General features: G+C 39.7%; 2 protein-coding genes and 1 long non-coding RNA gene across 4 annotated transcripts; 2 read left to right on the plus strand and 1 right to left on the minus strand.

Moving 5' to 3' along the window:
• Positions 1-23,724: 23,724 nt before the first annotated feature.
• Positions 23,725-24,372, minus strand: LOC307056693 (ras-related protein Rab-5A-like; the record flags this gene model as incomplete). Its single annotated transcript, XM_079709539.1, has 1 exon — positions 23,725-24,372. One exon carries the CDS (start codon positions 24,370-24,372, stop codon positions 23,725-23,727), a length of 648 nt encoding a protein of 215 aa, XP_079565665.1.
• Positions 24,373-57,752: 33,380 nt separating this feature from the next.
• On the plus strand, positions 57,753-229,899 carry STIM2 (stromal interaction molecule 2; the record flags this gene model as incomplete). Of its 2 annotated transcripts, XM_079704871.1 has the most annotated exons (13): positions 57,753-58,158; positions 123,767-123,897; positions 167,161-167,275; positions 196,755-196,866; positions 200,795-200,910; positions 203,798-203,975; positions 204,736-204,913; positions 210,000-210,167; positions 210,422-210,445; positions 210,852-210,952; positions 211,197-211,435; positions 224,508-224,781; positions 229,422-229,899. In XM_079704871.1, the coding sequence occupies 13 exons, from the start codon at positions 57,753-57,755 to the stop codon at positions 229,897-229,899; spliced, it is 2,520 nt and encodes an 839-aa protein (XP_079560997.1). The 2 variants fall into 2 exon arrangements, with proteins under 2 accessions (XP_079560997.1, XP_079560996.1); XM_079704870.1 differs by lacking the exon at positions 210,422-210,445.
• LOC307053473 lies at positions 179,866-183,175 on the plus strand. The gene is made up of 3 exons (XR_013810908.1): positions 179,866-180,759; positions 182,735-182,833; positions 182,931-183,175. It is a non-coding gene; the product is annotated as an uncharacterized lncRNA (long non-coding RNA).
• Positions 229,900-288,358: the final 58,459 nt, after the last annotated feature.

The raw sequence follows: 288,358 nt of genomic DNA on the forward strand, positions 1-288,358 counted from the left end.
CTCATCTGTAAAATGGGGATAATATTAGCACCTGCCCCTTAGGGTCGCTATGAAGATTCTATGAGTTTAAATGTAAAATTAATTAATTTTTTTTCCTGTTTTATTAAGATACAGTTGACATATAACATGGTATTAGTTTAAGGTGTACAACATAATGATTTGATACATGTATATATTGCAAAATGTTTACCACAGTAAGTTTAGTTCACATCCATCACCTCACATTGTTACAATTTTTTTCTTGTGATAAGAACTTCTACAGTGTACTCTCTCAGCAACTTTCAAATGTACAGTACAGTGTTGTTAACTATAGTCACCGTGCTGTATATTCCCTCCCCAGAACTTATTTATCTTATAACTGTAATTTTATACCTTTTGACCACCTTTACCCATTTCCTCCACTCCCGTACACCACACTGCTGGCAACCACCAATCTGTTCTCTGTAGTTATTTATTTATTTATTTATATTGATGTATAGTTGATTTACAATATTGTGTTAGTTTCAGGTGTACAGCGGAATGATCCAGTTATACATATACATGTACATGTCTATACTGTACATATCTATATTCTTTTTAAAAATTCTTTTCCATTATACTTTATTACAAGATATTGAATACAGTTCCCTGTGCTATACATAATAGATAAATCCTTGTTTATTTTATATTTATTTTATATATAGTAGTGTGCATCTGTCAATCCCATACTCCCAATTTATCCCTTCCCCTGCTTCGCCTTTGGTAACCATAATTATTTTCTATGTCTGTGAACCTCTTTCTGTCTTGTAAATAAGTTCATTTGTACTATTTTTTAGATTCCACATATAAGTGAGATCATACAGTATCTGTCTGTCTCTGTCTGACTTATTTCATTTAGCATAATGCCTTCAAGTTCCATCCATGTTGTCACAAATGACAGGATTCTCCTCTTTTTTATGGCTCAATAATATTATATATAATAATATAATATTTTATATAAATAAAATAATATATAATAATATTTTATAGAAATATGTTATATAAATAAATAAATATTATATATCTTACATTTTCTTTACCTATTCATCCATCTATGGAAAATGTACCTTGTTTAAAACAGTGCCAGGCACTTAGTGCTCAAGGTGTTAGATCATATTTGTCTCATTGAATTATAATAATTTACTTATGTGCCTACTTCATCTGCAGATTGTGAGAATATGGGGGATCTTACTCATCTTAATATTCAGGCCAACTGGCAGGGTGTCTGGCATAAAGAAGACATCTCTACTGGGTTGAATAATAGACCCCAAAATTCATGTCCACACAGAACCTCAGAACGTGACCTTATTTGGAAACAGTCTTTGCAGGTGCAATTAGGTGAGGTCATACTGGATTAGGGCAGGCCCTAAAGCCAATGACTTATAAGTTCACATGGTCCTTATAAGAGGCCATGTGAAGATACATACAGGCACAGACACAGACACAGAAGGAAGAAAGCCACGTGATGACAGAGGCAGAGGTTGTACTGATGCAACTTGAAGCCAAGGATCATCAGAGATTGCCAGCAAGTTCCAGAAACCAGGAGGAGGCAAGGAAGGATCGTCCCCCAGAGCCGTTGGAGAGAGCGTGGCCCTGCTGACAACTGGATTTCAGACTTCTATCTTCCAGAATTGTGAGAGAAATTTCTGTTGTTTTAAGCCACCCAATTTGTACTTTGTTATGGCAAAGTACAAATGAATACAACAGCCAGTACCTGCTGTCAGAGAGAGAGAATAATTCAAAGAGCACACTGTTCAGATTCTCCCAGCACGCTGACTTCCAAGAGAAGGCAAACGCCACTCTTCTCCTTTTCCCTCTAACATTACCAGGGAGCTCTTCGGGGTGCTGGCAGACAGGGTCCCCTCGGGATATACAGTTGGGGACCCAGAGTCCTTCCCACCTTCGATTTGGAGGTGGGGAGACCAGTAACGGGCTTGCATCAGCCAAGGTCAGCCCAACATAAACCAAGCCGCCATCTGTCATCAAGACAATGGCCTCTGTTAAAGGTGGGAGGAAGGTTTTCCACAGCAAAAGCAGCTAAAACCCATCCATTGGTTTGGTGACACCTAGTGAGTACCCACCCACCGACGCGTGCCAGGTACTGAGCCTGACTCTGGGCTCCCACAATCACTGCTCTGCCCTCTCTTGGGAAACCTCTCACTTCCTCTCTGAATCTTGGCTATTTACATACACTGAGCTGCCTCATTTTTCCCAAGGGAGTCATTTGGCAAAGATAAAAATGGCTCGGCAAAACCACAGACCAAAATACGTTTCTGATGAGAACCGCCCACCCATCGATGTGCCACTTGCGGGTTGAGTTCATTCTCTCCCATCCACGGGGAGCATTATCAGTTCGCCCAGGACACAAGAGAACGTAGCCCCGGTCAGTTTCTCTCTCTCTGGATCTTTGGCCTTTTAAGGTCAATCCCTATATTCTCTAGGCCAGGTCATAGGTTGAGACATAATTACAGACTATATCAGGCTGATAGGACAATGGAGACTAATTAAAATAATGACAACTGGTCCTACTGAGGGCTTACTCTGTACCAGGCACCGTGAACTCTATGTAATGTTTATCACACCCCACAGGGGTAAGGGACTACTATTAACCCTGCTTTGGTGATGGGGAAATTGAGGCATGAGGAGGCTGAATAACTTATCCAGAGTTACACAGTGAATAAGGGACAAGTGACAAGCCAGAGTGTGATGATGGTGGTCTGGCCCCAGAGCCCAGGCTCCCAGCCACTGCTGATAGCAGAGCTGAAGGACCCATTTTTGCAAGAAGCATATTATGCTATCATTGAGGACCCAAAAATGATTTCTCTGAGGACTTACCTTGTTTGTGTTTCTAAACATAACCAGTATCGACTTTCTTAGCAATAATCCACTAGAAACCTTTATTGAAGCATAGAAGAATGTCGAATTTGGAGTCAGTGAGACATAGACTTCATTCCTGGCTCTGGCTTCACTAGATATGTAACCTTGAGCAAGTCACTCAGTCTCTCTGGATCCTGGTTTCTCCACCTGTAAAGTGGTGGCATTTACAGGTTGCCTGGCACATGGTAGGTATTCAGCATTTTAGGTCTGCCAGCTCCCTCTGCCTAAGTAGATTTTACATGAAATTCCACAGTTAAGGAGGTACGATATACCCACTGTCTTAGTCCTTTCCAGCCTCTATAACAGAATACCATAGACTGAGTGGCTTAATAACAGCAGAAATTTATTTCTCACAGGAGGCTGGGAAGTTCATGATCAAGGTGCTGGCAGATTGGGTGTCTAGTGTGAGGCTGCTTCCTGGCCCTGTATGCTCACACGGCAGAAAGGAGAACGCCAGTCTCTTCAGACCCTTATAAGGGCACTATTCCCATTCTTGAGGGCTCTGCCCTCATGACCTCATCACCTCCCAGAAGCCCCACCTCCTAACACCACCTCCTTAAGGGTTAGAATTTCAGCACATGAATTTGGTGGAGGGAGGCAAACATCCCATCTATAGAACTACCTTAGGTCACATCTAATCTAAGCGAGATCATTATTAAACTAAGATATTTGAAGCTAAAAGGGACCTCCAGGAATCAAGAAGTTTGGTTACTGATTCTAAGCACCAACCAAACAATTATAGAAGTGTTTAGTAAACACTCAGAATATGGTCATTGCAGAGCAACAATAACCTTGTTTTCTGGGAGGACATAGTGTACTGGGGTGAATGCTGGACTCTGAAGCAAAAGAGAAGATTTAGATTCCTGGCTCAATAGGGAATGAGTGTTGATACCTGCTCTGCCTAGCTGACCCAGTTATTTTGAGGCAAAAGGAATCTGGGTGGGGTCAGTGTAAAGTAACTGTAACCATAAAGAGCTCACAAATATAAGGCATTGTTGGGTAAAGCTGTGTTTGTCATGAAATGGTGAGTTTTCCAGCAGCATGGACGCTATTCTGAACAGTGCAGGTTACATGCTACATCCTGGTGGGATACAGGTGTGCTGGATGTTCTCTATTTGCCCCGCACCCAGACTGTGCCCTCCACTCTTCTCCTTGCTCTGTGCCTCTGGAGACCCTTCCTCTGGGACCTACCACATCACTGGGGCTTCCTTGTCCTCTGGCTGGAGGACTGGGCAAGAGAGGGGCCACGGAGCTTCGGCCTTCAGCTCCCTGCCTAGCAAGCAGGGCAGGGCTGCAATTCTCTACGGAAGACCACACTCCCCTTGGACAACCACTTTTCCCTGGGCTCTAGCTCTCCATGTCTCCCACCAAGAAGATTCTTGGGTTAAGAAGGACTGTTTAGGGGAGTAGGGAGATGCGCCAGGAAAGGGAAGGCGGCGATACAGGGAGCACTGCTGAACTGCTCGGCTCAGACCTCGGCGAAACAGTGTCTACGCACTCCGCGTTGTCCGCCTGAAGGGTGGGGAGGCCAGGGTCCCCCTTCCGGTCCCGGAGCGCTAACTGGCTGCCCACGGACGCCGGCCTCGCCCGCCCACACCTCCGCCCCCATCGTCCCTCCATGCAGTTCTCTTCGCTCACCCCGTGGGCGTGCCTTCTCTTCCCTGCCTGACTCCAAAACTCACCGTGTTTTTCCAAATCGTTCTATCTGAATAACCAGAGGGCGCGGATGCTCGGGTCCCGCCCCCAACCTATCCCTCAGGTTCCGAGGACAGCTTCTTCGCACGCCTGCGGCTCTGCCTGCGGGCTTCTCAGGCTGCAGGCTCCGCTGGCGCTCGTGCCGGGAGCCACAGTGTCGCGAGCCAAAGCCCCTGGGAGCTGCCCTCCAGCAATGACGCGGGAGCCCATGGACAGTCCCCACCCCCCCCGCCCCGGCGTCCTCGCCCCTGCAGTGGAATAACTCCGAAGCACGCTCCGCAGTTTTCCAGGGGTCTGAGTCGGGCTGATCAGGGCAGTAACTGCTCATCAGGGCCGCCTTCCCTTTCCCGACCCACTTTCCCAACCTTTAACAGTCTTTCTTGGGATCGTCGCCCAGCGAAGCCGCTGGCACTTGAACCTTTGCCTCAGAGTCTGCTTCTGTGAGAACTCAACCTAGGACCCCAGGTAATCAGGCGTCCTGATTAATCCTGACCTCTGGCATCATCGAGAGCCTTCTCTATCCAGGTCACTTACCAGTCACTTATGGACCGAACTGTCTAAATTCCATAGCGAGGTTGATAAGATCCTCTACGATCAGGCCCCTGCTGGCTGTCCAGCTTCACCTTTCCCCAATCCCTTCTCCACCCCACCCTCCTCCCACATACCAGCTACCGTCAGTTATGTGTGGCTCTTGGAATATATTCCAATCCTCAAGCCTCTGGCCCCGTGCCATGCTGGTCTCTCTGCCAGGGATGTCCTTCGCTACCGTTCATTTGTCTCCCTCCCACTTGGCTGCGAGGTTGCCGGCTTCCTTGGCCACCCCGACAAGCAAGCACCCAAGCTGGGTGACCTGTCCCTCTTCTGTGCTCCCAGACCACTCCGTCCTCATACTGCCTGTTTTTTTTCACTAGACTGTAAGCTCCAGCACGCAGGAACTCTATCTTATGTATCTCCAAATTCTCAAGCCTAGCACCATACCTAGGCAGAATAGGTTTTGAAAAAATGCTTGATGACTTAATGGGGGAAAAAAAGTACTAAATGAACAAAGCTTTTAATTTTGAAAAGGGAATAAGACAATTCTTCCAATACAAGGTGGGAAAGTCTAAACCACTTTGTGGGCAGCCAGTGTAGAGGCAAGGCAGCCATGACTTCCTTGTAAAAGAGATGCACTTTGGCTTTGAAAGTCATCAAGGATGGTGATAGTCGGGCAGTGGAATTGAAGAGGAGGTGTTCTAGAGAGAGAGAGAACCGTGAGCACAAATGTCCTGAGGAATGATCCAGGCCAGCAGAGTGCAGAGCATCCAGGAGGGCTTTTGGGGGGAGGCAGTGAGGAAGGGGCCGATGGGGGTGCTTCCTCTGACCATGTAGACACCGTCGCAAAACGTGTGACTTTACTTATTGTTTCATATGCGGACCCTCCCCCAGCACTGCCATCTTTCCTTCCTTCCTTAGCTTCCTCTGTTAGTGGGTGAGGCTTCCTGTTAAGTTGTTCTGAGAACTGTGGTTTTCAGAGCTTCAGAGACCAGGAATGCCTGCCAGCAAAATTACCACTAAAGATCCCCACTGAATTCCAAGAAATGATTCCTCACCCTGCTAACCTGGGCACTTCAGGGTGTGCCAGCCATCCAGGGGGATAAGCTGTTCTCCTCACTGTGGGGTCCCATCCTTGACAGAGGATTCAAGGCCACTCAGGAAGAGTCCTGCACCACCCCACTTCTTGCCACAAAGCCAATTTGTAATGACCAGGATTCTTGCTATTTAAAGGAATCCTGCTGTGAATCATTTCCAGGACAGAGACTCTCTTGTGAAGTGGATCAACATTCTCTTCTATTTTTTAATTAATAATTTGAAAAACCTATATAAGGTAAATTTCCATTTTTCTAGAGTCCAGACAATATATGTATATATAAATAGCTACACAGTAAAAGAAAGACTATAAAGGACAACCGATCAGCATTCATAATAATGACAAGAAAATGCTACCAACTCCTAGGATGACTTCTGAAAATTTAACTACTGGTTAATAATTTCTTACCGACAGTTCCAAAAATCATTTGATAGCAAAAATGGACCTGAACTAATGAGAAGTTATTTATATTCATTTATCTCACTTAAAGTAAATATTCATGCCTTTTGCTTCAGACACACGAATATATTTTATTACAGGTTGCTGCCCTAGACCCTGCTGGGGGCTTTATATAATATATAGTTCATGAGAGTAAAAATATTCTCAATTCCGGAACACCTCTGGCCCAAAGGGTTTCAGATAAGGGATTATGAGCCTGAGCTCATGTAAATTGTATTCATCTTTATTTTAGTGTTAGTGAGAAATGGAATATTTCCTGCCATATCAGTAAACAAAGGATGTAACAGTCATCAGCAATTGCAGCCAGTGGTGAGCTGGTGAGCCCTGAGGGAACTCAGGAAGGAAAGAATACCTGCCATCTAGCAGCCATCAGACTGCAGCCACTCCCTACAGTGAGGCCTAAGGAAACTCAGGATATGAAAACACAGGATACTGGCCCCAGATAGGTGAGATGCATATCAAAGGAATGATTTCAGTGAGCCCAGACTCTTTCATCTTCCCATACATAGAAAAGCACTAAATTCCTTAACTTGGGATATCTGGTTTTCTTTAATTAACAATACTCCTTTGACATTCAGAATACCTGCCCTTTGTTGCAAAACTTCTATATAACCTGGCTTCCTCCCTCACCTCCTCTGAGCAGATGTCCTAGGGTTACTTGAGATGCTGCCTCCCGGGCTTGAAGTCCTAAAAACTCCTGCCAAATAAAACACAATTCTCAACTGTTAGATTGTGAAAATGTTTTTATTTGACATTAGACACTTTTTAGGGTATTTCAACTTTGTGACATTGAAGTGCTGGCTATTCCCTTTTCATTATCTGCCGCCCTCCTGTCGCCTCCTGGATCCATACTTCACGCCTGGCTCTCTGTCCCAGGTGGCCACCCACATGGACGGCCTCATTCTGGCTGACCCTCTGGGTGGCCAGTGTCAGGGGCTGGCTGGAGAACCAGATGAGAGGGAAGTTGGGGTGTCTCCTCCCTACTGCACCCCGCTTCAGTGCCTGTTGCTGGCACTACCTGCCTCCTTCCCCATGTCAGCTCCTGCCAGGCAGCCCAATTCACATTCACAGCTCCAACCACTAAATCCCTCCCTCCTTCAACTCTTAAGGGTAGTATCTGCTCCCCAATCTTGCAGGAGGCGGATGTACCCACCTCCATGTTTGTTCTCTGTATCCTGCCCACACCTCGTAAGTGGCTCGTTTGTTAGAGTCTCTCCATTTGAACCATCTGGAGTGAACGCTGTTTCCTGCTGTACCCCAACCAATACGCTGACAAATCAGAGTCCCTGTAATGCCCTGTAAAATGCACTGAGCTTGAATCAAGAGGCTTGAGTTTCAGGATTAGCTGATTTTGGGCAAGTCACTTCACTCTTCTCCTCCTTAGTTTTCCTACCTTAAAAGGGGACTGATATGCCTATTTCAGAGTGTGCCTTGATAATAAAACAAATCAATGTGTGTAGAAATATCCAGGAAACTACAGAAATACTAAGAATTCGAGAACACTTAGAAAACTAGAATATTCAATTATTCCGAATAGCCTATTCTCCCAAATCTTCCGGAGAAGAATATTTGCTTTGTGTCTTAGTCAGTTCAGGCTGCTATAACAAAAACAACATGGGTGTCTTAACCAGCAAACATCTTGGGACGTCCAAGATCAAGTCTCAGGCAGACTTAGTGTCTGGTGAGGAGGCCCTTCCTGGTTTGCAGATGGAGATGGCCGTCTTCTCCTTGTATCCCCACCTGGTGGAAGAGAGATCCCGTATCTCCTCCTCTTTCCATAAAGGCACTAATCCCATCATGAGGGCCCCTCCCTCATGATCTCATCTTACTCCAAGTATCCTCCAAGGCCCCACCACCTACCACCATCCCATTGGGGTTAGGGTTTCAAAATATAAATTCTGGGGGGACTCAAACATTTAATTCATGACACTTTGTTAAAGCAAAGTATACCTATGCTGAGACCAGAGGTGACTAGAAAAAGGAAAGTCCCCAGCCTTCCCTCTCTCTTTCCTAGGTGTCCACATTCTTTGCTGCCTGAACTTAATTTCTGTCATCCAACTTCAGTGAGTGTCTTAGCCAGAAGCTTGTGTGTTTTAACCTGACAGGGCTCAATCTATGTTTTCTTTTCCATCTTCTGCCATTTTGTAATTGTTTGGGCTCCATTTTTATGATCTTCAATATTCTGTCCTGTTTTGAGGGCTTCTCTATCTGCTTTAAAGTCACATATTTCCGTAGAGTGTAAAGTAATAATTGTTAGTAAGGACTCTATCATTCACTGAAATTCTCTTCACCGCCTCAAGCTAACACTATCTCAGAAAAGAATCTCCTGTGGATGGTTTTTATCAATAAGAAATTGTTGCTTTGGCTTTAGAAAAATCTAGATCAGTTTTCTTGTGTGGCCAAAATTCAACAGAAAGTTATTCTACTCTCTATTTTACTTTAATCATATAGACGTGGCCTAAAAATTTGATCTTTTCCAGTAGCTGGTCATTCCAACACTACATGGGTGTTCCCCATAAAAGGGAACAATCAACAAGATTAAGTTACTTTGAGTTCTTAATTGGTTTGCCAGAGCTTCCTCTTCCTATCACAGAACGCAGCCTGAGCAGCACATTAAATTTTGCCTAATTCTGCCTGGAGCTTTAGCAAACAAGATGCATTCTGGAAATAAAAGAAACTTCACATGTAAATGACCAGTTGATACTTTTAACCTCCCAATAACCCTTATTATTTATCTTTACCAAATCTACTGCCAAAACAGCTTTGAGAATTGTTCAAATTCGTTTGATCCCTGGAGTTTTGTTGTACCAAATATTTGCTAGAAATAAAGAGGACATTCTTACAGGGCTTGGCAATACTTTGAGATGCAAAGATTTTGATCATGCTAATTATGATAATCGTATTTAATTGCTGTGACTTGGTATAATTTTCCTTCTTGATAATTTATAGTTATACTCAAAAAACAAACAAATGAAAAACCAGAATTACTCTCTTTTAGGTAAGACATTGCATGACACCTCTGTAGTGTGTGTTGTAGCCCAAATGGGGAAGCCCTACACATTCCTAGGTTCTGGGTAGGAATGCATGTGACTTGCTGTACCCTGATCCCCCCACACCTGCTGTACCCATCAGGGCCTACAGAGTAGATGAATGTTGCCTATGTATGACTTAAACAGAAGTCCAGTTCAGCAGAGCTCTCCCCACGGGCCTTTTTATCAAGGGTCAGCAAACTTTTTCTATAAGGGCCAGGTAGTAAATATGGTAGGCTTTGAGGGCTATGCGGTCTCTGCTGCATCTTCTCAATTCTGCCATTATAGTGTGCAAATAGTCAGAAATAATAGACAAGCAAATAGGTATAGCTGTTTTATTTACAAAAATAGGTGTTCAGCTAGATTTGACCCAGGGGCTTGTAGCTTGCCATCCCCTGCTTTACTTTACCTCAGAGCATTTGCTATATTATACTGTAATTTCCTGAAACTTGTCTGTCTCCTCCATAAACCCATGCACTTCTAATGCAGATCCTCCCCTGTTAAACATTTTCAAAAATAAAGACTAATTATTGGGCAACCCATCATAAAAATAATTGATTCAGGCAAGAGTCATCAGTGGATACTAAAATGAGTGAGAAAGTTTAATGAGAAACAAGATATTTACATAGTCTCTAAGTATCTCTCCACAACATACGTATTAATTACAAAGGAGAAAATAATAATTTTACAGTGGAGAAACTGGGCAAAAACCCCCTCAATCAAGTGATCAAAGTTAAGATACCTTGTCATGGGGTAAATCAACACCATACATCTCAGTTCTGTGGGATTCCTGCCAAAAATAAATAATCCAAGTCCAGTTGTGTGAAAACATCAAAGAAACCCATACTGAGGGACATTCTGCACAATATTTGGACTATACTCTTCTAAATATCAGTGCCACGAAAGACAAAGACTGAAGAACTTGTCCAGATTGAAGAATCGAAAAGAAACATGACAAGTGAAGGCACCATATGATCCAGGATTTTCTTTTTATAAAGAAAAATTGGGCATTATTGGGAAGATTGACAAAATCTGAAAAAGGTATGCAGATTGAATAGTATTTTGCATCAAAATTGATTTCCAGATTTTGATAATTGTACAGTGGTTATGTCTTTGATTTTCATAAATACACACTGAAGTATTTACAGGTAAAAGGGCATCACAGCTGTAACTAGAATGACCAGTTGTCCCAGTTTGCCTGGTACTGAAGGAGCTCTCAGATGTAGGACTTTTAATATTAAAATCAGCAAAGGCCCAGGCAAGCTGGGAGGATTTGGTCACCCCAGCTGCGATTGACTCTCAAAAGGTTCAGAACAAAAATGTGTATGTGTGTGTGTCTTGGTGTCTGGTTGTGTCTATGTGTATGTACATATGTAAGACAAATGTGGTAAATGTTAACATTTGGGGGATGTGAGTGAAGAATCTTTGTACTATTCTTGCCACTTTTCTATGTCTGAAATTATAGCAAAATAAAAAAGTTGAAAGGAAATAAAGTCCAACTCAGTTTGAAGAAATGTCCTCCTAGGAAGATTCAAATGTGTCTTTGGTGTCATAGTAATAAGTACAGTGGCCCAACGTAGGAACCACAGTGATCTGAGTCTCTGGGTTGTAGGGTGTTACTCAAAGAGCGGCCCCCTTGACTTCAGGGGAGGGGAAGCCCTGCAGCACCCCAGCTGGATCACTGGAAGCCCGTGTTAGATACCATGCTTTTAGACCCAAGAGTTAGAGGCGAGTCGGAAAATAACTGAAAGTCAGTTATTGTTTCATCATCGATTCTATGCTGAGCACGACGTTACGGACTTTCTTTCAGGTACACTCTCTCAGTCCTCAGAACAATCTTGGGGGAGACTGTTAGAAACCTCATTCTACAGACGAAGGGAACTTGATTAATGGAACACAGTTACAAGTGGCCAAGGAGGGATCCAAAATCAGGTCCAAATAATGGAAGACAACACAAATGCCTAACAGTGGGGGTGGGAGAATGGGGGTGGCAGTTAAACACTGTATGCTGATCCCTACTGGGGAATAGGAGGTGACTGTTTAAAAATATGGGTTATTGCTGCATATACTGATACATGTGTTATTGAGTCAGATTAGCCCAGCCACATTCAGTTTGTGTTCTATGAATCCCTTTGTGCAGGCAGGTATGTGTTTAATCTGCATGTGTGTGTGTGTGTTTATGTGCTTGTGTAAAACTATATGTACACATGCACATTTTGTGTTAATAGAAAGGTCAAGGACAATCGACTTCTCAAATTTTAGAGCCGGTAAGAACCGCCTGATGAACTTGTTAAAATGTATGTAGCAGCACGTTCTGCTTCTACTAAAGAGGTGGGGACCCACGAATCTGCATTTCCAACAAGCTTCTAGAATCTGGAAGGCCTCCAATCTAGCTGTTTCCAATGGTTTCACCTAGAGAGTAAGAATTTTTATTTTTTACTTTTAAAAATATTGTATTGTGTGAATATCTTTAAACAGGCATATACCACTTTTATAATTTTAAAATTTATTTTTCACCCCTGCCTGGATCCCAGTCCACTTATCAAACCCCACAGCCACCTGACAGCTACTGGACTCAAGACCAGCCCGTTACTGGCAGCTGAGACCCAGGCCCCAGGGGAAGCAGAGAGCTGTGAGGCCATCCTGTAAAAGTGAGTCTGTCCAGATGCCAGGCTTAAGGTAAGCCCAGAGGCTAGCTCATATGTAGAAAACTCATCTGAGCTTCTGCAAACAGCAGCTGTGCATCTCCAAAGAAATGGATGCCAGGGAGGCCAACGCCCAACAAAGGCAGGCTGTGACCTCCCAGGGCAGCTGCTGGGAACAAGGATAAAAGAAATTCCCAGCGACTAACTGGTTCCTAGAAGAAAAGAGTAACTAGATTTTTTTTCTTTAGTGTTTGTGAGCAACTTGTTCTATACTTGGGCATCTGTTTTCTCTCCCAGTGTAGCCGCCCGCAGAGGTTCTAGGAACCAGAGATGGTGCATGGAGATCGAGGTGCCTGGGATGGAATCTCTGTCACTGAGAATGACTGGGATGGAAGGGGTGTTGGGTCTTCTGGGTCACCTATTCCTGCTCTGTTTTGCTTCTGCTTCCCCTGAACAGAGTGGGGAATGCTGGAGAGAGGAGGGAAGCACCCACACAGAGAAAAAGGAAAAATATAAAGTCTAAATGGATCCAGCGTCTTATCATTTCTCATAATTTCCATCACACACACACTGGTCCAAGCCGCCCACGTCTCTCATCTAGATGACTGTGAGAACCATAGACTTGGCCATAGCAACAGCAAAACTCATGATCGCCCTGCTTCTGCTTTAGTCACTTTCAGTCTGTGCTCAACGGTGCAGCCATGGTCATCTTGTCAATACTATGTAAATCAGATTGTGGCACACTGTTTCCTCCAGTGGCTTCCCATCTCACTCAGAATAAAGTCTAAACTCCTTAGGATGACTCATGAGGCCCTTCCCAGTCTGGTACTCAGATGCCTCTCTGACCTTATCAACTACTAGTCCCTGCCTTGATTACTTCTCTGTAACTGTGCTGACCGCCCGCTCTTCCTCAAGCTACCCAAACGTTTCATGCCTCTGGGCATCTGTGCTTGCCCCTCCCTCAGCCTGGAATGCTTTTCCTTCAGATATCTGCCTGACTTTCTTCTTCACCAATTTCAGCTCTTTGCTCAGATAACCCCTTCTCAATGAGGCCTTCTCTTGCCACTATGTCTATCTAGAACTGCAACCTTCAGTGCACTTCCTCTGCTTTACTTTCTCCTTAGCACTTACTGCCACTTAACATATTATACCTTTAACTTATGTGGTGATAGTCTTTGGCCCCATTAGACTGAAAGTTCCATCAGTACAGGGACTTGTTTTCATGGCTGTATTCTGAGAGCCCAGAACATCTCCTGGAATATAGTAGAATATAGCACATAAACGTCTGTTGACTGGTTACTAAACGGACAGGAATCACTCTACTCAGGTTTTCATATGCCCTGATCCTCGTGCTGAATTTGGTGTAGGGATGCATGGGTCCTAATGTGATGCATGGAAGAGAGGACCTTTGGACTTAAGCATGCATGTGACTAAATACTCAGTAGCTTCAGACTGTTCGAAAGGTCTTCAAGTCCTAGCCTCCCTTTCTCTTGAAGATCCCACATCTTGGAAAATCCTTACATCTTAGAAAATCTATTTAAACGCACCTACCTTTCACATTAAACATAATTTTAGCTTAAATTTTTTTAAAGGACTGTTATGATTTTGCTTTTGAAATCATTTGGCAATGAGTGACAAAGTTAATTTACAACTGGCTCTGACTTTCAGCAGTCATGCTCTTGGGATTTCTTTTGAAGTGAAATCAAATCTAACTTTCAAATGGTCTCCAAATGTAATGAAATTTTTCTGAATAATCAATTCAACAGTTAATGAAATGGGGATAATGCTGTGCTTTGTGAGCACTTATGTAAGCCCCTGTGAATTCGGGTTTTGCAATGCTCCTTGTGTCTATGAGAACCGATCATTGTTTTCTTACTCAGGGACTCAGCCATGTTCATGGGCCCCTGGAATCTCATTGCACCAGGTCTGGGACCTAGAAAATCCAATGGATAAAATAGTCATGGCAGAAGTCAGAGATTAGTAAATGGAAGTATCCCTTTACTGCCTGATAATGTAGGTCCTTGGCAATGAGAGATGTTCCATGGGTGTGGTGGGGAGGCCGGAACTGTGGCGGGGCTCGCTGTGGTTGGGCTATGACTCTCTGTCCTAGGCTGCCGGCATGTATGAGCCGGGTACCCATTCTTGATGTGTGGTAGACCTCTGGTGGTCAGGCAGACCACTTCCCTTCGTGACCTTCATCATCTCGTAGACCCTAGTGAAAGAAATGTTTTCACGGACATTTTATGACACTTTTGCAGAATTCCGTTGACTCATGCGAGACAAGATGGGGGATTTTTCTGCAGCAGTTGCCACCTGGGAAAACAGATCCGTTAGTCACATCATACGCCAAGCCCGGCTGCTGTCTATGCAGAGCATTTTTAATCACGTAACTTTCAAAGCTGTCCCTCAGCTACAATGACATTAGCCTGGGTGAATTTCTTCCCCAACTTAAGCTGTCAGTGGCTGAGCTTTTCTTGCTGCTCTCTCTGGCAGAGGCACATTTATTTATCACAGAAGAGCCTCGCTCTGAAAGGACCCATGCAAGCTTCCTTCTGGAGCTGAAAAGAAAACCTCTCATCCCTAGCCTGTGCCATCCACTGAAAACCTTCCCAAACCAAAAGCTAGTGATTGTCCTAGGGGACAGATGTCATCCAAAGCAGGCATGGATCATTTTGCTTGTTTTTCTTGCTAACCCTGCACGACTTTGAACCCACTCTGTAAATAAAAGAGACAGGAGCACAAAACTCCTTACACTTCCTGCTTTCCTCCCAGTGTGCTGACATTTCAAAGCCCCATATGTTTCCCTAAACAAAGTTTCATGAAAATATGTATTCGATAATAATACAATGGTTTTTAGGTTATTACAACCCAAGAGGAGTGATGCTGCCTGCCTGTGGCTGTGTAGGGCAGTTTACAGGGTGCTCTGATCGCTTCTACCTCTCTTGTTAAACAGGAGGCATGTTGGAAAGGCTTAAAATGGAGATATGGTTGAAGACCTGTGATATGTGTATGCTTCTTCATTTAGCCATGTAAGTTAGCAATATTCTGCAACGAAGCCGCAGGCAAGATATAGTCTTAATAAATATTTCCTGTTTAGAAATGGACATCTAGACAGTGTTTAAACACATCAGACTCCTAAAGAGTTGTTATAGACATTTGCTAGTCACCCCTCCAGCATGAACTCTTCCCTTTCCCGTGTTGACATTCCTTGGGAATACACACCTCTTCCACCTTCACTGGTGGTCCAGATGGGATTGACCTTGGCCCCAGCTTCAGGAATGAACTATAATTGGCTCAATCATTGTATCCCATTCCTCAGGCCATATGACTTGGTCGGGGATGAGTTCATGATTCAATTTAGGCCAATGATTCATAGCAATAAACACCTACATTAAGAAAAAAGAAAGAGCGCAAATAAACAATCAAACTTTACAACTCAAGGTACTAGAGAAAGGAGAACAAACTAAGCTCAACTTAGTAGGAAAAGGGAAATAACAAAGATCAGAGCAGAAATTTTCAATGAAATAGAGACTATAAAGGCAACAGAAAAAAAAGACACTGAAAACATCAATGAAACTAAGAGCTGTTTTTTGGAAAAGATAAACAAAATAGACAAACCTTTAACTAGATTACCAAGAAAAAAAGAGGGAGGACTCAAATAAATAAAAATAGACATGAAAGAGGATTCCAATAAAAATTTAAAATTTTTAAATTTAAAAAAATGTGAAAGAGGAAACATTACAAGTAATACCACAGAAATACAAAGGATTATAACAGACTACTATGAATAAACATATGCCAACAAATTGGACAACCTAGAAGAAATGGATAAATTCCTTAAGCATAAAATCCACCAAAGGTGAATCATGAAGTAATAGAAAATCTGAACAGACTGATTACTACTAAGGAGCTTGAATCAGTAATCAAAAACTCCACAACAAAAAAAGTCCAGGACCAAATGACTTCATTGGTGAATTCTACCAAACATTTAAAGAAGAATGAATACTAATCCTTCTCAAACTCTTTCCATTTGGGCCAGTGAGAGAGGTGACAATCACAGGCCTTGCTTGAAAAATACTAAAAGAGATTCTCTGTCCCTAGGTCACACCTGGGGGGCGGTGAGGATGAGCAATTCGCTACCCTGGAGAGAGAGCCCAGAGTTGCCAGGAGCCTTTGTATAGAGTCTGGAGCTGAAACTGTCACCACTGGAGAGACTGAAAGAGCCAGATCCTTGGGTAGCTTAGCCTTACTGAAGCCAGCCCAGATTTTTCAGTTATGTAAACCAATAAATTCTCTTTGTTGTTTAATCCAAATCTAAGTGAATTCTCTGTCACTTGCAACCACAAGAAATCTAAATGATTCAAGGCTGCTAATGCTACTCCTAGCCATGCCTAACCAGCCTCTAAAGAAACTGCAATCTTGTAGTGAATGTGTCTTTGTTTTTGTGGCTTTTACCTCACCACGTATTCCACTCTTCTTTTTTCACATGGAACCAACCCCACTGTCTCTTAGGGAAAACACCTTCCCCATCTCTCACTCCAGCCATCCTAGCTAACCACACCTCCTGGCTCCAGCACTGGGCATGTGACCCAGGCATAACCAATCACGGCATTCCATTCACAGAACTGATAGGATCACAGATGGGTACACTATCCTCAGATGGCCAATGAAAATAAGATTCAGGACTTTTAAGTCTTATTGAAAAGGCAATTGGTAGATTTGCTGAGAGAGGAGGATATAAATAGATTTGTGAACACGTGTACCACCACATGGAGAGAACATTCCTAAAAACAAAGCAATAGAAAGAAAAGAAAGACAAGAGATAAAGAGATGGTGAGAGGTCTGAGACCTGGTCCAACCATGCCTGACGCATGTTCAGGAATAACTTCCTTCTTGTTAAGACAGTTTGAACTGGGTTTTCTGTCACTCAAAGTTTAGCATATTGATTAATATAGACCTGAAATTTTTTCCACATTAAAATAAATATTTTTATTTATTATAATATGCTTATTTTCCCCTAGTACAAAAGTAATACGTGATTAATGAAGAAAATCTGGAAAACACAAAGAAAATATAGCAAAATTTACTTTTAGTACTACAACTCTGCTGTTATGACTGCTAACCTCTTAGTGTATGTTCTCTGAGTCTTTTTCATACACATATTTATGGACTTCTACAACATAATTTCCAAATTATGCAGGTGCATTGTAATTTCTTTAATTTCTCCTATTTAACAAATGAAGTCATTTTCTTTCCTTCTTTCTTTTCTTTTTCTTTCTTTTTCCTATTATTTACTATTTACTATCATGAACATCTGTTTTGGTAAATCTTTGCTCACATCCATGTCCATTTCCTTAGAAAAAAATTGAATTGCCATATGCATAATAAATTTCTCATGAGGTTGCTCCCAAGTTTTTATTATAAATAATGTTTAAATAAACATTATGCATTCTTTTGTATAGAATTAATTCCTAAAAGTGGAATGGCCAGGTAGGGGGCATGCTTGTTGAAGGTTTTTTAAATTTTTTTTTAATTTATTTAATTTATTTCTTTTGGCTATGTTGGGTGTTCGTTACTGCTCAGGCTTTCTCTAGTTGTGGAGAGCAGGGGCTAATCTTCATTGCAGTGTGTGTGCTTCTCATTGCAGTGGCTTCTCTTTCTGCAGAGCATGGGCTATAGGAGCACGGGCTTCAGTAGTTGTGGCATGCGGGCTCAGTAGTTGTGGCGCATGGGCTTAGTTGCTCCAGAGCATGTGGGATCTTCCTGGACCAGGGATCGAACCCGTGTTCCCTGCATTGGCAGGCAGATTCTTAACCACTGCGCCACCAGAGAAGTCCCCTTGTTGAAGGTTTTTGATACTCTGTCAAGCTACCCTGTGAAAGGTTATTTGACGCTGAACCTCTGCTGCTCCTCCCCATGACCACACACACTGCGTGTTACTATTACCACATTACTATCAAGATGAACATTTTCTTCATACGTCATTTGGCTGTTTGTATTGATTTTTTAAAAAAATTTTTATTTTATATTGGAGTATAGTTGATTAACAATGTTGTGTTAGTTTTGGATGTACAGCAAAGTGATTCATGTATAACTGAGCAGAGTTTCCTGTGCTATACAGTAGGTCCTTGTTGGTTATCCATTTTAAATATAACAGTGTGTACATGTCAATCCCAAACTCCCAATCTATTCCTCCCCCCGACCCTTCCCACCCTGGTAATTATAAGTTCGCTCTCTAAGTCTGTGAGTCTATTTGTTTTGTAAATAAGTTCATGTATTGATGTTCATGTATTGACCTGCCTCTTCAAAACCAAAAATTTGGAATTCTTTTACTTTTCTTTCAGGAGTGATGGGTAGATAAGGCAACACCTCATTTTCAGTTATTTTAGCTATTTTTCCAATGACATTTTCTGTAGGTGAGAGAAACAAAAACAAAAAAACAAAAAACAAAAAACCCTCTAGGCTCTAATGGATGTATTTTGGTTAGAAACACCCATTGCCCATGGCTTCAAATTTTTGCTGACAATTTTCTGTATCATTGACCTGCCATGAGTTAAGTACAATGACTTGAGAATTACTTTTTTTTTTTTTTTTTTTGTGGTACGTGGGCCTCTCACTGTTGTGGCCTCTCCCGTTGCGGAGCACAGGCTCTGGATGCGCAGGCTCAGCAACCATGGCTCACGGGCCCAGCCGCTCCATGGCATATGGGATCTTCCCGGACCAGGGCACGAACCCATGTCCCCTGCATTGGCAGGCGGACTCTCAACCACTGCGCCACCAGGGAAGCCCGAGAGTTACTAATGTCTAGTCACACTACTTACGTAAAAGAGATTTGGATCCAGACTTTCTGGGTTCAAATCCTAGCCCTCTCACTTAGTGATTTTGTGACATTGGAAACATTGCTCAAAATCTTTGTGCCACATTTTCCTTATCTATAAAACCAGGATAAAACTACCTACTTCATAAGATTGTTATATCATTAAGGTAAGATGAGTAAAATACTTGTAACAAAGCTTCCTGGTACAAGTTCAGCTGTCAATAAGCATTAACTATTAGTAATGGAATATAAAATAGCTAAACCATATTGAATGTTCACTGAGATACAAAAGACAAAAACATCTCACTTGATCTTCATCAACTCTCTGAATCAGCTTCTTTTGTTACATTCATTTTATAAATGAACTAAGATACAGAGGGGTTAACTAACTTAGCCAAAATCTCCTTGTTAATATGTGGGACTGGGACTAAAGTCCAACTATATTGCCTCTGGAAGAATATAGAGGACAGATTGTTCACATTTAAAAATTGTTTTGGTTGTTTTTTTAACATCTTTTTTGGAGTATAACTGCTTTACAATGTTGTATTAGTTTCTGCTGTATAACAAAGTGAATCAGCTATATGTATACATATATCCCCATATCCTCTCCCTCTTGCATCTCCCTCCCACCCTCCCTATCCCACCCCTCTGGGTGGTCACAAAGCACCTAGTTGATCTCCCTGTCCTATGCAGCTGCTTCTCACCAGCTATCTATTTTACATTTGTTAGTGTATATATGTCAATGCTACTCTCTCACTTCGTCCCAGCTTACCCTTCCCCCTCCCCGTGTCCTCAAGTCCATTCTCTACGTCTGTGTCTTTATTCCTGTCCTGCCCCTAGGTTCATGAGAACTATTTTTGTTTTAGATTCCATATATATGTGCTAGCATACGGTATTTGTTTTTCTCTTTCTGACTTACTTTACTCTGCATGACAGACTCTAGGTCCATCCACCTCACTACAAATAACTCAGTTTCATTTCTTTTTATGGCTGAGTAATATTCCATTGTACATATGTGCCACGTCTTCTTTATCCATTCATCTGTCAATGGACACCTAGGTTGCTTCCATGTCCTGGCTATTGTAAATAGTGCTGTAATGAACATTGTGGTACATGACTCTTTTTGAATTATGGTTTTCTCTGGGTATATGCCCAGTAGTGGGATTGCTGGGTCATATGGTAGTTCTATTTTTAGTTTTTTAAGGAACCTCCATACTGTTCTCCATTGTGGCTGTATTAATTTATATTCCCACCAACAGTGCAAGAGGGTTCCCTTTTCTCCACACCCTCTCCAGCATTTACTGTTTGTAGATCTTTTGATGATGGCCATTCTGACCAGCGTGTGGTGATACCTCATTGTGGTTTTGATTTTCATTTCTCTAATGATTAGTGATGTTGAGCATCTTTTCATGTATTTGAAGGCCATAATTTTGTTTAAAAAGTTTAATTGAATTCCCACTGTAGGTAGAACTTCACATTCTGTCTCCTACCACAAATCTAGCACTAGAGCATTTTTACCCAGCAACCTAATACATATTTAATGATGACAAGTATCACAAAATGCAGAACATTTTAAAACAATTTAAAGTTGATATATATATCAGTTCCCTTACTGTCTGGTTATAGTAGATGAACATTTTTCAGAAAAAAAATATATGAATGACATTACTATTAACCATGTATAAATGCTTAACAGACTCTCCTTATTAAGGTAGCAGGGCTGTTACAATCCTAAACACTTCTCGTGGCTCTTCAATATACCTTTGGGTGTCATTGTTTTAATTGATGTCCACATGTATTTTGTTAGTTTGGGTTTAAATAGATATTCAAGCACCCTAACCACAAGTCCAATAAAGCTTGGCCCAATGACAGTTCAAGGATTATAACCCTGTTGGTAGGCAGAAAAGACGGTGCTGCTTTTACTTAATAAAGATTAGTACTCCGATGTTGGGTAGATGTTTATATTGGTTCAGGGTGTGGGTGGTGACGTAGATTGAGAGGACAGAGCAGAGAAAGTGGAGAGTAAAGTGTTATTAGCAATAAAAGATAAACACTTCCGGAGAAATAATAATAGTTTTGAAATAGGAATGAACCTCCCAGTCAGGCAGTTCAACCTCCTACTGTGAGGTGGAGTCAGGCAAGTCTCTCCCCTAAACTGGTTACATAATATTTTTTTTCCCCTTAGGAGGTTTCACAACCTCTTTTATAAACTGTTAATGTGCTTATTCAATCGTGTCATGGGGAAAGGTAACTAATTTTTAACTTTAACCAGGATGGCTTGACCTTCCCATGCTAAGTCTGGTGAACAAATGCAGGCTGCTGTTCCATAACCTTTCTTTGACTCCTCATCACAAATTCCTCACAATAAATGATAAATACAAAGATTGAAAACGCTTTGTTTTCTCTTTCACTTGATTGAAATACTCAGCTTTAAATGTATTGCTGTTTAAATGATCTCTCATCTTGGTCACCAAATCCATCATTTGGATCAAAAACATTAGGCTGGCACCCACTTACCGAGCCCTAAATCCAAGCAAATGTTTTCGAGGAAGGGACCATTTCACTGGGCTTTGAGATGGATAGAGGCCATCCAACAAATCCATATCGAAGGTTCTTAAAACAAAGAACTTTGAAATGGTTCCTCCAAGAACGAGTTTGGCAGATGTTTTTTTCTTTTTTTTTTTTTTTCGGTACGCGGGCCTCTCACTGTTGTGGCCTCTCCCGTTGCGGAGCACAGGCTCCGGATGCGCAGGCTCAGTGGCCATGGCTCACGGGCCCAGCCGCTCCGCGGCATGTGGGATCTTCCCAGACCGGGGCACGAACCCGCAACCAGGCATCGGCAGGCAGACTCCCAACCACTGTGCCACCAGGGAAGTCCTGGCAGATGTTTTGGTGCCTATATGTTTAAAGGGTGGGATGGAAATTGCCCAGCGCTGCAAGTCCGAATACCTCAGCTCTGGCTCTCATTGTGTGCTGTCCCAGGAGAAATGTCAAGTACTCTGAGCCTCAGTCTCCTCTTCTCTAGAATAAGTTTGTCAGAGGATCCATGGGCTACATGTGTGAACACAAGGGATGCCCGTTATGATTATTACTTCCGGGTAGACCTAACATACGTCACCTGGGGAAATTAACTTCAGCCTCCAAGACTGTAGCTTCAACTGCCTTAAATGGAAGGACCTGACCTGTGAACCCTAACTTCGTTTATTTTTTCTAATTAAAAAAAATTTTTTTTTTGCTTTTTATACCACTGTATTCCAACCTGAGCACCTCAATATAAAACTAAACCCTGGTGAAATGTTTTCCTTACTAATTTTGAATTACTGTGAATGTACAAGTTCTGCTAGCAGTTCAACACTTAAATAGATTAAATCATCTCTGACACATGGTAGATTTCATATAATGAAAATACCTAAAACAATTAGTGCAATATACTGACCTGATCAAAATAAAATGAACTTTGGAAAACAAGGCTTCAAGATTGTTACTAACATATCCAATACTTACGTTACAAATTACTGGTACATTATTATGGTTCTAGCCAGGTAGGAACAATTGAAGTCCCTTCCTTTCAAAGGGGGAGAGATGGAAAAAAGTAGCTGTTTTAGTAACTGTACATTTGGTATACTTTTAAGCAACTCTTAAATATTATAGAAAAGTAATAAACATATATGGAGACTGCAATGCAGTACCCTATTTACAGTACAGCTGAAGATCAAATTTAAAATAATCAAGTTCGAAAGTACACAACTGTTAGTGCGTTGACTACGTTTATGTCCAAAGGGCACAAAAGCCCCCTCCCTACTCCCAAACAACAAAAGCTATGTAATGGCCAGCAGTGATTAAACAGAAATCACAGACACCTGGTTTGTTTCATTTTTGTTGAAGAACTTACATGTTTGAAGGGAACACTATCCTTTAAGGTGCATTTTATTAGTTTTCATACTCCTAAAATAAGACGGGGTTACATTTGATTTTTTTTTTACCCCATTTAAAAAATAACAGGACTAGCTATAATCTAGATGCCAGTAATGTTCATTTTCTTCCCCCTGAAGATATGGGACTGTTTCCTTGTGGCTAATTTGTTAAAATGTGGAATGTATACTTTAAATAAGGATACTAAGAGAAATTACAGGTTGCCTGAATATGGTAGCTAAGCATAAATATCTTTAGAACCTCCTTCCAAAGAAAGAATTTTTTTGGAAGAGTCCAAATGAGTAAGTTCCAAGTCTTTTTCACAGAACTGGCTGGTTAACTGTGGGTTCAGAGTCATTTGTTTATATCACTGGTGAAGAGAAATGAGTCCCGCTAACCTTCCAAGGAAACAAGTGTACACACAGCTCTCATTTCCCCCTTCCACTGCTAAAACATTAGTCAGAGGGTGACATGCATGTTATTAAAAATTAAGTTCAAAACACTTAAAATAATTCTGTATTAGAAACTTGGCTATTATAAGTCTCTTCTTTTTGGAAGTCATACTGGGCTGGTTAAATGCTCCAATTCCACTGTTATTAACAATTAGAAAGCAGAAGAACATTTCAGTTAGTTTAAACTGGAGGTTTAGTTACTACAGCACTGACTCCTGGTTGGCTGCGTGGGTTCAGTAAGGTCTACTCCTCTTCCTCTGGCAGAATGTGCTCCTGGATTCTGCGGTTCATTCTTTGGCAACTTCTGAGCTATTGCCATGAATATTTCATTTACATTCATTGATGTTTTAGCTGATGTCTCCATAAATAATAAACTGTTGTCATCTGCATAGGACTGTGCTTCCTGGAAATTGACAGCTGTTTTATTTGCGAGGTCAGCCTTGTTTCCTGATAAAGCTATTACAATGCTAGGATTGGCTTGCCTCCGAAGTTCTGTAACCCAGTTTTTGGCTCTGACAAAGGACTCCTCGTTTGTGACATCATATACAACTATGGCTGCTTGCGCTCCTCTGTAGTACATTGGTGCTGGGCTATGGTATTGTTCTTCACCAGCTGTCTCCCATATTTCAAACTTTACTGTTGTGTCATCCAGACACACAGTTTGGGCTAGAAAAGCAGCCCCCATGGTACTCTCTTGAAATTCATGAAAGTGGCCCTTCACAAGACGAAGCACTAGGCTCGATTTGCCAAAAGCAGACTCTCCCAGAAGTACTAGTTTGAACTGGCATATTTTATTTCCAGTATTTGGCCTGTTGGGTCTTGTTGCTCCTCGATTAGCCATGTCCAAATTTGAAAGAAGTCTCTAATTTCAGTCTCTTAAATGAACTTCCAGGATGCAAGGTGTCATTTGTTTTCTTTCTGGAGGTAAAGAAACCTGAGACCGCAGCGCCTGGGGCCGCGGCTCTGAAGCTTCCGGCTGCAGGTCCTGGATGGAGCCTGAGAGGCTAAGGCTGAGGCTCCCTAACTTGGTTTAAGATAGACTCCTTCTGGCAGTTTTTTCAGAAATTCACTATGGGAGCAGAGATAAAAAGAAAGTACTGAAACATCTTTGGCTGTTCCATAAAATCTTGGAGCTGTTGCTTTTATGCTGATTATTATCAGCATAAAAGATTACTCAATGGAAAGATTATTAGATGGAAATCATTTTGTCATTCCAAATCATCTCTAGATTAGCCTTTGCTTGGATAATAAAATACTAGATGAAATGACATTTTAAAAACTTCTGTTATAAAACATTGCTTTCTGAATTCATGCATGCCTGAGTATAATGCACTATGGTAAAGTAGTTGAGAGTCTGGAGCCCTACCACCTTCAAATTTTGCTTTTGCCACTTATTAGCTGTGTGATCTTGGACAAGTTACTTAAGCTGTCTGTGCTTTAGTTTCCTCATTGTTAAATAGAGATAATAAAAGTACCTACCTTATAGGACTACAGGGAGAACTTGCTAAATTAACAAATGTAAGACGTGGAATATTGTGAGTGCTATGCTTAGTGTTAGCCCTTAGAACAGTGTTTGGCAATTAGGCACTGGGTAAATGTTACCTTTTACATTACTGTTTTAAATGATAGAGGCTGTGATGCAGGAGAGTGGGAAGAACTCAGGAAGGGAGATTAGGACAAAATCCATTTAGTTTATATGCTTTAGTCATTGTATCTACAGTGTTTATCAAACCAATTATCTTTCTTTCTTTCAGCTACAATTTCCTGGGCATCTGCAGATGCCCAGAACTCAAGATTGGAAGGAAAGATGAAGCTCTAATAGCGGGTAATTAGAAGGAGTTCACTCTAAAAAGAATGTTTGTTTTTTATTTATTTTATTTATTTAATTAATTTATTTATTTGTTTATTTATTTATTTATTTAATTTTTTTTTTTTGCGGTATGTGGGCCTCTCACTGTTGTGGCCTCTCCCGTTGTGGAGCACAGGCTCCGGACGCTCATGCTCAGCGGCCATGGCACACGGGCCTAGCCGCTCCGCGGCATGTGGGATCTTCCCGGACTGGGGCACGAACCCGTGTCCCCTGCATCCGCAGGCGGACTCTCAACCACTGTGCCACCAGGGAAGCCCCTGTTTTTTATTTTTTAAATAAATTTATTTATGTATTTATTTATTTTTGTATTTATGTATTTATTTATGGCTATGTTGGGTCTTCCTTGCTGCGTGTGAGCTTTCTCTAGTTGCAGTGAGTGGAGGGCTACCCTTCCTTGCAGTGCATGGGTTTCTCATTGCGGTGGCCTCTTGCGGAGCACGGGCTCTAGGCGCACAAGCTTCAGTAGTTGTGGCACGCAGGCTCAGTAGTTGTGGCACGCAAGCTCAGTAGTTGTGGCTCGCAGGCTTCAGTAGTTATGGCACGCAGGCTCAGTAGTTGTGACTCGTGGACTCTAGAATACAGGCTCAGTAGTTGTGGCGCACGGGCTTAGTTGTTCCGTGGCACGTGGGATCTTCCTGGACCAGGGCTCGAACCCACGTCCCCTGCATTGACAGGTGGATTCTCAACCACTGCACTACCAGGGAAGTCCAAAAATATGTTTGTTTTTTAATGGCGCTTTAAATGAGCTCCTGGGAAGTTTATTATAAAATGCTTGCCTGCACCAAATGCCTTAATGGGAGAAGCCTTATTGAAATTCCTTTGTTTAAATAATATACAGGCCATGTCCCTCCTGGAACTCTGTTCCCTCTGTGGGATTCAAAGATTCTTTGAATGTCCCAAGGTATTCCAAAGCAATCACAAAATCATATTTCAGAGCTAGAAGGGGATTTAGAAACAATCTCCTCCTAAGCTCTCTTTTTACAGCTGAAGAAACAAACCCAATAGGGTTAAAGGATTTGCCTGAGGCAACTCAGCAACCTTGAAGCTAAAGTCGACCCCCAGTTTCTTTAACTCTTAGTCCAGCCCCTTGCTACTAACCTGTCCCCAATTTTAGAGAGAGAGGGTGAGGGAGGGCCAGAGGGGAAAGGACCCTGCTACGTGCAGACTTGCAGATGGGGAGTGCCCCAGTTTTTTCCCTTTCTCACTGAAAAAAGAATAAACTGATCACATACTTGTAGAAACAGTTATAATTTAGCAGAGAAAATATCAAGGCTAAGCAATGAATCACCAAGCATTCAAGGCGAAAGTTTATTACCTTTCTTGTTTATTTTTACTTCATCAGGACTAAAACCTATTGCTATGTTGGGTCTGGGCAGCATTTTGTGATGCCTGCAGACAAACAGCGTGGCTAACTATCCAGGTGGTGAGGCTTTGCTCTCCCGGAATATTCTAACAAACAATGTAACCTGACACGGGTGTGACAGGGCTCTCCGGGTGGTTATAGTTTATCTTTGGCAATTCCTTCTGCACCCCTTCCACACCCATAAAACCATACAGGAACCATCCAGGACCTGGGCTCGGGGAACAGGTACTCTGTGATGTGGGCCATTCCATCCCAAGGAAGTTATGGCTCCCCAGTCTAGGGTGCCCACTGTCCACAAAATAGATTTCTGTAAGAAGTGGACCCTACCAGAGGAGCACCCAATCGCACATATTGAATTTGGAGGGAAGAACACATAACTGTTTACTCAACTTAGCAGGTACTTGCAAATCACCAGCTCTCTTCCGTTGGTGAATAAACAAAGCTTATATGCAAATGATGAACACCAGTTTTGGCGAGAACTCCTGAGCAGTGTGGGTTGGCATGCCAGTGGAGACTTCACCGGAGGCTTCCTGTCTCCCATCTTTAACTTGGTGGGTTATCATTTAGTTATCCAGTTACTTTTTTAAAATTTTTATTTATTTTTTATTTTTTTAATTTTTGGCCATGGTGGATCTCCGTTGCTGCGCGCAGGCTTTCTCTAGTTGCGGCGAGTGGGGGCTACTCTTGGTTGCGGTGCACGAGCTTCTCATCGTGGTGGCTTCTCTCGTTGTGGAGCATGGGCTCTAGGCGCGTGGGCTTCAATAGTTGTGGCACGAGGGCTCAGTAGTCGTAGCTCATGGGCTCTAGAGCACAGGCTCAGTAGTTGTGGCACACAGGCTTAGTTGCTCCGTGGCATGTGGGATCTTCCTGGACTAGGGCTCGAACCCATGTCCCCTGAATTGGCAGGCGGATTCTTAACCACTGAGCCACCAGGGAAGCCCCTATTCCAGTTGCTTTAAATGTATGTGACATCCTACCTCTGCAGAGATATTTCTGCAAACCTGACTTGCACTGTATACTAATGGGTAGAAAAAACTGAAAGAGGTAAGAGGTAAGTCCTTGCAATTAAGTGTGGGGCCCATACGGAACTCTCAGAGCTGTGCAGTGTTTGCATATTTCTGGGACATTTATCACCTGACCTCTGCAGTTGCCTTCTATTACCGGAGATTCCCTAACCACCAGATTGCAGCTTCTGCAATTCAGAGGCTCACAAAGGTTTTTGTTTGTACCTCAGATCATGTAGAGCCAGCATCCAAACACTAGTGTCTGCAGCCTAAATACCCTTTAAGGCTTTACTTTTATAAAACAAAGAGGCTGCCTCTGAGGTGTGATTTTCCATGGATGCTGGGACTGCCCAGCATCCGTGGATGCTGGGACCCTCCGCATCCCCCTCCTCGGACCAGCTCGTGCCTGGAGTCCTGCCTGTAGAGACTCATCGGTCAGTAAAAGAGTAATTTACCTGGACTGTACAGGTAGGCTTCAGACCTCTGTGAATGCTTGAGATTATGCATAGAGTTTGAGTGCATTTGCCCATTTTTAGCCCTAAGGGAGGCTCTTTAGGCCTTTGCTGGTAACCAAAAGAGTCGGTAACCACCAAAAGTTTAAGAATGATTGCTTTTTCTCATAAGATGTTTTAAGTTATTTACTATTGAATGTGCCTGAAAACACATAAACACATGACCATAAATTTTATGTCACAAAGAGGACCAGATAGAAACTTTGCCTAAGATATTTTCTAGGAAAACAAACAATTTTATTAGCTTTCTTCCTATTCTTTATTCAAAACAAAATATCTGTACTCTTGAGAGAGATGTTCACAACACAGATGCTACCTTTTCATTCTTCACTTCAAAAGTAAGGCACGAGTGCAGGACTAATGGGGATTCTGAAACTGACTATGGAAGATGTTACCTCTTAGAGGAGAGATGGTCAAACTTCTGTAAACAGTCAGTAGTAAATATTTTCAGTTTTTTGGACCATGTGGTCTCTGCTGCAACTTCACAGTTCTGCTGTTGTGTGGAAAGCAGCCATAGACAATATGTAAACAAATGGAAGTGGTGATGTTTCAATAAAACTTTATTTACAAAAACAAGTGGCAGGCCAGATTGTCCCATAACAGCAGTTTTGCACCCCTGTCTTAAAGGTTTAAAGATGCTATTGAATGAAAATAACAAGGCTCACATATTTGCCAGGTTTATGATGTATACCAAATTCAATCTACTTTGCAAAATACGAAATGCCAGATTATATTATTCTATTGATTGTTGTGTTGGAATGAAAACATTGAATAATTTCAGCAAGTTATTCTACAGGCTGGGCAAGCTATGGGTGACATTAAACACCTGACAATTAAAATCAATAACTCCACATGCCACCATCAACAAAACAAAAAGAAAACCTACTGAATGGGAGAAAATATTTGCAAATGATATGACCAATAATGGGTTAATATCCAAAATATATAAACAATTCATACAGCTCAATATAAAAGAAAACGATTAAAAAATTGGCAAAATGGGCTTCTCTGGTAGCACAGTGGTTAAGAATCCACTTGCCAGTGCAGGGGACACGGGTTCAAGCCCTGGTCCAGGAAGATCCCACATGCCATAGAGCAACTAAGCCTGTGTGCCACAGCTACCGAGCCTGTGAGCCACAACTTCCGAGCCCACATGCCACAACTACTGAAGCCCATGTGCCTAAAGCCCATGCTCCGCAACAAGAGAAGCCACTGCATCACAACCAAGAGTAGCCCCTGCTTGCCGCAACTAGAGAAAGCCTGCATGCAGCAACGAAGACCCAATACAGCCAAAAATTTAAATTAAAAAATTAATAAATTTTTTTAAAAAGATCAAAAGACCTGAATAGACATTTTTCCAAAGAAAAATGCAGATGGCACAGGCACATGAAAAGATGCTCAACATCATTAATCATCAGAGAAATGCAAATCAAAACCACAATGAGATATCACCTCACACCTGCCAGAATGGCTATCATCAAAAAGAACACGAATAACAAGTGTTGGTGAGGATGTAGAGAAAAGGGAACCCTCATACACTGTTGGTGGGAATGTAAACTGGTGCAGCCACTGTGGAAAACAGTATGGAAGTTCCTCAAAAAACTAAAAATAAAACTACAATATGACCCAACAATCTCACTCCTGGGTATATATCCAAAGAAAACAAAAACACTAATTCAAAAAGATACTTGCACCCCAGTGTTCATAGCATTATTTACAATTGCTAAGATATGGAAGCAACCTAAGTGTCCATCAACAGATGAAGGGATAAAGAGGATATACATACATACACACACAATGGAATATTACTCAGAAAGAAAAAAGAATGAAATTTTGCCATTTGCAACAACGCAGATGGACCTGGAGGGTACTATGCTAAGTGAAATATGTCAGACAGAGAAAGACAAATACTGTATGATATCACCTATGTGTGGAGTCTAACAAATAAAAGAAATGAATGAATATAACAAAAGAGAAACAGACTTCCAGGTATAGAAAACAAACTAATGGTTACCAGTGAGTGGGCAGTGGGAAGGAGGAAGGGGCAAGATAGCAGCAGGGGATTAAAAGGTACAAACTACTGTGTATAAAATAAATAAGCTACAAGGATATATGTGTGGTACAGGGAATAGAGCCAATATTTTATTAAAACTTTAAATGGGACTTCCCTGGTGGAGCAGTGGTTAAGAATCTGCCTGCCAGCGCAGGGGACACGAGTTCAAGCCCTGCTCTGGGAAGATCCCACATGCCGGGGAGCAACTAAGCCCGTGTGCCACAACTACTGAGCCTGTGCTCTAGAGCCCACGTGCCACAACTACTGAGCCCACGTGCCTAGAGCCCGTGCTCCACAACAAAGACAAGGCACCAAAATGAGAAGCCTGCACACCTCAACGAAGACCAAAAGCAGCCAAAAATAAATAAATAAATTTATATTAAAAAAAACTTTAAATGGAGTAGAATCTATAAAACTATTGAATCACCATGTTGGACACCTGAAACTAATATAATATTGTACCTCAACTATACTTCAGTAAAAAAATTAAATAAGTAAAAGACATAGCTTTAAAAAAGAACTCCACATGTCAGATTTTTCCAGGGCATAAGACAAAAATAAAACCAGATTCTTTAAACTGATTTGTGTCCATGCAACTCAAGGAAATCATATTTTTGGCAAATGACAATGGTAAAATAATCCTTTTACCCTCAGGCCTCACTCCGGGTGGGAAATCCCTCCCCGATCCTCCACAGGTAGACTTCTGTTTTTTCTAGAAACCTGATATGCTTTAGAATCACAGGCTTTTGGCAGCGCAAACACAAGCAGGCAGCACCTGCCAGGCTTCAGGCTGCTGCTTGTCCAACTGGGGAGAAAAAGTCATCTTTGTGATGCTCCCAAAGTCTGCAGTTTCCTTCATTTACAAGGAAGAATAGAGAAACTCTGGTCTTCTTTTTACTTTCCGCTTTCAAAATAAGAGTCATTTTATCTTCCTGTTTAATATTTAGTTTTGCATGCTGTCTGGTTAGAACCTTCATATCCGCACAGTATCAGATAGCGAGGTTTGAACAAATGAACTAAGAGGAAAAGGGAAAGGGCTGGAATCGGCACCCTATGAACCAGAGGCAAGTCAATCAAAAGATGATCAAAGAGCCCATCAAAATTGAAATCACTCCTCTGGAAAATAGACACCCTCAGAATGAGTGAGTGCTGAGTGCCGACTTGCCGACAGGAAAAACAATCAAAATGTATGTAAGCTCTGCCCACTGTCCACAGGAGCAAACAGCAGTTGCAAAAACACAGAGAGACAAACCAGGAAAGATTTTACACTGCCGGTAACAGATTTAAGTCGACACAAGTAGCCAGACTTCATACATGCCAAGGTAGGAGGTGGTACAAGAGAGAAATCAGGGGTGCAATGCAGGTGCAAGAGTCAGTAGGATGGAAAGATTTTTTTTTTTAAGTTAAGCTTACTGAAGCATAATTTACAAGCAGTTAAATCACCCTCTTGAGTGTATAGTTCTATGAGTTTTGACAAACACATACAATCATGAAAAAATATTTCCATCACCACAAAAAATTCCCTTGTCCCCCTTTGTAGTCAACCCCTTTGGCAAATCCCAGCCCCTCCCAACCACCGATTTGATTTGTGTCCCCACATATATATTTCTGTCTTTGCCTTTTCCAGAATATCAGATAAATGAAATTATACAGTGGGTAGCAGAAAAAGTGGGATTTTAATCTCAAGCAAAGAGGAGTGTTTTAGAGATCAAATGTCTCTAAAGCATCTTAAGACAGATGAGGCAGTTGGTAAAGGTGGCCTGTGCTATAAAAACTGCCATGGATAGTGGAACTTCTGCAGGTATGTTATTTCCACACAAACTTCCTAAAATGAATACCTGATCGTGCCACCTCCCTACTGGAAACCTTCAATGGGTTCCCATTGTCTTTAGGATAAAATCCAAACTGTTTCATATTGGCTCGCCAGGCCTTTCTTTTTTGTTTTTAAAGAAGATGTTAGGGGTCGGAGTTTATTAATTAATTTATTTATTTTTGCTGTGTTGGGTCTTCATTTCTGTGCGAGGGCTTTCTCTAGTTGCGACAAGCGGGGGCCACTCTTCATCGCGGTGTGCGGGCCTCTCCTTACCGCGGCCTCTCTTGTTGCGGAGCACAGGCTCCAGACACGCAGGCTCAGTAGTTGTGGCTCACGGGCCCAGCTGCTCCGCGGCATGTGGGATCCTCCCAGACCAGGGCTCGAACCCACGTCCCCTGCATTAGCTGGCAGATTCTCAACCACTGCACCAGGGGAGCCCAGGCCTTTCTTGATATGATGTCTTTTGCCTCCTCCAGCCCCATCTCTCCTCATTCTCCCCTTTTCCATTCTCCACTTCAGAATTTCTGTGCCTGCCACTCCGCCCACACCTGGTTTTTCCTCCTGAAGTGCATTCTCTTTCACCTCTGGGCCTTTGTATGTGGGTTTCTCTCTATCAAGTGCATTTTCCCATGACCCCTACCTCTTTGACTTCAGACTTTAGCTTCCTCTAGAAGCACTTCCTGACCCTCCCAGTTTGCTTTAAACACCATTCTTGTGTGGGCTCCCACACATGTACTTCCCCTATCTTAGTGCTCATCAAGCTACATTGTAATTGCAGGTTTAACAGTGTGTTTCCCCAACGAGACTTTAAATTCCATGAAGCTCCAAGGGAACAGAAGCCTAGCCTGTCCTACTCATAGTTGTATTTTCAGCACCTAGCATGGTGCCTGGCACCAAGTGGATTCTCAATAAATATACTTTAAATTGAGTCAAACAGACAAACAAAATTTAGACAAAATTCAGAAGAGGGAGCATTTCTTTTAGCTAGGGGTGGTGGAGGGGCCGGGAGGTAAGGAATCAAGAACTCCTTTAGGAAGTGCATGCTGTTTGAATGGGGCTCTTGTCGAGTTAATGCCTGTTGTCTCACAGCCCCACCTGCCATTCTATGCTATGCCTCGAAGAGGTAAGGCTGAGTGTCTGAAAACTACATTTCCTAGACTCTCTTATGTGCTGGGCCCAGAAGGGAATCCAAAGGCAGCAGAGAGAGGAGTCCTGCTCTGGCTCTGAGAGTTAGGTGGCTGCTGGAGCTGCAGCAGGGGTGGGGATCCAGACTGTAGCAGCCCAGGCCGTGGCAGCATCATTTCAGAAGTTCCAGCCTGGTCCAGGCAGCACCCCTTTGGCACTTCCAGAACTGACAAGCAGTACAGTAGCAGGCGTGGACCGAGAGGCTTTAGACCAAGGGTGCTTGGCTGTGCCTTCTCTTTTACTCCTTCAGCTCCCCCCGCCTCACCTTTTGCTATTCCAACACTTCCAGCATCTTTACAACCAATTCCCTGTATTAAATTCCCTGTGTTTGAAACGCCTAGAGTGGTTTCCATTCTCCTGCCTGGACCCAGACCAATACTGCCTTGAAATCAGGATGGGGGTAAAGACAGGAAGGGAGAGACCGCCATGAGCAAAAGTCCAGAGTTGGAAGAGTTTGGAGGGACTTTTGGAGAGCAGAAAATAGTCCAGTTTGGCTGGGGTGTAGTGATTGAATAGGGGAGTGGCAGAAAGAAAAGCCACAGAGGCATAATAGGTTAGCTTTCCCACTATACTGCTTGTTGACCTTGGTCTACAACTTGACAAAGATGTTGGGTTTATGTGACATGATTTGGTAGTCATCGGCACAGAAGTGAGAATCAAAAACATAATGCTGGATGACATCACTAAGGGTGAGAGTAGAGAAGCCAGTCCCACAAGGATGCACGTGGGAGGTGGGTGGGAGGATGAAGTGTTGGAGGTGAGAGAAAGGATATGGAGAAGTAGTGGGAACGTAGGTAACAGGAGGACCAAGGCTGTTCTGCACCACAGAAGTCAAGGAAGAAGAAGACTTGATAAAAGATGGGACTTGCCAAGATTGTCACTTCCTGCAAAGCGTTAAAAAGAATAAAAGTTGAAGAAAAATCCATGGGGTTTGCACATGTCAGTCTTAGTGATGTAGCAGGCACAGAATTGAGATTTCTAATGGCTAGAGTGGTTGGATAATGAGGAAGTAAGACAGTGTGAATGGCCTCTTGGCCCCTTCTGCACCCATTTTCTCTGCCTACCACAAAGCCCTTCCCTCCCCACACCCTCAGCCCCTTACCCACAGCTCCCCACACCGCCTTCATCCAAGTCTAGGATGGGTCAACTGTTGGGATTATGTATACAAAGCCAGCTTGCTGACTTGCAACTTTGGACTTCAGGTAGAGAGTATCAGCTTATTGTGGAGGCCAAAGCTATTCAATAGCATCAAAGAATGGTGCTCAAAGTTGCAGACTAAATGCCCTTAACATTATGCTTTCAGTTTTCCTTAAAGATGTCTAGCAATTTATTAAATAAAGGCTGGTTGCTATCTACAACTTCATTAAAAACAAACATATAAGAATTATACAGTTCTCCCCTCCCCTCCTTTTTTTAAATAAAGTGTAGCTTGTCTCATGTACTTGACATCCACTCAAAGTCACAAAATCTCATCGACACACATCATTGTGTTGAAAGCTGCATATCTTACAAGACCCTGGTGAACTCTGCAGACCACACTCTAAACAGTTGGTGAGGGGAGGCCACAGAGGGAGCGAGCAGGCTTCCTGTATTTTGATAGACTAGCGGAAGCCAAGGTTAAAATCTGATTACTTTGCAAGGATTCCAAAACTTGACCTAAATGACCTCGCAGAAGTCCATTAACAAATCAGAGCATCTCCAGTAGCACCGAGCAAGAGGCATTCAATCCTCACAATTCTGGTAAGTTCCACTTTGGGGGTAAGGTATACTTGCCCAAGTCAGACCTTTCATAAAATGTAGAACCTACTAAATCCAGAGCTAACTAGTTCATGATCAAATATCAGCCTCTAAATCACATTCTGTATGGAAAAACAAGCCTGTAAAACATCCAAACAATGGTGCAGTAGGTGGAAACAGATGTCACCATTTATTTTAAGATTAGTTTATTCAACAATTGAAAGGGAGAATGTTGCTTATTCTACACAACAGCTTAGGATTTGAGTCGTTTACCTGTTATTTTTTTAAAATACAGGGCTATCAGATAGTTTTCTAGATGTTTTAAGCAGAGCCAAAATGTTTAACTCTGTGTTGTGCTGCTATATTAAAAGAAAAAAAAAAAAAAAAAAAAAACAGGTTAAATATTTTAAAGTAACCTTAAAAAAAAAAACTCTGAATTAGTCTCAAATGGCCTAATTTTATTTTTTCTAACTGCCAATAAGAAGCAATAAATACTCATGATTGGTATCTCTAAGGATGACACTTTGACAGGGAGCAGTAAAATCTCAGTTAATTTCCACTTCTGGTCTTGAACTAATTTTTTTTTTCCCAAAGTGTAAAATTTCGAGCAGAGATGTTGCTTTATGTCATCTTGCTTGCTTTCTTTCTTTAGTTATAGAGAGTGTGTGGGAAGGAGAAAGAGGGAGGAATAGGGATAGCTGGGTGGGTTCAAACTACTTTTCCATCACCCTCCTTTATGACAAAAAAAAGAAAAATGCATGAAAAATGAGTCTTTACCTTTGCTGCCTCAACTTCATCACCTCCCATTCACTGCACAGCCCACTGCCATCTGGCTCCCATCCCATTTGCTCCATTCAGACTGTTCTAACGAAGATGTCAACAGTGTTTTCCTACTTGCCGAATCCAATGACCTATTTTTAGGCCCTCTTCTACTTGACCTTCCTGCAGCATTGGACAGGCTGTGGGACCCAAGTTTCTGATCTCGGCACCCACGGTAATCGGCCTGGGGGAAGCGGGGCCCGGGTGGCTGCACAGGCAGAGCCCAGTGAGTCCTGGGAGGCTAGTCCAGCAGCAGTGATGCGGCCCTTGCAGGGGTTGATTTTTGCCATCGCAGAGTGTAGACACGGTGTTGTTAAATCTCTTAATTTTTTAAAGAAAAGCTTGTTTTATGAGAATGCTTCTCATTTCTAAATATTGGCTCAAAGTTTTAAAATGCTTGTGGAACAAGTAACCATATCTGTAGAGCTCCCAGGAGAAGCCTCGGCTGGAGGTGGTCCCCCCCTTCTCTTGGCTTCTGCACTTACCTCTCTCTCCCTGTTCATCTCTGCCTTATTTTTTTTTAAACATCTTTATTGGAGTATAATTGCTTTACAGTGGTGTGTTAGTTTCTGCTGTATAACAAAGTGAATCAGCTATACGTATACATATGTCCCCATATCCCCTCCCTCTTGCCTCTCCCTCCCACCCTCCCTATCCCACCCCTCTAGGTGGTCACAAAGCACTGAGCTGATCTCCCTGTGCTATGCGGCTGCTTCCCACTAGCTATCTATTTTATATTTGGTAGTGTATATAAGTCCATGCCACTCTCTGACGTCATCCCACCTTATGCTTCCCCCTCCCTGTGTCCTCAAATCTGCCTTATTATTTTTTTTTAATTTATTAATTTATTATATTTATTTTTGGCTTCATTTGGTCTGTTGCTGCACGCGGGCTTTCTCTAGTTGCAGTGAGCGCGGGGCTACTCTTTGTTGCGGAACACAGGCTCTAGGCGCACGGGCTTCAGTAGTTGCGGCACGTGGGCTCAGTAGTTGTGGCTTGCGGGCTCTGGAGCACAGGCTCAGTAGTTGTGGCGCACAGGCTTAGTTGCTCCGTGGCATGTGGGGTCTTCCTGGACCAGGGCTTGAACCCGTGTCCCCTGCATTGGCAGGCAGATTCTTAACCACTGCGCCACCAGGGAAGTCCCAAGTCTGCCTTATTTTTGTTCTTGCTTTTTTTTTTTTCTTCCATCTACCTCTCTCATGTTGGAGCTCCCCAGTCTTCCTTCTTGGCCCTCATCTATTTTCTTATCCTCTTGGGCAATTTCACAGGCCTAGGGCTGGTTGCATGTGTTTGCGATTAGTACAGTCGCAAAGAGTCCCACGCTTGGGGTTTCATGCTGCTGTCCTGAGATTCTTATGCTGTCCTTGAATTTGTGTTTGGGAGTGAAGGCTGATGGTCAGTGGGAGCATGTGCTGAGGGCTCGGCATCTCAGTGTACGTGCTATCTTTCCTCCTGTGCCTCCCTGGGAAGTGTTCTTGGCCACCAGCTCTCTGACCCTTGACCCCTGGGTCCTACCTGCTCTCCCTTACTCCCCCTCTTCCCAAACTGCTGCCGCCCTCTGCCCTGGCAGGGATCTGAGTGCAGGTGTGGGGAGGTTTGGGGTCACAACAAGTGGTATCTCAAGGGCAAGGCCCGGCAGTGGTGGCTGTCCCCACCCTAGGCTGGCAACACTGCAGCTCCTTCAGTGGGCGATTGGCTGGGACCAGCCACTCCTTGATCCAAATACCCGGCACATCCTGGCACAGAGGTTGTGGTACCCTTGGGGTCGTCTATCTGCTGTGGATTGGGACAGATGGAAATGGGAGATGCCTGACTTGACTTCCCAACTCCCTCTTGAGGCATGGCACATTGGTCTGGGGGCTGGTGGAAGGGGAACACAGCATCTATCAGTTCCAAGTGCATTCAGATCTTGCCAGTCCCAAGGCGGAATCCCCAGCACCTTCAAGGCTCTGAACTTACCCTGCAAGTATCCCCAGATCCTTTGGGCCCACACCGTGCCTGGGGAAACCTTTTCTTCCTCCTAACTTCTCTGAATCTGGCTAGTATTCTTTTCGTCGGAGCAGCTTTGAGGCACCTTCCAGAGTCCAGCTGGAAATACGAATTGCATAATTTGAGTGATTCCATCTACACAGAACAGTTGAGCGTTCTGATATCTACATTTAGAACTGGCATTGCACAATATAAAGATGAATGGTAAAATTCATGCCAATAATTTAAAATTTTTATTCACTTAGAAGAACATTAAACAGCAAATAAAAACCACCATGACATGCTGAGAGACTGTGGAAGAAAGGAAAATGCTTTGTATTTTAGTACAAGTTTATTTAATAGCTTTAATGGCACCCTATTCCTGCTTTGTGAACAAGGGGGACCACATTTTCTTTTTCGCCAGGCCCCACAAATTGTGTGTCTGGTCCTGTCCAGGCCATCATTTGCTGATGGCTCTCACCCTTCTTCTTCAGTTGGGACCTCCCTCCTCCTCTCAGACCCACATTTCTGAGGGCACACTGGGCCAATGTACCTGGCGACTTTGCAGGCAACTCAAATTCAACATATTCTCATCTGATCTCACCCTGCTAAACTGCTTCTCCCCTTATATTTCCTTTTTCTGTCATTGGAATGTCATCCACTCAGTCTCTTGTAGCAGAGTAGGTAATAAAATTGTTAAATGAATGAATAAAATCTTAGAAACGTTTTCAATTCTCTCCTTTCTCTCAATTTCCAACATCCAATTGGTCATCAGGTTCTGTCAGTTCTACCAAATATTCCATGCCCTCTCCTATCTCTATGCCTATATATGATACATGCTGCCTGCAATACCCCTTTAATGCCCACTCAAAACCCAGATCACATACTACCTTGTCTAAGAAGCCTTTTCATAATTGCCCAGGAAGAATTAGTCATCCCTTTTTCTGTGATCCTATAGCCTGCTTTTACATTTATTATGCTGTATTGTGATTATTCATTTATATGTCTGTCTCCCTTACTAGGCTGGGAGCAAATCAAAGGCAGGGTATATTTATTTATCTCTATATTTTTTATGTCTGGCATAGTATACTGGAGACTCTCAGTAAATGATTAGATGGTGCAGGGAAAATAAGACAGAATTTACGGGCACCAGAAAAAGCAGACTCTTATACAGAATAAACCTATTTTCTAGGAATACCTGGGCCCAGGGGGACCGAAAATGGAGGCAGACCCCACATCTGTGTAGCTAAAGGTTCATTTCAAGCACAGACATATCATGAAGAAGAAACACAGAAAGAGAAGAAGCAGGAAAAAAAATTTTTTTGCCACTTGCAAAAACATTATATAATGGAAATTAATGAGTAATGAAATAATTCCTCTATTATTTTTTTGGAAAGCATTAACATGACATTTTTTATTTTAAAAAACGTTTTGACATGGGCTTCTCGGGATGCGCAGTGGTTGAGAGTCCGCCTGCCGATGCAGGGGACACGGTTTCGTGCCCCGGTCTGGGAAGATCCCACATGCCGCGGAGCGGCTGGGCCCGTGAGCCATGGCTGCTGAGCCTGCGCGTCCGGAGCCTGTGCTCCGCAACGGGAGAGGCCACAACAGTGAGAGGCTCGCGTACCACAAAAAAAAAAAAAAAAAAAAGTTTTGATATACAAAAAGCTATACATAATTAATGTATACAACTTGATGGGTTTGTAGATAAGTATATATCTGTGAAACCATCACTGTGACCTGTGCCATAAACTTGTCCATTACCTCCGAAAGTTTTCTCCCAACCTCATATTTATTATTATTGTTGTTGTTATTATTGCTATTATTATGTGATAAGAACACTTCACATAAGATCTATCTTCTCAGCAAAATTTTAAGTATTCAATATAGTACTGTCAACCACAGGTACTGTGCTGTACAGCAGATCTCTAGGACTTATTCATCTTGTATAACTAAACTTTATACCCTTTGGCTAATACCTCCCTGTTTCTCTGGCAACCTTCATTCTACTCTTTATTTCCAAGAGTCTGACTATTTTATAATCATCTTGTAACTGGTATCATGACACTTAAAGCTTCATGCTTATTTGAAGTCCACCCAAGGAAAAACTATCAAGGCCGTGTCCAAGTAAATTCATGTCTCCCCAAACGTTTTAGTCATAGCGTACATTTGATCAAGAATTCTCTATGTTCATTACATGTTTTTCCCCAGTGTCTTACAAATCCAGATACCAGATGTTAGGATTAAACATCTTAAGGAATCAGAGAAAGTCGATATGGTGCCAAAGCACTCTGGTGAAAGCACTATGATAAAATGTTCTACTGATCCCAAAGACCATTAATAACATATATTACATTTTTATCAACACTAACTAAGAACTTCAGGACAAGGTCTATTGTAACCCAAAGTTTAAACTTTATTAATAGCAGAGAGAGAGTTTTCTTTAAAGTTAAAAAGAGGGCTTCCCTCATGGCGCAGTGGTTAAGAATTGCCTGCCAATGCAGGGGACACGGGTTCGAGCCCTGGTCCGGGAAGATCCCACATGCCGCAGAGCAACTAAGCCCGTGCGCCACAACTGCTGAGCCTGCACTCTAGAGCCCGTGAGCCACAACTACTGAAGCCTGCACACCTATAGCCCGTGCTCCACAAGAGAAGCCACTGCAATGAGAAGCCTGCACACTGCAACGAAGAGTAGCCCCTGCTCGCCGCAACTAGAGAAAACCCGCGCATGGCAACGAAGACCCAATGATGCCAAAAATAAATAAATAAAACAAATAAATTTATTTTAAAAATAAATAAATAAATAAAGTTAAAAAGAAAATCATATGCTCAACATCCCTAATCATCAGGGTAATGCAAATCAAAACCACAATGAGGGGCTTCCCTGGTGGCGCAGTGGTTGGGAGTCTGCCTGCCGATGCAGAGGACATGGGTTCGTGCCCCGGTCCGGGAGGACCCCACATGCCGCGGAGCGGCTGGGCCCGCGAGCCATGGCCGCTGAGCCTGCGCGTCCAGAGCCTGTGCTCCACAACGGGAGAGGCCACAACAGTGAGAGGCCCGCGTACCACCAAAAAAAAAAAAACAAAACAAAAAAACACAATGAGATATTACCTCACACCTGTCAGAATGGCTATCACCAAAAAGAACACAAATAACAAATTTTGGCGAGGGTGTGGAGAAAAGGGAACCCTCTCACACTGTTCATGGGAATGTAAATTGGTGCAGCCACTGTGGAAAGTAGTATGGAGGTTTCTCAAAAAAACAAAAATAGAACTACCGTTTGACCCAGCAATTCCACTCCTGGGTATATATTTGAAAAAAACCAAAAACATTAATTCAAAAAGATACATGTACATTAATGTTCACAGCAGCATTATTTATAATGGTCAAGATAGGAAGCAACCTTAGTGTCCATCAATTGATGAATGGCTAAAGAAGATGTGGTATATATATATATATATATATATATATATATATATATATATATATATATATAATGGAATACTACTTAGCCATAAAAAAGAAGGAAATTTTGCCATTTGCAGCAACATGCATGAACTTGGAAGGTGTTATCCTAAGCGAAATAAGTCAGAGAAAGACAAATACTGTGTGACATCACATATGTAGAATCTAAAAAATACAACAAACTAGAGAATAAAACAAAAAAGAAGCAGACTCACAGATATAGAGAACAAATTAGTAGTTACCAGTGGGGAGAGGAGAGGGGGGAAGGGCAATATAGGGGTAGGGGATTAAGAAGTACAAACTATCATGTATAAAATAAGCTACAAGAATATTTTGTACAACACAGGGAATATAGCTAATATTTTACAAATGGAGTATAACCTTTAAAAATTATGAATCACCATATGGTACATTTGTAACTTATATAATATTGTACATCAACTACATCAACTATACTTCAATTAAAAAAAAAAACCAGAATTGGGATTTCCCTGGCAGTCCAGTCATTAAGACTTCGCCTTCCAATGCAGGGGGTGCAGGTTTGATCCCTGGTTGGGGAGCTAAGATTACACATGCCTCACAGCCAAAAAACCAAAACATAGAACAGGAGCAATGTTGTAACAAATTCAGTAAAGACTTTAAAAATGTTCCACATCAAAAGAACCCAAAAAACAAAAAAACAGAATCATAAAACCTTAACTAAAGTCAGTACAGGTGTGATCCTCAACTGCCTTAAAAATGCAGCAGGTTATTTTGGGTAGGTTAGTATTGATACTTTCCTTTAATCTAACAAGTGAGGCTATCTACCTCTTCTTGTGCAGAGTAGCAAGCATTAATATGTTCTGAGTTGGAGACCTGATAAAGCAGAGAACTCACTAGTAATTCCTAAATTATGTCTCCATAGCTTGCTCCCACTGTTTCAGAATATCCAGAACACATCATCTGGGGTGTCTGTTAAAAATGCCAGTACTTAAGCGCCATCCCAGACCCACTAAATTAGGATCTTTTGAGGAAGGACTGAGGACACTGCATTTTTAATAAGCCCTCCACCCTATCCCAAGTGATCATTAGGCACTCCAGATTTTAGGAAAACCCGATTTCCAACATAAACACAAGAATTTTAGATTGTCAAATAAAATAACTTTTAATTTCTCTTTAACAATATTGGGAAAATGAGGAGTTCTAGCTAAGTGAGTTTCCCAGAAGAATTTAATTTCAGTTTACCCCTGGAAGTCCTGGAACTTCTCAGTGTTTTAAACATTTTAATGAAAATCCTTCTAAACTGTGTTATATAATGCACCACCTTCTCAAATAGAATATATTACACACATTGGGCATCGTTATAGGTGACTCAGGCTCATTATTACAAATATCCATTATTATAAGAAGAGCTTAAAAAGTTATGAAGTCTATAAAACTGTCTGATCCTACCCTAAATTCTACAGCCAGCTGTGTTTTTATGGTACTACAGCTGCTTTTTTGTGTTTTGTTTAGATTATTTTCCTGTTTTCTCCCTTGCTGGTAGGTAACTTTTATTAATGGAACCATTACTTTTTCTACTTTCCACATTTCTCTTTAATAAGCTCTGGGAAAGCATGAGGAATGCTAGATGAGAAAGTTCTTGTGTGGGTGTAAGGATCTGTTGGAATGCTTTCAGGTGTCATAAAGAGCCCCAAGTCAGACTGGCTTAAATAATAAAGGATTTCATAATCTCACATAACAAGAATCCTTGTTTTTGCATAGTAGTCGAAATCAAATTGTATATACAAGTTTTATTCTGCTTTTTTCACTTATTATATCAAACTATTTCTTATTTCATTAAAATCCTTAATAAATATTCTTATACGTAACATTTCATCATACTAATTAATTCAGTGGAGCTGTGTTGGGTAGCTTCTAGGTGCCAAGCACAGGAAGGGGGGTGGAGATGAAGAGCAGTAACAGACATGGTTCCCACTGTTCTGCACTTCCACTTTGCTAGGAATGTGCCATTATTTACTTTACCATTATTTTGTTTCCAAAGAATTGTTTTACAATTATAAATAACATTCTGATAAACGTTTTGCTTAAATTTGAGTTTATTTCTGCATGAGTAATTTCTAAAAGTGAAATCACTGGGTCATTTTAAGGCTCAATATATATACACACATGTATATATATATATATATATAAATGTATATATATATGTTTTAAGTTTGTTTGTGGTAAAATACATATAAGTAAAACTTACAATTTTAACTATTTTTAAAAATTAATTAATTAATTTATTTATTTTTGCCTGAGTTGGGTCTTCATTGCTGTGCACGGCTTTCTCAAGTTGTGGCGAGCGGGGACTACTCTTTGCTGCGGTGCGCAGGCTTCTCATTGTGGTGGATTCTCTCGTTGCGGAGCCCAGGCCCTAGGCATGCAGGCTTCAGTAGTTGTGGCTCACGGGCTCTAGAGCTCAGGCTCAGTAGTTGTGGCACACGGGCTCAGCTGCTCCGTGGCATGTGGCATCTTCCCAGACCAGGGCTCGAACCCATGTCCCCTTCATTGGCAGGCGGATTCTTAACCACTGCGCCACCAGGGAAGCCCCCATTTTAACTATTTTTAAATGTGCAATTCAGTGGCATTAGATATACTCACAATGTTGTACAATCATCATCAATAACCATCTCCAGATCTTTTCAACATCCCAAATTGAAACTCCACCCATGAAACGACAACCTTCCACTCCTCCCTCCCCAGACCCTGGTAACCTCCATTCTGCTTTCTTCCTCTATGGATGTGATTATTCTAGGTACCTCATACAAGTGGAATCACACAATATTTACCCTTTCGTGTCTAGCTTATTTCACTTCACATAATGTTTTCAAAGTTCATTCACAATGCAGCATGTATCAAATTTCATTCCTTTTTAAGGCTAAATAATATTTTATTGTGTGTATATACCATATTTTGTTTATTCCTTCATCTGTTGATGGACATTTGGATTGTTTCCACCTTTTGGCTATTGTGCATATCTCATTCTATTTTTAAATTTCTTTCTGAAATAAATTGTACCCGCTTAGGTCTCCTGACAGTATATAAGTATTTTTTTTCATAGTTTATTTCCCATAAAATTTTTAAACTTTGTTAATTAATAGAAGAAAAATATCTTAGCATTGTTTTAATTGATATTTCTCCACATGTTAGTCAAGTAGATCATTTTCAACTGTTTATATTTCCACTTTTGTGAAATGTCTATTCATGTTTCTCATCCCTATATATATTAGAGTCTTAAGATTTTTCTTATTGTAAGAGTTTTTTCAATTTAAAAATATTTCCCCATTGTCAAATTTACTGCACATGTTTTCCCAGTTTATCTTAGCCTTTAGTTTTGATTAGGCTTCTTCTCGATGCAGAGAATATTTTTCATTTTAATGGAGTCAAATTTATCATTTAGTGCATTTGTAAATTATATAATTTATTTTAAGCTTAGAAAAGTCTTTCCCATCAAGAGCATATTTCTTCACTGATTCTTTTCACTCAACACTTTATCCATCTGGAATTGGATATATTGGTGTAAGATGATCTAAGCAATTTTTATGGACACTTTTTATTGCCAGTCTTAATCTTTCTGCTGCATTGGCTCCTAACCACTCTTTCTGGAAGTATGTCTACAATTTTGCTGCTCACTCTTCCCTGGTTCTTCCATATTCTTGCTATTGGTTTTCAGGCTCTTTTCTTGCACCTATTTTTCTACTTGTTCCTAAAATTGATCTCAATCATTTATTCTTCTCATGTTGTACATACTCTCTGACTAATCAGCCCCTTGGACCCATATGTGACTGACACCCTCCCCCCTTCTTTTAATCTTTGGCAGAAAATCCTACCTGGATCTATATATTCAGTCATTAATTCATTTAATATTCACCAAATATTACTTGAACATTTACTCTACCAGGCACTTTTTTAGGCTCAGGAGATAAAATGCCTACTCTCATGGAACTTACATGGGGGAGACTGACAATATTCTAAGTACATACAATATTTAGTATTTAAGGGTTATAGAGAAGTAATGCAGGCAAGGAAGTTAAAAAGTATCTATGGGTGGAAATGAGGGTGCGATTTTAAATTGAGTGGTCCAGGAAGGACTGCTGAGAAGGGGACATTTATGCAAAGAGCTGAAGGAGATAGATGAGGGAACAACCATTGTGGACATCTGTTAGAACATTCCAGGCAGAAGGAAAACCAAAAGCAAAAGCCTGAGGCAATGTTGTACCTGGTTTCTTTCAGAAGGAGTAAGGGAACTGAAAGGCTTATGCAGATTGAATCAGGAGGAGAGCAATAGGAAATGTGGTCAGAGGTGCAACTGCGGCCAGATCAGCCATTTATTGCTTTTACCCCAAGCAAAATGGGCTGTTCGAGAGTTTTAAGGAGGGAAATAAAATGATCTCTGGCAGATGTGCCAAGAATAGCCTTTGGGAGAGCATGGGCAAAACAGGGAAACCAGTTAAGAGGTGCTTGCAATAATCCAGGCAAGAGGTGATGGTTGCTTGGACCAAAGTGCTAGCTGTAGAGGCGATGAGAAATAGGTAGAGTCAACAGGATTTGCTGAGTGATTACATGTGGGAGCGTGAGGAAGGATCTCAGTCACTGACTGAGTTCACTGAGAGAGAAGCAGGTTTGGGGAGAATATCAGGAATATGGGTTTTGAACATGTGAACTGGAGATGCTAATTAGATATCCAAGTGGAGATGTCAGTGTGAGTCTGGAGTCCACAAGACAGCTCTGAGCTGGAGAAATTAATTTGGGAGTCATTAAACTATGATGGCATTTAAAGCTATGAGATTGGCTGAAATTATCAAAGAATGAGTGTAGCCAGAGAAGAGTTCTACACACTGAGCTCTGGGCACTCTGTATATGTATAAAACCACCATTTTGATAGAACAGAGGAATAAAAACTGAGAGGAAAGAGTAAGTTCTTATATAGGTTTAAGCTCTTATATGATTATTAAAATCTCAGAGCAAATTTAGCTTTGAGCTTCCTGGAAGCCAAAGAACAACTACTGCTCATCAAATTCTCAGAAGCCTTATTACCATTATTACTTCTTTCTTTTACTTTGCAATGATAAGCCACTAGCTTTTCTAAAGATCTTCTCCCACCCATTTCTGCTCCAGTGGGTGTACACGACTGTGGTTTTCTTCCATCTGTCCCACCATATTGTTTATTAGGTAGAAATAAGCTTTTAGGTTTAGATCTTTCAACTCATAATGTAGTATTCTAAGAACTTCCCAAAAGGTTCAATGTTGAAATGTGCACACACACCCACACACCCACACACAAACACACACACCCCATCATGAATTTGAGGCCTCATGATGTCAAGATCTATTATTCAATTATTTACATGCTAATGTTGAGTGAAATATGGTTCTCCAAAGAGTGCATATTTACTTTTTTATAAGAAAGTTGGTTTTTTTTAAAAAAATTATTTATTTATTTACTTTTGGCTGCTTTGGTTCTTCGTTGGTGTGCGCAGGCTTTCTCTAGTTACGGTAAGAGGGGGCTACTTTTGTTGTGGTGTGCGGGCTTCTCATTGCAGTGGCTTCTCTTGTTATGGAGCACGGGCTCTAGGCGCATGGGCTTCAGTAGTTGTGGCATGCGGGCTCTAGAGCACAGGCTCAGCAGTTGTGGCGCACGGGCTTAGTTGCTCCGCAACATGTGGGATCTTCCCAGACCAGGGCTTGAATCCGTGTCCCCTGCATTGGCAGGCGGATTCTTAACCACTGTGCCACCAGAGAAGCCCTATAAGACAGTTTTTACTTTCTTTTTTCAGCTGCTAGTACTTCCAACTAGACTATCTTCCTCTTTCTCTTTGTCTTGTTACCCTTTAACTGGTAACAGCTTCTTAACCTTCAAAGCCATCTTAATTATTGTCTTCTCTAAGACAATGGTCTCCTCTATTGTCTTCCCCAGCGCCCAAGTAGGACTGTGATTACACAGCATTCTCTTTTTACCCTTACTACTATATTTTTACCCCATTATGACATTTTTACTGTAAATCCTTATTCATATGTCTCCATCACTAGGTAGAGTTTCTTGGGAGCAGGCAATCTGTCTTTTTAACTTCTGATGCTCAGCAAGTAGCACAGTGACTGGCATTAGTAATCAATTGATACATATATGGTGAAAAAAATTAATGCCCTTTGCAAATGAAAGAGCTTTAATGAACACAGAAAATTAAGGTTCTCTTGTTGTTGGGTGGGCTTCTAATCCACATCACATTAACTTTAATTTCTAAATTATTTTCCAAGTTTTAGAATAACCCAATACACTATTATATGCAACTTTTGGTTGGCTCTGAGGGAGAGTGTAATTTTCATTATTTTTACAGCCAGCTCACGTCTGGTACCATGTTAATAGAAGGTTTTTTTAAGGGATTATACTTAGATCACTATTGTTTGCCAAACCGTATTTTCTGTTACCCTACAAAATCTGATTGCCTACTATATGCCAGGTACTGTATTAGATACTGGACTTATTTAAGCTTCAGGATAGTCTTGAAACCTAGGTTTATTATTTTCATAGGCACTGCATTGGGTTGAATTGTGTCCTCTTCCTAATTCATATGTTGAAGCCCTAACCCTTAGTACCTGAGAATGTGACCCAATTTGGAGATAAAGTCTTTGCAGAGGTCATCAAGTTAAAGTGAGGTCATTAGGGTGGGCTCTAATCCAATATGATTAGTCCTCATAAAATGAGAAATTTTGGAGACAGACGTGCATAGACAGATGGGAATATGAAGAAACACAGGGAGAAGATGTCCATCTACAAGCCAAGGAGAGAAGCCTAGGCAGATCTTTCTCTCACAGCCCTCAGAATGAACCAGCCCTGCTGACACCTTGGTTTTGGACTTCTAGCATCCAGAACTGTGAGAAAATATGTTTCTGTTGTTTAAGCCGGTTTGTGGTACTTTGTCATGGTAGCCCAAGCAAATGAATACGGACATGTATTAATTTTCTCAATGACAAACAGAGTAGGCTGATCCCAGGGTTGATTGGTGTCAAAGACTTTTTGTTGTATTGTGAAATACACTCCTTGACATTTCAAACTTTGGGTGAGGGGTACAAGAATATAAACCTAAGCTACCGAATTTACTTTAATAAACTCACTTTGGATCATTTGGCCATTAATTTAACAAAGACTTTGCAGTTATTTAAATACTTATTTTATTCTACTTCTAAGGTAAGTACAGTCTATAAATGAGTTCCTTGCTGTAATAACTACTTTTTCTTTTTTTGCACCTGTTTAGCGCACAAAGGACAAGATAGGATGGGTACATTTTGGTAAAGTGTAGATAATCTCATGGTTTTATAGTCAATCTATCTGCTGATGACTTCTACATGTATACCTCCAGCCTGGGCTTTTCCTCTGAACTCTAGACCTGTATATCCAACTGCTCATTGATGTTTCCACTGAGATGGCTAATAGCATCTCAGATTGAAGCTATCCAAAACAGCCTTTTAATCTTCTCCACCATCCACCCCTACCCCTGCCCTGCTCTTCTCATAGTCTTTGCCGTCTCAGTTGCTGACAACTTCACTCTTACAGTCGCTTAAGGCAAAAATGTCAGTGCTATCCTTGACTTTGTTCTCACACATTGTTTTCAGTTGGCTCAATAAAGCCAGTTGGTTCTACTTTCAAAATTCACCAAGAATTTTACTATTTTTACCATCACTTCTGCCTCTATTCTGGTCCAAACTGCCATCACCTCTTGTCTTGGTTGTTACAGGAGACTCCAAACTATTGTCCCTGCTCCTGCCCTGAAGCAACTGGAGTGATCCTATAAAAACTTACATCAGATCTCATCGTGCTATTCAAAACCTTCCACTGCTTTTTTTTTTCTTTTTTTTAAGATTTTTTTTATGTGGCCCATTTTTAAAGTCTTTATTGAATTTGTTACAACACTGATCTTGTTCTATGTTTTGGTTTTCTGGCCACGAGGCATGTGGGATCTTAGCTCCCTGACCAGGAATCGAACCTGCACCTGCTGCATCGGAAGGCAAAGTCATAACCACTGGACTTCCAGGGAAGTCCTCTTCCACTAGTTTCTGACCTCATTCAGAAGAAAAAGCTAAAATTCTTACTATGACCTGGGAGACCCTGCACTTTCTGGCTCCTATTTCTAGACTCCTATTACATCTACTATTCTCTCCCTATGTCGACTCTAGCCATACTTACCCCCTTGTCATTCCTGGAACAGGCCATACTTATTGATTCACCCAAATCTTCCTGCTTCTGGGATCCTCTCTCCCCAGATATCTGCGTGATCATCTCACCCTGTTCAAGTCTTTACTCAAAAATCACCTTCCTTCACCTTGCTTTTTTTCCTTTTTATTACTTATCAGCATCTGACACTTGACACATATTTATCTTACATATTGTCAGCTTCCCCAGCTAGAACGTAATTCCCATGAGGTGTGTTTTTCTTTTCTTTTTATATTTCCCCATAGTCAAGGGCCCAATAAATTTTGGACAAATAGCACTAATTTGTTGTGCTTAGAGAGAGAACACTGAACTGTCATCTTCTTCCTTCTGGATTTGCAGTAATGCTACAAGAATGTGCTCCTCCATAATCTGAACCTCCACGTCTCCAGGCTGTTTTCCTTCTTTTCCATGTCAGAAGTCTTGTTCCCAAACAAGCCTTTAATCATTCCACTCCTCCAAACACATTCTGGAACACCTTTGTGTAAATATTAAAACATTCAGACAAATGCCTAATTTTCCAGTTCCTGGCAGCTGCATTATGTGAAGTAGGAGATCATTCATAAACTCACTTGATATTAATTTTTTGAGGGATGAACTTGAAAAATGAACTGTTTTCTTGGAAGTTTTAACCACACCAGAGATTGTAGAACCATCATTTAATGATGGCAGATATTATTAAACAAAGCACAAATAAATGAATGAAATATCTATTTTTTTTATTGCTGTTATGTGACTGTGAGCTCCTTAAGTCCTGAACGTAAGGATTGTTTTTTTTCATCTTTGATCCTAGCACCTAATATATTACCTGACACTTAAATTCAATGTTTGATGCATGAATCATGAAGGGCTTCTCTTAGTTCATAATGCCTTTTATGCCTTGGTCCTCCTATATCTCTGCCATTACTGTTAGGTCGAACCCAAGTTATGTGTCTCCCTGAGTTTGCTTGGTCATAGTCTTCTGTTTGATGCTACATTTGCCATCCAGGAACGTTACTGCACTGCAACAGCACCCTTCTAGGTTGCAAAAAGGATGCTTCAATCTTCCTTGGAAGGAGGCTTGTTGAAATCTGTGGCTGCCTTGGTGATAGTGGCCAAGACATTGTGATGCTCTGCTTGCTCAGGTCCCTCATGCTGCTTTGGGGACTGACTCAGTAATGTTTTGCTTAATACCTTGAACCCCCAGCCTTTTTTTCCTGGAGCCTCTCTGTTGCTACAGAGGTGGTAGGCACTGCTGGAAGCTGCAGGCTGCGGGTGGACAGTTGGGGAGTGCTGTTGGCTCCCATTCACTTGCCGGCTCAGCTCATGCATGGATAATGCCACTGCTGCTGAGAGTGTGGCTTCCCTGGCAGCTGCCTGAGGAGGCAGGAGCCATGATTCAGAAGTATAGCGGGCTCACAGCTGCTGCAGGAACCTTTGCCTGAAGGGAGCCCGGAGCTCCATTGTTCTACCTTCCTCTGTTCCAAAACACTGTGGTCTCCCAAGCCTGCTACGGAGAAATCACACGAGACCCAGCAGCCAGTTCAGGAGTTCATCCCCTTGATTTTTTTCTACTTCCTTCCTTGCCTCATTTCCCCTTTCCCCTGACTCTTGGCATTGCACTCCCCAAAGAATTGTTGTTATATAAGCCTTTACCTCAGATTCTGTTTTCTAGAGAACTGGGATTCAAATACTATCATTGATCATCCCCTCAGGCATAGGCCCTGTAAAGATTTTTATGTGCTTACTTTTGTGGTATGTGCTCTTATGTTTTTCTTGTGTTCTTTCTTTCCATGTTCCTCTTTTGCACAACTTAAGTGAAAACAAGCTCTTGTCCTTAACACCCTTATGAGCTTAGATACTAATAGCTATTTATGCACCAGGTACCTTTACAACCATTTTTACCTCACAACAACCCTGTCTATGTACTATTATTATGAACTTTTTACAGAAGAAACTGAAGTTAAAATGTTTAGTGACTTGGCCAAAGTTACACAGTTAGTAAATGGCTATGTGAACTCCAGAATCCATATTCTTTTTTTTTAAATTTATTTTATTTTTATTTATTTTTGGTTGCATTGGGTCTTCGTTGCTGTGCGCGGGCTTTCTCTAGTTGCGGTGAGCGGGGGCTACTCTTCGTTGTGGTGCGCGGGCTTCTCACTGCGGTGGCTTCTCTTGTTGCGGAGCACGGGCTCTAGGTGCGCCGCCTTCAGTAGTTGTGGCACACGGGCTAAGTAGTTGTGGCTCGCGGGCTCTAGAGCGCAGGCTCAGTAGTTGTGGTGCACGGGATTAGTTGCTCCGTGGCATGTGGGATTTTCCTGGACCAGGGCTTGAACCCGTGTCCCCTGCGCTGGCAGGCGGATTCTTAACAACTGTACTACCAGTGAAGCCCCCCCCCTTTTAAAATAAATTTACTTATTTATTTATTTTTGGCGGCGTTGGGTCTTCGTTGCTGTGTGTGGGCTTTCCTAGTTGCGGCGAGCGTGGGCTACTCTTTATTGCAGTGCACAGGCTCCTCATTGCAGTGGCTTCTCTTGTTGCGGAGCACGGGCTCTAGACGGGTGGGTTTCAGTAGTTGTGGCAGGCAGGCTCAGTAATTTTGGCTCGTGGGCTCTAGAGCGCAGGCTCAGTAGTGTGGCGCACGTGCTTAGTTGCTCTGCATCATGTGGGATCTTCCCAGACCAGGGCGCAAACCCGTGTCCCCTGCACTGGCAGGCAGATTCTCAACCACTGCGCCACCAGGGAAGCCCCAGAATCCATATTCTTAAAGACATCATTGCTCAAATAAGCCTCCAGCAAGGACCTGGCTTTCCTGGAACCAAGATACAGGAGCGTCTCTCCTTACAAAGCGTTTAGATTCCAAATGGCTGTACTCATGGCCATGTTTTTATTCATTCAAACTTAATGAGAAGGCGTTTATATTTGCAGTCTCCAGATGAATTTTCCACAAAAGGAAAGGGAGATGGGTAACCCTTTGAAACTTTAAAACTTCAAAACCCTTTGAAACTTTGAAATGTCCTTGCTCACATATGTTGTATGGCATCTTTTCCTAAAATAGACATGTTTTGTATATAGTAAGTCCCCTTCATATGAGCGAGTTCCATTTTGAGAGCGCGTTCATAAGCCCAATTTGTAAGTCCAACAAAATTAGCCTAGGTACCCAATTAACACAATCAACTATATAGTACTGTACTGTAATAGGTTTATAATACTTTTCACACAAATAATACATAAAAAACAAACACAAAAAATAAAGAAAACATTTAAAATCCTACAGTACCTTGAATAGTACGGTAGTACAGTACAACTGATGGCATACAGGGGCTGGCATCGAGTGAACAGGAAAGAAGAGTTACTGACTGGTGGAAGGAGAGGAGGTGGGAGATGGTAGAGCTGAAGGATCATCAGCAATAGGAGACGGAGGGCAAGATGCAATTTCACTCACGCCTGACGTTGATGGAACGTGAGTTCGCATCATCGAAAGTTCGCAACTTGAAGGCTCGTATGTAGGGGACTTACTGTACTTTGAAATTGAGGGTAGATAATTTCCTCCTAGATAATCTCTTCAAGTATTGAAAGGAACACTTTAGCATATTTGTGCCCTGTAACTCACAGGTGTTATGAACATTTGATTAGTGCTTTGAGCCCATGGAACCCCACTTTGCTGGAAAACAAAAAATTTACCATCCTAAGCTTTAGTTCTAGAACAAATACTTGGTCTTAACTGACTTCAGATTAGGGTAGTAGCCATCTGACTTAGAAGCTTATCTCTTGCATCAAATTCCAAGGTTTTTCCATTCCATCAATCACTTTTCCAGTCTCTTGCTGTCAAGAGCATAGGTGTATCATGTTTTACCTGTTGCATAATTTGCCTTTTTATCTTCAGAATTGTCAGTACTATCCAAGGAAGTCATCTGTGTGCAAATGAAGCAATTCTCATTCTCTCATCATTTTCAGTTATGAATATCTCTTCTTTTATCTCCAACAAAATTCCACTCCTTTTTTTTTTTTTTACAGGAACTGTCAACTCCTACTGCTTTTGCACTTAGCAGATACTACATGATCATTATTACTCATGTAACACCTCAGATTAAGCAGTACCAGAGCCAACATGTTTAATAATAGAAATGACCCCAGAGTCTGCTGACTCCCATAGCTTTGGTGGGCAAAGTTGACTTGCTTTTGCTCTGATGGGTGGCTTTTTAAAAAAGTTATGTTAATACATTAAAAATTCTTAGTTTTTTATTTCCTACTCTGGATGCACGACACCTTTTAGGATACTTCCTTTCTCCACTCAAGCAGAAAGATGGTATGAGGTTTACCACCTTCCCTGGATTAGGTGAGTAATATTCCATGCCTTATTGGCTTTAGGAAGAAGGAATCTTGCTAATGAGTTACTCCCAATGTGTCACTTTTTTTTTAGTGCTTTAATTTATTCAACAATTTGAGGGCCATATTTATACGCGGAGGCTTCACTGATCAGATACTGGAACCATCGTATAAGCAGTATCACTTTGGACGTGTTTCCAAAGTTCTCGGGGCCTCGATTCCCTTGCAAGCTAGTGTGGGGAGTCAGTGGGAAAACATAGAAGGGCTGGTACGCAACGGTGCTTCCACCAAAGGGAGCTCTTTGCATTTCTCCAAGGGGCTTAACCAGGATGAGCAAATGAAGCGGGCTCTCGGATGGATGATGTTCAGTCAGCCCCCGATATTCCAGGAATACGAAGTCTAAGGTGAGAAATCCTACTCGCAACCGCCCTCCAGGTCACAAGCGGACCGGAGAAATTCCGTGGGCGGTGCGAGTCGCAAGACAAAGCCTCTCTCGGTTAACCACAGGCTGGAGCTCCCCACTTCTCCACCCCCACCCCTGCTCTCGCTCCACGCCCACCCACGGCCCTCCCGCATCACAACGTCATCGCCTGGCTGCCGGGTGCAAGGACGCGCCGCCCACGGAGGGGGAGCCGGAAGCCGGGAGGGCAACCGCGCGAGGCGTCCCGGAACCGCGGGAGTCTGAGAGCTCGCGCACCTGGGGAAAGCGGCAGGAGACAGCGGGCATGCGCGAGGCTGCCGGGCGGCGCAGGCGCGCTGCTGGCCTCACTCGAGGGACCAGATCCGGTTCTCCGGGTTGGGGCGGGTGGGGTGTTGCGGGTTGTGCTTGCTGCCGGGGAGAAGGGGGGGAAAAAGGTGATGCGGAAGGAGGCAGACTCTTCAGAAGGGCGGATTTGCCTCTGGGATGGAGAGGGCCCGGGTGGACGGATCCTAGTGTGCGTCTGTGCTGGGCGCCCCACAGAATTAGGGATTTCTCGGAAGATGAAATCAATCCACCGCGCAAAGTGCGATGCAATTTTCCTAAGCCAGGAACACGCTTAGAATACACGCCCAGAGCCTGGGGCCAGTTCTCCCTTGGGATGACTACGTATCTGTGTGCCGGGCATCGCTCAATGGCTGACCTGTTATTTCAGTCTCCCGCCGCCACCAACAACCCTGTGAGGCGGGTTTATTACGTGGTCCCCAGTTTCTCCTTTGGAAACCTAGGACAGATTAGCTTGTCTACAGGTCGCGCAGCTGAAATATCGTGGAGTTGCTCTTGCCACCAGGTTTGTCTGATTCCAAAACTCACTGCTGCCTATCAGACGCTTGAAGTCATGAATGGGTGAAAATTAGACAAAGACATTCTGTAAATAAATGGTAAATCGTGAGGTTTAGACGTTAAAAGGTATAAATCAGGCTATAGGAGTAGATAGGTGTCAGGGAAAAGGGGTCAAAGTGGATTTTGAATAGGATTTGGTTGGAGGTAAGAAAAGGGAAAGCAAAGGCTTGGAGGTGGAACAGGAAACCTGAGAAGAAAAGGAAGCGATTGCTTCAACTGGAACCTTGTCTTTACGTTTGGCTTGCAAATTGTAGCATCTGTAATTCTAGAGATAGGCTTGTATTCCAAAGCAAGGGACTTTCTCTTTTCTGCACCTAGATTTCTGCTCGATGCACAGTGATAACTATTCCTCTGTTCAGCAAGAAGATGCATTCTGGCCACCCATTTAACAGCCGGAAACTTTGGTACCCGTGACAAAGATGATAGGAGATGGAGGATGTCTTGCTGAACCCTGGCCTGCCTGAGAGAGGTCTCTTTAGTGCTTGCAGGTTCTTCTACCTCTGTAACTCCTTTGTGGCTCCAGTAGTGAGAAGAATAAACAATCATAAGCCCCAATCCAGTACCATCTCAGTGCCAACATCTATCTTTAAAAGAAAGAAAGAAAAAAAGCCCATATCATCTTTGTTTAAAGAAGCTTGGACCCAGTGATTTGTTAATTTGTTCCTGGTTTCATACTGCTATTGAAACAGCAGTAACAGCTTGCTCTGCCCAATTTAACAACTGATTAACTACTACCTTGTATTAGCCTCTAATTGTTTAATGGGTGTAAATTTTATCTGCTAAGCAAGATTGTAAGATTCCCCAGGCAGGGACGGTGTTCTCTGTCTTATATCTCTGCACTGACTTGACTTTTGCAAGTGTCTCTCTTATACACCCTTGAATCCCCACTGCTAAGTACTCTTCCTGGCACATGCTAGGCACTCAGTTAATGTTGAATGAAATGTTGCCTTCTGGAGAGCAGAAAACAAGCCTGCTATTTCTTTATATTTTTCTGGCCCTCTAGCACAATTATCTCCTTTTGGAGGACATTCAGCAAATATATGACTTGATTGCTGTGCCTTTCAGCAGGGGAAATATAATCTCCCTGATGCCTTATAAAGAATTGCCACCTAAACACCGTGTCCCCAAGAAGTCTGTCAAGAAATCATTGTTGATAGATTGATTAGCCTCAAAGAAATTCTTAGTTCTTTTCTGAAGTGTGCATCTGTCCTTCCACAGTCAGTGACATTCATGGTTATGTTGGTCAGACTGCCTAAGAACTTATTTGGGAGATTGTGTAATTTGAGTATCTTCTTGACTTGAGAAAACAAACCAATAAAAAACCAAATCAAAACCCTAACCCAACAACAGAAACCCAATAACAAACAGGACCTTTGTGCTTAACCCTATCTGCAAAACAACTTTGTGCCTCTGGAGAGTGTGTGTGTGTGTGTGTGTATGTGTGTGTGTGTGTGTGTGTGTGGAGTGCTTCTTCTGAGGTACGTGAAGCCAAATGAAATCTGAAACACCGTTTTTCTGTCAACCTATTCAGCTGACAGCAAAGACTCCTTGGGGTGGGGTGTGGTTAGGGAGGTGATGAGTTCAGGTAATGTTTGAACATAGGAGAGTAGAGGCTAGACCAAATCCTTTTCAATATTTACGTTTAGTGGCGCTAAATCTGGCACCGTCTCCCATTTTTTAGCTGTGGAAACTGGGGGCAAATAACAACGTTTCTCAGCCTTAGTTTCCTCTTTTGTAAAATGGGGATGAAAACGATATCACCACCTAACTTTTAGAGTTACAATATGTAAATCTGTAAAGCGCTTAGGACATTGCCTGGCACACTGGCACTTAGCAAGAGCTTTAAGTCTTTGGTAAGTAAGTAAAACGCTATGACCTCCACTTCCAAACTGCTAGCCTCTTGTAAGCCCCACCTATACCGAAATTCTGGAGACGCCGCTGTTTCCGATTACAAGGTTTGACCCATGCAATTATTTTTGCTGCCATCTGCACGGTTAAAAGTCGCCCAAACGATTTCGGATGTCCGTACTCTTCTCCCCGTCCCCTTGGTTCCGGTTCCCGCTCCCCCTCCCCCACCGCCTCAATCGCGGTGGGGGCGTGAATGGGGGAGGGGGATGTGAATGGGGGAAGGGGGCACGTCCGCCTTCCTCCCCACCCCCTATCTTCGCCGCTCAGCGAAAGCCTTGGAAACCACCCCACGGCTCTCGTCCTACCCGGAACGCCCCCGGGGGCGGGGCTCGGGTGCCGCGCAGGCCCAATGCAGCCCCGTCGCGCCTGCGCAGTGGAGGGGCTGAAGGAGGCGGGGGACTGGTATGCGAGCGAATGTGTGAGGGGAGGAGGCGTCCGGGCCGAGCGTGGTACTACGACGGGCGCGGGCCGGAGGGGGCGGGGGGATGCGCCGCGGCGGCGGCGGCGGCGGCGGCGGCGCGGGCGCTGGGACTGGTGTTTGGAGGCGCCAGAGCAGCGGATCCCAGTCTTGTTGCCGCAGCAGCGCGAGTGTCGCGCGCGGCCTGAAGACGACGTACCTTTTGCTCCTCACCTTTTTTTTTTTTTTTTTTAAATAACCGAAACCAATGAACGCAGCCGGGACCCGAGCTCCAGAGGCCGCCGGTGCCGACGGGACCAGGCTGGAGCCCGACAGGAGCTCGCGTCTGAGGCGGCGGGGGCGGCCCGAGGAGTCGCAGGAGGCGGCGGCGCCTCGCGAAGCGGGCGAGTGGCTGGCGGCCGGGGCGCCGCCGCGCTTTCCCCCCGCTCCTCCTCCGCGTCCTCATCCCGCCACGACGCCCGGCCCGGCCTCGGGCTGGCTGCGGCGGCGGCGCTGGGCTGCGCTGCTGGTCCTCGGGCTGCTGGTGGCAGGCGCGGCGGACGGATGCGAGCTGGTGCCCAGGCACCTCCGCGGACGGCGGGCGGCGGGCTCTGCCGCGGCGGCCGCCTCCTCTCCCGCCGCGGCGGGGGGCGACAGCCCGGCGCTCATGACAGGTGAGGGCCGGGAGGGCGGCGGGCGGGGCTCGGCCGGGCGCTGCGGGACCCCCATCCCCGGGAGGGGCCCGCGCCCCCTGCCCGGCGCCTGCTATTCGACGGCCCTCGTCAGTGCGCGATGCCCAGCCGGGTGCCCAGACGCCAGCGCCCTGGCAGCTGCTTGGGCGCTGCACTCCGGACGCCTTCCCTCTCCCCCTTGATACCCCGCCCTCGTCAAAGCCTCTCGACGGCAGTCGCTTCCCCGCCCTTAAATCTGCTCTCCGGTGTTCCACGCTTAGCAATGCGGTGGTTTCTCTTCCGTGCTGCAGAAGAGCCAGCAGGGTCTGCAGGGTACTGGACTGATTTTTTTTTTTTTTTTTTTTTTTTGAAGCTGCTAGAAGAAGTCAGCAGCAGCAATGCGGTATTGAGTCCGCCTTTGGTGCTGCTGTTGCAAAGGCAGCTGGCAGCGAGTCTCACAGGTTGAGACCCGGTGAGCACAGTGTCCCAGGGGAGGCTGCTGGAGAGGATTCTTTGAGAGTCATACCTAGTGGTATTTAGTGGTTCCTTATTAGTATGCGGAAACCTCTAAGTCTAATGTGGACTTTTTGAGGAGTGGGGAGAAGACCGTTTTAAAGGATGGATAGATAGTATTTGCTGGTGGGAGCATCACTGGGTGCAAAGGGTGCAGAAAGCTGAGCAGGTTACCAGGAATATACCGAAAATTTACCAAGTGCAGGATATTCGGTGCTCGTATTTGAGCAGCACAGTTCTGATAGACTGCAACAGCACTTTTAAAAAATATGGAACGTTCTTGAAATTATTGAAAACTGGCGAACATATGTGGTAAGGTGAGGTAGAAAATTGAATCCTTTTAAAGCTTTCCATTGTCATGTACTACTGATAGGTTTTGGTTTAAGTAATGATGTAAGGATCTTGAAATGATTTCTTTTGGAAAAGTAGTGGAGTTTAAACTAAGCTTTTTTTTTGTACTTTATTTTTAAAAGTACTTTGTAGATTTTCTGCATAATTGCAAGACTAAAAAGGGAAGAGTAAAGTGGAACAAGATGACCCATCATTAATTTAACCAAAGTGATAGTCCAACAGGCGTTTCAAAGTTGCTAACAGCTGCTGTGAGTGGAGCTCAGGAGGTCTGTTCTTTAGAGCAAAGCAACTATTCACTGGGTTCTATGACAGGATGTTTACTATTGTAGAGAGGAGGGTGTTGGTAAACTTTCCAAGTTCTTTGAAAGTTGTAGTGTATGGAATATAATGATAGGAATATTTAACTTGCTTTACCCTGAAGTATATTAAGCCCTTTAAGTGGAAATTGAAACATCAGACTTAGCACTGGGTAATTTTGATAAAACGATTACAGAATGATCAGTATTAGGAGTGTAATAGAGTTTGAGTGAGAGGATAGATTGGATAGCTTTATGCTTGAATAGTCTTACAGTGATTATTGGGAAAGTAGCAAGATAAAACTGTAATGTGAAGGTTTAATGCCTCATGCACGAAGGGAAGGAGCAGAATTACTTGGGTTTCTAGAAGCTATAGGAGTGTGGCTCTTGGTTTCTTGAGCAGAAAAGTTTGGTTAATAAATAATTGGCTAGTGTTTTATCAATATGTAGTTGCTAAAAGGGCACATGATTCGAGAAATGTAGTATTCACCACTAACAGTATGTTGTATATCATGTAGATTAGGTCAAGAAAATTACTTAAGATCGAATTTTATTTTAATAAACTGTTTATAATCCTTCCTTTTGAAGATTTAAATTCCTCTGAGTTATTTATGGTATTGTGAAAAAGGAAAGGTGATTCTTATTGGATGAAAAGTCTGATATATCACACAAAATTAGTTTGTGCTGTAGTGCTTTAAAATAAGTTTACTAAAATAATATTGACCCTGGAATTTATTTTTAATATTCTTAATATTCTTTCCCTTTGTTAGAATCTTGATTTTTAAAAATAAATAAATTTATTTTTATTTTTGGCTGCGTTGGGTCTTCTTTGTGCTCACGGGCTTTTCTTTAGTTGCGGTGAGTTGCGGTGCGCGGGCTTCTCATTGTGGTGGCTTCTCTTGTTGTGTAGCACGGGCTCTAGGTGCATGGGCTTCAGTAGTTGTGGCTTGCGGGCTCTAGAGCACAGGCTCAGTAGTTGTGGTGCACGGGCTTAGTTGCTCCGTGGCATGTGGAATCTTCCCGGACCAGGGCTCGCACCCATGTCCCTTGCATTGGCAGGCGGATTCTTAACCACTGTGCCACCAGGGAAGCCTGAATATTGATTTTTTGAATTATGTAAATCACTTGAAATTTAAGATAATCAAATTACACAGTATACAAGTTAAATTGTGTCATTTTAATAAGTTTATGTAAATACAGTCAACAGAGCATACTGAAAATTTCTTTGAATTATATGGTCAGTATGGGGCTCCTTCCTATTCTGATTGTATGAATAGTGCTTTCTTTTGTGGTTTCCATTTGTAAATGTTGTGCTAAACCCAGAACGTAATTAGTTATTGCTGTTGTACACTTCAGGAAGTAGAACCATAGACTGAACTTAAAAAATACTGTGTTATCATAATCTAGGCAGTGTTAATGGATAGAAATGGAATAGAGAGTTTCAGTAATGAAACTGAGCTTCATGTGAATGTTGAAAATGGAAAATTCTTGTAAGAATTTTGAGAGAATTGTTCTCTCTGGCTCTGTATTAAAGATGTCATTTAACTGTGAATTCTTAATAGCTCTGAAAATGACAACCAAAGTCATTTTATCTTCTCTTTTTCTCTTCAGATTAGTATTTTAAATACTTACCTTTAGGAACTTCATAAGAGTTTCCCTCTTACTAGTAAAATCTAGAAAACAGTCTTTTCCACTGAAGTTTGCCTCTCAAGAGTTTTACTTTAGAGGTTTAGTGTATTTTAAGAATAAATTGCCTTTAAATCATCTATTACATGCTTAGTTTTGAGCAAGCAGGTGTTGTTTTAAAGAGAGAGACTATGTCACATCAAAATAAACAGGCCCATTGTCATCAGAATATTGGTTTATATTTCCTTTTCTTTTTTTATATTACCTTTTCAGGATTCAGTGTGTGCAAATGTTTTGATAAGGTGAAACCATTAACTATTTACAATGCTGTGTAGTAAGGGCTTAAGTTATATATATATATGTGTGTGTATATATTGATATATAAAACTTTAATAATAATTTAATAATTTAATTTAATAATAACAACACATTTATATTTAGGGTTCTTACTTTCAAAGTGATTGAAATTTAAAGCAAGTTAGGGATTGGTGATTGAGTGCTTGTTGATTATAATCTAAAGCAGTGTTTGAATAATTCAAAACATCACTTTTTTTTTCTTTTTTGCCTAACAGATTCAGAGTCAATGAATTGATCCCAGTAGGCAGTGATTGATCTCATCCAGATATGGTCCCTGAGAAATATCTTATGAAAGGGCACACATATATGCAATAGACATACACATATACATAAATATATCGCATGTTTGTAGAACACAATTATTTATTCTGACAAAATACGTATATTTTGTCATATATATGTTACTTTGAGTAATATTTTGTGAATTTGCACGTGTTAATGTTTTCATTGTGACAATAGTTAAATTCGTAGTGTACTTCACATAGTGTTAGAAAATGTTTTTCCACCTTTTGTGAAGTTACTCTTTTGAATTTAGCTTAGGATTTCCTGAAGCTGCCTTTTGATGGCTAGGTCTTCTGCTGTATTCCTTTTTTTTCCTTTCCCATAGTTATCATTTACCAGTCCCTTTCTTTTTAAAAAAAAAAAATTTTTTTTTTTTTGATGTGGACCATTTTGAAAGTCTTTATTGAATTTGTTACAACATTGCTTCTGTTTTAGTTTTTTGGCCGTGAGGCATGTGGGATTTTAGCTCCCTGACCAGGGATCGAACCTGCACCCCCTGTATTGGAAAGCAAAGTCTTAACCACTAGACTGACAGGGAAGTCCCATACCAGTCCCTTTCTTTACTAGTCTTTGGTCATTGCTCTAGGTTGTTTTTTCTTTTTCCTGTTGCTGACTACAGAATTAAAGAATATACTCGTATCCCTTTTGATCTAGTCTATTCTGACCATTTAAGAATTGGTAGTAATCTTATTGGTCTGGAAACATTGCATCCCTTGGTCCTCTTTTTGAGAATGCTATGGCAGAACTGAGTGGTCTCTGTTGGGAATCCCCTGACACAGGAAAAACTCAGAGGGCCAACTGGAAAACTGGGTTCAGGATTTAGATTAATTTTAACAATAGGATCCACACAGGAATTCTTTAATTTGCTAAAGGCTTGCTTTGTGATTGGATACATGCTAATGTTTTTAGATTAATTTAGACTTTTGAGTAACTGTATCAAGTATTTTGGATATTGCCCTACTCATTGATAATAATGCAGTGTGGAACATTTTCGGAATGATGCATGGAGATCTATGTTTGTGTATAAGGTAGCTAAAGTTTGAACTCATTAAGCTAATGTTAAAATTAACAGCTAATAATATGATTAGCAAGCCATTTTTTGATATTCGCCAGAATTTGGACCTTACCTTATTAAGACCTACCTAGGAGATTACTTCTGAATTGATCAGATTTCATCAACCAAGCAATTATTAAGCATATGCCGAATACCATGTAGTACAAATGGGAAAAAATACAAAAGAGACTAAGACATGGGTCTGCCTATTGGGAATAATAGGTATATTTATTAAACTATTACTGGCAGTCAGTATTGTGCTAAGTGCTTTATATACATCACTGTTTTTGATTGTGAGATTAATTCTGTTAGATAGTTGCTTTTTTCATGTAAGAGATGAGGAAACTGATGCAGGATGATCTTAAGTAACTTGTCCAAGGTTACATTTAGTAAATAGCAGAGTCGGATATTGACCTGTGTTTCTCTGATTCCAAAGCTTTGATTCTTAGCTGGTATGTTGTATGCTTCCTTATACACACAACTAGACATAATAATGAGATAGACTGTGATTAACAATAACAGACCTAAAAATGTTGGAGAAAGAAAGACTACTAGAGACTATTACTTGGAGGAGGGTTGGGTTTGAGCTGGACCTTGATGTATAGATAGGACTTGTTGTGGAGATGAGTGAAAAGGCTTTCAAGGAGGAAGCGTATGCAAGAATAAGGAATAAGTTAATAGTTTTCTTTAGAGTTAAGCATAGGTTGTATGTAGAGTGGCAGAAATGCAAGGAGAAAGAAGGTTTGGCCAAATTATCAAAAGCTTTAATATTCCCTAGTTTATTCCCTGTGTATCAAAATGTCAGCACATCTAAAACTGGGGTACTCGGCCATGTGCTGGGGAGTATGGAAAGCCACAGGAAAGTTGTGATACATTTTCTTGGCATATTCATTTTACTAGATTATTTTGAAAGCAAACATTAAATATTTAATAGTAATTTAAAACATTTAACAATATTAAACATGCACAAGTTATGGAAAATGTAAGTTTACTTTAAATTTTAAGGTCAAATGAAAGGCTTAAAAAGGTATTTTGACCTTTCAGAATGTTTTGTTCATGAACTTAGAGTTCTAAATCTATTATCCTGTCAGGGGTTGAGAAGCCCTGTGGTTTTTAAACATGGGAGTGACATGACCTCAGTGTTTGAAAAGCTAAGTCTAGATGGATGGAAGTGAGGAGATAAGAGAGATAAATAAAGAGGCCAATTAGTAAGCTGTATAGAAGTGGAGGTCTTGAAAGTTTAAAAGATACAGTGGCTATGAAAATGTTTAGAGGAAATTTTATAAAATTTCCTTTATGGTTAGATTAGAAAGGAATCTCTTTATATAAAGTCTAAGAAATAAAAATTGCCTTTAAACCTTTAAACTCCTAGAGTTTGTAAAATGACTTAAATTGGTACAAGTCCTTGAAAATAGGCAAGAAGGAATACTTTGTTGTAGAGCGTCTTTATTTCAAATGTGCCTATTTAATTAAAAAATTACTATTTTTTATATGATTGGACTTATGTGATGATTTACAAACTGTTTATATGAAACTTTTTAGTATTCCATATTTAAAAATGCATGTTTATTCCTTAACAAAGGATAACTGTTTCCAGATTGAACTAACATTACAATGTCTCAGGGTTGAACTCCCCGCCAGCCGCCATTTGAATAACGGTGTCTCAGAGTACTGATATATTATTTGTTTCAAAATTAACTTTTGAATTTCATTGTGTGAATTTCACACTTGATCTGTAGATGATTTCAAATGCCAAATCTAAATGATTTGTTCCTTTCCTTATCCTTCTAGATCTTTATATTAGTAGATATTAGATATTCAGTCCATCTTGACACTTTCTAATCCTACCATCAGTAACTATTCTCCTTGACTGGTTTCATTGTTGCAGATTTAAGGTTGATTCTCCCCTAAGCCTGTGTCCTCAGTCTGTGTTCCTCTAGTCTACCTGAACATTTCCTCCTCAGAGAACTTCATTACTAGGAAAGTTCTGAATTGGGGGTGGGGAACCCCAAGCCAAAGATTGATTTGACTTTTGGCTTTATTTCATTTGGCCCTTGAGGTGATACTGCACAACCATCATGGCTGCAGTCCTGAGAGTAATTTCCTTTCTGTTAGGCTTTATCAGCCATCTCGTCTAAAGTGAAACAACTTTAGGATTAAGGCTAAGATTAGCTTTAGAATGTTTAATAGTGACTTTTCAGTGTTTTCTTAAGATAGTGCTAACCACCCCCACCCCCCACCCCAGGACCAGGGAACCAGAGTATGACGAACACAGTTTACTTGGACTAGTTCATTTCAGAACTCAAGTGCCTGTATCTGTCCCAGTGTTCTTGCAAATGAATTTATCTTTTTGTGTGCCTGGATCTTGGCCTCTGTAACTTACTATTTTTCCTCTAGTCATTTGCACTTTCTCTACCTCTCTTTGATTTTCCTAAACTTGACATTATATGGAACTGAAAATGTCAAAGAAGATTTTACTGAATTAAGTAAAAACTGGTTTTTAAATTTTGAAAATATTTGAAGTGAGTATCTTATTTAGGTAATTAAAAAATAGTAAGAAACCTCATCACAAACCCCCAGAGTAATGAAAGTGATTCATAATTGTTTAAGTGATTCTCAATAAGTGAAAAAGGTTTTAAAATCCTTACTTGAAATTTTTTCCTGCTATTCAGCACAGTGTACGGGTCCATGTTATTGCACTCATGTTTTCTTTGCACTATTGTTTTTCTTTCCTTTCAAAAATATATGATGTTGAGTAATAGATAATCTTAGTTCCCCTTCTTCTTTATTCCTAGTCTCCAGCAATAAAACTTTTAATTTTTCCATTAATGACAAGTATGTAATTTTTCCTCTTTTCCTGCTCTGTCATCTTCATCTGTTCTTTCTACTTTGTCACAAACATTCAGACTGTGTTAATCCTTGATATCCTTCTTCTGTATTTCTGTGTACCAAATTAAAAAAAAAGCTACTCCAGATCTTTGTCCAGCTGTGGTACAGGTATCCTTTGCTGTTTCTTGAATTTGCTTTTTAAAGTATACCTTGCAGTGTGCATCCAGTATTTGGTTCTAGGTCGGTCGAAATGGATCCTAAAAACCCCAGAGGCTAAAAGTGAGAAAGTCAGACTTCAGTGAATGTGTGTGTATGCATATAGTTTTGAACATTTTTTAATGACTGTTTTGTGTCAGAATGATGCAAAGAACTGGGAATATAAAAATTGACCATTTTTATTGTAGCAAGAACAATATAAACTTGAAAATTGCTAGAGAGTGGATTACATAATTTTAAAAATGTATAAATATCATTGAAAAAAATTGAGGTTATAGATGATATACAATATTATATATGTTTCAGGTGTACAACAGTGATTCACAATTTTCAAAGGTTATACTCCATTTATAGTTATTATAAAATAGTGGCTGTATTCCCTGTGTATCCTTGTAGCTTATTTTATACATAATAGTTTGTACCTCTTAATTCCCCACCCCTATCTTGCCCCTTCCCCCTTCCATCTCCCCACTGGTAACCACTAGTTCTCTATATCTGTGAGTCTTTCTTGTTTTGTTATATTCACTAATTTTGTTTTTTAAAATTCCACATATAAGTGATATCATACAGTATTTGTCCTTCTCTGACTTATTTCACTTAGCATAATACCCTCCAAGACCATTCATGTTGTTACAAATGGCAAAATTTCATTCTTTTTTTATGGCTGAGTGGTATTCCATTGCATGTGTGTTTGTGTGTGTGTGTGTGTGTACACACGCATACATACACACCACATCTTCTTTATCCATTCATCTGTTGATGGACACTTAGATTCCTTCCATATCTTTCTTGGCAATTGTAAATAATGCTGCTGTGAACATTGGGGCACATGTACCTTTTCAAATTAGTGTTCTCCTTTTTTGGGGATATATACCCAGGAGTGGAATTTCTGGGTCATACGGTAGTTCTGTTTTTAGTTTTTTTGAGAAATCTCCATACTGTTTTCCACAGTGGCTGCATCAGTTTGCATTCCTACCAACAGTGTGCGAGGGTTCCCTTTTCTCTATGTCCTCACCAACATTTGTTATTTGTGTTCTTCTTGATGATAGCCTTTTTTTTTAACATCTTTATTGAAATATAATTGCTTTACAATGCTGTGTTAGTTTCTGCTTTATAACAAAGTGAATCAGTTATACATATACATATGTTGCTGTATCTCTTACCTCTTGCATCTCCCTCCCTCCCACCCTCCGTATCCCACCCGTCTAGGTGGTCACAAAGCACCGAGCTGATCTCCCTGTGCTATGTGGCTGCTTCCCACTAGCTATCTATGTTACGTTTGGTAGTGTATATATGTCCATGCCACTCTCTCACTTTGTCACAGCTTACCCTTCCCCCTCCCCATATCCTCAAGTCCATTCTCTAGTAGGTCTGTGTCTTTATTCCTGTCTTACCACTAGGTTCTTCATGACATTTTTTTCCCCTAGATTCCATATATATGTGTTAGCATACAGTATTTGTCTTTCTCTTTCTGACTTACTTCACTCTGTATGACAGACTCTAGGTCCATCCACCTCACTACAAATAACTCAATTTTGTTTCTTTTTATGGCTGAGTAATATTCCATTGTATATATGTGCCACATCTTCTTTATCCATTCATCCGATGATGGCCACTTAGGTTGTTTCCATCTCCTGGCTATTGTAAATAGAGCTGCAATGAACATTTTGGTACATGACTCTTTTTTTTTTTTTTTTTTTTTTTTTTTGGTACGCGGGCCTCTCACCGTTGTGGTCTCTCCCGTTGTGGAACATAGGCTCCGGACGCGCAGGCTCAGCAGCCATGGCTCACGGGCCCAGCCGCTCCACGGCATGTGGGATCTTCCCGGACTGGGGCACGAACCCGTGTCCCCTGCATCGGCAGGCGGACTCTCAATCACTGCACCACCAGAGAAGCCCCATGACTCTTTTTGAATTATGGTTTTCTCAGGGCATATGCCCAGTAGTGGGATTGCTGGGTCATATGGTAGTTCTATTTGTAGTTTTTTAAGGAACCTCCATACTCTTCTCCATAGTGGCTGTACCAATTCACATTCCCACTAGCAGTGCAAGAGTGTTCCCTTTTCTTCGCACCCTCTCCAGCATTTATTGTTTCTAGATTTTTTGATGATGGCCATTCTGACCAGTGTGAGATGATATCTCATTGTAGCTTTGATTTGCATTTCTCTAATGATTAATGATGTTGAGCATTCTTTCATGTGTTTGTTGGCAGTCTGTCCATCTTCTTTGGATAAATGTCTATTTAGGTCTCCTGCCCATTTTTGGATTGGGTTGTTTGATTTTTTGTTATTGAGCAGCTACATGAGCTGCTTGTAAATTTTGGAGATTAATCCTTTGTCAGTTGCTTCATTTGCAAATATTTTCTCCCATTCTGAGGGTTGTCTTTTGGTCTTGTTTATGGTTTCCTTTGCTGTGAAAAAGCTTTGAAGTTTCATTAGGTCCCATTTGTTTATCTTTGTTTTTATTTCCATTTCTCTAGGAGGTGGGTCCAAAAGGATCTTGCTGTGATTTATGTCATAGAGTGTTCTGCCTATGTTTTCCTCTAAGAGTTTGATAGTTTCTGGCCTTACATTTAGGTCTTTAATCCATTTTGAGCTTATTTTTGTGTATGGTGTTAGGGAATGATCTAATCTCATACTTTTACATGTCCCTGTCCAGTTTTCCCAGCACCACTTATTGAAGAGGCTGTCCTTTCTCCACTGTACATTCCTGCCTCCTTTATCAAAGATAAGTTGACCATATGTGCGTGGGTTTATCTCTGGGCTTTCTATCCTGTTCCATTGATCTATCTTTCTGTTTTTATACCAGTACCACACTGTCTTGATTACTGTAGCTTTGTAGTATAGTCTGAAGTCAGGGAGCCTGATTCCTCCAGCTCTGTTTTTCGTTCTCAAGATTGCTTTGTCTATTCAGGGTCTTTTGTGTTTCCATGCAAATTGTGAAATTTTTTGTTCTAGTTCTGTGAAAAATGCCAGTGGTAGTTTGATAGGGATTGCATTGTATCTGTAGATTGCTTTGGGTAGTATATTCATTTTTTTTTTAAAAATTAATTAATTTATTTTTTATTAGTTTCTGCTTTATAACAAAGTGAATCAGTCATACATACACATCTGTTCCCACATCCCTTCCCTATTGCGTCTCCCTCCCTCCCACCCTCCCTATCCCACCCCTCCAGGCGGTCACAAAGCACCGAGCTGATCTCCCTGTGCTCTGCGGCTGCTTCCCACTATCTATCCACCTTACGTTTGGTAGTGTATATATGTCCATGCCTCTCTCTCACTTTGTCATAGCTTACCCTTCACCCTCCCCATATCCTCAAGTCCGTTCTCAAGTAGGTCTGTGTCTTTATTCCCGTTTTACCCCTAGGTTCTTTATGACATTTTTTTTTTTTTAATTCCATATATATGTGTTAGCATACGGTATTTGTCTTTCTCTTTCTGACTTACTTCACTCTGTATGACAGACTCTAGGTCTATCCACCTCATTACAAATAGCTCAGTTTCGTTCCTTTTTATGGCTGAGTAATATTCCATTGTATATATGTGCCACATCTTCTTTATCCATTCATCCGATGATGGACACTTAGGTTGTTTCCAGCTCCGGGCTATTGTGCATAGAGCTGCAATGAACATTTTGGTACATGTCTCTTTTTGAATTATGGTCTTCTCAGGGTATATGCCTAGTAGTGGGATTGCTGGGTCATATGGTAGTTCTATTTTTAGTTTTTTAAGGAACCTCCATACTGTTCTCCATAGTGGCTGTACCAATTCACATTCCCACCAGCAGTGCAAGAGTGTTCCCTTTTCTCCACACCCTCTCCAGCATTTATTGTTTGTAGATTTCTTGATGATGGCCATTCTGACTGGTGTGAGGTGATATCTCATTGTAGTTTTGATTTGCATTTCTCTAATGATTAATGATGTTGAGCATTCTTTCATGTGTTTGTTGGCAGTCTGTATATCTTCTTTGGAGAAATGCCTATTTAAGTCTTCTGCCCATTTTTGGATTGGGTTGTTTGTTTTTTTGCTATTGAGCTGCATGAGCTGTTTATAAATTTTGGAGATTAATCCTTTGTCAGTTGCTTCATTTGCAAATATTTTCTCCCATTCTGAGGGTTGTCTTTTGGTCTTGTTTATGGTTTCCTTTGCTGTGCAAAAGCTTTGAAGTTTCATTAGGTCCCATTTGTTTATCTTTGTTTTTAGTTCCATTTCTCTAGGAGGTGGGTCCAAAAGGATCTTGCTGTGATTTATGTCATAGAGTGTTCTACCTATGTTTTCCTCTAAGAGTTTGATAGTTTCTGGCCTTACATTTAGGTCTTTAATCCATTTTGAGCTTATTTTTGTGTATGGTGTTAGGGAATGATCTAATCTCATACTTTTACATGTCCCTGTCCAGTTTTCCCAGCACCACTTATTGAAGAGGCTGTCCTTTCTCCACTGTACATTCCTGCCTCCTTTATCAAAGATAAGTTGGCCATATGTGCGTGGGTTTATCTCTGGGCTTTCTATCCTGATCCACTGATCTATCTTTCTGTTTTTATGCCAGTACCACACTGTCTTAATTACTGTAGCTTTGTAGTATAGTCTGAAGTCAGGGAGCCTGATTCCTCCAGCTCCGTTTTTCGTTCTCAAGATTGCTTTGTCTATTCAGGGTCTTTTGTGTTTCCATGCAAATTGTGAAATTTTTTGTTCTAGTTCTGTGAAAAATGCCAGTGGTAGTTTGATAGGGATTGCATTGTATCTGTAGATTGCTTTGGGTCGTATATTCATTTTCACAATGTTGATTCTTCCTATCCAAGAACATGGTATACCTCTCCATCTATTTGTATCATCTTTAATTTCTTTCATCAGTGTCTTACAATTTTCTGCATACAGGTCTTTTGTCTCCTTAGGTAGGTTTATTCCTAGATATTTTATTCTTTTTGTTGCAATGGAAATGGGAGTGCTTTCTTGATTTCACTTTCAGATTTTTCATCATTAGTGTATAGGAATGCTAGAGATTTTTGTTCATTAATTTTGTATCCTGGTACTTTACCAAATTCATTGATTAGCTCTATTAGTTTTCTGGTAGCATCTTTAGGATTCTCTATGTAGAGTATCATGTCATCTGCAAACAGTGGCAGCTTTACTTCTTCTTTCCTGATTTGGATTCCTTTTATTTCCTTTTCTTCTCTGATTGCTGTGGCTAAATCTTCCAAAACTATGTTGAGTAAGAGTGGTGAGAGTGGGCAACCTTGTCTTGTTCCTGATCTTAGTGGAAATGCTTTCAGTTTTTCACCATTGAGGACGATATTGGCTGTGGGTTTGACATATATGGCCTTTATTATGTTGAGGAAATTTCCCTCTATGCCTACTTTCTGGAGGGTTTTTATCATAAATGGGTGTTGAATTTTGTCAAAAGCTTTCTATACATCTATTGAGATGACCATATGGTTTTTCTCCTTCAATTTGTTAATATGGTGTATCACATTGATTGATTTGCGTATATTGAGGAATCCTTGCATTCCTGGAATAAACCCCCCTTGATCATGGTGTATGATCCTTTTAATATGCTGTTGGATTCTGTTTGCTAGTATTTTATTGAGGATTTTTGCATCTATGTTCATCAGTGATATTGGCCTGTAGTTTTCTTTCTTTGTGACATCCTTGTCTGGTTTTGGTATCAGTGTGATGGTGGCCTCGTAGAATGAGTTTGGGAGTGTTCCTCCCTCTGCTCTATTTTGGAAGAGTTTGAGAAGGATAGGTGTTAGCACTTCTCTAAATGTTTGATAGAATTCACCTGTGAAGCCATCTGGTCCTAGGCTTTTGTTTGTTGGAAGATTTTTAATCACAGTTTCAATTTCAGTGCTTGTGATTGGTCTGTTCATATTTTCTATTTCTTCCTGATTCAGTCTTGGCAGGTTGTGCATTTCTAAGAATTTGTCCATTTCTTCCAGGTTGTCCATTTTCTTGGCATAGAGTTGCTTGTAGTAATCTCTCATGATCTTTTGTATTTCTGCAGTGTCAGTTGTTACTTATCCTTTTTCATTTCTAATTCTGCTGATTTGAGTCTTCTCCCTTTTTTTCTTGAGGAATCTGGCTAATGGTTTATCAATTTTGTTTATCTTCTTAAAGAACCAGCTTTTAGTTTTATTGAACTTTGCTATCGTTTCCTTCATTTCTTTTTCATTTATTTCTGATCTGATCTTTATGATTTCTTTCCTTCTGCTAACTTTGGGTTTTTTTTGTTTTTCTTTCTCTAATTGCTTTAGGTGCAGAGTTAGGTTGTTTATTCGAGATGTTTCCTGTTTCTTAAGGTAGGATTGTATTGCTATAAATTTCCCTCTTAGAACTGCTTTTGTTGCATCCCACAGGTTTTGGGTCGTCGTGTCTCCATTGTCATTTGTTTCTAGGTATTTTTTGATTTCCTCTTTGATTTCTTCAGTGATCACTTAGTTTTTAGGTCGTGTATTGTTTAGCCTCCATGTGTTTGTATTTTTTACAGATCTTTTCCTGTAATTTATATCTAGTCTCATAGCGTTGTGGTCGGAAAAGATACTTGATACAACTTCAATTTTCTTAAATTTACCAAGGCTTGATTTGTGACCCAAGATAGTATCTATCCTGGAGAATGTTCCATGAGCACTTGAGAAAAATGTGTATTCTGTTGTTTTTGGATGGAATGTCCTATAAATATCCATTAAGTCCATCTTGTTTAATGTATCATTTAAAGCTTGTGTTTCCTTATTTATTTTCATTTTGGATGATCTGTCCATTGGTGAAAGTGAGGTGTTAAAGTCCCCTACTATGAATGTGTTACTGTCGATTTCCCCTTTTATGGCTGTTAGTATTTGCCTTATGTATTGAGGTGCTCCTTTGTTGGGTGCATAAATATTTACAATATTTACAATTGTTATATCTTCTTCTTGGATGGATCCCTTCATCATTATGTAGTGTCCTCCTTTGTCTCTTCTAATAGTCTTTATTTTAAAGTCTATTTTGTCTGATATGAGAATTGCTACTCCAGCTTTCTTTTGGTTTCCATTTGCATGGAATATCTTTTTCCATCCCCTCACTTTCAGTGTGTATGTTTCTCTGGGTCTGAAGTGGGTCTCTTGTAGACAGCATATCTATGCATCTTGTTTTTGTATCCATTCAGCCAGTCTGTGTCTTTTGGTGGGAGCATTCAGTCCATTTACATTTAAGGTAATTATCGATATGTATGTTCCTATTCCCATTTTCTTAATTGTTTTGGGCTTGTTATTGTATGTCTTTTCCTTCTCTCGTGTTTCTTGCCTAGAGAAGATCCTTTAGCATTTGTTGTAAAGCTGGTTTGGTGGTGCTGAACTCTCTCAGCTTTTGCTTGTCTGTAAATGTTTTAATTTCTCCATCAAATCTGAATGAGATCCTTGCTGGGTAGAGTAATCTTGGTTGTAGGTTTTTCTCCTTCATCTCTTTAAATATGTTCTGACACTCCCTTCTGGCTTTCAGAGTTTCTCCTGAAAGATCAGGTGTTAACCTTATGGGGATTCCCTTGTGTGTTATTTGTTGTTTTTCCCTTGCTGCTTTTAACATGTTTTCTTTGTATTTAATTTTTGACAGTTTGATTAATATGTGTCTTGGTGTGTTTCTCCTTGGATTTATCCTGTATGGGAGTCTCTGTGCTTCCTGGACTTGATTAACTATTTCCTTTCCCATATTAGGGAAGTTTTCAACTATAATCTCTTCAAATATTTTCTCAGTCCCTTTCTTTTTCTCTTCTTCTTCTGGAACCCCTATAATTCGAGTGTTGGTGTATTTCATGTTGTCCCAGAGGTCTCTGAGACTGTCCTCAGTTCTTTTCATTCTTTCTTCTTTATTCTGCTCTGCAGTAGTTATTTCCACTATTTTATCTTCCAGGTCACTTATGCGTTCTTCTGCCTTAGTTATTCTGCTATTGATCCCTTCTAGAGTATTTTTAATTTCATTTATTGTGTTGTTCATTGTTGCTTGTTTCATCTTTAGTTCTTCTAGGTCCTTGTTAACTGTTTCTTGCATTTTGTCTATTCTATTTCCAAGATTTTGGATCATCTTTACTATCATTATTCTGAATTCTTTTTCAGGTAGATTGCCTATTTCCTCTTCATTTGTTAGGTCTGGTCGGTTTTTATCTTGCTCCTTCATCTGCTGTGTGTTTTTCTGTCTTCTCATTTTGCTTATCCTACTGTGTTTGGGGTCTCCTTTTTGCAGGCTGCAGGTTCGTAGTTCCCGTTATTTTTGGTGTCTGTCCCCAGTGGCTACAGTTGGTTCAGTGGGTTGTGTAGGCTTCCTGGTGGAGGGGACTAGTGCCTGTGTTCTGGTGGATGAGGCTGGATCTTGTCTTTGTGGTGGGCAGGTCCACGTCTGGCGGTGTGTTTTGGGGTGTTTGTGGACTTATTATGATTTTAGGCAGCTTCTCTGCTAATGGGTGGGGTTGTGTTCCTGTCTTGCTCTTTGCTTGGCAAAGGGTGTCCAGCACTGTAGCTTGCTGGTTGTTGAGTGAAGCTGGGTGTTGGTGTTGAGATGGAGATCTCTGGGAGATTTTCGTTGTTTGACATTACGTGGAGCTGGGAGTTCTCTTGTGAACCAGTGTCCTGAAGTTGGCTCTCCCACCTCAGAGGCACAACACTGACTCCTGGCTGCAGCACCAAGAGCCTTTCAGCCACATGGCTCAGAATAAAAGGGAGAAAAATAAGAAAGAAAGAAAGACAGAAAGAGAGAAAGAAAGAGAGAAAGGAAGGAAGGAAGGGGAAAATAAAGTTATTAAAATACAAAATAATTATTAAGAAAAAAAAATTTTTTTTAAGTAAAAACAAACAAACAAACAAACAAACAAAAAACCCCGGACGTGTAGAACCCTAGGACAAATGGTGAAAGCAAAGCTATTATAGAGACAAAATCTCACACAGAAGCATATACATACACACTCACAAAAAGCGGAAAAGGGGAAGAAATAATAGGTCTTGCTCTCAAAGTCCACCTCCTCAATTTGGGATGATCCGTTCTCTATTCAGGTATTCCACAGATGCAGGTACATCAAGCTGATTGTGGAGATTTAATCCGCTGCTCCTGAGGCTGCTAGGAGAGATTTCCCTTTCTCTTCTTTGTTCGCACAGCTCCCGGGGCTCAGCTTTGGATTTGGACCCGCCTCTGCGTGTAGGTCGCCTTAGGGCATCTGTTCTTTGCTCAGACAGGACGGGGTTAAAGGAGCCGCTGATCCAGGGGCTCTGGCTCACTCAGGCTGGGGGGAGGCAGGGTTACGGCGGGTGGGGTGAGCCTGTGGTGGCAGAGACCGGCGTGACATTGCACCAGCCTGGGGCGTGCCGTGCGTTCTCCCGGGAAGTTGTCCCTGGATCCCGGGACCCTGGCAGTGGTGGGCTGCACAGGCTCCCGGGAGGGGCAGTGTGGATAGTGACCTGTGCTCGCACACAGGCTTCTTGGTGGCGGCAGCAGCAGCCTTAGCATCTCATGCCTGTCTCTGGAGTCCACGCTGTTAGCCGCGGATGGATAGCCATTCTTAATAGATACCTCATTTACAATGAGGTGATATCTCATTATAGTTTTAATTTGTATTTCTCTGATGATTCATGATGTTGAGCATCTTTTCATATGCCTGTTGGCCATCTGCATGTCTTCTCTGGAAAAATGTCTGTTCAGGTCTTCTGCCCATTTTTTAATTCGGTTGTTTGCTTTTTTCATGTTGAATTGTATGAGCTGTTAATATATGTTGGGTATTAACCACTTATTGGTCATATCTTTTGAAAATATTTTCTCCCATTCAGTAGGTTATCTGTTTGTTTTGTCAGTGCTTTCCTTTGCTGGGCAAAAGCTTTTTAGTTTGATTTGGTCCCATTTGATTATTTTTGGTTTTATTTCCTTTGCTTTAGGATACAGAGCCAAAAATTATTGCTACGATTTATGTCCAAGAGTTTTCTACCTATGTTTTCTTCTAGAATTTTTGTGGTTTCTGGTCTTACACTTAGGTATTTAATCCATTTTGAGCTTATTTTTGTATATGGTGTTAGAGAATGTTCTAATTTCATTTTTTACATGTAGCTGTCTAGTTTTCCCAGCACTACTTATTGGAGAGACTGTCTTTTCTTCATTGCATGTTCTTGCCTCCTTTGTCGTAGATTAATTGACCATAAGTGCGTGGATTTATTTCCAGGCTCTCTGTTCTGTTCCGTTTGTCTTAATTACTGTGGCTTTGTAGTAGAGTCTGAAGTCAGGTAGCGTGATTCCTCCAGCTCTGTTCTTTCTCAAGATTGTTTTGGCTCTGTGTGTTTCCATACACATATAAAAATATATCTATTTTTTTAAAATTTATTTTGCCGCGTTGGGTCTTAGTTGCGGCGCATGGGATCTTTCATTGTGGCGCGTCGGCTCTTCGTTGTGGTGCATGGACTTGTCTCTAGTTGTGGTGCATGGGCTCTCTAGTTGTGGCGTGCAGGCTCTAGAGCGCATGGGCTCAGTAGTTGCAGTACATGGGCTTAGTTGCCTCGCGGCATGTGGGATCATAGTTCCCTGACCAGGGATCAAACCTGTGTCCCCTGCATTGGAAGGTGGATTTCCAACCTCTGGACCACCAGGGAAGTCCCTCCATACACATATTAAAACTATTTGTTCTAATTCTGTGAAAAATGCCCTTGGTTTTTTTTTTTGTTTTGTTTTGTTTTTAAAGTTGGGGGTAGGAGTTTTAGTAATTTATTTATTTTTGCTGTGTTGGGTCATCGTTTCTGTGCGAGAGCTTTCTCTAGTTGTGGCAAGTGGGGGCCACTCTTCATTGCGGTGCGCAGGCTTCTCACTATCATGGCCTCTCTTGTTGCGGAGCACAGGCTCCAGATGCGCAGGCTCAGTAGTTGTGGCTCACGGGCCTAGTTGCTCCGCTGCATGTGGGATCCTCCCAGACCAGGGCTCGGACCCGTGTCCCCTGCATTAGTAGGCAGATTCTCAACCACTGCACCACCAGGGAAGCCCTGCCCTTGGTTTTGATAGAGATTGCAATGAATCTGTAGATTGCCTTGGGTAGTATGGTCATTTTAACAATGTTAATTCTTTCAGTCCATGAACACAGTATACCTTTCCATCTGTTTTTATTGTCTTCAGTTTCTTTCATCAGTGTCTTACAGTTTTTCAAGTACAAATCTTTTACCTTCTTAGGTAGATTTATTCCTAGGTATTTTATTCTTTTTGATGCAATTGTAAATGGGAATGGTTCCTTAATTTTTCTTTCTGATAGTTTGTTGTTAGTCTATGGAACTGCCTCAGATTTCTGTGTATTTTTTTTTAAATGGAAATGACTATGGTAGCTTATCTAGGAGCGTTCCTGCATTTACTAAAAATATCTTTTAGAATTTTTATTACAAGTGCTTGTTATACATTTGCAGTATTGAAAATAAGTCTCCTTTTCCCTTTCTTTGGAAAAAGGTATAATGTAAACAAACGTTCTTTTCTGTTCACCCCTTTGTATTACTTTTATTCTTCATTTACAAACAAACCAAAAACTACAAGCAAACAAACCAAAACCTTCAGTGACTTTTATATGCCAGTCACCAAATCAGGTGTTTGGAATTCCAGGATTAATAAGCTATTGACTGTGCTTTGTTTTCCAGGAGGAGATATAACCACTTAAAGGGTGATGATACATTGTGATGAGGGTATATGGACATTAGGGCATGTGCTGTATTTAGTAAAATTAAATACAAAGTTGGGAGTCCCTAACTCTGATGTGAGGAGGTGGGTTTTTTTTTTTTTTTTTTTTTTTTTTTTTTTTTTTTTGCGGTATGTGGCCCTCTCACTGTTGTGACCTCTCCCATTGCGGAGCTCAGGCTCCGGACGCGCAAGCTCAGCAGCCATGGCTCACGGGCCTAGTTGCTCCGCGGCATGTGGGATCTTCCCGGACCGGGGCACGAACCTGTGTCCCCTGCATCGGCAGGCGGACTCTCAACCACTGCGCCACCAGGGAAGCCCAGGAGGTGGGTTATTAATGAAGATGTCCCCTCTTCCTCACAGTAGGGGTATTCACTGAGACTATATAAGAGTTTGTCAGATAGGGAAAATTATAATGGTATCAGTGAAGTAAGCTGAGTGGGAACTGACATTGATCATACACACTGGCATTTGAGAATGCTGGATGGTGATTGTGAATTACCAGATACCCAGATGGCAGGGTCAGTGGTCAGCCTGCTTGTAGTGTACGAACATTTGCGTGTGGGATTCAAATTTACGCCTGGCATTTGTATGTTTTATCTCATTTAGTCCTTATAGAAGCCTTGTGAAATTATCATCTCCATGATAAACTATTCCGTATAATGGAGATTTAGGATTGCTTTCAAATAGTTTATGCCTTAAAAATCCTCCAGTGCCAAGGAGTGTTACGACAAAGCCCAGGGTGTGATTAGAAGTAAATTAGGAAATGAGGCTGGAGAAGTAGCAGAATTAAACTTTTTGATTAATGTTAAATTCTATATCTTTATTGTCCAAGGAACTTTATGAGTTCTTTCTTCATTTATCTTTGGTAAATAAACAGTTTTTCATTTTTTAAAATTTTGCTATTAAATATTCTGAACTCTTAAAAAATACATATTTAAAATGTATGATTTCTGGGGCTTAAGACAAAGGACTTTTTAAAAAAAATTGGTATTCTCAATAAGTGGGTAATTCCTATTTGTGCTTTGTTTTCATGAATATTCCTTAAGGATGGAATATAATTTTTAAGAAACATAGCATTTTATGTCTTGAATTTTTATTTGGGCCATAAGTCTGTTCCAACTAGTGTGGTTAAGAGCATCACCTCTCAACTAGAGCATGATTTCCTGGGCTCGAGGCCCAGTCTGACAGTGCTTTTGTAATTTAGGGTAGGTAATTTAACCTATTAGTACCTAAATTTCCTTATCTCTAAAATGGGTTTAAAGTAAAAATGAGTTAATCTATGTATATTGCTTAGAGTGTGGCAAGTGTAAGTGTTCAATTACCGTTGACTTTTTTTTAAAATCTGTAGATATAGATGTAGGAAAGTTGTAGAAATGTGCTGTGATATATTGAGTATTATTAAAATGTTTTATATGCATTTAGAAAAGTAAGTAGGCATAGTTTGAGTCACTTCTGTGATCTAAACAACCATTAATGGTCTGATATTAGTTAAAACTTTGTAGAAATACAAAACTTAAGTATAGGCAGAGATTGAGGAGTACTGTGGTGTTTTTAAGAAGTTGGTTGTATCATTATCTTGTTTTGTACCTTTATTATTTTATATAATTAAAAGATCTGAAGCATTTAGAAGTTGAAATATCAGTCTAAAAATCTTTAATTTCTGACTATAAAGATTTATTATAGGAAAGTTAGAGCATATCGAAAAGTATAAAGTCAACATGTCTACCTCAATAACTAGAAATAATAGTTGTCACATCAGTCTTTTAAAGATCTGTATGTATATTTATATATATTTAATAACAGGCTTATAGAATGGTTTTTTCTTAATGTGAAATTACTCAATAAATATTTGAATGTTAAGTATATAACAGGCATTTGATAAGTATTTGGGACATAATGATGAACAGGATTGATGAGGTCCTTGTGCCTGTGGAGCTTGCATTTTGTTTGGGAAGATAGGGGAAAAAAATAGTATTTTAATTTGTGAGAAATGCTACCAAGGAACAGAAGAGACATAAGATAGAAAAGAATGTGGATGGTTTGGGGACACCTGTTAGTTTAGGTAGCCTGGTTAGGGAAGGCTTCTGAGAAGGTCACATTTAAGGTGATATCTGAAGGATAATAAAGAGCCAAGTCTGTGAAGAATTAGGGAGGAGCATTCCACACAGGGGTGATAGAATGGACAGAGACCTTGAGGCAGGAAAGAATTTGAATTGTTTGAGGAAGTGAGAGAGTATCATTTTGACTGAGCATCTTGAAGGAGGAGAGTAGCATGTGATCTGGCTGTACAGGCAGGAAGGACCAGATGGTTCAGAGCCTCATGGACCTTGTTTGGAGTTTATCAGTGGGTGATAGGAAGCAGCTGAAGAATTTTAAGGAGGGGAGTGAAGTGATATGATTTACTTTTTTTTTTTTTCCTTTGGCCTGCTGTGTATGTATGTTATGAAAAAAACATAACATAAAATTTATCATCTTAACCATTTTTAAGTGTATAGTTCAGTAGTGTTAAGTATATTCACTACTATCTACTTTCTGTTTCTATGAATTTGACTATTTTAGATACCTCATATAAGTGGAATTATTCAGTATTTGCTTACTGTGACTAGCTTATGTCACTTAGCATAAGGTCCTCAAAGTTCATCCTTGTTGTATATGACAGGATTTCCTTCTATCTTTTTTTTTTTTTTTTTTTTTTTTTTTGCGGTATGCGGGCCTCTCACTGTTGTGGCCACCCCCGCCGCAGAGCACAGGCTCCGGACGCGCAGGCTCAGCGGCCATGGCTCACGGGCCCAGCCGCTCCGCGGCATGTGGGATCTTCCCAGACCGGGGCACGAACCCGTGTCCCCTGCATCGGCAGGCGGACTCCCAACCACTGCGCCACCAGGGAAGCCCCGATTTCCTTCTATCTTAAGGCTGAATAATATTCCATTGAATGTTTATACCGCATTTTTTTTTATATCCATTCATCTGTCGAAGGACACTTGCGTTGCTTTTACCTCGACTGTAGCGAATAGTGCTGCTATGAACGTGGGTGTGCAAATATCTCTTTGAGACTCTGCTTTCAATTTTTTGGTGTATATATACTCAGTGGTGGGGTTGCTGGAGCATATGGTTGCTTTTTTTTTAAAAAAATTAAAAAAAAACCTCTGTACTGTTTTCCATGGTGGTCGTACCATTTTACAGTCCCACCAACAGAACACATGGGTTCTAGTTGCTCCATGATTTATATTTTAAAGATTTCTTTGGCTGCTGTTTCGGGAATGAATTGTTGGGAGCAAGAGTGACCACAGGGAGATTGCCTAGGAGAGTAATTGTTAAGAGTCCAGTTGAGAGTTAAATAATGGCTTGGATTAGGATGATAGGAGAAAAGGAAGGGTTAACAAGATGTTTTGGAATTATTGAATAGAATCCATTTGACTTGCTGATGGATTGGGAAACAAGAGTGAAGGAAAGGGAGGAATCAAGGGTAATTCTTAGATTGGTGGTTTCAAGGTTCCTAATGACATCCATGATGCTAATGCAGGTAAGAAAGTTTCCCAGAGCCCTCAACATATTTCTTCTCATGTCTCATAGGTCAGGCCTGGGTTATTGGATAATGGAAATAGGATTTCCCTTGTTTAGAACAATCAAGTTTCATTGTCCCAGGCCTAGGGGAGTGGTCCACCTTCCTGAGCACATTGTTGGCCCATATTTGAACAAAATGGAGGTTCCCTTAGGAAGGAAGAATAGAGGGAGTGACACATAACTAATTAACTTTGTGAGCTTTGGGGAAGCATCTTGACTTCTTTGCTTCATTTGTAAAATGGGAGTATAACTACCTCACAGAGTTGTTGTGAAGACTAAATAAAACAGTGTATTTGAAATGCTTAGGAAGGAATAAACGCTCAACAAATGTCATTTTCTTTACATCATTCTCCCTCCACCCCATCTTTTTTTTGACTTTGTATTTCTTTTAATTATGCCACTGTTTTCTGATCAACCAAACTCACAGTCTTGGAATTATATTTGACCTTTTCCCCACTCTTTTCATTCTTATTGCTGCCATATTTGTTCTGAACTAAATCATTTGTGTTAGAGGAGGCAATAATCTTATAACTCATCTTGCATTCTCTTATATTCTAGTTTCATTAATAAAGCTTTTATTATTTTCCACTTATAGCAAATTAAATTTAAATGTGTTATGAAGTTCATAGTGGACACAAACTCCTGCTGATCTTCTGCATGTTATAAATATACTCCAGCAAAATTAGGCTACTCCGTGTTCTTTGAACACACCTTATTTCCTCCTTTATTCTTTTCGTTACGTGTTTCCCTCATGCTAGAGTGTCCTCTCAATCTCTCAGGGTCCATTCTAAACGTTTGTTTATTCAGTCAGTAAATATTGATAATATTCTGTGTTCAGTGCACTGTTGTAAGAGTTGGAGATGTCATAGTTGGCAAAAATTGAGATGGCTCCTGCTCTTCCGTGTTTCTGTTGTCATAAAGTCTTTCCAGAGTCATCTTTAATTTGAGGGTATGACTTCTTCCACCTTGGAACTTTCTTAACGGATTTTTTATACCCTTACTTACTGCAATTCTGTCTACTTATGTTGTATTATAGTGGTTCTTCTTTATTTTTTACTCAATTGAAGTATCTTTCTCTTAAAAGTTGTACCATAGTCTTGTAGATACTTTTTGACTTGAAGCTTTGTCTTTGATTATAATCTGTTATAGTTGATGATACCTTACATTTATACAGTGATTAATCATTTACAAATATCACTTTGATTCAGTGTGTCCAGCACTTTAAAATAAGTTAGTCTGGAATATTGCATGATTTAATCATTGACATCTGTTCTGATCTAATATGTCTTTGTTGGTATTGAAAAATTTTGTGTGTTAGGTATTTTTGAGAAGAACTGTAGCACATCTTCATCTGTGACTGCTAACTTCTAATGGAAAAATGTTACAGGATTAACTTTGTTTTTCACTTTTATAAACTGAGCAGTTATAATTAATATATTACTCAGTTGGCTTAAGTCATGAACTCTTCTTTTTTTTTTTTTTTTTTTTTTTTTTGTGGTACGCGGGCCTCTCACTGTTGTGGCCTCTCCCGTTGCGGAGCACAGGCTCCGGATGCGCAGGCTCAGCAGCCATGGCTCACGGGCCCAGCCGCTCCGCGGCATATGGGATCCTCCCAGACCGGGGCACGAACCCGTATCCCCTGCATCGGCAGGCGGACTCTCAACCACTGCGCCACCAGGGAGGCCCATGAACTCTTCTTTAATTGATAATTTCACATCTTTTTCACATCTTTTTGAAAGAGTTTAGGGAAAATTAAAATGATGTGATTATTAAAAAGGATGGAATTTTATTCAACCTGTAATCTTACAGACTTTAAAAACATTTAAAAAGTGCTGATTAATGTGAAATTAAGAGTAAAGTATTAGGCAGGGACTGTGAGATTACAGTGTGTTATTTAGTTGGGGAGTATATTCAACAGATGTTTGAATGCCTACTTCAAACTACTAGACACTTTTTAGGTGCTGGAGAAATATAGAAAACTAAACAAATGAAGTCTCTGCTCTCATTTCACTTTTAATGCTCTGGTTACTTGTCATGCAGTTGTAGTTTTGCCGTATACAGTATCTCATCTTTGAACAAATTGACAACTTCCTCATTTTATGGTTGCCACTGATCCCAGTGTTCACTAGTTCCCAGACTCCTTTGTAGTTGAAGCTAAGTGGCACATTGATTTTATTTATCAATCTTTTTACTCATTTATAATATCAGTTATACAAGTCACGATAAATCTCTGAGTTTTATACAAAGCATATACAAATACATGTTTTCTAAAATCAACTTTAGTACAATATGGTAGACCTAGAACTAGAATCCAGAATCTATTAACTCCTGGTCCTGTGTTGTTTTTGCCATATGCTATATAATATTTCTTTATGGGACCTATTTTTTTCTCACTGTCCCTCCCCCCATCCCTCCATCCCTCCCCTGTCCCCCACTGCTTCCTCCTCCCACAGTCCACCCACAGCTTGATGCAGCTGCCTCTGCCTGACATGCCCCCATCTGCTCTCCTCTTGTGTGTGCTTCTGCCCTCAGCTAGCTTCTGCCTTGTTAAAGGTGTGTGGTTAGCTTCACATTTGATGTCTCCTTGGAAGCCTCTTTCTGGGTAGTGTGGCTGTGTGCAAGCATTAGGGTATCCATTTTTCTGAGCCTGTATCTTTGTCAATTTTTATACTTTTATTTGCAGCTCTTGGAGTTTACTTATGTATCTTCTTTTTTTAGCTTTTATTCAAAATTTTTTTCTATAGTCATATGTTTGTTACCATTTGTAGAATCTTAAAAAGAAACCAAAGTTCATATTTTGTGTCTTAACATATATATATATATTTTCGTGGTATGTGGGCCTCCCACTGCTGTGGCCTCTCTGGTTGTGGAGCACAGGCTCCAGATGTGCAGGCTCAGCGGCCATGGCTCACGGGCCCAGCCGCTCCGCGGCATGTGGGATCCTCCCGGACCGGGGCACGAACCCATGTCCCCCTGCATTGGCAGGCGGACTCTCAACCACTGCGCCACCAGGGAAGCCCTTAACATATATTTTAAAAATTTTACTGTTTTTACCTTTTGACTTTTTGGGGGTCTATTTAAAAATGTCATAGAAACATGCAGATATGTTGGCCCTCTGAATTTAGTCAAAACACATATGAAAATCTCTGATAAATTGTTTAAACTTGTTTATAAAATTATCAACTAGTTTTTATGGTGTACTGAAAATTTAGGTTTACATTTTGAAGTCTTTAAAAATTTGTTTTCAGGTACATGGTGATAGTCATGACATATTCATTATAAGCCTTGAATACTGAACTGTTAATAATTAGGACTGTTTTTTTCATATTCTAGGTTAGTTAAAGGAGTAAAAAATTGCTACGATGTTGTAGGACCTCTAATTTATAATGAAACAACATGGGAATAGACTCTGCTTAGGAAATAAAAGATAATAAGATAAGTCTTTTTTTGTATTCAGTCATTTTTTCCACATTTCTAGATAAACAGCAGCTGTACTTGTTAAATAGAAATTCCAAAGCAAGACATGGTATGTTTATAGATAATTCCTTTCTAATCATGCTGAAGATGTTTTTGAAAAATCTTAACCCTACCACAATTTGAAATTGAAGAACTAAGATCCTGTGGAAAAAATGGGCTTTGAAGTGAGAATCAACAGACACATGAAAGTCTATTTTTTTAAAATTTATTTGTTTATTTATTTATTTATTTATTTATTTATTTATTTATGGCTGCATTGGGTCTTTGCGGCTGCGCGCGGGCTTTCTCTAGTTGCAGAGAGAGGGGGCTACTCTTTGTTGTGGTGCGCGGGCTTCTCATTGGGATGGCTTCTCTTGTTGCGAAGCATGGGCTTTAGGCACACGGGCTTCAGTAGTTGTGGCACGTGGGCTCAGTAGTTGTGGCTCGCAGGCTGTAGAGAGCAGGCTCAGTAGTTGTGGCACACGGGCTTAGTTGCTCTGCGGCATGTGGGATCTTCCCTGGCCAGGGCTTGAACCTGTGTCCCCTGCATTGGCAGGAGGATTCTTAACCACTGTGCCACCAGGGAAGTCCTCTAGTTCATTTTTATTTGGAGATAGTAAATAATATGTCATATTTTTATGGGTAATAGAAAATATTTTTACAATATCTGCTAAATACATACTCCTCAGTAGCTTATTATTTCAAGCTATATCTTTATTGAAACCTTTTAAACTTGCTTGATATAAAATAATGATAACTTCACAATTTTAAGAGTTTTCTGACCTCCTTGGGTCTGTGATTTATTGTCTTTATTTAATTTTGGAAAATGTCAACTGTTATCTTTTGAGATAATTCTGTTCTATTTTTCTTCATTGGGACTCCAATTAAGTGTATGTTAGACCATTTGATATTGTCCCACAATCATTGGGTGCTTCCTTCTGGTTTCTTTTTTTTTTTAAACACCCTTGTTTTCTCTCTTTGTTTCACCTATAGTTTCCATGTCTCTGCTGAAATCCCCCATCTGTTCATACATATTATCCAGATCCTTTTACATACTAATCTTTTCCTCTAGGTCTTTTAACATGTTAATCATAGTTATTCTGGCATTCCTGTCTGACAGTTCTAACATCAGGGTCATCTCTGTGTTTGGTCCTGTTGTTTGCTTTATCTCTTGACAATGAATTTGTTTTTCCTTTTTTATGTGTCTCATAATTTTTGATTGGATGACAGAACAGTTGAGACTGAGGACATAAATGTTGCATATGTCCAGAAAGGGGTATGTTTCTTCTATTAGACAGTTAGTATGGTAGTTTGAGTTAGTTTTGTCACTAGTTGAGCTGGGTATGGCTCTGTTGTTACTGTTGTCATGTTCAGTGCACCACAGACCTGAAATTTCCCCAGTGGAGTATTGCTTTTACTTGGTGTTTTGTGTGGCCTGAGTATTGTTCCTGCTCCACTGGCAACTATCCACAGCATGGCTGTGCTACAGAGGGGCCCTCTTTGTGTGTGCTACTGTGGGAGTGGCGGAGTCCTTGGTTCTCCTGATTTGCCTTCAGCTTTAGGTAGAGCTTTTGAGCTTGGACCTTGGCAGTGGGGCAGCTAAACTCTGCCTTGTATCTGAGGGAGGACTTAGGCTTGAGAGGGTTTCCTGTCTTTTGCCCAGGGGTAGCTAACTGCTTAGCTGCGGTATGGGATCCTGGGCCAAGTGGGTTTCTTGTCTTTCTCCTGAGGCAGTGGGATTTTACTTCTGCCTCTCCTTTAGGAGCAGTGGATCTTTGCCTGGGCCCTGGGGATAGGAGAATTTCTCACCTCTATCCCAGAGGTAAATACCTGCTTCTTCTGGTCTGTGCTTCTCTCTCAGACTCTAATACTGGTTTTTGGTATATGTCTCTTTGTTAATGCTTTCCTTCCAGGTTTTGGATTCTGTTCTCTTATCCTGGTACTCACTTGTATTCCCTGTCTAGGTCTTGACTTCCTGTTGATAATTCTTTGCTGCCCAGACCCCCATGGTCTAACTAAATTCCTAGTCTTGTGCTCCCTCTGCATTCTGTTCCGGTTGAGTCATCAACATTACTGAAGTAGGGTACTTACTGAAAAGACAGTAATGTTTTCAGTTAATTCTGTGATTCAGAAATTGCCAATTATTCTAGTTAATCTACTTGACTGTGTATTATACTTAACCCTCTGGACCTTGGATTGTTGTGTAATTTGTACCAAAAAGTTTCTAGTGAGGATTCCATCTTCTCCTTGGTTGATTTCACAATCTAACGGTTGTTACAGTTTTTATTCTTCATTGTTCACCTGTGGTGTAGAGTGTATGGTTTTGTAGAGATTGAGTCAGATGACCTGGGTTTAAATTCCTGTTTCACCATTTCTTTTATCTGCCTGTCTAATAATCCATAAAATATTTATTGACTAACTTTTCTATTCTGGTTGCAGAGTCATTACTATGACTTCTGGCAGATTTAATTTATTGAGCACAGTCATTATGTTAAATAAGTGTTTTTCATAGGTTCACATTTAATTCTTCCAACAGCTCTGTAAGAGCAGTAGGTGTTTTTGTTTTTGTTTTGTTTTGTAGTAATTATATGAGGAAATATTGAGTAATTATTTTAGGAAACTGAAGGCCTGATCAGTTAAGAATCATGTCCACTGCCTCCAGATAGTAAGAGAAGTAAACCTTCCACAAGCATTAGTAACGTTTATCTGATGGATACTTCAGAATATACTTAACTCCTCCTCTGTTAGAAACACACTTTAAGTTTTGTAAGTAATGATTCAGCCAGACTCCTAGGAGCTATACTTGATTGTTCTGAGTTCTCATTTCCCACATCCTGACCATCTGTCAGTAAATACTATGGGTTCTAACTACCCACATATGTTTTGAGTTTCTCTACTTTTCTCTATTCCCATTGCCATCACTCCTAGTCCAGGCCACCATTACCCCCAACTGAGATTCCTGCAGTAGCTTCCTAACTTCTTGTTATTGCTTTTGACGTTTGACAGTCTGTCCTCTCAGAAGCCTCTAAAAATGCACATAAGATCATTTTCTTCCCCATTCAGTGGCTTTACTTTGTAAGTATAATAAAATAGCAACTTTTTACCCTGGTCTGCGAGTCCCTGCTTGTTCTGGCCCCTACCTACCTCTCCACATCTCTTTTTGCCATTTTATCCCACACTGAGTTCCTTTCTGCTGCTAGAATATGCCAAACTCTTTCCCTGTTTCTAAGTCTTAGCACTTGAGGTTTTCTGTGTTTACTGTTCCTCTGTTCCTCATCAGCTTTTTTTCATGGCTGACTTCAGTGTTTGGTTTTGCATCTTTTTCAGAAAGATGTTTTTTGGTGATCACTTATAGGGGCAGTCTCCTTCCTATCTTCAATAAATTTACAAATCACTTTTAATACTTAGATACACTTATAACTAGAAATTATATTTTGATATATTTATTAACTTGCTATCTATACTTGCCCATAGAAATGTAAGATCCTAAAAATTGGACCCCTGTCTGTCTTGCTTGTATATTACCTAAATAGTGTCTAATATGTCATAGGTAATCCATGAAACTTTTTGGATGATGAATGTCTTGATTCATGCTTTTTGTGCATAAGCCTTTTTCTGTATTTTGATCTTTTCTCCCCTGAAGCTAGAAAGCCAAAGTAGAATTAAGCTAAAGGAAATGTTTACTGTATTTTTAACCATATGTGGTAATTTAAACTTTTCAGAAATGATTTCCTTTCTTTTTATTTAGATCTTATGATACTTAAAGTGAGTGCTGAGCCATCTCAATTTTCATTCTTCTTTTATATAGTTTTTTAAATTATGAACTTGGAAAATACAGACAAGTGTAGCAAAGAGAATAAAACAAATTTCACCCTCAGAACCACTTTGGTATTGTTCTTTTTTATATACAGTATTATTGTATGTATATAGTTGCAGTCCTCTTAGATGCAGTTTTGCACCTTGCTTTTAAAAATCTAACATTCTGAGCTTTTTCCTAACTGTTAAATGGAATAAAAAACATATTTACTTGTTCTTATTGTTGGATAGATTCCCATTGTTAAATAGATTGTCTTCAGTTTTTCCACTAAAAATATTGTTTTTTAGTGGAATTTATGTGCAGAAACCTTTCTGGCATTTTGGATTTTAAGGGTACCTTCCCAAAAGCATACTATTAGATTAAAGGGTATGAATATTTTTTTGTTTGTTTTTTGTTTTGTTTTGTTTTGTTTTGTGGTACACGGGCCTCCCACTGCTGTGGCCTCTCCCATTACGGAGCACAGGCTCCGGACGTGCAGGCCCAGCGGCCATGGCTCACGGGCCCAGCCGCTCCGCGGCATGTGGGATCCTCCCGGACCAGGGCACAAACCTGTGTCCCCTGCATCAGCAGGCGGACTCTCAGCCACTGCGCCACCAGGGAAGCCCCAAGGGTATGAATATTTTAAGATTTAAATAATATGTATTACTGGCAGTGTATGTATATTTTGCCTAATTCATATATTACTGCCAAATTGCTTTCTGGAAGGATTGTGTTTTTGAGTGCCCATTGGTGTTTTCATTGAAAAAGAATCTTTGTTATTTTGGGTGAAATATCATGTTTCATTTCTTTAATTATTATAGTTGGAATGTTTTCTCCTTTGTGTATTGTTAAATACGTTGTCCCTTGTGATCAGTGGTCCTGACAACAGATCTCTTAAACTAATGAGAGGATGAAGCCTGATTCTTTCCTGACATTTCATTATTGTGACTCTTGTAGAAGTGTGATATTAAAAGGGTTGCACTTTCTGATAGATTATTTATGCTTCCATTTTTTTCCAATTTTGTTACAGTTTTAGCTATTGATAGTTTTCCCCCCTCCTTTTAATTCTGATTTAATCCGGAACCTAGTTTCTTGAATTTCTTGAATTGAGCAACTCAAATTTCTGACCAGTAAGTTACCATGAATATTACAAATGTTGGTTGCCTTTATTTTCTGTTGTAAGTTCCTCTTGACTATTCACTACTCTCTATGGTGATTTCCATGATACCTAATTGCATAGTTAGTCTGAAGTTTGTGTTATTCATCTCTTTTTATGACTTGAACTATAATATGTAAGTCTAGGAACTAACTGTGTGTCTCTTCCACCATGGGGACTGGTGATCAGAGAAAACTGCAGAGTGAGAAAAAAGAAGGGTAGGGAGTAAAGATAGGCTTGGAATAAAGGAAAAACTAGGCTTTAGAGTGGAAAAACTAGGCTTTAGAGTAATGTAAACCTGCATTTTAATTGTGTATCATTTACTAACTTAAAGTTTCTGTGCCTCAGTTTCTTTCTTGGGGAAAAAAGGAGATGATAATTCCTATCTTTCAAGGTCACAGTAAGGATCAAATTATACACACACATAGTATGTATATACCTGTGCTGTGTAATATATTATATTGTGTTCAGTAAATAGCTGTTTTTTCCCTTTGGAAATAGAGGGATTGTCACGATGTCTGGGAGGACCATATTATATAAACACAGGTGTGAGTTGTACGAGCATATGTTAGGACATTGTCTGAGATGCCAGACATATACAGTAAGTTACGTTGTGGTGAGCAAAACACTTCAACATATTTGTTCTCTGTAACCAAGCTGTAGTGGAAATAGAATTGTATAATTAAAATAAAGTATGAAAAAACTCTTTGAAGTTTAATTAAAAATGAAAACTTCCTGCTACATTTATTAATTTTTTGGAAGGAGACTTAATGCTCTATCAAATAATGCTTCTTTGGTAATTGAAGGGAAAAAAGCAGCATGTAGGATACTGGAGCACTGTTGCTGTACTGTGAGGCATGTAAATCTGCAAGATTGTGTCTTTTGATAGGATGTTGATAACTTAATTTCACATTAGATGCCCATCCAATGGATCCTCAGCATTTATCATATTCTCTGAAAAGTATTGATGAAATATCCCCTGGATTAACACCTGGCAAATGGATAACCTCTCAGCAAACCAAGCAAGTTACCTCAAATGGGACTGGAATAATGGGATTAGATGCTTGAGTTCTTTACATTCCTCTTCTGGAAGTTAGAAGATGCTTGCACTAGAATTCACTCAAACGCAGCTGGGCTTAGTTACAACTTTTTTTTTTTTCTTAATATTTATTTATTTGGCTGTGCTGGGTTTTAGTTGCGGCACGCAGGATCTTCGTTGCGGCAGCGTGCAGGATTTTTAGTTGCAGCATGCGGGATCTAGTTCCCTGACCAGGGGTCGAACTCAGGCCCCCTGCATTGGGAGCGCAGAGTCTTAACCACTGGACCACCAGGGAAGTCCCAAGAGTTACAACTTTTTAATGAGCCAGTTCCTGGAGAACATTCCTGAGTCCCTTCTTTGTGCTGTACTCTGTGCCAGTTCTGGGAAAGGGGAGTTGAGGTATTTATAACCTAGGGAGGAAGAGCAGGTATAACTACAAAACACTGTGATAACTGAGATGTATATAAAGACTGAGAGAAAAAAATTGTGAGAGAATAAGGTGAAGGAGATAAATGTAATAAAGTGGGCTCTGAAGTAAAATGGACTTACGCCATTTTAGTTAGGGTGAACAATATATAATACCTATTTAATAGGGTTGTTGTGAATAAATAAGATCAGTAGAGGAAAAATGTTTGGCACAATGTTTGCCACATAGTAACTCTTACAAAGTGTTAAATACTAGTATTACTTTAAATTCTTACAGTTTCTTTCTGTGATGATGCAGTGCTCTAAGCAGTTATTTATTTAATTCTTAAAGCTATTTGGAGTAAAGGATTAAAAAAGACCCAGAATGGGACTGGAGTATGATTTGTTGCTACTATCCCAACTTCTTTAGGTAATTCAAATATAAGGAAAGCTAATAGTTAATGATCCTGTTTGATAGAAAGAGTGTGGTACATGTTATTTTAAGAAGGGGCTTTTTGTTGCATTCTGGTGCCCATCTGTCAGTTGGCTATGGTGGAAACACCCCACCGTGTTTATTTAGCATCATTGGGAGATAAAGTATGTTACGTGAGTGAAAAGCCAGCACTTATCTGAATACTTACTTTGTGTCAGATGCAGTTCTAAATGCTGTACACAGAGTAATTCATTTAGTCCTCACCACAGGCTTATGCGGTAGATCTCCATTTCACAGGTGAGGTAATGGTGGCCCAGAGAAGTTAAGGACACATTCACAGGGCTGGCAAGTGGTAGAGGCGGGATTCTACCAACAGCTCTCGTATCCTTAACCAGTACTCTTTTGATTCTTGAATAATTGCAGCTTAACTCTTTTGAATTATAAACTTCTTTTATTTTAAACATTTTGGAATCAAATTATTTCTAAAATTTGTTACTTACTTCCCTGCCTGGTACTGAGTGCAAGTTAACAGGCACATTGTTACTGCTGGTGCTCATGCAGAAGCACAGGTATTTTTCAGGACTGTTGATTCATGTAGAGTTGTTCAACCTTATCTCTCATGGCCTTGAACAGCTGGAGTATTTATTTCTTCATAAACTTTTTACTTAAGTAGAGCAGTACAGAAAATGGCATGAAATCTTTAGACAGCTCAGCTGTTTTTCACAAAGTGAATGCTCACATATTACTAGCACCCAGCTCAAGCAACATAATATTGCCCTCACCCCTAATGTCCCTCATGCCCCCTTATCATCACTGCCTGCCTCTGCCCAGGGTTAACCGCTACTGTCCTTACTTCAAATACTGTAGGATCACTTTCCTGTTTTTGAATGTAATATAAATGTAGAATCATCAACATATGATTACATCACAGTTTATTCATCAGACAGCTGTATTTTTAAAAAATTTTTTGATATCTGCTAAGGCTGGAAGATGGGTGTCAAGGCTTGAGTTGTCATACCTATTGGTAGTGTAAGGGGTCCTCCTTTGAGTAAAGCATGTAGAGTTTTTATGTGTGATATTTGCGATATCTTTTTCATTTCTGAGGATGTATTTGTAGTTTTTCAGGTTTATCTGTGTTCTGCCTAGGTGAAGTCAGAAGGAGCTTTCAGATAAATGAAGTTTATCTGAGTTTAACTCTGATTATCAGACTAAGGAGTTTAGGAGCAGAGAAACTCAAAGTGTGAGGTTCAGTGTTACTTGAGTTTTAATTAATTATTTTAAATTTAAATATTAAAAAATAATTATAGGGGCTTCCCTGGTGGCGCAGTGGTTGAGAGTCCGCCTGCCGATGCAGGGGACACGGGTTCGTGCCCCGGTCCGGGAAGATCCCACATGCCGCGGAGTGGCTGGGCCCGTGAGCCATGGCCGCTGAGCCTGCGTGTCCGGAGCCTGTGCTCTGCAACGGGAGAGGCCACAGCAGTGAGAGGCCCGCGTAGCGCAAAAAAAACACACAAAAAAACCCCACAAAAAAACTATATACATATTGAAATAGATTAATTTCAGGGAACTACTTGTAACAATTCCAGTTTTTCTGTAACTGGTCACATGGTCGTAGTTGGTATTTCTGCTACCTTCTTCTACTACCCATTCCATATTCTGTTTGTTCTTAGCACCTTAGCTGGTTGTGGTTCTTTGCTTGGTGAGGTGACCCAAAACTTTATTCCTGAAGGATCTGGGCCATTAGTAGTCCTGCCTGGATTGGGTTGTTGTAGTTTTCTATTGACTTCAATCACAGGGCATGGTAGTACTACTATGAGTTACCTTAAGGGATTGCCTGTATTTCAGACTTATTCTTTCTTACCATCCTTGTTTAATACCAATCCAGTCTCCTCTTGGTAATCAGGATTCCTCACACCAGTCAGTAAAGTAGCTCTCTTCTTTGCCTGTTGATGTAGAGGGAGGAAGCGCCTAAAGTGGCTGGTGGCAATTTTAACTTCCAGTTCAGTGTAATCGTTGTGTCTCCCAGTGGCAGCATCTTCCCTTTGGAACTAAGACCTCTAGACAATCAGAACATAAAGTCTTGGGGACAGGGAGCAAAAATTTTGCTAGTGGATCTCTAGGGGCAGCAGTGAGTGGTGTCACTCTCATTTCTGCTCTTAGATTCTAGGATCTGTGAATCCTAGCTGTCAGAGAAAGGACACTATATATTGGATGCTGATTTAGAACATATACAACCTCCTGGAGGACATTGCCCCAACCCTGCAAGATATTGCCGCCTAAGTAGCACCGTAACTGAGTCTTCAAAAGGCCATTCTGTTGTTCTATCAGCCAGCTGCTTAGGATGATGGGGAACATGGTAAGACAAGTGCTCTTACCAAGTGAATTCCATGAGCATGAGCTCATTGCTGCACTTCTTCTGCTGTGAACTGAGTTCTTTGATCAGAGGTAATTTTGTGTCTAATATCGTGATGGTGGATAAGCCTTCTGTAAGTCCATGGATGGTAGGTTTAGCAGAAACATTAGATGCAGTGAAGGCAAATCTGTATCCAGAATGTCTGTTTCAGTAAGGACAAAACTTCCCCTTCTGTGATGGAAGCAGTCCGGTGTAATCAACATGCCACCAGCTAGCTGGCTGATCACCCTGGGGAATGGTGCCATATTGGGGACTCAGTGTTGATCTCTGCTGTTGGCATATTGGGCATTCAGCAGTGGCTCTAGCCAGGTCAGTCATCATGGGTTGAAGCTCATGTTGCTGAGCCCATGCCTAACCTTCCTTCCTCCCATGACTACTTGGTTCATGAGTCCATTGGGCAATGATAGTAGTGGCTGGGAAGAGAGGCTGGCTTGTATATACAGAACAGGTCATCTTATCCACTTGATTATTAAAATCATCCTCTGCTGAAGTGACCCTTTGATGAATAATCACATGGACACAGATATTTTCATGTTTTTTGTCCATTCAGAGAGGTTTATCCTTATGTCTCCTCTCCAGACCACCTTGTCACCAGTTTCCCAATCATGTCCTTCCAGGTCCCTGATCATCTAGATAAACCATTTGCTACATCCTATGAACTGGTATGCAGTGGCACCTCTGACCATTTCTGCTAAGCAAAATGATCAACCACATGCACTGCTTGAAGTTCTGTCCACTGGGAGGATTTCCTTTACCACTATCCTTTAGGGATGTCTTGGAAAGGGGCTGCAGTGCTGCAGCCATCCACTTTTGGGTGGTGCCTGCATATTTTGCAGAATCATTTGTAAATGAGGCCCAAGTTTTCTCTTCTTCATTCAACTGATGGTAGGAAATGTTGCATGAGGTCATAAATGTAGGCTGGGAGAGAGAAAATAATGTAGCAGGAATGGAGACCATGGGCATTTGGGTCACCTCTTCATATATTACTTGTGTATGTGTAATCTCCATCTTGTATATACTATTTACTTCCATTGATGCTGGAGTACTGATGTGCATGCCTAATCTTATGGCTTGATGGGTCAGATAATACCCAGTTCATGATGGGCAGCTCAGTTCGCATGGTAACTTAGTGGCCCATTGTTAAGCATCAGTCTCTGCTGAAGGCCCAGTAGCATGTCAGAATCTGTTTCTTAAAAGAGAGTAGTTGTTTGCAGAGGGTGGCAGGGCTTTGGTCCAAAATCCTAAGGGTCTGTACTGTGTTTAACCTATATAGGCCTGTCAGAGGCTCTAAACAGCATCTCTGTCTGCTCTCACACTTCAGGCATCATTAGGTGTGTTGGATCACATGGGCCAGAAGCTTGCAGGGCAGCCTGAATTGTCTCAGAGCCTTCTTTTCTTCTGGGCAATACTCAAAACTAGTAGCTTTTTAGGTTACTTGGTATGATGGATAAGTTTTATGTTTCAGCTTGGCTAGGCTGTGGTGCCCAGTTGTTTCATCAAACACTGCTGTAGATGTTGCTGTGAAGGTAATGCGTAGATGTGATTAACATTTACAATCAGTTGACTCCCTAAGTAAAGGAGATTCTTTGATAATGCGGGTGGGCCTCATTCAATCAGTTGAAGGCCTTAAGAGCAAAAACTGAGATTTCCCAGAAAAGAAGAAATTGCACCTCTAGATTGTATTTAGAAATCTTGCCTGAGTTTCTGGTCTGCTGGCCTGCTCTACAGATTTTGGACTCAAGACTGTAACATCGACTCCTGTCTGAGTTTCTTGCCAAATGGTCCATACTACAGACTTCAAGTTTGCCAGACCCCACAGTCGTGTGAGCCCATTCCTTAAAATAAGCGTATATTCTCAGTGTGTATTCTCTCTCTTTCTCGCTGTGGATGTGTGTGTGTGTGTGTGTGTGTGTGTGTGTGTGCACATGCATGAGTATATACATGTTTATATCTCCCATTACTTCTGTATATTTGGAAAACCCTGACTGATGCACTTGGTTAATGGGCTGGAGTAGTACACCCAAATGAGGAGTGTGTTGCTTCTCAAATCCAAAGAGGCCCGCTAGGTGTTCTCTTTGTGTTTGTAGGAGGGATCAGATGCAACTTACCCTTTACCTTAGAAGGGATATCTTGACATGCCCCATACCACTGGACTTCTAGAAATTTTACTTAGGTGGAAGGCCCCTGAATATTTGTCCAATTTATTTCCCACCCTCTAACATGCAGTTGTCTTTACCAATAAGTCTAGAGTAGTTGCAACTTCTTCCTCACTAGGTCCAATTTGTAGACTATCATGAATGTAATGGATGTGATATCTTGTGTAAGAGAAAGTCTGTCAAGATCCCTGAGAACTAAGTTATGACCCCCATCAAAGGGCTGGAGAGTCAGTATACCCCTGAGTGAAGATGTAGTGTTGGACTTGCCAGCTGAAAACAAACTGCTTCTGGTAGTCTTTATTTTTGTTATTTTTTTTGCACTTCAATATTTTATTTTAGTTTTTATTTTATTTTTTTAACACCTTTATTGGAGTATAATTGCTTTACATTGTTTTGTTAGTTTCTAGTATATAACAAAATGAATCAGCTATATGTATACTTATATCCCCATATCCCCTCCCTCTTGCGTCTCCCTCCCACCCTCCCTATCCCACCCCTCTACGTGGACACAAGGCACCGAGCTGATCTCCCTTATGCAGCTGCTTCCCACTAGCTATCTCTTTTACATTTGGTAGTGTGTATATGTCAATGCCACTCTCTCACTTCATCTCGGCTTACCCTTCCCCCTTCCCATGTCCTCAAGTCCATTCTTTATGTCTGTGTCTTTATTCCTGTCCTACCCCTAGGTTCTTCAGAACCCTTTTTTTTTTTTTTTTTTTTAGATTTCATATATATGTGTTAGCATATGGTATTTGTTTTTCTTTTTCTGACTTACTTCACTCTGTATGGTAGACTCTAGGTCCATCCACCTCACTACAGATAACTCAATTTCATTTCTTTTTATGGCTGAGTAATACTCCATTGTATATATGTGCCACATCTTTATCCATTCATCTGCTGATGGACACTTAGGTTGCTTCCATGTCCTGGCTATTGTAAATAGTGCTGCAGTGAATATTGTGGTACATTACTCTTGTTGAGTTATGGTTTTCTCAGGGTATATGCCCAGTAGTGGGATTGCTGGGTCATATGGCAGTTCTATTTTTAGTTTTTTAAGAAACCTCCATACTGTTCTCCATAGTGGCTGTATCAATTTACATTCCCACCAACAGTGATAAAAGAAACTGAAGAAGACATAAACAGATGATCTATTTTTCTGTTTTTGTGCCAGTATCTGGTAGTCTTTATTAATAAGTATTGTGAAGAAAGCATTTGCCAATCTATATCTGTATACTGGGTACCAAGAGATCTATTAATTTCCTCTCACAGTGAAACCACATCTGGAATAGCAGCTACTGTTGGAGTCACCACCTGGTTAAGTTTATGATAATCCACTGTCATTCTCCATCTGTTTTCTGCATAGGCCAAATAGGTGAGTTGAATGGCGATGTGTTGAGAATCACCAGCCCTACCTTTAAGTTGGTGGTGTCACAAATCTGTGTAGTCCCTCCATGAATGCAGTATTGCTTTTGGCTTAATATTTTCCTAGATAGAGGCAGTTCTAGTGGCCTCCACATGCCCTTTCCTATCCTAATAGCCCTTACTCCACAAGTCTGGGAACCAGTGTGGGGATTCTGCTAGTTGCTGAGTATGTCTTTTTTAGTTACGAATTTTGGAACTGGGGAAATAACCACAGGAGAATTCAGGGGACCTAATGGATCTATTGTAATATGGACCTGAGCTAAAACTCCATCAATTACCTGGCCTCCATAGTCGTGTACTGTGACACATGAACACAGTGACATTTTGGGTCTCTTGGAATTAGTGTCAGTTCAGATCCAGTGTCCAATTGTCCCTGAAAAGTCTAATTATTTATTTTTCCCAGTACATAGTCACCTTGGTAAAAGGCTGTAGATCCACTTGGGAAAGGCTGGGACAAAGATTAACAAAATGAAATTTTTGCTGTGTAGGAGGGTCTTTCCTCAAGGGGGCCTATTCCCCCCTTCACCCAAGGAGTTCTGAGTCTGTAAACTGGCTTAAGTTTGGGAGGGCCTTGACTGTGTTTTGGTTTTTCAAGTTAGTCTTGTGTTCACTTGACCTAGAACTCTTTTGCCCATATAGATCAAATAAGAATTTAGTAGACAGCCCATCTGTTTCTTTTAGAGGCACCATGATCAACTAGAGAATGCCACACACAGGTCTCTGAGTCAGACTTTTCTGATACCCGTTTTTGCCCTGCTGTCCATTGTGGTAACAAAGTCCACCTTGTATTTGGTGATTAAATACTGCCACTTGGCCCCTACCTCCCAGGATGCAGTTTTCCCCATTGCATTTAAGGATCCCAGTTCGCTGGTATCAGTTCCCACTGTAATTTCTGATCTGCAGAGAAGAGCAACCATGGAGTTCTTCAGCGATGCACACGTTTATTTCTGACAGTTGTGGTGAAAGGTAGGTCTTCTGGACCATTCTGGCGTGGGTGAGCAGGTTATACATGATAAAACCGCTTTTTACATTTCATTTTCTCAAAGCCTTTGGATACCACCTTCTACATTATACCAAGGCAGTCCTGGTATTTCAAGTTCATTTAATGTAGGCCACCTTTTGGGGCATGTTTTATGCAACTCACCAAACTGCTAGAGCCTTTTCTAACCCCTTGAGCTACAACATTGACTCTAGAATATCTGTTTAATTAGTCTCATAACAATAAGTTCGGCCTCATCCAACTTTATGTTTTGTCCATATTATCCCACATCCATAATATTAAATCCCATACATCTTCCTCAGGTTTCTATCTATATAAATTGGAAAAATCATACTGCTCTTTTGAGTTGTAGTACATCTCTTAGAGGTCACACTTTGTATCGCACCTTTCGGGGCCAGTGGGACTTGAGTCTAGGTGTAGGTCTAGAAGCAAAGGGTCAGTGTAGGTCCCGAGGATAATCAGCTGTGTCTGGCAAGGCAGCTACCTAAGGGGAGGTCATTATAGATTCTTCATGCATAGCATAGTTCACCTCTGTCAAGGGTAGAAGGTCTGCTTCTCCTAGCAAAGAAGACCCAGCAAAATGTAAGGCTTCAGTGTCCCCAGCTTCATTGAGATCTGCCCACATGTGCCCATTCCAGTTTGCAGGATCTTCTTCCTAATCAGTGCCCTTACTTTAACAGAGTATCCTGTGAGGTCGCAAATTCAATGTGTGTTGGAATTCAGCCACTCACAGGATGACACTCTGGGTTTGGTTTTCAGAAATCTCAGCTCTGAGGCTTCAGTAGATAAGGGTTTCTCTCAGGGAAGACAAAAGCTTTCAGGTCATTTGCATAGCATATGAGCTAGGCATATGAAGGTGCTGAGCTTATACTTTTACTTCCCCACTTTACCCAGCACAGTTAGGAGTCACCAGCTAATGTTATTGTAATTAATAATTTGACAGATGTTTGACAGATGTTCTGAGGTGTCAATTGCATGTTCACCTAGAGCCTTGGTTTTTGTAAGTATTTGATTAGGAGTATCCAGTGGTTATATTTTGTATATCTCTTTTGCTGTATCATGCCATGGATCACCAGTGCCTACTTTGCCTCTTTAGTGGAAATGGAGTCATTAGTGCCTTTAAATCTACTCACAGTAGAGAACCAATTTCATAAACCCCAGAACCAATTCAGAAAACTCATCCATAAGTTTCTGTTCCTCTAGAACTACTCTTAGTACCCAAGTCAGTAGTCAGTATCAGTCAGGGTTCTTCAGAGAAACAGAACAAGTATATATGTGCACACAGATGTACACATTACTTCTGTGGTAATAAATTTCTTGCTTTTGTTTTTTACTTTTACCATTTGTATATGTATACCTAAACAATATTGCTTAGTTTTGTCTTGAAGAATATATTAATAGAATCCTTGTATGTACTTTTCTTTCTCACTTATGCTCAAGAAAAGTATGAGTTTTGTTCATTTTATTGTATGTAACTTCATTTTATTGCTGTATTATATTCCAGTTTTGAATACTCCACAGTTTAATACATTTTTTTTATTGTTTCTAGTTTTGGCCTTTTGTGAATAATGCTTCTGTGAATATCCTCTTATTGTACATCTATGTGAGTTTATCAAGGAGATGTAATCAAGGAGGTTGCTGGGTCAGATGATATCATCTTTACTTAGTAATGCCTAATTTTTTGCCAAAAGAGGTGTATCAGTTTATTTTCCAGTATCACCAATATTGGTATTATACACTAAAAAAAATTTCTATGGTGGATGTGAAAACGGTATTTTTTTGTGCATTTAATTTGCTCTTTACTATTGAAATTGAGCATTATTTCATATTATTGGTTATTTGGATTTCTTCTTTTGGAGATTGTCTTTCAGGGCTTCTGCCCATTTTTCTATTGGGTTAGTTCTTTTTTCTTTTTTCCTTATAGTGTTTTTGGAATTCTTTATATTTCTATTCTTTGTTACAAAGTATTTTTGGAATTCTTTATATTTCTATCCTTTGGTTACAGTTGCCATATCTTTTTTCATTTTATGGCTTCTCTCTATTTACTTTATGGTGTGTTAATGTTAGTATTATCAAATTAACTGGGCTTTTTATCGTTAAATGCTTTTGGTGTCTTAGTTAAGAAATTCTTTCATACCCTGATGATATTGTCGTACATTATCTTAAAGCAGTATAATTTGTATTTCAAATTTAGGTTTTTAGGGCTTCCCTGGTGGCGCAGTGGTTGAGAGTCTGCCTGCCGATGCAGGGGACACGGGTTCATGCCCCGGTCCGGGAAGATCCCACATGCCGTGGAGCAGCTGGGCCCATGAGCCATGGCTGCTGAGCCTGCGCGTCCGGAGCCTGTGCTCCGCAACGGGGAGAGGCCACAACAGTGAGAGGCCCGCGTACCGCAAAAAGAAAAAAAGAAAAAAAAATTTAGGTTTCTAATTTGCTAGTAATTGATTTTTGTGTGTTTTGTGAGAATTGGGTCTGATTTCCATTTTTTTTTTCTATATGTGGATGCTCAGCCAGTTCCAGAACCATTTATTTTATAAGTGAATTTTCCTTACCGATTTGCATTGCTCATTCTGTCATATATCAAGTGCCTGTATATGTGTGGATCTGCTTTTGAGTTCTTTATTTCTTCCACTGATTTGTCTGTTACTTTGACAATACTCACAATTTTTAAAGTTACTGTTGTCTTATAAGTCTTAGTATTTGGTATAGAAGGTTTTCTTGTTTTTTTCAAAACTGTCTGGCTGTTCTTTGCCCTTTGCATATTCATGTACATTTTATAATCAGTTTGTCCAGCTCTAGGGGAAAAAGAAACCTATTGGGTTTTGACTGGAATTGCATTGATTCTTTCAAATTGATTTCGAGACAGTTGACATCTTTATAACATTGAATCTTTCAGTCTAAAAATTTGGTGTATATCTCTATTGATTTAAATTTATTTTAGTGGCTCTCATAAAGTTTTATAATTTCTTTCCTTAGAGGTCTTGCACATTGTTGTATTTATTCCTAGGTACTTTATGTTTCGATCTCCCCTTCTGTCTGAAAAAATAGTATCTTTATTTTAAAAATGGAATTTTCAGTTCTCATGCTTTAGGATAACAAGTATTATAGATTCATGATTGTCTTGATTGTCTTTGTACTTCAAGAAACATGAACTTGTAAATATTCTCTTTTCCTGAAATTTTTTAGCATGGGTAGGGAAAGGCAGGAGTTGGGGCTTAAGGTGGGTTTTGGAAACCCTCTATGGATGAGAAATGTGAAAAAGAGGAATTTGGGTCTAACCAAATTTCATCAGTTTTAAGTCTCTGTCTTGCTCTGTTGTTTATGAGTTGTAATCCCAACCATGGAACTCTTTGGATAGTTTGTTCATATGAAACTTTCAGCCAGAACATGAGGGCCTAAGGTTCAGACAAATTTTGAATTAGTTTGAGAAAGTAAATGAATCTATTTTTGGCTTTATCCACTCCTCAAAGTCATAGTCTTTGCATGTTTGAGGAATAATTGTCAGACTCAGTGTATTAGTTATCTGTATTGATGCATAATACATTACCACAAACTCAGCTGCTTAAAACAACATGAATGTATTTTATCTTGGAGTTTCTGTTGATCAGGTGTCTTGGCGTGGCTTAACTGGGGTCTCTGCTCGGAGTCTCTCAAGGCTGAAGTCAAGGTATTGGTTGGGCCACATGCTCATCTGGAGCGTAGTGTCCTCTTCCAAGCTCGTTCAGAGTGTTAGCAGAATTCAGTTCCTTGTGGTTATAGTACCAAGGACCTTGATCTCTTGAAGTCTTTTGGCCAGTTGCTTTCTTCACAGCATGATGGTTTGCTACTTCTAGGCCAGCAGGTGAATCTCTCTTACATGTTGTGTCTTTTTGACCTTTTTTATTGGCCTTTTTAATGGATGAGGTAGGTATTCCCACCCAGGATAAATTCTCTTTTGAAGTGAAGTCAGAGTCAACTGATTGACGTAACCTTAATGACATCTACAAAGTCTTTTCTGCCATGTAATATAACATAATCACAATAGTGTTATCCTATTCACAACTCCTCACATTCAAGAGAAGTGGATTGTACAGGATGTATACACCAGGGAGCAGGAATCTTGGGAGACATCTTAGAATTCTGCCTATCACACTCTGATCCATACGTGAATATTCCAGTTTCTCATATCAAATGATACCTTGATTCTTCTTCACACCTGGATTGCTTTTATTTTGAACTAATTGTAGACTCAAGAAGTTGCAAAACTTTTACAGAGAGGTTCTTTATATCCACCCTGATACTGAATCTTCCAATCTAAAAATTGGAAGTTTTCCCCAATGGTGACATCGTACATAAATGTAGTACATTATCAAAACCAGGAAATTGATATCGGCATACTATGATTAAGTAGACTACACACTTTACTCCAGTTTCACCAGTTTTGTATCATTAATTTTTAAATTTTGGTATGTCTATGTGTATAATTCTATGTATAGATTCATATAACCTCCACATTTAAGACACAGAACTGCTCTGTCATCACAGAGAAATTTCCTTATGCTCCCCCCATATAGTAACACCCTACTTCTGAATCCCTGGCAGCCACTGTTCTATTCTCCACTTCTATACTTTTGTCATTACAAGAATGTTATATAAATGGAATTTTAGATTATGTAACTTTCTGAGATTGACCCTTTTCACTCAGCATAATGCCCTTAAAATTCATTCAAATTGCTGAATGTATCAGTAGTTGGTTTCTTTTTATTGCTGAGTAGTATTCCATTGTATGGATGTACCACAGTTTGTTTAGCCATTCACCCATTGAAGGAAATTTGGGTTGTCTCCAGTTTGGGCCTGTTAACAAAGTTCCTGCAAGTATTTCTGTTCAGGATTTTGTGTGAATGTGTCTCTCTTTTTCTAGAATAAGTGTCCAGGAATGTAATTGATGGGCCATATGGCAAGTGTATGTTTAACTTTTTAAGAAACTGCCAGACTGATTTCCAGAGTGGGTGTACAATTTTACATTCTCATCAGCAAAGGATGAGTGATACAGTTTCTCTGCATCCTTGCCAGCATTTGGTTCTATTGGTACTTTTTATTTTGACCATCCTAATAGATGTGTGGTAGTATCTCATTATGATTTTAATTTGAATTTTTCTAATTGCTAGTAGTATTCAGCATCTTTTTATGTGTTTATCTGCCATCTCTATATCTTCTGTTCATGCCTTTGCCCATTTTCTAATTGGATTTTGATTAGTTTTTACTGTGGCCATTTTCAAATAAATATTAAAGTTGAGACCGTGGTATAATGAACCCCTATTATCAAGTTTCAGCAGTTACATTTTACCCTTTTGTTTGCTTTGAATATTTTAAAGCAAATCAGATACATAGACTTCATGACATTTCACTTGTAACTACTTAATTTAATGATAATTCCTTAATATCTAATACTAATACCTAATGGTATTAGTATATGCTTAGTATATATTAGTACTAGTATATGTTAGTAGCTAGTATATCCTTAGGATATGTCACTAATAGATAATAGATATCTAATAGCTAATACTTAGTCCATGTATAGATTTTTCTGTTTTAAACATGTATTTTTAAAAGCGGTTGGTCTGAATCAGAATTCAGATAAGACCACTTAGTTATGTGTTCTTTTTTCATAGCACTCCCTCCTTTTTTTTCCCCCTCAGACAATTGATTTCGTTGGAGAAGTTGGGTCATTGGTCTTCTAGACAAATTTGGATTTGGCTGATTCCTTTCTCTTTGTGTCAGTTAACTTGTTCTATGCCCTGTTTCCTCTAAACTAATAGAAAGATTTAGTGGCTCAGTTAGATATGGGTTCAAATTTTTAGACAGGAGTACTTCACAGGGGTACTGTGTACTCCCTGTTGCATCACATCATGAGGCACATGATGTTTGATTGTTCTGCTTTTTGGACTACTAAGTTCAATCAGTTGGTTCAGGTATTGTCAGCCCCATCCCTACATTTAAGCATTTTTCATTTACCTTTCACCTAATGGTTATGGCTTCTATTGATGATTGTTGCCTAGGTCCAGTATTTCATTTGGGGTTGCAGAATGATGATTTTCCAATTTAGTTATTTCTGCATTTATTTGCGGGACTGTTGAGAACTTTCATCAACTTTTTGGTTTTCATTAAATACACTCATACAGGAAAGGTAGGAAAAAATGCTCAATTCCCCCCACTCCCCTTTAATTATCAGTTCTCAGAGTAATGACTTGCTGCCCAGGTCATCTACAGAAGACACCAGTGAGGTGTTTTTCCCCCATCATTTTCTCCGTGTATTATTTTGAATTTGTAGATTTTTTAAAAAGGTATTTGATGCTTTTCAATGACAACATTTTTAAAAAAGGTATTGGATGCTTTTAAAATGTCACTTTCTAACCATAGGTGTTTAGAAGTACAATTGATTTTTGTACATTGATCTTCTTAATCCATCAACCGTTAAATTCTTGTTCATTTAAATTTATTTTTAGATTTTTATCATTGCAGATGGCAGTTTTTTATTCTGCTTTTCAAGTCTTTATACCTTTCATTCTTTCTTTGTTCCTTACTGTGGTAGTACAGTACTCGAGTACTATTTGAATAGAAATGGATAATGCAACCCTTTTGTTATTCCTTACCTCAGGGGCAACACTGTCAATATTTCACTGTTAATAATGTGTTTTACTCTAGGTTCTTTATCTGATTAAGGATGTTCCCTTATATACCTATATATTTTATCAAGTATTAATGTCTAATTTTATGAAATGCTTTTCTGTATCTGTTTCTATGATTATATGAGTTCTCTGCCTTTAATCTGTTAATGTGAATTATGTTAATTGATTTTCTAATGTTAAACCAATCTTTCATCCCTGGGATAAACTCAGCTTTATCATGACATATTATTATCCTTTTTGTAGTTTGTTAAATTTAATTTGCTAATATTTTCAGATTTTTACATTTATGTTCACAAGTGAGGCTGGATTTGTAATTTTCATTTTTAGTACTTCTTTCTTGGTTTTGGTACTACTGTTAAGCTATCCTCATAAAATGAGTTAAGGAAGTTTCTATTCTCTTTGTGTTAAAGGTAGAATTCCCTTTTCCTTGATTATTGTTAGAACTCACAAATGAAAACATCTGGGCTTGGAATTTTCTTTGTGGGAAAAATTTCCAGGTGGTTTAGTTTTTAGTTCTTTGAAGAATATAAGGTAAAAGTAGTATCTTCCTGTGGTGACAAACTAGTAGTTACAAGTGAAAAATTCATTTTCTTTTTTTAGGATCCTGTAAACTTTTAAAAAAATTAAAAAAAAAAGTTCACAGGAGTTCTTAGTTTTCAATTTATGTATGTATGTATGTATTTATTTAAATTGAAGTATAGTTGATTTATAGTGTTTGTTAGTTTCAGGTGTAGAGCAAAGTGATTCAGTTATATATATATAGTTAGTTATATATATATGTACTTTTCCAGATTCTTTGCCCTTATAGATTCTTACAAAATATTGATTATAGTTCCCTGTGCTATACAGTAGGTCCTTGATGGTTATCTATTTTATGTATAGTAATGTGTATATGTTAATCTCAGACTCCTAATTTATTCCTCCCTGCTTTCCCCTTTGTTACCCATAAGTTTGTTTTCTATATTTGTGGGTCTATTTGTTTTGCAAATAAGTTCATTTGTTTCTTCTTTTTAAGATTTTTTAAAGATTTTTTTTTTTTTAGATTCCACATTCTTTGATTAATAATTTTTACTGAATGGTTTGAGTTGAGCTATTTTGTCTCCGTTTGTTGAGGTATTGCCTACATGCTTTTTGTCTGTAAGTAACTCTTATATTAAATACAGTTACATTAAAAAATAGGTTATCTACTATATTGCTTTACTACAGTTTAGATTTGTGTTTTAAGCTTCTTAAGTTTGTTAAGATTTCTAAATAACGAATCTTTAAGGAATCTTTAGAGGACTTTGATCTAGATACCTAAGTTCAGCTTCTTGCTCTGCCAGTTACTATCATGAGTATGTCTCTTACTTTTGGGGCTTCAAATTCCTCATTTGTAAAGCACATATCTACTTCACATAGTTTTCATGAGGATAAACTGTGAAGTGCTTTATAACCGTAAATTATACATAAATGAAAGGTTTTAAAGGTAGTGAATATAGATAAAATGTTCCAAGAAAGAAAGAGGTTAGAAGGAAACAATATTATATGTTATAGGTATGCAGCATAGTGATTCACAATTTTTAAAGGTTCTAGTCCATTTATAGTTATTATAAAATATTGTCTATATTCCCTGTGTTGTACAGTATATCCTTATAGCTTATTTATTTTATACATAATACTTTGTACTTCTTAATCCCCTACCCCTATTGTGCCCTTACCCCCTTCCTCTCCCCAGTGGTAACCACTAGTTTGTTGTTTATGTCTGTGAGTTTGTTTCTTTTTTGTTATATTTACTAGTTTGTTGTATTTTTTAGATTCCACATATAAGTGATATCATACAGTATTTGTCTTTCTCTATCCAACTTAAGTTCACTCAGCTTAATACTCTCCAAGTCCATCCATGTTGTTGCAAATGGCAAAATTTCATTATTTTTTATAGCTGAGTAGTATTCCATTGAATATATATATCATAATCTTCATCCGTTGATGGACACTTAGGTTACTTCCATATCTTGGCAATTGTAAATAATGCTGCTACGAATATTGGGGTGCATGTATCTTTTTGAATTAGTGTTCTCATTTTTTTTGTTGTTTGTTTGTGGATATATACACAAGAGTGGAATTGCTGGGTCAAATGGTAGTTCTATTTTTAGTTTTTTGAGAAACCTCCATACTGTTTTCCACAGTGGCTGCTCCAATTTACTTTCCCACCAACAGCGTAGGAGGGTTCCCTTTTCTCCACATCCTCATCAATGTTTGTTATTTTGTTTGTTCTTTTTAATGATAGCTATTCTGACAGGTGCGAGGTGGTACCTCATTATGATTTTAATTTGTATTTCTCTGATGGTTAATGATGGTGAACATCTTTTCATGTGCTTGTTGGCCATCTTCATTTCCTCTTTGGAAAAATGTCTATTCAGTTCTTCTGCCCATTTTTCAATTGGGTTGTTTGTTTTTTTGATGTTGAGTTGTATGAGCTGTTTATACATTTTGACTATTAACCACTTATTGGTAATATCATTTGCAAATGTTTTCTCCCGTTCACTAGGTTGTCTTTTTGTTTTGTCAATGCTTTCCCTTGCTGGGCAAAAGCTTTTAAGTTTAATTAGGTCCCATTTGATTATTTTTGGTTCTATTTCTTTTGCTTTAGGAGACAGAGCCAAAAATTATTGCTATGATTTGTGTCAAGAGTGTTCCTCCTGTGTTTTCTTCTAGGAGTTTTATGGTTTCTGGTCTTACACTTAGGTCTTTAATCCATTTTGAACTTATTTTTGTATATGGTGTTAGAGAATGTTCTAATTTCATTCTTTTACATGTAGCTGTCTAGTTTTCCTAGCACCACTTACTGGAGAAACTGTCTTTTCTCCATTGTATATTCTTGCCTCCTTTGTTGTAGATTAATTGACCATAAGTGTGTGGGTTCTGGGCTCGCTATTCTGTTCCACTGATCGTCTATGTGTCTGTTTTTCAGCCATTACCATACTGTTTTGGTTATTGTAGCTTTGTAGTATAGTCTGATCAAGGGAGCATGATTTCTCCAGGTCTCTTCTTCTTTCTCAAGATTGTTTTGGCTATTTGGGGTCTTTTGTCTGTCCACATAGATTTTAAAATTATTTGTTCTAGTTCTGTGAAAAACGCCCATGTTATTTTTAAATTTTTATTTATTTTTAAAATTTAATTAATTAATTTATTTTTGGCTGTATTGGGTCTTCGTTGCTGCACGTGGGCTTTCTCTAGTTGAGGTGAACAGGGGCTACTCTTTGTTGTGGTGCGTGGGCTTCTCATTGTGGTGGCTTCTCTTGTTGTGGAGCACAGGCTCTAGGCTGCGGGCTTCAGTAGTTGTGGCTCGTGGTCTCTAGAGCGCAGGCTCAGTAGTTCTGGCACACAGTCTTAGTGACTCCGCGGCACGTGGGATCTTCCCGGACCAGGGCTTGAACCTTTGTCCCCTGCATTGACAGGCGGATTCTTAACCACTGCGCCACCAAGGAAGTCCGCCTTTGTTATTTTGATAGGGATTACATCGAATCTGTAGATTACCTTGGATAGTATTGTCATTTCAACAACATTAATTTTTTCAGTCCATGAACACGATATATTTTTCCTTCTGTTTGTGTTGTTTTCAATTTCTTTCATCAGTGTCTTACAGTTTTCTGAGTACAGGTCTTTTACAAACTCCTTAGGTAGGTTTATTTGTAGATATTTTATTTTTTTTGATGTGATGGTAAATGCAATTGTTTCCTTAATTTCTCTTTCTGATACTGTTTTGTGAGTGTTTTGAAATGTAACAGATTTCTGTGTATTAATTTTGTACCCTGCCACTTTACTGAATTCATTGAAAAGCTGTGGTAGTTTCTGGTGGCATCTTAAGGATTTTCTCTTTGTAGTATCATGTCATCTGCACACAGTGACGATTTTACTTCTTTCTAATTTGGATTCCTTTTATTTCTTTTTCTTGTCTGACTGCTGTGGCTAGGACTTCCAATATTATGTTGAATAAAAGTGATGAGCATGGGCATCCTTGTCTTTTTCCCAGTCTTAGAGGAAATGTTTTCAGCTTTTCACCATTGAGTATGATGTTAGCTGCGAGTTTGTCATATATGGCTTTGATTATGGTGAGGTATGTTCCTTCTGTGCCTACTTCCTGGACAGTTTCTGTGTAAATGAATGTTGAATTTTGTCAAAAGCCTTTTCTGTGTCTATTGAGATGATCATGTGGTTTTTATTCTTCAGTTTGTTAATGTGGTGTATCACATTGATTATTTGCAAATATTGAAAAATCCTTGCATCTCTGGGATAAATCCCACTTGATAACAGTGTATGATCCTTTTAATGTGCTGTTGGATTCAGTTTGCGAGCATTCTGTTGAGGATTTTTGCATCTATGTTCATCAGTGATATTGGCCTGTAATTTTCTTTTTTTGTGGTATCTTTGTGTGGTTTTGCTTAGAAGTAACCTTTGAGATATGGTTGAGTCCCTCTGGTTTATAGGAAATAGAAGCTACTACTGTATGTATGGAGCTGTCTGCACAACCCAGGCTTCCTGTTTTCTAAATCATTGGTTTCTCCTAGTTTGTCTTCCTTCAAATTAAACACTGGATGCTTGAGAGAAACTTTGACTTCTTTAGGCACATAGTTGAGTGTGTCATTCCCAAGAGGTTAGGTAGAAAAGTACATGTGATATTAGGGAGAAAAAGGAATTTTAAGACTTTAGTTTCTTAAGTTACCAGTAATTAAAACTGCTGTCAAAGTAGTTATTGATTTTTTTTTTTCCCCACCAGAGTTTAAACAAAGAGAACCTTGTTATACTTTTCAGGGATTAAAATTCATGTAATGCAGTAAGAAGTAAGGCTCTGTGTGGTTGCTGCATAACTTTATACTTGAAATTCAGTTGAAATTTTACTTAAAAAAATTACTTCAGTATAATTTTAGTAAAATTTTACCTTATATTTAACATGAAAACTTTCAAACCAATTGTGTTTGTAAGAGTTAGTTCCTTGAAATCTAATTTGTCTGCTTAATTCCTTATTGTCACTAAATATAGTCTTGAAGAAAATTGTTTCCTTCAGATTTAAGTTCATACTCATAGTGGGAAGGGTTGTTTTTATTTGAGCTTTGAAGATTCAGTATACAGTAAGTCCCCTACATACGAATGAGTTCTGTCCGAGAGTTCTGTTCGTAAGTCCAACAAAGTTAACCTAGGTACCCAACTAACACAATCGGCTATATAGTACTGTACTGTACTGTAATAGGTTTAAATATATTGTCTTGTATTTGTGGTGTCTTATCCCCGGGACGGGCTTTTTCCTCCCTCTCTCTCACTGCTGCAGTAACTGGAGACTCCAGACTGCTGCTCTCCTTCCCTCCAGCTTAGCCTTCTCTCCGCCTTCTTCTTCATTAGAACAGCACATACTTCAATTGCTAATCCCTATCTCCAGTTCCTGTTGTCTGCTCTCATTTAAGAATTTCCTCTTTCCTTCCTTTCTTACCCTTCCTTTCCCAGGAAGTTTATTCCTTATGAACTGATGAGACACACAGGGACATATTAAAAGGGAGGAGGCCAGGTTTGCTGAGGCAACTTTAAAATACCAAATGTCTTTGTAGAAAATATGTGTCCCATATTTTAAATGAATTTTTAAAAATTTTACTTAAGTCATTTTCATCATGCTTGCATATTTTTTTAAAGGTAATGCCGTTACATGCTAGATTTGTGAATAGTTATTTTGAATAAAAAGTTTCTAGGAACTGAGTCTGTGTTGTTTTTGTTTGAATACTAATTTCTCTGAAGATTTAATAAGCATTTATATAAAACTAATTGTAATTTTGTTGATTTAAAGTTGAAGGTCGCATTTAACGTGGCTTGTTACTTCTTTGCTCTGAAAAGCAGGACATTTTACTTAAATAAAACTCATTACATATATCCTCGTCACAAAAGTAGGGCTTATACCTTCCATGGAGAAGGGTTAGTTCCTTTGTATAATACATGTTAGTTTCTTTTTAGGTTTTATGGGTGTTGTTAGCTGCACTATAGTTCTCCAGGTTTACCAAAAGCATGTATTATTTTTTACTTATATTTTTCAGTGCTACTCATAAGAAGTTATGAGGGTGGATATTTTGCAGGTGAGGAAGTTAAGAACCAAAGATGTTAAGAGGTTTGCTGAAGGTTACATGGTTACTGCAGTGAAATTGAGATTAGAGCTCATGTCTGTTGCCAGAGTTGATGGTATTATGATTATTTAGGGAATATATGAGCTGATAGGTAGACAGTTACATGTGATTATAATAGTTACGCATAAAAGTGCTGTGAAAGTGGAGAATAGGAAATATCTGTTAAGCAGTCAGGAAGGCTTTATAGAGGGGGTTAATCACTGGTGAAGTGATTCTTCAGGGATCAGAATGTGCTTTGTATTTCATGCTGGGGTGATTGGGCTTTATTCTTTAGGGGATTGGGAAGTACTGAAGGATTTCAGCAGGAGGGGTGATGTGACCATCTTCATATTCTAAAGATATGGTGGCCGTAAAAGGGGATACATTTGTAGCGTGGTGGTACTAGAGATGGGGAGAACATTACAGGAAAGCTGTGGGGGAAGTGATGAGGTTATCTCTGATGGCAGCGGTGGAGAGGAGAGGAGGGAACTGGATTTGAGCTTTTTTTGTGTGTGTGGTATGTGGGCCTCTCACTGTTGTGGCCTCTCCCGTTGCGGAGCACAGGCTCCAGACGCGCAGGCTCAATGGCCATGGCTCACGGGCCCAGCCGCTCCACGGCATGTGGGATCTTCCCGGACTGGGGCACGAACCTGTGTCCCCTGCATCGGCAGGCAGACTCTCAACCACTGCGCCACCAGGGAAGCCCTGAGCTTTTAATAGTCAGACAACATACAGATGTTGTTCTCGCTTCTTCCATCCCCCACCCACCCCGCCCCCATCAGAAAAAGAGCTAAAAGTTTGCGTTTAGAAAACTGACCCAGTTCTGATCATCTTCAGATTGCTGATCTGCAAAGAGCTTTGCTCTTAATTGTTAAGGGTATAGCTACATTTAGGATAGAAATCATGTCTTTTAGCAACAAAGCTCTTTCTCTGGATGGTAGCTAAATTTATGCCTGGATTATGGTAATAGTGTAAATAAGACTTTTCAATATAGGATCTACACAGTCACATCATTTCAGGAAGCAAAGCTAACATTACTTAAAATGATCAGTATTATTTTATGAATGACTTCTTTCATTCCATTCTAGATCATTCTAAATCATTTCTTAGAAATTTCTGATTGAGTTCTGTAGGCAGGAAGAATGCTGTAATTATCAGTCTCTTTGATATCATGTCCTTCTAGGCCAGATTCTACCTATTTGATGCCACCCTGTATCTTGTCCTTTCCTCATATCCTGAAATGGAAGGGACCTGTTGCAATGTTCCCATCTGTCATGTGGTAGGTGGAGTGTTCTTGGATTGTCTGTAAGAACAATTGCTAATTGGGCCAAAAAAAAAAAAACAGGTTTATAATAATATGAGTTTAGTTTTTAGTATCTAATCATTCAGAGATTTAGTTTATATATATTTCTCTAAAATTATGAAATACAAAGGAAAATGATGCATATCTATCTATCTATCTATCTATCTATCTATCTATCTATCTATCTATCTATATTTTTTGGCCGTACTCGGGCCTCTCACTGCTGTGGCCTCTCCCGTTGTGGAGCATAGGCTCCGGACGCACAGGCTCAGCGGCCTTGGCTCACGGGCCCAGCCGCTCCACGGCATGTGGGATCTTCCCAGACCAGGACACGAATCCGTGTCCCCTGCATTGGCAGGCGGACTCTCTACCACTGCGCCACCAGGGAAGCCTGGCAGGTAGATTCTTAAACACTGCTTCACAAGGGAGGTCCCTGGAGTGTATTTTAACAAAGAAAAGGAGGAGGGAAATTCAAGATGTTAAGTTAGCAATGTTTTCGAGGAGATTTTCTGCAAAGGGGAGTAGTAAAGTGGAATTGAGAGTGTTTTGCCTTTTTTTTTTTTAAAGGATGGGAGAAAAGCCTGTTTATATTCTGATGCCAGTGATCCACTGAGAACAAAATGTTAAGGATGAATACATGGAGTAGTGCTCTTGAGGAGCTTCATTGGATAAGATTTAGTTCACGAGTGTAGGGATGGGCATTATATAGAAACTTGGATAATTCCTCTGTGTTAATAGGCCAGACACACAGTATGGGTGTAGACACTGGGAGGTAGTTCGATGGGTCATGAGAGTTTGTGGAACATCTCTTCTAATTGCTTCATTAAAAATTTTTTTTTCTTTCAGTGAAGCATTGGAAGCAGAGTCATTGCCATGAGTAAGGGTGGGGAGAAGACATTGAGGGTTGAGGATCAGGAAGATGTGAAATAGAGTGGGAGAGTGAGTAGACCAGGGAGTTGCAGTATGATTGCCTGGCAACATTAAGGGTGCCGTTGAAGTCTGTGGCTATGGATTTAAGGCATCATGATCAGCTGTGTTTAGATGCATGGGTATAGATGCACAGTAGGTGGAGAATTAGGTTTTTATCTAATTGTTGTGGCTTTGCTAACCAAGAATGATGAAGTGAGAGAATGGCAAGGGAGTTGAGGGTGTTTGCAGAGGAGTGATTATTATGGGTGGCCATGGATTTAGCTATAAAAGGAAGGGAGAGAAATCATTAAAGATGAGGGACAGTAATCCATGCGAGAGATGATGACTCTGAATAGTGTCTAGGTAATAGGACTTCATAATGTTTCACAGGTAGAACCAACAGGTTTCCTGAGGTTGGATGTGATGTGTGTGAGTGTCGTCAAGAATGACCTTAGAGTTTTTGACCCTTAGCACTTATGAGAATGGAGTTGTTGTCAGCTAAAGTGCTTGGTACTTTATCACATTTGGTGGTTTGGTTATATTTTGTTGATTTGATTGTTCCATATAAACAGAACGTTTTCTAGTGTAATTAAAGGTAGGCAAATATAAATATAAACCAGCTTAACCCATGACCACTCATCAAGTTTCTATATTGATTCACTCATTCAGTTCATACTTATTGAGTACTTGTTATGTTTCAGGTGATGTTCTAGGTGATGGGAATATAGCACAAAATATTCTTTTTGGGTATTTTTAAAACTAAGAAGTCTTTTTCTTTTGACAGATTGTGGGATATAGGGAAAAATAAAGTTCTTTGGATTTGGACAGACATAGGTTGAATTTCAACAAAATGATTAAAGCCTTTCACTGTGGGTAAATTACTTTACATATGAGAATCTTGGCTAATTCATTGTGAGAATCTTGGCTAATTCATTGTGAGAAGCGGTAGCATGATTCCAACTTGGTAAGGTTGTTGAGAGAAGTAGAATTAGATAACCAAGTAAAGCACCTGGCATATAAGTTACCCAACAAATACTCTGCTCCCTCTTTATCTTCTCTCTTTGTATTTTAGGGTGTATTTGATTTTGGGATCGACCAAAAGATATTTAGAGTTAAGTCGAATTAAAAACTAATGTTTTTGATATCTGTTAAGGTAATAGTAATATTGATATTATAGGAAGAGTACACTTAGATTGCAGGAGACTTTGCATTGAATTCCTACTGTGCTGTTTAATTTCAACAGGCACCTTACCTTTCTGGATAATAATAAAAAGTATCTATTGAGTGTTGTCTATGAAGTTCCAAGTATGTGCTGCACACTGTGTTAGGTGTTTTATATATAGACGTCTCATTTAATTCTAACAGCAACCTTGCAAATTTACTATTATCCCCATTTTACAGATGAAGAAGTTCAGGCAAATAAGTTAAATAAGTTTCCTGAGGCTATATAATAAGAGGCAGAATGAGAATGAATTAAAAGTTCTTTTACCTCCTACAGAGTGCTCAACATTTCTCATCTGAAAAATTGGGATACTGATTTTATTTTTGACTGTTGTTAAGTTCTCTCACTGAGAGAGAAGTGAAACAGAGAAGTGAAACAGTTGGATCAATGCCTGGCAGTAACAACAACGTTCTCTTTATTTCCTGAGGTGTTGATATAGGTAGAATGGTTTTAATGGTCTTTGTTCTCCATAGCTTATGTTTTGCTTATAGCTTTTTAAAAAATTGTGGTAAAATATATATAACATAAAATTTACCATTTAAACCATTTTAAGTATATAATTCAGTGCCATTAAGTACATGCACAGTGTTCTGGTTGTAACTTTGAATTATCATTTTCTTCCCTCCAAAACAAATAAAAATAAGCAAAGCTATTTCACTACTCTGTGCACATAATGTTGCGAATCAAAATGTTAGTGTTTAGGGCTTCCCTGGTGGCGCAGTGGTTAAGGATCCACCTGCCAATGAGGGGACATGGGTTCGAGCCCTGGGCTGGGAAGATCCCACATGCCATGGAGCAACTAAGCCCTCATGCCACAACTGCTGAGCGTGTGCTCTAGAGCTTGCAAGCCACAACTACTGAGCCCACGTGCCACAATTACTGAAGCCCACGCGCCTAGAGCCCGTGCTGTGCAACAAGAGAAACCACCGCAATAAGCCTGCGCACCGCAACAAAGAGTAGCCCCCGCTCGCTGCTACTAGAGGAAGCTCGTGCACAACAATGAAGACCCAATGCAGCCATAAATAAATAAATAAATAGATAGATAGATAAATAAAGTTAGTGTTTATAGCATCCTGGGAAATTAGGAGTCAGTAAATAAGTGTATGCATGCATCTGTTTTGTTTTTTGCACCTAGTCAGCAGTATTTTCCTGCCTATGACAGATACAGCAAAGTTATACTCAGATATAGTATTGCTTTCTAGGAGGTTATAGTATAAAACACAGTGGGAAAAATTAGGCAGCTGTCAATGAATCTAGAGATAAATACAGCTGCATAAATACTTCTCATTTATTTACATACATTAAAGGAACATATTGGTTAACCACAAATGTAAGTGTAGATATTTTTGGGTTGAGGAATGTGTTGGTAAATGAATTGCATATTAAGATAGTTTTGAGGCAGAGGCATCACCTTGTCTCCTACCTTTAGAGAGGCTCTTTGAGAAGATTAGCAGGAACTTTTCGAGGTGGCAAGGACAAGATGCTTTGTGAGGGTGGGGGAATAAGTGGGAGTGAAATAATCAGAAGATGGTAAGTTGAAAAATATCCCTGGAAAGTGGGAAAGGACCTAAGTAACTGAGTTTGTATCAGATAGTCTGTTTAAAACATTTGGAAGGTATAATTGCACTTAGCAATTTTTAAGGGAAATTTTTAGCTAACAGATGAGGGGAAAGTTCTTTCTTTTTACAAGAGTCAGACTAATTAATGAGGACTTTATAAACAAAGTCAGTGATTCAGAGCTCCAAGAGGCAGTCATCAATCAGAAAGGGTTTCAAAATAAAGGCTCTTTATTCTCTTTTCAGTATAATACTTAAGCCATAATTTGATATATCAGCAGTGGTTTCTCAGCCCTGTTGTTGGTGAGGTCTGTCTCCTTTGTTGAACTTTTCAAAAATCTGAGTTAAACATTTGAGATTCAGAATCCACCTGCATTTTTATAGCCTCCTGGTATAGCGTTGTGTATACGAGTTACAATTTTCCTTTTCTCATTTGTTGTTCTGGCATGTAATATACTTTCAGTAAGTATTAGCATAGTTTGAATATCTATGAAATTATATTTCCTGGTACCATATATCGGGAAATATAATAGATTATGGGTTGAAACTTCTCTTTAAAAAAGTATGTGGCAGCCTTTATTATTTATTTATTAGACTTTTTTAGAAACATCCATTAATCCTCCTGTATGCCAGGTGTTGGTTATATGCTAGACATTGGGATAATAAGAGAAATAAGGCAGACTCTGCCTTAAAGAGGATATCAAAAAAGAAAGAAGACATTATTCACTTTCTTTTTGAGTTTGAATCAGATTGTTGGTTTATTGAAAAATGACACCAAACGGTTATTTCTGAAGATTTTAGAGAAAATTTGCTCTCAAAATATTCAGATTGAAGTGTTTGATTTGATAAATGCTTGAACTATTAATGGAAGTACTAAGTATGAACAATATTTATTTAAAATTTTCTCTCAGTGGTAGTAATTAAGAAAATTCTAATCATGAGACTCAAATAGTTGCCAGCGTGGTAAGCCACGTTCTTGGCAGTATATGATGTTGCACATTGTTAATGGGCTACAGTCATTGGTTTGTGATGAAAAGTCGACTGGCTCTCCTTCTTAGTTCTCTTCTGCATGAAATTTGCTGACCTTAAAGGTATTATAGGAGGGAAACTAGCTTTAAAGGCTGGATTTACTTTTTCAGTTTCATTTATTTCTTAAGCTCTTATTTTCTTACATTGCTGAACTGTATTCCTTGCCTATATCAGTTGACTGGGACAACAAAATATAGAATATGGCATAAATATTTATGCCTCTAGTAAAGGCTTAATGGAATCACATTTGGTGCATTTTGTAACTATGTTGTTTGGTTTCACTCAGCCAAATAGAAGTGTACCTTTGTTTTACCTAGACTTTATTAGTTCATTCTAAAAATGTCAGTCATATTTGTCTCCTTTCTCTCAGTACACTCAGTTGTCACTTCAGTCTGACCTCTTCCATCTATCCTCACTGCTGTGGTTGTAGTTTATGTTGTTACTTCCTGCCTGTACTGTTGGAATAGGCATTCACTGGTAACAAGCATGTAAACTGAGACTATAGTTTTTTCTCTAGATTAAAATAAAACTGACTATATGGGAAAGCATTTTTTGAACTTGAAAGCACTACACAAAATATAAGTTGTGATTTCTGTTATATTTGCCATCAAGTCACAGTTCACTTAAAAATGATCAGTGGCTTCTTTTAGTCTCTTCTTTCTTGGTTCATTGTCATTCACTGACTGATAACCCCAAGCCATCTTTCCAGATTCACATCCTACTGCTCCTCCACCCATGCTTGCTAGTGCCCATCCTCCCTCTGGGTAGTACTGTTAGCTAGCAGAGGACAGTTCCTTGTTACGTGGGACTGGCCTCCCCACCCCTCCGCTGAAGGCCTGCAGCAGCAGCTGGAGGAGAGGTGAGCAGCGAGGAGCCCTGAGTAGCACTCTCAGTAGAGAGCCAGTCTGCTAGCCAGACTGCTCTTTGTGGGTCCCAGATGTCATCTTATTTCCTCTTTGGGTTTGTTCTTGTTTTCTCTTTTTCTAACCCCACTTATTAAAATCCAATTTCTCTTTCCTAATACCACGAAAAATGCAATTGCTTGCATGTAAAAGCCAGTCAGCCATAATTATTTATTAGGAATAGTACTGTATAATAATAATGTACATATATTCTAACATATATAATAATAGTAATAATATATAGTAATGAATAAGACAAGCTTAGTCCTTGCCTTCATGAAATTTTATGTTTGCTGCTAAACTATAAGGGCCTTGAATCTTAAATATTTTAAAGTTCCCCTCCATTATTTTTTTATAATGTGTTGTATATTTTGTTCATTAAGTATTTGACAGCAGTATTTGACAGTGAAAAAATAGACTTTATACTTTAGGCTCTTGGGGGCCACTGAATAGTTTTAATTGGAGCAGGAGTAATGTTAGTAGATTTCTACTAACACTTAGAGTTAACTTTAGTACTATTAAGAGGTGAGGGGTTTTACTGTCACTTTCTACATCTTAGTTTTCTAATCAGCCAAGTAATTTCGTGAAAAGTTTTTCTCTTCCAAACATTTATATTGGAAACCAGTTAGGTAAGTACTGTAGTAAACATATTTTTTGAGCGCTTACTATGTGCCAGACACTGTTCTAGGCACTCAGAAAAGAGCAACAATCAAAACAAAGCCTTTCATCTCATGATTGCATTATAGTGGAGGATTGGACAGTAAGAAAATAAATACATAATATGCGCACTGTGATTAAGTGCTGTGAAGAAAAATATAACAAATAGAAAAGGGGAAGGCTATTTTAGATGGGGAAATAAGATGACCTCTGAGGAGAAACATTTGTGCTGGAATGAACCAACAGTGGGTGTACTTGGGAGAAAGAGCTTTGCAGGTCAAGGAAACTGCAAGTAGAGGGTTTCAGTGAATAATTTATTAACATTTTCCCCCTTTATTGTCACTTTAGAATAATCTGTAGATCCCTCCATAATCTGACCCTCAATAATATTGTCAGTCTTTGCTCTTAATTACCTAGTCAAATGGTAATAATAATGCCTATTTTATAAACAAAGTGAAATATATAATTTATATATACATTTATGTAATGTTATAGACACTCTGTAATTGATAGTTATTGTCATCATTATTTTGTTAGTATAATAACTATTAGCAGCTTATGTTCTTGCCTATTCATGTCTTCCTAGAGAACACTTGCTCATCTTTCAAGAATCAATGTGTAAATATCACTTTCTCCTCAAATCTTCTTCTTGCTATACAGGACTACTCCCTTAGTTTTACTGCCATTATATATTTATTACATGTCTGTCATTGTACTTGCCATATTTAAGTTTATTTGTTTTTACCCTTTGTATACCTGGCTTCTAACTTGAAGTCTGGCATTTATGTATTTTGCTAGATAAGTAACAAATTCAGAAGTTTATTTAGTTGGCTTCTAATATTTATATATGTTTAAACTTTCGACATATATCTGTTACTGTGGTAATATACTTATTGTAAAGGTTTGTTCAAGGGGAGTGTGAATTAAAGGTACGTTATTATCAAAAGGAGAAGTAATCTAAGTATAGGTCTATATTTTAGATTATGTCTGTCATTTATGAGGTATCTAGTGATCCCCTTCCTTGGGACACATTTATGCTTCTTGGTTCTCTCTGCTTCTCAGCCAGGTTCTGGAAGTATCTATGATAGCAATCCTTTATTCTTCTCTGACACTGGTGACACTGATGCATTTATGTTCATTATACTGACACTCGAACATGAATTGGAGTCTTGAAGACTGTTGTGAATCCCAGGTCTGTCATTTCTAGGGGTGTGATCTTAAGAAAGTAACTCATTAGTCTCATTTCCTCATCTGAAAAATGGAGATAATATATTCCTCACACAGGATTGTAGGGATTACATTATGTACATAAAAGAGCATTGACTTCTAGAATATAGCAGATGTTTCTTATTAGGTGAAATCATTTTAATTCGGTAACTCTTTCTGCAGAATCAGATTGAGCGTTTGTTTGGCTTTGGGTAGAGGAAAACAAGGTGGAATTTAACAACGGTGTTGATTACTGGCTTTGGTCAAGTCTTACTCTGTTTCAGCTGATTCCTTTTTTTCTCAGTGGAATGTGCTGGTCTTGATCCAGAGAAAAGAAAGGAATGCTCAGCATAATAATGCTAGAAAGATATATCACACCATGTTCCATTTAACACAAGGTGAGGGCACCAAGGGGAGGAAATTTGTCTTAGTTGGGTGTCCAGCACCAAGTACAGGGCCTGGCACATGACAGGCACTCCATATCATGTTGAAATGAACAAGTGAATTCTGTTTAGATGAGAAACCTGTTCTGGCTGTGGAGTACATAGTGCATTTTGGGTAGCTAAGGTAGATGTCTGTAAGATGTTGGCAAAGGAGACTGATTTTGGTATTTTATCAGGTGTCTTTGAAACCATCATACCTGATTCATTATACAGTTCTTTTATATCATTTTGTATATTTTAAAAGGAATTTAGGTCAGTTAAAAATGATGACTTGTGCTAAAGTAACCTAGAACGGAAACAACTGAGAAAAAGTGAAAAAGACCTTAGAACAGGTAATGGAGTTCAGAATTCACAACTATTCTAAGTTAGACTTCTAGGCCTTAAGTCACTGTACCAAAAGGAAATAAAATTTTATGTGGAGAAATGGATCACTCTTGCCGTATCCTCAACCCCTGTCTTTCCTTTCCTTCTGCTGTTCCAACTTGGCAAAACACCAAGCCTTAGAGCAGCCTTCATCATTTACCTCCTCCATTCCTTGGTGGCATGGACTGTTGAATGTGGCCAGGATTCCTGAGGCACTTCCCGACAGCTGTGGCTCCCAGTCTTGCTTCCATCTTGTCTATTTTCCACTGTCACCAGAATGGTCTTTGTATAATGAATCTGGTTGTGTTGGTTCTCTCCTTGAAATCCCTTATGGGCTTCTCAGTTTTCAGGATAAAAATCCAAATTCCTTAGTATGGAAAACCACTTTTAGAGATTTGACCCCTTCTTACCAATCTCCTCTTTTTTTTTTTTTCCCACCCACATAGTATCTGTACCAGACATATAAACCAGTTGCATTTCTCTGAGTGTTTCATGTTCTTTTCATGCCACTGAACATATGATGTTTCTTTTTCCAGGCATGCTTTTCTCTCCTTCCCAAGGTCATCAACTACAGGTCCTTTAAAACTCCCCACGGTTACCTCTAGAAAACTTCTGACTTTTCCTTTCTCAATCTGGATTAGGTGCCCTTTCTCCATGCTCTCGTAACACCCTACAATTAATGTTCTCAGTGGTACCTAACTCAATAACATGCCTTCTTCCTCCCTAGACTGTGAGCTTTCTCGAGTACAGGATTCTCTTTTATCTCTTTAATTTCTAATGCCTGTCACTGGTTAGCACAGTATAGAAGCCTAGAGCTTTGTGATTTAGTTAATGTATGAAGTAACAGAATTTATCAGAGGTCCAGATTGTGCCCAGCTAAGTCCTAGGTATTATGAGCATGTGAGAAATGGAATAACATGGTCCCTGCCCTTTTCATAAGCTTAGTTGTATGGACAAAATGACATTAAGCAATTAAAGGTTAATTAAAAGTACAACATTAAAAGATGATTTGAGAATAAAGATACAGTTGAAAAGTTCAAATCCCTTGGCATTTCATTGTCTGCCTTTTGCTCTGTTTTTCCTTAATATTTACCACTACTAATATGCTATGCCTTTTATTTATCTTATTATGCTCATCTCCTCCACTAGAATGTAAGTTTTATGAGGAATTTTTATCTCTTTTGTTTATTATGGTATTTCTAATGCCTGACACATGGTAGGTGCTCAGTAGATATTTGTTGAATGGATGGAATGGTGTTCGGAGAAAGATGTACTCACTAGGAGCTAGTATTTATGAAATACTTCATGGAGAAGTTACATCCAGAAGTAGACCCTAAAAGATAGTGTTTTATTAACTAAGTTAATTTAAGTAAAAAACTACCCATTTTGTTTATATATGAGTTTTTTCCAGATCATATGTTCCTCCTAATTTTCTCTTAAGCTTTTTAACGTTTCTGCTGTCCTCACTGTTGACTTTGCTTAGAGAATTTGACAACAAAGCCTATTTAATCAGAGTGAGTGATGCTAAGCCTTTCCTTATTGTACTAGTTGTAATAACTTTCACTTCATATGTTTGTTAGCAAAATAAATATGTGTTAAAAATATGTCTGCTGGAGGCAGTAACATGTTGTATACACATCTTCTTCATACCATGTGTTGTTGTGATACCTGAGAGCTTATATTTTATTTTGCATCCATTCAGAATAACTTGTGGGCATATCAGGGTTCTGGATGTCTTGTGAATTAGGGATCATAATTGACCATTATGCCTGTAAGTTCTTAGATTTTAGCAAATCTTAATCAGAGTTTTGAATATTTATACACATATTTATGTCACATAACTTATAATTTCATTTTTAGAGTTTCCTTTTCTGTTTCCTTCCCTTCTAAGATTAAAGGAATCAAAATTAAGTTTCAGATTAAAAATTTAAAACTATTAGAAATGTTAAATTGCCAAAATGGTCTATAAGTAGAACATGCAGGTAATATAGGCTTAAATTTTTTTTTTTAGAAAATTATTAGTTGGTCTCCAGGACTGGCTTCTTTTCTTGTAATTTTTTTTCCTAAGTGCAGAATTAGATATTCTTAGGCCATTATGGCTGCAATAGAGCTTAGTAAACATCTAGTCTACTTGCTTTACTTTAGAGAGGTAACTAAGATACAAGGACAAGTGATTTGTCTACAGTCAGTTAATTCGTAACAGGACCAGATGATAAACTAGATTTTTAACTATTGTTGAGGAGGTAGCCAAACTGTGGCTAACCCTTCTGTTATGCTAATAACCACTTTAAACTTTAAGACCATACTGTTCCTAGAAATACATGTGGATCTGATGGTGTTTTAAAAGGCTATTATTTTAGTGACCTGGTAGAAGTCAGTTCCTGGAATTTGTCAGTCCAGCAGTCAGCCAGATTGGGTGTGAGTGAAGTTTTGGCAGTACTTTTCCATTTTGGTATGTAGACTGTTTACTAATTGAGTCAACAGGAGGTAATTTTTTATTAATCTCATTTTAAGCCATGAAAAACCCCACATTCTCTTTGAATTGTTAGTTTTTGACAACCTAAATGTGAGGATTCACTCATTTTCCATAGGAAAAGCTTTAGCCAATAAATGTATATTAAGAAAAACATGAAGAACAAGATTTTTAAAAATTCAGTTTTTCCTTGTTGAATCTAAGAAGTTATACATTTTATTTTAAAAAGTCATATGATGGACTCTTAGATTCTGTTAGATAGAAAAATGATAAAAAAATGTCTAAGGATCATGTGAATACTCTGCATTTCTTTTTCTTGTATTCTTTGTGATGTTTCCCTAGGACTTACATTTTAAACTGGACTATACAAAAATAGCACCTTGTACTCTGTGATTTTTTTTTTTTTTTTTTAAGGAGGGAGTTTATCTGTTTTGGGGGAGGAATAATTTATAAATATAATGAGCTGGATAAGAAGAAAATGGTTAAAGATGTGGAAGAATGTAGACAACCTGAATTTAGTACTGGTTTTAGTTGACTAATATCAATTAAATTGAATTATTTATTTTTAGTTAGTGTGTTCATATATTATACTTTTGATGTGAAGAATACCCTACTAGACTTCTTAAAGCCTCTTAGTTTGACTTAGTCTGAAATTTAATTTGTTGGTTTTGTTTTAAATTACATTCTCTTGACTATAGCTTGTGTTTGGGGATTGCTAGTTAGTAATTGCCCTTTGTTCTATTTCAGATCCCTGCATGTCATTGAGTCCACCGTGCTTCACAGAAGAAGATAGATTTAGTCTGGAAGCTCTTCAAACAATACATAAACAAATGGATGATGACAAAGATGGTGGAATTGAAGTAGATGAAAGTGATGAAGTAGGTGGAAACCCTTTTTCCCTGGTATTCTCTTAAAACAGAATGACCAAGTTTTTAGTCTTAAATTTTCCCATTATTCCTTGTATGACTCAACTCCTTCATCTTCATCATCTTTAGTTTTTCTCTTTACATTTTAATTTTACCCTTTGTATTTACATGGTTTTTCTTTTTTCTTTTTTTTCACATCTATACAAGTCTTCTCAGTTTTATAAGAATTCCCAGTCTTGTGTATTTGGGTTTCTCAAACATATATCCTATTCTGACTATGTCAGTTATCTATTGCTGCTTTACAAACCACCACAAAATTTAGTGGCCTAAAACAACAACATTTTGTTATTTCTCCTGATCCTCTGGGTTGACTGGGCTTTGCTGAGCACTTTTTCTGTTCCCGTAGTTATGGCCCGAGGTCACTGTGGCAGTTGCATTCAGTTGCCAGCTCTGCTGGGCTGGAATATCTCAGATGACCTCTTTTCCATCAGAGTCTCTCTCCATCCAGTCTCTCATCATTCAGGAGTCTAGCTCAAGCTTCCTTACAGCATGGCAGCCAGCTTCCAGGTGGCAGTGTTCCAAGAAAACAAGTTCCCATGTGAAAGTGCTTATCATGCCCCTGCTTGCCAATGCCTGTTAATATCAAATTGGCTTAAAGCAAGTTATTTGGCTGAGCTCAGAGTCTGTGTGGGAAGGGATTATACAAAGATATGAATACCTGGAGATGTGGTTTACTGGGGGTCACCAATGTCCTAATCTACTGTACTCACCGTACAAATAAATAGTACTTTATTTCTTAAGCATTCTCATCTTACCCCTGTCTCTAGTGTCCCTTTTAGTTTTCTTCTTAGAGGTTGTTTTCTTTATTTGACTATGGTCTCATTCTAACCAAATTCCCCGGTCATTTTTTAGTTCTTTTCACCCTTTTTGTTGTATTTGTCACTGTTGAGATGCTTCTCTTTTAGTTTACATAATACTAAATTACACTATTTTCTACATTATTATCTAATGTTGTATAACAGTGACATCCTCTTATCCCATTTTTATCTAATCACATTGTTATGTAATAAAAACATTCTCTAAAGATCGATTTTTGACCTGCTGTATAAAACATTTACCTTGAGAATGCTCATCCATTTTTAGATTACTCCTGATTCCTCCATCTCTAAGCCAGTCCAGATTCTGACCTACATGTATCGCTTTCTGCCTGACATCTTTTTTTTTTTTTTTTCGCCGTACGCGGGCCTCTCACTGTTGTGGCCTCTTCCGTTGTGGAGCACAGGTTCCGGACGCGCAGGCTCAGTGGCCATGGCTCACGGGCCCAGCCGCTCTGTGGCATGTGGGATCCTCCCGGACCGGGTCACGAACCTGTGTCCCCTGCATCGGCAGGTGGACTCTCAACCACTGCGCCACCAGGGAAGCCCTCTGCCTGACATCTTCTGAGGGCTCTTTTGTTTTCAGCTTAGTTTATCTAGAGCAAAATCCCAGATCTTCTCTTTGAAATCCCTCACTGTTCAATGGCAATTTTGGACCTACTTCTCCTCAGTTTTTACTCTTTTATTTAATTTTTTTAAAGTTTATTTATTTATTTTTCATTTTTGGCTGCGTTGGGTCTTTGTTGCTATGTGCAGGCTTTCCCTAGTTGTGGCGAGCGGGGCTACTCTTCGTTGCAGTGCGCGGGCTTCTCATTGCGGTGGCTTCTGTTGTTGCGGAGCACGGACTCTAGGTGCACGGGCTTCAGTAGTTGTGGCACATGGGCTCAGTAATTGTGGCTCGTGGCTCACGGGCTCTAGAGCGCAGACTTAGTAGTTGTGGTGCATGGACCTCATTGCTGTGTGGCATGTGGTATCTTCCTGGACCAGGGCTTGAACTGTGTCCCCTGCGTTGGCAGGTGGATTCTTAACTGCTGTGCCACTAAGGATGTACCAGTTCTTGCTCTTTTAAATTAGGAGTTGGCAGACTTTTTCTCTAAGGGGCCAAATTATGGGTTGAAATATGTTCCCCCCCCAAAAAAATATTTTGAAGTCCTAACCCCCAGTACCTCGTAATGTGACCTTATTTGGAAATAGGTTCATTTCAGATGTAGTTATTTAAGAGGAGTGTATATTGGAGTAACATGGGCTCTTAATCCAATATGACTGGTGTCCTTGTAAGAGAGGAGAACACCATGTGGACAGACAGACACAGGGGAGAAGATGATCATGTGACAGTGGATGCAGAGATTGGAGTTATGCAGCTACAAGTCAAGGAATGACAAGGATTGCTGGTGACACCAAAAGCCAAGAGAAAGGCATGAAACAGATTCTCCCTTAGAGCCTTTCAGAGAGCATGGCCCTGCTGACACTTTATTTAGATTTATAGCCTCCAGACCTGTGAAAGAATAAATTTCTGTTATTTTAAGCCACTCAGTTTATGGTACTTTGTTACAGCAGCCATAGGAAACGAATATAGGCCAGCTAGTAAATAGTTTAGATTTGTGTGAGCTGCATGATCTCTGTTGGATCTACTTAACTCTCCCATTGTAGTGCCAAGCAGCCATAGACAGTATATGAACTAATGGTCATGGCTGTGTTCCAATAAAACTTTGTTTGCAAAGACAGGCATCAGACTGTAGTGTGCCAAGCCCTGCTATAAATAAAATTTTGTGTTCTTAGAATTTATTCCTTTTTCTTCCTTTTTCATTTACCTGTTTTAGTTATTTACTTATTCCACTTTAATCTAGGTATTTATTATCTTATGCCTAGATTATTACTTCTAAATTTTTCCTCTCTAATCATCATGCGTATTACTTTGAGAGTGTCTTTCTCTAGCTAAGAAATTTTTTTTTTTTTTAAAGAAGATGTTGGGGGTAGGAGTTTATTAATTTATTTTTGCTGTGTTGAGTCTTTGTTTCTGTGTGAGGGCTTTCTCTAGTTGTGGCAAGTGGGGGCCACTCTTCATCACGGTGCGCGGGCCTCTCACTATCGCCGCCTCTCTTGTTGCGGAGCACAGGCTCCAGACGCGCAGGCTCAGTAGTGGCTCACGGGCCTAGTTGCTCCGCGGCATGTGGGATCCTCCCAGACCAGGGCTCGAACCCGTGTCCCCTGCATTAGCAGGCAGATTCTCAACCACTGTGCCACCAGGGAAGCCCTAGCTAAGAAATTTAACAGTGATTTCTTAGTACTTATTAGATCAGATATTAACTCTTTAGTCTTTTTTTTTTTTTTTTTAACTATCTCTGCATCAGTTGATTCATGCTTACTGAGATAATCTCTTCTCATTGTGGTTAAATCATTTTAATTAGAGTTCAGTTCTATTAAGACCAAAATCATGGCTTTCAGTTCAAAGTAGTCAAATTTATTTCTTTCATTTTTGGAGCTGCAGATGACAGGATAGTCCTATTTTACATTGTTTCCAACTTAAAAAGTATTTGAAGTATGTAAATGTATTCTGTTGGTCGTAAAGTAGAGTAAAGGAAATGAAGTTGATGATTATTAGGAGTTTTACTTACTGGAATATAACAAAGTAGTTGTCCTTTATTGAGGGTCAGTTTATTATACTGAGTAATTCATTCTCTCAACATCATCACCCATTCCTTCTCTTTCTTCCAGTACAAACACACACATACACACAATAAAATAAAGCTATAAAACTACTTTTTAGAAGTAATACTCTGAATTATTAGTGATGAATTGTTCTTTCTAATCCTTCCAAGATTGTCTAAATTGTTTACTTAGTTGCTAATATAGTTGCTTAAGATTTTGATTATCAAATATTCTAACATAAATTCCATTTACTCCATAAATTATTACTATCCATATGAATTATGGAGTCAGTAGAATTTTATGTTCATATATTTGATACTCTTTGTAGAGGAAATTATTCTCTAGACTAAATAGATTTCCTGAAATTGCTGTACATTTTCTTAGTCATTTACAGTATTAGTTTGATCAAATTTCATGTCAGCTCAGAGAGAGTGTAGTCTTTAGTAGATGAGTACTCTGTGCAGTTCCATAATTCTGTCCAATCCGATTGGAGATAATTTACAACACTAATTCTTGTACTGTGTTGAAAGGTTATAATTTTAAGTTATTACACTGATGGTGCTAAGTTTTCCTTTGATTTTGGATTTCTGAGGAACTAATCATTGCTTAGCATTGTTTTAGGTTAAGAAATATATTAATTCAGAGGGATTATTATTTTTTTTTTATAATTCAATTTATTTGTTTTGGCTGTGGTGGGTCTTTGTTGCTGCACGCAGGCTTTCTCTAGTTGTGGCAAGTGGGGGCTACTCTTTGTTGCAGCGTGGGGGCTTCTCATTGCTGTGGCTTCTCTTGTTGTGGAGCACGGGCTCTAGGCACACAGGCTTCAGTAGTTGTGGCTTGTGGGCTCTAGAGCGCAGGCTCAGTAGTTGTGGTGCATGGGTTTAGTTGCTCCGCCACATGTGGGATCTTCCTGGACCAGGGCTCGAACCCGTGTCCCCTGCATTGGCAGGCGGATATGGTTAATTTGAAGAGTTTTAGTATTATAAAATGTTTGAAAAGATCGGTGTGCACTTTCACTTTTTAAAGCTGGAATAGTTTTAGGTAGCCACATTTCAGAAGTTACAAATTAACTTATTAAGATTGGTTAATTCTGAGCCTAGAATAAGGCTAGATTCTATATATTAAAAATCTACATAATAAAATTACTTTTGATATTAATTGATATATCAAATTATAAATATTACTACTATGGGGTGTTTTTTGACACCAACCAGTTCTTCAGTTTTCCAGCACCAACTGCATTTACAACAATTCAATTCAATTCTGATGCTCTCTCCCTGATCCCACAGGTTAAAGGGCTCAGTCTCATAATACTGCCCTCACCTCAGATCCCAGTCACAAGTCTCTGGTTATGTTTTTGAACTTCTGACTGACTGGCGATAAATCTGGGGTTCCCATAGCTCCTTCCTCAGGTTTGAACATTTGCTGGGTATGTATCTGAAAAAAACAAAAAAACACGAATTCAAAAAGGTACATGCACCCCAGTGTTCATAGCAGCATTGTTTACAATTGCCAAGATATGGAAGCAACTTAAGCATCCATCAGTAGATGAGTGGGTAAAGAAGATGTGGTACATAAATACAGTGGAATACTACTCAGCCATAAAAAGAATGAAATTTTGCAATTTGCAGCAACATGGATAGACTTGGAGGGGTCTTAGGCTAAGTGAAATAAGCCAGACAGAGAAAGAAAAATACTGTTTGGTAGCACTTATATGTGGAATCTAAAAAATAAACTAGTGAATAATACAAAAAAGAAGCAGACTCACAGATATAGAGAAAACACTAGTGGTTACCAGTGGGGAGAGGGAAGAGGGGAGGGGCAATATAGGGGTAGAAGATTAAGAGGTACAAGCTATTATATATAAAATAAATAAGCTACTGTACAACACAGGGAATATAGCCAATATTTCATACTAACTATAAATAGAGTATAACCTTTACAAATTGCAAATCACCATATTGTACACCTGTAACTTATATAATATTGTACATCAACTGTACTTCAGTAAAAAAAAAAAGAAAATTTGCTGGAATGGCTCACAGAACTCAGGAGAACACTTTACTTATGTTTACTGGTTTATTAAAAAGGATATAACTCTGGAACAGCCAAGTGCTGTATATGTATAGGACAAGGTATGGTAGAAGGTGCATGGAGCTTCCATGCCCTCTCTGGGCGTGCTGCCCTCCCAGCACCTCCCACACCTTGATATATTCACCAACCTAGAAGCTCTCTGAATCTCTAAGTTCAAGAGTTTTTACAGAGCTCAGTTTTCCCAGAGGTCAGGTAGCTGGGACTGAAATTTCCAATTCTCTGATCACTTGGTCTTTCTGGTGATCAGCCCCATCCTGAGGCTATCTAGGGGCCCCACCCTTAGTCACCTCATTAGCATGAACTCAGGGGTGATTAAAGGAGGAAAGGACACTCTATCACTGAGGAAATTCCAAGACTTTTAAGAGCTCTGTGCTAGGAACCAGGGATGAAGACCAAATATATTTCTTATTATATCACAATTTAAAAAAATATTTAAATATGGAAAAAATAGCAAAAATTCATATTTTTTAATTATTAAAAATACCTTCAAGAGAAGGATCTGTTGCAATTGTGTATAATATATAGACAGAGAGGTATTAAGTAAGCTTATGCAGATATTTGACAGCCTATTTGAATGTATTTGATTGCATAATAATTCCTAGAATTACAAGTTATTTTAATCTTTTTACCTCATCATCAGATAGTAAATGTTCAAATGTGTGAAATATTATCATTATCACTGTGCCAAACAAAGTAAGCACGCATGGCTGTATAATTTATACTTCAATGGAATTCTTATTGAGTCTTTTAAGTTTTAGTGGAATTCCAAATATTTTGTAATAAAAAAATAATAACTTTATGTTAAAAAGTAAAACTTATGTTAAAAGAACTTAGAATTCTATCAGTATAATAGGTGAACTTTAATGTTTAAAAACAGAAGATATCTTTCTCTCTGTATTTCTTTTTATATGAATATTTACAAGCAAATATAGTATGCTTCTATATTTTATTAGTACCCCCAAAAATCTAGAAATCCATTGTACAGTATGGTAGCTACTAGCTATATTTGTCTATTGAGCACTTAAAATTGAGGTGTGTTATATGTGTAAAATGCACTTCAAATTTTGAAGATTTACATAAATATTCAAATATTGATTACATGTTGGAAATGATTATATTATGGGCATACTGGGTTACATGAAATATAATATAAAATTAATTTCACTTGTTTCTTTTTACTTTTTAATGTGACTCCTAGGAAATTTTTAATCACATATGTAGATCACTATTTATATTGGACAGGACTGATCTTAGAGACTATAGTGTGTTGCAGGCTTTAAGAGAGTGGGTTTTTAATTCTGTAGTTCTTGGACCAGTTTGGTGCCTTCAGTTCATTATTGCTACATCTTGATTTGTATTTCTTGTTAAAGTGTCTCTTTTTTAAAGAAGTGAATATTAATACTGTTATAGGTCTCTAGTAGCCATCATTAGGAAACTTCATGAATTTAATAGGAAACCTTAGAAATTTAAAAATACTTAATTTCTTGTGATTTTTGAATGGAAATATTGCTTTTTAAAAAATTTAGCAAAATATTTAGCATTTGAAAATGCTGGTTGGAAGCTTAAGTTTTTTCTCTTTAGTACTATTGTTTTTGGTCATATGAGAAAACATTTACTTTTCTAGTTTATTCATTCATTTGATATTGAGCTAATATTTGAGGATCTATTCCATGCCAGATACTCAAATAGATCTTGAAACATATCAGGAAAAAAACAGACAAAATCTCATATAAATCTTCAAGCCCTTAGGCTAACATTCTCATGGGGCTTGTGACTAAACAAAACAAAACTAAACAAGACTAAACAAAACAAGACTAAACAAAACAAGACTAAACAAAAAACTAAATAAGCAGGGGATCAGGACAGGTAGATAATGGATGGCTGTAATTTTAAATAGGATGGTCATGGTAGGCCTCATTAAGAAGGTAACAAAGTGTGTACTGTTTGCAGTGCTTGGACAAGTAAGAGAATAAATATCTGGCAATTTTCCAGAGCTATTCTACAGTTGAAATTGGAGGACTAGGAGTGTTTCAGATTAGGAACAGGATATGCAGCTTTTGCTCTCTAGGTCATTGTCTTCTGACGCAAGATCTATAAGATTAGATGTCAATGTATGCTGAATTTGTGACCTGCTTAGATTGAGTTGTGGATTACAGTTAAGTTTGCCTGTTCTGTCAATGTTGAAGATATTTTGGACAGTGTAGGTACTTGATTAGCAAATAATTTAAATGAGAGTATTGAATGGTTTTGTGGCCCTGAGCACAGCAGTAGGAGGCAGTGAGAATTGACATTGTTATTGCCTACTTCGTGACTGGAAGTTTTATTATAGTTCCTAGTGTGTATGAACTTTGTTTTCTGTTTTTATTTTTCCCCCTCTTTCTTTTATATTTTAAAAGGTTTCTTCTCCTTTTTCTCCTTTTTCTTCCTTTTTATCCATTCTTCCTGTTCATTTATGTGATTCCAAATAGTTTTAGAGCGTTTGTTATCAGTTGGTTTTGTATACATATGTATATAAAACCAACTTTAAGGCCAACTTATGTGAAAAATCTGGTTGTACCTGGTGTTTGTTTTTCTTTTTTTTTTTTTTTTTTTTTTTTTTTTTTTTTTTTGTTTTGTTTTTTGTTTTTTGCGGTATGCGGGCCTCTCACTGTTGTGGCCTCTCCCTCTGCGGAGCACAGGCTCCGGACGCGCAGGCCCAGCGGCCATGGCTCACGGGCCCAGCTGCTCCGAGGCACGTGGGATCCTCCCGGACCGGGGCACGAACCCATGTCCCCTGCATCGGCAGGCGGACTCGCAACCACTGCGCCACCAGGGAAGCCCTGTTTTTCTTATATTAGCTATTCTGCCTGAAAAACACCTTTGTCATCATTTCTCTGTACACTTCTCAGAAAACTTAGTTTTAACCACACAGATGAGTCTGTCTGAAACAAGGAGAGTCACTTAAGAAAACAGACAAAAGTAGGGTTAGAAAAAAATAGTAGAAAATACTTTTTTTTTTTTTTTTTTTGTGGTATGCGGGCCTCTCACTGTTGTGGCCTCTCCCATTGCGGAGCACAGGCTCCGGATGCGCAGGCTCAGCGGCCATGGCTCACGGGGCCAGCCGCTCCGTGGCATGTGGGATCTTCCTGGACTGGGGCAAGAACCCGTGTCCCCTGCATCGGCAGGCGGACTCTCAACCACTGCGCCACCAGGGAAGCCCCCAGAAAATACATTTTAAAAAAGGATCACTGAGTTTTGAATTACATGGAATATTGTTTCTAAAGGAATAACTGCATCTGTTCTTTACTGAAGTTTTCTAAGTTAAAATTTCAATTTAGGTATTAGTTATCTGTTATTGTGTAACAAATTCTTCCCAACTTAGTGTTTTACTAAGCCACTCACGGTTTTATCATCTCATGGTTTCCGTGTGTTCGAAATCCAGGAGCAGCTTAGTGGGCTCTTCTGGCTCTGGGCCTCTCACTAGCTGCGGTTAAGATGTCAGCTGGTATTGCAGTCATCTCAAGGCCTGATTTGGGGAGGATCCACTTCAAGGCCTACTCATGTGGTTGTTGGCTTCACAGGTCCTCACTGGTTGCTGCTTGCAGATGTCGGTCCCCTGCCACATGCCCCTGTCCATAGGGCAGTGTTCTTCCCTGAGTGAGAGGGGCTGAAGGGGGTGGGGGGAGCATGGGGGGAGGGGGAGAGAGAGAGAGAGGGAAAGGACAACATGGAAGTCAAAGTCTTTTTGTAACCTCATCTTGGGAGTGATGTTTCATCACTTTTTGCCATATTCTGTTTGTTGGAAGTGAGTTGCTAGGTCCAGCTGATACTCAAGGGGAGGCAGTTACACAGGAGCACAAATAAGAGGATGTGGGGATCATTATGAGCCATTTCATTTTATTTTATTTATTTATTTATTTATTTATTTATTTCTGTCTGTCTTGTTATCTCATTTTATTTACCTTTTAGAACTCTTCCAATGAGCCATTTTAGAGGCCGCTTACCATGGTTTGTTTTTGTACTCTGCTAGAGAGATTTGATGGGAAATTTTCAAGCCATGGAATTATAAAGTATAAAAGCAGTAAAGTTATATAACTTCCTTCAAAAGGTTTTGCTTTGGAAGTGACCCACAATAAGACTTTTCATGTTTATCTTTGTATTAGGATATGTCTAACATTTTAAAGCATGTTAAATTTGATTAAAATTATCTACTGAGTAGTACTTTACATGCACAAATGTACCGGTACAACTTATTTGACTGAAGGATCACTTGGCATTCACCTGAAAGGACAGGCAGGGCAAAGGTAAGGTGAAGAGAGTAGGTGCTAAAGAATTCTTGCTGTTAAATTATAATTATTGAGGTATTTTCCTGTATACTGAAATTTTCATAGTTTCAGAGTTCAATTAGTTAAAAACTTGATGCCATAAAAACAGGCTTTAATTCTTTCTGGAAAATAATACCAATAAGCATACAACTAGAATAGCAGAGAATGTTAATAGTTATTCCATAGAAAAAAGGGTTAGATGGCCAAAACTGGGAAATGCTGAATTAATTTAGTTTTGTTACTGGAGGACTTCTCAAACTTGTATTTATGGATTTATATACTAAAATAACAGAAAATATTTATTTAGCATTTACCGTTTGTTCCACACTGTAAGCACTTTGCATACACTGTGGAATGGACTCCTCATAGCAACCCTGTGAACTAAGAATATACCATAATTATCTATTTGCTGATAAGGAATAGGCTTAGAGAGATGAGGCAAATGCCCAGGGTCACCAGCTTATAAATGATAGAACAGACTGAACCCATGTTCTTGATTTCTAGTCTGTGTTGCTTTTCTATGTTAATATATATCATTAGGCCAGTACATTTATAAAAGTATGACCTAACACAATTATTCAGGGAAGTTTAAATAAAGCAACACTGAAATGCTGATTTTAATCACTTGGATATTAAAATATTAATTACAGAAAATAAATGTTACTGTATTATTAATAATATAATAAATTGGAACAGCACATTTAGTGAACAATTTAGCAGTATTTAGCAAATTTAATATGTTGAAATACATTGACCTAGAAATTCTATTTCTAGGTATCCTATAAAATTTCTGTTCTCTATGTAAAACTATATAGAGCAAAATTTTAAGTCTTGAGACATGTGAAAATAACTGTAAAGGAGCTATATTTCCATCATCAGTATGTGGTTAAATAAATTATAGTGCACCTATACAATAGCAGAACAAGATTGACCTCTATGTACTGACCTGGAATGAAGTCCAAGGTATATTGATGAGAAAGACAGCAAATAAAAGAACAATATGTAAGACATATATTCATTTATGTTAAATAAAACAAAGAAAAAATATATATATATCATTAATCTCCATCATTATGCCCTCCCTGATACAATTTATAAATAAATAGCTGTATGTAAGTAGTATGTGTATATAAAAATATTTTTATTATATATACATTCTGTTATACCAGTGTTATGTCTTTTTTAAATGTTCATGAAAATATAAATTAAAAATGAGATAAAATTAAATATAAATGGAAGTTCTAATGTTTTCTCCCTCTAAAGTGGGTTAGATTGTACATCCCTATGGGGTCTGGGCAACCGAATTTGGAGACCACTGCTGTAATGAATTGTAAAGCAAGGTCTGTTATTAGACACATAGGCTTCATTCCATTTTTATAAGAACAAACAACTGTGACAATTTTTCAAAAAAGCAATTTCCAGAAACACTGATCATGTTAATATTCTTCTCTAATTTCCACATTCATTGTATACAGGTCTCTACTATACAGCACATCAATTACTGATATTCTTATGATGACCACTGCCTTTCATGACTGAAATTAGCTCTGATACTGTGATATCTAGAAGAAATGATATTGTAAGAATGGAGGAAAGGTCACACTCATTTATACTAATTTAGAAAAAAAGGTAGGGAATGACTGAGGCAGAAAATTTAGATATAATTTTGATGAGAGAAGAAATGATTAAAATCTACACTTTATTTCCTTTGTTTGAAAAATACCTTTTTCTGTACATTTGCCTATGATTTTTTATTTTAGCTGCAAATTCTAAATTAAAAAATTTAATTTTTAAATTATTTTTTATTTGGAATGTGTCTAATTATTGATCTGTAGAGCTCATAAAAGAAGTAATGATTTTGAACACCTTTAAATAGGAGTCTGTTCAAGAAACATCCTTCTCAGGCTTCCCTGGTGGCGCAGTGGTTAAGAATCCACCTGCCAGTGCGCAGGGGACACGGGTTCGAGCCCTGGTCCGGGAAGATCCCACAGGCCGCGGAGCAACTAAGCCCGTGTACCACAACTACTGAGCCTGCGCTCTAGAGCCTACAAGCCACAACTACTGAAACCCGCGTGCCTAGAGCCCGTGCTCTGCAACAAGAGAAGCCACTGCAATGAGAAACCTGCGCACGAAGAGTAGCCCCCACTCACCGCAGCTAGAGAAAGCCCGCGCATAGCAACAAAGACCCAACGCAGCCAAAGTTAAAAAAAAAAAAAAAAAAAAAAGAAACATCCTTCTCTTACCTAGGAGGAAGTCATCTCCTGGGGTTTGCGTACAGTATTTTGATACTCTACAGCACATCAAAATCTGTTAAGAACCTACTATCTGTTAGTCACTTTGCTTATTACCTCTTCTCTGTTTGCATCTTCTTAACTATGGCTGGAGCTATTCAAAATAATGTGGAGGCTGTATACATGTCTTGGAAGTAAGGCAGAAATAAGGTTGGGGCACTCTTCCATTCAATACTTTGTTTGCATTTAGCCTACAGAATGAGGAAAGAAAGGCAGTGAACCCGTAAGACAGAGTGGATTACTGCAGCCAAATCTTTGGGCCTCAAGGGAGAGAAGTGGATGAAAAAGAAGTTGGTATAGTTTTGAAAGATTGCTCTAAGGAATAAATCAAAGTGTGCTTCTGGGACAAGCAGCAACTTGTTAGAACTGCAAATTTTCAGGCCCCCTCCCAGCCCTACTGAATCAGAAACTTGGGGGTGGGGCCCAGAAATCTGTCTTAACAAGTCCTTCCATGATTCTGATGCCTGCTTCGTACTTCAATAAATTTTAACAGCTGTTTTTGCACTATACTTTTGTAACAGTTTTTATAATCTCAGGCATTATATTTGGCTACTGTGATGGTCTTGCAAAAGACATTTTTTCCTGCCCCTGTACTTTGCGATTTCACATTGGCCAAGTTCCACCTTAAAGAGGTCATGGACTTGCAGTTACTATAAAGCAGGGCTATATGTGTATTTTTCTGGGTAGAAGATTCTTTGCTTTTGTTAAAGTAAGATGGTTCTGTAGCCTAGAATGTTAAGAACCACTGTATAAATTAATGGGATGTATCTTAAGAAAATATCTCATTTTATAGTTATATAAGCATAACTAGAATATTTCTTAAGTTCTAAATTTTCTATTCTGCCTCAGCATTTATTTAATTGAGTACCTGGGCTCTTATGTCTTCCCTTGACAATTATAGTACCTATTTACTAGACTTCCTCCTCTATCTCTTTCTTTTCCAATTCATTTACCACCTGCTGTTGTTATCTTTCTCTTTATAGATATTTGATAGGAACTAATTCTCCTAGAGTATCTCAATTCATATACCTCCGTCTCCTTCAAAGCAACCACCGTAGTAACCAGAAGACTTCCTCTTTTCTTACCATCCAGACTGTCTCACTTCTACCTCTTCAATCTCTTCTTCATGATTCCTTAGTCACGGGTCATTCAAGAGTACCATTGGTACTATATAGTTCAGTTATATATAGATTAAATATTAGGCTTTTGTTGTAGGAACTTAAATACCACAACAGTTTTTGTAGAAAGATGTGTTTCAAATGGCAAATAAATGCTCTTAAACGCAACTGGCTTAACTGGGAAGGAATAGTCTATGGTTATGAGTTCTGTCTATAAAGAGCCAAAAACTTCTGAGTTATTTTATGGCCATGAAACATTCAACCCAGGACCTTTTGCCTCTTTCTGGGAATTACCACAACCCCTGCTTCAACTGGTACATATTTTAGCCCCTTCTTCCAAATTATATCTGCTTTTCTTAGTCATACCAAATAATAATCATTAAAAAATACCATTTCCCATTCCTGTTCCATTAATTTTTAATTTACCTTACAAAGAGTTTCGTATTAAATAGTGTTACAGGCTGGAGGGGGGCAGAGGCGTGGGAGTGTGCATCAGGACCTGCATGTGTACTCCTTCAGTTCCAGCCCGACTGGACTGCCAGTCCTGCTGTTTCCTCCCCCTCCTTTCCTGGGCATTTTTAGGATCACAGTATGGCATTGCATTTATGTAATTCTTTTTTTTTTTGAGAGTTTAGCATGCTTCACATATTGTTTCATATTGTAAAAGGTCTCTCAGTTGGGGTGGGTACAGAACCTATTTATTCCCATTTCACAAATGAATTAAATAAAATTGTACCTTTACTATAACATTAACTCCGTCTGCCTTATATTGTTATTATAAATAAGATGACCATATAGTTCATCATCCAAACTGGAATACTTTTGAGAGTGAAAGAGGGTGCTATTAGTAATTATACCAGGACAACAGGTGTAAATGAGGAGTAACCCTGGCAAGTGGAGCTGTATAATTACCTTGCTATGTGTCTATCACAGTCTGCTTTCTATTGTACTGCTTATTATCTTTATCTTTGTTTTGCTCCTTTACTAAGTTGTTATTAAATTGATCTAAGTTTATGCCAAGATTTGTTCTGTTAGTAAAGCTTGGCTGGATCTATTTCACTTTAGTTTATCGTCTTAATCTTTTTACATGGTATAGTTTGTTTTCTAGTAACATGACAGAGATTCGGGCATTTTTCTATTCCTTTTTCTTAGAGTTAAGTGATTTTGTCCTGTCTCTCTTTTCTTTAGAAATACTATAACTTAACAATATTTCTTTATTAACTTAAAATAATACTCATTGACCCTCTCATTGATTTTTACAATTACTTTTTTTTAGTAGTAAGTTTTCTGGCTTTCCCTAATTTTCGTATCTGAAGAATTTAGTCTGACTTTTCCTATGGACCTATTCAGTGTTCATACTGCTAGGCAGAAGGGAGCAGAAGAAAGAAGCAGATTGGTTGTGTCAAAGGTAACCTTCCTTTAGGGGACAGTTGTGGGTCTGTGGGGCAGCTTACCTCAGTAGTGCTGACCAAGTGATTTCTGATTGACTGGTTTAAGGTTCCATTCTTGGGAGAGGCCAAAACTGTAATTAAATTAAGTATTGTCTTGGTTTGGTGATGTGGGGCTTACTGTAAGTGACTCCATTATGGGCCTGTTGTCCTGTTTTTAACAGTTCCCCCCTTTTGATCATGACTCTCAGCCTGAGAGGTATGATCAAAATTTAAGGCATTAGTGCCACTGCCAGCTACTGCTCTGAAGTTCTTGCAGTTTTTACTGATCCTTTGTGTGGTATTCACAGGTCATGACTTCAGGTTCACGTTTTTTAAGCTGGTCATTCTCTTCATTCCTTTCTGATATTCCAGTCTTAGGGAGATCATTTGTTTGGTGGTTAGGGGCTGCAAACATGCACTTAAAGTTTTTGAGAGAATACAGCATACCAGGGAGACTATTGTGGTTATTATAAGCAGGAAAATTCTTAATATCTGGAGTGCATTTTGGAGCCATGGTCCCCAAGACCAAAACCACTCAAATTCAAATAAGTCAAAGAAAGACCCTGTTGAAGGAGTCACTTTCTTAAGCCAAGTGGCTTGTTCAGTGATCTCACATAACTGAGTTTTAGTTTCCTCAGAAGTGTTAATCCAGGTGCAGCAGGTGGTGTTGGCCACAGCACAGGCACCTTCTTGCTCAGCTAAAAGATAATCAAGGGCTATCCCATTACCAAGAACAAGTTTGGCCAGAGAGTTGAGGATTTTTGTTGGACAACTATTGCTTTTGCAGCAGATTCTGTAATATCTTCAAGAATTAAGGAGAGGTTCCTGATCATAACCTCATTTGTACTCACTCCTAACCAGGGAAGTAGGGACCTGCCAAAGGAAGCAAATCCTGAATCATGAATGCCTCCTGTTAGGTCCCTTCTAACTTGTTGATATAAATTCAGGAGAGTTGACCAATGAGGTGTCTCACTTTGTGGACAGTTAGGAATGCAGTTAGATCACCTAAGAGGCATTGCTCAGTTATGTGCCAGCCATCTAGGCATAAATAGGTCCAAGGAGAATGATAGCCACCATAGACAAAGATAAATCCTGTCAGGGCACAATCTATTCCCACTAAGCTGGTACTGTTAATGGGTTCATTCCCAGGGATGGTTGGACTTGCCTCTTCCAAGCCATGGGTCAGTTAGGTTTTCAGTGCATTTGGAAAGTAAATCTCCTAGCCTGAAATTTAAAAAAAAAGTCCTAAATTTCTTGCAAAGATGGGTGCTGCTGGTGAGATCTTTTCATGATTGGGGGCAGATCCAATTTAGATATAAGAATGTGGGGTACAAATGTACCATGATTTATGTAGGCATTTGTGTCTAATTGGGAAAGTACAGTTATAATTGGAGAAAGGTTAAAACAAGGCAATGGATGTTCTGGCTATAAAAGTCGGGGGACTCTGTAAGTGACTTCCAACGGAGTTTGAATGTAGTTCATTTGTTCGTTTGTTCTTCCCTCCCTCCCTTCCTTCCTTTTTTATAGTCTATGGTGACATTGGGAATAGAAGAAAAATTGGTCACAGGGAGGACCAGGGGGTCTCTAGCATCACGGATAAATTGGAGTATTTGATAAGAAATCCTGCAGTTTGAAAGGTTACCTCTCTTAGCAGTGGCTTGGGAGATACAGATGAGGCATTATCTTCCCAGGCCAATGCCAGAGTAAAGGAAAGAAAGAGAAGAAGAAAGTGTTTCATGTTTAGCTAAAGCATGAAGTCTTGACCCAGCATCTTGGGTGGAAGCAGTCTACTTGGATGTTGGCTACTTCTCTTCCTAGTCAGTTTGATTTGGAGGTTTCTAGTGTTCGTACAGGACCAGATGTCAGGTGGAGCCTTCTTCAGCTGTGAAATGTGTACCCAAGTTTTAATGCCTTCTAGTTTCAAAGTAGTGTCTGTGGTCAGAAGCACTTGGTAAGATCCATTCCAGTGGGGCTCAAGGGTTGATGACATTTCCAGAATACCCGATCACCAGGCTTCAGACTGTGACCAACAGGATCCTTTGAATTGGGATCTGGGAAAGCTTTTTTAACCTATTGATAATAGGCTTTAGCATAAGACATTAAAGACTTACAGTAGGTAGTCATATTAGCATATGATAACAAGGGATCAAAAAGTTGTATACCAGTAGCTCATGTGGAGTGAGTTTGTTTCCTAAGAGGAGTACTGCAAACAGTCAGCAAGACCAAGAGGCAGTACCTTAGGCCAAGGGAGACCAGTAGTTTCAGCAAGTTTTGCAATGTTTTTGTTAAGGCTTGTATGATTTGCCCAGTGAAGTGGGTTCCCTAATTACTGGAGGTTGTGGAAGGTATACCCAAATGGGAGACACGCTTTCTAACAGTTTCTTTGCCACTGTGAGGGCATTAGCCGTGTGGCAAAGGAAGACTTCAAGCCAGCCAAAAAACATACATAAAATAACAAGAACATATTGATAACTCATTCGAGGTGCAGTTGAATGAAGTCCAGTTGCAGGTGCTCAAAGGGTCCAGAGGGGATGAGGTTTGAAGCCTCTGGAAACAAAAATAGTTTTCCCAGGATGCAGACCTGACAGGTCAGACCTTTGTGGTAAACTGTTTTCATAGTTTTACAGAATTGTCCTCACTCATGTTTATTCATAATGAGTCATCTTAATTGCACCGTGGTGGGTAAAGGAATGTGAAAACTGAAAGATGGGGTTTGCCAGGGAGCCGGAAAAACCAAGCGGCTATCTTGGGTTTCCATAGCCCCAACTAGTCATTTAATTTGCAACCATTATCTGCCCATTGTGGTTTCTCTGATTCAGGAGCAGATTGTTGCCATGTTGCAACGACATCAGGATGGCAAAAGTGTGGCAGCAAGGGGTCAGCTTTTGCAGAAACAGAATGGACTTTATCCACATGTGCTGCAGGCTAGATTCCGTTGCTGCTGTCTGTGCAGGAAGGTCAGCCAGGGCATTTCCCTGATAGCCAGGTTCAGTCCTTTTGGTGTGAGCCTCAGTTCTGATACAGTTTCAGAAAGTAAGAGAATGGTAGTAAGAAGGTCATTTACGTGTTGTCCTTTTTTAAAATATTTATTTATTTATTTTTGGCTGAGTTAGGTCTTCGCTGCTGCGCCCGGGCTTTCTCTAGTTGCCGTGAGCGGGGGGTTACTCTTCGTTGTGGTGCGCGGGCTTCTCATTGCGGTCGGTGGCTTCTCTTGTTGCGGAGCACGGGCTCTAGGCACACGGGCTTCAGTAGTTGTGGCACAGGGGCTTTGTTGCTCCGCGGCAGGTGGGATCTTCCCGGAGCAGGGCTCGAACCCGTGTCCCCTGCATTGGCAGGCGGATTCTTAACCACTGCGCCACCAGGGAAGTCCATGTGTTGTCCATTTTTGATTGGAGTCTCGGTGGATGTAAGAAAGCCCCTTTATTTCCATGACATCCCCAAATCATAGATGACCCCAAAGGCACATCAGCTGTCAGTATAAATATTAACAATTTGTCCTTCTGATAATTGGCATTCTCTGGTAAGGGCATGGAGCTCTGCTTGTTGGGCTGATTTAGCTTGTGGGAGGTTTCCCCTCTCAAGTAGTTCATGTCGAGTAGTAACAGCAGAGCCAGCTGGGAAATTTCCATTTTCATTTTTACAGTATGACCTATCAAAGAACAAAATTAGATGAGGATTAGTCAAAGGGGCATCTCATAAATTGGTGTCATGAGATGGGATGTTATTATCTCACAGTCATGGGATTCACTCTGATCAGGCAGGGTAGTAATGAAGCAGAATTAAGAACACTACAACGTTTAAGAAACACATTAGGTGATGAAAGCAGAAGGCTCTCATAAGAGGTTAGACTGCTTGCAGAGAAATGCTTAGTCAATTCAGAATTAAGAAGACTTTGGACAGCATGTGGAGTTTGTAAGTAAATATCATTTCCTAGGCTTCTGAGGCTTCTGTTAACTTTGCAGCTGTAGCCTGTAGCCTAAGGCAGTTGGGCTAGGCACAAACAGCTGAATTGAGTTCTATGCTATAATAGGCAATAGGCCTGTGTTTATTGCTGTGGTCTCCCATGAGCATTCCCAGGGCTTGGTTATCTTGTTCATGCACAAATAAGGTGAAAGGCTTTGAACAATTTGATAGCCGTAGGGCAGGTAGCTCTTGCAGCCCTTATTTAAGTCTTAGGACAGCCTGCTCTTGTTATCTTCCCAAAGAAGGGGTTCAGGGGCTGAATTTTTAGTAAGTTCATAGAGTGGGGAAGCTGATAGAGAAGAATTAGGAACCCATAGTCTACATTAGCCAGGCAGACCTTGGAATCCACGAAGCTGTCGCTTAGCTGTGGGCCTAGGAAATTCTTGGATTAATTTAATTCTTTTTGGAGATAGCTAGATTCCTTTAGTGCTTAGATTATGACCTAGGTGATGAACAGTGTCTAAAGATAATTTTAATTTTTCCTCAGAGACTTTCTGTTTTCAGCTAACTGTTGCAGCAAATTAATGGAATCCTTTGTGGATGCCTCTTTGGTGACTGAACATAAAAAGAGGTCATCTACATGCTGTAGAAGGATTGATTTCCTGATGAACTGCAGGGTACTTCAATTTTGGTGGAGCACTTGGGAGAAATGAGAAGGGACCTTAGTGAATCCTTGAGGTATGACTGTCCAGGTATATTGTTGATTGTTCCAAGTGAAGGCAAATAGTTATTGACTGTTAGAGTGGAGTCTACAAGGGTGCTGAAGAAGGGTGAACATAGGTCCGCAACAGTCAACCATTTTGAGTCAGGTGGAACTTGTGACAAAAAGGTGTTTGAGATTGGAACAACTGGGAAATGGGGAATAGCTTTCTTATTAATAGCTGTCAAGTCGTGGGCTTATAACCATCCCTGCCTGTTAGTTTTACAGACCGGCAAGATCTGTGTGTTACGGGGGCTGGTTCAGGGAATGATTAGCCCTGGAGTGATTGGGTCTTCTATTATTGCTGTGAGGCCTTGTATGGCCTTGGGCTTTAATGGATATTGAGGCCATTTGGAAAGAGGTTTAGATATATGTGTATCTGAATTTTTATAGGTTCCACACTTTTATTCTTCTAGTGTCAATATTAGAGGTAGCCCACAGATTTTTTTGTTAACCTTGATTAACTTAGGGCTTTTTTGCTGGAATTCTTTCTCTTCTGTATCAAGGACAGATAGTAACGAACGTAAAAGATCAGGTTCAGATTGGTCAGGAAATTCTAAGGTGAGGTCTCCATTGGAGACAAAACATATTAGCCCTTTTAATTTAGAAAGGGAGTTTTTACTGAATAGATTAATTGGAGCTGTATCACATAGCAAAAAAGGAATGTTTTTCAGGGAAAGGTCCCAGAGGCATCTGTACTGATTGAGATAGTAACTCTCTTTGGGTTTTATTAGATACACCCACTGTAGAAACTTCCTTTTCACTCTGAGTTATTTGTTGTTCTATGAGACTAGGGTTTAAAGTAGAGAGTGTAGCTCCAGTATCTACCAGAATTTGGCAAGGTTTTCCATCTACTTTAATTTTAGTTCTTTCTCAGCTGTCTACAGGAATTACTGGTAGCAGTTTACTGGAGAATTCCAGAGTCTTGTCAGCTCTAGGAGGGGTCCATATGGGGGCCTTCCTTCTGGAGTACGCATGGGGGCATTGAAGCTGGTGATGAAGAATTTACATAAAACCTTTGAGGACAATCTTTTTTCTGGTGTACCAGTTGGTTACAAATGAAACACTGATTCCTGGGCATGCATTTTGATGATGAACCCCTAGGAGGGTACAGTGGGGGTGGCCCAGGTATTGTTTCTGGTTTCTGGCCTTGGAACTGTTGTAGCTCTAAGGCTCATAGCTTGGCGGACTTTTGTTTACAGTCTTATCCCAAAGTTCTTTTCAAGTGCTCAGCTGTGGTCATGAGTTCAGTCAGATCAGAACTGTGGCTTCCCATCCAATTTTCTGCCTTTTTATTAATCCACTAATCTCAGGAGATAATCCATTTACAAATAGCGCAGCTAGAGCAGGTTAGGTGACATCATTTTTTGTATGGAACCTAGAATGCTGTAAGAAGAGAGGACCCAGATGGGCTTTAAGTCTGCCACAGATTCATCTTTCTTTTGTAAATGACCAATCAGTGCAGGCAGGGAAGACTAGGAATAGCTTTGAAAAGATCGGTTGCTATTTTGTGAGCTTTTCCTGTTCCCTAAGGGAGAAGACCAAGTTAAAGATTGAGGATCTCAAATGTCACACTCGGGGTTATGCCATTCTCCTTTTTTTTTTTTTTTTTTTTTGTGGTACACGGGCCTCTCACTGTTGTGGTCTCTCCTGTTGCGGAGCACAGGCTCCGGACGCGCAGGCTCAGCGGCCATGGCTCATGGACCCAGCCGCTCCGCGGTATGTGGGATCCTCCCAGACTGGGGCACGAACCCGTGTCCCCTGCATTGGCAGGCGGACCCTCAACCACTGCGCCAACAGGGAAGCCCCCATTCTCCTTCTTGCGTGCATTTTTGGACTTCACCAAGTCCTATCAGCTTGTGCACAAGCTGCCAAAGATCTGGCAGCACAAGGTCATAGACCCCATAAGAACTCTAAATTCTTCAGAAAACTTTTGGGGATTCCCCCCTGGGTTTGGAAAATTCTTTAACAATGGCCCTTAATATGGTCTTTGACCGAGGAGTGAAAGATACCTGAAGAGGATTGCCTGCAGTCTCGGGTGGTCTTATTTTAAATGGTAACCGTTTAAAAGTCTCCTCAGAGTGGAAAGGCAATTCAGATAGAGAATTAGAATGTGAGTAGTCAGGAAAAGGAGACCAGAGGGCAGCAGTAGGAGTCATGTCAGTCTTTTTGCCTTTTGTTTTAGGTACCTCTTGTGTATTTAATTTTTCATTAGCCTTTTGCAACAGATCTTTCAGTGAAGCCGTTTTGGAATCTTTAAGCCTTTTGAAGCCTTTTGCATACCAATTAAAATAGGTATCCTATCTCTATTGTTTGATTTGGGAACCCTTGCTTTCAAGTGTACTTCTTACATGAATGATCTTGTCTAATTGGAACGTTCCACATAATGGCTACTGTAATTCTGGGTTGTCTGCAGCTTCTGGGACCACAGTTCTTAGAAATAAAATGATCAGGTGTGCTGGAAGGTGGCACATTCAACTCTTTGGAACTTAAGGATCGCATTTCTCTAGCTAAGCTTTGGGTCTCATGGAGTCAAATTAATACCTAGGAGGGATGTGCTATTGGGTTGGGGGTTGTGTGGTATTTTAGATACACCTCCTTGCATGGAAATTTGCTTGAGGTTGGCTAGTGACCCAATCTAACCTGTTCTGTGACCAACTTAAAATTTTAACACAGGAGTCTAGACTTAAGTGGTGAGTGCTCGAACAGCTTTTAAGTGCTCCACTCATGACCACCAATTTTGTGGCTTTGGCTTCTGAGATTACCATTAACATCAGCCTTTACCTCATGTTCACGTTAACAGAGACCAACAGTAACCTGGCCAAGAGAAGGCCTTGTGGGCACCACCAGCAATTCCCATTGTGGAACTGGGGAAAGGACAGAAACAGCAGACCCCAGCAAATGGGGAATGTGGACTGGGATTCCACTCAAATGGGGAACTATGGACTGAACCCCCTGCAGTTCCCAATGTTGAATCTGAGGACTGAACCAAGGGCTAGGGGTTTTAGTTTCCAAGTGGAACCGTCTGCTAGCTCAAGCTGACCTTCCCTGAACTGAAAAGCCAGTTAGATCAGGAGTTTGATGCAAAGAGAGCAGAGCTTGGAACTGAGAGGAACTTACCCACTGCTCTCGGAAACAGCAAGAAAGAGAACTCATAGGGCTCACAGTTACTAGTGCCTGTGTTTCTCATTGTACCCAAAGCCATCAGAAGTTTCCTTTGGATCCCACTGCTGCCACCAATACTGTTAAAAAACAAAATTCAGGAAATTACCTGGGGGTCCAGGGGTTAGGACTGGGTGCTTTCGCTCAGGGGCCTGGGTTCGATCCTTGGTCGGGGAACAAAGATCCTGCAAGCTGCTCAGTGTGGCCAAAAAACACAAAACAAAACAAAAACAAAATTCAACTGAGTAAATTTAAAAGATCTTATTGGCTTTATTCAATGCTTCATGACTCGGGCAGCGTCCCATCTAGCAGATAGAAAGGAGCTCGGAGGAGCTGTACAAAATGAAAGGCTTTCCTAGACGGAAGGGAGTGGAACAGGAAGTTATACTAGCAACAAGCAGATTGGTTGTGCTGTGGCAAGGTCACTTTCCTTTAGGGGATGGCTGGAATCTATCAGGCAGATTATCTCACTAGTGTTGACCAGGTAATTCCTGATTTACTGGTTTAAGATTCCATTTCTGGGAGATGCCAAAACTGTAATTAAGTCTTAAGTCTTGAGTCTTGGTTTGGCGATGTGGAGCTTAGCAGAAGTGACTCCATTTGGGGCCTGTTGTCTCATTTTTATCACAGTTCAGGTTTTCCTACTCCTGCACTGGTTCCCTCAGCGGTTTCTGCTCCTAAGTCTCTCTTCCAGTAAGGGTAAGCTGAGACTCCCGGTATTCGCTTGTCAGCTATCCAGCCTTAGGGGCAGTGGTTCGTTGTGTCTTCCCCACTCTTATAGATCTAAGAAGAGTATTTATTTTTTAGTCTGTTCAGCTTTTTTTTTTTTTTTTGCGGTATGTGGGCCTCTCACTGTTGTGGCCTCTCCGTTGCGGAGCACAGGCCCCGAACGCGCAGGCTCAGCGGCCATGGCTCACGGGCCCAGCCGCTCCGCGGCATGCGGGATCCTTCCGGACCAGGGCACGAACCCGTGTCCCCTGCATCAGCAGGCGGACTCTCAACCACTGCGCCACCAGGGAAGCCCTGTTCAGCTTTTTGTAGTGCTTTTTTGTTAGGATGGAGTGGCACCTTCCAAACTCCTTACATATATAACCGGAAACCAGAAGTCTCTTCCATAAAATTTTGGGCCTCTTTCCTTTCTTTCACTTTCTAGGAAGCTTTATTCAGGCACATAGCTTTAATTATCTGTGTATGTTCAGTTCTGACTTTGTCCTGAATTCCATTCTCACATTTTGTCTGTTAGGATCTCCAACTCAATGTCCTAAATTCTAACAAAATACATTGCTTTCTCTCCTGGTTTCCTTTCTACATAGTCTCATGCTGAACCAATTACTGCCTTCCCTTAAAAAAGTTTCCTGTTTTCCCTTAAATTTGTTATTTTTTGATGATATCACTCTTTTACCTGCAACTCAAGCTTAATGCTCCAGACTCATCTTTGTCCCTGAGTTGTTGTTCTCTACTTATTATTTGGTTTCTAACTTGTCTTGCCATTGCTAGTCTTTTCCTCCTTTAAAGTCCATTTTGACCATTATTACTTGATTAAAATATATTAGAACATGATATTTTGTTATTTTCTCATCCTACTCAAAAACTTGTATTGGATCTTCATAGACCAGTGGTCTCAAACTTCAGTGTGCATCGGAATCACTTGGAGGACTTGTTAAAACACAGATGGCCAAGCCCATCTTCAGAGTTTCTGATTCAGTAGGTCTGGGAGGAGACCCAAGAATTTGCCTTTCTAACATGTTCCTAGGTGACGCTGACATTGCTGGTTCAGTGACCACACTTTAAGAATCACTACCAAAGTCTGCCAAATATAGTCTAGACTTCTTAATTTGGTATTCAAGGTCTTTTGCAGTCTGTTTATAATCTACCCTGTTAGCCATTATAATTGCTATGCAGCTTCTTTACGCACTCTTTATTCTTGCTAAAGTGAACTGTTGATAGACAGCTCCCTGTACATATCCTGTATTCTCGTGCCTACAGAGGCACTTCATTCATGATTTCTCAGTCTCTTCCTGTTCCATTTTGCATGTCAAATTATATCCATTTTTAAGGTTAATTTTAAGATTTAACTAAACTAAGACTTCGGGGCTTCCCTGGTGGTGCAGTGGTTGAGAATCCGCCTGCCAATGCACGGGACACGGGTTTGAGCCCTGGTCTGGGAAGATCCCACATGCTGCAGAACAACTAAGCTCATGCGCCACAACTACTGAGCCTGCACTCTAGAGCCCACAAGCCACAACTACTGAAGGCGGCGCACCTAGAGCCTGTGCTCCACAACAAGAGAAACCACTTCAGTGAGAAGCTCGTGCACCGCAATGAAGAGTAGCCCCCGTTGGACACAACTAGAGAAGAGCCCACATGCAGCAACAAAGACCCAACACAGCCAAAAATGAATAAATATATAAATAGATAGATAGATAGATAGATAGATAAATAAATAAAATAGGATTTCATCCATATAAGTCTTCCCTGTTTTTTTTTATATTTTTTTTCTATCCCTTTAAGCCAGAGTAATCCCTTACATTGCACTGTGTTTTTCCCTTCTGGTATTTGTTGACTTATAGTTTAGCTTGACCCTTATTTCATTTTATTTCCTTCTTTCAGCCAACTCTTTATGTTTTCCCTATCCCACATTAGCATATGTGTGTTGACTGAAGGAAATTAAGCTCTTTCTGTAGGCTATAACAAGGAGGCCTAACAAGCCAATATTCCTTGAGTACCAGTATAGGATTATCTTATTCAAAGAAATGGATTACATTTACTACCCTGAGTCTCACTGATGGAAGTATTTTAAGCTCCTCTTCTATTCTCTTTTCTACAACTAAAAATCAACAAATGATAGAAAAAGACATTTAAAAATTACAGTATATGGCAAATTAATGGGATCTCTTAAAGGTTGGCTTTCTTAATGATCCTGAGATATGACCAGTACGTTTAAGGTAAGTATATTTTTAGTGAATAAAATTGTGCCTATAAAAGACAATGAGTTTTCTAATATTCTTGTTGGTTTAAATATTTGAGGTATGTTTTACATTCATTTCAGTGCAGAGATTTTAGCTATCAGTTTGATGGATTTTGACAAATGTGTACACCCATGTATTTACCACCCCATTTGAGATACAGAACATTTTGCTTCTCAGATTTTGAAACTCATCACTTTCTTTTGTAGAATACAATGATAGGAAATCTTTGTGCTGCTTTAAATCTACTAAGTGTCATTGGTCAGTAATTTTCCTTTAACTCCCCATTGCTAGTTTATTTCCCATACTTTGTGGTATGTTTAAAATCTTATTCCAGTGATTGAATAACTAACCAAAGATATTAGGATTGGGGTAGGGAAGTTTTTTCCTCTCTCATTGTCAGAGCCACATAACATCTGGGGGCTCATCCACCTGTATTCGTGTCCATAAGCTCTATATCTTTCCTATTACTGTGGGTTGACTGTTTGTGCTCTTTGCAGAAATTGAATTCCTCCACCTGTGCACTCAATCTCATCTTCTCTTGGCCACTCTTTAGCAATTTTCCTCTCTTCTTCAACAACCATATTTTCCACTTTTCTACTGGATTTTTCTCATCTGACTCAAACCTGCAGTTACTTTCCCACCTTATAAACACAAGAGAATAAAAACTTCTCTTGATTCTACTTTTCCCTTTGGTTATTGCCCAATTCCTTTCTCCTTCCTTTACAACAAGATCCCACAAAAGGACTTGTGAACTATTTCTCTCATCTTGTTCTTTCTTCAACTCACTTAAGCTTTTGCCTCTTACCCACCAGAGATGTTCATGTTGCTATGCAGTGGTCAGTTATCAAGCTTTATATCACTTATCAGTATCATGATAAAGTTAAACATGCCTTATTTTTAAACGTGATGTTTTTCGGTTGCTTCCAGGAAACCACACTTTCTTTCTTTCTTTTTTTTCTCCCCACACTTTCTTTATTTCCTTCTGTATTAGTTGCTTCTTTTCACTCTCTTTGCTGATTTCCTCTTCATCTCCCTGCCCTCCTAATGTTGAAGTGCTCCTGAGCTTAGTCTTTACACCTTTTGCCTATTTATACTGAACCGCCTTAGTGATCTCATCTAATCTCTAACTGCCTTAGTGATCTCACCTAATCTTAAGGCTTTCAAATATCTTCTTCAGATTGGAGTCCTGAGCTCTGGTTTTATATATCCAACTGCATCAGCATCTTTTAAACTTAGATTTAAGTTGTTCAAAATTTAGCCCTAATTTTCTGCTTGACTCAAAATCTCTTCTCAGTTATCTTCATTTCTAGCAATGAAATTACTGTTTAAACAGTATATTTAACAAACCTTGAGTGCCCCCCGCCAAAATTTGCATCATCTCTAATGTTTTGTGATTTTTATCCACTGTTGCTAATCATATCCGACATCCATTAATCTATTAGAGCTGCAAAATGCTGATATTTTAATGCCATTCTTCTTTCTTACTAATTGGAATACTTCTTTAGTGAAAAATTTCAGTATATCTGTTATTGGGTTTCTTGTTTCTATGGGAAAGGCAGGATAAATCCTTGATTCTTTCCCCTTATTTATAGGTTTTCAAAATAATTAGGTGGTTTCCAAGGATTCACCAAAGGAGATAGAAGAATATATGTATGTGTGTGTGTGTGTGTCTGTGTGTGTGTTTGTGTGTGTGTAGTATCATGAACTTATGCATCTAAATGAATTGCAAGCTATTATTGCTGTTGTTGTTTTTAATCTATTTTGTTGTTTAAATTGTCCCATATTTGGCCAGTGGAAGCTTATTTAAGCTTTCATTGGATCCTTTTGACTCAACTTGAGTAGTCTTTGATAGGTTTCTTGCTTTCTACTGTAATAAGATGTACCAGGCTCTGTTTGTACATAGTTGGCCCCAGAGTTCCATTTTCTTTAGCCATTTCTTTTAGAAGACTTGATTGCTTTTATTGGAAAACAGTATCTGACAGATCATAATCAAGATGCTAGCAGTGCTGAGTTAGTCATTGTTTCTATGTCTTTTCAGTGGACAGAGCCAAGAAACATTTTATTGTTACTGTTTTTTTTTTTTCCTAAAGATGATACTCACTATGAATTCAGCTTGATACTTAAGATTCAAATTTAGTACTACAGGGTTTTTATTTATTTTATTGATCTTACCCCTACAGTCACATTGAAACTCTTGGTGCTTAACAATACCAGCATAATTACTCATTAGAATTATCCCACAGTATGTACCCAACAGTCTCAGGATAACAATACTAATATTAAGTCCAAGGTATGGTCACTAAAAATAGTTTAAGCCTTTTTTCTTTTAGTTCTTGTTTTTGTTCACAGGGTATATCCTACTAGGGATATATGATTAAAATCATTGGAAGGTGGTTCCTAATTATGTTGTTATACTACTAACTGGATATATAGTTAGGTTCATTTGTTTTATTTTACTTGTGATTCTTAGGGGTTACATTTAAAAATTCATTTTTTCAATAATTATAAAAGACATTTATATGATTCCACAATTCTATCTGTAAAACAAAGTATATGCAAAAAGTATAGCTTCTGTCTCTGTGTCACAGATCATATTTCTTCCATCATTTCCTTTAAAGGAAACCTCACACACACACCCCGCCCCCCTGCCGCTGACTTTATGGTTTACCTATCCTTTAATTTTTAAAAAATAATAAGCAAATATTTACATAGTTTTATTCTTAAAAAATCAAGCTTGTTTCAAGTAACAATATACTTTTAATTTTACTTATTAATTTCTGGGTTCCTCATGCTAGGAAGTATATTCTTTGAGGGTAGGGATTTTTGTTTGTTTGTTTTTTTAAATAAATAAATTTGTTTATTTATTTTTGGCTGCATTGGGTGTTCATTGCTGCGTGCAGGCTTTCTCTAGTTTCGGCGAGTGAGGGCTATGTTTGTTGCAGTGCATTGACTTCTCATTGCGGTGGCTTCTCTTGTTGCAGAGCACAGGCTGTAGGCATGGGCTTCAGTAGTTGTGGCATGTGGGCTCAGTAGTTGTGGCGCACGGGCTTAGCTGCTCCGTGGCATGTGGGATCTTCCCGGACCAGGGCTCGAACTCGTGTCCGCTGCATTGGCAGGTGGATTCTTAACCACTGTGCCACCAGGGAAGTCCCTTGTTTGTTTCATACTGTATATTCTCACAACTCAGAACAAAGTCCAGTTCATAATTAGATACTCATTAAATATTTATATGAATAATTGATGCATTGTGCTTTCATGGTGTTTTATCTTAATGCAATTTAAAATTTCTGTGTTTATTAAAATATAATGCATTAGGATTCTTCAGTATACACAAATCAAGCAATGTGATACACCATATTAACAAATTGAAGGATAAAAACCATATGATAATCTCAATAGATGCAGAAAAAGCTTTTGACAAAATTCAACACCCATTTATGATAAAAACTCTCCAGAAAGTAGGAATAGAAGAAACTTACCTCAACATAATATATTAAGGCCATATATGACAAACCCACAGCCAACATCATTCTCAGTGGGAAAAACTGAAACCATTTCCTCTAAGATCAGGAAGAAGACAAGGATGTCCACTCTCACCGCTGTTATTCAACATACTTTTGGAAGTTTAGCCACGGCAATCAGAGAAGAAAAAGAAATAAAGGAATCCAAACTGGTAAAGAAGAAGTACAACTGTCACTGTTTGCAGATGACATGATACTCTACATAGAGAATCCTAAAGATGCTACCAGTAAACTACTAGAGCCAATCAGTGAATTTGGTAAAGTAGCAGGATGCAAAATGAATGCACAGAAATCTCTTGCATTCCTATAGACTAATGATGAAACATCTGAAAGAGAAATTAAGGAAACAGTCCCATTTACCATTGCAACGAAAAGAATAAAATACCTAGGAATAAACCTACCTAAGGAGACAAAAGACCTGTATGCAGAAAACTATAAGACACTGATGAAAGAAATTAAAGATTATACAAACGGATGGAGAGATGTACCATGTTCTTAGATTGGAAGAATTAACATTGTGAAAATGACTATACTACCCAAAGCAATCTACAGATTCAGTGCAATCCCGGTCAAACTACCAATGGCATTTTTCACTGAACTAGAACAAAAAAGTTCACAATTTGTGTGGAAACACAAAAGACCGTGAATAGCCAAAGCAATCTTGAGAAAGAAAAACAGAGCTGGAGGAATCAGGACCCCTGACTTCAGACTATACTACAAAGCTACAGTAATCAAGATAATATGGTACTGGCACAAAAACAAAAATATAGATCAATGGAACAGGATAGAAAGCCCAGAGATAAACACACGCACATATGCTCACCTTATCTTTGATAAAGGATGCAAGAATATACAATGGAGAAAAGACAGCCTCTTCAATAAGTGGTGCTGGGAAAACTGGACAGCTCCATGTAAAAGAATGAAATTAGAACACTCCCTAACACCATATACAAAAATAAACTCAAAATGGATTAAAGACCTAAATGTAAGTCCAGACACTATAAAACTCTTAGAGGAAAACATAGGCAGAACATTCTATGACATAAATCACAGCAAGATCCTTTTTATTTTTTTATTTTATTTTAATTTTTTTTTGTGGTACGTGAGCCTCTCACTGTTGTGGCCTCTCCCGTTGCGGAGCACAGGCCCCGGACGCGCAGGCTCGGCAGCCATGGCTCATGGGCCTAGCTGCTCCGCGGCATGTGGGATCTTCCCAGACCGGGGCACGAACCTGTGTCCCCTGCATCGACAGGCGGACTCTCAACCACTGCGCCACCAGGGAAGCCCCGCAAGATCCTTTTTGATCCACCTCCTAGAGAAATGGAAATAAAAACAAAAACAAATGGGACCTAACGAAACTTAAAAGCTTTTGCACAGCAAAGGAAACCATAAACAAGATGAAAAGACAACCCTCAGAATGGGAGAAAATATTTGCAAACAAAGCAACCGACACAGGGTTAATCTCCAAAGTACACAAGCAGGTCATGCAGCTCAATATCAAAAAAAGCAAACAACCCAATCCAAAAATGGGCAGAAGACCTAAATAGACATTTCTCCAAAGAAGATATACAGATTGCCAACAAACACATGAAGGGATGGTCAACATCACTAATCATTAGAGAAATGCAAATCAAAACTACAATGAGGTATCATCTCACACCAGTCAGAATGGCCATCAAAAAATCTACAAACAGTAAACGCTGGAGAGGGTGTGGAGAAAAGGGAACCCTCTTGCACTGTTGGTGGGAATGTAAATTGATACAGCCACTATGGAGAACAGTATGGAGGTTCCTTAGAAAACTAAAAATAGAACTACCATATGATCCAGCAATCCCACTACTGGGCATATACCCCGAGAAAACCATAATTCAAAAAGAATCATGTACCACACTGTCCATTGCACCACTATTTACAATAGGCAGGACATTGAAGCAGCCTAAGTGTCCATTGACAGATGAATGGATAAAGAAGATGTGGCACATATATACAGATGGAATATTAATCAGCCATAAAAAGAAACGAAATTGAATTATTTGTAGTGAGGTGGATGGACCTAGAGTCTGTCATACAGAGTGAAGTAAGTCAGAAAGAGAAAAACAAATACTGTATGCTAACACATATATATGGAATCTAAAAACAAAAAATGGTTCTGACGAACCTATGGGCAGGACAAGAATAAAGACGCAGACGTAGAGAATGGACTTGAGGACATGGGGAGGGGGAAGGGTAACCTGGGACGAAGTGAGAGAGTAGCATTTACATATATACACTACCAAATGTAAAATAGATAGCTAGTGGGAAGCAGCTGCATCACACTGGGAGATCAGCTCAGTGCTTTGTGACCACCTAGAGGGGCTGGATAGGGAGTGTTGGAGGGAGATGCGAGAGGGAGGGAATATGGGGATATATGTATACATATAGCTGATTCAGTTTGTTATACAGCAGAAACTAACACAACATTGTAAAGCAATTATACTCCAAAAAAGATGTTAAAAAAATAGAATGCGTTACTTTATACTTCATTTAAGAGTGATAATATGCTGAAGAGCTCAAATGAGTATTCTAAAGTTTATTTTTACTGTTGTGTAATAATCTTTCCCAGTAACTAGTGAAAACAGTTTCTTAATGAAAGTAACAGGACATTCTTTGTAAGTTAACAATCACTGAATGTGTTTTTCTCATTGATTACCCAAATAATATTTCCCCAAACTCTGTGTCTGTTAAGTCTGTGCATATGTGTACATATGCACTGGTTTGTGAATATGGCTCAGTATAGATTTTAAATGTAACAGTGTATGGAGAATGTTTAAGTGAAAAAAAGCATGTACTGTGGGGGCAGAGGATATATGGGAACTCTACTTTTCTGCTAAATTTGCCTGTGAACCTAAAACTGTTCCAAAAAATAAAGTCTAAAAAAAATCATGTACTATTTTAATACTATTAGTACTACTAATACTATTTGAATTGGAATCCATGGCAGATTTACAAAGTTACAGTGATATCATTTAGTTTTGTGCCAGGAGCCATGTATAAAATTGTTGTATTTGTCTGTGATGCCATTATTTTAAGTTGCACATGCAAAAATCATTTTTCTAATATTAGTGTTAAAGTGAAACAAGTAAATGCATTTAATAGAATGAGTATCCCATAAATAGAACTGTCTATGTGTATGATTAGGTTGAACAGTGTAAAAATACTAATATTTGACCATGTTTAATTATATAAAGGTAGTAGTGTAGATATTGGAGATTTTAAAGTTATTTCAATAAATAATACTTGGATAACTAAGATTTGGAGAAAAATAAAATTAGATTCTAACCTTTTACCTTACATCAAAAATAAATCAGATTAAAAAATTTAATAAAAGTGAAACCATTCAGAAGTTAAAAGAAAATGTAGGTAAATACTTATTAAAAATTACTAGAGCTTATGACTAAGAACCTGTCAGTTCCCTTAATTAGTCTGATTGAAACTTGGTTCTTAATATTGGCAAGGGAAAAAGAATATCAGATGGAAGGAACTGTTCAATTATAGCTCTGGCTTTTATCTCTAGATATTTTTTCTCTCCTTAGGAAGGTCTCTCACTGTTTACTGCTGTGATTGCCTGGCAAACTTGTGTGTATGTGTGTGTGTGTGTGTGTGTGTATGCACACTTCTGTGTATTTGCACTTCTCTGCACTCTTTTTCCTTTTTCTGACTCTAGTATGGAAGTATGCCTTTCCTTCAGTTCCCCCAAAGCTGAAACAAATTTTGGATGGCTTCATATCCTTTAGTTTTGATTAAAAGAATATATAGACAATAATATGCAGTTGGATAATTAGTTTATAAAGTCAGTTTACCAGTTTGATTTTGTGGTTCCTTATATTTCTAATTCCCTATTTGTCTCTTGCTTTATTTCCGTGTCAAGAGTCATCTTTGCTTATTATTGGTCATTGAGTGTAGACTTTGGGTAATGAGTGCCGGATGGGGACTGGCAAGCTACAGAAGTTTTGTTACTTGAGGATTGTATATTTTAGGATGATATATAATCATCAAGTTATATAATATCTGAATTAAAGTAGCTTTAAAGGTAGGAGTTTAGCATTTGAAATTACCATAAGTCTGTGACCAAATGGTTTCAAGGTTAGTTCAGAAGCTCAGTGATGTGTAGGACTCTGTGTTAGCTTTTTTTCATTTTCCTGGCTTTCTGCTCATGCTACAAAGCTCCAAGTTTTGTATATCCTCGCATGATGACATCAAGAGTGAGGAGATTGGAGGGCTGTTGTTTTGCATTTATCTCAGTCTCTCTCTCTTTGTTTTATCAGAGAGGAGTCCAACACATATTCCCAGATGTAAATTAAGTATGTAATATTTCATAAAAGAAATACAAATGGTTAGTAAACATATATGAGAATTTTAATCTCATTAAGACTCTGGGAATGCCTGATTTAATTCTCTTGTTTTTGGAAATTATCAGACAGTGCCTTGATGAATCTAGCTAACACCTTCCTGCATTAGGATAGGAGTTAACAGATAGTATGAAAATGTACATCAGAAGCTCTGATTGATTTGTTATAATTTTGTTTTTTAATGTATTAGGCATATAACAGAGGTTTTAGTCAGCATGAAAAAATATACAAGGTAATCATACTCAGTGAACATAATTTTATTAAGCATCAGATTTATTAAATGTAAGCTTCTCTTTTTTTAAGGATAAATAGACCTTATTTTAAATTTTACCATGGTAGTACCATAATTTGTTTAATAATTCTCCTAATTGTTGGCAGTTTGGGTGTTTTCAAATTTTTATTGTTGGTTAACAATATTGCAATGAAAGTTCTTGACCTTTTTTATGGTTTTGGGAGTGTTGCTGTAGGATGAATTCTGAAAAGTGGAAATTCTGAGGTAAAAGCAATGAGCATTTAACATTTTAATTGATTTGCTAAAATTATCCTCCAAAAATGTTGTGCTAGTTTGTACTCCCACAGATGTATGAATGTGCCATTTCCTACACATCCTGTACAGGCTTTGTGTTTTTTTCCACCAGCTTTATTGAGGTATAATTGACTTACAATAAATTACATATATTTTTCCCATGTAGTTACATTTCCAGCAATCTTTCTTCTGCTTATAGGGCTTTAAAAACATTTCTAGTGGTACAGGACTTCTTGTCTGAACAAACTCTCTGGTGTTTGTATATATGAAAAAGTTTTTATTTTGCCTTCATTTTTGAAAGGTGCTTTTGCTAGGTAAGAATTGTAGGTTAACAAGTTGTTTGGTTTTTTCCATACTTTAAATATGCTGCTGAAGTATTCCTTGGGTTGTGTTGTATATGATGAAAAGTCTGCTGTCCTCCTTTTCTTTCCCCTGTACTTAATGTGCTTTTTTTCCCCTCTTCTAGATGCTTTTAATATACTCTGTTTATCCCTCATTTAAAGCTATTTGACTGTCATGTGGATTGGTGTAGTTTGTGTCTCTTGTCTTGAGGTTTGTTGATCTTATGGAATCTATAGGGTTAATAGTTTTAATAAAATTTGGAAAAATTATAGCCATCATTTCTTCCAATAAGTTTTTTTGTCACTCTTTCTTGGTTCCTCAGGGATTCCAATTACACCTGTGTTAGCCTGCTTGAAGTAGACCCACGGCTCATTATCCAATTTGGATAGTTTTTTTTTTTTTTTAAATAGAGTTTTGTCTTTGTTTTTTTAAATTTATTTTTGGCTGCGTTGGGTCTTCGTTGCTGCGCGCAGGCTTTCTCTCGTTGTGGCGAGCAGGGGCTACTCTTCGTTACGGTGTGTGGGCTTCTCATCGTGGTGGCTTCTCTTGTTGCAGAGGACAGGCTCAGACATGCAGGCTTCAGTAGTTGTGGCATGTGGGCTCAGTAGTTGTGGCTCGCTGGCTCTAGAGCGCAGGCTCAGTAGTTGTGGTGCACAGGCTTAGTTGCTCCGTGGCATGTGGGATCTTCCTGGACCAGGGCTTGAACCCGTGTCCCCTGCATTGGCAGGCTGATTCTTAACCACTGTGTCACCAGGGAAGTCCCTGGATAGTTTCTAATGCTTATTGTTTTTAAGTTTGCTAATATTAGCCTGCCATGTTTAATCTGTCATTAATCTCATTTAGTGTAATTTTCATCTCATTCATTGTAGTTTTCATGTTTAGAATTTTGATTTGGGTCTTTAGAAAAGAACTTTAAACATGTCTCAATTAACATGCTTAATATTTACCCTAACTTAAATATCTAGAATATAATTGCAATAGTTATTTTAATATGTTTGTTTACTAATTCTCTCATCTGTGCCATTTTTGGACTGGTTTTAATTGATTTTTATCCTAATTTGAGGTTGTATTTTTCTGTATCTTTGCATGCCTGGTAATTTTTCAGTGTATGCCAGACATTGTAGATTTTACCTTGTTGGGTGTGGGTATTCCTAGTTATTCCTATAAATGTTCTTAGGCTTTGTTCTAGGACAGGTTTAAGTTACTTGGGAACAGTTTAATCCCTTTGGCTGGTACTTATAAGCTTTTTAGGCAAGACCAATGTGGAGCTTAGTCTAGGGTTAATATTCCCTAGTACTGAGGCAAAACCCTTTTTAGTATTCTACCTGGTGACCCACAAATTATGGTTTTCTACTCTGTCTTGTAGGAATAAGCACCATTCCCTGCCCTGTGAAATCTTCAGGGATTGTTTTCAATAATTCTTTTGCATGTCTTTTTTCTTTGGCTTGCTGTAGCTTCCTTGCATGCATGAGCTGATCAGTAGTCAGCTAAAGACTCAAGGCACTCTTTTCTAGATATCCAGGCTTCTCCCTCTGTGCAGCTCACTCTTCTCTGGTACTTAGTCCTGTATTCTCTACCCTCCCTTAGTCTCCTCAGACTTTCAGTTCCATCTCTTCAACTCAGGACTGCCAGTCTCTGCCTGGGTTCTCTCTTCCTGCACCTTGTTCTGGAAGTTCTCTCCAGGAACTAATTCAGGGCAGCCATAGGGCATACTTTGTTTGTTTCTTGTCTCTCAGAGATCACTGTAATTTGTTGCCTAGTGTTCAATGTCTTGAAAGCTGGTGTTCCTTACATTTTGTATGGGTTTTTAGTTGTTTTGGGGGAGGATGGTACATCTGGTCTCTATAATTTCATTTGTGGCTGGAAATGTAAGTTCTGACTTACTAAATTTTAGCCAAAAAAAAACAGAAGGAGATTTTTTGTTTGTTATGTCTTGAATGCTTATCACTACTTAAAGTGAAATTCACATATTTGTGTTAAATTTGAATGACTTACTTTATATATATTACTGATGTTTTGCTGATTGGATATAAGTTTAATTTATGTGATCTTATGAGTATTGATCACACACAAATTCATGGATGGCAGAAAGACATGTATGTATGTATTTGGGTGTTCAGAGTTCTGGAATCTGAGACCAAATCCTAATGGTAGGTTTTGGCAGAGGAAACTAAGGCCAAAACTTGACTTTGGTCTATCTCTAGTTGGCACAGTACCTACCTGTTTTAACTCCAGTATATATTTTCACCATATATTTGTAAAGCTATGCTCTCTTTTTTATCATTATAACTTTGTGAGATATCTTTTACCTTTTATTTTCCAAATGGGAACACAGAAGGTAAGTCATTTTGACTCTTACTTTCATGTTCTTGTTAATGACAGTACAGTGCTCTTTTTCTTTTTTAAACTAGTGGACAGACTGATGGAATCATGGGTAATTTTGTTAGAGATTTTTGGATTGTGATCAATAATAATCTTGAAGAATAACCATGATATAGGTCATGCATTGGTTTCTGTAAAACAAATGGCAGGCCGACTTCAGTTGATAAAAACATTGTATTTTACAAGTTTCTTTGTAAATTAGTTGTTTGACTCTGACCATGGGTCATCTCTGTCTATTAACTGATCCGTCAGTTGCACCAGTGTCATAAATAATGGTTAAGTTCTACAATTAGCTTAAAAAAGGCTATGGTCTAGCTTAAATGGTGTTGACAGTAATCGTGGAACCAGTTGAACCCTGAGCTGTTCAGAGAACAGGATCCTAAGGAGGTCATCATTGGATTTATTGTTGCAGGTAAACTGGGGATTGACTGGTGGATTTTTGATGTTGGAAGCTCAGGGAATGGGATTAAGGGCTGAAATGGTACTATGGCAAGACTGCAAGGAGTTACCGTGGTGGGAGGTGGAGCAGAAATGTAAAGTTATGCTTGTATTAAAATGGAGAAACTATCCAAATCAGCCTGAAGTTTTCATTAGCATATAATTTAAATGTTTGAATTTAGGATCTGAAGAAAATGTTTTCAGATGTTAAATAATTATACTGTTTTTTTCATTCTTAACTTTCATGAAAACATATACCAGTTTGCCTGTGTTCTCTTGTGTTTTTGTCATCATCCATCTTAGATGATAAGATCAAAGTTATTAAAACAAGGAATGTCTTAGTATACTAGAAATAGCTCACACTTTTGAGTGTTTACTATATACTGGGCACTGTTCTTTACACATCATATGAAATAAATTAATTTTCACAACCCTTTGACGTGTGACTTTTATTACCGTTTTGCTGATGAGAAAACAGGAGCACAGAGCATAAAGTAACTTACTAAGATCATATGACAAATAGTAGATTTGGGATATCTGTGTGGTCTGGAGACTGAGTCTGTGCTCTCAGTCACTGTGCTGTTTGTTTTAACAATTTGGGGATGAAGAGAGAAACATAGGCAGCTCATGCTTAATTGTTATGTTATCATTTCTGAGAGTTTGGGAATCAATGAATTTTTACAGAATAGCCAGGTTAGGATGGTGGTGAAGAATGTAAATTTTAGAATTATTTAGAATTTACTTTCACTATTAGGTCTTCTAAATAGCTATATACAAAATAGAATAAATTGTTAACCCTCTCATTGCCTTAGCTTTTTCATTTTTAAAAGTTGAGGTTAACAGTAGTTACCTTTCTTGTTATGCATTCTTTCCCCTCTGAAGCATTATGCTAAGCTATTTTAGTATTATTTTCAAGACAGGAAGACTCTGGAACTTTTTTCAAGGAATGCATCTGCTTTGACTGGCTCACATGTCAAACCTTGGATGATATGTGTTGTTTTGATGACAGGTGTCCTTTGGGAAAGTCTCTGCTTACATTGTCAGTGAAAAGACTGTGGTTTTCCTCTCCATCTCTGTGTTACGTATTTTGTTTCAGAATATATGAAATGGTACTTACGAGTATTGGGCAATCTTTTCTTCATAAATGTCTAAGTTCCCCAAAATGTGTATTAATCCTACCAATATAGTTGGGGTGAAACTCATTTATTTAGGCTTTAAACTTCAACAGTAATAACATTGATATGTAAAAAACAATTATTTTGGTTTGAAATATTTTTATTGTCTAATACTTCTGTGCACTATGAATGCATTTTTAATTTAATCTTTTTCATAACCATATGTAATGGGCAATTTTATTTTCCTCACTGTACAGAGGAGAAATATGAGGCTATAGAGAACGTAAGTAGTGAAGTCAGATTTTGAATACAGTCTGTCACTTCCAGAGTCTGAGTGCTTAACTATGATGATAAATCACCTCTCCTGGGTTTTGAGGTCTTAAAATTGTGTATTTAAAAATAAAAGAGGAAAGACAGATTTATCATTGTTACATCATGGAAATCAGGACAAGAATTGTATAGCCCGGGCCTCCGGAGTAACTGAGACTGGTAAGTCATTGGGAACCGAGGCAGTTCTGGTGCTGTATCTTTCTGTGTGCTCACTCCTATCTTTTTTATTATTTTCTCTCTCTGCATTTTGGCTTCCTCCATTCTCCTCACCACCTGGCCCACCTTGACTGCTCATAAAATGGTACCTTCAACACAAGTGTCTTTACTACCTTAAAAATCCAGAACCTTGGCCAAATGACCCAACTTTTCATGATCTGATTCGTAGTTTCTTGTGAGATAGAATTCTGTCATTCTGGTCAGGCTCTGGATTATTTTCTTCTGGGTCTGTCCTTTGATCACATAGCTGTGGCGGGGGTGATAGGTTGAGGGAGGGGACACATTCAGGGATCTACACTAATTTTGGTAGGTAGTTCTCAGGGAAAGAGGTAGAGGCTGAATAGTGTCGCAAAATATGTTTATGTTAATATGTATCAGATTTTATTAAGCAGTATCATAAAAATACACAATACAAATATCAATACAAATGCAATAAATAGCATAAAAATAAAACAATAAAAGTAAATACAACAAAAATATGCACAAATACAAAATACAAATATAAAATGCAAAATAATATATATGTTACAGGTACAAGGAACTGAAATCAGTCTTTCAAAAGGTGACTTCCTGTAAGGTTGTGACAGTCAAGGAAAGACTGATGAACTGTTCTCAATTGAAGGAGACTAAAGGGACATGTGGACTAAATTTAACACATGGTCCTAGATTGAATCCTTTTGCTACAAAAAAGATCATTGGGGCAACTGCACATATGGAATGTGTTCTGTGGATTAAATAGTAGGGAATATAGAGTATCAGTGTTAATTTCCTAATTTTTGTGGTCATACCATCACTATATAGGATGACATCATGTTTATAGGAAAACGTGCTGAATTATTCAGTGATAATGGGACAACATGCCTGCAACTTATTCCCAAGTGATTCAGTTGGGGGAAAAAAAGCTTTTTGTTTATTCTGCACCCTTTGAAAATATTTCAAAATAAAAAGTAAAAAAGAAAAAAACCCGTAACTTCTTGAAACTAGATATGTAATTTCTTTAATGGTACCAGAAGAATTTATATAAAAGAATCATCTGGGTAAATGTTTTTGAAAAGAATATTCAATAGTCATTTATTTATTGAGCATTCCTTTATTTGTATTGTCAGTGCAGACTTTCCTGCAGTGGGTTTGCATAATTGGATATGTTTACTAAGGAACTCTACATTGTTTGCTGTACGTTATTTGAAGATTTACTTCATAGGATTTCAGGTTCTATTTTCAGATTTCTTAATTCACGGATTTTAATGAATAAGAAGTATTTATAATTTGCTCATGCATTTTCAGTTATTGGTGACTCTTTTTAAAATTTCTCTACTAGCCTCCCCCATTTCTAAAATCTGTAGTTTCCTGTGAAGTTTTAAAAAAGTGTGAACAGTCAGAATTGTCTGCTCCTTTGTAGGATATTGGGAAAATGGTTTAATGGAAGCTAATGGTTTGTATTGTATTTGGTTTAAGTATTTCCCAACTTAGTGTTAAGATAAAGTAATTCTAATTATGGTGCTTTCTAGTCATATTTTATGATCAAAATGTTGAAGATATATTAGATATAGAGTATACTTTTGTAATATGAATATACTCTGTTTTATTTCGAGGGTCATATTTTATTTTATTTTATTTTATTTTATTTATTTATTTTTGTTGTACGCGGACCTTTCACTGTTGTGGCCTCTCCCGTTGCGGAGCACAGGCTCCGGACGCGCAGGCTCAGCGGCCATGGCTCACGGGCCCAGCCGCTCCACGGCATGTGGGATCTTCCCGGACCGGGGCACGAATCTGTGTCCCCTGCATCGGCAGGCGGACTCTCAACCACTGCGCCACCAGGGAAGCCCTCGAGGGTCATATTTTAAAACAGAAGTATGTATTAATTTTTGAATGATAATTCCAGAGAAAACATAATTCAGTGTATTTATTCAGTTTACGCTCAACTTTCTTAGGAGTCAGACAGTTCTTTTACAGCAGATGTACTATAGATACCTTTATAAGCTTTATTTTATTGTCTTTTTTAATATCTTAATTATTTTATTTTGTTAAGCACATATTTTGATAGATATATACTCATTCTAGGCTTTCTAGAGTAATTCAGTAGCTAGAATGCCACACCTAGTTTATATATGGTAATTAGCTTTATTTTCTGAAATATGTTGATCCTAAAGCCACAGAACTCTACTTCTGGGCTCTTTGTGTTCACGTGGTAAAAAGAATTTCCTAGGACATTGTTTTTTTAATGTGTCACATAAATGAAACAGTTGCCATTTGTTCCAACTGACTGGACCATTTCCAAGACAGGCTTCCTCTGTGCTCTGTCAATCATCATGTTTTTCATTCTAGAATTTCTCTCTAGCTCTTGGATCTCTTCCAAGATATGGGCAGTTTCTGAGCATCTCAGTGGCAGATATTTTCCAGGTATAATCTACAGGTTTCTAAAAATGTCAGTCAGAAGAGGAAGAGAGATGGGCAGAAATAGAAAATGGGAAATAGAAATAGGAGGAGTGGAGGCAGTGAGGCAGGTCCCTTTAAAAATAACTTTAAAAAGGGGCATTTAGGGGCTTCCCTGGTGGCGCAGTGGTTGAGAATCTGCCTGCCAGTACAGGGGACATGGGTTCGAGCGCTGGTCCAGGAAGATCCAACATGCTGTGGAGCAACTAAGCCCGTGCGCCACAACTGCTGAGCCTGCGCTCTAGAGCTCACGACCAACAACTACTGAAGCCCGCGCACCTAGAGCCAGTGCTTCACAACAAGAGAAGGACCGAAATGAGAAGCCTGTGCACTGCAGCGAAGAGTAGCCCCGGCTCCCCGCAACTAGAGAAAGCCAGCGCACAGCAACAAAGACCCAACACAGCCAAAAATAAACAAATTAAAAAAGGGGGGGGCATTTAGGAAAAAAAAGAGTAAGACATTATTTAGAACAATATAATATACAAGTGCTAAAGTGCACCTTCTACATTAGTGCTTTCCAGATTACCTCTATGGTGAAGAACCAGATATTTTGTTACCAGTTCATTATGGATAGGACCTACATGGCAAGTAAATTTACCTCATGCTTGGGGTCAAATTCTTTGAAAACATTGTGTAATTGCTATAAAGTTTTCTAAGTTCTGAAATTTCTTCATTTTTGTGTATATTCTACACCAGTGTCAGTTTGCTGATTGACACTAGTCTGCTCACCACATGCTGAGTAGTGGTTTTTCCTAAAACTTTGTATCTTCATTTGTACCCAAGGTTATTTAACTTAGAAAAGTGAAATGCTTTTCTCTATATTTCTCTACAGTTACTAAATTTTTCTTTTTTAGTTTCAGTAGAGAACAACTCTACTCAAAAGTAAAATTTGGTCTTTTGTTTGAGGGTGATGTTCATTGTCAGTATATAAAAGTCAGAAAAATACGCCTCTAGGGTTTGGAGCTCTAAGAGATTTCTACTTTCTGCATTATGGATTTCTGAAATAAGCTTTTGTATGATCTTATAATTTTGGAATCAGAAAAAAAATTAATAAAGATACCAAGTAAAACAGTACCAAAGCAAGAAAGATCAGAAATATTGAGGTAGAAAAAGCATAATAATTTATGAAAACTATTAGTTTTATATAATTAGAGTATTGGGTTGATATGGGGAAAGTGTCAAGAGTTAAAGCCTAAAAGATTGTCAGGGACAAGATTGGGAAATGGTATGTAATTCATAAAAAGTTTGCTTTTTATTTGCTAGACAGTGAAGGACAGTTGGAGAATTTTATATAATGGAGCAATACGGAGTAGGTTGGTTTTTAGCAAAGAAAATTTTTAGTGTTTTCTCTCTGTATATACTTTAAAGTAAGATTAATAGAGGATCTACTTCAGTTTTGTAAAATACTTTAGTTCTAAACACTGTAATCATGTCTTTCAACTATAAGTAATGACTTAAAAGCTAGAACAGAAATACGATGCAGTAATTGAGGTTAGTATTTAGTGTGTTCTGAAATACCCCTGTCACTAAGTATTTGGTAAAAATGTATAATAATTGAGGCAGTACATTATGCTGTTGAGCGTAACCAAACTGCTTGGGTTGGAATCTCAGCTCTGAAATTCATTATTTTTTCAACCTTAGGCAAATTAGTTAACCTCTTTGGGCCTTGGTTTTCTTATCTATAAAATGGCAATACATAATACTTTCCTTACAGAACTGTCATGAAGTTAAATGACTGTGTGTGTGTGTAGATATGACATATTTATTATGTAATGTGCAATAGGACCTGATAAATAATGAGTTAAATAAGTACTTTTATTGCTGCTGTTGTTGTTATGATTAGAAGACATCTCATTAAATAAATTTTATAAACATTTAAGAATAATGTGAGTATAAAATACCAAACATGCATCAGTTATGATCAGAAAATTACCAGGTGCTGTATTTCACATTTTACTTTTTTCTGTTTATAGAGAATAAAATAATGAATTCAAGAATACTTAACTTAGTGTTTTCTCTTTTATAGTTTATCAGAGAAGATATGAAATATAAAGATGCTACTAATAAACACAGCCATCTGCACAGAGAAGACAAGCATATAACTGTTGAGGATTTATGGAAACGATGGAAAACATCAGAAGGTAAGACTGTTTTAGTGATCTGAATCCCTGAGCTGCTTTTCTGAGCTCACTAATTGCATATGATTTACAAACAAATCAAAATAACATTTCTATGAGGATATTTATATTTTAGTAAATAATTGTTCCATTTTTTATTTTGAAATATGATTTAAATTTTTCTTAGGATTTATTAAAGGTCAGCCTGTTTTCAGATATTTTGATACCTTATACTAGAATAAATAAGGTAACGCATGTCTGAGAGCTTAAAGTCGTAGAGCATTGTTTCATCTGTTAAATGGCATTATTATAAAAGGTTTGTCAAATAAACATGTGGATCCCAAAGTTTGATTTTTTTTTAAATTTATTAATATAGTTTTGGCTGTGTTGGGTCTTCGTTGCTGCGTGTGGGCTTTTTCTAGTTGCGGCAAGCAGTCTACTCTTCATTGTGGTGTGCGGGCTTCTCACTGCGGTGGTTTCTCTTGTTGTGGAGCGCAGGCTCTAGGCGCACGGGCTTCAGTAGTTGTGGCACGCGGGCTCAGTAGTTGTGGTGCATGGCTTAGTTGCTCTGTGGCATGTGGGATCTTCCCAGACCAGGGCTCAAACCCGTGTCCTCTCCATTGGCAGGCGGATTCTTAACCATTGTGCCACCAAGGAGGCCCCACCAAAGTTTTTTTTTTAATTATGGAGAGCAGTTCCTAAAGTCTTTAGAAGGCAAAGTCTGTTGATGATAAAGACTGCATGATACAGTTGTGTAATTTATATTTTATTCCTTTTTCTACCCTTAAGTCCTCAAACTGTCTTACAGATAGTAATTTTTTAGGGCAGGAAAAGTGTATGGCCTAAAACCTCAACTTGATCCCCAATTGTAGAAAGCTACATTAAAAAAAAAGTCTGTTAAGTTTTTTTTTCTTTTTCTTTTTTTAGTAACAGTGTCAAACAAAATGTCTTTTTCCTAATGTTTCTATTCTTTTGTCAAAGTCAAGCAATTATATTGTAGCATATATTTTTCTCTGCCAGTTTGAATAGTGAAATGAAATTAAAAAGAATCTGGGACAGATTACCAAGTAGGAGTATGAAAAAATAACAAAGTTTACTAGACTGTCAGTGGTAACATTTGGAAATGAGAAAATACAGGAAACTATTCCATCAACTCAGTATTTTTATTAATATAGAAGAAGGTTTGCTTGGGAGGGGAGGGATAAATTGGGAGATAGGGATCGATATATACACACTACTATGTATAAAATAGACAACTAATAAGGACCTACTGTATAGCACAGGGAACTCTTCTCAGTACTCTGTAATGACCTATATGGGAAAAGAATCTAAAAAAGAGTAGATATATGTATATGAAAACTGATTCACTTTGCTCTACACGTGAAACTAACACAACATTGTAAATCAACTATACTTCAATAAAATTTTTTTTTTTAAAAGGTGTTCTTATGTTTTTGTTTTCACTTTCTAAAAGAGGCATCTGATGAAATACTCTGGGAAGAAGAAGAAGAAAGAAGGAAAAAAAATACCACTGACTTTAATGAAACATACATAGACTTAAAAAAAACCTCTCCATTTCCCTTCCCCATATTATTTTAAAGTAATATGAACAGAAATAAATGAGTATAAGTTTCATGGGAGAAAGTGCTAGAATGGTCAAAAACTCAGTAAGACTATTTATATGAAATATCTCAGCGATACGTAGATATTAGTAAAGGACTTGGAGATCCAATGGAGTCTATTGCCACTAGTATATTTTAGATTTGGAGTTTGTGGTAAGCTGAATGGAGCCCACAAAGCTAACTACATTTGAATGAAGGAAAAAAAAGATTTGACCACTTCTCACCACCTGTTGTGCTACCACCCTGGTTCAGCCCTCATCCCTTTCCTGGATAATTGTGGTAGCTGCCTGAGGGTCTCCTTCTGTATACTTGTGCTCTTTTGAAATTTGTTCTTCACTTAGCAGAGTAATCTATTTAAGATATAAATCAAATTTGCTCAATACCCCGTAATGGCTCAGAGTAAAAGTTAAAATCTTTACAAAGATCTGTAAGGCTCTACATGATCTGTCCTCTCCTGCACCCTCCTCTCTTCCGTTTTCTGTCTTTTCCATTTCTCTCACTCAATGTGCTCTGCCCAGATGGAATCCTTGCTGCAGGAATGCAGATGTCCTCCTGGCTAACTCGTTATCTCTTTTTTGGGCTCTTCTTTCCTTGAGGCCTACCCTGACACCTCTATTTAAAATTGCAAATTGCAAACCATGTCCCCCCGACCCCCTCTTGGTTGTTTGGCACCCTTGTTGATCCCTCTTACTTAGCTTCACACTTTCTTTTCCTCATGTCAGGAATCAGCTTCTAAGTTATAATATAATTGACTTATTTGTTATGTTTGTCTCCCTTCTGTCCCCTACCCTGAAAATGTTAGCCTCAGAAGGCGGGGTGGGGGGAGGTCTTTGTCTATTTTGTTTATTACTGTGTCCCAAATTCAAGGGGATTCTGTCCTTAAACCCCATTTTGATTTCCCACCCTGGTGAATTTTACGGGATCTTTTGTGATTTATGAGAATGTTTGTTTTCTGCTTAAGGTCTTTTCAAGTTGAATAGCTTCTTAAATCTCTTTTTTCCTAGGCTTTCACCTTAATTTCCACCCCCTAAGATTTTACCATTATGGTGGTGAGAAGATTTCCCCCTAAGTCTTCAAAGAGTTGGCCTAAATTATCTGCTTTATGCTTCCTTTTCTCCAAACCCCAGTCTCTCACATACCCTTCTTAGGGGATTAGGGCTTGGGCGGAAGTATCTTAGTAGGGCTCCCACTAAAACAGCTGCATGGGAGGGAAGAGAGGAGTTGAGTGAAATTAACCTCTACTAGAAGCTTTATGGTGACCTGATTTATTTTCTCAGTGTCATTTTTCTCAATTGATTTTACCATGTCATACTCTTTTTATTTATTACAGGCTTCATGTAAAAAGGCAGAGCATTGTTGTTAGATCAGTGGTTTTTAAATCATAGCCTGACAAGCCCCAGGTTTCCTGGAGGTATCTCAGGGACAGGGATAAATGTGTAGAGTTCGGCTTTTATCTGGTATATTCTGTTTCTGTTTAAGATTTCTCTTGGGAAACAAAAAGTAATTCTTCTGAAAAGGTTTCGAAATTGTTGATAAAGAGATTAGAATGCAATAATATGTAATTTAAGGTTGTTTAGTTGTATATGAATATAGGTACATACACACATATATGCACACACATGCATACACACACAACCATACAGTCATACTTTGCCCGTCATTGTTGTGTCTTCAGTGCCTGGAGCAGTGCCTTATTTACTTTGATCTTCAGTAAAGATTTGTCTAATGAATTGAACGAATGAGTGCATAGTGCCCCATGAGCATTGGATTCTCAGTAATTCAGTTCATACTTTGAGTACAAGCATTTCTGCCATAATGAAATATATGCATTCCTGGAAAACTTATGCTTTGCAAAATTATGAACTTAAAAATTAGAATTTATGGGAAAAATCGGGGTGGGAGCAGACTACTGAAAACCTATGCAATGTTGTAATCAGAGCACTAACAGTACTAATAAAAATACAGGTAAAAAAGACGTGTTAAATTCCTAATCAGTAAATACTGTAGTAGATATAGGACTTTACCTTAAAAAATAATTAAAGATAACTTATTAAAAGGAGGTATTAGTTAGGGTTGAAGTTGCTAAATTATGAAGACAAGGGCAATGTGCACAAAGATGAGAACTGAGCAACAAGCATTTCTAAGAGCCTGTGGCCAGATTGAGCTAAAAGGAAGAAGGAATGGTGAGCAGGCATCATGTTCATAGCTTTGTTGTTCTGGTGTTCTTCATACTTTGTATCCATTTGCTGTTACTTGGTGGTGTTAAATGATAACATGTGTAAAATGATGTGACTTTTACATTATATTAACATGATTCCTTTTTACCAGTTACAGGTAAGCTAATTCATGTTACAGTAGCAATGAAGCATAATTGGTTGTATCTTTTATGTGCTAAGCAGGCATTGGATCCTGGGTACTAAAGATGAATTAAGTGTGTCTCTGGGCTATAAGGAGTAAGTAGCTGAGTGGAAAAACAGAGTAAACAAATAATTACAACATGTGGTGAAATGTGTAATACTAGAAGTAAGTGTAAGATATGAGGTAGCTCCCTGGAAGGACTAATGAACTCTCTGATAGGATTATACACAGAAGGTGGTATTTTCGGTAGGCTGTGAGGGTTGACCAGCAGTCCTGGAAGGGGATAAGGAGGTAGATCATAAATGGTAGCCCCCATATAGCTCCTCCTTCAGTTACCTGAAAATTTGCTAGAAATGGAAGTGTAGGTAGCATACTAAAGGAGGCATGTGGGCTTTCAAGCTGTACAAATTTAAATCCTGGCCCTTCTGTTTATGAACATTAAGACATTTGGCACATTTAAAAATTCACTTGTAAAATGCAATTCTTGTGTGATTTAAATGAGTAGTGTAGTAAAAGTGCCTGGCATAATTCCTGGCAACACCTGATAGGCACTAAGTAAGTGTTGACTTACTTACCTTTGTAATAATGCTGAACGAACTAAAATGTTCAGCTCTATTTAAAGTTTTGTAAGGTTTTTGATTCAGTCTCTTAATATTCATCAATAAAATGAATAGATATATTAGACTACATACTCACCATTGTAGTGTGCAATTCTCTGGTTGGTAAAATGTACCTGAGATCTTTATGGAATATTGTCAGTGGGGAAAAAGTAAAGTTGTGTTCCTCAGAAATTGATACTGATCTCATATAGAAAAATTTCAGCGTGACCTGAATGTACTTTTTGTGTGTGTGTGTAGAGAATGCTTGGTTAGTTTGCACATGGCAACAGTCCAATACAAATGAAAGCTATTTAAAAAACTAGTATTAGACTTCAGACAGATTTTGATAAACTGGATCAGTTGTTAAAATTAATGAATGAGCAGTTAAATAGTAGCCAGCTACCTAATGAAGGAAAATAGAGATAGAAAATTATTGGTTATGTATAAGATCTAGGGACCATAGTAGATAAAAAAACTGATTAGGTAATGTACTGTTTTTAAAAATGATAACTCATTGGGTTAAATAGTTATTTTAACATGTGACACTCATGAGGTAATCTTTCCATCCTGTTCAGCACAGGTCTTATCTTACCTAAGGTCATTGTGTAATTTTGGGCTTTACAGATTGAATAGACATCTGGAAACCTTGCTGAAGGTTTATTATTATTATTATTATTGTTTTTTGATTAGAAATTTAAAGGAACTGAAATTGTCTGAGAGAATGAAAGATGTCGGCCTTTAATGATGGATGTTTTGAAGTGTATATAAAGCCTAGCTAGAGATAAATGACTAAGAGTGTTTTCTTTCTGTTTAGGAAAGCAAAAATGTAAATGTTACATAAAGGAAATATAAAGGAAAAGAATTCCTGACTATGGGTGTTAAATTTCTAAAAGTAAGGAGGATTATAACTATTTCCTTTGTATAGATCCTTGATATTCATAAGGATTTTCTTTTGGGTGTGAAAGTATAAATGGATCTCTAAATGTTGATAAAATCTACCAGCTTTTTCATGTGTATGCTGTTGGTTACAATGAGACTGGAATGAAAAAAAATGTAAAAGGATCAGTGCACATTGCTTGACTTTATCAGCAGAGTAACTCAAAATGTAGACCTTATAGATAATAAGGTAGCCATTATCTTTGTGGCGTCCATCAACACAATATTGTATGTTTACAGTAGTAGGCATGGCAGTCACTATGGTGACTGATATTCACTTATACAAGTAAGTATAAGATAAGGCCTTGTTTTTCCAGGAGTTTACGATATTGTTACATGTGCACAGATGAAATGTTAAATAACAGTACAGGAAGGTTTGATTAAATACTAGGTCAGTGGTTCTATTGTGGGAGTTTAAGAGAATGAATAGATTTATTATGAGGAAGTCTTCATTAGGGAGATGACTCTTCAGCAAGATTTTGAAAGAGAAAATTTTCTTAGAAGTGAGAAAGCGAGGGATATACATACAGGTTAGCACATTAAAATGAGTAAATGAATAGGTGTAATTCCAGACTTTAGTCCTAAATCCCTCAAATAAGCACAGTTTACAAGTCAGAAATGTAATTTTTTTTTTTTTTTTTTTTTTGCGGTACACGGGCCTCTCACTGTTGTGGCTTCTCCCGTTGCGGAGCACAGGCTCCGGACGCGCAGGCTCAGCGGCCATGGCTCACGGGCCCAGCTGCTCCGCGGCATGTGAGATCTTCCTGGACCGGGGCACGAACCCGTGTCCCCTGCATCGGCGGGCAGACTCTCAACCACTGCGCCACCAGGGAAGCCCAGAAATGTAATTTTTTAGTGTACGAGAGAAGAATAAATCATTGTTTTAATATTTATCTTTTGCTATTAACATGTAGTGCTTAACCTTTCTGTGTCTTGGTTTTGTCATCTGTTAGGGGTAAAGGTTATCTATTACATCAAAGTGTTGAGGATGAAATGAATTTGTACATGTAAAGTGCTTAGACTAGTGCCTACTACATAGCAAGTGCTCAGTGACTATCTGTTGTTACTATTTTTGTAAGGCAAGTGTGAAGGTGGCACATGGGGGGGATGTTGGAGACTAATATTTCTGAGTTGGGGAATAGTAGAAAATAGGGTTAGTTAGACAGGGAGACCAGACTATTGAGCCTTGATGTTTAAGTCTGATGAACTGCTTTAAGAATGACAAGTAAGATTCCACTGATACACCAGTGCTTACCAAACGATAGTGATTGCCTGGAGGACTGTATTAAGGATGCTTGATCTGTGCCTGGTCTCAATAGCAAAGAAGGATATTACTGTAGAAATTGCTAGTTGACCATATTTACTACGTATGTGGGAGGTGGTGTAGTGTATTTTAACATTTTTATCATCCTTGCACTAAACATTAGGAGCTATTACGGCTTTTTGTTTTAGAAAGTCATATAATACGGAAGAGTTATAGGATGATGAATTCACTATAGGCAGGAAAATCAGCTGTGAGTTTAATGTAATGTGGATTTGAGTGGGAAGAATGAAAATACACAGATACTGAAGACACACAGCTGAAGAATATGTTTTCTGTCCTCCACCTGCCTGTAGTCTATCATTGGAGAAAGTTGTGTTGACAAGTAATTAAAGGATGTGATACTATCTGTAATCAAGATAGGTAGTAGGCACTGTGGGTTAATAGAAAAAGAAGTATGTTAGTCTGCCTGCAGAAGTCAGGTAAGGCCAGAGGAGTTAGTTGCGTATAAAGGGACATTTACTTTTTTCATCTTTTGTCACCCTTCCCTGGGAAGGACTCTACTGGATTAATAGCTTTTGGGATATTTGTAATTAATATAGCACATTTTAAAAACACAGGGCACTTAATATGCTTCAAATGCTTATGCTGTTTTATTAGCCCAGATGTTTAACACTTTTCAACTTTTATACAATACTTTTAGTTCTAGGAGAAGCAGTTGTTAGCCATCTATAGAGGTACTGGGTTTTCATTGTCCACAGAAAGTGGTTTATACAAGGGAAGGCCTGTCCTTGAGGTAAAGTCTGATTTCAGAATGACAGATGTCATTATTTGCACCACTAACAAAAGTCTTTTGTTGTCAAAGTTTCTTTTATGTAGAGAGTAGGTGACACGAACATATTGTTCATTTATTCTATCAACCAACATTTAAGTGTGTTACATGGGTTTTTTTCTATAACAGTAGCATAAATATTACTTGATCAGTTGGTAAATTGATCATTTTGCAAACACTGCTTTATATTAATCAGGATTGATTTTTGTACTTTGTATAAAGTGTGTTTTTATTCCTTTTAATCAAATAGCTTTCTTTGTATTATATAATTATCCAAATGAATTCAGAGCACTCACAATAAATTGCTAATCTTTCTTCGTCTTATTCTATGTTAGTATTTCAGTCTTTCTGTACCCTTAATTTCAGATCTCTTCATCAGGACTGTTTTGGTTTTTATTAGTTTAGTTGTTTTCTTTTCTCTCTCTTTCTCTTTCTCTTTTATTGTAGGCACTCTTCCTCTTTTACTTCAGGATACTTGACTTTTGGAGACTTAGGGTCATTGCATGTACTGATTTTCTGGGATTAGTTATGACATTTTAATCTATAGAAGATACTTGACTTTGAGATAGCTCTGTCTTCCTTTATAGTTCTTTCTTGGTTTTGTTCTGAAATAAAGACCACCTCTCAGAATAGGATGCAGAGACTGACTGCCTATTACATCTCTCTGTACTTTGGGCTTTAGAAAACTTGACAGTTTCTATTCTGTGTGGACACATGAATTAGATACATTGTGAGCCTTCATTTTTTCTCAAATAACAAAAACCCAACTTTTATATATTCATCATATCATGACACTTTTCTTATAATTTAAGGAAGTACTATTCTAAAATTGTTTGTGAATTTGCCTTATGGTTTTCTATATACCTGAATTATTCTACATTTCTCCTCTGCTGTGTTCACAGACTCAAGGGATACCTCAAGTTTGGAGTACAGTAACAGAACCTTCTGCAGAAGGTAAAAATGAGGGCTGTCCACTTTTCACTGTGATGGACTATCTAGAAAACAATAGGCTTTCTTGAACATCTTATTCTTTCCTCCCTTACCCCACCAACTGGGAACCAGTTCCACATGGATGTGTGTTAAATTTTGCTTTAGTAATCCTTGGTTTGGCAAGGGGTGGGTAGGAGGACTCTGGTTCAAGTTCTGGTTGTTAAAATATATGTTACTGTGGGAGATTCACTATATCACATTCTACTTTAGGTGGAACAAATATTTTGTTCCTGCTCTTTTGGATGAAGAACTTGTTCATTGGTAATAATATTTTCCTCTTCAAAGATGGTCAGTTTTACAAAAATCTTTTCTCAAACAAATTTTATGCTTACCTGGGGCTTTTTTTCAATTCCACTGAATATTACTTAACAATTTAGAAGCAACTGTAATAGAAATAATGCAAATTACAATGAAAATAAAGATTTCACAGATACTAGATAACCATTTTGATTTGAATATGACTTATTTCTAAAAATTCATTTCTATAATTCTGAAACATATATGTACACACATAATCTCTTATATTACATATATAAATATGTCTCAGGGAATGTATGATTAAAACATAGGATAAATCACATAGCGTTTATATTATGTCTTAAAAATCTTTTCACTCTGTGGATGGTTATGTATTCAGATAGGGTACAAAGTACAAATAATGTTTATTGTCTAACTTTCTCATCTAGTTAAGGTGCTCTTAAATAAGAGGTCCTTAATAAGCATTCCTCTAACATTTGGCCAGTGTTCTGTTTCTCTTTCGCTCTGCATCAGTGTGAGTTCTTCCGAGGTGTTGAAAATGGTGGACATTTGGATACTTTTGATTCAAAGTGTTTAAAATCAGCTGCTTACTTAAGTTATTAGTTTAAAACTAAGAGTCTAGATCAGTCTAACAAAATGAAACAGCAAATGGCAGTTGCATTGAAGGAAATTAAGTTTTTATTTCCATCATCAATTTTCTTTCCTTACCAGGTAATAGCTAAAAAAAAAAAAAAGTATAAAACAGGTGTTTATCACTAGGAGCTTATGGCTGCTTAAGGGCTATGTTCTAAAACAGAAATAACAATATAGAGTTGTGATTCCCTCATATAAAGGTAACATAGTTAGAGTTATATGAATTAAGAGTTCACTAAGAGAAGGAAAAGGAAAGAGAATAGCCCCTTGGGAATACTGCTAATAAGACAAAAGCAAAGGATTAGCTAATGAAACAAATAATGACCATCAGAGACACGGGAGATGAATCAGGAAGGTGCACTTTCTTGAAAGTCTGTAGAGGAGAGTTTTCAGGAAGTGATGGATGGTTGTATAGTTGAGGGCATAGTCCACCATATTGCAAAGTATCTGCTGAGAGCCCTCATGAAGAATCTTTTTTTAATTCTCTGTAATAAGAATAGTTGTATTCCTGAGGGGATGATTTGTGCTTATCTTGTGAACCCTGTGACTGATTTTATTTCCTTCTTTGTCTACTTTTTGTAGCTTTTATTAAGGACCTCATTTATATTTGTGCATGCTTTTAGTTTGATTTTATTTCTCTGGTCCATTGACATCCTTCGTGTTTTACTCTCTTTATATTATATGAATCTTTGTAAGTCATTTCTTCTCTCTCTCTGTCTCTCTCACTGGGGGATAGAGAGAGGAGAGATAAAAAGTGGCCAGTAGTGCTAAATAGAGAAATACAATATATTGGAAAAAAGCCATTAGATATGACAAGAAGAAAATCATTAACCTACAGGATATCACTTTAAACATTGGTATGGGGAATTGACTCACATATACACACGGAATAAATCTTAAAAAAGATTTAAGTGGAAGCAACCCACATGTCCATCAGCAGATAAATGGATAAACAAAATGTGGTATACAGTGGATTATTGTTGAGTCTTAAAAAGTAAGGAAATTCTGACATATGTTACGACATGGATGAACCTTGAAGACATTATGCTAAGTGAAATAAGTCAGTCACAGAAAGGCAAATACAGTATGATTCTGCTTATATGAGATACCTAGAGTAGTCAAAATCATAGAGACAGTAGAATAGTGGTTGCCGGGGGCTAGGGGGAGGGGAATGGGTAGTTATTGGTTAATTGGTACAGAGTTTCCATTTTGCAAGATGAAGGGAGTTGTAGAGTTGGATGGTGGTGATGGTTACACAACAGTATGAATACGTAATACCATTGAACTATACACTTAAAAATGGTTAAGATGGTAAATTTTATGTTATGTGTATTTTGCCAAAATAAAAAATGATTTAAGAGAATGAGTAGATAGGAAGTAGATATATGGGTAACCCCCTATTTAAGGGGTAGGCAAGAAAATGGAGGAAATTGAATGGTAGTTACAAATAGGTAGTATGCTCAAGTAAAGGGTTCTCTTAAGAACTGGTAGATCTGATTATGCTTAAAGAAAAAGGGAAGTACTCTACTGACATTTTACAAAGTTGAACATTTAAAAAAATTTTCATTTCAGCAAGGATTTTGTTCAAAAAGTACTACCACTATGTATAAGAGTTGGAAGTTGGGATTACATCTTAATGTAATAAATGTCAGTATTTATTTTCTTTATGGATAATTATGTTGGTTATGGATTGAAAAGATATTGTTAGGTTAATAAAAAATGAATTAAGCTAAGACAGGCAAGAAACTAGTTGACAGGATAATTCTTCATTGCTAGATGGCACTATCACTAGCCATTTTCAAATCCTTTGCAGAATTTACTTCTCGTGAAGAATTTGAGTGACAGTTCTTTTAAAACAATGCCTTGAACTTTTTTGGAAGGGGATAGAGGTGGCCTAGGAAAAGGGGAAATGGGAGCGTGAGTAACTAGAAAGGGGAGGCCCAAGAAATTCTTTACCCTTTACATATGCTTATTTGTTTGTTTGGTTTCTGAATTATATATTGTAAGAATATAGAATTCTAACATCCTTATTTTCCATGTTTTGACCAGTACCAAATATTTTGTGGCAGAATTTTAATGATAGTGCTACAGCTCTACTACAATGAATAATAATAGGTTTCTGTGTGCTAGCTGCACACCCACTGATCCAGAGCCTGTGACCTTAGCAAAGGTAAGCATATCCCAGATTGCAGTGTGAGATAGTTGAAGATTAATCTGCTTTGGTAGTTGTTTAAATTTCTCTCATCTGTTATTAATGAGCATGCTCAGTTGCATGAATCTGACCATGACTTTAGACTGCATTCTCTTTTAGATGTGTTATTGGAAGCTTTTGAAAAAGGGAAGGTTAAGTTTTAAGTTAGTGGATATATGTTTTAGGACTGTGTCTAGATTCTTTGAGTGTTTTTCAGTAATGCCCCAAAAGTAATCACTCTAGTTTCTAATGGAACCTGCACTATATTAAGTACTGGAGGCTGAATTTATCACAAAACTAAACACTTAATAAGTTACTGTGCATAACTGATTGTTCAACATGCTTTGTTGATTGGCTTGAAATTACAGTATACTATGTCTTCTTCTTCTTTTTTTTTTTTTTACTACAGAGCTTTATTTTAAAGTTTGAGCAGTTTGTATGTCTTAATAAGTCTTTTTTTTAGTGGCAGAAGATAAAGAGAGAGACTCAAATTACTTCAAGTAATGGGAAATTTGTTGTAAGGATACTCTGTCATCAATGATTTTATTAATTGCAAGTGACTCACTGGCATTATTCTGGGTTTTGGGGTTAGAGCATTGAGCAAAATAGATATCCTACCTTCATGAAATTAGAACTCTTTTAGGAAGACAGACAATGAACAAGTCAGCATGTGTGTGTGTGTGTGTGTGTGTAGATACATACACACTCACAGGACTGCTGGAACAGATTAGTGTTATGATACAAGTAAAGCAGGGTAATACATGGTCGGTGACTAGGTAGGGTGGGGGCTATTTAAGTAACGTAGTCAAGGAGGAACTTCCCAAAGAAGTGATATTTGATTATAGACCTGAGTGATAAGAGAGAGTGAGTCACAGGAAGGTCTGGATGAAGTATATTCCAGGTTTAGAGATCAGCCAGGCTAAGACTCTGAGGCTGAAATGACCTCAAAGTATTTAGGGGACTATAGAAGGCTGGTGTAGCTAGATGGTCATAAGGAATGGGGAGAGTGGTAGGAGACAAGTAAGATCACTGGGATAAACAGGGGCCAGATCTCATAAGGCCTTGAAGGGCCTAATAAAGAATGTGGGGGCTTCCCTGGTGGCGCAGTGGTTGAGAGTCCACCTGCTGATGCAGGGGACGCGGGTTTTTGCCCCGGTCCGGGAGGATCCCGCACGCTGCGGAGCGGCTGGGCCCGTGAGCCGTGGCCGCTGGGCCTGTGCGTCCGGAGCCTGTGCTCCGCGGCGGGAGAGGCCACGGCAGTGAGAGGCCCGCGTACTGCAAAAAAAAAAAAAAAGAATGTGGGATTTATTTTAAGTATAATGTCAGTATACTTACTGAAAGTCTAGCTCCATTTAGGAGTTTTGAGCTAAGTAAGGATGTGTGGTCTATCTTTTGAAAAGATTATGTAGTTACTGCGTGGATATTAGACTCTGCAGAAAAGAAGCAGGAGTAGAAGTAAAAGGCCTGTTGAGGGTCTTGCGGTGAGCTGGTAGAGGGAGGTAGCAGAGAGGTCTGATTTGAGATATAGTTTGAAGGAATAGCTGGCAGGATTTGCTGTTGGATTAGATATAGGAAGCTGATCGGGGTGGGGACAGGAATTAAGGACGGTGCCTAGGTTTTATGTATCTGTGGTATTAAAATTTCTTGGAGATGGAGGCAATTAGGGGAAAAAGAAGTTGAAACAGGCTCAGTTGGGCCTGATCAATAATGGGAAAAAAAAAAAAAAAAACGTTGAGAAACATGGAGATCACAGTGCAAAGAAATGAAGGACTGAATGCTGAGAGGAGAAGGATCCTGGAAAGAAGAAAGAGACGACGTGACCAGTGAGGTATGAGGGGAACTGGGAGAATCTAGAGTGCTGAAGCATATGAAGGAAATATTTTAAGAAAGAAGGCATAGTCAGTGTCAGATGCTCCAGAGTTGGCAAAGTAGAGGCTGAGGTTGCTGGTGATCTCGACAAAGCAGTTGCACTGTAGTGGTGGAAGTGAACATCGGATCGGAGTGAATAAAAGAGGAAGTGCAGACAGTAAATATTGTTGACTTTTCAAAAGGAGGAGAAGAGAAGTGGGGCTGTGATAACCTGAAGATAAATATGATATGAAGGCAGTTTTTTTTTATTTTTTAAAAGGTGGAAATATATAAAAGTGTGTTTATTAATGGAATGACCCAGTTGAGAAAAAATTGATGTAGGAGAAAGTCAATCTATATTAATTAAAAACTATCTTTATTTAACTTAAGGAAAGTGTAGGTATGTAGTCAGGGGCTTAATCCACCCTGGTTATCTGCATTTCTCTGTTTCTTTCTGGATTTTGCTTTTATTTTCTCCTACTGAATTTCCTAGAGGCTAAACTCTGTGGCTGTGGGCAGTTGTAAACTTACCTTTTCCCAGGATCTTGACCAAAGAGAAAGGAGTCTTTCCTGCCTGCTCCAGTTCGAAAAAGTTCAGGAAGTAACTGGCTTAGGTCATGTGGCAGTGTCCTCTGATTACTTCCTTTTCTGACCCCCTTTCCCTAGTGACCATGAGTCTTGTCTCAGAAGACGACAGAGAGAAAAGGGGTACCTAGTTGACAAACAGCTATAACAGATTGATGAGCAAGAGAAACTAGACTTTGACAAGAGTAGGTAGAAGAAAAGCTTAAAAGGTTATTCTGGATCCAGAAGTAGGTGTGTGGGGTCTGGCAGCATGGGTCACAAGATGTAAAATATAGCCACTCCTTCAGAAAATCTGATATGTTCTTGACATTTTCAGGCCAAAATTTTTGGTCTATAAATGGATTTTCTCATATACCTCTTCTTTTTCCCCACTCTGAATTTTATGATGAATATATTATTTCCCAAATATACATGCTTTATTAAATCCCATTTTGGTATTTTAATTAAATGAGCTAATATAACTCTCATCACTGGACACTATATCAGTAAATTTTGCTCTACTTCTACCCTTTCCAAAATCTTCCTCGCTGTTACAGATTTTCACCTCTGCACAGCTCTTTTTACTTTGACAAGGTGAAACCCTGACTTTGTTCACCTAGATCACCAGACATGTCTATACTGTGCAAGAGGAAACATAGATGTTTTTAAAAGCATCGTTGGAGGATCAAAGAAGTGAATTCGAGGAGGCAAAACCTAGGTGCTATCATTCTGAGTTAGTTTGGAAATCTTGAGAAAGTGATGCCCTCCAGATACATGTTAAGTTTAGGGAATATATGATTCTTGGCACATGACCTTTAGGTGTTTACACCCCCAAAAGCCAAATAGAATTCATCACAGTTAAGTAATATCTAAGAATACCAACTACCGTTCACAACTACTGGTAACTTTACAGTAAAGAGCCTAAGAATGTAGAAGGTTTTTGCAGTGCTGTGTCTTCATGATGTCCTAGAGTTCTTATCTTTTGAGTTACTCATGAATTTTTGCCAAGTGAGGTCTTCTCAGTAGGGAAAAGAACAAATATGACATTAGAGAGTCAATGAATATAAAGTTTATAAAGGCATCCAGAGAATTGTCTAGGAAGATATGCTTTTATGAAATTATAAAAAGTTATTAAATTATAAGTAGTTATAGGCAGTACTTTGCTGTTATCAATTCTAGGAAAAGCAATACTTTTATGAGATTTAGACTACTATAAGAAATGGAAGTTTTATTTAGTTTACAGTGGTGTCTTCATTTTATATATATATATATATATATATATATATATATATATATATATATATATATTTATTTATTTATTTATTTATTTAAATATTTATTTATTTATTTGGCTACCCTGGGTCTTAGTTGCAGCTAATAGGACCTTTTAGTTGCAGCATGCATGCGGGATCCAGTTCCCCAACCAGGGATCGAACCTGGGGCCCCCCGCACTGGGAGCACAGAGTCTTAACCACTGGACCACCAGGGAAGTACCTTCTATATTTTTTAATGAAAAATTTGGATAATATTTTTTCAGAAATTAATTTGATGTCATTGTAATTGTCTTTCATTTTTCTTAATAGGAAGCAAGGAGTAGAATTCTCTGAAATACCAAATTGGTGTAATATTTTTATTAGTAGCATTTGTGTAGACTGAAGACATGGATAAATTACGAAGAGATATGGTATTTGTCTTCTGCAATGTAAGAATTTGTTTATTTTGCAAGTAAATTGGTTAGGCAGGACTTAGAGGTCACTTCTGTGGTTTTTGGTTTGTCAACACTTCCATTAAAATAGATAATCAGGGCTTCCCTGGTGGCGCAGTGGTTGAGAGTCCGCCTGCCAATGCAGGGGACACGGGTTCGTGCCCTGGTCCAGGAAGATCCCACATGCCGCAGAGCGGCTAGGCCTGTGAGCCATGGCCGCTGGGCCTGCGTGTCCGGAGCCTGTGCTCCAAAACGGGAGAGGCCACAACAGTGAGAGACCCACGTACCGCAAAAAAAAAAAAAAAAAAAAAAACCCAAAGAAAACCAACAATAAAATAGATAATCATTACTCACTAGAAATGAGAGGGCAATTTATAATTTAAGAAGAACTCTGAATTTAATTATTTGGAAATAACTTGTTGTTTTGTCTCCAACACTGTTTCACCAAAGTAAGCAGAATTACTTTCTTCCCCATTGACACAGCTGGGGCCTGAAAAAAAATGTTAAAGCAGGAAAGCGCTTCTGGATCTGGGAAATAAGTCAATTCAAGAGAACAAAGAAATATAACTGGGAATTATTGAATAGACAATTAGAAAAGGCAAAAAAAAAAAAAAAAGGTTATTTCAACTCCAGCTCTACTTTTACAGTAGCAAAATAGTAAAGTTTAAATGTTTTAGTGTTTTAAACCAATGTAGTCACGATGTTCCTAAAAAAAAAACTACTTAAATTTCAGGTTATTCCTGAATGCAACCAAAGTTAAGAGAAGAATTGGTCTTCTTTAAAGTCTAGTTTTCAAAAGTATCATAAATATTTTTTGTTTTGTTTTGTTTTTGCGGTACGTGGGCCTCTCACTGTTGTGGCCTCTCGCATTGTGGAGCACAGGCTCCGGACACACAGGCCCAGCGGCCATGGCTCACGGGCCCAGCTGCTCCGCTGCATGTGGGATCTTCCCGGACCGGGGCATGAACCCGTGTCCCCTGCATCGGCAGGCGGACTCTCAACTACTGCACCACCAGGGAAGCCCATAAGTATCATAAATATTTTTGTAGTAGTTTATTATTAGTTTTTGCTAAATAAACATAATAAATCTGTACTAGAAATTTCCAATATTATGAATTTAGGATCTTACATCTTTTCAACCTGCTACTAAATGAATGTTGAGCAACAAGAAAACTTTTAATGGATTCTGAGGCTTTATAATCACTGAGGTCTCTCATCTTTTAGTTACTGGTATCTTGCGAAACTCCAATGTACCGCTGTCCTTTCCTAGAGAGACAGTATTCCATAGAAAGTGTGGAGCTTGACTTCCTAGATTCAACTCTTTGTGTAACACTTAGTATATTTTTTCCCCCTTGGGCAAGTACCTTAATCTTTCTGTCTTTAACCTTCCCCATCTGTAAAATGTAGGTAGTAATAGTACCCACCTTAGAGGATTGTGTTGAGGATCAAGTGAGTTAATCAATATATAGAGCTTAGAACAATACTTGACAGCTAATAAGGGCCTAATATTTGCTATTCTCATTGTTAGTGTTAAAAGATTACCATACTTTCTTGAAGAAAACCATAAACTACAAAAGTAATGAAGTTAGCAATTATTAGAACTCTCTGCCTGCATAATTGAAAAAGATTATTAATACAGTTTTTTTTAATTGAAAGCAATTTCAAGTTTAGTGAAAAGTTGCAGGACCAGAACAAAGAACTCATACACACTTTGTCCAGAGACCCTTATTCCAATTTTGCCTTTTATCCTCATAATGACCTTTATAGCCAAAGGATCCAAGAGTATTCATTATACCCAGTTGTCCTGAATTTGTAGTCTTCTTTAATCTGGAACAATTCCATAGTATTTCCTTGCCTTGCATGTCTTTGGCCAGTAATTGTCAAAAGTGTCATTTTGTAGATTGTATCTAAATTAGGATTTGTTTGATGTTTTCATATGATTAGATCCCTGTTAGGCATTTTGGGCTGGACTGTCACAGAAATGATTCTTTTCATTAAATCCTTTTGAGTGGCACACGGTGTCAGTTTGTCTCAGGTGGTGTTACCTTTGATCACTTGATTAAGATAGTGTCTACTCCATTTTTGTAACTGTAAAGTTACTTTTTTCCCCCTTTGTAATTAATATTTTGTGTGTGTGTGTGGAGAGAAACTTGGAGACTTTGTAACATCACATTCCTCATAGCACTTTCACCCACTAGTTTCAGCATCTGTGAATGTTTCTTGCCTGAATTATTTATTACACTGATGGTTGCCAAATTGTAATTTTTCAAATTCCATCATTCCTTCTATTTATTAGTTGCATTTTACTATAAGGAAGAAATTTAAACAGCTTATTGTCAACATCTTGTCCTGTGAAAATGGTGGGAGATAACAGACATATCTTGAAAATAGAAATTAGGGAAAGAGTGAATCTCAAAATCTATGACTGTTCTGAAGATTGATCTTCTGCATTTATTCATTTATATCAGCATGGACTCCTGGATTTGTTGCTCTCATTATTTTAATGCTTAAATTGTCCCAACTATGGCTAGTGGGAAGCCTTTCAAGCTGGCCTTTCTATTCTTTCATGTGTATGTCTCTATCATTTTTTGAGCTTTCCTTATATTCTGGCACAAAAAGATGTTCCAGGCTTATTTTGTTACTTCTCAGCCCTACCCCTGGAAACAACCATTTCTCCAAGGAGTTCTGGTTACTTTTAGTTGAGGTGGTATTTAGAAACCAAGATTTGCACACTAGGTGTTCTCATTGCTACTGAGGTATTATTCCCAGGCCTTCTCAGTGGACAGAGTTAAGAAACACACACACACATCTCTATTTACTTCTCTCTATATATTAAAAGTCACGAGTTCTCACTGATACCTGATACCAGTTCACACTGATACCAGTCTAACACTACTGGATTAATTCTAGCTGGTTAATTCTAGTTAACTCCTTTCCCTATTTGTATCTCATTTCACTGACTGTGAAACACCTAGCTCTGTTATCTTCAATATATTTTCTAATTTGCTGAGTCCCCCTGTACATATTCAGTCTCTTGACACCATTGGGCTGCTCCCTCACTCAGGAGCCTGACTTGTAGGGACCTAGTGTTCCCATTGTCCTCATTATGCAGACTCTGCCCCCCACTAGCCTATCTTCCCATCCTCACATGGAACCCAGATACTGCTGGGCAATTTGAGAATTAAAAAAAGACTTTAGAGAGAAGTCGAGTGAGCACTATACAGTGACATTGTATTAAGGAGTTCATCTTTATGAATTTATTTTTATCACTGAAGCACATTATTCACATTTTTCCTTCATCACATAACTCTAGCTATTGACAAAGGTCCCCTGTGAATGGGGAGGCTATTTAGTATTTTAATGTTTCAATCATTTTGTCAGTAGTACTCAGAAAACAAGTGAACTTTTCCTAAATTGTTTTGGCATTAATAGTAATGAGTTAAACCACTACTCTATATAGTAGTTGAAACCTAAATTGGAAAATGCTATATACCAAGTAAATGCAGCTAATAACATTTGTGAACTGTTAGAATTTTAAATGCTACATGTACTAGAAAAAGTCATATCAAAGTTCCTAGGTAATATTATCTTGAAAATGCTTTTACCATTGGAATTGGTGAATTTTTCTATTTTAGGAGAAATAAGGATTAACACATTTTGCATGTGATGTCTCTTCTTACCTGGAGATGTGTGACAAGAAGCTGTGAAAGCTCCATTTTTAGCTGGCCTTTGATTTAATACCCTTTAGAAATAAGGTATTTATTAACTGGGCTTTGTGTTCATTTTTGTTGAACTTCCTCTTAAAGTCAATACATTTTCTTACGTTGAGCTTTATGTTAGCCTTGGTAATAATTCCTTGACTCTGATGTTTTACATTTATTTTATTTAGTGCCCAGGAGTAATTACTGTGCACTCAGTAAATATTTGTTGAATATAAGAATCCCAGGTCACCTGTGCAGATAGTCTTTTGAAGAAACTCCCAAATTCCAAGAGAAACAAAATTGAGCATTTTTGAAATCTTAATAGCAGAAAATTAATGCAGACATTTGTAAATATAATAATTATAATTATAGAATTGTTGTTCAACATATTCTTTGAAAAGAAGCGTCCTTTCCTTTTTATGAAGCTTAGCTGTACTTTTGAAAAAGTTTGTTGCTTTATCTAGAAATGCCACTCTTTTTTTTTTTTTTGCGGTACGCGGGCCTCTCGCTGTTGTGGCCGCTCCCTTTGTGGAGCACAGGCTCTGGACGCGCAGGCTCAGGGACCATGGCTCGCGTGCCCAGCCTCTCCGCGGCATGTGGGATCCTCCCAGACCAGGGCACGAACCCGTGTCCCCTGCATCGGCAGGTGGACTCTCAACCACTGCGCCACCAGGGAAGCCCCCACTCTTTTTAAAGTGAATGCAAAGGTGACATTTTCCTGGCAGCCTTGGTTAATAAATCATTTTGTAATTCACTCACTCATCTAGCAAGTATTAATTGAGTTCCTAAGAAACATCTGCCATTCCACATTTGTTTAGTGCCCGCTGTATTTTTGGCATTGTATATAACATGTTGGGAATATAGAAATGAATAAGAGATATTGTCTGCCCTTAAAGAACTTATTTTCATTTGATGTGAACTACTCTTTGTAGTCTCAGTTCAGTGTTTTAAAAAAAAAAAAAAGGTTGAGGGCTGAGTGTAAAATGGAAGATGCATAACCAGAGATTCAGCCACTCAGTCCCTAACGTCTTCACTGACATTGTAATGAGATGTTTAGGAAAACTTAAACATTTAATTCCCTTATAGCTGTTGAATCCACTGATTTTGTGGACTTACTTATAAAGAAAGCAAATTCCTTGAATTTACTTATTTATTATAAGTAACAATATTTATTATATTATAATAATTTATATTTGTGGAACAATTTTACCATTCCTAAGAGTTATTTCCACATACATTTTGTTAGTTAATCTTCAGAACAGTCATACAACTTTGAGACTCAGTGTTTCTCCAGTTTCTGTTTTTTAGATATGTCTTTGTTATCTTTCATCATCTTCACGAAACTAGGTGTTGATGGTATACTCCGTTGAAATGATAAGATTGCAATTTACAACAAAAAATATTAAAGCCTTCCCTTAGTGTCCATTGTATCACTGTTGGAGAGAGAACATCTGGTAATTTTTGAGTTCGGAACATTCAGACATTTACCAATATTTATCTAGAGTGTCTAAAAATTACATGTAATTCTTGCATGGTAAAAGGTAAGGAGCTCATGAGAGAAAGTGTATACTTATTTCTCTTTGATACACCTACTAATATCTACTAATATCTAGACTTCCCAAGTTCAGGGTGTGGCTTTTAGGTGTCCAAATATAGCATGGTGCAGGAATTTAGTCCTGTTAACAGAGACATGCCCCACTGACCACTGTGCAGATGAGGCAGTCACGTGCTGGTTCTGTTCTAAAGATACCCCTCTCTTGACTATGCTGAGCAGCTGATCATCTGAAGTCTCACTCAGAACTGATACCACAAAGTCTATAAACCGCCTGAGTTGAGATTAAGTGTGGAAAGCTTTAAACATTTTCATTTTTTATATTTTAAAAAGTTATTTGTTTAATGTTTATATTACATTTAGTTAAAATTGCTTTTCATCAAAGTCCTGCTATGTTGAACCTTTGGTTAGTTGCATTTTCCCCAGATAAATTGTCTGTCACTGTAAGAACTTCTGACGCTTTCGTAACTTAAAATTCTTAGTTGAAATTGAATTTGGAGAAACTGTGAATACTGGTCTGCACCTATATTTTAGAAATTATAACGTCACATAAACATGCCAGTAGGGCTTCGCTGGTGGCGCAGTGGTTGAGAGTCCACCTGCCAATGCAGGGGACACACGGGTTCGTGCCCCGGTCTGGGAAGATCCCACATGCCGCGGGGCAGCTGGGCCCGTGAGCCATGGCCTCTGGACCTGCGTGTCCGGAGCCTGTGCTCCGCAACGGGAGAGGCCACAACAGTGAGAGGCCCGCGTACCGCAAAACAAAACAAAACAAAACAAAAACATGCCAGTAATTCAAATATTTTTCAAACGACAAATAATTTTTAGCTTGTGTATCAGAGTAGCTTCAAAATATAGAACTTGTTTTGCTAACCATTTCATATGGCCAACTTTAAGTATAGTTACTTTTGTTAACAATGTTTCTTCTTTCTCCTTCCTGACCCCCTTACCACACCTTTTGTTACTTATAAAGAAGTTTTCGTACTTTAATAGAAAGTAGTAAGTGTGTAGTAACTGTACTGTATGTAGCTATATGGTACTGTATTAAAATATCACAAGTTGATTTATTTGAAATACGTTAGTTTCCCAAAAGAAACTGTTAAAGCAATGTTAGTTGCTTTCCTAACATTAAGAACATTACAAATGTTTTTATCACAAATTTAGAAGATAGCAGTTTTTAAAAAGTAGTAGGAGATGTTAAGAAATTAAATGCAGAGTAAATGTAAATGGTGTGTCTGTTATATGCAAGGTGTGACACAGCTGATGGTGGCTTTGAAATTTTCTCAGTATGCAGAGGAGGGGAGGAGGAAGTGCGTAATGGTTAAGAGTTGGGGCTTTGAAGTCGATGTAGTTTTGAATCCTATCTCCACTGCTTACTTGGTGTTTGAATTTAGACAAGTTACTCATACTCTCTGAGACTCAGCTTCCTGATCTGTAAACCAAGATTATAATATTACTCCTTAAACCTAGTTCATAGGGTTATTGAAAGGATTTCATGAGATCATTCATGTAAAGCATTTAGCACAGTTCCTGGAACTTGCCAAGTGCTCACAAAATGTTAGGTACTGCTTTATTAACATGTCTCTACATGCACACTAATGCTTTATAATTAGAAATTAGTTTTCTCCCTCACAGTATTTAGGTGATTTCACAAATCATCTTTGAAGGCTTTTAGGACAGCATGTACTTAATATTAAATACAACAGATGAAAACTTACATCGTGGTACTTCACTAAGCTGTTTTGTATTTTTAGGCCTGTAACTTAATACAGGTATATGACTAAGTGCACTGGGTGCATTGGTTTTATAAGATTGCCTTCTGCAGATGAAATGAGCAAGTAAATCATATATTTAAATCTTCTGAAGTTTCTCTTTTACACTGTTCATGTCTGTCACATTTGTTTAAGGCAGAGATGGACTGGAAGCACACAAATTCTCATTTCATCCAACTGTCAAACACATGGCTATAAAACTAGCACCTTAACCTCCATTATAAGTCTCTGTGATCCTCTTTTGGAGTCAGGGATTCTCTCTTTGAAACAGGATATCATGAAAACAATATTGTTTGTCTTTCATTCCACTATGGGATAGCAAGTAGACACAAAAACAAAACAAAACAGGTTCTTTAAGGAAGAAAAAAGTCAGTTATATATTCAGCTAATACTTAAATGGCAACTTTATGCTGGGCTGCTGGAAGCTTACAGTATGGTAGGAACATAAGATGTAATTAAGCAAACTGTTACAAAATAAGGCAGCACATATGATATGCCATTTGGTAGAAATAGTAAGTACTATAGAAATTCAGGGGAGGGAGAGATCACTTTCAGTTGGAGTGTTTCTTCTACTTATAACCTAGTTTGTACAACTGAGCATGTACCTATGCATGACTCATGAGTCTTTTTTAGAAGGCTGCTTTTTCTGGGTGGCCACAGGAATGCTTGATTCTTTACCTCTCTGTTGCTGGGTATTTCTAGCCCTTACTATCTCTCTCTTTTTTTTTTTTTTTTTTGCGGTACGCGGGCCTCTCACCGTTGTGGCCTCTCCCGTTGCGGAGCACAGGCTCAGCGGCCATGTCTCACGGGCCCAGCCGCTCCGCGGCATGTGGGATCCTCCCGGACCAGGGCACGAACCCGTGTCCCCTGCATCGGCAGGCGGACTCTCAACCACTGCGCCACCAGGGAAGCCCCCTTACTATCTCTTCATTTTCCCCATTACTATAGCTTCTACTGCTGTCTCCCCTGAGGCCCAGTTGTTGTTTTTCATCTTTTCAAAGTGTTGGTCCAAACTAATTATATGGAGGTGGCATTGACAATAGCAAGTAGGAAGGGCAAGAAAGAGGAACTGTTTTGGTGTAGAATTAGGAATCTCATTCCCTATTACAGAGAGAGCCTGTTAGATAGCAGCAAAGGGAGCACGGAAAGGAGAGTCCTTATAGTGCCTCTGTTCCTGTGAAAAATCCATAAATGTGTTCTCCCACACCCCCTCGTCTCCTGGAGATTTGGTTCTAGTCACCATCCTGTCCCCACTACTTCCTTGGCTCCAGAGCCCTGCTCCAGCTCTCAGTCCCCTGACTCTTTGAAATCATACCCTTCAGGCTGTTAGAGCCCCCTTTTCAAGTCCTAGGAGTCAGTCCCATGATGAAGAACTGGTGTAGCTCCATTGGGCTATTGTGTTACTACCTCCAGGCCTTCAGTAGGCCATGATGCTTACTTAATGCCTTTAGTGGAATCCTGAATCCGTTAACGCAATTACCCACAGCAGATTGCTCATATGTAATGCTTAACTCTTGAATTACTATTAGTACTGTACGTCTGGAAGCTTTTTTTCTATGAGAAAATGTGTTTTGAATTTTAATGTTAAATAGTGAGCTTCTTCTTTTAAATCAGGAGCCACCTATATTGGCAGTGAACTTGGAGTCAGAAGATTCGAGTTCAGATGCTAGCTGTGTAACTACATTGTAATTACGTGGCCTCTCTTGGCTAAGGTTCTCTCTATAGACTGTAGAGGTAACAGCTGTCTCTCAGATGTGGTTTGGAGGTGTTAAATGGGAATGTATGTGAAAGTGTGTAGTAAAATGTAAAATCCTATATCAAAGGAATGTGGCATTATGGTGTTAATAATCACTGTGTTAGGTAAAAGAACAAGTTCCTGCCCTCTGGGAACTCATCATCCAGAGAGTAACACAAGCACGGACAATTACATTAGAGTATATGATAAATCCTTTGGCAGATATAGGTACATGTGATCAGGGGTGCAAGGAAGAGCAACTATAATCTGGAAATGGATAGATGGGGAAAACATCGTGGGGGAGTGACTTCCTGATCCGAAGGCTAAGGAAGAGCAAGCCTGGCAAAGAAGGAAGAAGGGAAAGCCATTCCAGGTTGAAGGAGTGGCATGGGGGAATATGGCAGATTTAGAAAGCCGCATGTATGGTTTCAAGTATGGAGCATAAACCGTCTACTTGTGCCTAATTTGATTATGAGGACCACTTACCTAACTCTAAAGAGGTAACGTTATTGTACAGTGGTAGACAATTCTAGAAATGGACTTGGTCTGAAACCTGGTTTGACCATTTAGTAATCTGTTTTATCTAATTTAAAACTTCACCTTCATAAACTTATAGGTTCAGTATGATGATGAAAGTACCTACTTCAAAACGGTTGTTGCAATGGTGGTTTGAAATAAGTTTTGCAAATCTCCTGGTGTTTAATAAACATGTAGTAAATGTTAGGAACGGTTTTGTTGCTGTCCTAAAAGTTCTTAGAGTTACTTTTTCCCTCTCAGTATTATATAATCTACTGTTCTAGGTTAACAGTTTAGCAATATTTTAAACGTTATCTCTTGTTCATTATAACGAAATCATAAAAACAGAAATTGAATGAATTTTAAAGATGGTCTAGCTCAATTTCATTATTTTGTGTGTGTGTTGAGAAACTGAGTCACAGTTAAATAATCTGGCTATGATATCACAATGAGTTAGTGACACAGCTGGGACTAGAATCAGGTCTGTTTGAATTCCAGAGTTCTTTCTGTTGGTCTTGGAATAAATTGCCAAAAATCACTCAAAGACACCAACCTATGGCACTGGCCACAATTTCTAGCAGAAACAATATAAGTTAACAATGTAGAAACTGACATTTCTGTAGCTTTACAGATAGATTTTTAAAATCTGTATTTTTAAAGGAGTATCATATCCTTCTCTGCCTGCCCTCTGGTGGGAATGGTATTTAGCAACAGCACATGTGAAAGAGCAGTGAGAGACAGATAATAAGGAACTAGATAATTCTCTTTTTTAAATTTACTTTTTTTAATTGAAGTATAGTTGATTTATGGATAATTCTTAAATGAATAATTCCTTTGCCATCAAAAATTTGTCATACAGACAGATTCCTATTTCTGTTTGAATTTCCTTTCTAAAATATGAAAATAGATTTTCATAATACTTCTCAATTAAACATGCTCTACTTTGTTTATTCAAGAGGATCCAATAGATAATTTGTTTAGTGCCTTTTGTGTACCAAGTGCTAGGGCTAGAATGGTGAGCAAGAAACTTATGCTTTAGTGGTATAAACAGATGTTGAAACAATAATCATACAAATAAATAATTATAATTAGTTAAATGCTATGCCTAAAAGTACAGAGTGATATATGATCATATAGTAATGTTTGAGGAGGCTCCCCTGAGGAATTAAAGTTTTAACTGCGATATGAAGGCTCCATAAAGTAAATAGGCAAAGATGAGTCAGAAGGATAGAGAAAAGGAAAGAGGAAACAGCATGTGCAAAGGCCCTGAGGAAGGACATAGTATTATCTGTCCTAAGAATTGAAAGACAATTTACTGTAATTGGAGCAGAGAAAGCTAATATAAAATACAACTCCTGCTCATGAGAAGTGAAGGTATTTACTAGGCATCACCAAAGAAACCAAATAGCACAAGAAGAAATAAACCTCCCCCCCCACCAAAGTAAAATGTGTGCTCTATGTTAGAATTTTGCAGTTTTACAGATTCATTGAAAAGAAAATTACTTTAGAACCACTATAATATTCTATTTATTAGATGGAGTAATACTAGGATTTGTGTACTTTAAACATGTATTATTTTTCATTTGATGTTTCTTCTTTTCTATCTTGGTTCACTGGGAATTGAGGGACTATTTTGATGTACTGGAGTGTTTAGATCAGGAACTTTTGCTTTTGATCAGCTGAACAGCCATAGAAATGACAGAGAGAATCTTACCCTGTTTTCTTGGCTGAGGTTTTTGTGTGGGTGTGTGAGGTGCAGCTGCACCGTCGGTTTCTTGGCAGTCAAGGCAAGGCAATTCTCAATGCAGTTCATCTTGGATAGGAAGAAACTTAAGATAAAAAGGCTACTTTGCATATATTAAATTCAGTGGAAAGCACCCAGGGCCTGAACCTTTGGCTGATATTTATTCTAAGTTATTTGGCTAAATGGATACAGCAGCCTCAGGCACATGCCCAAGCTTATGGCAGGAACACATGAAAGAGAGATCATTAAAATAATAGTCAAAGCTTTGTCTCAGTATAAAATTATCAAATACCATATGTAATTTAAAAATTAATTTTTGTTAATTTTTTGTTTATGATTTAGTTAAGCTTTTCCTCTAAAGAACACTTAATGAAAAAGGCAGATTGCTAACACCCAGCTTTGCTTGCAAAAGTTAATTCATAATCAGAAAGATCTTATCTCAGATTTATCACAGATGGATTCCCATCTCTGCTTTTATTGCTCATTTGTTTTCTTCATTCTCCTTTGGCCTTTTCTGTGATCTATAAGCATTTTGTTTCTCCACACCCTCAGATGAAATGCACACGAATATGGGGCTCTTTTTTCAAGCACATTTGCATCCTTTCCTTTGGATAAACTTATCATTGTTCTTCCTACTCTTCAAGTATCAACAGAAATGTCTGAGTTGCTTCCAGTGTTTAACTGCTTGCTTATATCTCTACTATATTTAATATTATTGCTCTTAGAGTAGTGTAGAATCAGGTCCTGAGGTCAGTTGGCCTGGGTTCAGATCCAGTTCAGCTACTGCTATCTTGGTCCCATTAACTTCTCAGTTTCTCATCTCCAAAATGGAGATAATCATGTTAGTGCCTCATAATTTTTTTTTTATTTAAGGTTTAAAGGGAAAAATGCATATAAAGGGCTTAACTCAAAATAAATGTCTAGGGCTTCCCTGGTGGCGCAGTGGTTGAGAATCTGCCTGTTAATGCAGGGGATACGGGTTCGAGCCCTGGTCTGGGAGGATCCCACATGCCTCGGAGCAACTAGGCCCGTGAGCCACAACTACTGAGCCTGCGCGTCTGGAGCCTGTGCTCCGCAACAAGAGAGGCCGCGATAGTGAGAGGCCCGTGCATCGCGATGAAGAGTGGCCCCCGCTTGCCACAGCTAGAGAAAGCCCTCGCACAGAAACGAAGACCCAACACAGCAAAAATAAATTAATAAATTAATAAACTCCTACCCCCCAACATCTTCTTTAAAAAAAAAAAAGTGTCTAGGAGAAGAGACATTAGCTATTCTTTTCTTCATGATTTAGAACCAATCTCCTAGAATCCACTAACAGCTATCTTCAACTCTTCTGGGTGATTTCATTTAGTCTAAAAACATCTGTATGCTCATGACTTCCAGTTTATATCTCTGTTCCTTACCTCACTCTTCCCCAAGCTTGAGATTTGTATATCTGACTGCTACGTATTTCTGCACTTAAATATCTAATACATACTTCAAACATAACATGTCTAAAAATAGAACTTTCGATCTCTATCACCTGCCCCTGCTTGCCTCCCCAGTTTGTTCCTCCTCATTCTTTCCTTTCTCAGTTAGTGGCAGCACTCTCCGTACTTTTTTTGACTTTCCTCTAGCTATCAGACCCCATCCATTTCATCAGAACATCTGAAAGCATTTTCTCCAGAATATGTCCTGAATCTGACCACTTGTCACCATATCCTCTACTAGCACCTTAGTCCAAGGGAATATAACCCCTTTTGCTTGGACAGTTATGAAAGGAATGGTCTCCTTATTCCTCTCTGTTTTCAGTCTTGTCTCTCACAATTCATTCTCCACATTGGATAGTGATATTTTAAAAACATAGATTATTTACCTCTCCTTCTTATTGAAATTAGAAAAATATCCAGAATTTTTGAAAGTGTTTTTTGACCTGGCCCCTCTGACTACTTTCTTTCCCTCAAACACAGCTAGTTCATTCCTTATCTTAAGGTTTTTACACCAGCTTTCTCCTGTGTTTGGATTATTTTTTCTCCTAGATCATCACAATGTTGACTCCTTGCAATTTTTAGGTCTTAATTCAGGTAACAGCTCCTCAGAGAGACTTTACCCTGACATCTTTTCTTTCTTAATAGCTGATCACTATCTGAAATTTCCTCCTCTTTTCTGCCTCCTTCTGTTAATTGCCCCTCCCCACTCCCAAAAGAATTTGTTTTATGAGAGCAAGGACTTTATCCATCTTCTTTATTGCCATATTCCCAGTGCTTAGAATGGAACCTGATACTCAGGTTTACAGTATTATATGGATGGATGGCTAAATGAAGGAATGAATAAATATATATCTGGTAAGTTTACAACCAGGGAAATAGTGGATTATTTCGTCCTGTTCAAACTTTGCATAGATGCTTGTTTTAGAATTAACCATGCTAATATTTTATCTTTTCCTTTATGTGTCTTCTCTGTTCTAGATTGTAAGCCCTTAAGGGTAGGAGGTATGTCTCCATAGTATTTAGCTTTCATAGAATGCTACATATTATTATACTTATTATTGATTGAATTGAATTGAAAATTCAGTCTAACATCTTTATTTCCTCTGAAGTTATAGTATTGTTATACATATGTGTATGTATATAAATATATATATAATTTATATAAACTCTGAAAGCAGATGTGTTTAAAATATTCCTTCTCTTTTCATCTTTTGCAGTTCATAATTGGACCCTTGAGGACACGCTTCAGTGGTTGATAGAATTTGTTGAACTACCCCAATATGAGAAGAATTTTAGAGACAATAACGTCAAAGGAACAACGCTTCCCAGGTGGGTCTTTATTATTCAAATGTATTTTTTGTATTCCTGGAGAATAATGTTACTTTTCAAAGCAAAATCTACAAGTTACTTCTGTGGCTAAGTGCTCAAAGAAAATATTATAAATATATCCATTCTTTGATATCTATACAGTGTGAATTTGCAAGCTTTAACCGATTTTTCTTGCCTAAATAATCTGGCCTTTTAAAAAATTTATTCCTAAGGAAGTAATTTTGAAAATTAGAAGGTAGGTCAACTACATCTTTTTTAGATAACATCAAAGGACCAACCTCTGTGGAGCAGCTAAGCCTGTGAGCCAGCATGCTGCAACTACTGAAGCCAACACACCTAGAGCCTGTGTTCCACAACAAGAGAAGTCACCGCGATGAGAAGCCCCTGCACTGCAAGGAAGAGTAGCCCCCACTCGCTGCAACTAGAGAAAGCCCGTGCACAGCAACGAAGACCCAATGCAACCAACAAAAAAACAAAAAAACCCCAAAAAACAAAGGGCCAACCTCTGACCCCGTTGTAAATGTAACAAAAGCTTATTCATTTGATATGGATCCACCTTTATGAAAAGACCTATTTGAATGGATTAATGTACAGATCCTTAGTCTTAATTGGTATTCTTTTAATAACAACACTTAATTTTAGTGACCATATGTTAAACCTCACAAAAATGAAGTTTAATAAATAAATTGTAAATAATAACAACCATTTTTGAATGTATATTACATAGAGGTACTGTATATTATCTCATATAAGCTTCATGGTTAAAATGAAGTACAGTGTATTATTATCCCCATTTTACAGATTGAAAAATCCAAGTCAGAGAGAAGTTAAATATTTTGCCCAAGGTAGCATTTGAACACAGATAGATCTGATACCAAAGTATAGGATGCCAATTTATTCCTTAGATGTCTGGAATTAATTGTCATTACTTTTCTAAATTATGTTTTAAAAATTCCATTAGTTAACCTAATAATCGTTAAAGATTTAAATGTTAAAATTTGCATAATTCCATTGGAACTTGACTCTTATGAGATTCTTATGTTCCATTCCAACCTAGATTGTTTCTTGTACCAAAAAAGTCTCTAATAGTGCTATCTAATTATTATATGCATATTATATTTCAAATCAATTTACTTATACATCCTATTTAAATAAGAGGCATTTGTTGCTTTGAAGTTTGTATTTTGGATCAAGTTGAAAGTTTTCATATCTTCTTAAATGTATTCTGAAAATCAACATCAGTATTTCTGATTTTACTGTGCACATGACTATAATGATGAAATTATGGAGTTAAGAGTCAAATCAGCAAGTGCATATTAAGCATCTTTTATGTTCATGGTGCAACTAGATGCTGAAAAGAAGGAAAAAAAAATAAAGTTCTTTTAAATAAGACAAGTTTCTAAGTTAAAACAAAACAGGATAGTAGAGCATTGATGGGATTAGGGTTTTTCAAGTTGTTTTTGTTACCCTGGAACTTATAGAATTTTTCTTATCCTGTCTTTGGGAAGTTTCTTTATATAACAACAACATGAAATAAAATAGGCTGCTTGATTTTGTTTGTTTTTTTGAGCTTCATTGGGTCTTCATTGCTGCACGCGGGCTTTCTCCAGTTGTGGCGAGCGGGGGCTACTTTTCGTTGAGGTGCACGGGCTTCTCATTGTGGTGGCCTCTCTTGTTACGGAGCACAGGCTCTAGGTGCGTGGGCTTTAGCAGTTGTGGCTCGCGGGCTCTAGAGTGCAGGCTCAGTAGTTGTGGCGCATGGGCTTAGTTGCTCCGTGGCATGTGGGATCTTCCCGGACCAGGAGTAGAACCCATGTCGCCTGCATTGGCAGGCAGATTCTTAACCACTGTGCCACCAGGGAAGTCCCAGGCTGCTTGATGTTTTGACCATAAATTTTGTAGCCACTTTTTTCTTTTGGTTAAGTAAAGGTTATCAGAGATAACCTCAAATTCTGGTAGAATTGTTGAGATAACATCACACACTTAATCAAAAGATCAGTTTTTTTTAAATAGTGAACATGTTACTACAGAAGAAAAGCTTATAAATGTGGAAGTTCAGCTTTCAGGTCAGCCCACTGGAGGCTTTTCGAATGGAGGGGAAAGGAAAACTGGAATAGCCTTCATCAAGCCCCTTTTATATGGTAATAGAAATTAGATGAGTCCATTTAAAAGCTTAACTTTTATATGGTAATAGAAATTAACTTCACAACTTTTAAACTTAAACTTTTTTGTAGGGTAACTGTAGATATAAGAGCTATTTATAAGAATGTATAAGAAAATGTATTACACATTCCAGATGTACACATACCTACAATAATTCATTATTTTGTTTCCTTTCTGTGGCATTAAAATATTGTTACATCTGCAGTAGGTAGGTAAAATTATGTTAGTTTTATGTCATGGTTATCTTTAAGCCTTTTATTGTATTTTCTATATTCTGTAATTCTTGTTACCAGAGCTTATATTAAGGCTCTCTTCACCTGACACATGCCTCCTCATTCCTTTCAGACCTGTGTGAACTTTCCTGACATCCTCACCCACTCAGGTAGAATTGCTTCCACCTCTGGGCTCATATAGAACTTTGCATAAAATTCTGTTTTATAGTTTCCTTTTTACTACATCTCATTGTCTGTTTTAAATTTAGTCTACTGATAGTATTGCTATTCATTCAGGCATCCATCCATGCATTCATTCATCTGTTATATAAACATTTATCAAGCATCTACTTTTGCCAAGCACCATGCTAGGTTTGGGGATAAAGAGATGAGGCATAGTTTGCCTTCAAGCACTTTGATAAGTGTCATATTGAAGATGTAACAGGAGCATACACAAAAGGTTACCTGCAGAGATGATGAGGGAAGGCATTTTCTATAGGGCAGGTTAGAGTTCTTTACTCTCTAGTTTTGTAGAAACCTCATAGGATTTCGGTAACCTGAAATCTTCCTAAATAAAATGTAGTGGTCCAGAGTACAGTCATTGGGATCATACACATTTGGGTTTGAATCCCTGCCTTACTTCTTACTAATTAGTAACCTTGGGCAAGTTACTCAGCCTCGCAGTACCTTAGTTTTCTCATCTATAAAATGGCAATTTTACGCATATTATAGGTTCTTGGAATTCTAAACACCCTTGGCACAGTACCCAGCACGTAGTACATGCTTGTTTTAATCGTCATTGTTATTAACAATTTTATTATTATTATTATACTTTGTATCCTAAGATCCTTCTTGGCATCATAGTTGGTTGATAAGAAATCTTGACTACTGGGATACTTGGATTTGAAGTCCAAAACAGAGTGATTTTATTTCCTTATTTCACCTGTGCCTTTTGGCACCCTGCATACTTTCTTCATTGCTAATGAAATGGTTCAATACTTCTTACTGCATCAGTCCCTCAGTTTACTCCCCCAGCCAGCGATGACTTTTTACTTTCCATTTATGACTTCAGTGAACTTTAATGTTTAAATAGTTTAAATATTAGAATGTAAAGGTATAGGTGTTTTAAAAGATATTTATAAAGAAAAGCAATATGATCTAAATTGAGGATGATTTTTGAAAGTCTGCTATGTTCAGTAAATTACTTACAATTTTCTTGTTTATGAAATGATAGTAAAATGCCAGAGATAATTAATGATTATAAAATATTTTGAATTTGATAAATTTCTAAATCATATTAAGTTATAGCATAAAGTAACCATAGAAAACAAAAACATCAATATAGCAACTAAATTATTAACATACAGGAGTGTTTGTACTGCTGAGTTTTCACTGAAAAGGTTTTCGATACATGTAATAAAGTGTTAAATTGCACATGGATGAGCTCTTAAAGTAATCATCACTAATATGTAAAGTGTTAAATACGTTGCTGAAATATTTAAATTTACATACTAGTAATATTTTTAATATATATGTATTTTTTAAATGAACAGGATAGCAGTGCACGAACCTTCATTTATGATCTCTCAGTTGAAAATCAGTGATCGGAGTCACAGACAGAAACTTCAGCTCAAGGCGCTGGATGTGGTTTTGTTCGGACCTCTAACGCGTTAGTATTCTCTCTCACAAAATATGGTGCGAAAGAATAATCAGATCATCCATTGTTGTTTAAAGAAGGAAAAAGTAAGAAATGTGGTAGGCCAAGAAGAATCCTCTGTTTGCTATGAAAGAAATGTCATACTATCTTAAAAGATTTATAGGGTGAGATTTTCTGTCATTGAAATACAGAGTGTGGAATTTTAAAAGCTGGTTACTGATGTAGAAAGTTGTAAAAACTATATGTTAGTTGATGATTTAGAATTAAATTTCTAGATTTAAAGCTCTTTACAGCAGTTTTAATGTTGATGTTATTATAGCTGGATATTCACTGAAGAGTCCTTAAAAAAAAGGTGCAATCTAACCATCTTGATAACAAGAAGTAATAAATCCTAACTTGACTTTATTAATTACCAGGAAAAGGATTTTTAAGATACAGATCAAAAACAGAGGCCCTAGAGGCCTGCTTGAAACTATACAAAGTAACAGACTATTCTGGCAGAAGTACAAGGTGGAGAATGTTATTTGATTGTTCTAAAGAAGAACATTTAAGAAATCGCCTTGTCATATTTGTAAGGAAAGTGAACGTTTTTCTTCTTTACCTTGAGAGGAATACTGTCTTCCCAGAAGGGAAGTTTAGTATGTTTACTTCATTTAATTTCAAATTTCAGAAAGCTTTGGGGGAAAAATGTTTGAAGAGTACACATTTTAGAGGAATTATATTTTATTTTTCAGAAGCTAAAAAGGGATAACAAAATTAATCCAAGAAAAATGGCTTTCACAAATTATAAATTAAGAAACTAATGTTAATTTTACCTCAGTTCTTGAAGTTAAGAGACTTGCAGATTTCTATAATACCATGTTGGGGGTGCCCCTGCTAGTAAAGGGTTACTGGAGTGGTTGGATGGATTCCATGACTTTGCTGGTGGTTCTTTTTTGGCTCAGGCTAAAAGGGCAGCTGGTGAAACAGCTGGAACTCCCCTTTGTGAGAGTTGGTGGAAATTACAAACCCTATGAAATAGAACACTATTGAAATGCCAAGCATTCCATAAAGATGATACCCTTTCTAACCTTTTCCTTATCCTGAATCTGTTGGGGGTTGTCTTCTGTGAGATTCGATCTAGTTTTTTCATGTGAATGATTGGTGAAAATACGAATTAGACTTTAGAATTTGTCTCTATATACAAACTGGTCAGGAATATTTATATTTTATTAATCCAAGAACAAACCACTCTCTAAGCCAAACAGTATTATCATTTGAAAAGAAACCAAACTAGTCTCAAAGAATGTTGAAAACAAATGTTTTAATAACAAACCAGTTTAGAAGTTAATGATGTGTTACCTTTTTAATGTGTTTGTCTTAGAATTATTATTTGAGTGAATGAGCCCTACAGTTGGAACACCCACATTAGATTTATAAAAAATTAGCAGTGTCAAGTGAACAGAAATACATTTTAAAGGAGTTTTCACTGAAATCTTTTCCAGTTTGTGGTACTTACTGTACAGTTTGAGACTTGTCCATCTGTTTATTGTTATTCCTGGTGATTATAGTTCAGCCTAAACAAGGCTTATATTTGGACTAGAGCCTGAGCTGAACCTCTCAGTCTGAGGCAGAATAAAAACAAATCCTTTTGAGAGTTTAGCCTTCTGCCAAAGAGTGAATAGTGAATCTCTTTCACTATAGGTGAGGGTGTGCACTCTTGAAATATGAAACACTGAGGGTCTCTGGCGTAGAACGTGCTGTTTATCACACTATGTAAACATATACGAACGCTAGACTTGTAAGCATGAAAACTTTTCATTTCTATAGAGTTCTTCATCTCATCAAACATGCAGAATATATCCTTGCTTCTGGAGGTGTGGGCAGTTAGGCAGTTTTTCACTGAAAAGCTGTATCTCTTTTCAACAGATAACACATTGTATTGTATTAGTTATCATGTCTTCCCCCACTGAACCTCCACACTCAGAGATCAACTAGGAAATTATTTGACTAGCAGTCGCTGTGGGTTGTATTACTGAGGACAGTAGGCCTGGCTCCTGGCTCCTGACTTTAGAAAAAATGTCGGGAGTTACTGTCACGCTTGGTGTGCCACAGGGGAAGGCAATCCCAATGTTTCCCTCTAGTAACCCAGATCTCTCCGGCAGATAACCACCTAAAACGTTACTAGTTATGATCATTTAACCCATGGTTTCTCAACCTTGCCGCTATTGACATTCCGGGCTGGATAATTCCTAGATGATGCTTTGTTATTGCCAGACTGGGGGCAGTAAAGAGACTGTGTTATGCATTATTGGATGTTTGGGAACATCCCTGGCCTCCACCTACTAGATACCCATAACAGACACCCTTACTTCCACCTTGCAAATTATGACAAGCAAAAATTGTCAAATATTTGCTGGAGGGAATATCACTCTTGGTTGAGAATCACTAATTAATCTCGTTACATGGCTGTGTGCTTGGGAAATTGCTTTTTGGTGAATGATTAGGATTTCAGTTTGTGTATCAAAGCATGACCACTGCCTAACTTGTCTGAAGGAGGGGAGCTGGTAATGGTGATACTCTTCATGACTCCTTTCACCCCACAGAGGACCATCCTCTCTATGTGATTGGAGATACTGTTGCTTCTTGAGAGCTCCCCAGGAATTCTGTCACTAGCTCCTGTAGCAGCAGGGGGCATGGTGCATCCATGTGGGTTTATCACTGCCCTCCTGTAGGTCTAGTATATCAGGTAGTTATAATAAGCACATTGATTATTTGAGGAGAACTTGTATATGGGAGAGACATGTTCATATTTTGTTTTGGTTTTAGATACCTACTATTTTTTAAAATAAGTGGCTCTGTGTACTGAGATTCTATGATACTCAAAGATTAACTTAACCATCTGTAATTGTCTTCGTAGGCCCTCCTCATAACTGGATGAAGGATTTTATCCTCACAGTTTCTATAGTAATTGGTGTTGGTGGGTGCTGGTTTGCTTACACGCAGAATAGGACATCAAAAGAACATGTTGCAAAAATGATGAAAGACTTAGAGAGTTTACAAACTGCAGAGCAAAGTCTCATGGACTTACAAGAGAGGTGAGTAGGTAAAAAAGACTATAAAACTGTGGGAAGATACAGTTTGTGAATATGTAATATGGGCATGTGCTTACCATTTATATTTAGGTTGGTACATATATCAGGAGTTCATTTCATGTTTTTAGAAAAGTATCATATTGTCATAATTAAAAATATATTATAAAGGTATGCACTAGGGAATAAATGGGCAGAAGACCAGTGGAAATAAATCAAATATAGGTAGAATTATAAGTGAAGTTAAATTTTATTTTTAACATGATTTAAATAATTATGAATTTCTTAAAAGCTTCTTCCTGAAGAACGTTTCCCTTCTATATCCTGTATTTTTAGCTCAATATAAATCAAAATAGCTATATAGGGCCTCCCTGGTGGCGCAGTGGTTGAGAGTCCGCCTGCCGATGCAGGGGATACGGGTTCGTGCCCCGGTCTGGGAGGATCCCATATGCCGCGGAGCGGCTGGGCCCGTGAGCCATGGCTGCTGAGCCTGCGCATCCGGAGCCTGTGCTCCGCAACGGGAGAGGCCACAACAGTGAGAGGCCCGCGTACCACAAAAAAAAAAAAAAAAAAAAAAAAAAAAAAAAAAAATAGCTATATAGTAGGTTACCTGATGTTTTTGTTGTCCAAATTTAAGATTAATAGAAAATGCTGTGAATTCTGATTGAAACATGTATCCTATTGCTTGATACGCATTTATTCTTCATTAAGATAATGAAATTTTGGAAACTTTTATGAGGAATTTTCATTTTTATTGTTCTGTAAGGCTTGAAAAGGCACAGGAAGAAAACAGAAATGTTGCTGTAGAAAAGCAAAATCTAGAGCGCAAAATGATGGATGAAATCAATTACGCAAAGGAAGAGGCTTGTCGGCTGAGAGAGCTAAGGGAGGGAGCTGAATGTGAATTGAGTAGACGTCAGTATGCAGAGCAGGAATTGGAACAGGTATTTATGTTTTAAAAAAGTATTTGTGAGGATATTTGTATTGCTACCCTGAGGAGTTTTTTGGGTTTCATTCAATCTCCTACATTTAGTTCCATCATATACTCTTCCTTAGTTAATAAAAGAGTCATCTGTCTATATTGTTAGCATTGGTCAAAGTTCATATAGCAAAAAACAAAGTACCAACTAAGAAAAAGTTACCCTCATGTTCACTCATTCATGAAGTCCTATCCCATGCCATGTTAATAGTCTTGAGTGAATCTAAGTTGTTTATTTAACAACTGTAGTATATTTCAGTTTCTGACTGTAACCTAGTAAAGTATATCTACTGTTAAAGTTCTCTGCAAATGTTAAGAATCTCTATTAAACATCCATTTGAATCCTGTTAAATCGTTTTAGAACATAATCTGCTACAAATTGTGAAGTTGTTCAAAAGGTGTCCTTTTCAATATCTGCTTCTACTATGCATTTACTCAGGATGGAGTTCAGACATTGCACAATCCTTCAGAAAAGGTGGGGAGGTCCTGGGAGAATTTAATTATAGGCAGAAGTATTAGTTTTATAATTCTGCTGTTAAAAATTACCACAAACTTAGGGGCTTAAAACAACACACATTTATTATCTTAGAGTTCCTGAAGTCAGAGTCTAAAATAGGTCTGCAGGGCTGCATTCCTTCTGGAGGCTCTAGGGGAGGATCTGTTTCCTTGCCTGTTCCAACTGCTAGAGGCTGCCTACATTTCTTGGCTCATGGCCCCTTCCTTCATCTTCAAAGCATGTCACTCCAGCCTCTGCTTCCATGGTCTCATCTCCTTCTTCTGACTTTGACCCTTTCTTTACTGATAAAGAAGTTGAGGAACAAAATGAGGACGAGAAAACTTGTTCAAGTTTAGAGAGTGACTAGGTTGTAAAGCAGGGCCAGGAACCTAGGTATTCTGCCTCCCACTTTGCTTTATGCACTGTTGTCTTCTCAATCAAGTGCTAAGTAAGAATTATGTAATGGATGAGTTTCAGTTTCAACTCATGAGGAAATGTTCAGGGTACATTACTAATTCCTTCAAGATTGTCTTTTGGTAGGAGTTGTCTGACTGAATGCAGCTATCTCTTTGTTAACAGTTAACTGTTCTTTCTCTCATACCCCAGATACCTGCCTTTTGGGTCTTTTTACCTGTAAGGGGTTTGTTCTCTTAAGCTGACTCCTAGACCTATTTTGCAGTCTGGTCCTATTTACCTGACAGACCTTGTCTATATAGAATGTAGTAGAGAACCAGGGAGTTAACAAAAAAGGTGTAGCCAATTACCAAAAAAGGCGTAGCCAAATTATACTGTGTCCAAGATTTAGATATTATGTCCTTTTCTCCTGTGAGAACTCTGTGCCTGTTCCCACCGAGACTTCAACTCTTGGTTGTTCCCAGTACTAAATAAACTAAAAAACTTGTTAGCTGTTTTTCTGAACTTTGTAGATGAGAAAGAACAAATCAGAAAGCAATAGTGGGGATTCTTCTATAGAGACATAAACTGGTAGCAGTATTTTACAGGAAACTGCCTCACAGTGCAGGAAAAAGACACAATATAAAGAAGGACCCCAAAATCAGAAATATTCTAGTCTTGGGTTTGGGGCATAGAGACCTTGCATACCTTAGTAGACCCTAAGATTACTATGATACTACGTCCCAGCACAAATGTAATAATCCTAATTAGATCCTGAGTCAGTAAGAGGTGGTTTAAAGGAGAGAACTGGGTATTTAAAAAAACTCTGTCCAACGTGATTACAGCAATAAGAAACACAGTTTTATGAGTGCTTACTCTGTGCCAGAACTTTATGCTGTGCACATCATTGCAAAATTTTAATCCTCACTATACATAGACATTATTCTCATTTACAGATGAGATGTGTACAGGATAAATAACTTGCCTTAGGTCACACAGCTATTATGTGGCAAAGGCAAGATTATGTGTGTTTTATTCCAAAGTCCATGTTTTCCCATACTGCTATTAAAAGCTTTGTTTATAAAAGTAAGTTTAACTGGGAAATTAATTTACATATAATGTCACATAATCCACAGTTCCACACAGTTTGAAGCATTACTGTATCTTGTCGAGTGTGTAATCATCTTCTCAAAGTTAGAAGGCAGGAAGATCTGGTACATATTTTGTATAATGTTATTTTCTGTTAAACAAAAGCTTTTGGGTGAATAATAGTACTGCTTTATATTTTGTGTGGTTTAAATACTTTTCACATAAATTATTTTGTTCTTAAAGTCTCAAGAAGCCTAAAGTTAGGGCAAGTCACAGTACCTCTGTTGTACATGCAGCAGTATGTCTGCGAAAGTAAAGAACTTGCTGAAGGAAACAGAGGTAATAAATCATAAAGTTGGTCCAGAAACCAGGTTTTCAGATATTTAGACTTTCTTCTGTGATGTCATGTTTTTACTTGTTGCTGTTTTATTCCTAAGACACAAAAATTATATAATTATTGTATTTTTAAACAAGTTAATAATTCATCATTTGTAAAACCTATTAATTACTCAATTTTCACTGCATCTATTTCCCTGTAAATAACAGTGTTAATTTAGACTGAGGGTTGGAATTCAGATCAAGTGATAAACTTAAGAATAATGGCAGAGAAAATAGTTGCTTGTTATTGGAAGGTCAGAATTTCCAAAATTTTGAGACATTATTTGACAGTCAATCAAAGCATTGGTCAGCCTCAGTTTATACTAGAACTATATCAATTCTTTGTTAAATGTGTTTATTGCGCTTGTTTTGGGGAAATAAATTTATGGATATAAGGAAAATCTTTATGGTTAAAGAGAAAAACACGAGTGAATTTGTTCAGATTCTCTGTATACATCTTTGGCAATGAAAACTGTATAGAAATTTTAGCTTTAAAATCTTGTGAGGGCTTCCCTGGTGGCACAGTGGTTGAGAGTCCACCTGCCGATGCAGGGGACACGGGTTCGTGCCCCGGTCCGGGAAGATCCCACATGCCGCGGAGCGGCTGGCCCCGTGAGCCATGGCCACTGAGCCTGCGTGTCCGGAGCCTGTGCTCCGCAACGGGAGAAGCCACAACAGTGAGAGGCCCACATACTGCAAAAAAAAAAAAAAAAAAATCTTGTGAGAAGAAGGGCCTGTGACCTACACTTTGTAGTGTTATATACAACTCCATGTCACAAGACCTGAGCTCAAATTCTCTCTTGAGAGATTAGCAGGGACACCACACAGCTCTGCCCACTGTCTTATTAAGCGCAGTATTGTCCCAAGCACATTGCACAGGGAGTCATGTCAGGCAAGTGTTGCTTACGATTTGTCTTAAGTGAGTAAGTCCTGTTTTACCCTTCCTGTTAATAACTGTATTTTTAATTGTTTACTTCCTGTCTGATGGTTTTAGGGTTTTAAAAAAAGTTTTTAGAAAACTTTTTAAAAGTTTTAGAGTTTAAAAAAATACCTTTCTACATTTTTTTCCTGTAGTATCTGGCAGCTGTTCCTCTTTATCAGAAATTTGTGTCTAGTACTCTAATTTAGTTTATTCTGGCACATGATAAGGTTTATTTAAATGAATTGGGTTTGATCAGATCAAACGTTCTTCTGCACATTAGTTTAGGAATGAAGTTTTAGTTACTTTACTTAACTGTGGGGAAAAGTAATTTGCGGTTATGGTACTCCAGAAGCAAGATGCTCCATAGTTCATTTGTCACTTTGTCTGAAGGTCTTGAGTGTGTGTATGTAATTTCATAAATTCCATCATGTATCTTTTTTTTTAAAGAAGATGTTGGGGGTAGGAGTTTATTAATTAATTAATTTATTTTTGCTGTGTTGCTTATTCGTTTCTGTGCGAGGGCTTTCTCTAGCTGTGGCAAGCAGGGGCCGCTCTTCATCGCAGTGCGCGGGCCTCTCACTGTCGCGGCCTCTCTTATCGTGGAGCACAGGCTCCAGACGTGCAGGCTCAGTAGTTGTGGCTCACGGGCCTAGTTGCTCCGCAGCATGTGGGATCCTCCCAGACCAAGGCTCGAACCCGTGTCCCCTTCATTAGCAGGCAGATTCTCAACCACTGCACCACCAGGGAAGCCCCATCATGTATCTTTATACATCCTTAACTTGAGCTCTTGCTAGTTTTTAAGTGAATCATTCCTACAATGGATTGTCTCTTTATTCTGTGTCATTTTCTTAGTGAGACTTTCCTTAAGAGTTTTTTCCTTAGCATGTAATACTGCCTCATACACTAAGCATTTTAGTTTTCTGTTTATTGTCTGGCTCCCCTAAAGGGCGGCTAGAAGAAAAACTTCCACATTCTGACACTGAAGCTACTCATAGTTTCCCATGGAAAAATCAAGAAGACTCTCACTCAGAATCTGTTTTCTCGAAATTTACACTTGGTCTGCAAATGCTAATTTATCAACTTTTTGGTATGTGAGAAGCAGGAAAAAATTAAATAGAGGTGATAAAACAGACTATAATAGGCAGATATGCTCAAAACAATGAGAAATAACTGGCCATAAAGATGTCTGAAAAACTTTTTTAAAGTGATATAATTACTTTAAAAAAATGAGTGTATAGTTAGGTAGCTACAGCAAGGTCTTTGGGGAACATTAGAAGGGGTAGTAGAACAGGTATTCACCCTATTTTGGATACTTCTTCATATCCTGTCCATAAACAAAAAAATACAAAAAATGTAATCCATTTCAGTTTGTACATGCCCTGGGTTTTTGTCTCTCAGTGAGTCTGGCTATTATAAAATATAAAAATGCAATATTGCAACCTAAGATATATGGAAGTTCCCTTTCACCCTCTGGCTTTACAAACTTGCTTAGTGAGTTTAAGAGGTACTTAAAAACTTCAGCTTTAGTTTTAATGTTAGAAATATTGATTTAGACTGTGATTTAAAAAGATGTTTACAAAGAGCATAATTCAAATTGCCTTTTCTCTTAATTTTGGTACTAAAAAATCTTAGTTTAAATATCTTAAAAAGAGAAGTTTCTCTTCCTCTCTCTAACCTCTACCACCTTCCTCTACCCCTCTTTCTCCCTCCCTCCCTCCCTCCCTCTCTCTCCTTCTTTCCCACTCCTCCTTTTCTTTCCTCCCTGCCTCCCAGGTTCGAATGGCTCTAAAAAAGGCTGAAAAAGAATTTGAACTCAGAAGCAGCTGGTCTGTTCCAGATGCACTTCAAAAATGGCTTCAACTGACGCATGAAGTAGAAGTACAGTACTACAATATTAAAAGACAGAATGCTGAAATGCAGTTAGCTATTGCTAAGGATGAGGTACTCTATTATATTGCAAAACGTACTACGTTTCTAAAGGGATTAACCAGTTGGTATACAAAGATCTGAATAAAATTTTTAGTATCACAGATTATTTTCATGAATTGGAACTTATTGCCTAGATTGACTCTCATAAAAGTGAAATTACTTTATTTAAGAGAAGTACATACCTTTCAGAATGACCTTAGTATCATTTAAAAATCATCCCTACTATCATTATCATAAATGTTTTATACGGAGCTTTTCTCCTCTAGGTTGCTGCTTCATATCTGATTCAGGTTAGTAGTTACTAGAAATTAATGTCTGACTCTTAATAATTGTGTGAAATTATTGAGTCTTAATCTGATTTCTAGTGAAACAACAATAACAAAAAACTCAGTGCACTCACTAACACCTCCATTGCAGTAGGATATAGTTTATGTTATTCTCCTAGTTTGAAATAGAAGATTCAGGTCTTTCTGATCCATAGAAATAGGGGAAAAAATTCTCCAGAACAAAGTTTGGCTTAGGAAAGCATGCTTTCTCCCTCATTTGTTTTCTTTTTTGGAAAATAGGGCTATATCTTGGCTAATAAGTCCCCATTGATTTTATAATTATTAATATATTCAAAACAAAATAAACCTTATTAGTATATGTGTATTTTATCCGAAACCTAGCCTTATTTTTCTCTCTTTGGGTTTCTAGGCAGAGAAAATTAAAAAGAAGAGAAGCACAGTCTTTGGGACTCTGCACGTCGCACATAGCTCCTCCCTAGATGAGGTAGACCACAAAATTCTGGAAGCAAAGTAAGAATGTTACTGTCACTATCTGTCTATTTTTATTGCGTTGAAATGTGTAATTTATAGGCAATTTATGTTTTAACTTGTCATTTAATTAGGTACTATTATATCATTTATACTAATTCTGAAAAGGGGTAATTTCTTCTTGAAATTGGTTAATTGCCTTGGTCTGTTCATGTAGTTGACTTTTTTCAGTGCTGTATTAAAGACTCTTTGATGAAACAAGTAATTCCTATATTGGCTTTTCCAGGAAAGCTCTCTCTGAGTTGACAACTTGTTTACGAGAACGACTTTTTCGCTGGCAACAGATAGAGAAGATCTGTGGCTTTCAGATAGCCCATAACTCAGGACTCCCCAGCCTCACCTCTTCCCTTTATTCTGATCACAGCTGGGTGGTGATGCCCAGAGTCTCCATTCCACCCTATCCTATTGCTGGAGGAGTTGATGATTTAGATGAAGATACACCCCCAATAGTGTCACAGTTTCCCGGTAAGTGGTGAGTTCAAAAAAGAGAGTTGGTACAGTTTTAAAAGTAACTTTCTGCCATGCCTTTTATGAATCATTTGCTTTGAAATCTATGATAAAAATTGTGTTAATTCTTCATTTTCTCTTTTTTCTTTTTGTTGATCATTGTGTTTACTGTTTGACATACTATATGAGCTGTGTGTGTTACATACATATATATATGTACACATATATAATAGCACATCATACATGCTAAGTCATTGTCTGAATGAAGTGCTGAGCTTTGAGGGAAAACATCCTTTCATATGGCAGCTTAATCTATAGTAGAAATTAAAAATTAGAGGAAGACCTTGGAAACCTGAGTTGCATTCGTAGCTCTGCCACTAACTAACTAACTGTGTGACTTTGAGCCAGTCGATTTATTTTAAATTGAGTTGCCTTCCCAGTAGGCATGTTTCATAGTATTTTGTTTTGCTTTTCCAATTCTGTCCTTTTATTGAAAGAGTATTATCCAGCTGTATTTAACTCATAAAGCACTAAATCCACTCACCTTGACACAAAATTAAATTGCGTTTATATTTAGAAAACATATTTTTTTGTTGCTAGAAAGTGGAGCTTCTCCCAAAGGTGTTTTTTTTTTTTTTTTTTGCGGTACTCGGGCCTCTCACTGTTGTGGCCTCTCCCGTTGCGGAGCACAGGCTCCGAACGTGCAGGCTCAGCTGCCATGGCTCACGGGCCCAGCCGCTCCACAGCATGTGGGATCTTCCCGGACCGGGGCACGAACCCGCGTCCCCTGCGTCGGCAGGTGGACTCTCAACCACTGCGCCACCAGGGAAGCCCCCAAAGGTGGTTTTAACATGTACAGTTTTCATTATAATTGCTTTGTTATGCTGTATTATTTGAAGATGTTTACAGTGTAAAGAATACATTTTGGTAAGAAGGTGAAATTTTACTATTTTAGATTTTATTAATAAATTGTAGAATTTATTAATAAATATTTGGAATTTTTGCAAAGTTATAGAGAGTTTAAATTTAAAGTGGTGTATTTCTTTTATTAGAAATCATTTGAAAAACTATTTATCCTTATCACTGCTTGCCTGATTCATTTCCCCAATCTTTGTAACCTTTTTGAAACAGTATAGCTAGAACAAGATTCCAAAGAATAGAGAGCAAAATTTAATCGTTAATCAGTTGAAAACTTACACAGAAATTTGAGTCCTTGAGACACAAATCATGATATATGAGCATTTTGCAGTTTGAAATTTCTGTCCAATTGTTACAGCTTTCCTAAAGTTATGATTTAGAAAGGGTTCTAATGTTAAAACAGTTTTATGAAATAAAGCCCTAAGTTTACAAATAATTAATCAGTGACTATGTGCTTCTGTTCATTTCTGTGATTTTAATTATCTGGTTTAACGGCAGACAGATAATGCAAGCAGATTGGGGAGACACTAAACTCTTACAAGAGGAAGGGGGAGAGGACAGATTGTAAATGCAGTGAATACTGGGAAGTATGTGACCTCAATCATTTCACTTGCCCCATGCTGCAAGATAGTGATGGTTGCAAAGTTTTATCTAGATATGGGCTAGCTCTGCTGTTTGGATACTGTCAACTTGCGTTTATTTGAATTATGTGCCCTTAAGCTTACCATATATGCAACACTGATTCATAAGTGTATGATTTTGTTTGAAAATGATAGCTTTTTAAAGTTGCAGTTCCTCCTTAGAAACCATAATTATTCGATATCAGAAGTGTGCGTATATGTATTCCCTAAAATTAACTAGTTTTTTCTTTACTTTTTTAAAGTACTTTTTGATTAGCAAGATATCCACATGTGCATTAAAACACTTATAACTAAATGTGAATAATTTTTTAGTGATTGTGATACACAGAGAAATTTGAACTTTTTAAAATTCAGAATGATGTTTTAGAAATGCTGAAGTTTATTATCTCTGAAAAATAACTTATGCCAAAAATTACACTTTGAGAGCTCTGTCTCCACCCAGTGGCACAAAAGTAATACTCCACTCTGTTTAGTTATAAAAGCATAATTTCTGGACCTGACAAATAAACTCTTGGCAGTAGTACTAGGGTCTAGGGTAGGATGAGGGCTTTTCATTATATACCCTTTTAAGCAGTTTTAAATCTGCACCATGGATATGTATAAATTGTCTAAGAGTGAAGGAATGACAAGGAAGCCTGCCTGTGGTATGTTAAGAGTGAAGTAAAAGATTATAAAACCATATACAGCATAATATTGTCTATGTTTAATTATGTGTAAATAAAAAAGAGAAAATATTATCAAAGGTTAGCTCTGTATGGGTTTTCCTAGTACCTTTATAGTATCTACTAAATATTCATAGTGGGATTGTGGTAGCAATTTATTTAAAATTTCTTATCTTAAAGCTCTTCAGATATGCTTAAAAATACTGAAAATAAATTGCTCATTTACTACAAAGATAAACAGATTTTAACGTTTTGCTTTATTCATCTTTCTTTTTCTCTGAAAAAGAAAAACACATCTGTTCCCCTTCCTACTAAAGTTGTATATCTTCTAAAGCCTGTTTTACTTGTATTACATGCAGCTATATCTATAAACAATAGATACAATTGTTGTTTGTTTAAAAATGTGCATAAATGTTATCAAACTGTGGGTATCATTTTGCAACTCTTTTTGGTCAAAAGTATGTTTTAGAAAATTTCCATGTTTATATACAGATAAATTCACTAAAACTGTTTAATATGAGTCAACCACAGTATATCTATTTATCTTTTGTAATAATAAACCACAGTTTATCCATTTTTCTACTGAGATAGGTTCTTTCTACTTTTTTGCCCTTGCAAACAATACTGAAATGAGCATCCTTATCTCTATCTCCTTGTTCCTAACTTTGAGAGTTTCTCTGGGTGGACACCTAGAAATGGATTGCTAAGTCATTGGGAAGGCACCTCTTATTAGTCGTTGCCAAGTTGCTTTCAAAGTGGTTCTATCTGTTTACATATCCACTGTTTATAAGAATGCCTGTCTGCCTGTATCCTCACCATACTGGGAATGATCTGATTTATTTGTTTTGTAACTTGAATGCGTATGATATGATACCTTAGTGTTATTAAAATTGTAATTTCTTTAAAGACTACTGAGGTTGAGTACCATTTCATATTTATTGGTGTTTGTCATTCAGATTTTTTCCTCTCTGAGTTGCTTGTTCCTGCTGTGGAATCTCCCTCCAAGATTCCTTACTTATCTGGAAGAATTTTTATTATTATTTTCTGGTTACTTGAGGGTTACAGATGTCTTTTCCTAGGGCTTGGCTTTTCTTTTTTACTATGTGCTATGTTACTTATTTTCTTTTTTAATCAAATGGTTTTTTTTCAAAAAGAACATTTTTGATGACAACTTTACAAATCTGGTTTGTGTTTTTATGTCTTTTTCATAAGGCAATAGATGGTTGTTTGCTCTACTAAAAGTTTTTAACTTTCACTTTAATCCTTTAGTCTTTTAATCTACCTGGAAGTTATTTTTGTTCCTATTGTGAGGTTGGAATCTAAAGATATCTCTTGATGTATGGATAAACAGTTGTCCTAGTCTCATTGCTGCTCTATCCTTGCTGTTTTGTAATACAACTTCTCTCCATAGATACATAAATGCTTCCAGGCTCTCTATTTTTGTTCCATTGATCCCATTTTGCTTTAGTTGCTATATGTAGCTTTATAGTAAGTATTAATGTTTGATGGGTTTAAATCTTCCTCTATTAAATTCAGAATTGCTACTCTTGGCAAGTTATTCTTATGAATTTTAGGATCAGCTTACGAAACACCATGAAAAGTTCCATGGGGCTTTTATTGGAATTTCTTTGAATTTAAAGATTAATTTTTAGCTTGTTTTTTTTTTTTTTTTTTTTTTTTTTTTTTTTTGTGGTATGCAGGCCTCTCACTGTTGTGGCCTCTCCCGTTGCGGAGCGCAGGCTCCGGATGTGCAGGCACAGCAGCCATGGCTCACGGGCCCAGCCGCTCCATGGCATGTGGGATCTTCCTGGACCGGGGCACGAACCTGTGTCCCCTTCATTGGCAGGCGGACTGTCAACCACTGCGCCACCAGGGAAGCCCTAGCTTGTTTTTTTTATAGTTACATGTGTTACCTTTCTTTAAAAAGTTATACTTCAAATTGCTTGTTGCTGATATGTAGGGAAAAGCTGTTGATTTTGGTATGCTGATTTTGTATATAGAAACATTGAATTTTTCTGTAAGAGTGTTTTGGATTTTTTTGTGTGGACAATAATAATGACTTCTTTCCCCCCTTTCCATTCCTTGTGCTTTTTTCCCAAGGCAATCTAAGACCTCCAGTAAAATGTTGAATAAAAGTGTGAAACTGATTGTGGACAAATAGTGATCTCCATTTCTAACTTTAAAGAGAATGCTTATTTCATCATGAAGTGTGTTTTTTTGTTTATTTGTTTTGTTTTTTGCTCTGTGTTTGATGGGTTACAGTTTTTTTTTTGGCCGAGCCACGAGACACGTAGGATCTTAGTTCTCTGACCAGGGATTGAACCCGCGCCCCCCTGTGTTGGGAGCACGGAGTCTTAACCGCTGGGCCGCCAGGGAAGTCCCTGATGGATTTTTTTTTTTTTTTTTTTTTTTTGCGGTACACGGGCCTCTCACTGTTGTGGCCTCTTCCATTGCGGAGCACAGGCGCAGGCTCAGCGGCCATGGCTCACGGGCCCAGCCACTCCGCGGCATGTGGGATCTTCCCGGACCAGGGCAGGAACCCGTGTCCCCTGCATCGGCAGGAGGACTCTTAACCCCTGCGCCACCAGGGAAACCCAAGACATTATTTTTTTTGTGTGTGGCTTTGTGGGAGGTACTCTCTCTGACTCTAAGCTTCCTTGTCTGTAAAATGTAACCTACCCTATGAGATTATTTTGTAATTTAAACTAAATAATATTTGTAAAACAATTAGAACATACCCTGGCCCATAATAATCCTCAATAAATGTTTTGAATTTTATTCTGTATTCTGAAATATTATAAGATACAGATGATTCTATGGAGATTTTGAAGAAATTGCCTATAGGCAATTTGAGTTTGGTGTGTGTGTATGTTGGCAGGAGGGAAGGAGACAGATTTTTAAATTATTGATTCAGTTTCTTACAATGGTCATAAGTCTAGATTTGTTAAATTATATATTTCTAAAATATTGTTTGTTTTATCTGAGTTACAAAATTTGTGGCTTAAAGTTGTCTATAGTATTTTATATGATTTTTAAAATCTCACATCTTAAATTTTCTTTTCATTTCTCCTCCTTGATTAATCTGGCATGATTTGTCTATTTTATTTCACTCCGTCATTCTTCAAAGAGCTAACTGTTGGTTTTGTTGATATTCTCCATTTAGTTCCGCTCTTATCTTTTATTTCCTTTATTGGAATTTGCTTCATTTGTTTGTTTTTAATATTTAGACACCTAGCTCATGAATTTTCAGTCCTCCTGTTTTCCTTAATATATGATTTTTATGGCTGTGAATTTCTCTCTAAGAATGACTTTAACTGAATCTACCTAAAATTTGGATACGTATAGTTTGATTATCATCTAGTTTTAAAATGTTTCCAACTTTTAATATGTCTCTTCCTTGAAATATGAATTATCTGGAAGTATATGTTTAAGTTTCCAAATGTAGTATGTTTGTTTTGTTGTTTATTTGGCCATTAGTTTTTAAAGAATATCTTTACTTATCAATTTCTAATTGTATTATGCTTAGAGAATAGCATCTATATAACATTTATTCTTTGGTATCTTCTGAGACTTGCTTCATGACCTAGTATTTATTTGATCGAATATTTAAAATTTTCCACACATATCTGAAAAGTACATTTTCTTAATTGTTAGTTATAGGATACTATATTGTTTGTTAAATCATGTATTAGTTATGAAAAATCTCTATATACCTACATTTTGGTCTACTTTTCTGTCAGTTGCAGAAAGAAGTTTGTTCAGATCTCTCACATTTATCAATTTCTTCTTGTAATTCTGCTCATTTCTATTTTATATAGTTTAAACCAAGTTATTCGGTGAATACAAGTCCAGATGTATCTTTTTAAAAGACTAACTATTCTTCTGTGATTATGCGGAGACTGCTTTACAGCTAACCGTACTTTTTGCCTTTAAGTTTGTATTATCTGATATTAAAATAGCTATAGGAGCTTTCTTTTGATTAATATTTGCCAATGTAACTTTTTCTTTAGTTAAAATTTTTTCCATCATCAGGCTCTAGATATGTCTGTATAAGAAATAGCAATAACTGTTACTATTTTGCTTTCTATTTGAGGATCTCTGTTGCCAGCGAAGGCCAATTTAATCCAATTACATTTAATCTGGTTGCTGATCCATTTGGATTTCTCTCTGGCATATTATTTTGTGGTTTCTCTTTTCTATACCTCTTTTCAGCTTCTCTGTCATTCTCCTAAAGGATCTTCAGATGCTTTAATTTTAGACACTACCCTCCGCATCTTATATATTAATGTTGTCTAGTATTTTGTTTTGAATACCCTGCAAAAGTCATTTTTTATTGTTTTATTCAGTCATTGTTCAGAAAGACTTATGTGTTTCTCTGTTCATCATTGTATTTTGTTTTTTACTCTTTCCTTTTTCTTTTTCTTCCTTTGAAAATATGTTCTTTGGTAAAAATTCTTTCAGCTAGCAACTGGGAGTGATAAATTCTCTGTCTTTGCCTGAAAATGTCTTTATTTTCACTCTCACTTGAGAATAATAGTTTAACTGGATATCAGATTCTAGATGAACAATTACTTTTCCCATAGTATTTTGAAAACATTTGTTGTTATTTTCAGGCCTCTTATTGTTACTGTTGAGAAGTTTTAGTAAGGCAGATTGTTCCAGTTTCCTTTTAGGTAACTTCTTGTTTCTCTCATCGCTTAGAAAATGTTTTCATTTTCTTTTGTTACACGTTTTTACTATAATATAATTAGGTGTACAATTTTTTCCCTGATACTTGGTGTGCTTTTGAATCTGAAGATGATTATCTTTTTTCAATTACAGAAAAATTATTAGTTTTCTCCTTTAATATTGTTTTTCTTTGTTCACTCCTGGAATATTAGTTGTATAGAAATATAAGACTAATATTAGCCTATAATTATATGTTTGATCTTATTTTATCTTCCACATCTCTTAACCTTTCTTTTTATCTAATTGTGCTGCATTCAGAAAAATGTCCTTAGATTCGTCTTCGAGATTACTTGCTCTTTCTTCAGCTCCAATTTTGTTTAACCCATTCTTTGAATTTTTAATTTCAGTGACTGTTTTCATTTCTCTTAGTTCTCCTTGATTCTTCATAAAATCTACTTGTTTTTTAATGCCTTGTCCTTTTTTCATTTTTAATTTTTATTTTATAATTTAATGCCCTTAAATATCTTATTTTTTAGTTTTATTTGATAATTGTATTATTTGATGTTCTTGATTGATCATTGCAGCTGTTTCTTGAGTTTGCAGAGCAGATTGCCTTCTCCTGTTTTATAATGTTTTACTGAACTATCTTAAAGGAACTTCTTTTTTTCTTTCCTCCAGGGAAACACTTTGTGAGGAGTAGGAGTGCTCCTCAATATGATTTCTTTTGCTTCTGGCAGTAGTTTCAAGGGCTTCACCTACTCAGGACCATCTTTTTTTGTTGTTGTTAACCTTTTGGATTTGGGTTTCACAGACCCTTCTGGTAGTATAAACTTGAACTCCACGGTAATATGAATTAGTTTATATTGAGTTTGAGTATTGAACACCCAGCATATTGAGTTTTTCATAAGAACCTTTTTAAATTCCTGTATCCAGAGAACATGCATTGAAGGAAGTTCCCTTGTTCATTGGTCAGATTTCTTTTCAGTACACCCTCCCACTGAGGAATGCAGCCATCTAGGCCCAGGCTTTTATCCAGAACACTCACAATTCCTATTCCTCACCTTAAGATGGGCTTAAGATGTCATTTATATCCCCAAATTAAAGTGCAAACCCTTAAATTACTGAGACCGAGAACCTCCCACAGCAGTTCCAACATCACTCACAGGCCTACTAGCTCTGACTTTTAGTCTTTGTATTTTGGCATCCGAGAATTTTCTCTTCTTCCTTGCAAACTCAGCTATGCATTTAAAACTATTGTTATATTTTATTCAACATATTGAAGTACTTGAGGCTATTTAAAGTGTGTGGTTGGAGGTTGGGAATGGTGGTCAGGTTATCTTTGACTGCCATATTGCTAGAACCAGAAGTCCCTATATTACTTATTATTTTTGGTTGTTGGTGGCGGGGGGACCCCCTTATTCAAAACCAAATTTTATCTTCTTTGCCATAAGAAAATACAGTTTGCAAAATAGTGTCTTATTAAACTGTTATGCTTCTGTATGTAATTATTGATATTAGAATGAAAAATCACGTCAAATAAATTTCTGTACAGTGAACTTCAGTGTTTTATTTAACTATTCTTATAAATCACAGGTAGGGATGGCTGTCGACTTTCATTGAGAATTAATAATAGCCTGGAGATATTATTAAACATGTTCACCTTTTGTATAGGAGAGATTGTTACAAGGTCAGAGTGAACTGCTTTTTAATCCTACATGAGTTTTATGGTGTTGGCAATATGTAAGAAGAAAATTTTTTGAAAGGATTGTAGAATTGTAAACATTTTCTAGTTGTGACCCATTTATAAGTCTCATCTTTATGTTATATTCTTTATTGGGTTACTTAGAATTTTCCTCATATAAACTATTTACTTTGTTTTTAAACCTTCATGCAGTATCTTTCCATCTTTGTGAGTAATACTCATTTTTCCAAGCAGGGAATCCTGATTCTTCTCAGCCCTTCTCATCACACCTAGTCATGGCTGAATGTGGCTACGTTTTACTGTGTATACCAAGTAACCAGTGATTGATGAGAAGGGCTGCATTATATGCTAAGAGTTGTAGAACTTAATCATCTGTGTCAGTCTGGACACATTCTTTTAGTATTTGTAGGATATTGTTTCTTCTTTCACAAAGTGAGAACATCAGACTAAAGATTTCCAGGGTTTCTTCCAGTTCTGTAATCTATGGATCATTATAAATAAGTAAGGGAAAATTCTAATGTTTGTCTACTAAATTATAAATAGTTTCATATTACATAGTTTGTGTTTGGAAGAAGCCTTGTACGGTATTTATGGAGGTAGTCAAATATTCTGAAAATATTCCCTTTAATTTTACCCATTTTCTTTTTTTTTTTTCCCAGTCCATCAGGTTATTTCAGTGGCTGTTTCTGTTTGAATTGTTTGTTAATTCACTCAGTAAATACGTACTGTACATCTACTTTTTTAAAATAAATTTATGTATTTTATTTTTGGCTGCATTGGGTCTTAGTTGCTGCGTGTGGGCTTTCTCTAGTTGTGGTGAGCGGGGGCTACTCTTTGTTGTGGTGCAGAGGCTTCTCATTGCAGTGGCTTCTCTTATTGCAGAGCACGGGCTCTAGGTGCGCCGGCTTCAGTAGTTGTGGCTTGCGGGCTCTAGAGTGCAGGCTCAGTAGTTGTGGCACATGGGCTTAGTTGTTCCGCAGCTTGTGGGATCTTCCTGGGCCAGGGCTCGAACTTGTATCCCCTGCATTGGCAGGTGGATTCTTAACCACTGCGCCACCAGGGAAGTCCCTGTACATCTACTTTTTGTCTGGCATTGTGCTAGTTGTGATGCAGTGTTGAACATGGTACACAGTTATTTCCTTCATGAAACATGCAGTCTAATGGAGGACAGACAAGAGCAATGCACTAAGTTATGTCATAGGGAAATACACTTTGGTGTTGCCATGTGAGCACAAGAGGGCAAACACTGACCTTAAATTTGGAGGGGTTGGGAAACTTCCTGGAGGAGCTGCTCTTTAAGTGAAATAGGAGGTCAAGGGAGAGATGAGATGAGGAAAGAAGGTGTGGAGCCAAGAGATACTCTGATACTTCTGGGAGCTGAGTGAGGTATATTGTTCCTAGTATTCCTATAACAGAGAAGAAGGACACTAGTTCCAAATTAGAGGCTAGATAAATAGGGCATTCTAAGCCATGTTAAGGAGTTTGACTTTATCCTAATCCTAGAAGTAATGGGAGCAACTTAAGGGTTTTAACCAATAAAATGTCATATTCCTTTTCCATTTTAAAATGATCATGCAGGTTGCAGTATGGAGAATAAGTTGGAGGAGAAAGACCAGTTATTATTCTGGTGCAGTAGTCCAGCATAATACAGCAGTGGTTTGTTTAGGGGGAAGTGGAGAGATGTGAGAGATACCCAGGAGGTAGAACTGGAAACACTTTATGATCAACTAGATGTGGTTTATGATGGAGGAAGAAGAGTCAAGAATGTCTGCGTTTCCAATTCAGATAACTAGGTGAGTGGTGGTGTGTTTTTTTTTAACCAAGGTGTAAGGAACATAGAAGAAGGAGTGGGTTTGGGAGGAAAATGTTGAATTCAGTGTGGGTATCTGTGGAATACCCAAATGTCCAGTAGGCAGTTGATTGTGACGTTCTAAAGTTTAGGAAAAAGATTAAAAGCTGGAGTCGCAGATTTGGACTTCTATAGACTGCAAAGGGTAATTGAAGTAATGGGAGTGGATGAAATTTCTTGAGAAGAATAAGTGGAACAAGAATAACAAGGCCTAGAACAGAACTTCGGAGACAGACAATTAAGGGACAGTAAAGGAAGAGGTGAGAATGTGGTTGGAGAGGTCAAAGAAAGGATAAACTAATAATGTCACGTGCTGGTCCAATGTCAAGGAAGGATGGAGATACTCACTGAGTTTAGCAATGAGGAAGTTTATGATAACTTCGTTAATGATAGTTGCAGGGAAATTGTATGGAAGCACTTTACCATTTCTTTTTTTTTTTTTTTATAATTTATTTTTTGTTGTTGTTGGCGGATAAAGAAGTCAAGTATCTGATACTTTTTTAATTTTTATTTTTTTAATTTATTTTTGCTGTGTTGGGTCTTCGTTTCTGTGCGAGGGCTTTCTCTAGTTGTGGCAAGCGGGGGCCACTCTTCATCACAGTGTGCGGGCCTCTCACTATCGCGGCCTCTCCTGTTGCGGAGCACAGGTTCCAGACGCGCAGGCTCAGTAGTTGTGGCTCACAGGCCTAGTTGCTCCGCGGCATGTGGGATCCTCCCAGACCAGGGCTCAAACCCATGTCCCCTGCATTAGCAGGCAGATTCTCAACCACTGCGCCACCAGGGAAGCCCCGCACTTTACCATTTCTTTGATGAATGAGTGAAGATAAAGTAGTGTGGAAAGCAACTAGGTCATTTACATAAAAGGGCAGAGAGATGTCAGCTGAAAACAGTCTGAGGGTAGAGGAGGTTTTCTTGTTGCTCTTGTTGTTTATCTGTTTGTTTTTCAGGTTTGTTTTTTCAATTTTTTTAAATAAATTTATTTTATTTTATTTTTATTTTTGGCTGTGTTGGGTCTTCATTGCTGCACACGGGCTTTCTCTAGTTGCGACGAGCAGGGGCTACTCTTCCTTGCGGTGCGTGTGCTTCTCATTGCGGTGACTTCTCTCGTTGCGGAGCACAGGCTCTAGGTATACGGGCTTCAGTATTTGCGGCACGCAGCCTCAGTAGTTGTGGCTCTCAGGCTGTAGAGCACAGGCTCAGTAGTTGTGGTGCACGGGCTTAGTTGCTCCGCAGCATGTGGGATCTTCCCGGACCAGGGCTCGAACCCGTGTCCCCTGCATTGGCAGGCAGATTCTTAACCACTGCACCACCAGGGAAGCCCCCTGTTTTTTCAACTTTTATTTTTAAGTGCCGATGGGAAATAGAAGGGGAGAAGATGAAAATAAAGGCAGCAAAAGGGATAAACAGTAGATAAGGTCCTTGAGTTTAGGGTAGAGAATGGGACAGATAGTGGAAGGAACAGAATGTGTGAACTAGAAAGGTAGGAATGTCAGAATCTAAATTATCTGATGTCTTAAGCTTATTATTTCAAAAATGAAGCAGTTCTGAACGATGGCAAGACCAAGGCATGAGAGTGGGTGGTGGAGTAGAGTAGAGGTGAATGTCTGGTGAGAAGAGATGAAAACCATGATTGGTTAAGGTGTTGATCTTACAGATGAGATGGCTCAAGCTGGTGAGAGGTTGGATGGACTGGTAAGAGAGAGACTAAGCAGGAAGTGACTAGTGAAGTGGAGATGAGAGATTCACGTGGTGTAATAGTGTGAGTGTCAAAGGAACATGTTTTTATAAAGAGAGTGAGGGTTTACAACAGTACTGGGGAGTGAGAAGGCCATCAGTCTGTTGTTCTGATGCTGCAGCATGTGAGGTATGAAGAGTGAACGGCTTCAGCTTGAGAACGGTATTCTTAGGAGAGCTATGTTTCCATTAAGGCAAAGAAATGAAGTGCCCATTCAATGAAGATTTAAGCACATAGGGGAAGTTTGTCTACTGTCTGCGTGGGTCTAGACTGAGACTGGGAGCAGAAACAAGGTAATCTAAGACTTCTGGTTAGTTCCACAATAGTCAGTGTTCAAAAAGCAAGTTTTTATCTGACCTTTGCCTAAAAAATAGTGAGACTATATATACAGTATTTAAATGATCCTTGATTTAAAATTTCTCAAAGTTCAAACAAGTTGTGCTATCTCAAGAGATATTTGTTGAAAAATCCAACCTGTTTTACTGAATAGTTTTCTCGTCTTTCAATGTTAAAATTCATTAAAATATTTGCAATAAAGTAAAGATTCCTTATAAATATGCTTTATTGATTTTTAAATATAAAAATTTGTTATCTTGGGTAAATGTTTAAGCCTTTATGGTTAGTAATGTCAGATTTTATATTTAAAACCTCATGTGTTTATATGTTCACTTCTGTTTATTTTTTAGACCTGTTTTTATTTTTGTTACATTTTTTTTTACTTCTTAACTTTCCTGAGATGCAGCTTTATAGGTGATAGAGGATGGTAATAATTGTACAGTTACTTCAATAAAGGTAGATTCAATGGTGACAAAGGTAGATTAATCACATCAGTTCTCTTTGGTGTGTCTCTGTAGTGTGCATGAAAGGAGCATTGGATTTTATGAACGTTTTCATTTATTTCCGCTTGGCTTTCAGGGACCATGGCTAAACCTGCTGGATCACTGGCCAGAAGCAGCAGCTTGTGTCGCTCCCGCCGCAGCATCGTTCCGTCCTCGCCGCAGTCTCAGCGAGCTCAGCTTCCTGCACATGCTCCTCACCCGTCACACCCCCGGCACCCCCACCATCCCCAGCACACACAGCACTCCTTGCCTTCCCCTGATCCAGATATCCTCTCAGTGTCAAGTTGCCCTGCTCTTTATCGAAATGAAGAGGAGGAGGAGGCCATTTACTTCTCTGCTGAAAAGCAATGGTATTGGCAATGAATAAAATACAGTATGTGTTGGGCTGCGTGGGTAGGAGTGGTATGTTGTGTTAATTTTCTACTGCTGCATAACAGGTTACAACAAACTTTAGTGGCTTCTAACAACACCCGTTTATTAGCTCTCAGTTCTGTATGCCAAAGTCCAAGCTTGGTGTGGCTAGGTTTTCTGCTCAGGGTCTCACAAATCTAAAATCAAAGTGTTGGCTGGGTTTTATTCTTATCTGGGGCTTGGGGACCTCATCAAAGCTCACTTGGTTGTGGCAGAATTCAATTCCTCGTGGTTACAGTACCAAGGTCCTGGTTTCCGTGCTTGCTCTCAGCTGGGGGCTGCTCTCAGATTCTAGAGGCTGCCCGCTCTTCCTTGCCATGTGTGGCCTCTATCTTCAAAGCCAGCAACAGAGAATTTCCCTTCTTTCAAATCCCTCCTTTGCTTTGAATCTCTGCCTTCCTTTATCTCTGATCTCTATACCCAAATTTAAAAGGCTTACCTGGATAATAATCTCTCTATATACTAAGATCTACTAGTTTGGGCCTTAATTACACCTGCAAAATCCCTTCATAGCAGTACCTATGTTAGTGTTTGATTAAATAACTAACTGGGAGAAGATGTGTGTACACCAGGGCTGGGAATTGGGGGACCATCTTAGAATTCTGAACTCCACAGACATAGGATATTTTGAGATATAACTGCTTAGAGGCTATTGCACACAATTGACTCAAGTCTCAGAATATATACTTGTCTAACGAACAGTTTCATATGTAAAATATAAAGGCAAGAGCTTAAATATACTTGAGCACAAGGAAACATTAAATATGACTGACTGAGGTTTTAAAATATTTGTTGCCAATTAATGATTTGTTCTGTTATGTGCTAGCAAGCAAGCAGTATCAGATGCAAAAGATTTAAGAAAATGTCAGGAACTTAAAGGAGGAAATTATATTATAACACTTTTTTTTTTTCTATAAAGTAGATATAGCAGCAGTGTATTCTAGTCCAATGAGACCAGTTGCTGTTGGGGATCTCTCTAAACCATATTCCTCTTTTGGAGCAGTACGGTATTAAGTGACAGAAAAACTGGTATTGGTTTCTGAGTTTGCCACTTAGTAGCCATGTGGCCATGAAGTCTTTACTGTTCTTGTAAGAAAAACAAAACCAGAAGGAATGGGCTGGACACTCGCCATAAGCCCTGGTGGCTCTCTGTCATGTGATTCTTCACACATAATTGTTTCATCTGCTAGTGAAAGTAAATTTTATGATTAGCAAGTGATCATTATAGCATATTCCTAAGGAGATAGGACAAGTTTTGTGTTGTCATTGCAACTGGAGAATCTGATGCAGCTTTGCTTGGTTAGTACTTTATGACCAGCTTTTTTGTCTAACCTTTGCAGTATATACTACAGTATAACTGTAGTCACCAGTAAGATGGCTTTACTGACAAAACTAATTTTGTGTGGCTTACGGAAATTAGTAGGAAAACTCCAGAGCTCTGCTGTCCAGTAGAATTTTTTGCACTGATGGAAATGTTCAGCCCTCATTTCAAAGAGCACTGTCAGAAATTCACAGCTAGCTCATAAATTTGAGAACAATTTGGATTCAGACAACTTCCTCCTCTCCATTTTAGTCTTTTAAGTGTTGAACCACCAGAATCCTTACAAAATAATAATAATACAAACATTTACTATTTACCAATCTTTTATGTTCTATGCATTATTGCACGTATACTCTCATTTAGACCTTACCTTGAGTTAAGTCTTGTTATACGTGCATTAAACTTACATAAATTCAACTACACGTCACTGTGGGAAAAAAATAAAAATGACATAAATGGTACATACAATTAAATTCAATATTCTGAAGAATATATGCTCTGGAAAAAATGGGAGATTTTAAGGTGTACTAGACCTGTATTCCAAGTCTGACTAGTTATGCAGAAGAAGCAACACTTCAGATTATTATTTGTTTTGGAATTAGGATATTAGAACTAGAAGTAGTATTAGAGATTAATCAAATACTCTTACCTAGACAAGAAAATTGAGATCTGGTTAAATTAAGTGATTTGCCCAAGATTGTACGGCTAATTAATGACAGGACCAGGATAGGAATCTAGGTCTCCTAAATTAGGTCAGTATTCTTTTCACGCATTATTTAGATTTTAGAAGTTAGTTTTTAAAATATTTTTAACCTAGTTTAGAATTTCACACACAAAGCAGCCAAACCACATAACAGAATAGAAAGTAAATTCATAAAATTTTGACTAGATCAGCCTCTGGCTCTGGAAGCTGAAGGAACAGTGAACAGCTCCAGGGAACAGTGATATATGCTGCTTGATTAATGGACATCTACTCCAAAAAGAAGCCTTGCAGAAAAGTCCCTACCAGTGATTGATTTCTGAGTCATTTCTTCCTATCTGAACTGCCTCTTGCCCTCTGTTAGCACTATCCATTATCAATTGTAAGAGCATTTGAGGAATTATGCAGTACATGTACTGTATAAAATGAAAGCATTATTTAAGTCTTTATTTGCCCAGGAGATTTTGTACCTTCTGAAAGCTTGTAGCGTAATAAAGACAGTCTTCACATACATGTGTGAGTAAAGTTCATAGTAAAGACTAAGTACATTTAGCAGTCTAATATATAACTGAAGTATGGTATTAACAAAATACATGTCAAAATCAATAAACATGCATATCATAATATGAATAATGATAGTAATCATAGGTCATCCAAGGTGAGAGAGCATTCAATTCATTTACTCTATAAATATGAATTTAGTCCTTGCTGTGTGCCGTGTACTTGCTAATAACTTGAGCTGCCAAGACAGATGAGACAAGGTCCTGGCCTTGTTCCAGCTGGTAGATTATGATCATATGTGTTCCTGCCTTTCTGTCTTCAGCTCTCTTCCTTCTCTCACCTTATTTCTTTCGCCAGTTACTTTTTACCTTGACTCTACTTTTCATTTCATAATCATTCCGTTCATAGAGTGAACACTATTCATCTCAGGTATGGTACATTCAAAAATGAATAAATTGTTATCCCTATTCTTCAAAATTTTCCTCCCTCCCTCCCTTGCTTCCCCTCTTTCTTCTCTTCTTTTCTTCCTTCTTTTTTTCCTTCCTCCCTCCCTCCCTTTCTTCTCCCTCGCTCCCTCCCTCCTTCCTTTCTTCCTTCCCTCCCTCTTTCCCTTCCTCCTTCCCTCCCTCCCTCCCTCCCTTCCATACTTACTAAATATCCACTATGAGCTTGTCACTATTCCAGAGAATACAAAAGTTAATAAGACTTCCTGCCCTCATTGTCTCCTTTCTTCTGGGGAAACTGACTATAAATAAGTTAATATAAAATATTTTAGGTAGTGATAAGTTCTGGGATGCTAAACAAAGACAGGTAAAAGGAAAGAGAATGCTGCTTTGGATAGGGTAGTTAGGAGAAGCATCTCTGGAGAGAGAGCATTTGAGTCATGTGGAGATGGAGGGGAAAAAAGATGAGGCAGAGGGAACAGCAAGTGCAACAGCCCTGGGGGAGTCGCAAGATCGGCATGTGGCAGGAACAAGGAAGAGGCAGAAAATGGTACATCGTGCAGCTGGAGGGATAGCCATGGACCTGACCATGCAGGGCTTTGTGGCCTTTGGCAAGGACTTTGGAGTTTAGCCTAAGTGTGTGAGGAAGCGTTGGAAAGTTTTGAGCAAGAGATTATTGTGCTCTGATTGAGTTTTTACAAACCACTTTAAGGGCTGTGCAGAGAAGTAACTCAGAGGGAAGAACAAGAATGGAAGCAGGGAGACGAATTAGGAAGCTATTGCAATCATTGAGGTAACTGGTAGGGCAGGAAGAAGGACGGTAGCAGTGGGACAGGAAGAAAAGGGTGGGTTTGAGGTATATTTTGAAGGAATAGCTGATAGCATTTACTGTATGTTGGCTTTGGGGTTGTAAACTTTATTTTTTCCAGTCCTCTTTATTTCTCTTGCCACTGTGGAAAAGAGGGAAAAATCACAAAGGAATAAACTTGTGATAATTTATTGAATGTCTACTTTAAAAAAATAGCTCAATATCATTACCTTTCACCTGCCATCCACTCCCCACCCTAGTGTATCTCACCTCTCTTCCCTTCTGTTTTAAACTTGGGAGAGCTTATATTTTAGCTAAGTATATTCTTTTCTTCCTTCCTTAGGAAGCTATATTTAATCAATTTAATGACTAAACAATAAAGGGAGAAGGTGGTGACTAAAATTCATCTTCTCAACTATATGTCAACTATGTGATTTAGAAAGAAAAATTTTCAGTGTTGAAACAAAACAGAAGTAGCTGAAATGATAAAAACCTGTAAAATTTAAACATTTTCATTTCTCTGACAATTGAAGAAGGTGTAACTTTAAGTTATAATATTTTCTAGATTGGAAGGTATCATTATCATAGTTTATGTTAAAAATTAAACATTTTGATAAGTTACATTATTTAAAGTAGTAATTTTCTAATTTTGTTGAAATGTGTATAGAATCTTAACATCTCTCCCTTTAATATTTCGATAACTTAAACAGTGGAAGATGTTTTGGTTAGAATTAGTTAGAATGTCTGCCAGTACCCTTAAGAAACATATTGATTTAAAATTTTACCTTTGCCTCTATCTCATCCAGGGAAGTGCCAGACACAGCTTCAGAATGTGACTCCTTAAATTCTTCCATTGGAAGGAAACAGTCTCCTCCTTCAAGCCTTGAGATATACAAAACATTGTCTCCTCGAAAAATATCAAGAGATGAGCTCTCTCTAGAGGATTCATCCAGAGGAGATTCGCCCATAGCTGCAGATATCTCCCGGGGTTCTCCTGATTGTGTAGGTCTGACAGAAACTAAGAGCATGATCTTCAGTCCTGCAAGCAAAGTGTACAATGGCATCTTGGAGAAATCCTGTAGCATGAACCAGCTTTCCAGTGGCATCCCGGTACCTAAACCTCGCCACACATCATGTTCCTCAGCTGGCAACGACAGCAAGCCAGTTCAGGAAGCCCCAGGTGTTGCCAGGATAAGCAGCATCCCACATGACCTTTGCCATAATGGAGAGAAAAGCAAAAAGCCATCAAAAATTAAAAGCCTTTTTAAGAAGAAATCTAAGTGAACTGGCTGACTTGGTGGAATTCCATTCAAGTGGCATCTTTAAACTTTTATCTCCCATCCTTCACTCCTCTTTTTTTGTTTTAATTTTAGGAATGTAACTCCATTGGGGCTTTCCAGAGTGGATGCCATAGTGGAATGTCCTTAAGAGCAACTGTCTACTGTCTGCTTATTTAAATGACTATATAATCAATTTGTCAAGCCAGTTATCACTGAAAAATCATTAAGAGATGAGACAGTTTACAGTCATTTTTGCCTATTTATTTCTGCTTTGTTATTAGTGATATATATACAACATTTTGTTGAGAGCCACTATGGACTTAACAAGCTTTAATGGACTAGTAAGCCAGCATGGGCTTGCAAAAATTTCTTGTTTACCAGAGCATCTTCTTATCTTTCCACAGAGCTATTTACATCCTGGACTAAAATAACTTAAAAGGAGTAAAACTAATTGCACTACTGTTTCTCAGACTGGAAAAATATCTCTGCAAGTGAAACTGTATAGAGTTTATAAAATGACTATGGATAGGGGACTGTTTTCACTTTTAGATCAAAATGGGTTTTTAAGTAGAACCTAGAGTTTCTAATTAACTTGATTTCTGGAAATGAAAACCCACGCTTTTATTATGGGAAGCTTCTTTAAATGCATTTAACATTATAAAGTTTCAAGTCCTGCTGTAAAGACCATGTTGTTTTGTTTTTCCCAGGGCTTTCACTGTGATTTTCTGCATTGCAGGCTGTATGATAAAATATAAATAATTTAAAGAGAGAGGCTCTTGATTCCTTACACAAAGTGGAAGAGTTAAAACTTGATTGAAGGACTTAAAACATTCACAAGCATATACTAAACTAGGGTGATGTGGGGATTCAGGCACTTGTTTACAGACTCAATAACTGCAAAGATTTATGGTTTGTGAAAAACTTGTACTGTGGAAAAGATAATAAATCGAAGACATTATTGTGTGGGACTGTGCTGATTTTTGTTGATAACACTCCACTAAGAACACTATATGTTTTTTGGAGAGCTGTGTAAGCTGTCTTCTTGCTTAACTGCAATATAAGAAATAGTGATGTTTTGGAAGTAAGTTGTCAACAAATTTCTTTCTATTTTATATTGTTTGTCATATTTTTATGTAGTTTGAAATGTTTAAATGTTGTAATATCAAGATTAACAAATATAAATTTATGGTGCATTTAGATTGTATTGTATTTATAAAGGTTGGGGTTTGTTAAACTGATAGCTTATTATAAAGGTAACTTTTACTGTGAAGATTGTCACATGAGTAACAAAGTACATTAACATCTGGGGAGTTTCTGCTTAAACTGCTTCTTTTAAAAATTCAGTCAAAATGATCTGGTTAATGCAATGTGGATGGACATTTAGGTGAACAACTGATGCATATTAGCTAGAATGGTTTTTCAGCTTTGTGGCTGAAATATATAATGTCCAACTCAGCCCTGTTTAGATGAAAATGCTGATTGATAAACAATCAGCATTCAAGATTTGCTCCAAAGAAATACTTTACTAAGAATATGAACAGTTTCCCAAAGTTTTCTGTAAATTTTGTGTACTTTAGTGCCGTTGTTAAAAACTGTTAAGGTCTTGAATATTTATATACGCAGATATTTATATATTTAATAGTGCTTTGAGGTCAAAAATTGTTTGACTGAAATAAACATAGTGTTTTGGACTAATTATAAGGTAAGTTAACCTGAAAGGTCAAGAGTTGAGGAACACAGACCCTAAAGCTGTTTAGAAAGGGGAAAAATTGTGCATGAAGAATTGAAAAGCCCCCTGGAAAGTTTCTTCAGGGTGAAGGGAATACCTAATCTTCTTTCTCCTTCTTACAATCACCCAGGAGTTCTCCCCATTGAAAATTGCAAAAGGGATGAGAACCTTTTAGTTTGATGAATAGAGAAGGTAAAAGCCACAGAGCATGAAGTGGGGCTGGGAGAAGGAGGATCTCTAGGAGTGCCCAGCAAGGCTTCCACTTGTTCAGGGTTAGAAGGGATCCTGGATCAGAACCACGTGGACGCTAGAACTTGTGGCTGGGAGTGGGAGAGGCTGGCCTAAGTAAAATGTGGGCCGTCTTAAGTCGGGGGATGCATTGTTTGTTCTAAATTTCGCACGGTTATAAACAAATTCAACCAAGGGATACTTGCTGCCTTATGTTGCTTGTAATATTTACTTGCATTAGTACAATGCTCTGTATTTGTAAATTCAACAGAAAATAATTGAGTTTTGGAAAGCCACAATAATTTCTGTATCACATCATTTACACACGAAGAGTTGGACGTTAATATAAATTTTTTAAATTACCCATTTCTTACCTTATTTTAACCTTATAAAACTATGGTATTTTCCTGATTTTAAAAGTAATACCTTCCTTATTGTAAAAAACGATTCATGATAGAAAAGTATGAAGAAGAGAAACAACAGCAATCAAATTCTACTGCCCACAGTAATCACTTTTAATATTTTGGTATGTTTTCTGCTAGATCATTTTCTATATACTGATATATATTTTACATAATTGAAATCATACTACATAGCTTTATATTATGCTTTTTCACTTAATATAGTATAAGCATTTCTCCAATATTAAAAACTCTTCATGAACAACATTTTAATGATTCTATGATATACCATTGTATTGATTAACCATAATCTTTTTAATCATTCTTTTATTATTAAACATTAGGCTGTTTACAAATTTCTAATATGAAGAATAATAGCATTTAACAGGGCTTCCCTGGTGGCGCAGTGGTTGAGAGTCCGCCTGCCAATGCAGGGGACACGGGTTCGTGCCCCGGTCTGGGAGGATCCCACATGCCGCGGAGCGGCTGGGCCCGTGAGCCATGGCCGCTGAGCCTGCGCGTCCGGAGCCTGTGCTCCGCAATGGGAGAGGCCACAACAGTGAGAGGCCCGCGTACCGCAAAAAAAAAAAAAAAAAAAAAAAAAAAAAAAAAAAAAAAAAAAAAAAAAAAAATAGCATTTAACATTTATTGAGCACCCTATATACCAGGCACTGTTCTAAACTCTATATATATTCTCATTTAACCTTGTAAGGTAGGTGTATTTTTTTTCTTCTTTTAAAATCACCATTTTACTGATGAGGAAACTGAGCCCAGGAAATTAATAATTTGCTGAAGATCACATAGCTAATAAGTGGTAGAACCATGCTAACTTTTAAGTCATACTGCATAAAGTCTAGTGAACATTCTCATTCCTTAGAATATATATTTTTAGAAAAGCATCAAGAGTTTTATTTTATGTATATGCACATATGTTTGTATGTATACACACAAAGTCTCACATATATACCTTGAGGGTGACTGTTTTTAAAGTTCTTTCTCCATGTAGCTATGTTTGTATTCCCCTCAATACTTGAGGGTACAGGTGACTTTCTGCCTCAGACCATCATTTCTGAATTACCATTTGGTTAAAACTTTGCTATTTTAACAAGTATTTTTTAATTGGTAAATAATGTCTGGTATGGATGGAAAGTTTTTTTTTTATGCCATGTATTTTTCATTTCTGTGAATTGTCTCTTCATGTTCTTTGCCTGTTAAGTTCTTAAGGTCCTAGTGTTATTTTTCAGTCTTTCACACAGTCTTTCAAATGTACCTATTCTTGTATTCTTCATTTACTAACTAAAACTGATTTTTTATCAAATAGTATTTTTCATGTTTATTTTTAAAAGTAAGCCGAAGAAAACCTACATTTGAATTTTAGTCTTACTGCTCTCCTGTTTTTAGGTCTTCAGTGAGAGAGTAGATTCCCCCGCCCCCCAATTACAGGTTAGAGACAATCAGAATCTGCTTAATTCATTCAACAAATATTAAATAGCTTACCACGTACCAAGCATCACGATAAGCTCTGGAGGTATAGAGACTAATGTGACAGGTACCTGCCCTAAAGGAACTTGGTATCTAATAGGGCAGACAGGTCATAAACCCTTAAAATAAGTGCAGAAATAGAAATGTAAACCAAATGTTGGAGAGAGAGATTATGTAACTCAAAAGTATCTATTAAATCAAGGATAATTTAATGATGCTAATTTCCTGAGGATGTGCAGAGCACTTGGTGTGGCTGAAACATACAGGTCCAAGGGCAAGTTGCACCTAACTAGTAGTCTAGTTCCAGTAGGTGAGCTTGCAGTTACTGAGTTCCAGCAAAACACTTTGTTACAGCTGTGAGCGTGCTCATTCGGGGGTAAATTGTTTACCAGAGAGAAACAGTGTTTGAGCAACCCCACATAAGCCCTGATAGTACTGATAAAAGACTCTCCCTCCCCATCTCCAGCCCTGAAACAGGATGGTCTGTTGAAAGACACTCTCCTTCAGATTTACTCAGGTAAGCCTGATCTGATCTTGTGGCAACTCTAGTTTTTTGAGGAACCTCCATACTGTTCTCTGTAGCAGCTGCACCAATTTACCTTCCCACCAACAGTATACGAGGGTTCCCTTTTCTCCACACCCTCTCCAGCATTTGTTATTTGTAGGCTTTTTGATGATGGCCATTCTGGCTGGTGTGAGGAGATACCTCATTGTAGTTTTGATTTGCATTTCTCAGTTGGTGTCAAGTGGGCTTCAGGCCAATTTTCAGATATTGCCTCAGTCCCATGATTGGGCTTTTCTGAGGTTATCTACAGGTCTCTGGAGTGGCCCTCAAAGGGTCCTCTCCATGGCGATGTTTGTTGTAGGCCCAGATAGGACATTGTAGGGAGGCCTCAGTCCAGATCTTGATTTCCTATCAGCAAGAAAGGATTGAGGCAGTGCCCAGGATCCCTTCATGAGCTAGAGTTTTGACTGCCAGGGTCTCCATTATCCTGATGATCTAGTGTTTACTGCTTATGTTGCAGTGTCTTCATCGGCCTCCAGAAGTGAGAGAGCAAGCGGGGAGCTCCAGGTAAGCCTGGCAGTTGGCCTCTACTGGGTGAGAGCAGTTCTGCAGTGTGTGGAGTGGGGGGAATGGAGGAGTGGGGGTCATAGTGGCTCAGCCACTCCAAATCCCCAGTCCTTAAAGCAGAGGCAGAGCTGCTGCTTCCCCTTCCCCCATCCTGCCCAGTTGGCCCTGGCAGGTTCTGGTTCCCTGTAAAGCAGACCTCTAAGAAGTCTTACCTGGGTCTCTTGCTTCAGACTGCCACATTTTAGTTTCAAATAGTTGTGTAATATAGCAGCCATCCCAGTAGTGTGGTTCTGTTAAGAATACCTTGTGTCTATTCCTTAAGTACTGCCTCTTTAATTGCAGCATCTTAGTTCTAAAATATCCACATGAGCTAATTTCCCACATGTGAGAATGTTAGCTTCTGAGATACTCTCACAGACCTCTGGTCCCTGGGATATGATGGCATCAGATCAGAGGGAGATTGAAGGGCAACACCACTTAGGAACTGGAAAAGGTTTCTAGAAGAGGAATGTGGCTTTTTTATTTTGTTTTTGAAATACCGGCTATTCAAGTTCGGTGCTTCTCCTTTAAAAAGCTTTCTATTAACACTTGAGGTGTGCATCTGTAGTCAAAGAGTACAATGACAAGAAATTAAAAGAAAGGGGGACTGGATGGTGGTGGGGGTGATGAAGCCTGGGTGTAACAGTGAACCAGAGGTTGCCTTTGATGTGTAATGTAAAGGTAAGAAAATGAACCTGGAAATAGGACTGGGGCATGGGACCTTGGGAAAGGAGAGGAGGTAGGGAGGGAAAAGGTGCATTTGTTGTCACATCACCAAATCTTGTCCATTTAATCCCTGAACATCTCAGCTAATGCCTCTACTGACGTGGGGCCTTGCCTTCTCCATTTCTCATTAACTTTAAAGAGCTAACTGAACCCAGCCTTACCATCTTTCATCTACTTGTTGGTGGGCTTTCTAAGCCATAAGATGGATTTTCTCTGATTAAAATCTTTCTTTGCCTTTCCATTGCCTGTAGGATAAAATATAAACTTAAACTAGCAAAAGACCTTGGTGTTCTGGGCCTGCTTACTTCTCTAGCCTCATGGCTTCACGTGGACATAACCTAACAAGTTGCACAGAACTTCATACAGGTTTCTGAAGAAGTCAGGCTGCTCCTTTTGCCTGGAATGTCTTCTCAAGTCTTGGGCCACAAACTCTAAACCTTTAACTCAGCTCAGGTATCTCCAGGAAGCCTTCCATATAGGCCCCCGATCTGAGTGAGAAACCACTTCGGTGAATGTCCAGAACTTGGTGTTTATTACAGCACTTGTCACATCATATTACAAGGACCTGTTTACTTGTTGGCCCAATAAACTGAACTGCTTAAGAGCAGGGACTCTGCCTTATCTCGCTTTGAGGTCCCGAGGACTGGAACTTCAGGCACTGAATACATTACATGCCTGATGAATGAATAAATGAATAACATGTTATTGCTGCCTTCAAGTTTCAGACTGTTAAGGGCATTCACAAGTTTAATGATTAGAAGACAGTTCAAGACTATTACCCAATACAAATGAGCATTGTACAGCTGTGTTTCTGTTGTCTTATAATGTAGATTCCAAGGAAGGAAGAGATCAAGATGGCATGGAGTAACTAGTCCATTTTCTTTGTGAAACGTATCTTTAGAGCTGGACTCTGAATGGTGAGTGCTGTCTGAATAGGCCTAACAGAAATGACGTCAGAATGATTGGATTCTTTCCTTTCAGACTCTGTTGAGGTGTTTGCTCTGTGCAGTTGCTTAGCCTATCCAGTCCTGCTGCTCTACCCCGTCTCCTGACCTGAGCTTTTAATGACTATTCTACATATCTGGTAATTAATGAGATTTCTTGTCTTATTAGGTCTTATTCTTTTAATAAGAATATGCTATAGGGCTTCCCTGGTGGCGCAGTGGTTGGGAGTCCGCCTGCCGATGCAGGGGACACGGGTTCGAGCCCTGGTCTGGGAGGATCCCACATGCCGCGGAGCGGTTGGGCCCGTGAGCCATGGCCGCTGAGTCTGCGCTTCCAGAGCCTGTGCTCCGCAACAGGAGAGGCCACAACAGTGAGAGGTCCACGTACCACAAAAAAAAAAAAGAATATGCTATAATATGCTGAGTGCTGGGCACAGAACCATAACTAAGATAAACATTGTCCTTACCTCACTTGTTGAACAAGTCCGTAAATAATTGTTTAAATCACCATGCCTGTTATTAGTGCTATGAAGAAAAAGGTCACGGGGCGGCTCTGCGAGTGCTTAATGGAGATCTAACTCCAAGGGCGGGAAGGGCCTTGCCGAGGAAGTGACATTTGTGCTTAACCCTGCAGAGTTGGTAGGAAACAGACGAGGAGGAGAGCAGGTTTCTGAGTGGCCCAGGCAGTGGTAACAGCATGTGTAGAAAGAGTCCAGGAGGAAAAGGATCCGGTGGGTTCAGGAAACTGAAAGAAGCCTGGATTGTAGGGAGGGAGTGAGAAAAGGGGGCCCAGTGGTGTAGGGCCTTGCAGGCCATCTCGGTCCTGAGATCAGTGGGAAATCACTGAAAGGGTTAAACGTGAGGAAAATCATTCTTTTTTTAAATTTATTGAAGTATAGTTGATTTACAATGTTGTGTGAATCTCTGCTGTACAGCCAAGTGACTCAGTTACACATATAGATACATTCTTTTTTTTTATATATTCTTTTCCATTATGGTTTTTCCCAGGAGATTGGACATAGTTCCCTGTGCTGTGCAGTAGGACCTCGTTGTTCATCCAGTTTAAATGTAATAGTTTGCATCTACCAACCCCAAACTCCCAGTCCATCCTTCTCCCTCCGCTCCCCACCCCTGTGGCAACCACAAGTCTGATCTCTATGTCTGTGAGTCTGTTTCTGTTTTGTAGATAGGAAAATGATTCTTCTTAAATTTATTTTACAGTTCTGTTGCTTCTAGGTAGCTCGAGGGGTAAACGCGTTTGTTTATATATCCTTACATTCCCTCTTAGCACCTGACACTAAATCAGAGACTCAGTAAATATTTAGCAACTTGTTTTCCAAATGGAGGGAGACAAGTATAAGGGTGAGAATGAGTAGGGTACTTCGGGAGACTAGTAAGGACCCTAGAGAGAACATGGGGAAGTAGGGTGGTCACCTCCTTCGGTTACAGGCTTGTATTAGCTGGGGCTGCTGTGGCAGAATACCGTAGACCGGGGGGCTTCAACTCAGAAGCTTATTTTCTCACAGTTTGGGAGGCTGGAAGTTGGAGATCAAGGTGCCAGCATGGTCGGATTCTAGTGAGAGCCCTCTTCCTGACTTGCAGACAGCTAGCCATCTTCTTGCTGTGTCGTCACATGGCAGAGAGCCGGAGGGGAAGACGGGGAATGCTTAGGTCCTATCGGATGAGGAACCCACTGTGTGATTTCATTGAACCTTAATTACCTCCTTGTAGGCTCTGTCTCCAAATGCAGTCACATTGGGGGTTAGACCTTCAACATATGAATTTCAAGGGGACACAGTTCAATCCATAACAGGTTTGATAGTGTGAAACCACTGAAGCAGTCGTTCTCAACCAGCATGTAAATCAGTAGCACTAGGGGAGCTCTCTCAAAATGGATGTTTAGGAGACCTATCTTGGGTGTTTCTATTTCATTTAATTCTAGGCTAGGGACTCAATCTACATTTTAAAAATATCTGCTGGGGATGATCCTGATTGTATCAGGGAATATTGACTATATCTCTGCATTTTATTCTTAGCCTGTAAACGAAGGGACTTCTCCATGTTTAGGAAACATTTCATCCTCTCTTCCACTTTCTCTAGATTTTTTTTCCTGATTAGAGAAATTTGAGAGAACCCAACATTTGCTAGGTCTGCACAGGAAAAGCAGCCAGCCTTTCACTCTCTTGTGCTCAGTATTATTTGTCCTGCCATGATGGACTGGACTGTTAAACAAGCCATAATCTCCATCTAGCTGGCTGAGTGGGTGCCAATCACACCTAGCTTTCCCACACATGGATCGCAAGGCCTAGATTTGAAGGAGGAGAAAGTGGGAAGCACAATTCTGACCCTGGGGGTTTACACAGGATTGCATTCAGCTGCAAGTCACAGAAAACACAGCTAAGCAATGGCTCAAAAAATTAGGGCTTTATTTTCCCTCATAGGACTGGATGTCCAGAGGAAGGTGGTCCAGGGTAGGGTAGTGGCTCCTCCCCTCTTTCTGCTTTATCCATCCTGAGCTGCCTGATGGCCCAGGATAACTGTGCTGCCTCTGGCATCACATGCACATGCCAGACAAGAAGGGCAAAAGCAAAATGGTGTGTGCAGGCTGATGCCACTGCCTTGTAAAGAGCTTTTCAGGAAGCCTCGCCCGGGAACCTCCTTTTCCAGCTCATCAGCCAGGATGATGCCTCACAGCCATCATCAGCTAGAGAAGCTGGGAAATAGAATGGTTTATTTAGCATTTATTTATTTAGTTTTGGTATGCTGCTGCTGCCCTCAAACACAATTCTACTGATAAGAAAGAAGGGGGATTTTAAGTAAAGAATTAGGAAGGTCTGCCACAGGTCATTGGGCACTTGCCTGACCTTGAGATAAATTTTAAAATATTTGAGTTTCTACCGTGTGCCAGGAACCATTCTAGATGCTGGGAATGCAATAGTAAAAAAAAAAAAAAAAAAAAATGAAAAAAGCAAAAAGACAAAGTCCCCCTCTCATGGTGTTTACGTTCTAGTGGAGGATACAATAAACAAATGAAACATGTGATATCTTAGATGAACGGAGTGTCCAAGTAGTGAGGGTTGAGGTCGTGGGTTGTAATTTTCAGCTGGATCCTTAGGAAGACCAGTGTTACGAAGCTGGTTATGAGTAATGACGTGAAGGAAGTGAGGTTCGTAAATTCCTTGGTATGTAAATACCTTGAAAGGAGCCTCTGAGGCAGAGCAACCAGGAACAAAGATACAAAGTCCCTGGGTTCTTCTCTGTACTTCCAGTATATGTTTGTTTTATGGATTCTCAGTATTTTTTATCTTAATTGCTTCATATGGACAGTAATAGGTACAGTTGTGCTGTATAGGGCAATTCTAGGGGTACCTAGTGCTTCCTCCCCCTTTGGAAAAAACAAGGTGCCTGAATGTACATCTTGAGAAATTATTAAGTACCTTTTCCCACTTCTCTCCCCTTCCTGAATCCTGTTCCCTTATTTCCTTATTTTCCTGGAGACTATGCTGTAGTAATTATGAAAATGGACTTTGGCCTCTTGATAGCTCTGGGTATGAGCCCTGACATTTCCTACCTGCGATACTGGGCAAATAGCTTATCCTCCCAGAGCCTATTAGCTCATCTAAGAAGTTGGGTTGCTAATATGCCTCCTTCACTATTACTGTATTGAATGAGATGGTGTGTGTGAAGGGCCCACCGCAGTGCTGGGTACCCAATGGGTATCTCTACTCTACTCTTCTCCCCTTCCTTGTGGTCTTCAGGCTCTGGGTCACACAGAATATCTGGAAGAGGTCAGGCGTTGCCCTATGAAAAAAGAACTTCTTACCCTTTACCAGTGTGCGAGAGCTTAGTGTCACCTATATATTTTTCAGTGAAGTCATATGTACCAGCCTGTCCCTACACCCTACCCCAATGTCTTCTGAAAGGTTGACCCAAGACCCATACTTAACGTGAATATCAGACGCCAGTGCTGCTCACACTGAAACCTCGTCATCATCTGGAACCGTCCACCTGCAGCCTCCATCCCCAGCCTCACCCTGTGCCTCTTTGCTCCATTGTGCCTCACCAACCTTGTCATGGGGCCCAGTCTCTGGATACCATCCACCTCCTCCACATCCATCAGCCACATCTTGGCTTTCTCTCTTGTGTTCTCCCTGAATTCCACAATACATCACTGCAATCATCTGGAACTTCCTCCAACACATCCCTGATTCTCACCAAAAATCCCACATTGAGATTAGTACAGCCAACACATTCCCTTTTCACCTCAGCAAGATTGTTTCAAATTGGCTCCCTTTCTCATTTCTACCAGTGACCATTCAAACCCTTACCATGCCTTCCCATTACCTACCACACCACCAAACCCTCAGTCTCAGCAACAGACAGCTTATGTGGTATGAACATCTTCAACTTCTTGCTTCTTAACTTACAAAGTTATCTATATATACAACTATACTTCCTTTCTTCACCATCAGAGGAAAAGTTGGTCATTTTTCTAATCAAGAGTCATCCAGGGCTTCCCTGGTGGCGCAGTGGTTGAGAGTCCACCTGCCGATGCAGGGGACGTGGGTTCGTGCCCCGGTCTGGGAGGATCCCACATGCCGCGGAGCAGCTGGGCCCGTGAGCCATGGCCGCTGAGCCTGCGTGTCCGGAGCCTGTGCTTCGCAATGGGAGAGGCCACAACAGTGAGAGGCCCGCGTACCGGAAAAAAAAAAAAAAAAAAGAGTCATCCAGCCATTCACGTTTTGAATTTTGTGCTCCTTTTCTGGGATTTGACTCATTAATTGTCTCCTCTTGACTGAATCTTTAATAGTCCTCTTTTCATGGCTTCCTTTTTTACATTGGGAAACAGACTTAAATATTTATTATCTTAAAAAAATCCTTAACTCTCTCTAGCTTTCATATTTTACCCAAGCATCTAGGAAGGTAGTCAATGATTATATATCTAAATTTTTTAAAATTGAGTCTGTGTCAAGAATTTATTAAACTCATTAATGAAGGACTCAGAAGAATAGTGAAGCTGGTTCAAAGAAAATTTGAGAGACTTAGGTATATAAAGTCATTGAAAGGATGCTGGAATCAGATTGCTAAGATATATAAAATAAGCCATTACTTTTGGGTTATAATATTTCCATTTGCATCTCTCCAGAGATAAATTTCATTTTCATTCCTATTGGACAAGAATAATTTACATCTCTGTTTTCTATGAGTTAACATCTACCCTTACAGAGTCGAAAAATATCCTGAATAGTAAATAGCAAGTCACATGGAGGCACACACTCCTAGAGAATCAAAATAACTCTGAGCGGGTTGTTAGACTACTCCCAACACAACACTGAAACACAGGCAGAAACCCCTTTGTCTTTTTCCAGATTTTGGACACTTTTTCTAAAAGCCATCCTTATGATCATAATTCCTAAAGATTATTTTTGATCACAAAAGCTAGTTTTATTTTATCTTGTTCTGATTCATTAACACTGGTGCAGCAAAAAGTGTTAGTTAAATATAAATTTCTTTGAAGTATGGTCAGCAAATCCAGCACCACGTGGTCTTAAGCAACGACTAAGGCCAAAATATTAACCTATGTCTGGAGAAATTACGTGGAATCTACTAGTGTCTTTTCACTAGGCCAGAAGAGTTTTTGTTGCTGTTATTTGCACTCATGATTTGAAGCTAGAAAACCAAACCTAAGAAATTCATTTCTATCAGTTTTTCCTGGAGTACCTGTAAATGTGAATGAATTTCTTTCTCACTGTGAAATTCTCCAAATCTACTAAGGTACCTGGTCTGCCAGGAAATGATCTAAAATTCCAGGATCCAGAAATCCACAAAACAAGTGTTAGGTCTCCTGGGAGGGCTTTGTGAGCCTTTGTTCCACATATGAAGCACAACTCCTGTTCCTCAATGGGAGGCATATCATACCTGATTAAATGAGATTTATTCTCATTTGATACTTCATGCATAGCTTTGGTTACACAATTGATTTTTCTAACTATATCCTGCTTAAACAAACAAACAAAACTTATTGATCCCTTGAAAAACTGCCTCATTTTTTTTTTAAAATAAATTTATTTATTTATTTTTGGCTGCCTTGGGTCTTCGTTGCTGTGTGCGGGCTCTCTCTAGTTGCAGCAAGTGGTGGATTATCTTGTTGCGGAGCACGGGCTTTAGGCGCACGGGCTTCAGTAGTTGTGGCTCGCAGGCTCTAGAGTGCAGGCTCAGTAGTTGTGGCACACGGGCTTAGTTGCCCCGTGGCATGTGGGATGTTCCCGGACCAGGGATCGAACCCATGACCCCTGCATTGGCAGGCGGATTCTTAACCACTGTGCCACCAGGAAAGTCCCCTACCTCGGTTTTAAAATCAAAAGACTTAGTAAAAAACATTTGTCTCTGAATTTGACAGTGTTGTAAACAATAGTTCATTTCAGTTTGCAAAGGCATAGTCTAAAACAAGGATCAGCAAACTTTTTCTATAAAGGACGAGATAGTAAATGTTTTCAGTTTTGCAGGCCATGGGTCTACTATAAGATTTGTGGTCAAATCTGCCAATGCAGCATAAAAGAAGCCATAGACAACATGTAAACAATAGGCTTATAGATTAGATTTGACCTGTGATGAGCTAGATTTGGCCCGTGGACCATCGTTTCCTAATCCCTAGTTTAAAATAAAGGTTAGGCGTTGATCAAGAAGAAGGAGAGGGCTTCCCTGGTGGCGCAGTGGTTGGGAGTCCGCCTGCCGATGCAGGGGACACGGGTTCGTGCCCCGGTCTGGGAAGATCCCACATGCCGCGGAGCGGCTGGGCCCGTGAGCCATGGCCACTGAGCCTGTGCTCCGGGGCCTGTGCTCCGCAGGGGGAGAGGCCACAACAGTGAGAGGCCCGCCTACCGCAAAAAAAAAAAAAAAAAAAAAAAAAAAAGAAGAAGGAGAAAGGGCTTCATCATATGTCCATAAGAAAACAGAACATTAAAAATAATACCAGTACACAATAAGAAGATAAATAATATCCCAATACAAATAACCACAATTGTATTCACCTTATCAGTTCATTCACTTCCATGTAACTAATACTTGTTGCACTGGATATTGGGTCTGCAATCTGCTTTTACAAAGTGACTGCTTCTGGACTAAAAGAAAAAAGTCCTGGAGATCCTGACTCAGTCTCCTGCTGCAATCTGCAGTTGTCTAAGTGGTGTCAGCTTGGCAGTTTGTACTCATGAGTCTATTACTTAAAGTATCAATAGGTAAGAGTGCCTTGTCCTTTTCATTGAGGCTCTGAGGATGTCTGTCTTGGTTAAACACTGACTTTTTAACCTGAAGCTTATAGCAGAATCTTTAGGTAAGCATGAGAAGGAAGCCAGAAGTTGATGACAAGTCCGAATGATAGTGATTTTTTTTTTACAGTAATCAACGATACTAGAATGAGGAGAGCAAAATCATCTGTAAGGATGATGTCATGAGTAACTATTTATCTCTTTTATAAGATTTGGATCAGTGTTTCCCCTGAGGGTAAAAACATATCACAGACAGTGAGGACATGGACAGCTCTTTAGGCTATTCCTAAAATGTACAGCCTCAGAGAGAAAATTAACCCAGGCAAGACAGAACTGCTTCTTCCCCTGCACAGCTCTTTCCATTTAGCACCTTTTGGACCTCAGTGTGTTGTGGAGCTTAGAGGTTTCTTCTGGGTCTTTAGCCGAGAGCTTGGCTGTACCTCCACAGGGTGAGGCTTCATGAGGCTTAGGAGAGAGTGACTGCAATGAGCTAGCCGGTGTACATTGAAGTTTGGCCAATCCCGAATGGAATGTCTTCAATAAACACTGCAGGGGTTCAGCTGAGAACTCATAAAGGCTACATGCTAGGATTATGGACCATGCTCTAGAGCAGGGGTCAGGAAACGAAGGCCAAATCTCACTTGTGGCATGTTTTTGTGTGGCCTGTGAGCTAAGAATGATTATTACATTTTTAAAAAGTATTGTTCAAAAGCAGCAGAGCAGCAGCAGCAGCAGGAGCTTGAGGAAGAGGAGGAGGAAAAGGAGATAGAGACCATATACTGCTCACAAAAGCGAAAATATTTACTGGCTTTTACAGGCAACATTTGCCAACCCTTGCAACAGACGTAAAAGCCATGTCTTGGGACTAAGAATAAATATGAAACAGAACCACCCTAACAAGAATAAAATTAAGCCAGAGAAAGGAAATTTGCCAATAATTAGCTCCTTTGCAGAACAAAACCAACCTTCCTTAGAGAAAATAACATAATCCAGACTCCTTAAACATCACCCACAATGTTCAACATACAATAAAATTTGTTAGACATGTGAGCAATTAGACTGTGTTACCTATGATCAAGGGAACAAACACCAGTCAATGGAAATAGACTTTGATAGGACCCAAATATTGTACTTAGCAGACTAGGACTTTAAAACTGCCATTATAGGGCTTCCCTGGTGGCGCAGTGTTTGGGAGTCCGCCTGCCGATCCAGGGGACGCGGGTTCGTGCCCCGGTCCGGGAGGATCCCACATGCCACGGAGCGACTGGGCCCATGAACCATGGCCACTGAGCCTGCGCGTCTGGAGCCTGTGCTCTGCAACGGGAGAGGCCACAACAGTGAGAGGCCCATGTACTGCAAAAAAAAAAAAAAAAAAAAAAAAACACCCACACACAAAACTGCCATTATAAAAATGTTCAAAGACTTAAAAAAAAAAAAATGGACACAAGTCAGCAGATGGGAGACCTCAGTGGAGAACTGGGTACTCTAAAAAAGAACCAAATGGAAATTCTACAATTGAAATCTGATTAATTCAAAAGAGAATAAGCCAGGAAAAATAGAGGAACAATAAGAACAAACAAGAAAGGTTGAAAAAATAGAAAGCACATAGCAAGGTAGTAGAATTAAACCCAATCATATTAATTACTTAAAATGAATTGACTAAACTCTTCATTTAAGAGGCAGAGACTGCCTGCATAAAAATGCAGACTCTACAAGATGCTACCTATAAATGAAGCAATTTAAGTATAAGTATACATGTAGTTAGAATGTGAAAAAAGGAGGGGAAATGCTATACCATGGAATAGTAAGCACAAGAAAGCTGCTGTGCTTATATCGATTTCACACAAAGCAGACTTCCAGACAGAGATTCTTGTTACATATAGAGACATTTCATAATGATATTTTAATTCACCAGGAAGGCACAGAAATCCTAAATATATAGGGGATGCACATGATACAGTTTTAAAATACATGAAGGAAAAACTCACAGAACGAATCCACAGTTATAATTGGAGATTTTAACACCTTGTTTTCATAAATTGATGCAACAAGACCAAAAAAATAAAATAAAATCAGTAAAGAGAGAGAAGGGAAAGCTGAAGAGGAGATGCACCACCTTCACCCACACCGACTACTGTGCCCCTGGCCTCCCTGCTTCCTCCTGAGTTCTTGTGAACACACTTCTGAAATGTCCTTCCTTCCTCCTCTTTTTAGCAAAAGTGTGTGGAATCAGCTAAATATTAATAAATTATGAAACATACATCATGATTCTCTTTGTTCTGTGACAGTATAAACCTGCGATTATTTTATCCAGAGGGAAAACACAGAACACACAGAGCACCTCAGTACAGGATAACTGAAGAGTGCAAATCAATTGCAACATCCCAGCTTGCCTGATGTTTCACTCTCTACCTGCCGACGTTTACTTGCTCCATAGAGACATATGCAGAGCTTGGCATCACTTTGTATACCATTTTTGTTTTACTCTCTTTGAGTTATTTGATACTGTGGCCATAGTTAGTTATGACTTTTATCTTGTTCATTGCAATGATTGAAAACAATATCAAAACGAAAGCCCCATGTTTTTCTTCTTTGGCAGTTTCTCTCTGCCTTTGGCATTTTTTTGGTAAGCTTTCTTCTCCTTCCTTTCTTTGCCATGGTGTCTCCCATTTCCTGGGTCACAATTCTTGCAGCGAGCTTTCTCAGCTGTAACCCGGGTTCGGAGAAAGGACTGGCCCAACACAGGAATGATTCAGCGTTATGGACGATTTTCCCCTGTGTGATGAGGTGGGGAAAGAGCTTACGGCGTTTGCACTTGGAAGATTGTGCACATTTCCTTAAGTCCTTTTCACAGAAGTCCATGAGTTACAGTTGGAGAGCTATGGCTACTTTTATGTTAGACTCTTGTCTTCCCATGTGACTGGGCTAGAGTTTCTAGGTGTGGCCCCCAATCTCTCTTTATACATTTCCAAGCTGGCAACAACTTCCTAGGTTCTCTCTTCCTTTCTCCTTGGGTCAGGATTCACCAGTAATATTTTTTCTTTCATTCCAAGTGTCACAAACCGGTTGCCGTTGAGCCAAAGTTGTCCCGCAGACATGTTTCATTCTCACTGCACAGTTAAATTTTTTTTAAGTTGCCAAATTAAAACATCCGGAGATTTCACATACAAACTTTCAGATTTACCTAAACAAATGCAAAAACAAAAAAGGAAGAGCAGGCATTACTAAGCCTGGCCCCACTCATGTATTCAGTTTCCTGGCAGGCCTGGTCGCGGCCCTCTCTGCCAAATCAGCAACCCTGCCCTCCTTTTCAGCCTCCCAAACACCCCAGGGTCCAAAGAAGTGAAAAAAGTTTGGAGAGCTCCGCTTTAAGCCATGTCAGAATAATAAGAATCTAGTTTTTAGAATTCCAAGTCTCCTTTTCCTATCCTTATCGGATATACCAGCAAACCTTTTTATTTTGCTTATTTTACATCTCTGGAATAAAGCAATCTGAAAAAAAATTTTTTTTAAGCTGTAGCTTCCCATAGTTGCCTCTAGATGGCAGTATTGTACTGGTATTCTCTCAGCTATTCCCCATTCCGGCTGCCTTCAAAATGTTAATTATCTAATTTTTCAGTGGGAATAATTTTTGTTTCTAAATTTATTTCAGTATTTTTTCAATAATGTCAAATTTATCAGTAAGCAGGTAGAGTCCACAAGCTGCAATATTTAAAAGAACAAAACGACAATCTTTTTTTCCCCCTCTTTGGAGCTTCCTGAGTTGATTAGCAGAAACGGAACATATTGCAACATATAATTGTCACGATTATGCAGGCTGTTCATTTAGAGTTTGTGTGTGCACATGCATTCAGCTGCCACATCTGCAATGCATGTTGAAAAAATAGCCCCTTCTCTGTGCACTTTGAAATATCAAATATTTCTCATTTGCAGCAATTTCTTTATTTTGTTTTGTGGAGAATGAATGTTACCCACAAATATGGGAGGCAAGGGAGCAGGAAATCGTCTACTACAAGGAGGAGGCTCTTAGAGATATACATATACATAAGTAGACAAATGTGAGCTGTGTGCCGGCCTCATACATAAACGAGGCAAGCGCTGCGAAAGGGAAGTTGTGAGTGCTAATTAGATTAATGGTTTGAGAACAAATTCATTTCAGAGCAGCTAATTAAATATTTCACTATGAGTTACTTTGTGTAATTTGCTTTGGTATGCAACAGACAAATATTAAGTATTTAATTTTATCTTCAAGTACAACCCACTAATATTTCACTGATTTAATTCTTTGGTTTTGGTGCTTTGGGTTTTCAAAGTGCCATCTTTTTAGTCCTGGTTAATCCACTTGACAGCTGAGTGTGACACAGGAACCTGGCAGTTCCCTTTTGTAAAAGCTTGGTCAATTACACCTTGGACCAACCTGTTTGGTCATCACCTTGATTACATCCTAAAAGGTTAGAGTTGGAAGAACTCCATGAGGGCTTCTCTCATCCAGTGTTCAAGGGTTACAATTTCCCTGACGGACAGGTCCTCCAGTCCCTGAGGAGCTCCCTCAGGAGTGGGAATGTCTCAGGCAGCATTGTGTCAATATTGGCCCCACTGAGGGACAGAGGTGACGCTGGGGACGTTTTTCCTCTCAATGAGCCAAGGGGAGGGCAGAGGCAAGAAGGAAATGCAGGTAGACAGGTGAACAGGGCTGCCGCTGGGAGAGTTCTGCAGGCTACAGTGAGGAGCGTGGGTCCTTGGCAACACAGCCCTCCAGGCAGTTGCTATGATTTCATCAGAAGTGGCACATGGGATGGAACCCGTCTGACTTCCCAGGCTTGTTCTACATGTAGCATGCAGAAGCCGCTGTGACCTCTCTCTGTTATAAGAGAGACTCCTTTACTTCTATGGCTCCAGACTCCTCCTTGCCCCTGAGCTGAATGCCTTGAACCTTAGATCCAAGTGCTGGATTTCACCTTTGTTCCACTACTTGGCATACCCCTCTTCCCACATCCTGCTTGGAGTCTGGCTTTTAGGTCAGACTTGGTGGCACCCAACTAAGATGCCTAGAAAAAAGGTCATCAGTAGCCTTTGCTTTCAGGAAAAGCACCCTTGTTAGCATGAGCTGGGTCCTACCCTGCAAAGTCTGAGCAGCAGCCCCACCTCCTCACGTACAGCTCCTACCCTGCCTGACCACTGATCCATCCTGACTTAGGCTATTCCTGCCCCTCCCAGACACCCTTCCTGACCCCTCTCTGCCTCTCTCTCCCTTTTCTGTCCTTTGGGAGCTAAGTTAAGACAGTACGGTCTTTCACTAAGCCTTCCTGGACACATCTGTCTCCACAATAGAATTTTCCCTCCCTCTGAATACCTCCAGATCCTTAATCCACCCTGTTAGAGGGAGTTTGAAAGAGTCCTCAGAGAGGTATGCAGCCTGACTATCTTTTTGTCCAGGTTTTCAGTGGCTCTAATCCCTGGGTAAGTGGAATCTGAATTAGAGCACATAAAATCCACCTTCTCTGGAGCATTTATGACAACCTTTCTAGTTCCAAGAAAAATTTCAAGGCAAGTTACTCTTTATACGCAGCATGTATTTTCAACACCATAGCCTTTGGCTGATGGGATCTTGTTACAGGAAGCATGAGGTCTGCATTTCCACCTTGGGACAATCTCATCTTGCCCCCAGGTCTGGAAGTCCTGTGTTCAACCCAGCTCTCTGTCAAAATGCTCACCGCGTAACTGATGGAATTTACAAAGACTAAATGACTTGAGGGAACAGGAAGGAAAGAGGTGGGCTGAGAGAGGTGGGGCTGGTGGGAAGATGCCCTGACTTTAGACTTCGGGATTCTTCAAGGAAAAATAGTGTTTTCAGAGAAGATGAGATGACGGGTGAGTTCCAGGTAGAGGGAATAGTAGATGCAGAGAAGTGGAAGTAGGAAACAGTTATCTACCTGCTCCCTTTGCTTCAAGGCTCAGCTAAATTCCTGCCTTCTTCAGAAATCTTTCTCCGATAATCTCAGACCACAGAGATGTTCACTGTGGTTGCCTGTCTCATTCTTACAGAGTGAGACCGGAAGCCCCTGGAGACCAGAAGCCTCAGGAGACTGACAGCCTCTGGAGACTGGAAGACCTGTTTCAGCCTTTTCTGTAGTCGACCCAGTCCCCAGAACTGTGCTCCCTAACTGCTCAGACACTACCATCCTGTAGGGGGAGTGCAGGATGAATGCAATACACATTTCCAGGTTGCCAGTTTCTTACTGATTCTGCAACAAAGGAAAAGATCTTCTCTCATCCAATGTAAAAGATGAAAAAAAAAAAAAGAGCTTGAGTTTCTCTTGGTGGAAAACAAAGGGAAGTTTGCTTAACTATGACTCTGTTTCTCCAACATGCAAAGTGTTGTTTTTCTGCAAAATAGGGTTTTTGGGGTTTTTTTAGATGTTGGGGGTAGGAGTTTATTAATTAATTAAAATTTTTGCTGTGTTGGGTCTTCGTTTCTGTGCGAGGGCTTTCTCTAGTTGCAGCAAGCAGGGGCCACTCTTCATTGCGGTGCGCGGGCCTCTCACTATCACGGCCTCTCTTGTGGAGCACAGGCTCCAGACGTGCAGGCTCAGTAGTTGTGGCTCAGGGGCGCAGTTGCTCCGCGGCATGTGGGATCCTCCCAGACCAGGGCTCGAACCCGTGTCCCCTGCATTAGCAGGCAGATTCTCAACCACTGCGCCACCAGGGAAGCCCCCAAAATAGGGTTTTTAATATTTGGTAAGTTTTTGAGAACACTGCACGGTATCAGCTCTGAATGGTTGGGCTCAAAGGCTTGTATAAATATCGCTAAAGAAGAGCCATATTAAAGCGTCCAGTCTCCCTGATTTGCGCTTTAACTTTACCTACACATAAATCTTCAGAAGAGTTCCTTTTCTCAACTTCACATGCCTCCAGACTCTAACACTGGCCTTTTTATGGACTAGAAATCTGGCCACTTTGTATTCCTTCAGTAGCTACAACAATAAAGCCACCCTCGTTATGGAATAAAATTGAAAACTGTCTCCCAACTGTGCAGTTGATTTGAATGAAATTTGTTCTGTTTGTCTTACTACATTGTAGTCAGTGATAGATGAAGAGGGGAGTTTGGGGGCTTCTGTGGATCCTGACACTGGGCCTGATAACTAGAGCTGTAACCACGCCACCATCTATCATTCTGGGAAGCTTGAAGGTGGTCTCACCAGAAGCTGGCGCGCACCTTTTAGTGGGACGGGGTGGGCTTGCTCTGATTTGTCAAACGATGTCTTTAATGCAGAAGGTTAGAAAGGTTTTAATTTGCTGAGAAAAATCATAGTTTTTCATTTGTGGACTTTGCTTTAAAGAAAATATTTTCTGATGAGTGTGTGTGTGTGTCTTTGTGTGTCTTTGTGTCCTAATCATCACACCACAAAGGACATCCCATTTTGGTTCCCACTGCCTACCTAGTGTATTGCTTGTGTGCATACATTTGTAATCTGTGTGGCCCTGACTCCTTGGTCAAACACGAACACAGCTCTGTGGACCAATGGCTGCTGCCTCATGCTTTTTCTTCCTCTTTTTAAAATTGGAGAGGAGTCACCTTCCCCCTGGTGTGGTGACCTTCAGTTGGGCTTGCTCTCAGTTTTTCCTGATTCCTGTCTGATGAGGGAACATGCTAGGCTGGGGCTGGCTTAGAATTCGAACATGTTTTCTGTCCCCAGAGTCATTACTGTCTTAATTAAGCCATAAGACGTTGCTGAGGGACAGGGGGGAGCAGTGAATACTCATCTCTTTTTGATTTGCCCAAAGGGTATTTGGCTCAAAATAAAATGCAGGTGAATGTAATTTCTTTCCCTAAGAGCATGGAATTATGGGAATATTGTTGTGCTGAGCAGGGCTCAAAGCTGGAGGATATTTGAAGATTTGCTTCTGGTTTTACTCCAGCTGGTCCCAGGGAAGGGGTGATGGACAATTTAGGGGCTGGCTAGTCCTTCTCTGGGGCTTTTGTGGCTTAGGTGCCTGGTGGTGATATAGACTATTCTGGTAAAGAGCTAGAATTTTTCTTTGCTTCTTATAGGATCTTCTTCTGTATGCTTCATTTACAAATAGGTCAAAAAAATGGGGTTTTCTCCAGAGCATGTGTTAACTTATTATCCACTAGCTGCTATTTCACAGATGTCTGCCAAACTTTGCACTTTATGTGGTACATATTTTATTGGTTTGCACATAGATGGATGTTGGCAGTTACTCAAGGATCTACTCAAAGCAAGCAAATCCTTTACCAACATCACATGTTTATTCTCTTGGGTTCTTTTGTATCACATTTGTATCCCCTTTTGGTAGCAACTTGTTTTATCATCATCTGTCATTTCCTTTTGTCTCCTTAAATATAGAGTGACTTTCTTGCTTGGTAAATTTCTGGAAGATTGTCTTCTAAAATATGGTTGTGTTGATTTGATCAATGTTTTGTAAGTATTTTTATAAAACAAATTTTGTAAATGATAGAGTTTGATAATAAATAATGACGGTTTCTGACTTCCTCGTGACTGTGCATATGCAGATCAGTTATGATTCCTGTCTTATCCCCACTTCCCTGGCCCCCCAAGGCTGTGCCTCTTGTTTCTGTCTTTGTTAGTCAATGTTGAGTCTACTTCCCTTTTCTTTAAATTATGCATCATCAGTTTAAAGGGCTAGTTGTCACTAACTTTTTTTTTTTTTTTTTTTTGTGGTACATAGGCCTCTCACCGTTGTGGCCTCTCCCGTTGTGGAGCACAGGTTCCGGATGCGCAGGCTCAGCGGCCACGGCCCACAGGCCCAGCCGCTCCGCAGCATGTGGGATCTTCCCGGACCGAGGCACAAACCCGTGTGCCCGCATCGGCAGGCGGACCCTCAACCACTGCGCCACCAGGGAAGCCCGGTCCCCTTCCTTTGAGACCTGGAGAATTTGGGTCTTCCTGGAAGCCTTATTCAGCTGTTTCCTCAGACAGAGTTCTGCTTTATGTCCTAATCTGCCAGGAATGGGACTCACACCCAGGCAGAGCAAAAGGGCACACAGGCCTGAAGGGGGAGAAGTGGGAGGGAGTTCAAGAAAATTAGGTCATTGAATGTTCGACTGAGACTGCTGGCTTTGGGTACATCCCTCCAGAGTCCCAGAACAGGGCTTTCAACAAAGGAAATGCTCAACAAACATTTGATGTAGGAAGGAAGGAGGGAGGCAGGGAGGGAGGAAGGAAGGAGTTCCATCAGTTGGCCTAACTTTGGCTGTATCCTGTCCAAAGAGTATTCCTCAAAGTTCCAGACATTACAATGCTTTCTTCCATTGAACTGACCCTGGAAGCCACCATGCTTAATTACTCCTTCATGGCCCCTGGGATTTTATGTCATCTAAGCTGTCTATTCTCATGTGCCAGCAATGACTACAGCTGGTCTTAGAAGGCTCAGAAGGCTGGCCATGGCTTTCGTGGCCTCAACATTGGGGTGTTTGGCTCACAGTTTCTGAGTTTTTAACGTACAGTGTAGCTCTTCTTTAGATGTGACTGGTTCTTGCTTCCCTGTACAAAAACAATCCCACTCTGGCTGGTTTCGTTTGTATGTGTGGAAAAACATATTCAGGTAACAGATCTGTTTGAAAATAAACTGCAAAGGATGTCTGAAAGTAAACTCAAAGACTCTTCTGTAGCTCGTAGCTTTTTCTGTGGATGTGTTCATCTGCTAATGGAAGTGGACTCTAGTTTTCTGAGAGTTGGTGTAAGTGCAGTCTGTTTAGAAAAGCAAATCTGCATTTATCTCCTAACTGCACGTTGCTGCGAAACTACGAGGCTCTGGTAGAGGCAACGCTCGCTTCCCCCTCTTCTCTCAGGCCTCCTTTCACACTCTGTGAGCTGTTATGCTTCCTCTTTCAGTTGGGAGAATTCACGCTCTCCCTGCGTAAGTGACATGTCTGAACAAAATGCAAAAGTAATGCACTTAGAACCAACTCTTCCTGGACACCTAAGTGGTAGGCCTAAAACTGTGCCCATTAACACCAAAACCAAAAACAGAACAGTAAAAAAATGGAACCTCCCCCTCCCCCCAAAACATACAAAATGGAACAGCAAAATCCTCACGTTTGATCTGAAAAACTCAGACTTTTCTGAAATGGCTGGAACCAGCCCTGAGGAATTCCAGTGCTTCTGTGGGAGAGGCTTGCAGAATGAATGGTGAGACTGGCGGAGCTGTGATGGTGTCCAGTGAGTCTGACAACGCAGTGACCTTAGGCAGAAGTTTAGTGTCACTTGGTCTCCCTCTGGCCACTTCACACATCTGTCAGAGACACATAATAACCCATCCTCATCTCGTGGAGGCTGAGGATTAATTAATAAGTGATTGTAAATTACTTGGTACTCCTCAGAGGAAATGCATTCTATAAGTGCAAAGAATCATTATTATCCAGCAATTCAGCTGGCTCTGAAGCACTAATGACTTCAGGGAGGCTGCTGGAACACACACTGTGGTCTTTCCAGTTTAGAAACCGAAAGTTGAGGGACTATATGGGGCTTTATTTCCCCTATTAACCCTACTATAAAACAAGACATTCTTCCCCACAAAAATGTCTGCCCTATTATTGCATTTTTTCCTCTAAACTATGAAAACAGATACCTTCCTGGATTCTGGCTGGGAATTCACAGCGGGAGAGTGGTGTTTCCCAAGGTCGATTCTCAGCACACCAAGCCCACGTGACACACAAAACCAAAAGGGCTTTGTCAGGATACCACACATAATACACTTTAGTGCATTAGTGACCTGCAAGGGGTTTATGAGAACGTGTTGAACTTTATTTACCTCACTCCCAAAATTATTGGATAAAGTCCTGGAGATGTTTGCAAAAATTGCACATTCCACTCTGTGTGCATCCCTGATTTCAATGTGACTTTGAGGTTTCTCTCATCAGTGGATGGGGCTGTTTCCATACCTTTGAGCGCGGGCAGGCTTAGTGACGTGTTGTGGTCAATAGGATGTGGCCGAAATGACGTATCAGTTCTGAGCCTGAGCATCAAGACGTCTTGCAGCTTCTATTCTCACTGGTGGAGCCCTGCCAGTCTCCATAGGAATGAGCCCAGGCCAGTCTGCTGAAGGATGAGAGAGATGTGGCCCCAGACAACCACCAGCCAACAACCAGAGCCATCCGACTTATTGGAAGGAGGCTGACCACAGACACGTGAGAGCGACCAGCTGCACACAGCCCAGCTTGTTGACCCAGAGACTTGTGAGCCAGATAAATGGTTGTTGTTTTAAACCACTAAGTTTTGGGTGGTTTGTATGCAGCAATAGATTCATAGTACAATAATGACATCCATTAAAAACTCTTTTAATAGTCCCAGGGGTATAAATTGGAGTTACAAAGTGGTGATGCATAGACGATTTAGTATTTGGCCGGATTGGCTGTGATCAGCTCAGTATCCTTGCTGCTTCTTTGTCCATTTTCATCTGTGCTTTGGGGAAGAATCAGGAACTTACCTCACAGTTCCTGTCCTCATATTGTTCTGGGTTCTATTCAGCCAATTAGAGTCACTTGAGTGAGAATTGGAAAGTGAAAGAGAAGACGAAGCTATCATCCTTGGGTAGTTGTGGGCAGAAGTGTGGGCAGAAGTGTGGGCAGATGCTGGTGTGAAGTTTGTAACAGCTTCTGGGTGAGCTCCTAGGAATCACCCCCATGGCCCTGGAACTTCTGGGTTTATGAACTCAGTCAGTTGCTTCCCCAGACCTTCCAAGGGTGTGGAAACCTCTGATGGGGGAGAGTTCCAATTACATCAGAAATTAGAATGTGATGACTGTTATAAGGGAATTTCTAGGGTATAGCACATGACTGATGGCCATGAAGAACCAGGCTCCAGTTGAAAGCTTTACTCTGCTACCTTTTAAAATTAAATGTTTACTAATGTATTATAAAGGATTCCATTCAGGAATGGCCAGAGGGGAGAGGTGTATATGGGAAGAGGGTGTCTCCAGGAGCTCCCTGGGCATGCCACCCTCCCAGCACCAGGATGTGTTTACCAACCTGGAAGCTCTGTTTTTTCCTTTTTACCTCAGTGACTGAGTGACCTTCCTGGACATTTTGCCTCATTTTGCTCAAGTGTAAAATGGGAATGACAGTTTTTACCCCAAAGAGTTGTTGTGAGGAATAGATGTGGTCCACATACATAGATTTGTGGCACATAGTCGTTCTCTGAATGGCAGTTGTCTATTAGTTCAGGCTAGGTCCAAATTTTCAATGAATGGAACCTAATTACTGAGTTGTGCTCTTCCAAATGGCCCCATGTTGCTCCCTTCAGTTTTCTCTTAAAATAAGACACATTAGTACATCTCAAGGGAAGTACATCAGTAACTTCCCGGGCGTCTCTATATGGCCCCCTCGGCTCCCTGATCTCTACGCCTTTTGCATGGCTTGCTCCTGTTGCAAAGATTGTTTTCTAATAAGTCAAAACATTGACTCGGGTGAATTAGAACACAATTGCTGTGGTATTTCCTAGGGATTTGCCTTTGAAATCAGCAAACAAATCAAAACATCTCATTCCCCTGTAAGGATCTCAACAGGATTGTATCAGAACTCAAAGGCAAGGTGGGGCAGAACAGGAATGAGAAAAGCAACCGTCCATTTTCACTGGTACAGTAGTTGCTGTGTTGAGAGAGTCCCACAAGGAATCAAGACTGTATTGAAAACAAAAAAATCCAAAAAACTTTATCTGATGTCTTGCTGTGCTTAGCTTTTTTTTTTTAATATTTTTTTTACATCTTTATTGGAGTATAATTACTTTACAATGGTGTGTTAGTTTCTGCTTTATAACAAAGTGAATCAGTTATACATATACATATGTTCCCATATCCCTTCCCTCTTGCGTCTCCCTCCCTCCCACCCTCCCTATCCCACCCCTCCAGGCGGTCATGTGCTTAGCTTTTTGTTTGCTTACTTATAGGGAGGCAGGGGTGAGTGCTGGGCTTCTTGAACTTTCTTATGGAGGAAACTTCAAGTGCAACTAAGAGGAAACCCATCTCCCCAGAGATCTCCACGTGTGGTCCAAACCCACAGACCAAAAAGTATGGCATTTATTTGATCTTTACAATGCATATTAATTTTTCCTATATGTAATAATTTATTTTAATATGAAAATTATATTCCCCCTAAATCTCTGTAGGTAACGGATGCTCCAGGAAGATGTGTGTACTGGGTTTACTCTTTGAATGGTACTACTGTAAAGAGAATGCACTCAGACTCAGACAGATATGGGTTTGAATTCTGGACTCCCCATTTTATAGCTGTGTGACCTGTGGAAAATGAGTTAATTTTTCTGAGCCATTTATCTCATCCGAAAAAAAAGAGATAACAATATTTCTTTGGCAGGGTTGTTGTGAGGATAAGAATTAAATGAGATAATGCATGTAAAGTGTCTAACAAAGTAAGTGATAACATGTGCACAGGAAACAGAATTACAGTATTGTGTTAGTTTCAGGTGTACAGCAAAGTGATTCGGTCATATATATAGATTTTTTTTCATATCTTTTCCATTATAGTTTATTAAAAGATATTGAATATAGTTCCTTGTACTCTACAGTAAATCCTTGTTGTTTACCTATTTTACATATAGTAGTGTGCATCTGTTAATTCCATACTCCCAATTCATCCTCCCCCCACTTCCCCTTTGGTAACCATAAGTTTGTTTTCTATGTCTGTGAGTCTGTTTCTGTTTTGTAAATAAATTCATTTGTACTATTTTTTATATTCCATGTATAAGTGATATTGTATAATATTTGTTTTTCTCTGTCTGACTTACTTCACTTAGTATGATAATCCCTAGGTCCATCCATGTTGCTGCAAATGGCATTATTTCATTCCTTTTTATGGCTGAGTAACATTCCATCATATATATATATATATATATATATATATATATACCACATCTTCTTTGTCCATTTATCTGTTGATGGGCACTTAGGTTGTTTCCATGTCTTGGCTATTGTAAACAGTGTCGCTGTGATCATTGGGGTGTGTGTATCTTTTCAAATTAGAACTTCATCTTTTCTGGATATATGCTCAGGATTGGGATTGTTGGATTATATGGTAACTATTTTTCATTTTTTAAGGGACCTCCATACAATTGTTACTTACTCTTAGAAGGAGGAAAATGAAGAAATTTTTCTCATCTTCTTGATTGCTGGAAGATCACTTAACTTTAGTCTTCATTAAGGCTGAGATCTCACAGTGGACATTGTGAAACTTTTGCAGATGTGGGATTAAGGAGCCTGGACCAGCCAGAGAGAAGGAAGTACACATAGGTAAAGAATGGATTCTATTTCAACAGCGACTTTGATTTCCTTCAGCTGGTGGTTGCCAACGATCTGTTCCTGAAAGACTTGCTTAATTTATGTGGATCTAAATGTTTATTCACATAGTCATGTGGTCAAGACCTTGGAGTATTTATGGCACATTGAGCTGCCTATCCCCATTCATTTGGTTCCTCTTATTTGCTTGATTTCTTTGCCTGAACAGAGGGATTTCAGACATTCAAAATGCCTTGTCAAGTAAATATGGTAGGACAAAATCGGAAGATAAAAACCGAGGTTTTGCCTCCTGGTTTCTTTTCTGGTTTTCACTATTTTCTTTCTTTCTTTTTTTTCCTCTCTGTTTTGGTCACAAAGTATTTATTGCCTCCGGGGGTGGGGGGAGGAAGTGAGATGAAGGGGAGCATTAAGGCATCTCTGAATGGCTTTCAAACAAGTATCTGAATGGAATTTGAGGGATAGTGGTGGAAACAATTGTCTTGATAGCCCAGGCTATCCAGAGCTTTGTTTTTTGGTTTTATTTTTGACAAAGGTATTTTGCAGCCAGAGTTTGTCGTAAGCCTTAGAGTGATGTGGTAGGTTTAAGGCCACATCTTTAAATGGAATACAGCACATTAGATTGAATAGAATAGAATATGGCAGAAGTGATGAGATGTCACTTCGAGAACAGTGGCTTTCATCTTGGGAGCTGTCCCTCACTCTCTCAGTGTGCTGGCTCTGTGGGAAGCCAGCTGCCATGTCGTGAGGCAGCCTTGTGGACGGGCCCACGTAAGTAAGCTGGAAGCAGGATTTTTGAGGCCTGCCACATCACATGAGGGAGCTTGGAAGCAAATCCTCCCCCAGTCCAGCCTTGAGATGACTGCAGCCGGGCCAATGACAGATTGACTGCAATCTTAGGAGAGATCTTGAGGCAGAGACACTCATTTTAATCACGTCCAGTTTCCTGACCCATAGAAACCGTGAGATCATCAATGTTTGTTCTGCTGAGCTGTTAAGTTTTGGGATCATTTGTTATACAGCAGTAGATAACTAATATATGTGGCCAATGCATGATGGTATAAAATCAGTTTTTCTTCCAAAGAGGTAATAAAGATCTGATGGCTTGTTGGTGGGAAAGGGTGATGAATGTCACCAGGGTTAAGACAATGATGGATTTCCATCTGGGGACATGGACAAATGCCCTGTCTTCCTAGAGGGGTGGATGGAAACCCTGGGTAAGTTTGAGGGGTTCTGCAAAGTAGAGAGGAATTAAGGCTTGCTTCCTGGGGAGGCAGCAAACTTACTACAGGAGAAAAGAATATCTGCTGCATTGAAATAACAGAAAGTAGAAGTAACAGCCAGTGTGTCTAGGCCAGGGGTTGGCAAACTTTTTCTGTAAAGAGTCAGATAATAAGTATTTTTGGTTGTGGGCTGTTCATTCTCTGTCACAAAGTCTTAACTCTGTCCTTTAGAGTGAAAGCAGGCAGCCTCCTCCTGGACCTGGAAGGGCTTCTCTGCAAGCATGAAGAGATGCAGAAGGAGCTGTGTGGGCGGGAGGGTGGAGAGCGCCCCGCATTTCAGCTACATCTCTAGGTGAGTGAGGACTGAAAGGGAAAGATCAAAGGGAACTGTACCTCTCAGTCCGCGTGGATGACTGCTAGTAAGGAGCCAGGAATTTCTTCCCAGATTTTAATCCCTCCCTGGGGAGGGGTGTGTGTGTGTGTGTGTGTGTGTGTGTGTGTGTGTGTGTGTGTGTAAGTTTACAGGGACAGTATCCTGAATTGATTGAATTCAAACCCCAAAGTCACTGAGTTTCCTTGAATTGGCAATTTTTTTTCCCTCCATCAGTGGTAAATGGAGTCTCAAGAACTAAGTTTGCATCAGTTATGGAGAAATGAAAAAGGTGATGTTTTTGCACACCCAAACACTATGATTATGTAAAATCTGTGTGTGCTATGTGCATATAAATCGCTATAAGAAATAATGTCAGAGAGATCCAGATTTTGGAGTTGGGGAAAAGCCAAAAGTTCAGAGCACCTGAGTAGAAATATCATTGCCTGCCGTTCCTGGCTAATTCTAGAATTGGGCCAGCTACGTCATTTTCAGGGCCCAGTGCAAAATGAAAATGCAGGTCCTTTTGTTCAAAAGGCAGGAAAAAAGTGCTGTTAAAAGTAGTACAATATAAAACTTTTTCCTTTCTTCTATGGTCTCTTTTTCAACTTGTGATGGTGTTTTACATTTGCTCTTTAGTGTTGTTCTAAGTAAAGAAAAATTAAAAATTTAATTATTAATAGCACTTTTACTGTTCCTCTTTATATTTTGCAATGCCTCTTTTAAATGTAAACATAAGAGTATTTAACTAATATAGTCACCCAAATTACATAACTCAAAAAACCCCAAAATTACATAACTCATATTTTGCAGCTTATACGTGCATATATATATATATATATATACACATATATATTTTTTCTTACTGGGACAGTAGAAGTGCTGCACAAAATGAACCCAGCTGTTTTAAAGCTGTTTTAAATTTCACTTCTTGGTACATGCACATTCCACCAACACTCTCTATCTTTGGCTGACAATCAGTCAGGAAGGACGGAAAGGAAAAGGGATTATGAGTTGCCTCTCTTTCCCTTTCCTTCTGTGTCATCATTTTCAGCATCTGTGGTGACTAACAAAGGGAAGTAGTATGAGGAAGAGAGGATATAGCAGGGTTCTGATTTACTTTGCTAGGGCTGCTGTAACAAAGTACCACAAACAGAGGGTCTTAAACAACGGAAATTTATTGTCTCACAGCTCTGGAGGGAGAAGTCTGAGATCAAGGTGTTGGCAGGGCCATCTCCTTCTGAAGGCTCTAGACAAGGCTTTTCCAGATTCCTCTCCAGCTTCTGGTGGTCCCTTGGCTTGCGGCAGCATAACTCCAATCTTCACGTGCTGTCCTCCCTGCGTACATGTCAGTGTCCAAATTTCCTCTTTATATAAAGATACCAGTCATATTGGATTAGAGCCCACCCTACACCAGTAGGACCCCATTGTAGCTAATTACATCTGCCATGACCCTACTTCCCAATAAGGTCACATTCTGAGGTACGGGGGGTTAGGACTCCAGCACATGAATTTGGGGGGCAGGTACACAGTTCAGCCCATAGCAGTTTACTTGGTTGTTCATGTTTCTTAGAGCTCATTGCCTCATTTGGAGCAAGTTCTAGTTTGAACAGAAAGCATGAGCTCCTGGGGCTGGCAGTGACCCCCCAATCAGTCATAGATGTGAGTCTTGCTAAAGTCCCCTCATCATGGACCACTGGCTTTCTGTGCTCGTGGGGAGCCATGAGCACTGTCTGGGGATGTGGCAACAAGGGACAGAGGCTGACACACATAGTGTGCCTGTCTCCTCTGCTCATGTGCATGTTCCATTGTCCCATCCGCCTTCACTTACAGAACCCAGGTTCAAAGAGAAAATTATTAAGCATCTAAAGATGGTGACAGTTGAGCATTAAACCAAGCCTAGGGCTTTTTGAACCTAGGGCCCTGTGGACCATATAGATTGCACCCCTACAAAGCCAGCTCTCTCTGAACTGTGACCCAGATCTCTTACCTGAGCTTCATCCCCTGTTCTCCAGATCATTAGCAACTTGTTGGTGATCATATCCAGCCATTGAATTCCTGGACTGCAAGGAGATAATTGCTTATCCAAGATTCCCAATGAGAACAGGCAGGGCTGGAGGCCCATTGCCAGGCCCCTGGGCCATTGTTTATTTCCATCCATCACCTGGCTACCTGCTTCTCAGCTACCTGTTTGCTAAGAGTTAGCTCAGTGTGAATGCCTGGAGCACAGAGAGTTCTCTAGGGTTCAGTTATACCCAAGATGTGGCAGGACGCTCCTTAGATGTGTGTGGATAGGGGACTGACTCGCTTTACCTTCTTAGATGGCAATGGAGGCAAGTGGTGAAACGGCAGTTGTTTCCCATCTAAACGGAGTTCAGGGCAATGGGACAGTGAGCAAAGCTGAGATGTTAGAAGGATCTGAATTTTCCTGTTCACTGCTCAGTGAAAAGCTTTGAATTTTGAGCGGAGGGGCTGGGGAGTGAGGAAGCCAGAAGGTGGGCTTATCATACAGCAGGGGCACAATACTTAGATCTGGCCTAAGGCAAAATGCTCCAATGACGGAATTGATTTTTAGGGTTCCCTGGACATTTCCTGGTCTCCTTCTTGTCTCAGTTAACTTTTGCTCAGTAACAAACCACCCAAACTTAGTGCCTTAACATAACACTATTCATTTGGCTCAGGATTCTGCAGGGAATTTGGATTGGGCCTGGTGGGACACTTCTGGTCCAGCCCAACTTGTTCAGGCATTTGTGGTCTGCAGCTGGGGCTTGCTGGCTTGTGAAGGGTTAGAGTAGCTTTTGACCTGTCATGCCACATTCTAGACACATTCTAGAATGAATCTACCTCATTTTGTTGATCAAAGCAGGTCACAGGCCAGCTCAGATTCAAGAAGTGGAGAAGAAATCGATTCTACCTCTCTGTGGAAGGAGCTATAAAGTATTGTGGCCATATTGCAATTTACCCCATTCCCCCCGGACCCCTCTCAGCATCTCATGCCTTCCATCCAGGCCTGCTAAACTTCACTTATCCTTGGTCTCACTCCTTTTTTTATCTTCTCCCTTGTTATTCCAGGGCTCTTTATTCGAGATCTTTTATGGGAAAGAGCCAGTTCATTTTAGAATAATTTGTGCCAGATAATAGGTAACAGAATAGGTAACAGAAGTGTTCCACTAGTGGGTTACTCTGAGACCTTTCTTGTGGTAGAAGTTCTGGGATTTTTGGAAAACCAGGCCTTAAGTCAAGTCTGTCTTAAACTTTCACGATCATAAGAAATACCTGGGGAACTTGTTGAAAAATGCAGATTCCTTGATCCCATCAGAGACGTACTAATTCCGTATTTTTTTAGGAGGAGCCCAGGAGTCTGTATATTTTCAAGCTTCCTGGGTATTTTTGTCTGTTGTTTTTTTTTGAATAACTGGGTTTTGGAAACACCACCTTATTTCACTGTCCACAAAGCATCCGGCACCTGTGATGTATTTGAGAGTCTTTCCATGTGTAACTGAATTGAGTGGAGCCATGGTTCTCACGTGTGGTGTCTGTTCCAGAAGCATCACTTTCTTGGGAACACATAAGGAATGCAAATTCCCGGGCCCCACCCCAAGCCCACTGAACCAGGGACTCTGGGGTCGGGGCCACAATCTGCTTTAACGAGTTGCACTGGATGTACGGAGCCTTAACCTCTGGACCGCCAGGGAATTCCTCCAGGTGGTTCTGATGCTTGCTCAAGTGTGAGAGCTGCCAAGGCAGAGCCTGTGAGTAGGGCCTCCTGGGCATCGGCACATGTGAGTGAGAAAGGCCCACCCAGGCCTTGGTCCCAATCAGGCCTGACCCTCTTGCCCTCCTGCAGAATCTTCCTGCAGCTTCCAAGTTCCTTGAGCCAGTCCTTTGGCCCGTCTTCACCTGTGCTAAGAAACTCACAATTTGCTGAAATTCCTTCTTCTGCCTACTGGACAGGGCCTCTGCCCCTGCTTGTTAGGCAGTCTCTGTGCTGATAGAAAAATGATGGTTCTTGCTGAGCGAATAGAGCTTTTAGGATGGTGTCAAGATTTTTTCTCCCTTTTCCTGAGCAGCTTTTAAAATTCTGTACCTTAGGGGGAGTGCTGAGGGTTTAGGCATTAAAAAGGAATTGGCACGACGGGGCCACCATTCCTGCAGAGTTTCAGATGCACACTTTATTAAAGTGGGTATACACAGCACACACACACACACACACACACACACACAGCCTGGGTATCAAATTCCTTGAAGCCAGGTTCTGCTTCACTGTGGTTTCCTGGAAATCCCTTAGCAAGTAAGTCCTCGTCAGCCCAATTGGCCACTGGAGATTTTGTTCTGTGAACCGGAAGGCCCCCGGGAGAGGTGGGGAGACTGAAGAAGAGAAGGATGTTGGCGTGGACATTAGGAGTACGACTTCTAGCCCAGATACACCACAAATTCTTGAACACATTTCTTCATCTCCCTGAGGTGCAACTCCTCTGTAAAATAGGACATATATTTAGATTTCACCTTTCCCTAAAACATCTTTGAAGGTTCTTACAAATATAAATGCACTTAGAAATACATAAACAAAAATTAGGAATTCCATAGGAGATTTGAATGGAGATCAGTGGTGGGAAACTGGAAAGAGAAAAACTGAATATTAAATTCGATTCTGAGAGTTTGAACAGCCCAGGAGGCCTGGAAGAGGTAGAATTAAAAGTTCTTTCTCACCCTGTCAGGTGAAAGAAGGAGGTGGGTGTGCGTGGGTAGGGAGTGCAAGTGGGCTTGGGGGTGGTCTATGAAGAGAGGAGGAGGAAACAGAAGTCAGGTTAAAACACCTGTATTCCAAGCCCCGGCCCTTCTGGCTGTTTCTCTGACATCAGCTTTCCCGGAGCCCATGCACACTGGCTTTCCTTGGCTCTGGTGTGGCTGATACTTTCCCCAGGGGGTGTGTGCAGCAGTCAAGCAGACCAGCCCTTCCTTTTCCTCCCTTGTGCTCACTAACGTGGTCAGGCAGTGTTTAGTTATGACAGTGGAATTGTCCTCCAAATGCAAGTCTACTAATGGGGTGTCTGTCTTCAGGTGTGGCTTCAAATGGGAAGCGAGTCTTTCCGTTCGAAGGAGTACAAAACATCCCACCCATAGCTGAATGTGCAAACTGAAAGGGAAGAGAGGCTATTAGTGGGTTACGGAGTCAAGCAAGAAGCCAGTGTTGCGTAGACGGGCTGGAGGGAGCTGGATGGGAATGGAACGCCCCACATGTCACCTCTGAGAGGGAAGAACAAGGTGGGGAACTCTCCCTGCCAGCTCTCGAGACAGATCACGAAGCTGTGGTGAGGACAGTGTGGTATTGGCACAGGCAAGTAGATCACTGGCAAAGGATGGAGAGCCCAGACACACTCCATGCATAACTGGCTGGCACTGCAGCTCAATGAAAAAAATGACACTATTCAATCAACATTATTTATTGGCAATTGGTTATTACTATTGAGAAAAATACAATGACATCCCTAGCATCGTATAGGTTAAAACTCTATTTGTGGAAAGACTGAAATATAAAAGTCTAAAAGCTTTTACAAGAAAATAAAACATCTTTATGAACTTGATGGAAAAAAGAACTTCATAATGTTCCAAACTCACAAACCATAGCAAAAATTGAAAAATTCAATTGGCATTAAAACAAAAAATTTTTTTGTCCATCAAAAGATACCTTTAAAAAAAGTTAGGAAGAAATAAAGAATTAATAGCCAGAATACATAAAGAACTTCTCTATATCAAAGAGAAAAAGACAAACAGATTAGTAAAAACAGGCAAAAGAGTTAAGATATAATTTACTAAAGTGGAAACATCAATTGCTAATAAACACATGAAAAGATGCTTAACTTAATTATTAATAAGGGAGATGCAAATTAAAACTAAAATTAGGTGCTGTTTCACACCATCAGATTGGCAAAAATGAAAAGTCTGACAGGACCGAGTTTTGTTAGGGTGTGGAGTGATGGGACTTCTTATCTACTGCTGTTGGAAATCGGCAACAGTAAAGTTGAAGATACGTATACACTATTACTCAGAAATATACTGCTAGATATATATCCTAGATGAATTAATATATACACACATACATGCGTACACACATATGTATACATATATATGCACACACATATGCAGGCATGTATGTGCACATATACATATGTATACCTATGTATGCACACACACATATATGTTAGGAGACATGAAAAATAATAATCATAGAAGTATTGTTTATAATAGTAAAATATTGGCAACTTCCCAGCATCCATCCAGAGGAGAAATAAATTGTCATATCTCTAATGGAATTCACATAGCAGTGAAAAGGAATGAACTAGAGCTACATGAATCAATATGGATTAATTCCACAAACATAATATTGATCAAAAGAAAGCAATTTGCAAACGAATTTTTGCAGTATGCTATCTACAAGAAAGTTCAATACAGACAACAATTTTATTAATTGAACAGGGAGAAATATATATGGAAAGGAAAAAAGAAATGCAAATAAATGAAAAACCTCCAAAATCTGCACAGTTTCATCCTGAGTAGAAAGAAGAAAGAGAAGGAAACTTGGAAGACACTATGTTGACAATGAGTTATTTTTTAAAGCTGGGTGATGAGTGGTTATTCTTTACGCTGGTCTTTTTTGTGTCTCAAGCATTAATAATAAAAAGGTGTAGCCCTGTTAGTTACTGACCTGACCATGTTTCCTTCCTCAGAGGTGAATCTGGATTGATCTAATCCTGGCATGGCCATTCCATTTTCCTTTACCAGAGACTTTTTCCTAAATCCTCAGATTCTCCCTTAGGTATGGGATTGGGCACGTAACCTATTTTCAGAGCTAAGACGAAGTGAGCTGGGGGGTTTGGTTCTGGAAAGTTTTTATTTTCTGATAAAAGAATCCTTTTGGCTCCTGCCTCTTCTTTCCTTCTTGGGACACCAGATGAGGATGTGATGTTTGCTACTGTGGCAGCCACCATCGTGGGGTGACAAGCACTATGGCGGAAGGCCAGTGCTCTGAGGATGGGAGAAGGGAAGAATGGTCAGAGCCGGAGTATCTGATGTTGTAACCAAGCTGTGGAATGACCCCTGGAACCATCCAGAACCCATAGATTTTTGTGAAGTAAACAATAATTGTCTTCATGGCTCAAGCTACTGGTGGTCTGACTTTCTGTTACTTGTGGAAAAATCTTCCTGATACAAAAGCCAACAAATCATTTTCCTTTTAACCTTAGTGTTGGGCTTGCCATTCTATGAAAACACTAAGCACTTTCTCTCTTTCAAATCTCTACTCTTTTTCCATGTACAAGACCCCTTATGTCCTGGTGAACTCCTCAGCTCTAAAAGCTCTTCTGAAACACGTTGTCTGTAATGCCTTCCCAGCGAGCCCAAGTCAACAGCACCCTTCCTTCTCGGTCGGCACCCACATCCCCTCGCTCTGTTTTACAGCCCTTACCTTGTGTGCCCGTGCATTCCACCACGAGTCCCTTTAAGGCAGGACCATGGCATCTTCATCACTATGTCTCCAGTGGTTGACACAGTTCCGGGTACAGCATAGGGACACAGTAGAAGCTGGGTAGAATGAATGATTCTGCCTGTATCTATATCTTAGAGGGAAAACAAATCAAGTACTGAATTGGGTAACTGAGGAGGAGAGGTGTGGGGAATGAGGAGTTTAAACGGCTTTCCCAGAAGTGAACACTGCCAAGCGAGCCCTTTTCTTAACAGCTCTTGATGCAATATTCCATCAGTCACATTCACATCTGCTAATGATTTTGTGTGTTCGATAGAATCACATTTAAGCTCACCAGGCTATTAAAATCCTGGTTTCCTTTCATCTCCCCATCCTAATCAGGTTTAAGTGACAATTGCTAGGGACTTATTTTCTAGGAGGTAAATGAATGCACAGGAGATGCTGGGCACTTACAAAGGGATTGCTATACCAGGACTTGAACTACAAAAGCGTGGGCAACCTTTTTGAGAGACCCCTGTGTGCTAGGCAATACAGAGACACAGGCAATGCATTATTTAATTTTAATGGGTTTAAACATTTGCTCCAGTACGCTTCTCTGTATCAGTAATCATGAGACTAGAACAGGGATTACATTAAATATTTCTTACTGTCTTCTGAAAGCCTTTTTCTTTTTTAAGTAGCTGGTGTGTATGTGTGAATGTGGAGGGGAGTCAGAGAGAAATGAAAGACAAGGAGCATCAATATGCAGAATAAACTTGAGACTTCAATGCACTGAAAGGTTGGCATTAGCTCTTTATGTAGCCAGGGCACTGGGACCATTAATTGGTACCTGTGTAGAGGAGAGCAGGCTTGGCTGAAAGAAGATTCTAGCTGCAACAGGAGTCGACTGAGACAAAGACTTTTTATGCAGATCTTCATTCTGCAGAGGATCATTTGAAAAACGTTATTTTTGCAAGTGTGGGTGAATGATAATGATAGCAACGTTTAACATAATACTTTTTTTTTTTTTTTTTTTGTGGTACGCGGGCCTCTCACTGTTGTGGCCTCTCCCCTTGCAGAGCACAGGCTTGGGATGCGCAGGCTCAGCGGCCATGGCTCACGGGCCCAGCCGCTCCGTGGCATGTGGGATCTTCCCGGACCGGGGCACAAACCCGTGTCCCCTGCACCGGCAGGTGGACTCTCAACCACTGCGCCACCAGGGAAGTCCAACATAATACTTATTTATCTAGCATGTGCATGCTTAGTGCTTTACATGCATTATCTTATTTAAATTAATAAAAATTATATGAGTTTGATACTATTATTATTTTCAGTTTGCAGAAAAGAGACTTAGAAAACTTGTCTGGGAAATCACAGAACCAGTAAAACAAGGAGCTTCCCATTTTCCTGGGAAGAGTGTATAACTATTGTTTGGTGGCTTTGGCAAATGTTGCCTCTCCCTTTGAGTTCTAAAGGGAGGGGACCAGTATGAATAGGGACCCAAGAGCATTCAGGGCATGAAAGAACCCACGCCTCAACCTCTGAGACACAGAAGTTGACATTAGGACAGGGCAATTCCAACCAAGGCTGGGGCGGTGAGGGCCAACAGAGTCCTTGAAAGATTTACCATCAGACTGGAGATCTGGGACAAATGGGCTGGGCTGGCCGGGCGCACGGTCAGAAAGAAAGAGGCTGGCCTCGTGGTCCTGGATTGTGGCTGCTGGAACTTGGTCTAGAGTTTTATGGAACTTAGAAGCATCTCCTGTCTTATTGTGGATGGCAAGAAAGTGAAAGTGCTTCTCCCTGTCAAAACAGGACCTTGAGCACCTGGAATCAATGAGATTGCAAACTACAAAGCCCTTCTGATACTATTTTCAGTCTCTAAAGTGGGGCTAACAGTAGCCCTCTCACTAGATTGCAGGAAAAAACAGAATGAGGGAATGTATGGAAATCACCAAGCACAGTTGGCTTCTGCCATGGTTCCCTGTCACCGAGGCTGTGGAGAGTCAGAGGTTTCTAGTAATTCTCATATTGTATGTATTTCTTCTGCTGGGGCTGGTCCTTCCAGGGTTACCAGATGTGATCAACACTGCATAGAAGAGGACTCCTGGCACCCACACTCTTCCATCTGCCTTGGGTGGACTCATGACATCACCCCCTCAGCCCTGTCTTCTCCCACTGTTCGTGGGCTCACCCTCCAGTGGCTGCTGGCCTCCTTTCTCTGGCCCTTTTTCTCTTTGCTCATCAAGATACAGCTGTTTTCCCTCGGGGTCCTCTCTCTTTCAGTGTTAAGAACTTTTCTACTATGCTTCAGTGCTTTAATTAAAAGAAGTTGTCAGTGGGATGGGACCCAGGAAGTTAGGAGCAAGTTATCAGAGTGAGAGGGCTCTTTCCAGGACGCCTGACAAAACGCTGACTGCAACTTCCTCTTTTGTGCGCTTAAAGCCCAACTGTGCTAAATGTCTGTGCACAATGAGACAGGACAGGGCTCAATGGTGTGATCCTCCTTGACGTCGCCACACTTGCAGACTTGGTCCCCAGACATGCAAAATGTGGTGATTGGGCACGAGAGCTTAGCTTGTATCCTGTTTAGGTTTTGGAGAGAAACTGATTTTCTGATATTCTACCCACACCAAGCTTCCCCCAGTGGAAGTTAATAGGAAGAGAAGTGAAGGAAGGTTGGTTAGAGGACAGTGGAATTTGTGTGAACCAAAAGGATTTAGTTGACATTTCTTTTCATTGGCAAAAAAGGATATACAGTCTCTTAGTATCCAGTGGGGGCATTGGTTCCAGGCCACAAACCTCCTCCCACTGATAATAAAATCTTTGGACACTCAAGACCCTTCAATAAAAAGGTGTAGTACTGTTGCCCACGTCCCCACCCTTTATCCATAGGTTCCCCATCTGCTGATCAGACCATGCAGATACAGAGGGTGACTATATTAAATTTCATGGACATATTTTCAAGTTCATGTCTAGCTCTGGCCAGTTCAGCTCATCAGTTAGCTCACCTTGACTGAACAACCCATGATTCCAGTGGCACCAACCAGCTGGAAGAGGCTTGGGGATTTTTCTCTATTTTAATTCAGCTAAAGTGGAGCAGCTGTCCCTCTGCACTGCTGACCCTGCCGAAACTTCTCTGGGAAGGTCACCACAGTTCTATCCCCAATTCCAATGTGTGCTTTTTTCTTTCTTTCTTTCTTTTTTTGATCAAGCAATTCTCAGATACCAGCTGGGTGTCCTACAATTCAACTAAATTCTAACACTATGCAGAGATCGCATCAGATCCCACAGGTTAAGGGCTCAGTCCCACAAGACTGCATGCCCCCCCTTCAGATGCCAATGTCACCTGTCCTTCTGATGTCCAGATATAGATGGAGGTTCTCATGACCCCCTCTTTGGGTTAATTAATTTTCTAGAGCAGCTCAGAGACCTCAGAGAAACATCTTACTTGCTAGACCACCATTTTGTTATAAAAGGAACTTGAGAACAGCCAGTTGGAATAGATGTCCAGGGCAAGGCATGAGGAGAGGGTGCTGAGGTTTCATGCCCTCTCCAGGTATGCCACTCTCCCCCGATTGTCACGCGTTCACCAACCCAGGAGCTCTCTGAACCCCATCCATTTGGGCTTTTATGGAGGATTCATTATGTAGGCATGACTGTTTAAATTATTGGCCACTGGTGATTGAACTCATTCTCCAGCCCCTCTGCCCGCCCCAGAGGTCTGGGTGGGACTGAAATTTCCAACCCTCTAATTAGTGGTTGGTCCTTCTGACAGCCAGCCCCCAGTCTCGGTGATTTCCAGTCACCTCATTTAAATAATAAGATACCTTTATTTCTCTCATTGTAGGAAGTTCCAAGGGCTTTGGGAGCTCTGTGCCAGGAACAAGGACATAGGCCAAATACATATTTCTCATTAAAAAAAAAATCACAATATCATAGTCACCAAAATTCAAGTTTCAGGGTCTGGGGAGGAAGACTCAGGAACTCCTCTCCCCAGGCCCCTCAGGGTCTGCATGTTGAAGACTGGAGATCTTGGCAAAGAGATCATAAACTTCCCACAAGTAATTTTCCTAAATCACTATGGATTCCAGAACTGTATGGGGATTAGGAATAAAAACCTCACCTTTCACCCCATCAAGAGTTGGTTAATCTTTGTCTTCATACACAAAAGAACACAATTGTTTTGTGAAAGAAGCAATGAGAAAATAACCTTATGGGATATTCTTGTAACTGGCTATTGTCCTTTCGAGAGAGACTTTATTGTTTGTAAATGATGAGCTTGGCTGCGTACCTGCAATTAACAATTGGTTAACTACGATTCACTGAGCGCTTACTATATCCCAGGCTGGTTTCAGAGACAATAGTGGTGTTATTCCTTCACTACAACATTCGGATTTGCTTGGTTGAGTCTGTTTGCCTTTTCCTTTGCTTCTGTCTTTTCTTTTCCCTGACCTGCTTTAATTACCCCCTCTCTTGGCTTTACTTACTGTTGCAGGAGGAGACAATAGTGGCGCTGACCAGGGACTTGGGAGAGCTAATTCTAACCAGGGCTTTCTCTCTGGCTAATAGTGAGACGGAGGCAAGCCCCTTCTCCCCTGGAGGCTGGTTCACCATCAGTCAAGTGAGCCCATTAAATTAGACGACTGATACTTCGCCTTTCAGTGCTGACATTCCTGGCCTTCCTCTACCAACTGGAGCTTTTTATCGGCAGAAGTTCCTTCAAGAGGACAATTATTTGTTGTAATTTAATGCAGCTTCATTATGATCAGTGCCTCTAAGTAGTTTTGTTCTTATTGTGGGATTTTTTTTTAATGTGGTTTTTCCCTGTGGTATAATCATATCAGCGAGAGCCTGAGTCTCTGGCATGTATTCATGGGACTGACTACACTCAGTAATTTTCAAGGGAACACATATAAATCTGGGTGCATTAGGACTGAGTAGGGCAAACCTTCAAAGCCCACCCTTGTACACTGACTGGCTGTCCATTCACAAGGCTGGCAGCCCGTGAGGATGTGGTGGCTTCAGAGATTCTGGGTCACTCAGGTGCTTTAGACAGTGTAGAACAAGCTCAGGGTGGCTGTAGGGGGTACCTCCTGGGTTAGCTGCTCAGCCCTCTGCTTTAAGAACTGCAAAAGTAGGTGACTCTTTACAGCCATGTTTGCCCCCTGCCTCTGACTGACAAAGGTAGGCATTTGATTCAAGGTTGGCTCATCAGAGAGCCTTCCCTGAGAATATAGAGTCAGGGTGGAGAAAGAGATCACTCTTTAAGGTAGCTGGACCACCCTACAGGAGATGTGGGCTGGGTGGATTTCTCCAGGCAGAAACAGAGAAAACTGTGCTACAGAGAGAAGGAGGAGGGGCTTCCCTGGTGGCGCAGTGGTTGAGAGTCCACCTGCCGATGCAGGGGACACAGGTTCGTGCCCCGGTCTGGGAGGATCCCACATGCCGCGGAACGGCTGGGCCTGTGAGCCATGGCTGCTGAGCCTGTGTGTCCGGAGCCTGTGCTGCACAACGGGAGAGGCCACAACAGTGAGAGGCCCGTGTACTGCAAAAAAAAAAAAAAAAAAAAAAAAAAGAGAGAGAGAGAAGGAGGAAGCAGCTGTGTGGATGGGGCTGTGGTGAGAAATGGTGATGACGATTTCCCGGTTCCTCCTCCTACCTCCTCTGGGGCCTGACCACATTTCTGTCCTTCAGATACGGCCACATGGCTTCGGTTAGTCTCCATCACTAACAAAGGAGCCCTTTCCAATAGGGTACTTAGATAAGTATAAGCTGGAGGCTCATACTGAAGAAAAACATTTCTTCCTATACTATCATGCCCTTCATCACTTGTCCATTAATTCATTCATTCACTCATTGATTCATTCAATCATTTAATACGCATACTAAAAAATTTATTTTATTTATTTATTTTTGGCTGTGCTAGGTCTTCATTGTGGCACACAGGATCTTCATTGTGGCATGCGGGATATTTTAGTTGCGGCACAGGGACTCTTAGTTGCGGCCTGCGGACTTCTTAGCTGCGGCATGCACGCCGGATGTAGTCCCCCGACCAGGGACCCAACCCGGGCGCCCTGCATTGGGAGCGTGGAGTCTTACCCACTGGACCACCAGGGAGGTCCCTAATCAGCATATATTGAGCTCTACCACGTGCTGGGCGCTGTGGTATGCGCTCTGGCGGGACTGGTGTGCAGTGCAGATAGAGTGCCTGACCTGTGACCTCATGGAGCTCACGGGCTGTCCCTGTGGCTGTCGTAACAAATTGCTACAAACAAGGTCACTTAAAACAACAGAAGTTTATCCTCTGACAGTTCCAGAGGCCAGAAGTTCAAAAAAAGGTTGTCAGGGCCGCAGTCCCTCCAGAGGCCCTAGAGAGGGTCCTTCCCGGCTGTTTCCAGCTTCTGCGGCTCCAGATGTTCCTTGGATTATGGCCGCATCCCTCTGCCTCTGACTGCGCATGGCCTCTCTTCTTCTCCTGTGTCTCTCCTCTGGGTGTCTCTTCTAAGGGCACTTGCCATTGGGTTTAGGGCCCGTTTGGATAATCCAGGATGACCTTATCTCCAGTTCCTTAACTTAATTAAACCTGCAAAGACCCTCCTTCTAAATAAGGTCACAATCACAGGTCCCAGAGGTTAGGACGTGAACACATCTTTTTTGGGGCCACCATTCAACCCACTACAGATGGTGAAGAAATGCTAGGAGCATGAAGCATGTTACAAAGAAAATGGTGCAATGATTTCTTCTTGGAGGGATCAGGGAAGGCTTTTCAGAGGAAGTTGACATCATCTGAAACTGGAAGGGAGAGCAAGAGCATTATAGAGATGGAGCCTTACAAAGGAAGGAAGGGGGAGAGCTGAGGGAGGAGGCGCTTCCCAGGGAAGAAAGGAGAGGTACTGGGTCGGGGGAGGGGGGCGGTGGGGGACGGATGGGCAGAGAGCGGGCAATAGCCTGGAGAGGCTGGAGGGTTCGGATGGCACAGCCCCAGGGCTGCCTTGTGGTTTTACCTGGAAGGAAGTGATCTGATTTGCATTTTAAAGAGATTTCTTGGTTCCTTCCTTTTTTCTCCCCAGCCTCCAACTCGCTAATTTTCTGCAGATGGCCCACAGCATCATTGGTGGGAAATCCATGACAGTCCCGGTAGGCTTAGGAGAGGGAAGGTGCATAGGTTGGAACGCATCAAGAGCCCCTTATCGGCATCGAATTTGCACCCCCCATCCCCATCTGCCTTAATTTTGGTTTTGCAAATTGTAAGTCAGTAAAGTATTACCTCAAGGCCTAAGATACCAAAGGCAGTTTAATATTGTGAAAAATAAGAGGCGTCTTTTCTGTTCTGACATTTATTATTACAGGGCTCGTTATTTTTTCCTAATGAAAGTTTCTTTCTCTCCTTCCACTTATCGGTTTTAACACACGCCATTCACCTGCTAATTAGGGGGCTGGGCCCGGGCTTAATCACTGTCCGGGAAGGAGGGGAAAAATGGCAAAGTAAATGGCAAGAAGTTGACGCGACAGCGAGCAGAAAAATCTGCAGTGCTTAGGAGAACGTGGGACCCAAAAGAAATTCCGCGGCTCCGGGCGGGCGGGCGAGGCGCTCCGGCGCCACGTGACTGATTATTCAAATAGGCAGATGATTAACTCGGTTTATATTGATGCAAATAATCCTGCCGGAGCCGGCAACGGCTAATGCATTTTGGAACTGTGGTTTTCCATTGATAGCACAAAATAGTGTAGAGGAAAGCCATTTTCATAATATTAATAATGGAATTACAGAATCAGGTCACTTAAAGGAACGGCGCTGACTCAGCGAAAGCAGCGTCGACTTGAATGTGGAGATTAATACTGAGCAAAATGAAACACAAACCTTCTGCAGCTATCTCATGGCATGAAACACACGTCCTTTACCGTTTTCTTTTTAAAAGAGAATGAGCTTTAAAAATGGCTCGGGCTAAGTACAATTCTCGGATGAATTTATTGCAAAGGAGAGAACTATGCAGCGTGCTCAGAGAGCTTCTTCTGAGGTGCTTTCCCCTTTTTTCTTTGATTAAATATTGGGTTTACCTTCCTTGCCCATGCCCTGGTTCAATGCCCATGTCCTAGAACAATGTCTGTAAATGCTTTTTCAACAAATGCTTAAAATTGCAAATGAAGATCCGTACATGCCCTCTAAAGATATGAATATATTTGCCAATGAAGATCTAGTCAGGTTGAGGGGAAATTCTGGGGAGATCTCTCAGGATCTTCTGCTGGGTAGAGTGAGCCAAGGTGAGCTCCTGGGAGCCCTGGAGGGCAGAGCTTGGGGACAGAGTGGTGGGGACAAAGGAGGTGGCTCTCTCTGTGAACTCTGAAAAAAAATCTTGAAAATATTTAGAGGAGGACACAGAGGTGTACCTATGATGAGGTTCACTGCAGTGCTTTTATGAAGGTGAACCAGCCAGAAATAGAATATTATGCAGATTCTGAAGATCATACTGAAGGGATAGGAAAAATGTTCGTGGTATATTAAAGGAAGAAGCAGGTTACATATACTTTTATTTATTTTTTTGGTAAATTTATTTATTTATTTGTTTTTATCTTTGGCTGTGTTGGGTGTTCATTGCTGCGTGTGGGCTTTCTCTAGTTGCAGCAAGCGGGGGCTACTCTTAGTTGCCGTGCGCGGGCTTCCCATTGTGGTGGCTTCTCTTGTTGTGGAGCACGGGCTCCAGACACGCGGGCTTCTGTAGTTATGGCATGCAGGCTCAGTAGTTGTGGCTCGAGGGCTCTAGAGCGCAGGCTCAGTAGTTGTGCACGGACTTAGATGCTCCGCGGCATGTGGGATCTTCCTGGACCGGGGCTTGAACCCGTGTCCCCTGCATTGGCAGGTGGATTCTTAACCACTGCGCCCACCAGGGAAGCCCTACAAATATTTTTAAAAGAAAGTTGGGGGATCCTGTAATGATCACTTATCCGGTCCCCTTCATCACTCCTTCTAGAGGCTTGATGACTTCTTAGAATAGTGTAGGAGCCACCTGGGTAAGAAGCCAGCTGCTTCTTCAGAAATACCTCTTCTCAGGCAAAGGAGGAGACTGGGGAAGAATTACGGGGCAAAAAGGAACTTGGAAGGGAATCAAAAGCTGTTAGAAGTTAATGCTTGTCATGTTTTTTTTAAACAAAGAAAAATTGTGGCAAAATATACATAACAGAAAATTTAGCATTTTAACTAAAGTGTACAATGAGTAGCACTTTTACATTCACGGTGTATAAGCATCAACACTCTTTCCCAGTTTTGCTGTTCCTTGAAAACTGAGAAACTTCCCTTTAATATATGCATCCAAGGAATTGAAACAGGACTGAAGGCCTGTTAAGCACAGGTTAGAGGTTGCCTGCTAGTCTAGGCTCATCTCCATGCATCAGCCAATAGCTGGGTTACTGCACTGTGAAGCCACCTGCCAGAAATAGCAGAGCCATGCTGTGGCAGGGATCATGGGATGGAGAGCCAGATCAGTGTTCTTGGTTTATCCATCTCTTTTTGTCACTTTCCCGTCTTGTTACCACAGCTGGATCACTTATGGAGTGTTGGAGGAGGTCATCGGGAGAACATAACTGCAGGTTGACCCCATGAGCTGGACCCTTCCTTGGAATGTACTTTCTGCCCACAATTCCCACTGTGGAAGCCCTTTGCAAAGATACAGCCTTGAGAGAGAAAAGTGGTGTTGAGACCACCTTTATGGTACATGTGACTGAACCCTGTTAAGGCCTCTAGATAAACTTTTAAGATTCTGACTGGAGGGCACAAGATCTATTCGTCTTGTGGCACCCAAGACAAGTATCGTATATAAGTCCCCTTGCTAATTAAAACTGCCATCTCGGGTTTCCCTGGTGGCGCAGTGGTTGAGAGTCCTCCTGCTGATGCAGGGGACACGGGTTCGTGCCCCGGTCCGGGAAGATCCCACATGCCATGGAGCGGCTGGGCCCGTGAGCCATGGCCGCTGATCCTGCGCGTCCGGAGCCTGTGCTCCGCAACGGGAGAGGCCACAACAGTGAGAGGCCCGCGTACCAACCAAACAAACAAACAAACAAACAAAGATGCCATCAACTAGTCTGGAGTGATTGTCTTTCTCTGGTCTCTCCTTGTTCTCCATGAATGGGGCCAGTGATACCCATTCAGGCCAGACTCTGAGTTGGGTGCAATGCTCCTCCGGGACGTGGATGGGGAGAGGAAGTGGTAGTAAGTGCGTCGTTGGAATTCTCTTGTCAAGAAACGTATTGAGCAGAGAAAGTGGAGACTCCTATGCCCATCAGGATTGTGTGGACAGCAGAGGGAAAGGAGCAGGCAAGGGGAAAATCTAAAGGTTAAAAGAGAAGGTTCAACTTCCTGGAAATATTCCTTTTGTTGTCCTGCACAGAGGAAAATTTTTCCACTAAGGTGCTTTTATTTTTTAAAAACCACCAGTATCTTCCTTCCTCCTTCATTACTGCGATCTATGGTTGTTTTTTTGTTTGTTTTTGTTAAGGTGCCCATTGGGGGGGCACTGTATAAACATTTCACCTGGTGGTGCTCCTGATACACTATTGGGTGCTACCCAGTCCCCTGGCAGCTTTGCTAACACAAGTTTAACCACCTTCAGGATAATGGGAACACTGGGCTTCTTATTTTTAGCAAACAGAATGGAATGCAGTCAGCAAAGTGTGATAAATACTTCTTTATACTAAATGTTTCACAATAATGAAAAAAAAAAAAAGAAACCTCTGCCTTAAAATTGGGCATTCTTTTCAATGTAATTTTTTTCTTTTTCTGGGTAGACAAATTGGCTAAGTCGGGGTGGGCAGATGTAGCTCTCATCAGCCCTGGATAGATTTCCTGGTGGCTCGCCCAATGGGGCGTGCAAAATTTCTGCCTGTGGTCCTCTGCGCATATTCACCATTCACCAGGCATGGGGAATGTTGCTGGTGGAAGCAGCCCAGGAGAAAGAACTCACCTTTGTGAGGAAATAATTCCCAGCCCGGGAGCTGCTGGGATGTAAAATCCAAGCCCCCACCAGGGATCTCCACTGACCTGGGTCATTTACACTTGAATATGAGCTTTTAGGGAGGGTAGCAAGCTCACCGCAGTTAAGGAGGGAACCCAGGCTCTCTGATGGCAGGGGCGGAGTGCTGGCAGCTCCACCTTGGGGACTTTGTACTTGAGGCTGGTGGTCTGGTTATGGGACCACCATGCTGGGGCCTGGGAGGTACAAGGGGTGATTAGATTTGCCAGGCTGACATTTTAACTGTTCTCACTGTGATGGGTAAAGGCCATACTTACTTTCATTCCAAGGGAGGTTCACAGGATGAGTGTCTTTTTTTTTTAATTAATAGACTTTATTTCTTAGAGCAGTTTTAAGTTTGTAGAAATATCGCGTGGAAAGTACAGTGAGTTCTCACAGACTCCACTCCCCGCTCCACCCCCGCCAATTTCTCCTATTATTAACTTCTTGCATTGATGTGGTGCCTTTGTTACAATTAGTGAACCAATATTGATAAATCGTTATCAATTAAAGTCCATATTTTACATTAGGGTCAGTGTGCTGTACAGTCTTATAGGTTTTAACAGCGTCTAATGGGAGCGAACGCCTTTTCCCAGAGCAGCAGTGCCCTCCTGGGAGTGCTCACGACCTCCTCCAAAAAGTGCCCAGGCGCTGGTGGAGCTCTTGTGGGCTGAGCAAAGGGGACACGAGGGTCAAGCTGTCTGAGGACAGGGTAGCTTGTCCCTGTCTAATGGGGCAAGAAGATCTGGTCTCAGACATAGGGAGGGGTGTCACTCACCCCTAAGAGAGGCCACTCAGAGAGGTGTTAGATTTACTCTGCAACAGGTGAGGCAGCTGCCTGCATCCCCATCTCCCAGCTGGATGGCTCTGCCCATCAATCTTTAGGTTCATATTTTCTTGGGCTATTGGAAGGGGTTTGTGTATTCACATGGGGCTGTTGGATGATGCCAGGCAGCCCTGTGACCCCCAGGACCACTGGCTTCCAGAGGCTCTGGTTATCCCACTGCATTTGATGGCTTCCTGTGGCTGACTGGGATCAGAGGATGTGGGATGCTCATGAGGCCTTAAAAACTGGGTTAATGAAATGAGCAAAGATACAGAAGCTGGACATAATAAAAATAGCCAACATTTGCTGAGCGCTGACTCTATGCCAGGAGAGTTCTAAGAGCTTTGCTCTCCACAAATTGACTCATTTAATCCTCAAAAGAACTATATCGTTTATTATTATTATTATTACCCCCTTTTTATGATGAGAAAACAGCTTCAGAGCAGTTAAGTAGCTTTCCCCAAGTGAGTGGGTCTAGAGCCTTATTCTGAATTACTGGAAGCTTGGTCAGGGCTGAAGCCTAACACTGTACGTTGCTGTTGATTGAGCCCCGCTGCACGTAGGGCCAGGCACCTGCACAACACTCTTAAATTTAAGCCTCATCCCAATCCTATGAGGGAATGCCTATGTCTTTGACAGATAGAGAAACTGAGTCTCAGAGAGGTCGAACAACTTATGCTCCGCCACACAGCTTGTAAGTTGCAGAACTGGGGCTTGAGCTCAGATCTGTCTGAATTAAAACTCGGGCTCTCCTCTCATACCTAGAAACACATCTGAATAACCCAGGGAGCAGTTAATGAAGTCACCCTGATAATTTGAGTTGAACTGGGGATCTGAGTTGCCCTGTGAGCTGCTCATCTGGGAAGCCAATCCATAAGCAGATGCCACTTTACTGATTTGCCACAGGGTCCAGGGGACGGGGCACACCTGAAATCTGCATTCCCATCCTTTCTGCGTGACTAGTCTCTCCTAGCCTGCTCATAGGAGGACTCCGAGGGAACCCAGATCACCAGCCAGAAGGTGCCTTGGTGAGATCTAGAGTCTGAGGGACGGCCATCATCTCGGTCAGTATTCCTCAGCCCTGGCTGCACATTGTTCTGCTTTGGGGGGACTTTTGAAAGAAGACTAATGACTGCTCCACCCCAAACCAATCAATGCAAACCTCTGAGGGTGGCGATAGGGAGTGAGTATTTTTTAAAAACCCTATAGGTGACTCTGATGCAGGGGCCAGGTTGCAAACTGCCGAATGGATGAAGCTGTTTAGTTGACTCTCTGATGTTTAGTTCCTTTGAGTGATTTCTTTGCTTTATCAAGTGCTGTGGGTTAAAATTGTTTTTAAATTTAACTAATAAACTTTATTTTTTACTACAAAGAGTTCCCATATAACCCTGCCTCCACAGATGCACAGCCCCATCAAATGCTGTTTTTAATAGAAATGTGCACGACTTGAAATAAACAAAGGACAGCACTCGATTTCCTTTCCTGAAAAGACGCTCCCTAAAACCACTTGGGCACAAACCTAGTGTTGGCAGAGGTTTCACGGCAACTGCTTGAGTGACTGGCTGAATCCCTGGCTTCTCTGTGGCCATAGAATCAGGCTGGGCTGGCTGTTCCTTCTGCCTGGCTGCAAGCAGGCTTGCAGGATTTCTCTGGTGGATGCTCTGTGGGTGAAACCTTCCTGTCTCAGGGATGAAACTGCCAGGCACTCTGCTTGAGTAAGCATATAGAAAAAGGCTTCAAAATAGATTTTAAAAGAATCATGTTCAAATCCCCTTGAAACAAGGGAGCAATTCCCCTCACCTCCACTGTTGCCCCCATTTCTTTCTAAAATTCTCTTCAGCTCTCTGAAAAGCTTCTCTTCAGCTTATTTCTCTGCTTCTTACATACAAAAACATTTCACTAGGGGGCACTTTAAGACTGAGTAAGGAAAAAAACCCAGCAACTTGGTGACAATAGATTTCACTTCATCATTAACTAGGTAAACAGTTCTGTACAAAACAAAATATAAAAAATACATGAGGAATTAAATATGTATTTAGCTGAAACTGTGATTCAGTTTCTGTGGGTTGTTTTCTTGAAAGTGGACATGGGAGGAAAGTGGCATTCTTGGACTTACTGGTAATTTTGACTTGAATACTAGAATAATAATAATGATAATGATAATAATAATAGTCCCTTCATCTGGTTTAAGATGGACACCTTGCCTACTGCAGTGTGTTACTGCAACTGAGTGATCAAGCTTTTATTCAAATTTACCTTTTTTTTTTTTTTTTTTTTTTTGCGTTACACGGGCCTCTCACCGCTGTGGCCCCTCCTGCCGCGGAGCACAGGCTCCGGACACGCAGGCCCAGTGGCCATGGCTCATGGGCCCAGCCGCTCCGCGGCACGTAGGATCCTCCCAGACCGGGGCACGAACCTGCGTCCCCTGTATCGGCAGGCGGACGCTCAACCACTGCGCCACCAGGGAAGCCCCCAAATTTACGTTTAAGAGACGTCTTTTATCAACATTCTCGGAGAGCCTTATGTGGTTGCTAGCAAGTCCCTGCTGCAGGGCTGATGGAGGATTGTCTGTGGAGGAGAGGAGAAGGTCTGCAGGTGCATTGCAATCTGAGTTCTGGACCTAGACTCCTTCTATCCAGCAGTGTGACCTTGGGTCAATCATTGCCCCTCTTCGGGCCTCAGTATCCTCATTTATATAATGGATCTCTTTCCGATCAAACATGCTGTTAAGAATCTCCTTTTGTGATTGGATTGTTCACACTTCCTTTCTCCTGAACTTTGGCGTGAACAGTTAAACAAAGCCAGCATCTGGGAGAAAGGCAGAGAGACAGAGGATAGGGGTGTGAGCCCCAGTTCTATACTTGCTGGCCATCCTTGGGAGGTGAGTAGGTTGAATTGTGTCTCCCCAAAAGATGTTGCGATACTAACGCCCAGTACCTGTGAATGAAGGACAGTGTTTTGAATGTGACCTTATTTGGAAATAGGGTCTATGCCGGTGATCAAGTTAAGATGAGGTCATTAGGGTGGGCTTTAATCCAATATGACTAGTGTCCTTATAAAAAGGGGAAATTTGGACACAGAGACAGACACAGGGAGGGAGAACACTGCGTGAAGATGAAGGCAGCAATGGGGTGATGCTTCTACAAGCCAAGGAACACCAAAGAATGCCAACAAACCCCCAGAAGCTAGGAGAGGGGCTTGGGACAGATTCTCCCTCACAATCATCAGAAGGGACCAACCCTGTCCATACCTTGATCTTGGACTTCTAGCCTCCAGAATTTTATTTCCCTATGATGCTGTTAAAATTTATTTAACAGTAAATAATTTTCTGTTATTTAAGTTACCCAGTTGGTAATACTTTGTTACAGTGGCAGCCCTAGCAAACTAATAGTTAACCTGTAAGGATGAGATTAAATGAGATGATGTGTAGGAAAGCCCCTAGCACACGCAGCCTGGCAGTTAGTGGGCGTACCTTAAATGTTAGTTATTATAAGAAAGGAATAAAGGAGGGGGGAAGCAGAGGATGGAGGTTTGAGGAAGGAAACTCCTGGAATTAAGTACCTGTTAGGTGTTAGGAACTTGACATATTTCTCTTCAGTTCTTGCTAATAACCATTTGGCTGCTGAGGGAATGGGGGCTCCCAGAGGTTGTCATTTGCTGAAGGTCACAGCTAGAAAGTGGTGGCAGCACACTGGGCTGCCTGACTCCCAGATCTGTTCTCTTTATGCTATGCTCGTCGTTGGGGCTTATTTATCCTGCCAAGATAAATCTCAGTCATCATTCATTCATTCATTCATTCATCTGCTTAAGAGACAGAAGGAGATGGAGCTGGGTCCATCCCAGTGAGTCAATGGCAGACTCAGCTCCACAAAGTCATGGAATTTCTAGAATGGTTGAAGTGAATTGTCCCAAAGAGTCTTCACTGCTGCAGGCCAGAGTGAGGCTGTATGGGGTAAGCAGATCTCAGAACCCAAACCATGAATACACGGGAGTGAAGCACTCAGTATTCATACTCTTGCAGCTTCTTTCCTAAGTAAACTTGCCCACACTCTTCTACAGGTCATTGACAGATGACTCAAAACCAGACTCCTTCCAGGATCATCCCTGAAGAGCCCAAATCAGTCCTGATTCATTACTTCCCCTCTTTTAAGTCCTCCCAACACGCATCCTCATGCTTCTCTCCTTTCCCATCCCTCTCCATCCCCACCCCAGTCCAGTTAAACATTCACCTGGAGTTTATCTGGAGCATTCCTTCATTTTTTCAGTCTCCAGACAAATATCTATAGGGTGCCTACTTTCTCATAGGATCCAGCCCAGGGACGGGGAGTGATTTATGTGCTTCTCCTTCTTAGGGAAGGCATTTAAAGATAAACCAAAGATTTAGGTAGGCTGGAGGAGGACTATTTGCGGACAGTCAGCCATGCCCCCTTGGGGGCTGACCACGATGTCATGTGGCTGCCCAGGCACACAGCAGTGCCAGCCTCCTCCTGGACCGTGACGCCCTCCCCTTGTCTCAGACCCTTTGGTGCCTTGATGATGCTCTTGGAGATGCCTTTGTTAAAGTGGACATTTCCTGGACACTGCAGCAGGACAGGTGTGCCCTGACCATATGCTGCCCAGGTGGGATTCTCTTGGCAACTTCAGTGCATCCCTGTTGGGAAGCCTCTTTGGGGCCGGGTGTGGATATCTGCATCCTCACCACAGAGCTCCTACCAGCACTGGCCTCCAAGATTTCCCTTGCTTATTCCTCAGCTACCACCGTGGGTCCTGGGGTGTATTAGTTTCGTAGGGCTGCTGCATAAATTACCACAAACTGTGTGGATTAAAACAACAGGAATGTATTTTCTCACAGTTCTGGAGGCCAGAAGTCTGAAATCAAGGTGTAGGCAGGCCATGATTTCTTGAAGGTCCTGGGGGAGAATTTTTCCTCACCTCTTCCAGGCTCTGGTGGCTCTCACAGCCCTGGGTGTCCTTCAGCTTCTGGTAGCATAATGACAAGTCTACCTCTCTCTTCATGTTGTCTTCTTCTCCGTGTGTCTGTGTGTCTTCAAATCTTTCTGTCTTTATAAGGACACTGGTCATTGGATTAAGGCCCACTCTAATCCAGGATGACCTCATCTTAGCTTGATTACATCTGCAAAGACCCTATTTCCAAGTAAGGGTCACAGTCACAGCACTGCCTTCATTCACAGGTACTGGGGGTTAGGACTTCAACATCATTTGGGGAGACATAATTTAACCCACTCACCTCCCAAGGGTGGCCGGTGAGCATAGAACCGGGACTCACACCCTTATCCTCTGTCTCTCCATTTTTTTCTCCCAAGATCTGCCTTTGGTGTTGTTTTAATGCTGAAGTTCAGGAGAAATGCAGTGTGAACAATCCAACCAAAGGAGACAGCTTGGGAAATTCTTGCAGCATGTTCGATCAGAAAGAGATCTTAAATGTCTCCTAGTGCAATACTGCCATTTTACAAATTAGGATACTGAGGTCCAAAGAGTGGCAGTGACATTCTCAAGTTCACATCACTGGATAGAATGAGGCCAAGTCCAGAACTCAGGCCCTGATGCACCTGCAGACCTTCCCCTCTCCTCTGCAGAAAGTCTCCCATTAATCCTGCAGCAGGGACTGGCTAGCTCCACATTAATGCTCTCCAATATGTTCTTAATGTCTTCCTGAGAAAAGCTGTTTCTTAAACGTAAATTTCTGAGTATCAGTTTCAAATACTTAGTTGCACTAAAACACTGCAGTAAGCAAAGTGTCCATGTTAAAACAGATGAGACTATCATTACTATCGTAACATCATTCTTCTAATCCTCAAGTCAAAATCGTCAGTAAATCCAAGTACCAGGGACTAGAGCTTCAACGTACCTTTTGGGGGGACACAAATCAACCCAAAATATGGGCTGTGACAAGCAAAGCTTCCTTGGGAGGGTCATAATCCAGGCTCCCTTTCTCAGCATAAGAAGCCAATCTCCAAGTGTCTCCCAGCATTTCTCAAGCTATTAAGTCCCCTGCGTTCTCTCTGCAAGCTTGGTCTCTGACTTCAGGGACACTGTGGATGGTCCTGCAGTCTGGGCAGAAATGAAAATGGGTCTGGTGACCGCCAGGATGTGAAGGCGAGGGAGAATGAGGGTCTCTCTCTGCTCTCCACACTCCTTTTATGCAGATCTGGGCTGAGTTTGCAGAGCAGGTAGTGGCGAGGTGGGTGCCCGATGCTGGGGTGGAGTATATATATTCCCATTCCTGGGTGGTCAGCTCTGTTCTCTGCACCTGCCCATTCTCATTTCACTATTTGGTTCCAAGTGATGCCTCTGGATGAAAAGTAACCCAGAGGCATGTGGGGAGGCTGAGGTTTGGTCGGCAGGGCTAGGAGCTGTTTTCTGACTGCAAATCAGCTTAGGGGAAGAAGAGATTTCTCTGCACTGACTTGAGACCCCCAAAGCAAAACATAACAGCTTCCAAGCACAGCCTCTCTAATGTACAGCCTGCTGCCTGATGGCCTAGGAAAGGGATGGGTCAGATCGATCAGTGTGCTCTTTCTAGAAATGTCTAGGAAACATCTGGGATGGTATAAGTGGTCTGAAGCCAGAAAGTACTTTTGCTTCTCCGAGTTGAGTGTTTACCAGATTTTTTTTTTTCCCATAAAGCCAACTTTGTTGATTTGGATGCGGTGATCTTTCCTTAAAAGAGTGTCCAGTCGTTATGGATTCAGTTCTGAGAACATCCACTTCTCAGCCTTTCTCCTGAGCAGGGCGAGCCGTGGGTGAAAGTTTGAGTCTGACTCGCATCAGCAGCGAGCGAGCACGTTTCGTCTTAGCGAAGCCACTTTTTAATGTGTCTCCACGAGAGACGCTTCTCAGAACACCTCCACCCGGGCACTTAGGCGCCTCGCTGAGATGTTAAGTACGGAGGATTGCGGGATGTTTTTGTTGCTGTGCTCGGCAAAGCCGACTGCTTTTTACAAACACATTAAACATTAATATCTACAGAATGGTCAATTTTAGCATGCAAAAGCATGAGTTTCCCGGACAGGGATTTATTTATTTTTTATTAATGTAACCTAAGCATGCCACATATTTCTTGCGGAGCTCCAGATCTGAAAGGTCTTGGCTGGCCCCAATGAATACTTCATGATTCCATTTAAGACCAAGGGAGCCAATAAACTCACCCCAATTTACATTTCAGTGCGGTCTTATAAGTAATGCATGCCGCCCGCCTCGCAGCTCTCTCCTGACGGCCTAACATCTCAGCACATACGTGGCCTTTTTGGGAGAACAAAAAGAGAGAACAGAGCAGTATTCTCTTCAAGCTGTTTTCTGTTTCATCGCTCCTTGGATCCCCTCTTGCGGTCCTGACTAGATAATAAGAAGGAGCTGGCCGCCAGAGAGTGCTGTGCTCTCTCTCCTCTCCCCGCTTGGTCAGCCCCTCGCGCCATGATTTCAGCCATCACCTCTGAGCCAAGCCTTCCAGACGGTGGTGCAGCCCTGACTTTCCTACTGCTTTGATTCAAGACAGTTGAACAGTTTTCATCTCGGACCTGACTTTCCTAGAACGGGAGCCCAATTCTGCTTTCTTCATTTCTGTCCCACGGCTGATGCTGCCGGCAGAGCACAGGCCGCCTTGCGTTGTCCCCCTTCGTCCCCTCCCTCCAGACCCCTGATCTGGGGAGCTGCTAACTCTGGGTGGCCCTTCCCCCAGCCTGTGCCCTCCGACTGCAGCCGGTGCCGGCTGAGTGTGAGTCAGCGCATACCAACCACCCTGTGCAGAACCTTCCAGTGGTTTCCAGTTGTTTAACGCCTGCCTGAGTTTACAGCTATCGGCTGCCCTATGGATTGTAGACTTGCTGCTTCCCACAGATGGCAGAATTGACGCAACTGCATGTGCCACTCCATGTGTATGTGTGTATATACATGTGTGTGTGCATGTGTAATGCATATATAATATCAGTATATATAATATATATAAAAAAAGAAAACCTCCTCTCAGTTCTGTTTCTCTGGAGAACCCTCACTGATGATTCTGGAGTCCCCTTTACTAACCATCTGGTGTAAGAGGCTTTCCTCCCACATCATTCTCTGTGATGTCTACACATCCTTTGATGTTCCTCTCATAGAAAGGTAGAGACTAATTCCTCTCCCATCAAGTACTGGGCGGCCTTAGTGACTCACTTCTGTGAATAGAATGCATGAGCTCTGAGGCTAGATCGGAAAAGGTGATATAGTGTCAGCCTCACCACTCTCTTTCTCTCTCAGAACCGTTGCTCTTGGAGCTTTCCCACCACTTTGTGAGAGAGCCCAGGACATGAGGAGAAGCCACGTGAAGTTGTTGCAGCCAACTGGCCCAGCCAAGGTGCCAGCTGCCAGCCAGCATCATCTCCAGATGTGGGAGAACCGCCCTGGTGATCCAGCCGCCTACCCGTGAGCTGCCCCAGTGACGCTGAGTGGAGCAGAGGTGGGCTGTCCCCCCTGAGCCCTGCCCAAGCTGGAAATTCATGTGCAAAACCAAATGATTATTATTCCTTAAAGGTATCGTTTGCTGGATGGTTTTTATACAGCAAAAGATAACTGGAACATTTTCTCTCTGCGTAGGCTGATAGCCTCTTATTTTTCTTATTGCTCACTATTTGGGATAAAATTATTTATTTCTTAACTTATTTATTTTCTATCTCCTCCCTTAAATAGAAGTTCCATGAAGGAGGGGACCTTTTCTATCTTATCTATTTGTTCATCCTAGTAAGACTGCTTGGCTCAGAATAGGCACCCAGTAAATATTTCTAGAATGGACACTACTCCTGAATCTACTAAATTATATTCTTTTTATTTTTCTTCTTTCCTCTCTTCCTCCCTTCCTTCTCTGCTCAATCTTTCTCTTCCTTTCATCTTTTCTTTTTTCTTTCTTTTCTCTCTTACTTCTGCCTTTTTCCCTTCCTTTCCAATAATTTTATTACCTATTATCACTCAAGTACTACATAAATAATTTTCCTTGTAAAAAATAAAAATATTTTGGATAAAGCTAAATTCTCCTTTGCTCACAATCCAGCCCTACGCCTGGCCTCCCCGCCTCCCTGCCCCGCGTTTGGCTCCACCGCCCCGGTCCTTGGAAGAGAGGAGAGGCCTTCTCCCTTTGCCCAGTGCCGCAGCTGCCCAGCCTGTTCCTCTGCCTCACAGCCTCGCTCTCCCAACACTGCCTTCCTGTCACCAGATTCCTGTCCCCAAGCTCTGCTCTGAGGGGAACTTGTGCCTAAAGCTTTCAAAGGGTCCCTGTTACCTAGAAGTCAGGGTTCAAATTCTACAGCCCAGAGCTCAGACGTCTGCAGTCTGAGCCCTTCCTGGGCTCTGATTCTTCTCCTCTTTCTGAATCAATCATCCAGTCCAGCTGCCATGGTTCCCTCCCTGCC

This window comes from Hyperoodon ampullatus, assembly GCF_949752795.1.
Source record: "Hyperoodon ampullatus genome assembly, chromosome: 1".
Taxonomy (NCBI): Eukaryota; Metazoa; Chordata; class Mammalia; order Artiodactyla; family Ziphiidae; genus Hyperoodon; species Hyperoodon ampullatus.